We start from the raw sequence: 288,358 nt of genomic DNA, 5'->3' as shown, positions 1-288,358 counted from the left end.
GGATTTCAGGAGAAAAAGTAGTGTATGAGAAATGTTAGAGAAACTTGGATGGGAAACTTTAAGTAAGAGAATGGGGAAAACTAGACATACAGGATTATATAGTGCCTTATTTTGGATAGTCAGGCAAGGTCACACTTGCCAACAGCTGTTCGGCCAAATTGATCCGGAAGGTGGTAAAGCCTACTCGCTTCTTTTCAGGGTTGAGGAGGGGATGAATGATGTTGGAATTCAGAAGTGTCATGACTAGCATGTAGAAGTATATTTTTTGTATCCTTTTACATACTTCCTCATCAAGGGGAATGATGCAAGTCTCTGGTCATGGGAATCAACACCACCCTTTCCACAGTTGTAGTCAACAACAAGATTGGGTCTGAATGTCTTTTTTCCATCATACATTACCACTTCAAGGTATCTGGTCTTCATTTCATCCACAGATACAGGAAACCAATGTTCCTTTCCAAATGACATTACCCTATTTATATCCTCGGCAGCCGATACAAGACATTTACTTGCATAAGCATTTACCTCATTGGTTAGATGTTCTCGAAAAGTCTGCTGTTAGAAATTCGTTCACAACTTGTAGTTCGTTCGGGCCTAGGTGCCTTTGGAAAACACTATTTCACCACTTGCAATGCATGAATGATACTGTGGAGTATTACTTACGTGCTCCCAGTTCCATTCCCTATCGTGTAAAACATGATTAGAAGCTGCTGGTGCGGCATCAGTTGTAGGCCTAAAATTCAGTGACATATTTGGCGGCAAAACAGCCCTTTGTTCACCCCTACAAGCGCTAAAGTTTCTACCACATGAACTACTTTCACTACTTTCCATATCCACTAAATTCTTCGTCGCTTATTTCTATATCAATGTCATTCTCTTCTAAAAATTCCCATATAATCGCTTCGTCACTCAATATGGAGGCAGCCATGATTTCGCTTACGATGAGGTTGCTAAGATACTGGTTATTCTTTCCGCGAAATAACTGCACAGACGTGTTTATCAAATACATCAATAGAATAAAACAGTTATTCCATCTGTCAAGAGGTTCCCTTACCAATATCAAATCCTTTCACAAAGGAAACCGGCTTGGAGTGGGTCCGGAAATAAACACAACGCGCAGACGGAGAGATCCGTCTCTGTACCGGAGTGCAGTTGAGAGCCAGGACAGAGATCCATCAAAGTACGTCAAGTGGTTAATTTTGTTTCCTGTGCATAACCTAATGAAAGGAATATAATTAAACATATTTACTTAGCACCATAATCTAATGCACTGAATAGAATGAGACATTAGGCACAAATAAAATATCAATCTGTTTTGATACGCAGCTTGTCCCTAGTTGTAACGACAAGCTGTGCAAGCAGCTACAAGGTTAACTTCCGTCAAAGCGCATCCTGCCTGAGCTGGAGTGCTGCTCATTGATCCGAATTATGCTCGCGTCTAGCTTGGAGGCACCACAGTTGCACTTAGGTTTAGAAATTCGTTCTCATTTGTAGTTGAAATCTACGCAGTTACCATGGCCTAAAAGAGTAGACCAGGTTTTATGAGGAAGCTCACATCCAGGTGGAAGCAACGAACCAATTTATGGCAGAGTTGACGCAGGCCTAGTATCTTGTCTTCCCTGCAATTCTTTAGTTATATTCAAGTTGGTATTCTGCAATTCTATTACAGTTCTTATTGGTGAATTTTGTACCTTAGATGATTCAGATGAACATAAGCAATGTTGCCATGTATTGGTAATTGGGGATTATTAATTACTTTCTTGAACTCCCTGATGAGAATGTTTTTGTGTCGAAGATCTGGTAGGGAGATATGGCTGAGGATAGGTCGACAATATGTGGGTGGTGATGAGACGCGTCATGATGTTGAGTTACTTATCTATGAGATTGGTGTGAGGGCTATTCATCTAAGCAGGAGTGCAGTACTCGGCAGTCAAAAACACAAGTCCCAAAGATGTGCATCAAAGTAAAGTTGCTGTTGAACCCCAAGTTTCACCACATAACTTTTGGATTACATTGTTTTGAATTCTCACTTTGGATTGGATGTTATGAAGATGTTGTCTAAAAGAGGGTGTTCTCTCTTAAGGTAAGTGAAATCTCGTATGGCTTTTAGTGCCGGGATATCCCAGGAAGGGTTCGGCTCGCCAGGTGCAGGTCTTTCTATTTGACACCCGTAGGTGACCTGCACATCGTGATGAGGATGAAATGATGATGAAGACAACACCCAGCCCCCGTGCCATTGGAATTAACCAATTAAGGTTAAAATCCCCGACCCGTCTGGGAATCGAACCCAGGACCCTCTGAACCGAAGGCCAGTACGCTGACCATTCAGCCAACGAGTCGGACCTCTCTAAGGTGACTCCTAGATATTTAGGAAATCTATTATGTTTCAGTAATTTATTTCCAATGTACACCTGCAATTGTTTATTGCTGTTTAGATGGAAACAACATACTTCTGTTTTGTTGGCATTAAGTGCAAGTCTCCACAACTTAAAGTACTGTATCAACTCTTTAAATTTGTCCGTTATGGTCATCTCGGACTTCTTGAATGTTGTATCGCTGGTAGCAATTGCCCATTTATTGGCATAATCAAATTTTCATTAAAGTGTGGCCGGCATATCTGAATAAGATTGGAGTAAGGCACAACCACGAGGAAGTCCATTATTTAGTTCTCTTTTGGTGCTTACAGTATTCCCCATATGTACTTGGAAAAGTCTTTGGATTAGCATGTTATTCAAGAATCGGGCAGTCGTCTTACATGGTATCACTTTCAGAAACTTGAAGATTAGGCCATCTGTCCAGACTGTATCATAGGCCGCAGTCAGATCAATAAAAGCCACCGATGTCTTAAGCTTTCTGTGATAGCCTTCTTCTATGTAAGTTGTAAGAGACATAATTTGGTCTGTAGTGCTTTAGTGCAGTCTGAATCCTGCTTGCTTCACTGGGATTTTCTTGAGTATCTCTGGGCCAATTCTATTGAGAAGGAGCCTTTCTAATTAATTTATATGCCACACTAAGCAGGGTAATAGGCGCTAGCTTTGCCTTTCTTCAAGATGGCTATAATCTTTGTTTGAATAACTTTGGCAATTGCCCACTCTGTAGGATGTTCGTGAAGAAGGTGGACAGCCATACTCTAACTCTATCCACACAGTGAATGATAAATTCTGGGTGAATACTGTCCACACCTGGTAAAAGTTCTGGAGTACTTTTATATACCTAGGAAACTATCTTTCAAAATTTTTCAGATTCTTCTTTATGTGTTTGGTGACTACTACTACTACTACTACTACTACTACTACTACTACTACTACTACTACTACTACTACTACTACTACTACTACTACTACTACTACTACTACTACTACTACTACTACTACTACCACCACCACTACTACTACTACCACTACTACTACTACTACTACTACTACTACTACTACTACTGCTGTGACTACTGGGGAGGACGGGGGTAAGATAAGAAATTAGCTGAACAAACATACGTAGGTATCATATACTGTGAGGTAAAGAATGTGTATGGACACAAGGTTCTCTCTTCACGCCAGTGTAAACCATAGATCAGATGTAAGGGTTTTCAGGCGTTTGCTCTATTAACCAGCGTTTTGTGTTAGGTCTGACACTAGACTCATCAGAGTGGGATGTGTCAGACCCTACCCACTGACGCTGGGGTGTATGCAGTGGGAATTTAGAATTTTCCATTAGTGTAAACCATTACAGTGGCTATCTACATGACAAACATAACTGGATCAACACATAGGAAATAAGTCCTTAGATTCTAATAATGGCTTTAGACAAAAACATAGAAAGGGATTCAGCGATTGTTTTGTCCTCTTAGAAAATTTATACAGAGCGCGCTCTTGTCCGCGTCTCGTTTGTTAGACAAAAACATAGAAAGGGATGCAGCGATTGTTTCGTCCTCTTAGAAAATTTTTATAGAGCGCGCTCTTGTCCACGTCTCGTTTGAGTGACCAGAATGCGTCTGGTTTCCGGTAACGACAGAACACAGACTTGATCTGCGACAACATGTCGTCTAGACACGCATTCACGGCCACATGGCCTCAAACTTAATTGATAACCATGGTCTAATCACGTGCATAACCAAACTACAGTCCACTACCAGAGTAATCAGCGCTGTTTAGTAATACAACATGTGTGCTACAGCAATCATTTCGTCAATCCAACATTTTTTGGTCCATTTCCGGGCCCGATATTACACGGTAAAAGTGAAAAGTGTGTGAAACATTGCATAATGCAACGTGGGACTCTTCAGTTTACAAGGTCAGATTCCTTTTAATTACCTTTTCCTTGCATTATTTACATTTGTGTGAGGCAGTGCTTTACGATGGATGAGAACGAAATCGCAAAGCTGATCAAGCAACAGGGTTATCTGAAAGTAGAATCACAAAAATCAAAACTTTCGTCGAAAAGTACGACACTACTCAAAACAAATATGATTTAGTTCAATCGCAGCTTGAGGTGGAAGATAGTAAACAAGATCATGGTGTAGATAGAGATGAAGTAGATGACATTGTGTACAGTTTGAAGGCAAAAATGCAGGTATTACTGTATCCATACCATCACCAAAATGCTGGAAGTACCACAAGTAACACATCACATTCGTCGCACGAAAATAACAACATCAAAATACCCGCAATTAAACTACCCATGTTTAGTGCTAACTATGAAGATTGGATGTCGTTTGAAGATAATTTCAAACTATTGTTGCATGAAAATTCCAGTCTAGCATCCATGCAGAAATTTCACTACTTACTAGGAGCAGTTCAGGTGTGCAGCTAAAGCATTAATTCAGAACCTTCCAACTACTGAAACAAACTATAGGTAGCTTGGAACCTATTATGTGATCGGTTTCAAAACAAGAGACTTATAGCAGCAAAGCATGTTAGAGAAATCTTAAACATTGCAACAGTGAAGAATGAAACTGCTGAAGACCTCAGGCGGTTTATCGGTACATTCTCAAGCAACTTACAAGCCCTTAAAGCATTGAAATTAGCTACTCCTCTCGAAGAAGTAATATTGTCACAACATATTGTTGATCATCTTGATTATGAAACCAGGAGGGACTGGGAACTAGAAGCAGACACTAACAAAAATTCCTCCCTCAAACAAATAACATCTTACATTGAACATCGCTGCCAAGTCCTTGAAAGCATGCAAAAGTCTGTCAGCCAAGTTAAAGTGTGTGGTAGTAAAGAAAGCTCACACAAGCAAAAACTGTCGTCCTATACACATGTTGCATGTATTAACAATCAGTGCTCTTATTGTAAACAAGGTCATGCACCAGGACTTATTGCATGTGAAGCATTTCTCAAGTTAACAGTGCCAAATCGCATTCAATATGCTCGTGACAACAAACTCTGTTTAAATTGTCTGAAATCATCACATAAAAACGTCAGAGTATACATCCAGTCACTGTCGCAAATGCAACAAGGCCCACAACACATTACTACATCCTGAAAATCACAGGTCTAGTACAACTAACAAAACTACTTCTAACGACAAGGTGGTATTTGCTAGCGTTCACACAACTACCAAGAATGAACATCCATGTACTCGAAACAAACCATTTATGTTGTTATCCACAGTTATTGTCAAAATCAAGGATCACAGTGGTAAATTCCGTAAGGTTCGAGGACTCTTGGACAGTGGCAGTCAAACTCATCTCATCACTAAGGACACTGTCAACAGACTAAATTTAAAATGTAAAGAAGACACCATTTCTATTGTAGGCATTAACAATTCGTCATCAACTCTGAAACACAGTGTGGATATTTACCTCCAGTCCACAGCATCAGATTTTAACACTAACATAAATTGTTTAGTGGTTCCTGCCATCACAGGAGAAATGCCTTCCATGGTGTTAGATTACAAATTGTGGAACCTAACTAGTGACATCGCACTAGCAGATCCTAAATTCTGGAGTCCAGGCAAGGTAGATTTAATCATTGGTGCAGAGCTGTTTTTTAACATTTTAAAGACAGATGGGAAAAAAAAACATGCAGGTGATTACCCAGTATTGCAGGACACTCATTTGGGTTGGATAATTTTTGGTAAATGCCCTCAGTCAAACAGCCATCCCGCATGCAACACAGTCACTTCTCTTTTGTCAAAAAGGAAGATCAACTCGACACGCAACTTCGTAAATTTTGGGAAATAGATGAATTGCACACCAAACCTAAAACTGAGGAAGAAGAACAGTGGTTACATCACTTCGAGGATGACACCACATGCACTCCTGAAGGAAGATTCGTTGTCAGGTTACCTCGTAAAGAAACTCGCTCACCCTTAGGCAATTCTCGTGTTAAGGCAACACAATGATTTCACCAACTGGAAGCAAAATTCAAGAAAAATCCAGTATTTTATGAATAGTATGGGAACTTCATGTCCAAGTATGAACAGTTATCTCATATGAGGGAGGTAGGCCTACATGATTCAGAACATTATTACTTGCCACACCATGCAGTATTTAAATAAAGCAAACTACATCAGTCAGAGTAGTTTTTGATGCATCAGCCAAAACCACTACTGGAGTGTCGCTTAATGATACATTGTTAGTAGGGCCTACTATACAACAAGACCTTTATTCCATTGTGTTGAGATTCAGGACACACACCATTGCATTTACAGGAGACATCTCAAAAATGTACAGACAAGTTCGGGTTCATGAAAATGACACACAGTTGCAAATAATTCTTTGGAGGGAATTGCCACAAACAGCTAATCAAGACTTACGAACTTTTAACTGTCACATATGGCACATCTTCAACTCCATATTTGGCAACACAATGCCTCAAACAATTGGCAGAAGATAAAGCAACTTCATTTCCTCTGGCAACAACGGTTTTACAACAGGATTTTTATGTTGATGATGCCGTGTGTGGTGTGTCCAACATCGCTGAAGCATTACAATTGCAAAGTGAAGTCATAGCCTTACTCAACAAAGGTGGTTTTCCCATCAGGAAATGGTGCTCAAATCATCAAGCTATACTTGCTGCTATTCCACCTGAAGACAGAGAAATTAATTTACCTTTCCAGTTCGATAATGATGACACCATACAAGCTTTAGAATTATCATGGCATCTTACGTCAGACAAATTCTTAGTAGTAAACAGAATCAAACACATTCCAGGGAACTACAGTCCATGACCAGAGTAATCATCGCTGTTTAGTAAGACAACATGTGTGCTACAGCATTCAGTTCGTCAGTCCAACAGCGATAGAGGGCCACTGTAAAATGATTGAAGATATGTATGTAAACATCACACATATTCGAGCTTCTTATGGTCAGCTGTTTACGAAGGTGCCCGTAAGTAGTTGTCGTAATTTCCACCCGCAGTAGCACATTGCTAAACACACAAAGCCAACCAATTTTTTCACCATCTCAGAGATGTAGACAGCAACACACATCAGCGTGCTTCCTTTTTGTACAAGATGGGGTTTCATCCTCTTATATAGTACTAGTCTGTAATGAAATGGTGTGGACTGTTTTGGCTTAGTTCATTCTACAATATTTTTAATTTGACATGTACCATATATTTATTGCATCACTTGATTCTTTTTGGCTGTCGTTTGAATTTGAAGGGAGCTATGATTTGGAACAGTTTGGACAGTTTTGCTGTAAAAAGACCTAAGCAGTTTTAGCTGTGACGCATTCAGAGTATATTGTTCACTAATATTAGTACAGTTTGTATACCATGTTAGGAGCTGCCTGGCCGACGTGGTAAAGGCGTGCTTGGTTCATCCGGAAGGACGTGCGTTAGAATCCCCGCCAGGAAGTCGTAAAATTTAAGAAACAAGATTTCCACTTCCGGAGGTGCATATGGCCCTGAGGTTCACTCAGTCTACACAAAAAATGAGTACTAGGTTAATTTCTGGGGGCAAAGGCGGCCGGGCATAGAGCTAACCACTCTACCCCATCACGTGCTGAGGTTAACAATGGTGGAAGCCTTTACCTTCCACTCCTCCAAGGGCCTTCATGGCCTGTACGGAGGTGACTTTGCTTTGTATACCATGTTAATAGTTCATTTCTTTAATGTCATACTTGTTTTCATTTCTAGGAGTCCTAGACCTGGAAGGGAGTGGCAGAAGAAGGTAAGAAAAAACATTTTTAGGAAAACTTTGCTTTTCACTGAGTGGAACTGAAGCAGCCTATGTAAATGGAGCTCTGAACTGGCTTTTTTCTTTTCATGGAAATACCTGGTCGTGGTTGTCTTCACTTTTTCGTGAAGTATTGACCAAACATGGAAAGGAAAATTTTGCAACTCTTTCTCCCCTTATTCAGGAGCAAAATGTTGTTCCTTATTTGAAATACAAAGATACAGCATGTTCTTTTTATAGATGTCCTGCAGTGAAGTGTTTGTTTTATTCCTTTCAATGACCTGAAACACATTTGCAATATTTGCTGAGAGATTTTTCTTTTCGCAGAACTAACTGCTTTTGGGGAGCAAAAATAGTATGTCTGATCCACTCTATTTGCAAACAGAATAGGTTTTTGTTGAGTAGGTTAAAATGTTGGCACTCCATGTCATAATATCAGCTTATTCAGGAGTTCTGGTATCCTGCCAAGCATCTGTCTGAAAAAATGAATTCAGACTTGAGGAACTGGCCAATGATTTCCACTTCACTGCCAGACAGCAGAGCAGTCAGAACAATTAAATTCACATTATCATCATCATTATCAAAAGAATTGTTAGTCACCAAGAAAAGGGGAACACCATTGGTAGTGTACAACATGTGATGCAACAATCAAATGTAGACTAGAAAGATGGTAGCACTGAAATAAGAAAAGTTAAATAAAATAACTAGACTAAATTTGTAGAGATTGGAAAACAAACATCTAAAATCATTACAACAGAGGAACGTAAATATGAGAAGAAGTGATTGGAGGAAATAAATATAGATTTCCAAAAGCACAACACTAGATAATTCTATAAAGTAATTATAGAAGAGATGCAAGGTTCCAAACCAGTAAACCTTACCTTCAGTGGTTCAACTGGTAGACTACTGTGAGTTACTTGTCAAAAAAATTCAAGAAACTTCTAAATTGTAAAGAATCTGTAAAAAGTTAGTTTCTAGCTTGCCATAACAGGAGAGCACTCCTTCTGAACCATTGATTTTACAACATGTAGAGCAATACATTGATAATAAGGCACACGATGGAGATGGGGTACTAACTGAAATGTCAAAACTAGATGGTAATTTGGCATACACAAAGTTATCAAAGATTGTTTTGAAAAAGGAACAATACCAAATGATCGGAAACATGCCCTAACCCACCCCTTACACAAGAAGGGGGATAAGACAGACTCCAACAATTCCAGAGGTATTCATTGCAACCAGAAGCTTAAAAAAATACTCTCAAAATCATTGTTAAGCCATCTGGAAGGACTAACGGAACATACTGTCGGTGATTACCAAGCTGGATTTAGAAATGATACATCATGTTCGAAGCTGATTTTCTATCTTAAGACAATCCTTAGAATTGGAATGATACGAAACCTCAACCCAGTTGTCACTTTCATAGACTTCAAAATAGCCTACGATTCAATAGACAGGTATGCTATTCCTAACATTAAGAGAATTGAAGATAGATAGAAATACTAGAAAGCTGGTTGAACAAACGCTCACAGATACAGCATGAAAATCACAGCCTGTTTTCAGTTCCAACCGGGTCAGGAATGAAATGAATGAAGCCCCTAACTACCAGCGAGGATAGAAACTGTACTGGCTGCTGAAGCCTGTCACACTCCTTTGAGGCAATGATTAATGACTGACAAGAGAAATGGAATGATATTGGAGTGTGTTGCTGGAATGAAAGATGACAGGGAAAACCGGACTAAACCGGAGTACCCGCCTCGGCTTTGTCCAGCACAAATCTCACATGGAGTGATCCAGTTTTGAACCATAGAACCCAGTGGTGAGAGGCCGGTGTGCTGCTACCTAAGCCATAGGGGCTTCACTCACAGATACAGCATCAAGGGTTAAATAAACAAAATTTCAGAATCAAGTTTGGAGTTTAGCAAGGTAACATTCTTTCACCAATTCTTTGTCATTTTGTATTAAACAAGATATGAGGGAGTGGGAAGATGCATTATATGAGAAAAACTTTGAAGGAATCCATTTGGGACAAGGAAGAGGAAGATTTGAGGTGAAATTTCTGGCTTTTGCTGATGATATAGCAATAATTTTATAAAACAAATTACGTGCACAAATGAGAGAGTTTTTAGTTTTAAGGACCCTAATAGCCTTGTTGTATGTACGCTATCCTACAGATAACTTAACTCTTATAAAACCTTCAATTATTATGTTTAACCCGTTCGGTGGGCGATGCGGCGAGATCCGTGGCTACAAGTCGTTTGCTCGGTGGGGAACGCGGATATATCCGCCGATTCAAATTATATTTTTTTCTCAGTTGCCTGCCTGCAGAGGTTTATTTCCTTTTCAGCAGCGTATTCTGGATGAGTCTGCCCTCTGATGTGAGTTTTTTCAACTATGTTCTCCCAATACCAATGTGTCATCCATGAGTTGCAACATAAAGAACGCAGCTGAGTCCGGGCAAGAACGACCTAAGGCCTAATAGCTCCGCGCTGAAGCTTTAGCTCATCGCCTAATCATCCCTTGGATGTAATAATATTGCTGCAGAAGGGATTTCTAGAGATTATGACACTGAACAGACCTCTTTGATGACATTTTAGAACTGTGACTGGATTTATTATCCCCAGTCTCGAGTTCTTCCTTCGTGACTGGAGTGTGTCTTTATCGTGAGTTACACAACATTTTATTATCGTGCGCATCCGTAATACAGTCATATTTCATGATTTCCGTCAAATCTGCTGAGACCAGGGTTCTATTCGATCCTTTTTCTTACATTTTTTCCGCTAAAATATCTACAACGAATTACCGGCCTGCACTGTTAGAGGAAGATGATTTCCGGGTCATGATAAACCAAATGTTGGTATTTAGTGGGGAGAATTGTGATATTAGTGAAATAAGTTCTGCCGAAGGGGAATTCGTAAGTGACAGGAAATTACCTGGAATAAGTACTGTAGGCTCAAATATACAGGGTTTGGGCGTAGCTGATGTGAATGTTCAGCAGTCGCAAAAGAGACAATACGTGTTCGATTCCAGTTCAATTAGCGATCATGACAGTGCCAGTTGTGACGATAATACTGATTACAATCCAACCATTGCAAGTTCTTCGTCAACTTATACTGAAGGATGATAGGAAAAACTTAAAACGGTCCACCTTTTCAATACAAAAAGTTATATTTTATTTATAACATGTATTTGTACTTGGAACTAGTTTCGACGCTGTGTTTGCGTCATCATCAGCCAAAATGGGAAACAGGCAAGCATGTAGGCATTTATGTTACACAAGGCGTTACATTAAACAATACACATCTTACAAGGAGATAAAAACAGGGACGAATATAGGAAACAAATGAATCGTTGAGAAAACAAAAGTTATACAAATTAAAAATAACCTTAACCACACATCTTGCAGTGCGAAAGTGTTCTTCTTGAATGATTCCTGAATGTAAAACACACGCGCACACATTTCTGAGGAGCCAGCAGGCAGGACAAAGTAAAGTGAAACCTTAAGAGTTCTTCTGAGAAGAGTTCATCATTTTTCTATGTTCCGACTAACTAATGAAGTCTCCCTTGAGTTCCTGATAAACATATACAACAGGAAATTCTCCTTCACTCTCCATGCCTGGAAGGCATCCTGGAAGGCCTTTTCCGGAATGTCTTTTAGAGCCGATGTAACATGCGCCTGGATTCTTTCAACGGTCCACCTTTTCAATACAAAACGCACGCGCACACACTTCTAAAGAGCCAGCAGGCAGGAAAAAGTAAGGTGAAACCTTGAGAGTTCTTCTGAGAAGAGTTCATCATTCTTTCTATGATCTGACTAACTAATGAAGTCTCCCTTGAGTTCTTGATAAACATACACAACAGGAAAATTAAACAATACACATCTTACAAGGAGATAAAAAACAGGGAAAGTTATACATATTAAAAATAACCTTAACCACATATCTTGTAGTGCGAAAATATTCGTCTTGAATGATTCCTGAATACAAAACACACGCGCATACATTTCTGAAGAGCCAGGAGGCAGGAAAAAGTAAAGTGAAACCTTAAGAGTTCTTCTGAGAAGAGTTCATCATTTTTTCTATGTTCCGACTAACTAATGAAGTCTCCCTTGAGTTCCTGATAAACATACACAACAGGAAATTCTTCTTCACTCTCAACAATAGCTATAAAGATCAACGGTAAATTTCATTTTAAATATTGTGTAGAGACGTGAAAGCATGATCTTGAATATAATATAACTCCTTCATTTAACCCAATTTTTTACACAAGGTGTTATATTAAACAATCCACATCTTACGAGGAGATAAAAACAGGGACGAATGTAGAAACAAATGCATTTTTGAGAAAGCAAAAATTATACATATTAAAAATAAGCTTAACCACACAACTTGCAGTGCGAAAATATTTGCCTTGAATGAATCCTGAATACAAGATGCACGCACACACTTTCTAAAGAGCCAGCAGGCAGGAAAAGGTAAGGTGAAACCTTAAGAGTTCTTCTGAGAAGAGTTCGTCATTCTTTCTATGTTCCAACTAACTAAAGAAGTCTCCCTTGAGTTCCTGATAAACATACACAACAGGAAATTCTCTTTAACTCTCAACAATAGCTATAAAAGAGCAACGGTAAATTGTATTTTAAATACTGTGCAGAGATGTGGAAGCATGATCTTGAACATGATATAACTTCTTCATTTAACCACCTTTGAAAGTTTCTCTCTATATTACATAGCTTCATTAACAACCATTCTGTAGCTGCACAAATTAATCTTGTAATCTTCATAGGTCCGGTATTCAGCTTGACAAGAATATAAAATAGGTATTAAGGAATACATTGTTGAGAGTTTGGAGGTTGACTGTGCCAGTATTGGTGGTGTATTGTTGCAGCGTTATGTGTAGGGTGGGGGCAGGTTTCTATGATGATTATTGCGGGACATAAGGCGGTAAAGCTATGGCGCGAGATGAAGAGGAACAGAGCGTGTTGGATAGTTTAGGTCTGGGCAGCGGCCGTAGTTGGATTAGGAGGGGAGAGGGGAGGAGCGGTAGGGGAGGAGGGGTGGAAGGGGGGGAAGTATGGAGGGTGATGTGGTGAAAGTGTGTGGCGTGACAAAGTATTATGCATGATTTGAAAGACAGATCTGTTTTTCGGGATATTCATGTTTTTGAAAAATTCAATGAGAAAGTCGAATAGGATCTTTGGTTTCTCTGAGATATCATTTAAGTTTAGGTTGGGATTGAAATATTGGTCTAAATGAATATAGAGGTTTTCAGTGACGTCTAGGAAAGAACCTTTGTTTAGAATATCTAATACTTCAAGATCTTGATTTATTTCAGTAAAGTTGTGCTTAAATTCTTTTATATGTAGGCCGACCGCGGAAAAACGGTTGTGTTTTATGGCATTGACATGTTCTGCATATCTGATTTTAAAGCTGCGTCCTGTTTGCCCTAGGTAAGAACTTTTGCAGTCTTGGCAAGAAAACCTATATACACCTGATTTAGAAAAAGGACTACTTTTATTTATTGATGAAGAGTTGTGTAGGATCTCTGTGCTTCTATTGTTAGACGAAAGGCTATTTTAACGTTGTGTTTTTTAAAAACGTTAGTGACGTTGTAAATTTCTTTATTGAAGGTAAATGTGGAAAGCGTGGCAGTGCTAGTATTGTCTTTTATTAGGGTGGTTTTTGGGCGGTGTCTGAATTTATTGATTATTCTTTCAATAAAGGATTCATTATATCCATTGAATTTTGCTATAGAGCGAATGGTGTTCAATTCTTTATTTAAGTTTTTTCTTGACATTGGAATTTTGAATGCTCGGTCTACTAAGCTATTATATGTAGCCGCTTTGTGTGTTTGGGGGTGTAGTGAGTCATTTCTTATAGTAGTGGCCGTTTGAGTGGGCTTTCTATAGATACTATATGTGAACGAAGAGGGGTGCCTGTTGATTGTTAGGTCTAGGAAGTTGATGGAGTTGTTTGTCTCTGATTCTAAGGTAAATTTAATGTCATGATCAATATTATTAAGGTTTTTGAGGGTGGAAGGCGCGTCTATGGAGCGTTCATCTAGGATTATAAATGTGTCATCGACGTACCTAGCCCAAAATTGGATATTAGCAAATTTGATGTTATTGTCGATGGCGGTGTGCTCTAGGAAATCAAGGTAGATCTCTGCTAAAATTCCTGAGGCTGGTGAACCCATAGCCAAACCATCTTGTTTGTAAATGATCTTATCGAATGTGAAGTAGTTATTGTTAATTAGTAATCTTAATATGGTCATAAAGTCTTGAACTTCTAGTTTACTTAGTTGATTGTTAGCAAGTAAGTTCTTTTCGATGATCGGGAATAGTGAGTTGGTGTTTATACTGGGGTACATGTTGACTATATCAAAGGAGTGCATTGAATGATATGGTTGAAGCTTGAAACTGTTTAGTTTGTTCACTAATTCTACAGTGTTCCTGATGGATTTATTTGATGAGAATTTATAATGTTTATTAAGAAATTGTTGGATAAATTGAGATAATTTATACAAGGGGCTTGGTCTGTAGTTTATTATGGGTCGAATAGGGACACCGGTTTTGTGGATTTTGGGTAGTGCTTTAGCTGTTGGTAGGCCTGGGTTCATAGTAATTAACTTTTGTTTTTCTTGTTCAGTGAGGAGAAAAGATGTGCTCTTTAGAATTTGTTTCAGTTGCCTTTGAATTGATTGTGTTGGGTCCTTCTTAACTATTGAAAAGGATTCATTATCTAAGAAAGTCTTGGTTTTTATACTTATACTTATACTTATACTTATACTTATACTTATACTGAAAGTGGACAAAGAAATTCCCGCTTTGGTCCAAATTTCCATCGTGATGTAAAGAGAGTGTTTTTAGGGAAAACAAAACTGAGCAAAATATTTTAATTACTTTTTTATGACGAGATATGCCAGAACATAGCTGAACAGACAAAAGATGCCGAGCAGGAAATCGCACATAAAACCCAGTTTAGTAAGACGAAAGGAAGGAATTGATATCAAGACCGTGTGCGGACAAAGAAGGGCAAAATAAAGCTTCTTACGGCCATACTGTTGCCGCAGGGGATTGTACAGAAACCTAAATTAGGACACTATTTCTCGCAATCGCTTGTTCACTACGCCTATTTTCTATGAGCTGATGACGCAGAAGAGATTTTTTCTCGCCAGATTGAGTGGCCTGGCCAGCCTCCTGACCCCAACTTGGCAGGTTCGATTCTGGCTCAGACCGGTGGTATTTGAATGTGCTCAAATACGTCGGCCTCTTGATGCAAAAGAACTCCTGCGGGACTAAATTCCGGCACCTCAGTGTCTCCAAAAACCATAAAAGTAGTTAGTGGGACGTGAAGCCAATAACATTATTATTATTATTATTATTATTATTATTATTATTATTATTATTATTATTATTATTATTATTATTATTATTATTATTATTATTATTATTATTATTATTATTATTATATTTTCCTCCACAGCTTTTTAATATATCTGACAATGATGTGAATAATGCATAACTTCCTCCCAAAATATATGAAATAAATCCAGTATTTGACTACCTGTTAGCAAAATTTTCGAAAGCTTGTACCCCTGATGGCAAAATGTCAATTGATGAGAACCTCTTGTTATGGAAAGGGTGGCTAGGGTGGAAAGTTTACATAACAAGAAAACGATCATGTTTCGGAATGGAGTTATATAAATTATGCGAAGGTAAGACAGGTTATATAACATGACCTACTTCCGTGTGTATCATAATGAACAGCTGTAAAAGACATAACACTGTGAAGACTGTAAATACTGTAAATATTACCTGTATTGTAGTGTAATGTAGTCCGTTTATGTTACTTATGAATTGTAGGGAGGCTATATAAACTTGATCCCTCGAAAGCACTAACCAACATAAGAGAAAATTTTGTGAGTATTATAATTTATTCCATTGTACATCTTTTAAGTACATGTAAACTTTGTAAATCTACAATTTACATATACAGAAACATTTATTTACAGGCAGGAATTGATAGTAAACTGCCTAAAATATTCAGGTGAAAGTTACTGAATAAACAAAAACCAGAGTTTTGCTGTTAGGAAGAAGCAATCTCGATTTCACACTGTGAAAGCACTTAGTACGCTTTTGCACGAAGTATTGAAAAATTAAAATAATCAAATTTTTCAACAATTAAATACATTATATTCAAGTAAATATTTCTCTTTTGGCCCTTCAGTAGTTCATTTCAGTCTGAGATTCTTTTTAATCAAGTAATTAAATATTTTCTTCAGTCAGGGAAATTGCTCCCACCTGAGAGTGAGCTAGTCTGTACCGAGCTCCCCGCTTAAGGGGTTAATATACTGTATTTTAATTATCTTTTATTAAACGCTAAGTATGACTATACCCTGTAAATATGTATTGTACATTTGTAAAACCTCAAATACATTTAACCTCAAAATCTATGTTGTTGAAAACTGTAGAAAGCTCTCTAATATTCATATATTGGGTATAATCCACTGTCATTCTGATACATATGGAGGTTTTTGGAAACTTACTGTAATGATTTATTATCCAGAAACATGTAGAAACATTAGAAATGTTAGATTTCTTCATGCTTGTTAGAAACTGTAATCGAACATTTGAGTTTGATTTACTCCAATCGAGAGGGTGGTTGATCGATTATTCCTTGTATGTTTGGATGTGTTCCATTTAGAGTGTTGCAGGAACATTTCCAGAAGTCAGTATTTCTAGACTGCGTGTTAAACAGTATATATATGTATATGTATCGAGCTGACAGGCTGAGAGGCCAGTCAGAGAGAGAGTGTAGAGTATGGGTTAGATTGAGTGCAGTGAGCTGAGGATTTGGTTGATATCTGTACTTGTCAGAATTGAATTGAGTGTGATGGTAGTCAGTCTTGCCTTGTGATGGTAAAGTGAATAATCAATGTGTGGACTGTTGATATCTGTACTTTTCAGAATCAACTGTGAGATGGTGGAGTGGACGATCAGTGTGAGGTCTTGTTGATATCTGTACTTGACAAAATCGACAGTAAATTTCTTCAGTGGGTTTCGCTTAATAGTGTTGTGTTGTGTGTAATTGTGTATATCTGTGTGTTGTTAAGGAATAGACATAGCAGCAACAAAGTGGTTTCATGCAAGAAAGTGAACATATATTGTGTGATATTTATTTGCACCAATATAAAATCACATTGAGAACGATAGCTCGTCACAGTATTCTTTCCCATGTAATGGTTTCATTGCCCATAAAATCTCTTTCAACTAAGTATGTTGTCTGCTGTCAAATACAATTCCATGCAAAGAAAAATACAGTTATTAAAATGCCTTGAGATTTGATGATAGAATGAATTCTTGGATCAAAGTAATTTCAGGGATTAACCCATATGCACCCACCCGCCGTTTGCTCTGACATTGCTAGGAATCAGCCAACTTTTTAGTATGCAACCTGGGTGTTGCAAGCTATCGGTTAAAACAGTATGGTGGGTAATCGACTGCACGTATTATCACGGGACCTGTTTTATATTATTGAGAAATTCCGCGCTATTGCTCATGACAGAAGAAACAGAAATATAACACATAAAAAATCCCTTTGAATTCTTACATTTTTCATTAACTTATCTCACCTCGGAAGTTCTTTTTAGTGTGTGTTATGGCCTTAATTATACACCATGAGCCTAACATTTGCCTGATTTTGAAATAAGGAAATCATAGAAAACCAATACGACATGAGCCTAACATTTGCCTGATTTGGAAATAAGGAACTAATGGGAAACAAATCACGAGTAAGCGAATGATGAGATTCGAACCTATATCCCAAATACGAACTTACAGCCATATGTCTCACTTGGTGTATTATTATTATTTTTATTATTATTATTATTCAGTCTGAGGATCAGTGGTAAAGTGTTCTCATCCAGGTACCAAGATCGTAGGTTCAAATCCGGCAATTGCAATCGGATCATGAGGGACAGGAGAAAATTCATTCGGCATTCCATGTCTACGATATTACTATGCGAAAGATCTCTGGTGATATATTTCGTGTTCATTCATGCACAGGATCACTAATAACTTCTTCCTCACTAACACTGCTGAAATCAGAGCCTAAAACATCAAATATGCTTTGAATTTCGCTATTACTAAGCATTTCGCGTGAGCAAGCAACTTCCTTCTCAGCTATCTTGTCAACAACAGAATACAGATTTCTCGATCGATATTTTAATCAATTTTCTTTGCCAAAGAAGCATACCAGAGCACTCTGGTGACATTTTGAGACACCAAGAACAGATTTCAATTAGAAATGTTTCTGGAAAAAGCCAACAGATGTCACAAATGTCTCCAATATGCGACCTTGCATCCCGGCGTACCAGTCCGCTTGTGGAGTCCTGGTCCAGCCGCTCGAGCGCATACCAGTCCGCTTATGGGTGCATAGGGGTTAAACTAGGTTGTAACCTTTCTCTAACTAAAGTGAACTAAATTGTTGTTTTGCAAGAATGCTTAGCTACAGTTGAAATTTCTGTGTCATGGTTATTGATGCGACAGGTATGTTCCTTGAGTCTGGTAGAAATTACTCATGTTGTTTTGCCTACCTAGCAGATACCACAGCTACAGTTAATGTGGTAGAATCCAGGCGCCTGCAAATCTAATTCTGTTGTGTCTTTGACTAGTTACATATAATGATCTAAATTCTTGTGTGGCTTTTAAATGGTCTTGATGTCATATTTACCTAGCATCATTATATCTGATGCAGAATAGCTTGAAGAAGAGGGGAGACACCTCACCGGAACCATCAGAAGTAATAGGTACTCATTGCACAACATTCAGCAAGTTTTTAGGAAAATAGAACAATGTAAACAAAAGGCCACAGTGGAAAAGAAGAGGAACTGACCTGTCTGAAGACAGTGATACTTCCATACATCAGAAACATGACAGACAAGATTGTGGAGATCTGATACACAAGCGAAACAAAATGACTAATTTCTGCCAGACTTGAAGAATAAATTCATAACATCTGGAATAAAGACATGGAAATTTCTGCTATACCTAAACATTTCTGCAAAACAAGCCATGAAACTTCATTTGATAAAACAAAGATTTTGGCAGCCTTACCCTGGATATTGAAAGGAAACTTGAAGAGGCTATAGAGTTAAGCAACACCTGAACAATATGAATTGAGAGGAAGGCTACAAAATCAGCAAATCCCAGATGTCATTTATAAACAAATTACCACTTTGCTGGTCAGTCCATGAATATGCAGGATGAACCCCAAATTACATAATGAGTATAGGAAATTTGCAGCTGACTGTCAAGCGAGTAGTACCTTCTAGGTGTTTTAAAGATACCCTTGAGCTTGCGGGAACCTGGGGGAGGAGAGACGATATAAGGCGAGACACATTGACCACCTTCATAGTTGATTGTAGCTGCCTGGGGAGACAGGTTATCTCGGGTCAAGTAGAGGTACGTTAGTCACCTCAATAAAGAACACTGCAGTGTATTCAAAACGTCGACAGCATGTACGTAAGGTACATGAAACAATATGATCCAACCAGATGTTCAACCCAGTTACATTCTTGATAATGTTCAACTGTTGAGTGGGTACATTTCCAAGAATGAACGGTTTCCTTTGCTGTCATTCCCACGTCACATAGTATGTCTAAAGAATTGTAAAACACTTTGTTTACATATTGATGATGATCTGATTCTGAGGTTGAGGTGGTTTATAATGGAATCATTGGTGCAAAGTGCTGTCCAAGACGGCATAACATTCTTTGTCGGCAGCACCACATTTCAAAATAATCTATTTTCTTCAGGTTAGTAGCATAAAGAGTCCACGTCTCAGCTCCATAGAGGAAAACTGAAAATACCATATTATCATCATTAGCAATGATTGCAGTATTGTCTGCATAATATACTGTAGGTTGGATATTTTCTTACCACCAACAGGGAAGTGATGTCAGAAGGGAAAAAATCTGAGATGATTGTATGTCTGGTCAAGAAAAGAAAAATGGAACAGGTGGGTCCTTTCAAGTGTTTAGTACTGTATGTGTGTTCTCTTAGGATGGCAGTATACTAAGTGAAATTGAATCGAGGTTCAGCAAAGCTAATGCAGTGTGTTTGCAATTGCAATCAGCAGTATTCTGTAAGAAAGAAGTCTGCGCCTGGTTGAAACTATCTTTACACTGGTCTGTTTTTCAGGTTGATTTGCTGTACAGGATAGAAAGCTGGGTGGATTCAGGATAACTTGAACATAATTTGTTGATACAAACAAGTGAGAACAGTGACAGGAGGGTAGTCAGAATGAGGAGATAAAGGCTATGTTAGGAATAATCTCGACTGGCTTCTGTGGTTGTGAGTCAAGTGAGATATGATAGGGCATGCAGGAGAATAATGAACTTGGCTAAGGAGAAGAAGAGAAGTAGAGGGAGACCAAGGCAATGATGGTTTCACTTGTTCTTTTCTGCTTTACGTCGCACCGACACAGAAAGGTCTTATGGCGACGATGGGATGCGAAAGGCCTAGGAATGGGAAGGGAGTGGCCGTGGCCTTAATGAAGGTACAGCCCCAGCTTTTACCTGGTGTGAAAATGGGAAACAATGGAAAACCTTCTTCAGGGCTGCCGACGGTGGGGCTCGAACCCACTATCTACTGGATGCAAGCTCACAGCTACGTGCCCCTAACTGCACGGAAGAACGGAGATGGGAAAAGTACAAAATGTAAGTAACTGGGATGAATTACAATTGGGCTGATGACCTAGCTGTTAGGCCCCTTTAAACAACAAGCAAGCGTTACAGTTACCTGAGAATTATGTTACTCAATTAAAATGACAAATTATTGGTTCAACAAGTAATCAGTAAAATTACAATTACTGTTACTTTGCAGAATGGCAGTCTTTAGGGAATCTCTGGCTATTCTTTCCACATGGATGTGGAATGATGCCAAAGTTTTTAAGAAAAAATACGTTGCTTCATTTTGTGTGGTTTTACTTCTAGCATTGAAACTTACAAAAAGATTGCTCACGAATAAAATTTGCATTTCTCACTCATGTTCTCATTATTTTGAGGGTCAACTAATTAAATATAAGGGGCAGTCGAATGAAAACTGAACACTCGTTTCAACATGACCATGTAATGGTTTTCTTCAAAAGTAATCACCAAAAGTGGTAATACATTTATCCCACTGGGAAACGAAATGATCGGTTCCAGTTTTGAAGAAAGAGGTAGGACACTGATGGATCCACAGCTGCACTCACTCTTGCCATTCCTTGTCCGAATGAAACCGACACCCATGAATGTCTTTCTTCAAGTCACTAAAAATGGAAAAATCACAAAGGTTGAAGATCCGGGCTGTACGGAGGATATTGAAGTGTTTCCCAAACAAATTGTTGAAGTGTAGCCTTCACCAGATTGGAAGTATGGGGATGAGCATTATCATGCAACAGGATAACTCCGTCTGACAGCATTCCAGGGCGTTTTGACTTTACGGAGTGTCACAGCTTCTGCAAAGTGTCTTATTAGCACCGTGCATTGATTGTGGTCCTACACTCGAGAAAGTCGACAAGCAGAGGGCCCCTTCACCCAAAGAAGAAGGTCATCATGACTTTACCAGAACTTGTGTGAACAGCTTTGGATTTCTTTGGCGGGCAAGAATTGTGATGTTTCCATTGTTAGTTTTGCCGTCTTTGCAACACCCACTAAACAATTACAGGAAAAGACATTAGGCTAGATAATGCCATAGGGTAGTGTGCACACAAGGATGGGAAAACAAACATTAAAACAGTACAGAACATCTGGAGAAAAACTTACCAAACATAAGTGGAAGCAAGAAAGTGCACTGAAAACCCATCCCATATGAAAAAAAACAAGAGGCTTAGATCCCCAGGAAATGCTGAGGCATACACTAAAAATAACACCAATTTTCAAAAAACAAAATTATAATTAGATTAAATAATTATTACATTAAATAAAACTGAAAATCATAAAATGTTTGATAAATAAGAGAAATCTAAAAATGAACAGAATGATTAATAATATAAATAAAATTTAGTAAATATATAATTTAAATTTAAATAAATATAGTTTCTTATAATACTATTCAATTAATAAATGAGAATGGTGCACCATACCTACTTGTTATAACAAGTTACTAGAATACATAAGGTTAAATAAAATTTTAAAATTTAATTAAGATTGAAAAATGGGTTGAATAACTTAAGAGAGGCTTCTGACAGTCCCCAGTGAAAGGATTATTCACCCGCAAACCCCACATTAACATAGTTCCACTACTCATCACTTGCAATTGAAATGGCGTATGGCTTTTAGTGCCGGGAGTGTCTGAGGACAAGTTTGGCTTGCCAGATGCAGGTCTTTTGATTTGACTCCCGTAGGCAACCTGCACGTCGTGATGAGGATAAAATGATGATGAAGACGACACATACACCCAGCCCCCTTGCCAGCAAAATTAATCAATTAAGGTTAAAATTCCCGACCCTGCCAGGAATCGAACCCAGGACCCCTGTGACCAAAGGCCAGCATGCTAACCATTTAGCTATGGAGCCAGACATCATTTGCAATTAAAACGTACTGACTAAAATGTCTAACACCAAGCCTGCACAAAAATCGAAAATATAAACTGTAATAAATTAAAATTTAAACCACAAACACAATCGTAGGCAAAGGAAATCAACAAATTTACAACCCATTGTCGATGAGTTAGAAAACAAGGCAGTACTAGTAACAACAAGAGAGTCAAACACGATCTTGCCTCAAGACGAAAAGCAATGTTTATTACATTAACGATGCCTCTCAAGAATTAGATCAGCTTCATGGTTCGTATCGCACTTTAACAGATTCACACCTAAGTATTTTTTATTTTCCACCTTGTCGATACATTAATTGCTTAACCCTAAACTTGGTCAATCCAGGATATTTGAATTAAAATTATTATTTAGTGGAATATGTACTAGGAAACAGGTATAATAAACAGAAATATAGTGAAAAATAGACATTTTTAATTTTTAGGCACTTTTTGAGTAGTATCTTACAGGATACATTGCCAAGAGTACGAACTAGAAAAAGTAACTTTAGCTCAGACAAAATTAACAAAAACCGATTTATGTATTATAAACATTGGATAAAATATTACAATATTGATTAATTAAACCTAAAATCATATAAATGACCATGATTAAGAAAAATACTGAATCATATTTATGATTCAAAGACATTGCGTATGTCGATATCATCATTTAGGCCAACTTCATCTTCCGAGTTTATAACGTCTTCATCCTGAAATTCAAAACTAGAACGATGTACCTCTTCTGAGTTTTGAAATAAACTTCCTTCAGCTACATTTCCATCTAAATATTCTTCTATGCCAGATTCTGCACCTTGAACTGACAGCATTGAGAGTATCTTCTTGGCATGTGACGTATAAAAATATCTTCTGAAAAAATATGCAACAACACATTCATCAAACACATTTTCACCAAAGATAATATATTAAAATGCAAATAATTAATTTATAACTAAAACAACCAATTAACAATTTGAGGTTATGGTTACGAATCTTCCAGGGCTTGGCGATGTGTCTCTTGTGATACACTATTTGTGAAGACCGAAATAATTATTAAAATGAATTAGAAGAGCTCTATGAAGGTAATAGGTAAAATGCTTCATTACTTAACCCGCGAGTGGTCGCTAGCCGAAATGTAACATCAGTGGTCGCGCGAGAGACTTTCTCTCATTAAAAAAAATATGGCATTTTTCACAGTTTTGTGGGGTGTAAGGCTGAAATTTACTAGTGAAATGAAATACAAGTTCTACCTTATAATATATTTTAGATAACAATGAAATGATTAGCTGTGAGAGAGAGAGAGATGGCGTATGGCTTTTAGCGTCGGGAGTGTCCGAGGACAAGTTCGGCTCGCCAGATGCAGGTCTTTTGATTTGACTCCCGTAGGCGACCTTCACATCATGCTGAGGATGAAATGTTTTTTGAACAAAGGAATTTGTTGTCATATTTTGCTCTAACAGAAGAATTTCTGAGAGATAATTTATTTCTGAAACATGGTATTCTGAAACACATAAGTATGTTCTTACATATTACCCCACAGTTCTCCACTTTTCATTTTGAATGGTAAATAATACACAATTCTTTTAACAAAACAGATTTTGAGTTCTTTTCACATAATGGGAGCTGCATTTTGGGAAGGCCCAGGGCGATCAATGACAGATGGCACATCTTGGCCTGGATAATTACTTTCTTGCAGTTGTATGTCAGTTCAGTTCACACTTAACCCCTTCACGGGTTTCTTCAAATATAGATTGACTGCTCTTAATAACATCACCTGCACCGACTTGAGCATCATTCCGGTTATCGGAATTTCCCATTATTTCCTTGACAGAATTAACACAATAATCACTGTCACGATCAGTATTATCACTAATATCTTTGAAAATCAAGTGTTCGATTTCAGAATCGTCAACAAATTGGGCTACCATGTTGATTCTAAGAACATATGAAGGTACTTTCACTTCTGCAACAAAATAAACTTCACCAGACCATTGCTTGTTTTTCAAACACTTTCGAAAGGGAAGATAAAAGTATCAGTATTCAGCTGGTATCTATATTAATGCCAGCTGGTGTCCAGTTATAAACCTGCATTGGAAGAAAAACAGCATCTCTCAGGAAGATGACCACACTTGATGAAACAGTGCACCATCTTCCTGAAAGACAGTCCATAGTCCTGGAGTTAAAAGGAATGAATAGTGTGTATATGTCAGAAATCACCATGGAGACTTATGGTTGTCAGTATTGCCTAGAACACTAATGGCTGTAAGTCTCCCTGGTGGTGAATGGCATACACGTGAACTTTTAATTTGCTTTAATGTAAAATGTGGAAAATGCTACTTATGATAGTATTGCTCTGAACCATTCATGCGTGATTAGTAATAGGTGGAAACCTATGCAGTAATAGGATAGATCACATTTGTGTTTTTCTCACTGTAGGGGTAGTTTGGCTTGCATGCAAGATCTGTAGGGAGAGTTGCCAGAATAATATAGGTCTTGAATGACCATGCACCTAAAGTTTAGGTAGATCATTAAACAGACTTATTGCATTGTGTAGACAAACTTTCTGTGCTTTCTTACTGCACAAATAATATAAAAACTATCTAATGATTAGTCTACTAAGATAGTCTGGAGTGTTTGTAATGTGAAATGAACAAATATCGTTCTTGTTTTATAGTGTATCTCCACATCCACGTCGCTTGCTGCCAGAAGATGAGAACCTTCTGGGTGAGTTTGAACATTTTTTTTTTCATAGCAAATTCAACTTTCCTTTCAGGTTTAGAGAAGGCCTGTGAAACATTGAAACATAGCAAAAGTTGATAATGACTGATATGAAAAGGTATTGAAAAATAAAAGTAGTTGATGCATTTATCTTTCAAGTGCTCTGTTGTGTCTAGATGTAACTGGACAAAGCTTTTGGTTTGACACTAAAACCAAGGGAAGATGAGACATACTATTATCTTTTAGTGTTCATAACAATTATAGATGTTGGGCTGAGTGGCTCAGATGGTTGAGGCGCTGGACTTCTGACCCCAACTTGGTAGGTTCGATCCTGGTTCAGTTCAGTGGTATTTGAAGGTGCTCAAATATGTCAGCCTCGTGTCGGTAAATTTACTGGCATGTCAAAGAATTCCTGCAGGACTAGATTCTGGCACCTCAGCATCTCTGAAAACCATAAAGTAGTTAGTGGGATGTAAATCCAATAGCATGATTATTTATTAACAATTATAGAGTATTGTCGGGTAACAGGAGTAGCACTTGGAGGTTCATAAACGAACACAATATTTTAATGTGGTGATTATGGGAAATAATGAATATAGGCACATCTGTGTGTGATCACCAAGAATACTGTGATGCAAGATGATGGAAGAGTGACTTGAGGAATGAGAATCTCATTAACTCATTTTCGAATAATTAACTTCTTTCAGTAAATTCACTTCTGTCTGTGGATGCACTTTCGATGATTGAACAGTCCAATCTTAGCATTGAATAAGCGTCCACACAGATGCTCAGAATTGTTGGAGGAAGGCGTGGTTGTGCTGCACAGAGTTTTTTTGCTTCTGTCCTGGCCTCTTTACATTTGCATCATTCGCCTTCAAACAGATTGACTGCAACAGAGATGGTCCGGCATCAACCTGAATGGTCATGAGCAAGCATGTCCCGGGTTTGTGGATTAAGGCCTGTCTTCTTCATAGCGTGCTTAAGCTTGTTCTTGTAGCGCCTCATAGAGGCTTCACAAGGTCTGGTGCTGGAACAAAGTTCGCAATACTGGATTTGGCGTGGAAATCTGGTATCACTTATCCAATGGGTATTGCCACTACATCTAAGCTGATGATCAGTGATGGACAATTCTATACTCTTGGCACATGCTTTCTCAAGAACAGCAATGTTGGTGACATTGTTTTCCCTTTTGATACTTAGAATGGATTAGAGTTTTTGTTGGTGAAATCATTCAAGCTTTTTCAAATCACGTCGGTAAAGCGACCAAGTTTCACAACCATAAAGCAATGTTGTTATGACAACAGCATGGTACACCATGAGTTTCGTCTTCGCGTTCAGGTCTTTATTCGTGAACACCCGGTGTAATAGTCATCCAGATGCTGCATGCATAGCACCAATTCTCTTCTCCACATCTTGCTCACAGTTACAGCGTACAGATAGGATACTACCCAAGTACGAAAAGTGGTCTACCTGCTCCAGTGGAATATGTGAGATGGAGACGTTGAAATGTGGAAGGACCAGGCGAGATGGACGTGCGGTTAGGAGTGCGCAGCTGTCAGCTCGCATCCGGGAGACAGTGGGTTCGAACTCCACTGTCGGCAGCCCTGAAGATGGTTTTCCGTGGTTTCCGATTTTCACACCAGGCAAATGCTGGGGCTGTAACTTAAGGCCACGGCCACTTTCTTCCCATTCCTAGGCCTTTCCTCTCCCATTGTCGCCATAATACCTATCTGTATCAGTGTGACGTTAAGCAAAAAAAAAAAAAAAGTGAAAGGGTTGTGCCAGGACCTTGGTCTTTTGAACATTAATGGTGAGACCAAAACGATCACATGCACTCTTATAGTAGTTAACTGATTGTTGCAATTCCTGTGGTGTGAGTGTAGGCGATGCAGCATTTTTTTTTTTTTTATTATTTTTTTATTTTTTTTGCCAGAAAGCACAGTAGGCACACTAAAAAAAATGTCCGACTTGTTGGCTGAATGGTCAGCGTACTGGCCTTCGGTTCAGAGGGTTCCGGGTTCGATTCCCGGCCCAGTCAGGGATTTTAACCTTCCTTGGTTAATTCCAGTGACTCGCGGGCTGGGTGTTTGTACTGCCCCCAACATCCCTGCAACTCACACACCACACATAATACTATCCTCCACCACAATAACACGCAGTTACCTACATATACCTACATATGGCAGATGCCGCTTACCCTCATCGGAGGGTCTGCCTTACAAGGTCTGCAGCCGGCTAGAAATAGCCACATGAAATTTTTAAAAAACACTAAAAATGAGGACGAAAATCACAAAATAAAACTTGAGGAATGGTCTGTCTTCAATCCAGTCACATGCTCGAAAAGTCTAGAGAGCAACAGAAATATACGAACATAATTACAAGGAAGCAGATGCAAAGTGTTGCGTGTGTAACTCGGGAGTGAAAAACATCAATGAAATCCTAATCTGTAATTGAAAAAATGCATGTGAGAAGCTTGGGCTAACAGAAGGAAAGATAAACAAAAAGAAAATTAAGACTTTCCGACTCAGATGTCCTCAACCTTGCCACAACTTTACATTTTATTAACTTCATCATGTTGCACATGTTTTTATATTTTCTTTTTTCATTGTGTGTTTTTTCATAACATTCTTTTAACTTAAATTATGTAGCTTTTAATATATTCACTGAAGTTGGCTCTAAAATGAGCTGAAACATGTCTGTGATTGAATGATACCATCTAAGAAGGATATACAGTGTATTGAATAGGAGGATGTAATAAATCTTTTTCCTTTGTAAAGTGAAAACCGTCAATACAAAATTATTTTCTTATTTTGTAATGTCTTTTCCAGGTCATAAAACCTAAGAATTTTGTTGCTCTCTGCATTTTTCCTGAAGTTGCCTTGCACAGAAAATCAAATCGGTTGTGCCTCAGGAGTTTTGAAACCCATACTGGGAGCTGGGAGGACTCTCTCACTGATAACCTGGTGGCGGTTAACCAAAATTCTTGCAAGAATATTACCTACATTAGATACTAGTGACTTATCATGATAGATGTCACAAACACTGTAATCACCTCTCTTGCAGATTGTAATGATACAGTAGATAGTAGTGATATACTATGATAGTTGCCACAAACACTGTAATCACCTCTCTTGAAGATTGTGATGATAGTGGCCTTTTTTAGTTTACCAGGTACTTATCTGACTTCCCAAATTTTGAGAATGAGAGTGAAAATCCTTGTTTTGAGGGACTGACCACCTGCTTGAATTAACTCCAGAGGGATGTTATCTTGGGCACGTGCCTTTCTAGGTTTCAGTAGATTGAGAGCTGCACTGAATTTTTGATAAGTTGGCAGAACTGTCATTCATGGTTGATCGGGCTGTTGAGACACATCACAGAGATAGTCTTTGTCAGCAATGGAAGGATGCTTTAGAAGGGTGGATAAATGCTCCTTTGGATGCTCCAGGATTTCTTGGCTGTCGGTAAGAGTGGTAAAGTTGTCTGCAGTTTTCAGTGTAGCTGTTGAAGAGCGGTATGGACCATACAGCTCTTATTCCTGCGTGAAAGTTCCTCAGGACAAGAGCATCAGATAGTTTCTGAAGTTCCTGAGTTTTCTGTTGCCACCAGGTATTCTTAACTTCTCATATCTTTGTCTGACATGTTCTTTTGAGTTCCAAATAATGGATCTTGAAGATGCGATAGTTAGGCTTTCCCTTTTGCAATGATGAGGCACAAATTTTCTTCATTGTTTTCATCAAACCAGTATTGCCTCTTCTGCTTTACAAATCCAATGGTTTCCTCGGCTGACATGATTATCGTATGCAAAGCAGCCCATTCTTGCTGAACATCATGCTAACTGGATTAACTAAGGTTGACATTGACCATATTCTGAAATTCTGTGGGAAAGGATTTGTCCTAAACATGTTAACATTTCTTTTGGTCAAGATGGAGATGCCTAGGTGGTTTAGGGAATATGGAGGTTCTGAGTTGACAAATAAGGACTTTGTGATCAGTCCAACAATCATTAATATTTCTTGCTGTTCTGGTAAGTATGTCCTTATCACATTGCCGTGTAATGATGTAATCAAGGTTGTGCCAGTGCTTGGTTCGAGGAGCATCTACATGGTCTTGAAGTGGTTAGGCAGCCGAAAGTGAGTGTTGGTGATGAATAGTTCATGTTATGCACGTTGACCAAGAAGCAATAGTCCTTTTGCATTACAACTGCCAAATCCTTGTTTACCTCATCACATTTTCCCATAGCCGATTATCTCTTCCAACTCTGGCATTGAAATCGTCAAGGAATAAGAGCTTATCTGCAGGTGATACCTTGGCGATGGTTGTGCTTAGCTGATTGTAGAACTCATCCTTTACATCATTATCAGTATAAAGTTTGGAGCATAGGCGGAGATGAGAGTCATAAAAGTACAGTGGAATGCAGAGAGTCATAAGTCCTTTGCCGATTGCAGTGGAAGTAAGCTGGTGATCAATAACCAGTGTAGTGTCCGTCTCCATAGCATAACGGTTAGCACTATTAGCCACCGTCCTCTGGGGCCCAGTTTCAATTCCTGGTATTGCCAGATATTTAATGGCAAGAGAACTGGTATGTAATTAAAATGGTACATGAATCTCACCTCCATTTTGGGGTGTGCCTGATACACTTCAGGACAAGGATACAAATTTACCTTCATCAGTTTAATCTTCACAGCGAATCCCACACCGTGCATGAAACATTCCTCCTCCTTTCCCTTCCTGAAGACGGTATATCCTAAATCAAACTCGGTAATTTTTCCTTCCATGGAGAGTCTGGTTTCACCCAGAGCAGTAGCATCAGTGTTCAATCTAGAGAGTTCATGGGTAACAAGAGCTGTTCTTCTCTCAGGTTTGTCATTATCTGTCACGTCAAGTAAAGGTCTCACATTCCATGTTCCGATTTTCAGAGTGTGACCATTTCCTCCATAGGGGTGACCCGCTGGGTGCAGCCGCCCAGCCGGACGTAAAATGTGACTTACGATGTTCATTGTAACAGTTGTAATTGGAGATTAATAAAAAACTCACTTAATTTAGAAACATAAAACCTTTCATAAACTTAAAATTCAATGAGGTCAAAATATATAACAACTAACGACAGGAAGTGGAGAGCGGATGGAACCCTACGAGGTCCATGGGAACGTATGGCATTGTAAGGAAAAGGAGATAAACGATGAGTACCCTCAAACTCTTTACTGCTTAAGATGAAAATAAAGTTACAACATAAAATGAACAAAACAAAGCAGCATAGTAAGTGTAAGTGAAAATTAAAAACACCAAAGTGCCAATGAAAACTAGTTCCATAATAATAATCTTTAAATGAAATAAATGGAATTACCATGATGGAATAATTAGACTCTTAAGAATAAGAACCTAGAACCTGAACACGGAAGCTGACGCAGAACTATGTTGTGAGGCAACCTTAAAGTAAAACCAAATTTTACATGTGACTGACATTATCGCAAATTTTTACATGTGACTTACAGTTTCACTAATCCAGAAGAGAAAAGTTAAGTTTACATTTAGATACAGTACACTAAAAGAGAATTGCATCTGAAAACAAATTTGATGATTATAATGGCAAATGTGGAATATCAAAGGTAAACTCCGATGCACAAATATAATTTACATTTTAACAGAAGTTACATAAAAATTAAAAGCCGAAACACAAGAAGTAATAGTGCCTACCCTCGAGGCTGGCATCCCCCAGAGGGGACGAACGATGAGTGCGTCTGTTTGCTAGGTCGGTCAGATGTTAAAGACACTCAAACAAGCTCCGCACATACAGAGGCACAAGAAACCGGAAATCATGCAATCACAGGTGACCAATCAGGTCACAGAAATTTTTTCACACGACATCCATATTCACCAGTAAGAAACATCGTTATTCCTACCAACTAAAACAGTTCTTATTTAATCCAATCAGGAAGCACTTCGAGTTTAGTCCTGTAAGTTCTAAAAGGTTGCTGATGCAACAGCGATTTCATAATTAACGACACTTGGCATTACAGGTTGCCTAAAAATCTATGTATTCGTAATAACATAATTTTCCCTAATAATAATAATTTTATACAACACAAAACAAAATTCTAAAATAATTGTTCTTTTAGTCCTTTTACAAAGCAAAATAGGATTTTGAAAACTTTTGTCCTCTGCTGTACAATCTTAGGTTACATCCTCCTCCCACTTACCTTTGAGCTTAGCTCGACAGAAATAAATTTAAATGTATTTTAGAGGTGTGACTTCACATCACATAGGATACACTAGAGCACAAGTATCGTTCTCCAGAGGAACGTCCATTGCAGGTCGAAGTGTTCCCCTCTCTGGTATCACTGAGCCCTGCAGCTGCTGACCATGGCCGATACCAACAACTACATACACGTTCAGTCCAATCATAGACATTTTCAGCCCAGCTCACCCAATTTCCGAACTCGCTTGAAACAAACGGTGATGTGTGGCACAGCATAACACAACTGCTGCCCTCCAGAACATTTGGCCACTGGTCCCCAGTGTCGTTTGGTAGCGACCAAGAGATTCAGTGTACCCTTCAAACAGGCACGGTACGTTGCAGATCGGATGGACCCGATTATTGCAGCAAGTGGAACATAAATATATCCACAGCAGAAAGAGGAATTTGAGAGGCAAGGCCATGTCCAGCCCATAGAAGATCTTGAAGAAAAAACAAGAGTTCAAGGGAGGTTTTGTTTTCATTTTCTTTACTTTAAACTAACAATGAAATCAGAGTCAAACAACCGGTGGCTCGACAAATTCCATCAGGAGATCCCCTCCCACAGTATGGATTTAGGATACCCTAGCCCCTGGGCCAAGCACTATTCATAATTTTTTTATAAAGGGTGATTTAAAAAAAAAAAAGGAAAATCTACCAGAGTTTACCCTAGACCCACAAGATTACAGAAAGAAAACAAGATTTTACACAACCCAAAATCTAATGAAAGAAATTAATTTACCTAAGAAAAAAAAAAAGAAATCATATGTTAATGGGGATACAGTACAAACACATTACAATTCACCAAATCCCATTACACACAATTAAGTAATTTTCAAGGTTATGAATTTCATAATTGGTTCCGTATTGAATTAAGATTACACGTAATTTTACAAAGTTTATTCCACCTAGTCAATACAGTACAATAATTGCAATATCTATAAATACATTACAATATGTTATCAAGGAACTAGTTTCGACCCTATATGGGTCATCATCAGCCTAAATAAGATACACTTTTGATTTGCCGAAGTCCTAAGACAAAATTACATTGTCCACGAACCTACTACGCTGGCGTAGCAGGGGGAGAGGTGATACTACCACGTGGCGCATTCCAGATGGCGGATATGGGGTTCCTAACCGGCTTGCCGGCGGACTTTAGGGAAATAAAATACCTCTCCCGGACGAAACACCCCCTCCCCCCCTGCGGGTGGGGGACGCACATGTAGAATACACCCGTGGTATCCCCTGCCTGTCGTAAGAGGTGATTAAAAGAGGCGACCTAGGCGCGGACATGGATTGCGGTTTGGTATAATGTGTTGGAACTCCTGTGGATGTGAGGGGTTGAATACATTCACAGGAAATCCCTGCCTGTCGTAGAAGGCAACTAAAAGGATCATGTGGCCATGGTCCCCTCTTTATTTTTTTATTGTGTTTTTGAGGGTCAGTTGTAGATCATTCCAAATTTTTTATGTGCGTGTGTGCTGCTCAGAGATGGCCCAAAAGCCCGCAATTGACCATCCAGGAATCTTGCAGGTGGGAGTGCCATGTACCCTTGCAGTAGTATCCACCTGACAACACAGGTCCCCGCACAGCCGAATGCCAGAAGGACATATTATTATTAATTCTTTATTTTTTCTCTGTATTTAGTGCTCTGCTATTGCGAGTGATTGGAGGAAGGGAGTCCTAGTGCTCATTGCCTCAGTCATCCCGTATTAGGCATCGTCCAACATCGGACCCCAGGCATTACCTGCTATGGCCAGGTGGGTACTGCCTTGGCAGCTTGGTTCGACTACAGAGACCCCTGTTCGGAGTGGGTGGCATTCGGGGAGGATGGTTTCGAGCATGGCTTTGAAACGGAAGTCGCCCATCCCAAGGTGGTCCCCCACCAAAGTCTTTAACTTTTGCTTCCCTGAGAGGTTCAACTCCCTGGGAACATGCGCAGTGTGAAGGAATGGGATCCAGCTTCCCTAGGTTTCTGGTTGCTACCAGAACCGATGGGCATGATTTTAAGCTGGTGAAATCGATCCTTTTTAGTAGACACATTGAAGGCGTCTACGGCAAACTTGAGGATCTTAAGAAAATGTACAACGGTAGTTTACATTTGAAAACTCACACTGCACTGCAAGCTGATCAGTTGCTTAAGATAGATAGATAGATAGATAATGCCTTTATTGGTGGCGAAGTTAGGATTCAAGGCCCTCTCTTAACAACTAGACGAGTATACATGTACATAACTTATACAGTACTTACAAATACAAATAAAACAAATAATATTAATAGCAAAAACATACATACATACATACATACATTATCATTATAGACTGTTATGCCTTTCAGCGTTCAGTCTGCAAGCCTCTGTGAATTTACTAAACGTCGCCACAATCCTCGATTTGCAACTAGTGTTGTGGCCTCATTTAGTTCTATACCTCTTATCTTTAAATCGTTAGAAACCGAGTCTAACCATCGTCGTCTTGGTCTACCTCTACTTCTCTTACCCTCCATAGCAGAGTCCATTATTCTCCTAGGTAACCTATCCTCCTCCATTCGCCTCACATGACCCCACCACCGAAGCCGGTTTATGCGTACAGCTTCATCCATCGAGTTCATTCCTAAATTAGTCTTTATTTCTTCATTCCGAGTGCCCTCCTGCCATTGTTCCCACCTGTTTGTACCAGCAATCATTCTTGCTACTTTCATGTCTGTTACTTCTAACTTATGAATAAGATATCCTGAGTCCACCCAGCTTTCGCTCCCGTAAAGCAAAGTTGGTCTGAAAACAGACCGATGTAAAGATAGTTTCGTCTGGGAGCTGACTTCCTTCTTACAGAATACAGTCGATCGCAGCTGCGAGCTCACTGCATTAGCTTTACGGCACCTTGATTCAATCTCACTTACTATATTACCATCCTGGGAGAACACACAACCTAAATACTTGAAATTATCGACCTGTTCTAGCTTTGTATCACCAATCTGACATTCAATTCTGTTGAATTTCTTACCTACTGACATCAATTTAGTCTTCGAGAGGCTAATTTTCATACCATACTCATTGCACCTATTTTCAAGTTCCACGATATTAGACTGTAGGCTTTCGGCACAATCTGCCATTAAGACCAAGTCGTCAGCATAGGCCAGACTGCTTATTACATTTCCACCTAACTGAATCCCTCCCTGCCATTTTATACCTTTCAGCAGATGATCCATGTAAACTACAAACAGCAAAGGTGAAAGATTACAGCCTTGTCTAACCCCTGTAAGTACCCTGAACCAAGAACTCATTCTGCCATCAATTCTCACTGAAGCCCAATTGTCAACATACATGCCTTTGATTGCTTTTAATAATCTGCCTTTAATTCCATAGTCCCCCAGTATGGCGAACATCTTTTCCCTCGGTACCCTGTCATATGCTTTCTCTAGATCTACGAAACATAAACACAACTGCCTATTCCTCTCGTAGCATTTTTCAATTACCTGGCGCATACTGAAAATCTGATCCTGACAGCCTCTCTGTGGTCTGAAACCACACTGGTTTTCATCCAACTTCCTTTCAACGACTGATCGCACCCTCCCTTCCAAGATGCCAGTGAATACTTTGCCTGGTATACTAATCAGTGAGATACCTCGATAGTTGTTGCAATCCTTCCTGTTCCCTTGCTTATAGATAGGTGCAATTACTGCTTTTGCCCAATCTGAAGGTACCTTACCAACACTCCACGCTAATTTTACTACTCTATGAAGCCATTTCATCCCTGTCTTCCCACTATACTTCACCATTTCAGGTCTAATTTCATCTATTCCTGCTGCTTTATGACAATGGAGTTTATTTACCATCCTTTCCACTTCCTCAAGCATAATTTCACCACCATCATTTTCCTCCTCCCCTTGGGCTTCGCTGTTCACAACACCACCAGGATGATTTCCTTTTACATTGAGAAGATGTTCAAAATATTCCCTCCACCTCTCCAGTGATTCCCTGGGATCTATTATGAGTTCACCTGAATTACTCAAAACACTGTTCATTTCCTTTTTCCCTCCCTTCCTAAGATTCTTTATTACTGTCCAGAAAGGTTTCCCTGCTGCTTGACCTAGCCTTTCCAAGTTGTTACCAAAATCTTCCCATGACTTCTTTTTGGATTCAACAATTATTTGTTTCGCTCTGTTTCTTTCATCTACATACAACTCCCTATCTGCCTCGGCCCTTGTTTGGAGCCATTTCTTATAAGCCTTCTTTTTACGTTTACAAGCTGCTCTCACTTCATCATTCCACCAAGATGTTCGCCTTTTCCCGTCTTTACACACAGTTGTTCCTAGGCATTCCCTTGCTGTTTCTACTACAGCATCCCTGTATGCCACCCATTCACTTTCTATATCCTGAACCTGCTTAATGTCTACTGTTCGAAACTTCTCACTAATCATATCCATGTACTTCCATCTAATTTCCTCGTCCTGGAGATTTTCTACCCTTATTCGTTTGCAGACAGATTTCACTTTCTCTACCTTAGACCTAGAGATACTTAGTTCACTACAGATCAGATAGTGGTCTGTATCATCGAAAAATCTCCGGAAAACTCGTACATTCCTAACAGATTTCCTGAATTCGAAGTCTGTTAAGATATAGTCTATTATGGATCTGGTACCCCTAGCCTCCCACGTGTAGCGGTGAATAGCCTTATGCTTGAAGAATGTATTTGTAACAGCTAAACCCATACTAGCACAGAAGTCCAGCAAACGCTTCCCATTCCCATTAGCTTCCATATCTTCCCCACATTTACCAATTACCCTTTCGTATCCTTCAGTTCTATTCCCAACTCTCGCATTGAAATCGCCCATTAGCACTATTCTATCCTTGCTGTTTACCCTGACTACGATGTCACTCAATGCTTCATAAAACTTGTCAACTTCATCCTCATCTGCACCCTCACATGGTGAATACACGGACACAATTCTAGTCCTAATTCCTCCAACAGACAAATCTACCCACATCATTCGCTCATTTACGTGCCTAACAGAAACTATGTTACGTGCAATGGTATTCCTGATAAAGAGCCCTACCCCAGACTCTGCCCTTCCCTTTCTAACACCCGTCAAGTACACTTTATAATCTCCTATCTCTTCCTCGTTATCTCCCCTTACCCGAATATCACTTACTCCTAGCACATCCAGATGCATCCTCTTTGCTGACTCAGCCAGTTCTACTTTCTTTCTTCCATAAGCCCCATTAATATTGATAGCTCCCCATCGAATTCCATTTCGTTCGCCAAGTTGTTTCCAAGGAGTCCCTCGCCTGTCAAATGGGAGTGGGACTCCGTTACTCCCATAGGTCCGAGGCTTGCTTAAAATGTTCTGAGCTCGGTCGATTCATGAAGCAGGATGCTGCCCTACTTGCACATAGTCCAAGTGAGGATCTCTCCTCTAACGGGTTATGGACCACCGGTGGATTGTATAGTCCTAGCCGCCTGAGCACAAGGAGGACCACGACTCAGAATATGTCCGAGATGCCCACTCCCATTCCATAGCAACTGGTATCCCGACTCTCAGGACCACTTACTAGGCCACTCAGCCGTTGCCCATGGTTCACGAACTAGGACGTGACTACAGTAACCCACAAACATGAACCATTAGCAAAAACAATAGTAATAGTCAGTAATCCACAAACATGAACCATTAGCAAAAACAATAACAATAGTAATAATATTAAAAATGACAATAAAAGAATCCTTAATTTTAAAATACACAAAGTAAAATCCACTGCAATAATCCATTCATTCATCCCATTCATTCTTTCATTCACTCAACAATTATCCAGCATGTCAGCAGGATCTACTCAACAAATACTCGCGGCACACCACTTTAAACTTGCGATGAGAGGGATTGTCCCTAATGTTCGCAGGTAGCAAATTCCATGCCCTGGACGCAGAGATTATAAAGGAGCGGTTGTAAGCAGCAGTGTGGTTTACAGGTATGGTAAGAGAGGAGCCAGATCTCGTATTGTGGTCATGATATGAAGAGAGGTAAGAAAAAGGTGAAGAAAGATAGTTGGGAGTATTAGTGGAAAGTATTTTGTGCAGAAGTGATAACGTGAAATTCACGGCGCTGGTGCACTCGAAGCCACGACAATTCCTCATAATATGGTGATATGTGAGCATCATATCGCAGATTAAATATATATCTTACGCAGCTATTGAGGCTCCGGTCGAGTTTCTTGTTACTGTCGCAGGTAATTTCAGTCAACACAGTGTCACAATAGTCAAGTATAGGTAGTATAAGAGAGTGAATTAGTTGTACTTTAAGTCGAACCGAGAATGCATTGCAGAATCGCTTCAGAGGATATAAGCATTTGTGTACTTTATTACATGTGCTTATCACCTGTTGAGTCCAATTTAGGGTCTCAGTCATAATAATTCCTAAGTTAGTCACTGAAGTAGAGTAGGGTATGATTTCATTGTTTAAAATTATTGGAGAGATGTCCCGTTGCTTAAGGGAATATAGGTTTTTACTGGTACCAATAATAATAACTTGAGTTTTATTCAGGTTTATTAGTAAACTGTTTTCATTTGCATAGTCACTAAGATGTTTTAGGTCGGAATTTATTTTAGTAATTGCAGTATCAGTATCACTTGGTTTTGAATGACAGTAAATTTGTACATCATCTGCGTACACTTGCACTTTGCAGAATTTAAGAGCTTTCGATATATCATTAATTTGGATGATAAATAACAGTGGTCCCAGGACCGACCCCTGAGGGACACCGAGGGTCTTACTTTGCCACCCTGAAGTCATATTTCCCACTGTCACACATTGCCGGCGATTTTCAAGGTAAGAGGAAAAGAACCGAAGCGACACACTATTAAAATTTAGTTCTCGAAGTTTGTGCAGTAGTAACTGAGGGTTGACAGTGTCAAAGGCACTACTGAGGTCTAATAATGTCAGTACAGTCACGTCCCGTTGGTCCATTGCACGTCTAATATCATCTGTCACTTGTAGTAAAGCTGTCGCAGTGCTATGTCCTTTCCTGAAGCCGGATTGGAAGGGATTGAGGAGGGAATGCTTGGTAAGGTATTCAGTAACTTGTGTGTGAACTTGGTGTTCAAGTACCTTGGATAGGGGTGGTAGGATGGATACTGGACGATAATCTGAAGGAGAATCTAACTTGGAGCTCTTCGGGATGGGTCTAATTAGTGCATCTTTCCAAACATCTGGGAACACTCTGTTTGTCAGGCAGTAGTTAAATATATGAGTTAGTATTGGCAGAACAGCTCCCAAGATATCTTTAATCAGCGATATAGGAATGTCATCATTACCAGCGGCATTAGATGTAATAGAGTATATCACACCTTTAACTTCATTCGAAGTGATATTTCTAAAAGAGAATTGTTCATGCACAGAATGCTGTTGAAACAAGGGTAGTGAACTTTTAGGGAAGGAGGTAGAGGCTATTCTTGGCCGTGCGAAATAATCATTTAAAGCCTCTAGTGATATGCTTGGTACATGTTGTTCTACGGTTTTACCTAAACCTAACGTACATAATTTACTCCATTTTTGTCTCGGGCTGTTAGTGTTCATCAGTTCCTGAAAGTATTTATATTTAGAGTTCCTAATTAGTTGCTTTGTTCTGTTTCTCAGAATCCTGTACCGCTCAAAATCATCTGTGTCATGCATCAGTTTGTATTGTCTGTACAGTTTGTCATGACTGGCCATAGCAGATCTTATCTCGGCCGTTAGCCACCCGGATGAATGGCGAGTGATTCTTACCTCTTTCTTTGGTGCATGCTTATAAAATATTTCCAGTACCATTGAATTGAATTTGTTTACTTTAGAGTTTATGTTCTGAAAATTACGTATACTGTCCCAAGGCAAGTTATATGCATCGTGGCGCAGTTTATTCCAGTCCATATGTGGTAAGTCTCGTATTGTAATGTAGCGTGGTTTGTACTTAGGTATTCGCGTAGAGTAACACATGTACAATAGTCATGTGAAGAGATGCCAGGAGCAGGGATCTGTCCGTGTTTAATTACTTTCTGAGGTTGATTTGTCACAAGAAGGTCAATTAAGGTATGACTTGTGCGGTCAGAGTAATGAACGTGATTAGTAGCGTTGAGGGGTAGAACAGTCATGTTTGTGGCGAGAAATAAATTCAGTAGGTTATTCGCTTCACTAGTCTGCTTTAAAAGGTCAGTGTTAAAATCACCCATGATTATAATGTCATCATATGCCGAGATAAGATTTGCTAATGCCTCTTCAAAATCATCAGTCTGTCTTATTTTAGGTGGCTTGTATACAATCCCTATTAATGTCTTTTTATGGCAGTCTAATTCTACAAACATAAATTCTGGTCGTAGTGTAAGTCTTGGGTCAGAAGTGGAAATTATCTTACATTTCAGGTCGTTTCTGTAATAAAGTAGAAGCCCACCACCTATTTTGTCAGTCCGGTCATGGCGTAATATTGAGTATCTGTCAAGGTTAGCTGCCGATGACAGCATGTCTGTATGCATCCAGCTTTCACTGATTCCAATAATATGTACATTGTTCACTTCAAAAATAGCCTGTACCTCCTCCATATGAGCTGATAATGACTGGCCATTTAGGTGGCAACAATGTAACGATCGCGGGTGGCTACTGAGCTGCTCTTGCAACACAAGTCCTGTTGAAGGTGGTAGGGACAAAAGAGAAGGGGTGGGTGAGGGCTGTGGAGAGGAATGCAGGTCAATGGTATTACCGTTGTACTGGTCAACGAACATTTGAAACTAAGCCGTAGGACATGCAATTAAACAAGAAGTAAAATGAGCTTACCCGAGCAGCTTGGCGAGTAGATCCACTGACTTTCACAAGCACACTTACACACACATACACAACACACACAATTAAAAACTAATTAGTATACACATAATTTCTTTCACTATGTTCACATGTTCAGCCTACTCCCTGCAATGTTTTTTAATTGAGCCATCGTGCATATTTGAATTTTACTTCTATCTTCCCGTAAAACACAAATGCGCCCATCTTGAGTCCAGCATTTCTGCATTCCCCATAAATCTCTTGCCTTATTAAGGATGTTTTCTCACACTTGTGAGAGACTCAGTTAGCATGAGTCCATTGCCCTTCAAAGCTTGCTTCGCGCGCCACACTCGATCACGTTCATGGTATCGAAGGAACTTGATAGGTCGATTTCCATGTGAGACCACCTCGGCAGACGTTCGATTACGGCGGCCCAGCCTGTGGCAGTGATCCACATCCAGAATTGAAAGTTCTTTTGAGAGTTTATTTTTTAGTGTCTCTAGCATTTTTATGTAAACGTCCTCGGACAGCTCTTCCGGCACACCATGTAATAAAAGGCAGTTCTGGCGACTGTACTGTTCGGCCTCATCCAAAACGTCATATCTTGTTTTTGAAGCCGATTTTCCAGAGCCTTCAACTCCCCCTTAAGTTTAGAGATGTCTTTGTTGGCCTGTTTCTTGAATGCCTGGAACTCGCCGCCAAGCGCTTGGAGCACGTTCGGTGGGTTGGCGGCACTGACTGCTGAGTCTAGGCGATCTTGAAAGTTTTACATGGAATCTTCAAAAGCTGATATCTTCTTAGCTACTTCCTTCAGAGACATGGTGTTTACTTTTTAAGGAAGAAGGCACTTGAAAATATAACTTAGTTCACACGGATTAGCACTTTCTGCAACTTAACTTTCTATTTACGCAGGGTGTAGCAAGAGCAACTTTACTCGAACATCTCACTTGCCGCCATCTTGGAAACAAGTGCAACCACTTTGGCGAAATCACCATCAAGGTGGAGAAGCACAAATCCTTGAATCTGGTTCACGGAGTCATTTTTCACCATGACCTTATTTTGAACACTGACGACGAGTTGATGGACGACATGAACCACCGTTCACAATTAGATTTCAAGAAGGTTCAACATATTATTTATTATTACTAGTACCGGTTTCGACGCTTAATGGCGTCATCATCAGCTAGAAATCACAAAGTGGGCATAATACATGTCATAAAAGTTGTATAGATAATATATACATTGCAAAATACAAATGATAGGCTGTTTTCTCATTAAAAGCTAGAAGATTGATGTGTAAAATATGGTGATATAGTATAACACATAAAGGCGTTATAGTCTAATGAGGCAAGTGAGTATTATACAATAAAATTGATCTGATGAATGAGAATAAAAGTCTTCATATGATAATAAAATGATGCAATAAAATTGTCCACTCTTCTATTGTTGTTCAATGGAGACATATATAAGTCCAGGTCCAGTGTTGTATGTGGTTGGCAAGACCATCAAATATATGTCTAAGGCCGGGACACCTGACGTTGAGAGGTTGAATAAGGTTGATTTTTAAGGTGAGGTTGTCTCAGCTCAGTTCCAAGCCGGCACAGCAAGGGGGGAAGGCTAAGTCTCCCCCCGTAAGAGGTCGGCGAAAGCCATGCCCAGCTGGTGGGGGCGGCATCATCGACCAGTGCTGGGAAACCAACTCCCAGCCCGTCTAAACTAGAAAAGAATGCGGCAAAGAAGAACGCCCTTACTGGGCGCTCTCGCACTTCCCCTGCGAAGGAGAAATCATGCCCTCCATCGGGGGGGGTATGAGTCTGCGCCAGCAGGTACTTCTGCTCCAAAACCTGCGCGCTCCCTTCGTACGGGAACTTCCTACCCCCAGAAAGCATCGAAGGTCTGGGCGTCATCTCTGCCGCCTGTCAATGCCGGGATGGAAGTCGCGCTGTCATCTACATATGTAGACGTTGATAGTGTTTAGGCTTACGAGCATTTTGTCGCTCATAACCAACCTAACACTCCTTTCATAGTCCACACTATGGCACTGTTACAGTGGAATTGTAACGGTTATGACAGGCATTTTGCTGAACTATGTCAGCTCATTAGTGAGTACGCAGCGTTTATAGTCTGTATTCAGGAGACAAACTTCAGACCAGGTCATCATACGGTCTTGAGAAATTTCAGACTGTACTCGACAGAATGATATTATGCCCACCGGGCGTCTGATGGCATGGGTATTTTTGTCTGTTCTGATACAGCAAAGAGGTTCCTCTAAGGACCCCACTGGAAGCAATTGCGGTGCGGGTACCTCTGCCTGTCACAGCAACAGTGTGTAACGTTTATTTTCCACCAGGCCAGCCTCTTAACATAAATGTTGTCACTGATCTTATACGTCAGCTTCCAACTCCCTTCCTCTTGTTGTGTGATTTTAACGCCCATCACCCCATATGGGGCTCTGAGACACCTTGCGCCTGGGGACGAGAGCTGGAAAGATTAGTAACAGAGCTGGATTTATGTATTTTGAACACGGGAACCAACTCACTTTAGTGTACGTTACGGCATATATTCTCGCATAGACTTGTCTATGCAACAGAATGTTGGTTCTGCTGTTTCGGTGGAATGCACACAATGATCTCTGTGACAGTGACCATTTTTCCATCATCCTTACTTTGTTGAAACAAAAATCCATCGAGGCTCCCCCTCGATGGATTCTTAAACATGCTGATTGGCCAAAGTACACATCACTAGCTGTCTTTAACGACGATATCCGGTGGACCGTCGGTGAGGAAATAACATCACCCAAGTTATTCTTGCTGCTGCTGAGGAGTCCATTCCATCCTTCTCTGGGACTCCTCACCGAAAACCCGTTCCTTGGTAGAACGAAGAAATAGCAGCAACTATCAAGCAACACCGATGAGCTCATAAACGTTACCGTAGTCAGCCTACTGTGGCCAACTTGGTAACATTTAAACAACTCAGCACTAAGGCGCGAGTTCTTATTCGCCAAAGTAAGAAAGCTTCGTGGGAGAGATATGTGTCATCTATGACGTCACAAACTCCATCATCTCAAGTGTGGACTAAACTTTGAGGTATTTCGTGTATCCAAGGACCATCTTCTGTACTGGGAATTTCCATTGCAATATCGTCACTGAACCACTCTCGATTGCTAACCATCTAGCTAGCCATTTCACGGATGTGTCTGGCTCCGGGAATTACCATCGTGATTTCCTCCCTCTGAAGCGGGAGGCGGAACGTCATCACCTCAGTTTTGCCAAGCAAGCTACAGAGGACTATAACGTGCCCTATACGGAGTCGGAACTCCGCAGAGCCTTAGCGCTTTGCAAGGACACATCTCCTGGACCAGACAGCATCCATAACCAGATGTTGAAACACCTTAGTGAGGACAGTCTTCTGTATCTCCTTCGTGTGTTCAACCGAATCTGGATAGAGGGTGATTTTTCGTCTCAGTGGCGAGAGGGCATAGTCATTCCTGTCCTCAAGCCTGACAAAGATCCTATGTATGCAGGAAGTTACAGACTGATTTGTCTTACAAACTGCCTGTGTAAGCTATTTGAGAAGATTTTAAATCGCCAACTTGTGTGGTGTCTGGAAAAACAAGGACTCTTGTTCGAGAACCAGTGTGGTTTTTGAGCCGCTCGATCAACCACCGACCACTTGGTATGCCTGGAGAGCTCTATCCATAATGCATTTCTCTGCAAACAGCATTTGGTAGCTGTTTTCTTTGACTTAGAGAAGGCATACGACACTACATGGCAATATGGTATCCTTTCAGTCCTGCACCAATGGAGATTCCGAGGTGACTTGCCAGTATTTGTTGCGAATTTTTTATCCCTCCGTCTATTCTGTGTCCGAGTATGGAGGACATATTTGCAATACCATGTTCAAGAAAATGGAGTCCCACAGGGATTGGTTCTTAATGTCACTCTGTTCTCGATTGCCATAAACGGTATTGTCGCCGCTGCTGGTTCAGCAGTAATATCATTGTTATATGTGGACGATTTTGCTCTGCACTATAGCTCGCGTAATATGACAGTCACAGAGCAACAATTACAGCAAGCTGTTAGGAGAGTAGAACAATGGGCCTTAGAACATGGCTTTCGGTTTTCCATCGCAAAGTCCTCTGTTGTCCACTTTTGTCGGCTCCGTACTCTTCATCCACAACTAGAGCTTTATTTAGGAAATGTCGCTCTTCCAGTTGTTGACACAGATTTCTTGGGCTCCTTTTCGATAGCAAATTATCGCGGTAGCCACACGTGTGGCAGTTGAAAGTGCAATGCACTGAGAAGCTGAATATCATAAAGTTTCTTAGCAGCAGTAATTGGGGTGCTGACAGTATAGTGTTCCTATGATTCTATAGGGCACATATTTTATCCCGGCTAGACTATGGCAGTGCAGCATATGGCTCAGCAAGACCAAGCATTCTTGCAAAGCTGAACAGCATCCACCAAAGTGGGGTTAGGTTGGCGACGGGAGCTTTTCGTACAAGCACCATTGCCAGCCTGCTCGCTGAGTCTGGTGTGCCGCCTTTACACCTGAGGCGTCAGCAACTCCTACTTTTGTGTGCTGCAAATTTGCAACAGATGCCACTTCATCCAAGCTATCCTTGCATGTTCAACAATGGCAACCGTTTGCTGTACACTGCTTGTCCTCGAGCAACGCGGCCGGTTGGAATACGCTTGGATAGCAATTACAGATTGTTTCATGTATCTTCGGTTCCTTGCCTTGTCAGACAACGAAGTGGGGTACCTCCGTGGGTAGTACGGCGACCTGAAATAATCCTGGATCTGCACACTGGCCCGAAGGAAAACATGGACCCTTCAATTTGTCGGAGGCTCTTCCTATCCATTGTTGGCCGATATCCAAGTTCAGTTGTCGTCTACACGGATGGTTCAAGGACAGAAACGAAGGTGGGCTGTGTGTTCATTGTCAACATTTGCTCTCCCGGAAACCTGTAGTGTGTATACAGCAGTCCTCTATGCTATCTGTGAAGCTCTGCAGTACGCACTGTCCGATGAGCGCCGACACTTTCTTCTGTGTACTGACTCCTTGAGTTCGCTACAGTCTATTGATACTTGTTTCCCTCGATACCCTCTGGTGCAGTGGGTCCAGGACCTGCTGGCCGGGTGTTTGGATGCCGGCACCAGAACCACGTTTATGTGGCTCCCAAGCCACATGGGTGTGGAGGGAAATGAGTTAGCAGATCGGGCTGCCAAGGAGGCAGTTACACTGCCCCCGTTGCCTTTCAAGGTTCCAGCAAGTGATATTCACACTCAGGTGAGACATCTGGTTACGTTCCATTGGGAAATGGAGTGGCAGGCTACTCCACTTCCAAATAAGCTAAGAGCGATCAAAGGAACAACGAAGGTATGGAGGACTTCCCTTCGGGCTTTGCGGAGGGAAGCAGTGGTATTTTGTCGTCTTTGGATTGGCCACGGTATCCTTACTCAATCCCGTCCATTGAAAGTAGAACCCCATCCAGTGTGTACTTGCAGCGATCATCTTACCGTGGTACACATCCTTACGGGGTGTATGGACCTGGTCGATCTGCGCCGTAGTCTTAACCTCCCAAATACAATCTCCCTTATCTTGTGAGATGACAAACAGTCAGCAGACCTCGTCATCCACTTTATGAGGGATAGTGGTCTGTTTTATCATGTGTAATGTTGTCCTAGTGTATTTGCGTCAATTGCGCCTTTATCCCATTGACTTGATTTTAGTTTATGTTGCGTATTTTAATGTGTTATTTTAACGTCTAACGTAAATTATGTATATATATCTGTACTACCAGGCAATGCCTTATTCCTTTTTCGCCTGTATTTTCTTTTATTTTATTAGAAAGTAAGGCATTGCGAATTAGATCCACTGTTTGTTTTAATCTCATACTAATTTTTTTTTCATCACCATTTTTTAACTCTAGTCAGTGGATACATTTTAAAATTTTAACTATCATAGAACGTGTCGTCCATCTCGTTCCATTAGGGGCCGATGACCTTCGATGTTAGGCCTCTTAAAACAACAAGCATCATCATCAAATTACATTGTGGAACAAAAATTAGAAGAGTGAGCTGTGTATGTGGTGCGGTAATATACATATAAAATGGTGGAGTGGATGAAATTTTGATAGATGAAATTATGTTGTACTGATCAATAAAAAATAAAATTTCAGGTTTACATATGTTGCAATTAGATTGTAAGAATAGTATCACAATGATTCTCTACATTGTTGATTAAAATTGCACATCAAAAGTATAATGCTGGTCTGAATATAAAGTCCAGATGCTTCTATATTTCAAGTGCATCTTCAGATAGATAATTGAATGTTTGCATGTTAAACATTAGTGCAGAGGGTGTCTGTCATGCTTAAGGTCCAATATTTCTTAAGCAGAAAATAAATGTAGGCAAAACCATGCGACTTATTTTATTATAATGGATTCTTCCTGCGATATGAGGAGAATTCGCGATCCAAGTTGCAACCAATAGAACCTGATGATGAAAAAATTAGAATTGATGCGAGATTTTTAAAAGAAAAGAATGTCAAAAAACAAAGAGAAAGAGTGTACTCACCTTGCAGGCAATGTGAACGACTTGACCGGTAGTGTGCAACTAGAATAATGGAAATGGCAAGGAATGGCAGGGGAGGAAAGCTGGTGATGGGAGGAGCAACCCGGTGGAGCGGGTGGCATGCGAAGGGAGAGGCGAGGAGTTCGGAAGTGGCTTAATGCGGGGCTGAAGGGTGGGGGAATGATGGTGATTGTATCTACGAAGGACCTTTAATTAACTTAAAGAATGATTTTTTTATCTGCTAAATTGTTTTTTTCTGAATAGGTAATGAATAAATCAAATAAAATATTGGACTTTTCCGCTATTTCGTTAAGGTTATAGTTAGCATTGAAATACTGGTCGAGATGTATATAAAAATTCTCGATTATATTAAGCAGAGGGGCCTTGTTAGCTATTTCGAGAATGTCCAGTTCTTGTTCAGTATTCGTGAATTTATGATTGTAATCGACCATATGTTGGCCGATAGCCAAAAATTTACTGTATTTGACTGCATTGATGTGTTCGGAATATCTTATATTAAAACTTCTTCTGGTTTGCCCTACATAAGAAATATTAGTGCATGAGCTACATTTTAGCCTGCAAACACCTGATTTTGCGTACCTGTTGACCTTGTTGATGTATGACGTGTTATGTAGAATGTGTGTACTGTTATTATTGGTTTTGAATGCTATTTTTACGCCCTTTCTCTTGAAAATACTAGTGATCTTATGAATTTAGTTATTAAAAGTGAAAATGGAAAAGGATTCATATTTAGGTAGTTCTTTCTTAAGTGTTGTTTTAGGACAAAATTTATGTTGATTGATTACACTTTCTATGAAGTGGCTACCAAAGCCATTGAATTTTGCTATACTGCGAATAGTATTAAATTCAATGGAAAATTATTGGCCATAGGTATGTTGAATGCTCTGTGAACTAGGCTATTATATGTTGCTCTTTTGTGAGGTTGGGGGTGAGTTGAACCTTGACGAATAGTAACTGCGGATTGGGTGGTTTTTCTATAAACTATATAGGTTTAAGAATCAGGATGTCTTACGATGGTTAGATCTAGAAAGTTGATCTTTTGATCTATTTCTGATTCCAAAGTGAATTTGTTGTGGGAGTCTATACTATTTAGCCCTTGAAGGGTGGTGGGAGCGTCAGTTGATTTTTCATTTATAATTGCTAGAACATCATCAACATACCTGGCCCAGAAGAGGATGTTATCAAATTTGTTATTTATTTTGGTGTGCTCAAGGAAATCGAGGTAAATTTCCGCAAGAATACCTGAGGCCGGTGAACCCATTGCCAGACCGTTCTGTTGGTAAATGATACCATTGAACATGAAAAAGTTGTTGTTTACAGCCAATTTAAGTAATGAAATAAAGTCATGGATCTCTAATTTACTCAAACAACTATTTTTGTTCAAATTATTTTCAATGACAGGAATTAACTTGGAAATTTGAATGCTGGGGTACATATTTATAATATCAAAAGAGTGGAGAGAATAATCAGGTTGCATGCTGACTCGGATCAGCAACATCTCTCCCACCTGTAGAGTTCCTGGCTTCTGCATTCTCTGATGGACCACCATGACCAAATATTCATTGTAGAAATGCTGACGGAAGTCATTTCAGATCTTCTGAAGATATTTTTTCCTTCTGTTCAGGCTGTGGGCATCCATTTCATCCAAGTCTACAACATCATTTCTTGGTAGACCTTGCGCAAACATAGCTGGTGTCAATGGGTTCAGAGTCTCTGCCGTGTCTTCTATGAAGGTCAATGATCTAGAGTTTAATGTGGTTTCACAGTCACACAGGATGTTTTCCAACTCTTCAAAAACTTACAACCTGTCTGCCTAGGATTCTTCGCAGGAGTTCTTTTACTGTGTGGATCAATCTCTCCATGATCCTCCCCCACCATGGTGCGGCCGGAGGGTTGAAGATCCACTCGATTTTCTGTATGCAGGACATAGCAATTATTTCCTGCCACTTCAGTTGTTTCAGGCTGTTGCTCGCACCTACAAAGTTGGTGCTGTTATCACTTGTACTCTTCCCGTCTGGCAATGAATCTTCTCAAGGCCATCATGAAGCATTCTGTGGATAGGGACCTGGCAAGCTCAAGGAGCACTGCTCGGTAGACAGCGCACGTGAATATTACTATCCATACCTTATCTCCCGAATTCAGGTATAAGGGACCTGCCATATCAATGCCAGTAATTTCAAACGCCGCTGTACATTTAACATGGTCTTTCGGTAATGGTGTAGAAGGGGTCTCCACTGGTTTGTTTTGATATCGTCTACAAATCACACATGCTGCATGTGACAGCGCTTCTCAAATACCATTAGGTGGATTATGTTATTGTCATCATGAAGTAGAAGTATTGGGTACTTGAATTCGTCTGGTTTTTCACTGAGCAATAACCTTGTTCTGGCTCTAATCAGCTCATGTTGGTCTTTGAATGTCTGGAGGGCCTTTGGGGTTTAAGATTCATCATTTCTGAAGAGCTCTAACTGGATGCATTGTAACAGCATATTTCCATTTTCTCTACTTTTTCATAGTAAAGTTCTCCTGTTCGCTTACTCGAACTGGCACAATTATGTCAAAATCTCAGTATCAAAGCAATCATTCTTAGAATTTTCACATAACCGGAAAAATAATGAAGATCACCACTGAATCTTGAGTTGCCGCTGGAAACCGTGCACAAAGTCGTCTTCATTCTTTCCTTGTTCACATCTAGTTCTGGAGCAAGTTTCTCTAATTGTGGCTACTGTCCTTTCTCTTCTTGAAGCAAGTCAGGGCATTCCCACCATCGGCTGAGGAACAAAACCTTTGCATCACACCCTCTGGAAGGCAAGTTGGCTAGATTGAGAGCACCTGGAATGTAGTACCATTCATCTGGAGAAGTGTTTTGTCTGATCTCTCTGTATCTGTTACTGACAAAGATATTCCAATCATCTTCTCTCCTTATCCATGCAAGAACGACCGACGAATCACTCCAGCAATATGTCTTACATCCTTCTATTTCTAAGCTCTTCTTCACTTCATGGCACAATCTTGATGCAATAAGGACTGCTATCAGTTCAAGTCGAGGGATAGACCAGTACTTGAAAGTTCCCACTCTTGCTTTGGCCTGTGCGGGACACACGTTTGTCTTCCCATCATGCTCTTTATGCAAGAAAGCACAAGCAGTGTATGCTTTCTTACTGGCATCGCTGAAAACATGTAGGCTAACTGTTTCTGGTTTAATCGTGGCCTCTGCTAATCTTCGTTTCACCTGACATTTCCCAAGCCAATGCACATTTCTCAGCCATGCCAGAAATTTTCCCATTATTTCTTTTGGCAGTTCTCAATCCCAAGTGGTACTTAATCTTCCATGTTTCCCGTAGGAGTGCACTAACATCATTAGACTAGCAAAACCGAGAGGATCGAAGACTTTGTAAGCAATGGACAGCAGCATACGTTTTGTAATTAGGTTACTGGTGACTCCTATAATATCAGCATGACAGAAAAACTCATCCGCGTTAGTTTCCCATTGTAGTCCCAGCAATGGTACTGTACTGCTTCCAGTCTTTTCTGCTTCCTTATGAAGTTGTGTACTAGTCCATCCTCGGAGCTCAAATTTTGCAATGGACATCAGTTCCTTTGCTTATTTGATGAATTTTCTCAACCCCTGCTCAGAATGAACACTTGTAATGCAATTATCAGCGTAGCATGATTTCTTCAGTTTTTCATCCGTTTCCTTTACTTCCTCTGGTGCCTGTTCCAAGTGATGGCGCAGAGTAGCATTTAGCAAGAAAGGATTTGGCACAACCCCAAATACCACCCTACAATGCCTTAATGTTATTACTTCTCGCGAGTCACAGCTTTTCCACCAGAGAAATTTCAAAAACTGTCGATCCTCACATGCTACACTGATCTGTAGAAATGCTTTGGCTATGTCTGCAGTAACTCCTATTGCATTCTTTCTAAACTGAAGTAGTAGACTCAGAATCAATTCTATTAAATTTGGTCCTGTTTCCAAGCAAGAATTCAGCGAGTTGCCTCGAGTATCTTCAGAAGAGGCATTGAATACTGGAGGTTTCTTTGTTGTATCACTAGATTCCTTTATCACTGCATGATGTGGGAGAAAATATCCTGACCTGCTGTCTTCTGCATCTGAAACCATCTCAGTGATGCCATCCTTCAACCAATTTTCAAAACCTTCATGATATTCGTTAAGCTTATCAGTTCTAGAAAGATGTGTTATCACTGACAGTAGTCTTTTGTCAGATGTTGTCCGATTATCTGTTAACTCAGTATGTCCTTCCTTCCATGGCAAGCAGACTTCGTATCTGTTTTCTTCATCTGTAGATAGCTGCAACAATTCTGAAATCTCTTCTTCTTTTCGTGCCTTAGATTTCAGCTCTGCTTGGTCTTGAATTCCTATGACGTTAGTTCCCACAGATCCCGTAAACTGAAATTCACATTAGTGAAAACCCAACCCCTTGTCCATCTTTTATATTCTTCCTGCATCCCATGATGGTCCATCCTAACCGTATCTCAATTGCCATATCATCATCATCAGTTTTCATGGTATAGCCAGTCCAAAGTTTACCGAGGACATTGCTCCTAATAGGGCTTCAATGTCGGGTGCATAGTGACCTTGATATGTGAGTGTGATGTTTGCTTCCTTCAACTGTGCAAATATTTTCTGATTTCTCAGTCAAGGAACAAAATTACATATTTTACTTAGATTCAACACCGTCATTGAACATTCAAATTTCTGGTCTAAGCTTCATAATTTTATATCGTAGACCTTATATTCCCGCTCCCTCACCTCGCCTCCACCAAAGAGGTTATGACTTAATGTCTTTTCCCCTAAACATGTCAGATTGAGTTCTCTGGGTATGTGATCTACAATATATGATCTCTGTGAACCGGAATCTAGAAGAACCCTTGTCAAGCATGTCGTCCTACCACTGACTATAGTTACGATAAATGTATGTAGCAATGTCTGTCCTCCCTGCTGAGATAGCAAACTGTCTGTTCCATAGGTTTGTGAATCCTTGGGTGCATTGTTAGACACTTGTCTTACTTCTGTACACAACTGTAGACACATTATTGTAACATGACGCTTATCACAGATCAAACATTTCACAAAATATTTACATTTCTTATCATTGCGCCCTGCTCTAAGACACAAGTACTATCTTGCATTTTGCTTTAGCAAATTCTTCTTGCCGAGCTGAGTGGCTCAGACAGTTGAGGCGCTGGCCTTCTGACCCCAACTTGGCAGGTTCGATCCTGGCTCAGACCAGTGGTATTTGAAGGTGCTCAAATATGTCAGCCTCGTGTCGGTAGATTTACTGGAACGTAAAGAACTCCTCCGGGACTAAATTCCGGCACCTCGGCGTCTCCGAAAACCGTAAAAGAGTAGTTGGTGGGACGTAAAGCAAATAATATTATTATTATTATTATTATTATTATTATTATTATTATTATTATTATTATTATTATTATTATTATTATTATTATTATTAAATTCTTCTCGGACTCTACCGTTAACTTCTTGGCATTAAAACACTCTCCATAAGTATGGGATGATTTTTCACACCATGCATCCTTAGTAGAACACACTCTCACTTGCTAAATACATGCAGCAGTGGGTACTTTATCTTTCTTTGACACAGAACTCTTAGCATCAAAACTTAAGCTGAAACCAGATCTAGCGAGTGCAAAGCGTTCTTCACTTTCAACTTTTAACCTCAAAAATGCCAGTACGCTAGCTAGAATATGCTGGTCATCTGCTTCACTCCGGTTGTTTCATACTCTCTCCCAGGCTAACATTACATTTTTTGGCAATGAAGATTCCACTTAAGGGTATAACATGGCAGCGTATTTCTCCCGGGTAACTCCTAAGGTTTCCAAAGCTCGCAGCTGAGTTCCCAGTTTATCATGTAAGTTGCTCAGTGCCATACTTTCTCCCCCTAGTAGCTTGATTTAGAACAAGGGACAGAAGCTCACGTACATGAATTTCAATAAGGAGTTCATCCTTTGCAAAGCACAATTTTAACTGTTCAATAGCATGACGATAATTGGTGTCTGAAGGAGGGAAACTTTCCACCAGCTCCCTAGCTTTCGAACCTGGTACCATCGATTGCAAAAGATACTGAAATTTATCATCATCATCTAAAGATTTGTCGGCATCAATTTTATTAAACTGACCCCAAAATCCAAGCCAGTTCTTTACATTTCCATTGAATTTCGTAAGCTCAAGTTTGGGCAGACAGAACTTTCTGTTAGGCGATTGTACTACGGCACTCTTTATCTTGTAGACCTAGTCTGCAGCTACAGAATGAACTTGAATAACATTTTCATACCTTGTTTTGATGATAATATACTCATCTCTGTAGGTTTCTGCATCATTGTAGTCTTTCTGGTAGGCTTCCTCTTCTGCATTGCTCTTACATAACCAAGATTCACAGATTTCTTCATCCAGTTTGAAGAGACGATTTGCCTTATCTTTCAATACGTTGAACGATGACTCCAATTCCACTTTATCTACGATATTTTCCTGTAGATTTTGTTTCACTTGTCTCTTGTACAGTGCTATTTAACTAAGTTTCTTTAACATTTTGTTTCAGAAAAACTCGATCATTTCTTCCAACAAATGTTTCAACGGGGTTATAACACCCACTTGACCGTCTTTTGGATCCAATTGATTACCACACCAACATAATTACTGACATCCGCTAGCTTCGACATAACATTTTATCATTAGCAACGCCTCCACAAGAAGTTCCATTTTCTTTTCTACTTTCAGATATATCAACCGTATACATTTTAACATATTTATTACGTTCACACTTCTGTTTTAAATAACTGACAGTGATTTTACCATCTTGGCTTCATACTATGGGAATGGAAGAAACATCCCCCTTTGATGATTGTGCTTACACTCAAGGCCGTCACAGTCTTAATGATATATAACAAAAGGATCCATTTTAGTTTTAAACTCTCAAATACTCGTGTTTAACCACGTTTTAATCTTCAAAAACTGTTAATTTACTGGGTTTTTTTTTTAAACACACTTTGGTGCAATATCGTTGTTTTAGATGTTATTGTATAATATTTTACGAAATCATTGTTCAACATTTTACCCTATAATTTATAAGATTGGAAAGACTCCATATGTATTATTTTAAGATTGATATAGGCTGATGATGCCCGTAAAGGAGGGTGAAACATGTACCATTGACTTTTATGTATTATGTATAAATTTTTAACCATATGAAATAGTGATTATATTGTATTGTGTTGAACAGGTGGACTTATAAATATTGTAATAATATTTGAGACATGATGTCATACTCCGAGCATTCTGGCTTCTTTTGCCTTCCACAGACATATTTGAGACTTAAAAACTGGTACTGTCCAGTTATCTTTCACATAAAAACACATATTTTTACAATTTTTTAATGTAACTACATATTTCAAGAAAATCCATAACAAGCACATAAATTGGCAATATTTGTTACTCAATAAAATTTTAAATGCTACTATGTTATAAAATGGTGCTCATATTCTCATTTTATGATTACAGACTTGTTTTTAACAGTGTATCTTACATCATATTTCTGAATGTTGTGGCTATTTATGGACTTCCCTCCGGAAGTTCGAAGACTTGGCTGGTCACTGACTAAACTCACTGACTAACTCACTCGTATTAGTTAGCCAGGTCTGGTTTTGTTCATAGAATATCAGCGAAAGGCAATCGCTGAGAGATAAGGTGCCAGGGAATACTGAAAATTAAACTGTGCACTGGGGACTGGAAAGATATTCTCACTGGGATTGTGTCACTTCTAAGAGTAAGGTTAGTTGTTCGGGTCCATATATCATTCCCATGGTTGTGTGATTTTTTTCTGAATTTCTAAGAGAGAACAAATATTTCTTTCAGTGTCTGCTGCTATTCTTTTTTATTGAAACAGTGATTCACTGTAAATGCATGCATAACCTGCAGAACAATGCCGAAAGTGAAGTTGAGTGCAAGATCACGTCTTCAACAAAACATAGAATTTCAGAACATTTTTATTACTGATGGAAAAGTATTGTTTTACCAACCACGTGTTAAAACAGTAGGTGCAGTTCAACGTTCTCAAGTAATCCAGCATTTGTTTGGAAATAAGCACATTGTGGCTACTTCGCGTGTGTTTGTGACAGTTAGTTATAGAGTAACCAGCTACTTCAAATGTAGGCCCATCCAAATACTCCCATTATTATCTAGATTTATGCAGAGCATATGTTTGCACTGACTCTCATACAGTGCCTCATGGACTGCAGCTGAACTCTTCAAGAATTTACTCCGTGCTACATTTAGGTACGTATTTGATTCTGGACCTCTTCACACACAGTGCTCTCTAACACATCTAACTTAAAAGACTTTTAGAAGCACAGTGCCGATCTACTCTTCAGGAACTTGCTCCGTAGTGCATGTGTGTATTTGATCAGCAACTTCTTCATAATTTTTGGGTCTATTGATAGGCAGTACTAGTCCCTAAAATTATACATTGCCTCATAAACTGCAATTGAACTCTTCAAGAATTTGCTCCGTACTACATTTGGATACGTATTTGATTCTGGACTTCTTCCCATACAGTGCTCTCTAATGCTTATGTCTTACTAACGTTCTTGATCTATGACTTCTTCATGATTGACACGCAGTGCTGATGCTGATCCTTAAAATTATATAGTGTCTTATAAACTGCAACTGATAAATATGTATTTGATTTTAGACTTCTTTCATGAACTGCATCTGACAGTATCATCTAAACTTCATATTTTTACCTGTGCATCTGTGATTGACTATATTGACTATATTTCAATGCACGGTACTCCCTAAAGATTTTAGTGCTTCACTAACAGCAACTTATAGAATTCTTTATAGTTTGTAATTTATTTATCTGTGCATTGTTTTACACTTATGTGTGATTGGCTGATGATGGCCAAAAATACTGGTCGAAACTGGTACCAATTTTAATTAAATAGGAATGTAAACTCATATTTCGTATTTTAATAGTATTGAAAGGTTGAACCATTTTATACTTCCTTTTAACTTATTAGTGATATTCATCTTGGCAAAATTAATCCAAGATTGAGAAATTTCCTAACAAAATACATTAATTTTGAGCCTCCAGATGAATCCACGTTAAGGGAAAAGCTATCTTCCAAAATGTTATGAAGAAACTTTACAAAGAATTAGGGCAGTATGTGATAGTGAGAAACTGTGGGTGAGCATTGATGAAGCCACTGATTCAAGTGGAAGAAAAGAAGGAAATGTTGTAGTTGGTGAGTTGAAGAACGATAAAACTGCTTGTGAACATTCTTATTTGCTAGCATGTAAAGAAATGCCTGCTGCAAACCCCGTCACTGTAACTAGGTTTTTTTAATGAAGCCATGTACTTACTTTGGCCAAAAGGTGTAAAATACGACAGTGTATTGCTTCTACTTAATGATCGTGCAGCTTACATGAAAAAAGCAGCCGAAGGCCTTTCTGTAAACTTTCCGAAAATGATAAACATAACTCTCGTAGTTCATGCTCTACACTGGTTATGTGAAACAGTAAGGGCTCGGTAATCTAAAGTGGATAAAGTAGTGTCTAATGGCAAAGAAGTCTTTGTAAAAGCACTCTCAAGAATTGATCTGTTTAAAGACAAAAACCCAGGCCTTGCATTGCCTCCTCCGCTTATTGTCATGCAATGAGGTACATGGCTTAGCGCATTGGTATACTACGCAGCCAATCTTGAAAATTTTGCATCCGTTGTGAATGCACTAGATAAAAACGATGCATCTTCAAATGAAATTCAAGAGTTACAGAAGGACAGCTCTTTGATAAGTGATTTGGCATTTATATCTGCTAGTCACAATGTGCAGGTCGCCTACGGGAGTCAAATCTAAAGACCCACACCAGGCTTCTCCGCAAGTCACATGCCATTATTATTATTATTATCTGCCGATCCAAGGTTCTTTTGTAAAACTATACGCGTACTTGAAAAATATACTAACCTGTTGTTCGAAATAGTGAAGGAAGTGCATGCTTTGAAAATAAATTAGATTCACTGTCAGCTTCGTGAGTACAGGGACTGTTAGAGACCAAATATCAAAATTTATTCTGTAAAACCAGAGGGTTTAAAAAATGTGCGAAGTTGTTCAAGTATTGGAGGGTGCTCATCATGTTGGTGAAATTGAAGGCATTAGTGTTAGTGAAATTCCTCTCTTTAACTATGTGTATCTGACATCCTGTGATGTGGAGCGATCATTTTTGCAGTATAAGGCATTCTTCAGAGATAATCAGCATGCATTTGTGATGGACAGTTTGGAGATGACCTTTATTGTTCACTACCATTCTGAGACTACTTCTAACAACTAATATTCTAGCATGTAATTGGTGAGTACGAACTGGTACAATTTTTTCAAAGATGATAGGTTTTTTATGCTATACTTTAACAAAACATTACCATTTTTGTAAATACCATAATATCTAGTCAGGCACATCAAAAATTAATATACCATACTGTATTTTTCCATATATAGACATCCATTTGCCTTAAGGAGCATGTTTGGTAGCACCATATTTTAATACAAAAACTTTATATTTATTTACCTCTTGAACACGAATGGTTATGTGATGTTTAAAGCAAAATATTTTTAAATTTCTATCAAATATTTTAGTTTTTTAGCACATAAAAATCCACTCCCTTGTTCTGTTCAGAGAAAAATACTATCTTTTAGTGAAATGAATAAATCATCTTCATTCTGGGCTTTATCACTATTGAACATGAGATAGAGAAGCCCTCATGGTGGCTGTGGTCATTAATGTGTCAAATCCTTATGGTCAGACACTGTGGTTAGATGGTTTGAATCCCATTCATTGAAAATATTTTTACCACTGGAATGTTGGTCAGCAGGGAAGGGGGAGTGGTGTAATGGAATTTCTGATCACTAGAATGCATGCCAAAAGCCTGAATTAAGTTCAAAACCTCTCCACAGTGTTCATATGGAATGAGGGCTTATGGCGCTATGGTGATTCATTTTGGATAGTTGTATATAGCTTTCTCAAGAATATGCAGATCTATAGACATCAAAGTACAACTCCTAGCTACAATCGCACTCAGTATGGTTGGTAAGGAAGTACTATAATACCTGTTTTGATTCCATTCGAATGGTCTATAAAATCTGGAAAGTGTAACTTTTATTCATGAGATATATTAATAGTCCATTTGGAATTTCCAAGTACTTTATAGATAGTAATTTCGACTGTCAAAGATAGGCTTACGTACTAGTAATAATAATGAAAATTAAAATTAAAATCCACAGCCTGTTTCCAGTCATTCGGCCAGGTCAGGAATGGAATGAATGAAGCCGCTATCTAGCGGTGAGGATAGGAAACGTGTCAGCGGCCGAAGCCTGTAGCACCCCTCTGGGCAATGATAAATTATTGACAGATGAAATGTTAATGGAGAGTGTTGCTGAAATGAAAGATGACAGGGAAAACCGAAGTACCCGGAGAAAAATTTGTCCAGCAGAAATCTCACATGGAGTTTTAAATCTCTTTCACATGGCATAAACCCGGAAGATTTAGTGTCTAAGGAGAACCTTCTCTCGGATGACCATAAACTGTGTTAGCTTTCATTTGTTGTGTGGAATAAAGACTGAAGAGAGTCTACATTTTAGCTCAACAAATGGGGAGTCGGTACTTCACTGAATTGACAAACTTGACCATATCGGTCTTTAATTGGTCCGTATTGACTCATAATAATATTACTTTATTACTTTACTGAATGCCAAGAAGACAAATTTACCGTAGTTTGGTTAACAGGTACACATTGTACTTGTAAATTGATGTGCTCTCTGAAATCCTGTAACATGTTTGGCGAATTGTGAACCATAGCTAAAAATCTGTTAGGATCTCATGTTAGCTGATGACAAGACTATCACTAATTGTGTTGTTCGCTTTATGGGTGAGGAAGTGCTTTGTTAGATGTTTTAAATTTCAAATGTAACTTTACCCAGGAAATATCTGTTGTTTCTTTATGTTTTCATAACAATTCCAGGATTGTTTATTATACAAATTGATTGCTTGATTTCATTTGATGAATATTTGATATTCATTTTTAGTTTTCATTTAATTTGGTGATAGGAACTGATAATCATGTTGTTTTGTCTCTCAAATCAATAACTTTATATCGTGCGAACTCGTATCCTTTTCTTTGAAAATGAACTGTGGATGTGCTTCTACTCTGAAATGCAAATCTAGCAATCACTTTTTTCTTTCTGTGGGATGATTTCCAGCATTTCCTATTTGAACAAAACTTATTCTAAAATTTAATACTTACTGGCACTAGTTCGATTCTTGTATTGACTGCTTTTCTGTCAACAGTTCCATTCATTTCTAGTTTTTAAAATGTTCAAAATGCTCTCTACAGAATGTGTTCAGAAATTTATCATCTAGTCTATGATCCTCTTTGTTTCTGAACTTGGCTTAAGAACTTCAAAATGAATGGGGAATATTTAACCCACAGTTCTAATATTTATCCTAAGTTGAACATGATGATTGTACAATACTATTTTACTACTTTTTTTTAATAAAAGGCTTAATGGATTGCAATAATGGTCAATACATTAGGCTTATACACTTCCTCCATTGGTCAGTTTGAGGTTTCAAAATTCTAAACCTGCAGTTGTGAGCAGTTCTCTATTTTCATGTGCATCGTTGCTCATTTGTTGACTTTTATAGAATTCAGCATATTATACAGTATATTTTGTATGAATATTAAATGTTTTCTTGTTTCTAGCAATGGACCGAGGACTACCTGTTGCAGCTGCTCCTGAGGCTGCATCTGTTGTCAAGGAGTAAGTTATCATCATCATCCATATATTTTATATTCAGATTTATATGAAACACCTGGATATTTCTGATGCCATGATATCTGCAGGTAGTGTGCGAAAGGACATTAACTCAGTTATAATAACAGTGGCATATTGTATTGTAAATGCCCAAAAGACACATTCTAAATAATGTAGATTGGAGTAAATTAACTAGATGTTCAATATTTTCTAAAATTATTTAGTTTATTTACAAAATTTAATGTTAATTGAATTGACCCACAATGGGTGACTTGCACACACTCTACAGTTGTGATGGCAGCAGTGCTGGACCTATAACTTGGATCCATTGTAAAATAACAAATATGGCCTAGGCTACCATAGCTCAACTCGAAATAGTATCAGACACAAAATCAGGGGTTCAGATCAACTGGTGTCCGGTTGGCTATTTTTGTTCTGTACAGTACTAGAAATTTCTGGGTATGTACTGAACATGACCTAATATGTTGAAAGTTTCTTTTGAGTACATTGTGATCATGAAAATTCAGAATTCGTTGGTTTAGTGTCACTATGCTAGAAGTTTAGAGTGCAAGATCTGTAGCAGAATGGATAACGTGGCACACTTCTACCCAGAAGCCTGTAGTTTGATCCTACCCAACTGCAGTTTTTGTAATGACGTGTTCCTTCTTTTGTGTAGTATGAATGATGTTTCACATTTTCTTAATGTCAGATACGCAAGTTAACCCTTCAAGGGTGGCGAAAAAGTTGAACAATAAAAACTGCATGGAAAATTTGAAAAATTAACTAGAACTATGAAAATGCCCAAATTAACCACATACCTTGTATAAGAGTGGGAACCCGAATTTGAAGTGGTCTCATCACTTTTTCAATGGAAGAATGACACAAGGGACACTCCATGATATGATCTGACAATGTTTAACTTGAAGTACACATTCTTTCTCGAAATGTCTACCCGTTAGTTCTATTTTCTGAAACGGGGTCGGGGATAAGATGAGATCAATTTATATTATGCGTTTATACAGTCGGATGCCCTTCCCGATGTCAATCTCATTTGACGAGCTAATGAAGATGAAATGAATGATGGTGAATGAAATAGAGTAATTAGATGGAAGGAAACAGCTCTGGCCTAATAATAGGAGCTGTCTCAACATTTACCTGGAAGTGAAAATGGGAAATTATGGAAAATCATTTCCAGGAAAGCCTACAGCGGGAAACTTTTTTTTTTTTTTGCTTTATGTTGCACTGACACAGATATATCTTATGGTGACGATGGGATAGGAAAGGTCTAGGAATGGGAAGGAAGTGGCCAAGGCCTTAATTAAGGTACAGCCCCAACATTTGACTGGTGTGAAAATGGAAAACCACAGAAAACCATCTTCAGGGCTGCCAACAGTGGGGTTCGAACCCACTATCTCCTGTTTACTGGATACTGGCCGCACTTAAGCGACTGCAGCTATCGAGCTCGGTAACGGCGGGAAACGAACTCCCGCGTTTCTGGAATGCAGATCCGAAGCGCAGCTGCTCCGCTCGGTACACATTAGTCCATTCTTATGAAATATATGTGCAGAAAGCTACTTTCAATGTTGTTTTGGATTCATTTTGTGTTTTGTTTGTCAAAAAGTGGAAAAATTATTCAAATAATAGTCACAGAAGTTGAACCCACGCTCCACAAAAATAACATAAATAAATAATCTATAGGGTGTGTTTCAGTATCAAAGTTTGACAGCAACATTGGCCCTTCATTGGTGTTAGGAACGGGAATAATAGTTGCAGTTCATAGTTCCGGGACTGTTAATACTCACGTCAGATCCATTTTGTCGCTGTCAGTGTCACTTGTGTGGTTGTTGTTCTCAGAAGAGCTGGAGAAAGAATTTTCAATTTCAGTGTCACATACACTAAAATCCGACATTTCTTTGTGTCATCCAATATTGACACTGTATCAGTATCACTAACCTATTTTTGCAACAACATTTCACCGGGAACCTGCAAAAATACATAATCAGTATGCACGCAAAAATACTGCGTTACACGTGTTTATTACGTGACTTCTACTACCAGAAGAAAAAGTATTGCAAGATACTGAGGAGATTTCCCTCATCAGTAGAGTTGAAGGAACAACTTGTGCTGTCTATGAGCAGATTTGTGTACCTCTTTGGCTAGTAAAGCCGCAAAATTCAATGGAACACACATATATATATATATGGTCCCGCCCGGAGAAAAAGGAATATAGAGCATATATGTATGTTTCTGTCAGCGAAAAGTTAACCTATGGTACTCTTTCTGTTTGTATATGTATATCGCATAGTAAACATTACCTGCGGTATTTCTGTTATAAGTTAATTCTTATAATTGAAGACTGTCATAAAATACAATAGAACTAATTGAACCTACATACAATTACCAAGGGTCTGACACTTTGTGTTTACCATTCTTTAAATGGATGATAACTTTTCTTGACAATGATTGCCAGGCACTAGCTACTGAAGCGAAGACTCTGAAAGAGAGAATGCCACTAATATTTCACGTGAAGCAAGTTACTTACGAACATTATTTGAAATAATTTGTGGTTGTGCAGAACAAGAAAATATTCCCAAATTTCAGGATCATCATAGAGATACATTATCTAAAGATTTTATATCTATGCAGACATTCTGAAGAAAGTGGTCCACCAAATGCGCTTGCAAAATCAATGAACTTCTTAAGTCTTCTCGATCTGAAGAAACTTAAATTTTCAGATGTAAAGTTGCAGGTGTATGTGCAGAAATATTCCTCTCAAGCTAGAGTCACCAGCCATAGACAGAAACTGAATGAATATATGATAATTGATTCTTTTTTTTTGCTAGTGGCTTTACCCCGTATCGACATAGATAGGTCTTATGGCGACGATGGGATAGGAAAGGCCTATGAGTTGGAAGGAAGCGGTCATGGCCTTAATTAAGATACAGGCCGAGCATTTGCCTGGTGTGAAAATGGGAAACTATGAAAACATCTTCAGGGCTGCCGACAGTGGGATTCGAACCCACTATCTCCTGGATGCAAGCTCACAGCCGTGCGTCCTTAACCACACATCCAACTCGCCCGGTTTAATTGATTCTGATACAGTCCTTGATGCCATTCATGAAAACAAAATGTATGTTAAAATGCAAAAGAAGATTATATATTTGGTCCACCTTAGTCACTGCATAAAATGAGTTTTAGAAGAAACTTTAAGAAATATCACACTAGCAGGTACATGTTTTGGCCCCATTGGGCCTTCTTCAGTCTTAAAATAAACAATACATACATACATACATACATACATACATACATACATACATACATACATACATACATACATACATACATATTTATTATAGACTGTTATGCCTGTCAGCATTCAGTTGCAAGTCAATGTGAATTTACTATCCACCGCCACAGTCGTTCTTCTGTAACTAGTTCTGTGACCTTATTTCATAATATACCTCTTTATCTTTAAATTGTTAGAAACTGATTCTAACCATCATTGTTCTGGTCTCCATCTATTTTTCTTACCCTCTATAACAGAGTCCATTATTCTCCTAGGTAACCTATCCTCCTCCACTCGCCTCACATGACAACCATCAAAGTCGATTTATACGTACGGCTTCATCCTTCAAGTTCATTCCTAACTTATCCTTTATTTTTTCATACCGAGTACTCTCCTGCCATTGTTCCTGCCTGTTTGTACCAGCAATCTTTCTCACTACTTTCATGCCTGTTATTTCTAACTTACTTCACTTCTGTAAAGCAAAGTTGGTCTGAAAACAGACCAGTGTTAAGATAGCTTCATCTGGAAGCTGACTTCCTTCTTACAGAATACTGTTGATTGCAACTGTGAGCTCACTGCATTAGCTTTGCTGCATGTAGATTCAATCTCACTTACCATACTACCATCCTGAAAATCTACCTGTTCCAGCTTTATATCCCCAATCTGACATTCAGTTCTCTCAGATTTCTCACCTACTGACATCAGTTTAGTCTTGGAGAGGCTAATTTTCATACCATACTCATTGCACCTATTTTCTAGTTCCAAGATATTAGACTGCAGGCTTTCGGTACAATCTGCTGTTAAGACCAAGTAGTCAGCATAGGCCAAACTGCTTACTACATTTTCACCCTTCCTGCCACTTAAATATAAACATAAAATTAATACAGTAAAACCTGTCTTAATGGACACCTCTCACCGGCGGACATCCCTCATTGGCGGACGATTTTCTAGGTCCATAATTAAATGCCATGTTGTGTATGAGTAATTTACCCCTCTTATACGGACACCCTTTATTACGGACACGGACACACCATAGCCACGAGAAACTCCAAATAAACCTCTCCTAACAGACACTTTCTTTTTCAAAAAATTCTGTATTTGTGTCCTGTACAGTATGTATTCGCTTACTTTTTGCACAGCCGGTACTTCCAAGAATCACAGACACCATAACTTTTGATCCTGGCTGTACACATTCTTGGAAGGCAACTCTAAGCTACGCTATCACTTCCGGAAGTTGTGTGATCTGACTTGCTCGACAGCCCTGGAATTCGTACCTTCACTGTCAGGTTACTTTTCATTGACTCATGGGCTTTTGATGTGTTCAATTTTACATTAGTAAGTGTGTGTAAACATGGCTCCGAGGACGTTTTTAACTTTAAAAGAAAAGGTAGGCATAATAGACTATCATAAACGTGAGAAGTGTGGTGTGCGTAAACTGTCCGAAGTGTTTAAGATTAGAAAGACACAGGCAGCTGAAATTGTGAAAAAGCAAGAGGAACTAGTAAAAGAATGGCATTTAAATGGCAACGAACAGCGCATTAAACTGTTTCAAAGTGGTAGTGGAGCTCTCATTGACAAGGCAACGCTAGAGTGGTTCGCTAAAATAAGAAGTCAGAATGTCCCTGTCTCAGGACCAATGATACAAGCAAAAGCGTTACAATTTGCGACAGAATTAGGTAATGGAGATTTAAAGCCTTGAATGGCTGGCTAGAAAGATTCAGCAAGCGACATGGTATCAACTTCAGAGTGATTTGCGGAGAATCATTCAGTGTTAATATGGAGATTGTTGACAACTGGCAAGAAAAAATACCTTCAATCATAGACGGGTATGCTCCGGAAAATATTTTGAATGCCGATGAAACTGGATTATTTTTCTGTGCTTTACCCGACAAAACTTTGTGTTTCAAAGGAAATCGTTGTACTGGTGGAAAAGTTGCAAAAGAACGTCTTACGGTCTTGTTATGTGCAAGTATGAGTGGAGAACGGGAGGAGCCCCTTGTGATAGGAAAAGCTGCAAAACCAAGGTGTTTTAAAAATATGGACGTTACGAAGTTTGGCATTGAATGGAAAGCGAATAGGAAAGCATGGATGTCCAGAGAAATAATGACAGAGTGGCTAGGACAATTGGACAGAAAAATGATACGCCAGGAGCGAAAAGTGTTATTATTCCTCGATAATGCAGCATCGCATCCGGATACAATTAAGTTGCAAAATGTGAAGATCGTCTTTCTCCCACCAAATGTAACATCAGTTTCTCAGCCGCTTGACCAAGGAGTGATCCAGAACTTCAAGGTTATATACAGATAGTTAGTGATGAAGCACGTAGTATCAGAACTTAACGGGAATGAAGTAACCCTTCAAACACTGATAAAGGGGCTGAATGTTCTCCAAGCAATTTCATGGATAACCAATGCATGGAAAAACGTCACGGCCTCAACAATTCGTAACTGCTTTCTGAAAGCTGGGATTCCTGCTAGTGGTGGACATCCCGAAATAGAATCGGATACCCTTCCTGACAGCATGGAAACAACACAAGAGTTGATTAATGCAGCAGGTTACAGTGTACAAGTGAACACCTATATCGAAATTGATTCAGATATTCCAACAGAGTGTGAGAGTGGAGACACGAAAACAATTCTTCAGTCAATCCAAGGAAAGAAGGACAAAAATGAAGATTCTGACGAAAGCGGGAGTGAAGGTGGTGCTAATGATGACTTTGAAGAAAATACGGAAATGAATGTGCTGCCAATAACCTCGTACAGTGAAGCTCTCGGCTTTGTTAAGCGACTGAAAGAATTTTATTATAAACAAAACGATGAAAAGGTGTAAATTTGACCCAGGATTTAATTGCACATAGTGAAAACATCATTGCTAAACCGAAATGGACAAAACAAACAAACATTAAGGATTTTTTTCAAGTGCTAATGTTTTACTCTACTGTGCTAGATATTGCTACATCTACATACTAATTTGAAGTTTCAAAAACTCATACATTCTTCTTAATTTTAACATGGTGAATGGTAATATAGTCCGTTTTGGTTGAAAGCGTCCTGCGCGAGAAATGGTTGCACATGCAGTGGTGGGAGCTATCGTCCCCCCACTCCTACAGCAGGTCCAGTCGCCAGGCTAGCGCTGAAGTGAAAACGTCTCTCAAGCGGCACATGTTGTTACGTGCGGGCTAAGTTGAAATTACTGAAGTGATGAGCATGGCTTCTAGGTTCTCTTCTAAATCTGGGAGACCACTGTGAGGCTAGGCACGTGAAAGTGTTTATACCATGAGTGAACATATGAAACATATCATCCAGATCTGAAGCACACTGAGTCGGTTTGGGGAGATATCAAAGGAGAGGTCCGTGATAAGAATATATCTCACCGGGCGAGTTGGCCGTGCGCGTGGAGGCGCGCGGCTGTGAGCTTCCATCCGGGAGATAGTAGGTTTGAATCCCACTATCGGCAGCCCTGGTTTTCCGTGGTTTCCCATTTTCACACCAGGCAAATGCTGGGGCTGTACCTTAATTAAGGCCACGGCCACTTCCTTCCAACTCCTAGGCCTTTCCTATCCCATCGTCGCCATAAGACCTATCTGTGTCGGTGCGACGTAAAGCCCCTAGCAAAAAAAAATAATGTATCTCAATTAATAGTAATACAGCATAATTAGTTTTTTAGCATAAAAATGTGTGCCATAGCATCTCTAATGCCTTCACTGTTCTTAAATGACGCGCTCCTATTCCCAATATAAATAAAAATGCTTATTCTGTGCGAAATATTTCTCTGTCTTATAGATCACTCGTGACTTGACAGCAGACACACTCGACAAAAAGGAAGCTCTTTGCGGATATTGCTTGCACAGTATTCGCAAGACAAACGGAAAAAATGTTGCGACCACGTTAAAGACACTGAGCAGGAATACTGGGAGCGTGACAACACCATGCATAAGGAATTAGAATTAGACCAGTCCGACATCAACCTCGGTGAAACTTCAGATGACACTGATTCAGACGAGAGTGAAGATTATTCTGAATAATTTGTAAATAAGATCCCCGAACTCCGAATATTAAACAAAAGTGATCATAGAACACGTAAGAAATCCGATAATATTTTTGCTCTGATTTTATGAGACAGATTTATATTGTCTATTGTTCCGGAGCATTTTATTGCTGTTTTCGTTGTTTTTGTTGCTGCTGTTGCTGTAGGAGACCTGTTCTCTGTCATAACAATAGCAGGTTATTCAAGAGTATTATATATTATTATATTTCTTCTGATGGACAAGAAAAGTAGACATTGTTAATGTTGTTATGAAAGTAGCTGAAGTATTTCTACTAATGCTTCTTCTCTGTATTTTCCCGACAAATTTGCATTAATTAATCTCTTTTATACGTATTTCACTAGAAATCACGTTAAGTAGATTATATCTCCAGGCTGTCAGTGGAAACAACTTCCTTCTATTCGTTAGGCGATTGATGAACTGATAGCGCGTACCGATGCGCCTTTCCTTGGTATACAGTACAGTACAGTTTCAAATGAACTTCCTTTATTTGCAGTATTACCAGTTGCAAGTTACTGTCTTATGTTCAATTGATTTTCTACCAAATGGTTCAAACCTTTCAATTTTATATAACAGATTTCATATTCGTAAGAATGTATAATAAGAATGTATAAGAATAAATTAAAGGCTACAGAGTGCCAAAATATTGACCTCCACTTTTACTATACACTGAGATTTATTTCACGTTGTGTCGAAAGCATCATCCGATATGAATTCTTTTAGGCATGACCCTCTGATTTCTTGACGTCACCAACATTTACGACGAAAGTTACGAAGTATTTTCGTACTGGAATAGAACTGAAATTTTAGAATGTTATGCTCAAAGGCCTGTGTAGTTAATTGACAAGGTTTTAAGGCAGACAATCGAAATATAAGACTCGATTTGTACAATGTACGGTACTATTTTATTTTCACTAGTTTATCATATTAAGTAATTCCTACACCTTTGAGTTAGTGTGATGTATGTACACCAATGAGCCATTGCATAATGACCACCCCGACCCGGGAATGTATCGCGCCTAAGCTTTCCACACTATTTCAGTCAGTTCTCAGGGCTACGTCCGCTGCCTGAACTCGACTGTGTCAGCTGGAGGAAAGGTTCAAGTTCTTCCCCCACCACCAGCGTGAACGCTCCCATAGTTCCTCACACACGAGGCCAGGCCACACCTCCGGTCGTCCAGAAAGACGCTTACTACGAAGATGGACTATAGTGTACAGTGTGCTCAATAGAGGTTTCCATAGAAATGTTTTTGTCTCTTTAATACAGTGCATTGCAGCTGGAGCAGCCCATCTACAACTTTCTCATGTGAGTTTAGTGCAGTGTATTGTACAATACTGTATACAGTATACAATTAAAGGTACATTTGTGAGAATTGTTAACACATACATGGGTTATTGTGTTCCAACTTATGTTTAATGGTACCGGTTTCATAACCTCTCGCGGCGGACACCCCTTCATAACGGACATTTTTTTCGGTCCCGAAGGTGTCCGTTATAGGGAGGTTTTACTGTATGATATAAAGGCACTCCTTCTTGAAATTTTGATGTAACGAAATGACTGAAGAAGTGTGACAGATGTTATAGATATCAGTTGGTAAGATACATCCAAAAATAACCGTCACGTAAAAATTATTTTTTATTTTAAGATTGTCTGTTGACTAAGGTGGACTAATTATATAATTTACTTTTCTCCTTCTCCTTTCAGTTTTATGACCACCTAGGATCACTTTGATCAGTCCATTATCCGAGTCTCTTCAAAGGGGTTGTTCGGAGCTTTGCGATCCTCCCAATACTTTTTCATGAGTTCTGATCTTCGTGCCCTTTCTGGTGTTAAAAATATTATTGTGTTGTGAGTTTCTTGTGAGTGTGAAGCAGATATTTTTGTCCTGGATTAATTTTGTTTAATTTTAATTTTCTTTTATTATACAGTCAATACAGAACAATCCAAATATGAAATTCTTATATAGCATTAAAATACAGAGTTTCCTTTTTAGATAGAACAGCAGGCAAGGTAAAAACATTTCTTTACTCGACACTCAGCTATGGCGCCTGTGGTCAGCAAATGAGGTGAAAATCCTTGGGTTCCCCGTATAGTCACATTTTATGACAGCAGGGGACACTTCTGTTCCCTCTCCCATCCACAGGGGCTTTCCGTGCAGGAGTCTGTTCAATTTTTGTGTCGAGAAGTGTATATGCAGGTGATTCCATCTTACTGGAGAGTACTTGATGTACCCCTAGATTAAAGGCTCACTAAGATTTACACATGCAGTTGCTTGACTGAAGTTTTCTGAACCAAACCAACCAAAGATAAACCCTCTGGCACTACATGCTCTGGGGGGGGAGGGGGTTCCAGACGTGTTGTCTGTCAGGTCATCAGCCCAGAGGCTGGTTGGATCCTCAAATAGCACCACCAAAGGCTGTGCAGTTATAGGGAAACTGCAAAAACTAATGGCAGAGCCCAAATGAGGCATACTAGGCAAGATGAGGAGTGAGGTAGTTTGCCATTGCTTTCCTCACTGGACCAGAAGGTGCCACTACAGCACGACTGATCCTATGAGCAACACCTTTCATAACACTCAGACACTAGTTGTGCTCCAAATGTCATTACTCAGCACCACGCATACCCCAGCAGCTTCCATAATGTCACAGCCATGGATGAGACTGGGACTTCGGTGGAAGCTACACTTTGCTCTGGCCTGTGCCAAGAGACGGATACAAAAATACTGCATCCATCAAGAAATGGCAACAGGTGGCCAGACGTATTAACCGACGACTAACTTTCTTCGATCAGTGTAGGATGCTGTAATTTCAGCATGATCATATATAATCTGAAAAAATGGGCATCAAGCTACCCCAACAGCGGTTACACTTTTATCTAGAGGATGAATAGCTCATGCTCATGCTCATGCTATTGTTTCTGAAAGCTAATTCTGCCTGCAAATTAAAGCCAAACACTACTAAAACAAAAGCCCTCTTGAATAACAAATAAATAATATAACGCTCCACTGACGCATAAGTAGTAGACAGATTTTTCAAGGATCTCATTAAACATGCCAGAAACATGCCTTCAGGGGGAGCATTTCTATCAAAATGGGTTTAGAAGACTACCACTTCTACTCTCTGACCCTCTTGTTATTGCCAAGAAGACAAGACTGGAACAACAATTTAAAGACACCCTAAAATTCTACCCACATATATAAGATCTATTTGTACAACGAATAAAGGCAAATATGATGATAATATGTTTGTCATCGCTCAGCAGCTGAAAGGAAGAACGACTTTTACTGCTGCTAATGAAGAATCCATTGAAATCTACAGTTGTGTCCTTCAAGGTTTACTTGGAGATGAGGTGGTTTATGGAAGTGTAGACAGTATTTTGAGTGACAATGAAGATCAGCTTGCTTACTCTGAAGAAGAATTTCTTGAGAGTCTTAACACCAATTGGGATCCCTCCCCACAAACCGAGAATGAAGAAAGGTTCCAAACCACCACCACCACCACCACCGCCGCTGCCACCGCCACCACTACCAGCACCACTACCACCACCACCTTAAAGAAATGGGACAAATGGCAGAAATCATTCGTAGTCGTTCGTGGGAATGGGAACAATTTGATATGAATGAAAATCCAAAGTTTAGGAGTGATTTGGAACAGGGCTCTACCTATAGTAAGAAAATAACCCGTGATGTCTGGACACAGGTGCAATTCAGTGATAGAATGCTAGATATGGGGAGACCCTCTTCGAAGCTACGTGCTTTGAAGATTTTGTGAGGCTTTTGGATAAGGAATGGCCTGACTGTATTTATAGTAACACGCACGTCATCTCTGGAAATATTGGGAAATTGACTGATTGGTATATATCAATGGTTGTAAATCCCAAACATCTTACAGAGGAGGATGGAATTATGAGAAGCATGAAGAATATGCATTCAGAAATCTTTGACTTGCTTAACTCTAATCTGGAGGAAGGTAAGACGGAATTCCTGCGCACTGTTACGCAAACCTACACGAGTCGAGGAGGAGAGCGGGAGAAGCTGCGATATGTGTATGTAATACCATATTCATTTAATCAGGATGGAGTAAATGAACTGCAGAGCCTGTATTCATGTCTCACCCACTGGAGGGAGATAATTGAGACTCATGCAAGAAAGAAGGTGCTGATAACTATCCCGGATAGTCTTGACTGGAATTATACAAGGAAAATCTTGGAATGGATGTTTCGTAAGAGTGATATCGAAATAGGGTGCTTGGAGCTGGGTAAAACACAGGTAAAACAGGCTGTTTCTGCAGGGTTAACATCAAAATGAAACCCTTAAATAATAATACTCAGGAAACAGTTATGTGCAAAGCTGCTGGCAAAACGTATGCCAAATTGCTGAACACAGTAAAGGAAGGGGTAAAGATCGAAAAAGTTGGTGTTAAAATAAAATGAATAAGAAAAACAGCAAAGGATAACCTAATACTTACTGTAGAAGGCAAAGGAAAGGCTGACGTATTACAACATGAGATAATCAAAAATGTCAAGGAAATAGAGGTTTGAACAAAGAGCAAGGATACAATAATTCTAGTGTACGGTATGGATCTGGATCTAAATGAAAATTATCTTAGAGCAGCACTCTCCTTAGAAGTTGCTGCTGAAGAATTACAGATCAATATTATGTCTGTAAGACCGGGGAGGTTTGAAAATCTAAATGCTACCGTAATCTTGCCAACGGAACCATAAAAAATACTGTTAAAGGAAAATAAAATAAATGTAGGATGGGCAACCTGTCTGGTGAAGGAAAGAGTTACAGTTGCAATGTGTTTTAAATGTCTTGGATTTGGACATAAAGTACCACAATGCGACGTTAAGGATGAGCGGTCTCGGAGCTGTCTAAATTGTGGACAAGAAGGCCATTTGGCGCAGGATTGTGGGAACAATTCATTTTGCACCACGTGCCAAGTAGAAGGCCACCGCTCAGATCAAATGAAATGCCCTACTTACAGAAAGTTAATATTAGAGGCAAGGAAGTTGAATTTAAACGACCAATAATGGACATACTGCAGGCAAATCTCATGAGGAAACCCGACAGTCATGACATTATGTATGCAACAGCCTTGGAAAGGAAAGTAGACTTAGTGCTTGTTAGCAAGCCAAACAGAAGGCGAGTAGCTGAAGGTGGTTGGTTCACGGACAAAAGATGTGATGTAGCTGCATATTTTTTAAATGATAAGTTGGAGGTGCTAAACATAAGGGCAGAAGAAGGATATTTGTGTATTCAACTTCAGCAATGTCAGATTTACTGTTGTTATATCTCTCCTAACATCCCTTTTGATATTTTCAAAGCTGAGGTAGATGTAATAGTTCAGGACTGTATGGCGTCAGGTATTGAAGCTATCATTCTGGGAGACCTAAGTGTCAATTCGCTTCTGTGGGGGTCACCAACTGCAGATCGTAGGGGAGAATATTGGCTGGAATGGATAGTGACCCTAGACTTGGTGGTTCATAACACTGGAATCTTGCCAACTTTTTTCAGAGGGAGCTCAGAGTCTTTCATAGACGTCACCTGCTCAACGCAGGGTATAGCATCATGCATTGTTGACTGGGAGTTTATGGAAGATGAATCTCTCAGCGACCATCGTTTCATTTATTTTAAAGTTAAGGGATCGAAGAAGCTTAATGATATCACGAAAACCGTGTGGAATTATAACTGGGAAATTTTTTAAAAGTGCAATCGAATGGATGTTATGAACTGTAGGTACAGCGCAACATACTCTAAAAGATGTAACTGCTGTTCTTAAAGATGCTTGTAGGACCAGCTGACTGAGGGGATCAACAAAATATAAAACACGTGTCCCTTACTGGTGGAACAATGAAATAGACGTGCAAAGGAAAGACTGCAATTGTAAGAAATGAATCCTTACAAGACCTAGGAAAAGAATACAATTAGAAGTTGACTATAAGGCATCAAAGAGGCAACTAATGAAGCTAATAAAGGATTCTAAGAGAAATCTCTGGCAAAAGCTATGTGAAGATCTGGACAGTGATATCTGGGGAGCAGGATATAAGATAGTGACTGGTCGATTAATCAACAGGGTACCAGTTCAGCTCCCAGCTGACAGAAAGAAAGCCATAGCGATGGAGTTGTTTCCTTGTACTAATGACAGACTTAAAATGGAATCAGATTTTAGTATTGTAGAACCGTTTACTGTGGTTGAGTTACAAGAGATAGCTTGAAATATGAAGACTGGTAAGGCACCAGGTGTAGATGGCATCCCACCAGAAGCCATCAGGAATGCAGTCGAGGTGGCACCTGGTTGGATCTTATCAGTCTTCAATGATTTACTGAAAAAGCGTGAATTCCACGATTAGTGGAAAGTAGCCAAGCTAGTGCTGTTACTGAAGGCAGGAAAACTATCATTAGATCCATCAGCGTACAGGCCACTTTGCTTATTAAACACCTTGAGCAACTTTACAAAGGATTGATTAAAACGAGACTAGAGAAAGAATTTGAACAACAGGGAGGACTTTCTTCGAACCAGTTTGGATTTAGAAAGGGCAGAACCACAACCCAAGCTATTGAGAGGGTGATTCAAATACAGGCAGAAAGCAGTGACAAATGGGCTGTTTTGATAACGTTAGATATCAAAAATGTTTTTAACACTGCTTCTTGGAGCATTATTTTGAGGCAACTTCATAGGAAAAACATTTCTCGGTATCTACAACAAATAATTGCTAAGTACTTCAAAGGACGAAGAACACGTCTTGATGAATTAGAAGACCTTGAAATGAGTGCTGGCGTTCCACAGGGATCTGACCTAGGACCCACCTTGTTGAATATTCTATACGATGGCGTCCTGCGCCTGCAGCTGACAAAACAGACAACAGCTATTGGTTATGCAGATGACCTTGCAATAGTGGTAATAGCAGAGAATGTAGAGGAACTGATCTTCTGAGTAAATGAATCACTGAGATGAGTTAACCCTTTCGCACTCAGCGAGCCGATCTATCGGCACGAGAGGTTATGGCGAAAACGCTCACGGCGCCGATACATCGGCTCTGTCTTATTTACGGATTTTGGTCATTTGCGTAGCTGTTAAATCGTAACAGTTGATCGTGACGGTACCTTAAAGCGTTGAATTTGCGTTTAACTCAACAGATATATCCACCAGCCCTACAATATATTTTTATTTTCGACAAATGAAATCTGTTGACCGTGAAAGTTTATGTTGTGGTTATTTGAAGTTGTTATTGAGTGGATCTGTTTTGATTGGCTTATGAATACAACAAGTTGATCTTGCTATGAGTTTTGTTTATAGTTTATTTCATTTCTTTGGTATATCATGTGTTCGATGTACTTCGTAAACTACAATTTTACTCCTTTTCATAACTCCGTTGTTGCACGTGCTTGCGTCATCTTTTTATCGTAATGGCTAGGCCATATTCAAGGCCGAATGAGGCCGATATCCTTGAATTTTCAGATGATTTAGACAGCAGTAATGACCTTCTTTTGCCGAAAGTGATTCCCGTTATGTGGGAAGTAACACGGTCGTAACTGCTCACCGTGCATCGGACCACGAGGACCTGACATTGATGACCGTTACATGTACGCTGAATAACTTTGTGCAATGCTTCATGAGTGAATTGCAACACACACATCATATTGATATCAAATTATTCAGAATTAAATGTTCTTTCATTCAAGTCTAAGAGTAAAGAAGGAAGATGCAACAATGTCTAATTTTTCTGCCATTGATAACAATAATTTATTTTTTAAATTTATTTTCAGAATTTAATAATTTTTTTTGTGCTTAACCAATAACAATAGGTCCAAAGTATATTCATTTCTGAAATGCTCATAGTTTCCTGTATTAGTGTGATTAATTTTATTTTAATGTGTATTAAACTCTTTACGTGTTGAATTTTTGTAATTTGCCTTGGAAAATCACAAAAATTAGTCTGAGTGTCTTCGAGCAAACACCTGCATATAGGCTGAGTGCCAAAGGGTTAACCTTTGGATGGTAAATAATAAATTGAGACTGGCTCCACATAAGACTAAGGCTGTAATTTTGAAAGGTTCCAGGAATTGGAAGAATGTCCGCTTCCTATTAAATGATACAGTGATTATCCCAGGGAAGTCTGTAGGATGCCTCGGGTTTCTTATCTACTGGAATTGCACATTTGGTGCACATGTGAAGGCAGTAACTCAAAGGCAGAGAAGAAGGCATCGGCATTAGCTAGACTTATGCCTAACATTGGGGGACCAAGAACAGTTAAGAGACAGATTATGTGCACTGCAGTATATTCCATTTTACTTTATGCTGCACCTATCTGGCACAATGCACTCAGGAGGAAGATTCACCAGAGAGCTATGGAAAGAATACAGAGGAAAATGCTGCTCAGAGTTATCTGGCATATTGAACTGTTTCGACAGCAGCTTTACAAGTTGTAGCTGCCACTATTCCCATTGACCTCCTCGTGATAGAGAGAAAACTTTGGCACAAAAGGGGTGCGGCTATATCTGCTGAAGAAAAGAAAGCCTTGAGGATCCAGCTCTTACTAGACTGGCAAGGTTGATGGGATGGCACAACCGATGTTGGCCAATGGACAAAAAAGCTAATACCCGACATAGGAGGCTGGCTTAAATGTAGACATCGGCAGGTACATTACTATCTGTCGCAGATCCTGACAGGACATGGAAGATTTGGCGTATATGCCATGAAGATGGGAAAGATCCAGGGAGATGGTTGTTGGTACTGTTCAGAAAGGGATACAGTAGAATACTTTTTTTCTACTGTGTTCGATGGGAAGAAGAACGAAGGAAAGCCTGCCAACAACTTGGGCGATGACTCACACCAGGAAATCTGATTCAGATCGTGTTGGAGAGCCCGCTTTCCTGGAACACAGTAAAGGCAATGGTGACTACTACCAGGGATGGGGAAGTGGAATGGACCGTACGAGGCAATGGAACATAGACTTTTGAGGCTGAAACTTCAAAAAAGGAATCATTTAGTTAATATATTTATTACAAAAAACATAAAATAAAATAAAATAAAACACTAGCATAAACACTGAAACAGAAAAGCGAACAATGGTGTAATTAAGTTGCAGTCTTGCTATGATCATACCTGTACCAGTCTTGAAGAGAAATAATTTGGATTGCTATAAACATCAAATAAAAGATATGAAGGGCTCTAGCACCATTGGGGAGGGTGGAGTTTGAAGACAGATTCTATCAAGAGTGTGACCCTGAGATTTACTGATCGTCATTGAGAAATTAACTGTATTGGAAAGTGTCTTCTTTTAAATTTAAAAGGCATAATGTGTTAGAGAGAATTTTTATTATGGGCAGGGTGGCTCACAAGGGACCCTTATGAGTGTCTTATGTCTAGTAAGGAGCATTTGAAAGCGTTTTAGTAAAAATTGTGACAGAAAACAATATTAGCTGCTGAGTCACCACAATAATGGATGAATTTCATTGTTTCCATATCCATGTTGACACTATCTGATTCTCAAATGAAAGGATGCATCTGTTTAATACTTTAGCTATTATGTTGAATTACATATTAGTAGGAATACACTGAGTTCAATAGCTGCAGTCACTTACATGCGGCCAGTATCCAGTATCTGGGAGGTAGTGGGTTCCAACCACACTGTTGTCAGCCCTGAAGATGACTTACCGTGGTTTCCCATTTTCCTACCAGACAAATTCTGGGGCTGTACCTTAATTAAAGCCACGGTTGCTTCCTTCCCACTCCTACCACTTTCCTATCGCATCTTTGCCATCAAACCTATCTGTATCGGCATGACTAAAGCAACATGTACAAAAAAAAAAAAAAAAAAAAAAAGTAGGAATACATGTTTCGTTTCTTATCGAGACATCCTCAGTTCTATGAAATCTTGTGTTTGAGTTATCAGTCCATGGACTGGTTTGATGCAGCTGTCCATGCCACCCTATCCTGTGCTAACCTTTTCATTTCTATGTAACTATTGCATCCTACATCTGCTCTAATCTGCTTGTCATATTCATACCTTGGTCTACCCCTACCGTTCTTACCACCTACACTTCCTTCAAAAACCAACTGAACAAGTCCTGGGTGTCTTAGGATGTGTCCTATCATTCTATCTCTTCTTCTCGTCAAATTTAGCCAAATCGATCTCCTCTCACCAATTCGATTCAGTATCTCTTCATTCGTGATTCGATCTATCCATCTCACCTTCAGCATTCTTCTGTAACACCACATTTCAAAAGCTTCTATTCTCTTTCTTTCTGAGCTAGTTATCGTCCATGTTTCACTTCCATACAATGCCACACTCCACACGAAAGTCTTCAAAAACATCTTTCTAATTCCTATATCAATGTTTGAAGTGAGCAAATTTCTTTTCTTAAGAAAGCTCTTCCTTGCTTGTGCTAGTCTGCATTTTATGTCTTCCTTACTTCTGCCATCATTAGTTATTTTAGTCCCCAAGTAACAATATTCATCTACTTCCTTTAAGACTTCATTTCCTAATCTAATATTTCCTACATCACCTGCCTTCGTTCGACTGTACTCCATTACTTTTGTTTTGGACTTATTTATTTTCATCTTGTACTCCTTACCCAAGACTTCATCCATACCCTTCAGCAACTTCTCGAGATCTTCTGCAGTCTGAGATAAAATAACAATATCATTGGTAAATCTCAAGGTTTTGATTTCCTCTCATGGACTGTGATTCCCTTTCTAAATTTCTCTTTGATTTCCTTTACTGCCTGTTCTATGTAAACATTGAAAAGGAGAGGGGACAAACTGCAGCCTTGTCTCACTCCTTTCTGGATTGCTGCCCTTGATTCTTATCACTGCAGACTGACTTTATACAGATTGTAGATAACTCTTCGTTCTCGGTATCTGATCCCTATCATCTTCAGAATCATAAATAGCTTGGTCCAATCAACATTATCGAATGCCTTTTCTAGATCTACGAATACCATGTACGTGGGCTTGTCCTTCTTGATTCGATCCTCTAAGATCAGACGTAAAGTCAGGATTGCTTCACATGTTCCTACATTTTTTCTGAAGCCAAATTGATCTTCTCCCAACTCAGCTTCAACTTGTTTTTCCATTCTTCTGTAAATAATACATGTTAAAATTGTGCAGGCATGAGATACTAAACTAGTGCGGTAGTTTTCACACCTGTCAGCACCGGCTTTCTTGGGAATAGGTATAACAACATTCTGCCGAAAATCGGATGTGACTTCTCCTGTCTCATACATCTTGCACACTAAATGTAATAACCTTGCCATGCTGGTTTCTCCTAAGGCAGTCAGTAATTCAGAGGGAATGTCATCAATTCCAGGTGCCTTGTTCCTATTGAGGTCACTCACAGCTCTGTCAAACTGACCTCAAAATTGGGTCTCCCATTTCATCAGCATCAACAGCCTCTTCATGTTCCAGAACCAAATTATCTATATCTTTACCTTGATACAACTGTTGGATATGCTCCTACCATCTTTCTGCTTTGTCTTCTTTCCCTAGAAGTGGCTTTCCATCTGAGCTCTTAATATTCATACACCTGGATTTCCTTTCTCCAAAGGTTTCCTTGATTTTCCTGTATGCAGCATCTGCCTTTCCCAGGACCATACAGCCTTCGACATCCTTACACTTCTCCTTGAGCCATTCTTCCTTAGCTACCTTGCACTTTCTATCCACTTCATTCTTTAATCACCTGTATTCCTTTCTGCCCTCTTCATTTCTAGCATTCTTGTATTTTCGTCATTCATCAATCAGGTCTAGTATCTCCTGAGTTATCCACTGATTCTTAGTTGATCTTTTCTTCGTTCCTAACATTTCTTCAGCAGCCCTACTGACTTCATTTTTCATGACTCTCCACTCTTCCTCTATAGTGTTTCCTTCAGCCTTTTCATTTAGTCCTTGTGTAACATGTTCCTTGAAACAATCCCTCACACTCTTTCAACTTGTCTAGATCCCATCTTTTTGCATTCTTTCCTTTCTTCAATTTCTTCAGCTTCAGATGGCATTTCATGACCAGCAAGTTGTGGTCAGAGTCCACGTCTGCTCCTGGGAAAGTTTTGCAATCCAACACCTGGTTTCTGAATCTCTGCCTAATCATAATGAAGTCTATTTGATACCTTCCAGTGTCTCCAGGTCTCTTCCACGTATACACCCGTCATTTGTGGTGTTTGAACCAAGTATTGGCAAGGACTAAATTATGATCAGTGCAGAATTCAACCAGCCGACTTCCTCTTTCGTTCCTTTGTCCCAATCCAAATTCTCCTACTGTACTACCTTCTCTTCCTTGGCCTACCACTGCATTCCAGTCTCCCATCACAATTAGATTCTCGTCACCTTTTACATATTGTATTAGATCTTCTATCTCCTCATATATTCTTTCGATTTCTTCATCATCCGCTGAACTAGTAGGCATAGAGACCTGCACTACTGTGGTGGGCATTGGTTTGATGTCTATCTTGACGACAATAATTCTTTCACTATACTGGTCGTAGTAGCTTACCCGCTGCCCTATTTTCTTATTCATTATTAAACCAACTCCTGCATTTCCCCTGTTTGATTTTGTGTTGATAATTCGGTAGTCGCCCGACCAAAAATCTTGTTCTTCCTGCCAACGTACATCACTTATACCAACTACATCTAACTTTAGCCTATCCATCTCCCTTTTCAGATTCTCTAACCTACCACAACGATTCAAGCTTCTAACATTCCATGCTCCGACTCGCAGAATGTCAGTATCCATCTTCCTGATGATCGCCCCCTCTCGTGTAGTCCCCACCCGGAGATCCGAATGGGGGACTAGTTTACCTCTGGAATATTTTACCCAGGAGGAAGCCATCATCAGTACATCATTCATACAGAGAGATCTGCATGTCCTCGGGAGGTAGTTACGGCTGTAGTTTCCCATAGCTTTCAGCTGTGTAGCAGTATTAACACAGCTAAGCCATGTTGAGTATTATTACAAGGCCGTATCAGTCAATCATCTAGACTGCCGCTCTTGCAACTACCGAAAGGCTGCTACCCCCCTTTCAATGAACCATTCGTTAGTCTGGTCTCTCAACAGATACCCATCCGATATGGTTGCACCTGCAGCTCGGCTATCTGCATCATTGGGACACGCAAGCCTCCCCACCGCGGCAAGGTCACATGGTTCACAGAGGAGGTTGAAATCTTATGCCCATAGAATCCTTATTGTGATTTAAGTTATTGTCAACTGTTAATTAAAAGTATATTGTGATACATGATTAACAGTTGAATTATATTAAAATATTTATTTGCAGGTCTATGTCAAGATTGAAGCGGAAGATTGAAGACCTGACCAATATGAGGGTTCAGAGTATGTATGCCAGTAATATAAATATTGTTCCGATGCAATTACAATATCTTCTTTATGAGTAATGAAATATTTAATGCAACTCTGGTAGAGAAATGCATGTAAAACTATTGTGTATGAACAATGTATTTACATTAATACTATGTGCCCGGCAGTAGTAATGGTACTACCATGTGACATGCACCTGAGTGCCACTGATAGTAATACTACTACCACGGAATTTGAAATTCAGTGACTCAAAAGCTATTCATGTTATCGAATTAGTTTTTGTTTTTACGTATTGTCGATTTCCTTTTACTATCGATAGGTTGTGTTATTGATCGATAGTGATTGGTTGTGCAACGTAGGGACAGTGTTTCATAGCCACGCATGTTCAGCTAAATCTTACCTAATTGCTGATGTGTACTATCTAATCCTGTAACGATTAAGAGTGGGGTCCCACAAGGCAGTATTTTTGGAGCTTTGTTTCTTATGTATATAAACGATATGAGTAAAGAACTGGAATCATGGAGAAGGCTTTTTGCAGATGATGTTTTACTGTATAGAGTAGTAAATATTATGGTATTGTGAGATGCCACAAAAAGACTTGACATTTTTACAGGATGGACAGCAAGCATTGGTATGAAGGTCAGTCGGCTGTAACTCGATCTGAGTATATATAACTTCTTCCTGCATACATTGACCAGTTCAACTCAGTTTATGGATGTGTTTACGATGACTAAACAGACCAATCCTGCCATAAAACATACATCCACACAAATCACAATGAATGGATGGAGGAGGGCGGGGTTGTAATTGACGGAGTTTTCTTGCTTGTTGCTTGGCCTCCTGATGTCTGCGGGGTTCTCTTTCAAACAAGTTGACAATGGTGGATGTAGTGTTCTGCCACAGTGAGCGGTCCACAGTTAATTCTCCCCATGTCTGTATATCTATATCAGTTGTCTGCATGATGTGTTTCAGCTGGTCCTTAAAATGCTTAAGAGGGGCACCATGAGGTTTACTGCTGGAACAACACCATAAAGAATTTGGTGGGGAAGCCTGGTATCACTCATCCGATGAACATGGTCTAACCATCTCAGTTGATGAGCGATGATTGTTGCCTCATTGCTATTTAGCTGCGTTTTGTCGAGAACTGCAGTGTTGGTCACATAGTCTTCCCACTTGATATTCAAGATGAATCTCATTTTCTGTTGGTGGAAGCGCTCAAGTTTTTGATATCGCAATGATAGAGTGTCCACGTTTCACAGCCATACAGCAGCGTGGAAATGACAACAGCTTTGTACACCATGAGTTTGGTTTGCAGATTTAGGTCGTTATTCATGAAGATTCTGTGCATTAACTGTCTGAATGCTACATGAGCAGCCCCAATTCTTCTGTCAACGTCTTGTTCATAGGTACACCATTTAGACAAGATGCTTCCAAGTTATGAAAAGTGATCAACCTGTTCCAGTGCTGAATACTGAACTCAGGAAGTGTTAATCCTGGGGCAGGTTGTGCAAGTACCTTTGTTTTTTTTGCATAAATGGCAAGAACAAAGCGATCGCATGCAGTTTTAACCCTCAAATGGTTAAACGACGATGCATCGCCCTTTTTGTACACGTTGTTGTGGTCAACGACGATATATCGACTGTTTTGCAGCCGTTCATTAGACACGCTCTCGTTATGCGTAGTAACACACAAATGTGCTCTATGTAGTATCATTTTAAGCAGCAGATTACTGTCTCTCTTTTTACTCTAGTTGCTAGGTTGTAGACTGCCGTTTAAATGTACTGCACAGTCTTAAAATTCAGTCATTAGGCTTGCTACCTTAACTGCGCAGTACAATGTGGCGCCTTGCCCCGTCACGGTGTCGTTTTGTTGTACGCGCTGTTTTTATCAGTGTTTTGCGGAAATGGCGAGTAGTTTAGTTTCAAGTCCCAAGAATTTTGGCTTTAAGTTCCATTCGGAAGATGTTGGATGAAATAATGAGTGACGCGTGTGATATGAATGATAATGACAGTGACATTGACAGACTTCCTGGAAAGCTGGAACGTTTATGCGTAATCTGTGGACCAACAAAAAAGGGAAAGGACCCGGCATTTGTGCCCTGGTTGTAACTGTGCAGTTCACAGGGGGTGTTACCACAATTTACAGCACTTTTGGAGGCCTGAAAAGAGAGGAAGAAAAAGAAGAGAGCAGTCTAGTTCTGGTAGCTCCTCTGAGTGACTTTGCAGGGGCGTTCTAGTGCTTGTGTATATGTGTATATATATATATCCTTATTTGTGTATATAACATCTAAAGTGTTTATATTTTTTTGAAGTGCATAAAATTGTGTACAACATTGTGATTTGACTTTCTCGGGTAAGTCGAGTCCTTTAGTTTCTGGTATGGGCGCAAACATTTTTATAATATCATTTTGGAACACTTTTTTGGAAACTCAGGATGGCTGTAAAGATATAATGAAAGGTACAAAACAAAAATATATTTATTTCAATAGCCTATGATATTATGATTTAATAAAATGTATTACACTGCATGATTTCCTTTTAAAACCTATTTTTAAGAATTTTTTAGTGAAAGTATACAAAAATCCTGAAAATCGTGTGACTGTAACAGTCGTTTACATAGACCATTTGAGGGTTAAAGCAGTTGACTGACTGTTGTAGTTCTGCAGGTGTTAGAGCAGAAGATGTGTTGTCATTGGCATACTGCTGTTCTGTCACCCGGGTAACCAGAGTACGTCTTTGTGAGTGAAGTCTTGCCAGATTGAAAAGGCCCCCATTAAAACGAAATGAAGGTATGAAGGTAAACTGGTTGAAAGGTTAGGTTGTAAGTTTTACCAAGAGGAAAAGGCCTCTCCGTTTTAATTACTATGTCCATGGGTTGATAGTACCTCACGGATTTCACTGTAAGAATCTAGATGTTAATGTATTCAAAGTACTTCATTGGGGTAATCACATTAACACTGTGAGCCCAGACATGTCAAGGCAGCATTCCTACCTTGTGCTGGCATGATTTAGACTGTTGGAAAACATATCCCTGTTTAGTCTTTGCAATATAATTAAACAGTTTTATATACAAATTCTTTAAAAAACAGACTATCACATGCACGTCCAAATTTAATTACTGCAACACCTATGGGTCCAAATTATTTGGCCCCACCTCCTTAATCTTGATAAGACAAAATTGCAGTTACTATTATTTTTATATAATGAATAAAGTAATACAGAAGAATGCCTCCAAGGTAAAATATCAAACATTGATACCTTTAAAGAATGATAATAAAAATGATGATGACAGTGGTGATGATGATGATGATGATGATCAACGGTCTCAAAGGTGGAAGAAGAGTCTCATTTCTCGACGGCTGAGGGGGCGGAAGAACCTAGTGGAGTCAACCACAAAATGTAATAATAATTTCAGACTAACAATCTGATCTTACTTTGGAATTTCAATTGCAGAACGGAAAGGATGCTGAAAGAAAGCACTACCACAGGCGGCAACTTGGAAGAGAAATCCACAATTGCGTTATGCAATGTATAGAGACGTAGGGTTCTGGGGAGTCCCAACCTCTGCAATTAGGATGAGTCAGAGCATCCTTGGAATCCGTCCAGACTTAAGTTTAAACAGAAGTTCTTTGCAGACACTTTGAAAAATTCTTTGTTGAAGGTTGATAAACAGAAGGAGTTGAAACTGCTTTTAGGTAGAAACAAAATTCAATTTTTAGCAGTAAAGAGAGAAGATTTTTGGATAAGAATGTCACAGAAATGAAAGATTTGATAATCTTTAAAAGCAAAACCTGCGATTAAAATTATGAAAGGAATGCCACTGTTGGGAACAGCCTTTTTTGTCCATAAAAGATTATTAAACAGCGTAACTCGATTCAAATTCCGCTCAGAAAGGATATCTCTTTCAACAATGAACTGCAAAAGTATAAAAATATACTTTTATTAACTATCATGCACCAATAAATGAAGACAACAACAACAACAACAACAACAACAAAAGCAAATAAAGTAGAGGAATTCCGGGCATTCCTGGATGATGAATTATCTAAAATTCCAAAATCAAATGTGGTGATATTAGTTGGAGATTTCAGTGTCCAAGTAGGAAGAGAGAGATTTCATAGACAAATAGTGGGAGAGTATGCAGCACACAAGAATGAACATCAATGGAATGAGATTAATTACTATCTGTAAAAACTTTCAGTTGAAGTTAATGTCAACTTTCTTCAAGCAATTGCCAAGGAAAGCTAAAACATGGATTTTTCCCAATCCATTAATAGGCGAATTTCAACTGGATCATGTAGCTATATCCATAAGAAACATGAAAGAAATTATGAATGTCAAGGTAGTAAGAGGCAGGGAATTTGATTCCGATCACTACTTGTCTAAAATCAAACTAAAATTCTTACCCAGCAGAAATCACAGAAGAGGGAAAGAGTAAACAAATACAACACAAATAGGCTTCAAATTACACAAGAAACATTGGAAATATTTCAGGAAGAAATAAAAGTATCTCATCATGGGAAGTGGCAAGATTTATCTGAAGAAATAACCAATGCAGCCCAGAAAACATTTGGACTAGTCAGACCTAAAAAGAAACCTTGGTGGAATCAAATATGTGAAGATGCGTTACAAGAGAGAGTAAAACAATGGAAAAAGTGGAAATCCTCTGGAAAGTCTGAGTACTATGACCAATTCAAACAGCAAAGGAAAGACACTGCTAGAATAATAAGGGGAGTTAAAACATCTTTCGAAAAATCACAAATCACAAAATCACAACTTACTGACTGCAAGACAGCTTTGTTAAATATAACTCTCGAAATATCTACCAGACTTTTAAAAGTCAATTAAAGGGGTATCAAGTGCCTAGCATTGCTTCAAAGATGAAAATGGTAGACATGGCCTAATCAATACTGAGAATTGTGAAATACTTGCGAAGCACTTCGATCAGCTTTTAAACTGCCCTGAACCCGACCAGAAGTTGGAATTCTCTCAAACAACTGAAAATCTGGAAGAAGATATACCATCCACTGCTGAGGAAATTAAAGAAGTAATTAACAATCTGAAAAATAATAGAGCTAATGGAGAAGACTCTATAACAGCTGAACTTTTGAAATGGTCTCAAACAAAAATCATTGAAGAGCTGCAGTTAATCTTTGAAGATATTTGGAGAACAGGGAGGATTCCAGAAGAATGGAAAGTGGCTCTAATACACCCAATGCATTAAAAAAAGGGGACAAAAGGTTGATAACTTCAGAGGCATCTCTCTTCTGCAAATTGTATACAAGGTATCTCAAAAATATTGCTGAATAGAGTAGAAACATCACTTGACAAGCAACTGGGTGAGTATCAAGCTGGATTTCAAAAGGGTGGATCTTGTTCAGAACAAATATTTAACTTGTTGAATTCAAATGACATTGTTGTGACTTTTGTAGATTTTAAAAAGGCCTTTGACTCTGTTGATAGAGAAGCCATAGATAAAAGAATTTGTGAATTCGGAATGAAAACTAAATTGGCAAACCTAACACATGAAACGCTTACTGACACAATTTCAAAGGTGAAATTTATGGGTGAGATATCAAAACCTATTAAGATACATACTGGGGTATTTCTAGAGAAAATTGTAAGAATTTGGAATGTAAAGCTTAAAGAACATAACATTTTTCCAGTAACTTCGGGGAGAAAATACCAAGGCATTGAAATAAATAGTCTAGCATTATTGCAGATGATTTTGCTATATTGTCAGAAAACCTAACAAGTGCAACAATACAAATCAATCTCTTGGAAGAAATGGCCAACAAGACGGGTTTGAAAATCTCCATAGGAAAATAAAAATTGATTACGAAAATCAAGAACGCTCCAAAATTTTTGGGAACAGATTTTGGTCCAGTGGAATGAGTAACAAAATTCAAATATCTGGGAGAAATAATTCAAGAAAATGGTTTAGACAAATCTGCAATAGAAGAAAGGGTACCCAAGATGGAAAGAGCATATGATATCACAAAGAATTTTTATAATAACAAGTGTCTATCTAAAAATATTAAAATAAGGCACTAAACTACATGTATGCTGGGTAATCAGCCCGAAGGCTGGTTTGATCCTCTACAGCTCCACCAACAGCAGTCATAGATAGCCTAGGTGTCGCTGAAGAGGCATACTAGGGAAATGAGGAGTGAGGTAGTTTCCCGTTGCTGTCCTCACTGAGCCAGAAGTTGCTATTACATATCAGTCTGCCAAGCCCACTGAAATGCATACACCAACCGACCCTATGAGCGATATTTTCACACCATAACAGGGACTGGCAGTATAAGGAATGGTATTACTAGAATTGCTCATACCTCGGTCACTTTCATATCCTCGAAGCCAAAGATGAGACTGAGACAGGTAAATGAAAGTAACAAATTTATTCTAGCCCATACCAGAAGACATAGTGCACTGTAAACACTACATCCTGCTAGCAAAGGCATACTACACTATAGTGTTGAAATTAGAATGCCTATATGCATGTGAATGCCTGGTACTAAACTATACATTAGGTAAACTTGAGGTAGTAGAAGGGAGAATCATGAAAAAAATCTTAGGCGCTGTGAAAACAACAGAAGTTTGGAAATTAAGATCTAATGATGAAATATACAGGAACATAACAGAAACCATAAGAAAAAGGAGATTGCAAGTTTTTGGACATATTTACAGAATGGATGATTCCAAAGTAACAAAAAGGATTTTCAAGTACCTTTGAGACAAAAAGGCAACAACTTACTGGATTCAAGAATAAAGAAAGACTTAGAAAGAAATAATATAAGAAGAAACAATGGACAGAGAGATTTTTAGAAAGAGAGTTGTAAGTATGGAAGGATTCCAAAGAAGATTGAACAAGAAACCTGATGCGAAGGACAGAAGGACAGAAAAAAACAGCATAGTGAAAAGATGAAAGAATATCGGAAGGAACAGGAGAGAAAAAAAACAAAGTATGAAGAATTGAATTGAAATTGGCAAGTGGTCCTTAGAATGCCTCATGGGAATTATTATTATTATTGTTGTTGTTGCAACTGAGAGAGCAGATGACTGTAAACTCTGCAAAATTCACTTCCCCAGCTCTCAAACATTATCACGTAATCTTGATGAGAGCGGAAGTTCTCATGTTCTGATTTCCATGCTTCCAATCGTTGAAGCAAGTTGTTTTAAATTAGGATGTACCTCCAAAAAAGTTTACAAGGAGCACAAGAACAAATCATTGGCTGCAGGAATAGACCTGGTATTCACATTTCATAATGTCTCCATTTAAAAGCTTTCTTTCAAACAGCACATTTGTCATAAATCACTAATTGTCTGGATACATCTGCATATAATTATAGAAAATGTCCTGATTTTACTTCATTCCACTTTCAGTAACATTATTCACAAGCCAAAAATAAGGGCATTCGTTTGGTTTAAAAATACCTTCTCTTGGTACTAGATCGTCTTCATGATTTTCACTTACAGTTCCAACAGCAGACTAATGGAAACGCAAGTAAACGTGGGCGCACACACATTAACATTTTCTATGCTGTTACCATGAATTTTATTTTCGCCATTGCATCTAATTTTGGTGTTTGAGAGAACAATTCACCATCCCTCCTCTTACTCACGTAATTTCCTCCTCCCTCCCCCCCCTCCCTCCAGCCTGTTTACTTTTTACAACCTCAGAAACGAGAAGGGAAAAGTAAGTTATGAAATTTATTTAGGCCTAAAACGAGCCTCCGTGTCACAGGTGGCAATGCACCGGCATCTCACCGCTGGGTTTCGTGGTTCAAATCCTGGGCACTCCATGTGAGATTTGTGCTGTACAAAGTGAAGGCAGGTCAGGTTTTTCTCCGGGTACTCCAGTTTTCCCTGTCATCTTTCATTCCAGCAACACTCTCTAATATAATTTCATTTCATCTGTCATTCATTAATCATTGCCGCAGAGGAGTGCGACATGCTTCGGCAGCCGGCACAATTCCTATCCTTGTCGCCAGATGGGGGCTTCATTCATTCCATTCCTGACCTAGTCGGATAACTGGAAACAGGCTGTGGATTTTTTTTATTTAGGCCTAAAATAGTCTTCATCATCATTTCCCCTTATCCAACTCCTGCTCGGTTTATGGTACTTCTCCACCTTCCTCTCTCTTTCCACCATTCCTCTTCCACGATCTTGTCCCATTCTAACTTTTGTCTTCTTAAGCCGCTCTTCACTGATTCAGTCCATCTCGTTCTAGGTCTTTCTCTTGCTCTCTTGCCCTCACACTTTACCCCCAGCATCTGTCTTGGAAATCTGTTCTCCTCCATCCTCTTTACATGTCCAGACCACCTTAGTTTATTTTTTTTTTTACCGGGTGAGTTAACCATGCGGTTAGGGTCACGCAGCTGTGAGCTTGCATCCGGGAGATAGTGGGTTCGAACCCCACTCTCAGCAGCCTTGAAGATGGTTTTCCATGGTTTCCCATTTTCACACCAGGCAAATGCTGGGGCTGTACCTTAATTAAGGCCACGGCCGCTTCCTTCCCACTCCTAGGCATTTCCTGTCCCATCGTCACCAATAAGACCTACCTGTGTCGGTGCAATGTAAAGCAAAAAGCAAAAGTTTATTCTTTTCAACTCTCTCATTTAGCTTTCCTATCCCAACTTCCTTCCTAACATCTTCATTTCTCACTCTTGTCTTTCCTTGTCTTTCCTATCATACTTCGTAGGAATTTCAACTCACTGGCTTGAATTCTACTCTCTTGCCTGCTAGTCAAAGTCCAAGTCTCAGCTGCATAAGTCAGTATGGGTACATAGTACATTTTGTACATTATCACTTTCCTTTCTCTTGGTACTTCTTTGATCCAAACAAGTTTTCTTACACTTTGGTAGAATGCATTACTCTCCTGTACCCTCCTGCTAATCTCCATGTCCACCCTAGCATCTTGCATTAATTCACTTCCTAGGTATTTAAAGCTGTCCACAATTTCCAGACTTTGACTTCCAATTTTCACAGTGCCCTTTCCTTGCCTTTCCTCTCTTGACATCACTGATTTTCATGCCATACTTCTCAATTTTTTCGTTCAGTACATCCAGTTGTTGTTCCACTTCTTTGCTATTCTTCCCTCAGATCACATCATCTGCAAATAGCAGTATCTTCATCACTTTACCTCTATAGGCTTCCTTTGTTTCTTTTACAATTTCATCCATGACCATAATAAACAAAAGAGGTTACAGCACACCCGCATGTCTTAGTCCAGTCTTACACCTAAACTATTCTCTCTTTCCAGCTGGGGTCAGTACTCAGCTAACACAGTTACTGTACATTGCTTGCACCATTTCTAACATTTCTCTTCCAAGTCTCTTTTTAACCATAGTTTACCGGGCGAGTTGGCCGTGGGCGTAGAGGCGCGCGGCTGTGAGCTTGCATCCGGGAGATAGTAGGTTCGAATCCCACTATCGGCAGCCCTGAAAATGGTTTTCCGTGGTTTCCCATTTTCACACCAGGCAAATGCTGGGGCTGTACCTTAATTAAGGCCACGGCCGCTTCCTTCCAACTCCTACGCCTTTCCTATCCCATCGTCGCCATAAGACCTATCTGTGTCGGTGCGACGTAAAGCCCATAGCAAAAAAAAAAAAAAAAAAAAAAATAACCATAGTTTCCTAAACCTTCTCTCTGGGTATACTATCATTTGCCTTTTCTATATCTATAGAAGTCATGACCAGATCCTTTCCATATTCCCAGTTCTTTTCCATCAGCTGTCTCATGCTAAAGATTGGGTCCACTGTAGATCTTCCACTCCTGAAGCCATATTGTTCCTCTTGTAACTTTCCTTCAATCTTTCTTATCATTCTTCTTTCTGATATCCTTTCCAGTATTTTAACTACCTGCGATATAAGTGTGATTTCTCAATTGTTACCACAAACTTTCTTGTCCCCTTTCTTAAACACTGGCATTTTTATCCCTTTTTTCCAGTTTTCTGGTACACATTTGTTTTTCCACATACACTTGAGTAGTCTGTACAACCATTTGATACCAACAGGTCCAGCAGCCTTTATCATTTCCACAACACTGATTTCATCCATCCCTGTTGCTTTTCCCATCTTCATTTTTTGTACCACTAACTCCACCTCCCGCATTGTTATATTATCCTCTGTTATCGAGTCCTCACACTGTATTGCTTCTATCTCCTCTGTACAGTTGTTCACATTCAATAGCTTATCAAAATACTTCTTCCATCTTCTCTTTATCTCTTCTGGGTATGTTAACAGTTCCCCATCTTCCTTTTTCACTAGCTTTGTGGTAACTCTTTCTGTCCTCTTACTTCTTATAAGGCCACAGAGCATTCTTTTACTGCCACTTACAGTACATCCATCCATTTTTTTGTGAAAAGTTTTCCCAACTCTTCTTCTTTTCTTCTCTTACCACCTTCTTACATCTCCATTTACTGTTGAGATACTTCCTTTTGCTTTCTTCTGTTGGATCTTGGTTCCATTCTCGCCAGACCATCTGCTTGTCTTTCACCACTTTCCTCACTTCCTCATTCCACCATGGTGTCTCCCTTTATTTCACTCTTGTAGATGTCCTGCCACAAGCACTCTTTGCTGCACTAACAAATGCCTTTTTAACACATTGCGGACCGGGTGCCATTCGCCCCATGCACAGCCCTGTTCCCGGCCACTTTCTAACTACCTCTAAGCTGGAGTGCATGCATACAAATAAACTGTCAGAACTTCAATAGCTTTTGAAGGACTATTGTGTATTTTTCTATTGGCCTTCCTGAATAATTGTTGAAATGCAGGGTATTTCTTGAAATCTATTTCGGCTCATAGTTTTCGGAAATATTGGTCTTTTTATTAGGGGATCGGTTGGCCAGTAATCTTTCAGACATGATTTCTTCACCTGCCGTATCAATATACACAGAGGATTAATATTTTAATTTCCCTGCTAGTGACATTAGTCCACTTTAGTGTTTTAGGGGATAAGTTATGAGAATGTGATTTCTGCTCATAGTGTAAGTTTGTCTTTTCAGCTACATACTGAAAAAATTCCTCACCAAACATAAGTCCTGCTACTTGTCGTATGTTTCCAGATTCATTAGGCCATAACTTTATACCAGAAGCACCTACAAAATCCTCTAACCTAGGTTCACTGTTGTCCATAATCCAGTCGTCATAAAACACTGCATTATTTACAATATTTAGAATATTTACACCCGTAACACAAATATAACTTACGACTCGTTCTGCGCTACGTGAGTTCCACACCTTGCCTCGTCATCACTTGAAACATTTCCGTTAGAAGATATTTCATCGTCGAACTCTAAATACTCAGCATCACTTAATATTCGGAGCCTGTATCAGCACATAATTCGCGAATAATTTCATCTTTGTGTAAACACGTGCGATCGCTAGGCGCTGCCATCTTGCATGGCTCTTCGAACTTTGTAAACATGTTGTCAAGAAATGCAAAGAAACTCTACGATATGAAGAATACTCGAAAACAAATGCGACTATCGATTGTGTAGAACCATACGTAACAGAGTTCTATCACCCTTGACCTCCAAATAGTTCCCGTACATCTCAAAAGATAGCACTAAAGTTCAGTCTGCTGAGTCTGCTGCTTACACGAGATAACTCGGGACCGGTCCGCAACGCTCGGCTAGGCAAACACGAGTTTTCTCGGGACCGGTCCGCAATGTGTTAAAATTGGCCCACTCCTCTTCTACATGTTCCACTTCAGTAACTGGGATTTCTTGCTTCAACCTCTCCTGAAAACCTTCCTGTACATTTTTGTCTTTCACTTTCCATACTTTTATTTTCCTTTCTCTTATCTCTTAGTTTTTCCATTTTTCCCAACCGTAATTTTGCCACCACAACTCTATGGTCCCCATCAAATGCTTCTCCTGGTAAAGCTGTCACATCCATCAACTTCCTGCGATTTGTCCTTTCCACCAAAAAGTAGTCAATTACTGATTTTATTCTTCTGTCACCCCACCCATATCTCGTAATTTTCCTTCTGTTTTTCTTTTGAAACCATGTATTCCCCACTGTAAGTCCATTCCTTTCACAGAAGTTCACTAGTTCCTCTCCTTCACGATTCTTTTTCCCATATCCATATGGTCCAATGACTTCTTCCTTTCCTTGTCTCTCATTTCCGACCTGTGCCTTCAGATCTCCCATAATAACCACTTCCATACCTGAAATTTCTCTTTTTAATTTCTCCATGAATCCTTCAATATCTTCTTCCCTGTTTCCCGTCTGTGGTGCATATACTTGTATGAAGTCCATCACTTCATTCTTCATCTTTAGTCTAATTTTCATTATTCTGTCACTCACACATTCTACCACTTCAACATACTCCTCCAATAGCTTTGAAATGATTAGTTCCACTCTGTTTATTGCCTTTTGGCCACCATTCCAGTATATTGTGTATCCTTTCCTCAATTTTTTCCCTTCCTTTATCTTTCCATTTCACTTCACTCAGCCCCATCATTCCCACCTTCTCCTTCTCCATGAAATCTACTACTTCCTCTGCCTTTGCTGTCAGGGTCATAATATTTACTGTAGCTATCTGAATGTTGGTTACTGGTCGCCCATTTCTCACAGTTCCACAAGTACCCTGAGAACTGCATGTCGCTTTAAGTAGGGGATGCCCTAGCCTTTTCTGAGGTTGATATCCTAGTCATCATCATCATCATCATTTCCCAACTCCAGTTTCCTGGGTGTGGTGTACAAACGCTCGCCATCTCCTTCTGTCTTCATACATCTTCTGTTCCAGTACATCCTCCCATTTGTGTCCTCTCTCCTCCTGATCTTAAAGTCTCTATCCACCATTTTCTTGGTCTTCCATGTGGTCTTCTTCCTATGAGATTAAGGTCATAATATTTTCTGGCAGGTCTTTCCATTTTCATTTTCATTATGTGCCTATACCATTTCATTATAACACTGGTAATAGGAACCTTGGTACCAGCTACTTTCCTATTCACTTCATTTCTGATCTTGTACTTTCTGGTAGTTTGGTTCATGGTTCTAATGAATCTCATTTCAGTTGCTTGGATTCTGCTGAAGTCGTTGTTTAGTAGGGTACATGTCTGTGAACCATATGTGAGGATTGGTATGAAGTAAGTGTGGTACATGATTGTTTTCACTTTTTGTGGTATTTTGCAGTCCCAGAGAAGATTTCTGACTTGACTGTAGAAGTTTGATGCTTTCTGTGTCCTGCTGAGTATTTCCTGCCTAACAGTGTTGTCCTTCAAGATTGCGCTTCTGAGGTACTTGAAGTAGGAAGCTGATTTGACTTTTACTCCTTCCAGGAATATATTTGAGTATTTTCCTTCCTTGCTGATGGTCATTTCCACTGTCTTTGTTTTGCTTATCTTCAGTCCAAAATTTTTGAATGTAATGTTCCATTCGTTAAGTTTCTTCTGAACTTCAGCATCTGTCTCTCCCCATAAAAGCACATCATCAGCAAATACCAGGGCGTTTGGTTCACTGTCCATATAGATTTTATGACTTTGTCCATTAGGGCAGCTCCACACTTGGTGACAGGAATCGGTGACCAGAATCGGTTTCCCATCTTCACGCTAGGCAAATGGTGAGGTTGTACCTTAATTAAGGCCACAGTGGGCTTCCTTTCCAGTTCTGGCCCTGTCCCATCCCATCATTGGCATAAACTCGTTGGCTGAATGGTCAGCGTAGTGCTCTCGAGTTCAGAGAGCCCTGGGTTTGATTCCCGGCCAGGCCTTAGACTTTAACCTTAAATGGTTAATTCTATTGGCCTGGGGACTGGGTGTTTGTATTGTCCCAAACATCCCTGCAACTCACACACCACATACCAAAATATCCTCCACTACAATAACACACAGTTTCCTATACACGGCAGGTGCTACCCACCCTCATCAGAGGGTCTACCTTACAAGACCTGCACCAGCCTACAAAATAACTATACAAAATTATTATTATTATTATTATTATTATTATTATTATTATTATTATTATTATTATTATTCCCATACATCCTTTCTGAGTTGTTGCATCATCAACAAATAGCATAGAAAAAGAAAAGAAAAAATGAAATCATAGTAAATGCTTGTAAGCGAGGCATCTTTTCATTCCAAGGAAGGATAAATAATTTGTCGATTTCTTCTTGATAGTGAAGGTAATAAGGGCTCAGGCATGTGCTATAAATCTGTTGTATGTCCGGCGCTCCCTTTCTCGCTCCGCCAGCCAGCTGCACGCGCGCCTGTGTATCATTCTGCTAGCTTCGACGCGCAGCCCTCAGTGCGCGTGCCTGAACATCGAGTGTACTATAAATAGGAGCTCCCTGCCTGCTCACTTGCCCACTTGCCCGGTGTCCAGCTCCAGAATACACCCTACGTCGAGCACGGAGGCTACTCCTCTTGAAAATGTGCTTCGACCAGGTGGACTGAATTTCTGGCAGTACGAGGTTTCACCTCTGGTCACCGCTCCCTTACCTGTTTCCGCTGCCTATGTTCCGTAATTCTTTTACAAGCCATTTTCATTCCCTAAGTTATGCAAGCTCCCTTAGTTTCGCTAGGTGGAATTTCTTCAATCAATTGAACTTGCTTTTTAGGAATTCAGGCACTTCAACAAACAAGGACTCTCAAAGACATTTATGTTAGTGTGCCAGATAGTTCTCGACTATCAACGTGTCAATTCACAAAGACTATCTTTTCAAGATAGAAGTGTATATAAAGACTGCAAACCTGTACATATTGTATAAAGACAAACTTTTCTCAAGATTCAATATTCCTTTTTGCTTCAAAATAAGTTTCAGTTATTTGTGTAAATATCATAAAGTGAAGCAATAAAAGTTGTGTTTTGTAAACTTCAACCTTGGTTACAACAAAATCTATGGTTGATTGTGGTGATTCTAATTGCTTCACAGGTAAAAGTATTGATAATCACGCCGTTCTCTCCTCCCCAATGACTGACATTGCATGGAAGTCTATCATAACACTATAGTATAGTGTACATTGCATGGAAGTCTATCATAACACTATAGTATAGTGTATTTGTTGAGACTCTTTCCACTCTTCTTTTCTAACAGTTGTTACATGATTGGTGAGAGGAAGGAAATGAAACCAACAGTTCCAAAATTTGATAAACTTTTAAGATGGCCCAAATGCTGCTAGATTTCATGTCAGCATTGTTTCTCAAGAAGGGATGAGGGAAGTCCAACATCAAAGGCATGAAAAGCAAGCATTTATTACACCTCCTGTAACAATACATTTTCAACTTCTTTGAAATCATTTAAGAAAAGTGGAAATAATGCTAGGACTCAGCTAAGGGCCCCATTGTTGCCAACCAATGCTCCCAACTTGAGAGCACCTTGGGCCTCTTTTAGCGCCTATTATGACAGGCAGGAGATACCATGGGTGTTATTCTACTGTACCTACCCACAGGGGGATGTGTTGATAGGTGAGAGTTCCAAATTTCAAGTTTGCGGAACAATAGGCCAATAACCTTAAAGAAAAAATTGGTAGTTATCATCTTTGTAAAGCAGTCTCCTATCCCCCTTTCTAACACCTCTTTATGTTACCCAGACTTTTGAGGCAATTTGTATTTTTAATATGAATATTTTTCTCTTTAATATTTTTTAATATTTAGGATATAACTTTTCACAGCTCTTTCATATTCTAGTATTTGTTTTTGTCCATTTCATTGCAGTGATTATCTTAACACATTCACTAAAAGCCACTCAATGGAGCATTTCAGTCCAGAGACCAGCAGTGTAAATCTTTTAGCCCTTTACACAGCATGTTACAAGATTTAACTCATAGTTCCAGAAAATTAACATGAGGTATCTAAAGTAAGCATTGTAGTGTACTTTGATGGTATAATATCTGGTATCTCTGAACTTTAAATTGTACCATGATTTGGGGAAATAATAATAATAATAATAATAATAATAATAATAATAATAATAATAATAATAATAATAATAATAATAATAATAATAATAATAATAATAATAATAACAACAATAACAACAATTCGCTAATGTCTTAACTGGTCAATAGTACTGAATGTGTTAAGGATATTCACCAACTTATCAGCCAGATAAACTTGGTAATCTATCCAATTCATGTTATAATATGAATTCTTTTTCTTATTTCTAGCAACGTCAATTCCAAGAGCACAACGTGGTCCACCTCAGTAAGTCCTAACAATTATTATCATCATTATTATTATCATTATTATTCTTTAATTCGAAGTAAAAATTTCTAATTTTCTCTTCATGCAGAGTAACAAGAGTATTAACTTAAAAACGTCTGAAATGTAAATTCATAGCGATAATAATTTGAGAAAAAAGGTCAAATTTTATTTTAAATCAAGTTTACTTATATAATAGTTGGCCGTTAACTAATTGTGCTAACATTTTATACCCTGAAATATTAACAGAAAAATGATGGATGGAGCACATTCATCTATATTTATATAAAATAAGAGTTTTTCTGTACATTGCTCAGAATTTAAAAAGAATGGCATTTCTGTATCGGACATGTCCACTGTAACAAGGAAATGCATTTTTTAATTTTCCATCATTTCTGTCTGTATGCATGTATGTACGCGCATCACGAGAAAACGGCTGAAGAGAATTTAATGAAAATCAGTATGTAAAGTCGGGGAATGAGCCACTACAATCTAGGCTATAAATTATTTTATTCTCTCTAAGTGAAATGGTAATTTAGGGAAGACCTAAAATTTAATTCTCAAATATTTATGTTATTAGCGGTGCTATTGATAAATACTACGTAACTTAGTTACGTAGAATTAAATTACCTATCATTTATGTCTTATACAGTTTTACCATACCAGGTGTAACAGAGATATTCATGAATCTGTATTTTTGTTGCTAAGTCATATCAACACCGAGCAACAAGAAAATGGGTAAACAGAATTTAATAAACATTATAAAAAAAAAACATGAGATAAACAAAAGAGAATCTAGTAGATCCCATAACTGAAAGAATTACAAGTTAAATGGAAAAGGAAAATTAATATTAAAAATGGGATCTAACCAAAATTTTTAAACATTTGTAGAGTGCGGGAATAAGAAATTACAGTTTAAGCTATACATAATTTTATTCACCCTGGATGAAATGCAAGTTTAAGGGAAGGTGCCTAAAATTTAATGTTTAAGTATCTATGTTAATGATCCTATCGAAAAGAACTACATAACAAAAGTTACAGAGAACACAATTTTGAATCATTTATGTTTTATTCAAATTTACCGTACCTACTATGAAAAGAGTGGTATTTCAGAGTCGGAAGAAAACTAAATGTGAAGGCCTACAATACCAAAAGCCCATAAAATTGATCAACAATAACATTACATTGACCATTGTTTGTTGTGATGTTCTTTGTTTCTTATGCTGCCACTCATCTCCAATAGATGAGATTACTGCTGCATACCGAATATAACAGCCTGCCTGAATATTGGTGGGAAATAGCTGGAGAGGTAGATAACTTTCTTCTTTAGCATGCCATTCCTCTGGTTCATACATTTTCTGATATTACTAGTACATAACACACTGGTTCATCATAGTATTCCAGCTATTCGCTCCCTATTCTGACACGCTGATTGAAATGAGCGTGTGCATACTTAACAGAATAATGGCAGAGGCTAACTTATGACCTGGTCTAGAATTACAATTTCGGCCTATTCCAAATTATAGCACCACAATTTACTGAATAACTCAAAATTCAACCCTGAAAAGAACCGTTTCATAAGAAGAGCTTTTTCTCCTTCATTTTTATTAAATTCTACATTCATTTTATTCCAAAATTCCTCTGGCTTAGAGGAAAAATTTGCCTCCAAGTCAAATAGTCTTTTTTTTCCCCACCAGTGTAGTGAATTGAGGTTTTCTGACTCATTGGGTACTAGATAAATAAAAGGGCCTAGTTTTTGCCCTGTGACTATCCACTATTCGCTCCCAACAAAAAAATAAAAATGTTCACGGCTGTCTGCGGCCTGGTCATTCCACCTCTGAAACTTAGGACTGTTAGATTGGCAGTGTAGTACTGTTTTTTAAAAGTGGTTTTTCATTTGATCGTGTATTTCATGTGATACCATGGTTTTTAATCGTGACACTCCTATTGACGTCATTATAATGACCTATGTTGACTTCAGTTGGGAAAACGACAAATATAGTCTTTATGAGGATGTAAAAAGTCAGTTGGAGAGTGAGTGTCTACCATTACTGTGCTGTCATGGTATCGAAATGAGCAGACACAAATAACAACACCCTAGGAAATAAAAATCACCCCAAAAACCCACCATATTAAAATGAAAACAGAGAAGAAACTTACCTTAAGAAGGGCAGGGTGTCACTTACTAAATGTGGATCCATTGGTACAATTGTTCAGAGTTGACAAAAGGAAAACACCTTTTAAGGGGAAAAGAAACTAGTTTAATTCTGGAATAATTAAATTGAAATCACAGAAATGTAAGTGTCGTCCTCATAAGTTATGGAGAAAATCAGTAAAATAAGAATTAAATTAATAGCTTAGGAATATCAAAATTATTTAAAATGCGGTCGGCTGATGCAAAAAGGAAAAGAATCGCCAAAACCATTACAACTATAGCAGCTTAGAATAACATAATTAATACGTCGATAACTTCTTGGTTTTTTTATTCAAACAGAATTACACACCAAAATGATAAACTTTGTTCTCTTAGTTACACTTCGTTAATCTTGTCTACTTTCCCGCAAGCCAATCATTATCAACATCCACAAGATTAAGTTTTCGTCAGTGACTTAAGACACACTAAAGGAGAAAAAAAAAATTAGCAAAAGAGGTGAAGGAACATGCTCAAACACAACTAGAAGGGAAGAATCAACGTAAATACTCCACCAAGATCAAAATCATTACAGAAAAATCGGCCACCCCAAGTAGTTCAATTAAACAATCATTAACACCATCACCATAGCAACGCCAAAAAAAAAAAATGGAATGACCAATCCTGAAACAATACACAACAATATTGTTATTTTTAATGTTAATTTTAGTTTCAGTCTCTTCAAGATTTTTTATATTAATTTCATCTTATTATATGTTAATCAAGTGCTTATTTTTATTCCGAGGTTAAGACAATGGCTGATGATGCCTTCATACTAGGCGAAACATGTACCATTTTTAGTTAATAGATCAATGTAAATCATCCAAGACAATGACTTATTGTATTGATTAGGTGGTCAATTTAATAAATAACTTACTGTTATTATTCTAATCAAATATCATCAATACGGACCAAAAATGATATTTATTACATGTAATGTAAACACTGATCGCTACGTTTTATAAAATAGCATAAATGAGGTTTAAAACAATGAAATTTTTGGAGGTTGTTAAGTATCATCTAGATGTTATTATGCTACATTTCAGTTTGTTTAGATGGTAAGTTTCATATACATTTTAAAAAGAAATGTGCAAATGTAAACACGCGACGCCTGGAATTGGCTATTCACAAATAATAGAATAAAACTTATATATCACTCAAGAGTCATTTTTTACCCCTCCATCTTTCTAGGTGGTGCGACTCATTCTGTCTTTCTAATGTTGATGCAGTGGAACACCCTATCAGTCCTTCCGTAGTCGCCATTGGTTATGATAAAGATCCCAGAACTTTGTGATTAGTCTCTCAAACTCTAGACGATATTTCTTTCCTTTCATTTTTATTTTGCACAGAATGCATTACTTTATTTATCCTTTCCTTTTCATTATATTGTAAAGAATGGCTAAAGAGTGCAAGTGTAGGAACTGTGGGTGTGACCAGGCATTAAGAAGTATGAGGGGGGAGTTGGAGAGTTTGAGGGAGATAATTATAATTATCTCAGAGGACAGGAAGGGAAGTAGGCCTCCTTCAAACAATGTACAGTATACAGCAGGTGTAAGGCTCTATAAGATGGGTATGCTTAGCCGCCATTTTGGTTCATACATGTGCAGTGGGCCATGTGATCCAACTCTAGTTTCTCCTATGTGCGGTCGCTTCGTCACATTGAACGTATTGTTTTAATCGCCGCGTGCATGAACAGAATAGTTTTATATTTGTGTGGATATTTATTACATATAGGTGGGTTGTTCTGCACCTAGTTGTAGTAATGTTTCTACTGCGGGATAGAGGTTGTTTAGATTCCCTTCTGATCTGTATTATGCCTCCGCTGCCTCTGCTACACCTTCTACTTCAACTGCTGACTTAAACCTGCATCCAGCTCCCACTGACATTACTACACCCCTTAATTCAGTCACATTGATCATTTAATATTCAGTTCTGCCCCCAAAGTCTGGCAATATGAGTTCAACATGCAAACACCACAGTTACAATATTTGTCAAAACTTCACTTCATATGACAGAAATAATTTGTTTAACATTGGTGGCAGTACAACAAATGCAGATTGAAAACCAAGATCTGTGGTAGGCCTGTATGCAGGCAGCTTGTAAACTATGAGCTTTCTGACTCAAGCTCTGAAACATTCGTTTTTTTAAAATTTGGGTGATCTAAAGAAACTAAATTGTGATGTTATGAAATTAATTTGTAGGCTAAATGTGAGGTCTCTATAGGGACTATAAGCATTATATAATGCAAAATGGTGCAAATCTTGTAATGGAGAAAATTTTGAATGATAAATGTACCAGTACATGGTCTCCAATTTAAAAGAAATAACTGTTAGACACTTCTTCAAAATTCGATCCTATGCTGTTGTGACTGTAACAAGAATGTACGGAAACGAGGTAAAATGTATGGGACAGCTTCGGAAAAGAAGAGAAAATTGTAAACAAGGAATTGAATGTTGTTGTTTTGTAAATACTATAATAAAAGGAGACAGTAAATTTGTAAAATATTACTTATATAACATTTTTAATGTGCTGCCTGAGGAAGTTAACCAATGTTGCAACCCTTCGAAGTTTAATAAGTTGAGTCGTGTTGAGGAATCGTACTACCTCTCCTCAAACCAGAGGAATCTCTGTAAAAAAATCCGTTAACTTTGCCAAAGTCAAAAATTTTCAATATTCTCCACAGCCTGTGGGTCACACCCCTTATAAGTTACTGGTAACTGATTATCAATGCAATACTTCAGGTTGGGAGAGAAGATTTAGCTATAGAAGTAGTTACTCTATTCCTATTTTCTTCTTGAATGTAATTTATAATAACATTCGTTTCATGAATGTTCGGTTGAATAAACTAAAATGCTCTGTTCATTATAACTGAATAAGTTGATGAGATTCTTAACACTCGCCATAAATTATTTTTTTACATAGAGTCTTTTTTAAATGCTGGTAAATAAGAAAAGGGACTAAATTTTAAAAGAAAGAAATAAACTTAAATAATCCCAGTTACTTGGGTGTGTTCGTCTTCGTACATCACATTTCAGCGTTATTTTTGTTCGAAGAATTGTTTCTTATAATTTCGACAACATTGAGAATAGCGCTGTATCAATTTCACGCATATAATATAATATAATATAATATAATATAATATAATATAATAATAATAATAATAATAATAATAATAATAATAATAATAATAATAATAATAATAATAATAATAATAATAAAACGATTTATTAGTAAGCTATTTTTTCTCATGTTTCTCCAGTGAGAGTACATGCCTGGTTTGTTTGTTTGTTTGTTTGTTTGTTTGTTTGTTTGTTTGTTTGTTTGTTAAAAGGCAAATTATCAACGACCTTGCTTTTACAATCTCCGTCTCGAGTAAAAATTACACAGTAATGTACGAAATATACTAATATTTATGTTTAGTAACCGTTTGAGTAATATTCAGAATGAGTATTTTTATAGTATGTTAGTTCAGCATTATTTTCTAGCGTGGAGAACTGTAAAAAGGGGGATATACAAGGCTAGGGCGGTCAACTGCCTTACCAACGTAGCGCAGGAATGAACCATAATGGCGGGCGAGCATCTCTATTCAGGATCTGAATTCAGGACAGGTGTCTGTGAGAAATCGGTATCAGTCACTGCAGGTAGGACAACAGAAGGAAAATGAAGAACAGGGAACTGTTCCTGAGAAGTGTGGAAGTAGGAGGAAAGGAAAAGTTAGGAAAGGGGAATGTAGAACAAAGGATAGGATAATACAGCTGGAATAGGCTCATGGGAGGGAGAAAAGGGAAGTGGAAGTAGCTTCTGCAGCAGTGAGGAAAGATAGGGCTGATGAGGAGGGCAGGGTATCAAATGAGGTGGCTAGGGTTGAGGCTCTGGTTATGGCAGATTCCATTGTTAGACATATGGGGAAAGCGTGTAGAGGAAAGGGAAGCAGAGTAGAGTGTTATCCAGGGATTAGGTTAAGGCAGATGTTGAAGAAAGTAGAAGAGAAGGAGGAGGGAAAGGAGAAGGTGGTAGTGTTTCATGATGGTACGAATGACGTAAGGCAATAAGGCAATTGGGGATGCATGGGATCTGGTAAATGCAGCATGGGTAAAGTTTAAGGAAGCGGAGATTGTTATCAGTAGAGTAATGTGTAGGAGGGATACTGACTGAAAGGTGATTGGGGACTTAAATGAGACTTCTAGTGGGTATGTGGGAAACGGCATATTATTTCTAGATCCTAATGGGTGGGTAGGAGATAGGGATCTACACTCAGATGGCCTTCACTTAAACGGCAGTGGTACATATAACATACCTGCCAAGTATTCGTTTTTTTCCGTAAAATGTACGGATTTTGAGTGTGCTTTGTGGTTGTATGGAAGAACAACGTTATTGTACGGATTTTGAATATCCATGTTAGTTTTTGCTTTCTGCGGTCAAATCAGATCTGTTTGACTTTCGATAGTACCTGGTAATACGAGATGCAGTATTTGACGTTTGACCGGTAAATTTATCGTTATTGATGGTTATGAATTTCATGTTTTTGGTCCGTATTGAACTGAGAATAATATATAAGTAATAATAATAACAACGTAAACGTTTCCACCTTTTCAATACTACAATATATTCACAAAATTATAAATTACACGGTACTAGTTTCGACCCATCTAGGGGTCATCATCATCAGCCGTATTGGAGCAAAGATCATTTGTGGCGAAATCCTAAGAAAATGTTATTTTAAAGAATAACAAGTGAAATGAGATGTTATTATGGTAATAGTTAATAATACAAGGAATATACATACTAAGAGGTTTTTAACAAAGAATAAAGTATAAATGGGGTGTTGTAAAAATTATAATCATGGAAATCAGTAAGTTCTTGTATTGAAATGAAATATGGCTTAGGAAGAGGGCTTAAGGTGGGGCTGAAGGGTGCGGGAGAAAGTGTAATTGTCTTGGAAAAGTACCTTTGATTAAATTTAGGATTGAGTTTAGGTTGGCTGCATTATTGTTTGTGAAGAAAGTGATAAATAGATCGAAGAGTATGTTGGGTTTCTCTGAGATTTCATTGAGATTGTGACTGGCATTAAAGTATTGGTCTAGGTGTATGTAGTAATTTTCCATTATGTTGAGTAAAGGGCCCTTGTTTGCTAATACGAGGATGTCCATGTCTTGTTCAATATTGGTGAAATTATGGTTATAATCTTGCATGTGTTGGCTGATGGCTGAAAACCTGTTGTATTTTATTGCATTAGTGTGCTCGTGGTATCTGATAATGAAGTTTCTCCCGGTTTGCCCGATGTAGGTTTTTTTACAGGTGGTACATTTGATCCTATAAACTCCTGATTTTAAAAAACTGCTGGTCTTGTTGATGTGTGAAGTATTGTATAAAACGTTCATGTTCTTATTGTTGGTTTTGAAGGCTATTTTAACGCCTTGTTTCTTAAAGATGTTGGTTAACTTGTAGATATCATTGTTGAACGTGAAGGTGGAAAATGTTAGAGGTTTGGTTATTTCTTTTTTGAGGGTAGTTTTTGGGCGATGTTTGTGTTTATTGATTATCCTTTCTATAAAATGATTGCTGAAGCCGTTGAATTTTGCGATTCCGCGGATTGTGTTGAGTTCGTTTTTTAGATCTTTATTGGACATAGGTATGCTGAAGGCTCGGTGAACTAGGCTGTTGTATGTGGCTCGTTTGTGGGACTGGGGGTGCACTGAATCTTGGCGAATGGTGGAGGCTGTTTGAGTGGGTTTTCTGAAAATTTTATAACTGAAAGAATCTGAGTTTCTCGTGATGGTTAAATCTAGAAAGTTGATTTTTTGATTTGATTCGGATTCTAGTGTGAATTTGATATGAGGATCAATATTGTTGAGTCTTAAGAGGGTGGTGGGTGCGTTAATTGATTTCTCATTCATGATTACAAAGACATCGTCGACATATCTGGCCCAAAAGAGAATGTTTTCGAATTCGTTGTCAATTTTGGTGTATTCGAGGAAGTCCAGGTATATTTCTGCTAAGATACCTGAGGCCGGTGACCCCATTGCCAAACCATTTTGTTGATATATGACATTGTCAAAAGTGAAGAAGTTATTGTCGATGATAAGTTTTAATATTGTGATAAAGTCTTGTATCTCTAGTTTGCTTAAGTGGCTGTTTTTGTTTAAATTGTTTATAATTATCGGAATTAATTTTGATACTTGTATGCTTGGGTACATGTTTACAATATCGAAAGAGTGGATGGAGTGATCCGGTTGCAAATTGAACTTGTTTAGTTTTTCTACTAGCTCAGATGTGTTTTTAATAGACTTTTTGGATAAGAATTGATAATTTTTTCTTAAGAAACATTGGATGAATTGTGATATTTTGTATAAGGGGCTCGGTCTATAGTTGATAATTGGCCGGGTGGGAATTCCGGTTTTGTGAATTTTGGGAAGAGCTTTAGCAGTGGGGAGTCCTGGGTTCATATGTATGAGTTTGGATTTTTCCTGTTCGGTAAATAAAAATGAAGTGTTTTTAAGAGTTTGTTTAAGTAGTTTTTGAATTTTTTTCAAATTCAAAAACTACTTAAACAAACTCTTAAAAATACTTCATTTTTATTTACCGAACAGGAAAAATCCAAACTCATACATATGAACCCAGGACTCCCCACTGCTAAAGCTCTTCCCAAAATTCACAAAACCAGAAGTCCCATCCGGCCAATTATCAACTATAGACCGAGCCCCTTATACAAAATATCACAATTCATCCAATGTTTCTTAAGAAAAAATTATCAATTCTTATCCAAAAAGTCTATTAAAAACACATCTGAGCTAGTAGAAAAACTAAACAAGTTCAATTTGCAACCGGATCACTCCATCCACTCTTTCGATATTGTAAACATGTACCCAAGCATATAAGTATCAAAATTAATTCCGATAATTATAAACAATTTAAACAAAAACAGCCACTTAAGCAAACTAGAGATACAAGACTTTATCACAATATTAAAACTTATCATCGACAATAACTTCTTCACTTTTGACAATGTCATATATCAACAAAATGGTTTGGCAATGGGGTCACCGGCCTCAGGTATCTTAGCAGAAATATACCTGGACTTCCTCGAATACACCAAAATTGACAACGAATTCGAAAACATTCTCTTTTGGGCCAGATATGTCGACGATGTCTTTGTAATCATGAATGAGAAATCAATTAATGCACCCACCACCCTCTTAAGACTCAACAATATTGATCCTCATATCAAATTCACACTAGAATCCGAATCAAATCAAAAAATCAACTTTCTAGATTTAACCATCACGAGAAACTCAGATTCTTTCAGTTATAAAATTTTCAGAAAACCCACTCAAACAGCCTCCACCATTCGCCAAGATTCAGTGCACCCCCAGTCCCACAAACGAGCCACATACAACAGCCTAGTTCACCGAGCCTTCAGCATACCTATGTCCAATAAAGATCTAAAAAAACGAACTCAACACAATCCGCGGAATCGCAAAATTCAACGGCTTCAGCAATCATTTTATAGAAAGGATAATCAATAAACACAAACATCGCCCAAAAACTACCCTCAAAAAAGAAATAACCAAACCTCTAACATTTTCCACCTTCACGTTCAACAATGATATCTACAAGTTAACCAACATCTTTAAGAAACAAGGCGTTAAAATAAGCCTTCAAAACCAACAATAAGAACATGAACGTTTTATACAATACTTCACACATCAACAAGACCAGCAGCTTTTTAAAATCAGGAGTTTATAGGATCAAATGTACCACCTGTAAAAAAACCTACATCGGGCAAACCGGGAGAAACTTCATTATCAGATACCACGAGCACACTAATGCAATAAAATACAACAGGTTTTCAGCCATCAGCCAACACATGCAAGATTATAACCATAATTTCACCAATATTGAACAAGACATGGACATCCTCGTATTAGCAAACAAGGGCCCTTTACTCAACATAATGGAAAATTACTACATACACCTAGACCAATACTTTAATGCCAGTCACAATCTCAATGAAATCTCAGAGAAACCCAACATACTCTTCGATCTATTTATCACTTTCTTCACAAACAATAATGCAGCCAACCTAAACTCAATCCTAAATTTAATCAAAGGTACTTTTCCAAGACAATTACACTTTCTCCCGCACCCTTCAGCCCCACCTTAAGCCCTCTTCCTAAGCCATATTTCATTTCAATACAAGAACTTACTGATTTCCATGATTATAATTTTTACAACACCCCATTTATACTTTATTCTTTGTTAAAAACCTCTTAGTATGTATATTCCTTGTATTATTAACTATTACCATAATAACATCTCATTTCACTTGTTATTCTTTAAAATAACATTTTCTTAGGATTTCGCCACAAATGATCTTTGCTCCAATACGGCTGATGATGATGACCCCTAGATGGGTCGAAACTAGTACCGTGTAATTTATAATTTTGTGAATATATTGTAGTATTGAAAAGGTGGAAACGTTTACGTTGTTATTATTATTATTACTTATATAAAATTTATCGTTAATCACATTATCGATTATCACCGTGCGTTTGTCACCTGTTCGACTTCAAACCCTCTTTCATTCACTGAGATGTTCCCAAACATGTAGCGGGTTGTGATTTTGAAGAAAAGAGACCATGAAAAGTAGCAGGCTGTGAATTTATATATAACAACTTTAGTAACTGCGTCGTGCTTCATAGCAGCTGAAAGGTTTTGTTTGTGTGTGGGTGTAACATTGGCAGTAGTTCTGAAACTCGTGGAATTGTGTAACGAATTTGTAACTGATTTAGTACTTTAGTGGTGTTCTAAATGAGTTCAGCTATGAAAAGATATTATCAATCTTTTAGGGAGGCATATTCTGCTGAATTTCCTTGTTTTATATGATCACGGAAAGGTGAAATATTCGCATTCTGTTCCATGTGTTTGTGTGATATAAATGTTTCTTAAGGTGGAAGAACAGAATTAGTAAAACACATCAAATCTGTATAACATGTCTCCAGTACAAAATTTAAGGATGGCAGTCAGAAAATTAATTTGCTTTTTACCTCTTCTGGAGCCGACCTTGATATAGTAAGAGCGGAATTCTTGTTCACTTAATTTTTAATTGAACATAATATTCCATTAACTGCTGCCTATCATGCTGGTGCTCTATTTAGAAAAATGTTTCCAGGTTCAGAAATTGCAAAACATATGGCTGTGGTCATACGAAACCACACATATTTTGAAAGAAATTGCTACAGATTCAAGAAGTGAACTCGTTGGTTACATGCTACGTGAACCATTTTATTTAGCTACAGATGGGAGCAATAATAGTAATGCTAAGCTTTATCCTGTTGTCATCACCTGTTTTGTGGCAAAGCAGGTAAAGGTAGTTAGCTTAGTGTTGTCTGTCCCAGCCTTGGTGGGTGATTCATTGGGGTGTAGTATTGGTAATTTGGTAATTTAACAGTAGAATGTTGCAAAATATCAATTCAAAATTGTGTAGTTTAAAGGGAAGCACAGTCGTCTCTCTTCGTACTGGGCTGCTCATGCCATTTGGCTGCTGAGAAGGGTGTAAGCAGTTTGCCTGTTAAAGTTGATGAACTATTAGTCGACATCTCCTATTATTTAGGAACGAGTTGTAAGAGGAAGGAACACCTCAAGAAATTCCAAGAGCTTCATAACAAGGAAACAAAGAAGACACTGAAACATGTTTGCACAAGATGGCTGTCATTAGGAAGGTGTGTGCAGAGGCTGTTAGATCAATGACCGGGCGAGTTAGCCTTGTGGTTAGGAGCCCGCAGCTGTGAGCTTGCATCCGGGAGATAGTGGGTTCGAATCCCACTGTTGGCAGCTCTGAAGATGGTTTTCCATGGTTTCCCATTGTCACATCAGGCTAATGCTGGGACTGTACTTTAATTAAGCCCACGGCCGCTTCCTTCCAACTTTTAGCCCGTTCCTATCCCGTCATCATCATAAGACAGATCTGTGTTGGTGCGACGTAAAGCCACTAGCAAAAAAAAAAAAAAAAAAAAAAAAAAGATCAATGGGATCCACTACTTGGTTTCATTAAGATGTCATGCTTGTTAATGCTGAGCCTGGTAGTTCCGAAGACCATGAAAAGAGTAAAGCTATTGAGTCGTCATAATTGGTCGCTCCCAAAAGGTTTACATGTGTCTCAAAATCTGACACTCCTGTGATAAAAAATAACATTATTCAAAATCGTGAAGAAAATTGTCTTTTGGTTCTGTTATCAGGCTTAAATCAGGCATACTGTGCCTTCCTGTATGCTGTCATTAATTTATTTGAGAATCGCAATTCTACACTTCAGAGTGCTTCCCCTCACATTAATACACTAATGACGAACCTGTTAAAGCAGCTGCTTTCCAAATTTGTTAAACCAAAAGTGATCAGAAGTTCCCTTTTATTAAAAGTTCCATACCATTCTATTGAGAATCAGAGAGATAGTGATGAGCTAGTCATTAGCTTTGAGACAATGAACTTGGTGAGAAACTTAATGTTAGAGATAAATCAACATTATTTTTATCTGCCAGGGGTTACTTCTGCACAGCATGTGATTATATTATTGACAAGTTCCCTCTCAATGATGAAGTACTGAAACATGCAAAGGTTGCAGATGTTTCAAAAATTGAAGATGCCCTGTTTTCTTTTGTGCAATTCTTTATAGTATGATTTCCATCATTGCTGCCGAGGAAGGTCAATGAGTCAGTTGAGGATGCAGTGAATGTGCTTCAGAACCAATTTGTATCCTTCAGATTGATGACTAGGCTACTGTTGAGAGTGAGAATCTGACAGATGACACCAAATGGGCTGGCTTGATGAACATTCGTGGAGCTGATGGTGTTCCTAAGTGTGATGGGATATCTAGGCTAATGCTTCCTGTTCTGGCTCTACTGTACAGCAATGCTGAGTGTAAATGTGTGTTCAGCTTGATGAAAAAGAACCAAAATCAGTTTAGGTCCTCAATGTCAAATTCAGTTCTGATCTTATTTATGTTTTGAAAATCAGAAGTACTGGTTCATGTTACTTGAGTAGTTTTCTTCCAGGATTTCTGAAGAAAGCAAAGACAACAACTCACCTCAATCTGTCCTCTCCAACCTGTGATGGATAATAGCCTGCATACTGTGAAATTGACAGAAATTTGTAAAGAAATGTACATGTTTAATTTAATTTTGACGGTGACATTCATATTGTGATCTGCAAGTATAAAGTGCAGAAAAACACTGCTTGTGTACTGTGTGAACTGTTCCCAGTGTTAAGTGAAAACAGATGAGCACTCATCCATATATAACAAGCGATTCCAACTGAGGTGCTCCCATGGCCCCGGCTGGCCCCGGCAGCAGTTCCAGCGCTGTGCTAGAACACCGTTGAATTGGTGGGGGAAGGAGGGGAAGTGGCAGAGGCAGAACCACAGATCGTCAAGTCAGCGCACAGCTTGTGAAAACAATATTACTTATGACAGTTCTGTGAACACATAAACATACAATTTATTCTGTACATACATTGAGTTGGCCTTAACGTACATTTAGCGTTTAAGTCGATTGTTGACATCGTTTTGCGGCAACTAATTTATCAATATTAAGTACAATCGATTTGGCAATAGAAATTCTAAGTACAGCCTCTAAGTCAACATTAGACAGAGAAGTCCTAGTTGTCCATTTATTTAAATTCAGAATTGAAAACATCTGTTCACATGCATACGTTGTACATAACATTGACATAAATTTTAAGGCAAGTGCTTGCAGTCAAGGAAATTCTTGTGGATGAACACCTTTGTAAAAGGAAATTAAATCACCACTGTAGTGGTAGTACCTCTCCTTTAGGATTGCGTCACACTGTAGTTTTATCAGCTCTGTTTGGAAATATGATGGTAATTTTTCAAGACGCGCTGAAAATGGGGTCACAACTTAGGTGCCATATCATTCATTTCTTTGAATCGGGCACTGAATTCAGAGTGCTCACCTCAATCTGTCCTCTCCAACCTTGATGGATAATAGCCTGCATACTGTGAAATTGACAGAAATTTGTAAAGAAATGTACATGTTTAATTTAATTTTGACGGTGACATTCATATCTATAACAATGTCTGATAGTCTCCAAGATTTTCATAAGTAGACAAATGTAATGATTTTAATGAAGGAAAATTGTCAAAATCTCCGGCTTCAAGCTGACTGGTCAGCTACCCATTGTTTATTCCACAAAGTTGGTAGTGGAGAACCTTTCATCTCCATGAACAGAGCAATTTCTTCAATTATTGTAAAGAAGCTTGCTAGCACTTTTGCGCAACTTAACCAGTGTACTATACAATAAAAGGGAATGTCGCTACATTCTGCCTCGGGATCTTTTAAAAATTATTTGAACTGCCGCTGGTTCAAACATTGCTTTCTGCAGAAATTTACACATTTTGACACAGTATGCATAACAGATTTAAAGTTGCAAAAGTTCTTTGCGCATAATTGTTGTTGATCTAAAACACAATGTACCAATAATATTGAAGGTAACCCAACATCGCCCAACTTCGTTTTTGATGCTGCCTGTAAAACCTTGCCCACCTGACGACTTCGCTGGTGCTCCGTCAGTAGCGACACTAGACAGATTTCCGAGCGATAAGCCCATATTGTTCATTGCGTCTTCAACAGCTGAAAATATATCTGCACCGGTGGTAGTATCTTTGGGGGGAATGATGTCCAGTAGTTCCTCAGTTATAGTGAAATTTTTTTGACTCCCCTGACGAAAATAGATAGCTGTACTGTATCACTTTTGTCAGTAGTCTCCTTGAGGGCAACAGAGTATTTCTGGAAAGTGCCGCCTCATTTGTTCCGCAATAGCTCTTTCTAGTCGGCACCAAGTTCTTGTACATGACGAGAGATAGTTTTTTTTTTTTTTTTTTTTTTTTTTTTTTTTTTTTTTTTTTTTTTTTTTTTTGACAAGCTTATCGCCTCAAAATGGGCCACAGCACATGGACACAATACTTCCAAGCACTCTATTAAACATTCTTTTACAAATTCACCATCAGTAAAGTGTCGCCCACTTTTTGCAATTTTCAGAGCAACAATAGCCCATAACTTGCTCGAACTGTGCCTTCTAAAGTGTTGAGTTCAAGTATCTGTGGGACAGGGAGATAAAATAATTATCTTTGTGTTTTCTTAGCAGCACATCTAAGTATAATTCTAAACAGTTCTTAACAATACAAACCCAAAAACAAAAACAAATCCCCTAAATTGCATGTAAAACTATTTCTAATGAGTAAGTTATTACTTATCTCTGAAGAACTTGGCAATTCTGATTTTAACTTAGTATTTCGTTCGGTTCTTGCTGCACCAACAATGTCATCATAGATTGAAATATGAAGACTTTACGCTTAAAATGACATGATAAATTAAACATTGAGCTTTCCCTTCGGTACTGAGAACAAAATATGAATCCACCCATGAAGGATTAAACAACATTTTTAACGAAGGAGAAACCAACTGCTCATGCACACATGCACTGTCCACTGCATGGGGTAGGTGGGGAAGGAGGGGAATGGTGCTGCTGGGTGCTGCTGAGTGCAGCGCTGGTGCGCCCCAGCACTAAGTGCTCGAGTTGGAAAGGCCTGATATATAACATTATGTAAGTATTTAATTTCAGGGGTGATCATAACATGTATTTGACTTAATATTAGTATTGTTTGTAATCTCCCCCTTGCCGTCCTTTTTCACTATGTCCAAAGACTTTGCGACGTATGCGTGTGTTGTTAAAGATTTTCCACTCTGGGATCTTCTGGATTTCTCTTTTTGAATGTTGGCACATATGAGATAAGTTAGAAAATTTGTTTAAAAGGTTTATAGGGAGGTACATTTAGGGAAACAGGGTGGTCTAGTGAGCAGTGATAAGAGTACAGGGATCTGAAAGTCGTGTAGGGATGTTTAACGTTAAAAATTTCATTCTTCGGGTTCTGTATTGAATCAAGATTCACAATAAATAAAGAAAATAAAAAGATCCACCTTTTCAATTGAAATTGAAATTGGAAAGGTGTATCTTATTATTTTCTTTATTTATTGTGCATGTAGGGATGACATAAAAATGTTAGTGTTGAACTGTGGAATCAAGAATCTTTATTTGCTATTGACCATATACAATGAAATAGGCTTAGTCAACTGACAACAATTTAGTACTTACTATTGCTAAGGCTAAATGAACATACACCTTTTATTAAAACTTTATACTAACATTATACATTTCTAAGAATTCAGAGGTATTGTAAAATGGATTTTCTATTAACCAATCATACATTTTTCTTTTAAAATTACTTAAAGGAGTGGACCATGCAGAACATCTGATTTTATGTGAGTCAGCATTTTTTGACAGCCCGTGAATTGAGATGTTAATGTCTGGTTTGCCCCGAGTATTATGAAGGTGAATGTTTTCCCTGGTACTGAATTCATTTATGTTGTTTTTAACATATGTCAAAGATATATAAATATACAAATTTATAATGTCTGTTATAATGGACTGTTGTTATGGGGGCATTCTTTTTATGTACAGACGTGCACATTAATGGTGTCCGGACATAAACAATCAACACTGCCCTGCTCCAGAGTAAAGGGATAGTGTTGAAGGCCACTCCAGTACTGAAAAGGAGGGGAAGGGAGTGAACAGGTAGTGCTGAATACACAGTGTGTGTATTCCGGCGTTATACTGTAACATTTTAATAAGATGGCTCATATCCTATCACAGGTGAATCGAGGACGTATTATTGGCATGTGGGAGGCTCACATGGTCCCCCAAGCAATAGCACAAGCAATACCATGCAGTCGTAAGACAGTTTGGAGATGGATAGAAATATGTCAAGAACGAGGTGAAGAAGGATTGGTAGACCCGATGTAAAGCAGCTGCAAAATATTCCTAACTAATATAAAATACTTTTCGGTTAAAAACCTCCTTTACCTCTTAATACTGTAATTATCAGAGTAGGTTACTTTTTATTTTTTTATGTTAAAATGCTATTTGTTTGGGGCGTCGACCTATAGAGTTCTTTTACCCCTACTGGCACAATATATGAACCTGCATGTAATTGGAATTGCGGAAGTGTTGAGTGTTGAATGTGTGGAACGTTAAGGACGACACAAACACGCAGTCCCCAGGCTAGGGATATAATCATTTACAATTAAAACCCCCTGACCCTGCCGGGAATCGAACCCGGGGCGGCCGGACGCATTGCCCCGTACACCACGGGGCCAGACTAGTAGGTAACCTAATGCTATACTTCAATACATCCGCCATTCGATCACGACGAAGTCTTGTAGCGGGCTGTCTGCATGCAGTCCATTCAGCAATGCATTAAGCGAAAAGGTGAGTCATTGTGCCTTCGACACTACCTCTTCACTCCCTTCCCCCATGTTGTGTACTGGATTGGCCTTCAACACTACCCTTTCACTGTCTCCCCTTCTTTTAAGTACTGGAGTGGGGCAGTGTTGATTGTTTATGTCCGGACACCATTAATGTGCACGTCTGTACATAAAAAGAATGCCCCCATAACAACAGTCCATAAGTAATATGTGACTGGAGAGACCAAAATATGCCATCCTTAGGTAGTCACTAAGGGCTGCCTGGCCAAGGCAGGTATTCCACTTCGAAGAAAGTTACAACTGGTGTGCCACAGGGCTCTGTCCTCGATCCATTTTTATTCATTCTGGCAGTCAATGTTTTACCACAAAATGTCACAGCTCAGAAGGACGTGGGTTCGAATCCCCGTCAGGAAGTCGTAAAATTTAAGAAACGAAACGAAATTTCCACTTCTGGAGGTGCATATGGCCCTGAGGTTCACTCAGCCTACACCAAAAATGAGTACCAGGTTAATTCATGGGGGCAGAGGCGGCCGGGCGTAGAGCTAACCACTCTACCCCATCACGTGCCGAGGTTAACAATGGTGGAAGCCTTTATCTTCTACTCCTCCAAGAGCTTTCATGGCCTGTACGGAGGTGACTTTGTCTTTTACGTAGTCACTGCTAACAAAATCCCTCAATTTCCTTATCAAATAGGCCACTTGTAATTTTTTTTTTTTTTTTTTTTACAAACTGATCAATGTGTGTTTCCCAGTTCAATTTGGCATCAATATGAAAACCCAAAACTTTGACCGACTGAAATTCAATATCTTTGGATAATGCTAGTGTGAGAAATTGAGTTTTATACTGATTGCACAACAGCTTATTGGATGAAAACCAATGCCTTGCAGTTGCAAGAACTTCCTGCGACATCGAATGCAAACATGAGATGCTCTGGTGTTTTGTAATTAACGTATCATCCGCATAGGATATAAGAGCATGAGCTGTGACATTTTGTGGTAAAACATTGACTGCCAGAATGAATAAAACTGGACCAAGGACAGAGCCCTGTGGCACACCAGATGTCAAAGCGGAATACCTATTTTTAATTGAGACAAACTGATATCCGTTATTTAAGTATGACTTAATTATTTTCAGTGAGGGATACTCGACACCATACATCTCAAGCTTTGCAAGTAAAATTTCATGAATAATACAATCAAATGCTTTACTTAGATCACATATCACCAAAGAGATGGTCTGCTTGTTTTCAAAAGCTGTTAGTATTGTAAAGAAAGGAATAGAATTAAGTAATTTAATAGATATATATACTTACCAGATATTGTAATAGAAGTTGAATCATGGCTGCGAAATGATATCATAGGTGTAAAAATTTTCTTTCAGAACTGGAGTGTATCGTAGAGATAGGATAGGAATGGTAGGAGGAGGAGTATTCATTCTGGTGAAAGAAGAACTTGTAAGCTACGAAAAAGTTAAAGATGACAAACATGAAATTCTAAGTGTAAGACTAATTTCCTAAGATAATAGGCAACTTGATGTCTTTGGAGAGTACAGTCCAGGAAAGGGTTGCACTGACACTGATTCAGAATTATTTGATAAGGTAATCAGCTATGTGGGAAATGATACGAAAAAAATATGGTTGTAGCGGGTGATCTCAATTTACCAAATGTCAATTGGGAAGGTAGAGTGAACGACAGGAAGCATGACCAAGAAATGGCAAATAAGTTAATATGAGAAGGACAGCTGATTCAGAAAGTGATGGAACCAACTAGAGGGAAGAACATTCTGGACGTGTTGTTGGTAAAACCAGATGATGTCTATAGAGAAACCGAAGTAATAGATGATATTAGTGATCACAAAGCTGTTTTTGTCATAGTTAAAAATAAATGTGATAGATACGAAGGTCTTAAAAGTAGCATTATTAGGCAGTACCACATGGCTGATAAAACAGAGATGAGGAAGTTAAAAAAATAGTAAATATGATTGGTGGGAAACCGTAAATGAAAATGGAAACAGTCTCTGGGATGGATTTAAAGCAGTTGTTGAGGAATGTGAAAACAGGTTTGTACATTTAAAGGTGGTAAGGAATGCTAAGGCCCACTATATTACAAGAGAGAAGTAAAGAGACTAAGAAGAAGGTGCAGGTTGGAATGAAATAGAGTTAGAAATGGCTGTTGAAGTAAGGAGAAATTGAAGAAACTTACTACGAAATTGAATCTAACAAGGAAGTCAGCTAAGGATAACATGATGGCAAGCATAATTGGCAGTCATAAAAATTTTAGTGAAAAATGGAAGGGTATGTGTAGGTACTTTAAGACAGAAACAGGTTCCACGAACAACATTCCAGGAATCATAATTAACAAGGAGAGTGTGTATGCGAGGATCTTCAAAAAGCAGAAGTATTCAGTCGGCAGTATGTAAAGATTGTTGGTTACAAGGATAATGTCCAGATAGAGGAGGTGACTAATACTAAAGTAGTATTAAAGTTTACCTATGATAACATTGACATTTACAGTAAAATACAAAGGTTGATAACTAGAAAAGCAGCTGGAATTGATAAGGTTTCAGGGGATATGTTAAAGACAATGGGTTGGGATATAGTATCATATCTGAAGTACTTATTTGATTATTGTTTGCATGAAGGAGCTATACCAAATGAATGGAGAGTTCTATAGTAGCCCCTGTGTATAAAGGAAAGTGTGATAGACGTAAAGATGAAAATTACAGGCCAGTCATTTTGACATGCATTGCATGTAAGCTTTGCTTTCTGATTATATTAGACACGTTTGCAAAATTAATATCTGGATCCATAGAAGGCAGCCGTATTGAGTATTCATTCCAGCTTGCAGCTTTATATTGGTATGAGAGTTGTCCCCGCCTCTTGCTCGGAGGCTCCAGGTTCAATTCCCGGCCAGGTCAGGGATTTTTCTCTCGACCTGAGGGCTGGCTCGAGGTCCACTCAGCCTATGTGATTAGAATTGAGCAGCTATCTAATGGTGAGATGGCGGCCCCGGTCTCAAAAGCCCAGAATAATGGCCGAAATAATGCTTTGTGCTGACCACGCGACCCCTCGTAATTTGCAGGCCTTCGGGCTGAGCAGTGGTCGCTGGGCAGGCCAAGGCCCTTTCAAGGGCATTAAGTGCCGTGGGGTTTAGTGGGGGGGGGGGAGGGGGGGGATGGGAGTTGTCCCCAGGTAAGGTCCATATTCAATAACTAACAGTCTTTGTTCCACTACTCCTCTATCCTCCATGAGGGATGACACCACCACCACCTCACTACAGGTCACTATCACTTACTCTGTGGATACTCTTGACTATTCGGGTACATGACTAGGGCATTGGAGCTTACTTCTTGACAGTAGGCCTGCCATGGCACATGTCGACCCATGACAATAGTCGCCTCTTAAGCCCAAACTGCATCACGTCCCAAGATGGCCTCATCAGTGATGCCTGGGACAAAGGCCCAGATCCATTGACTTCTCAACTTCAGGTTCAGTAATGCTTCCTTTGTGGTGAGAATGGTGTGTCCTGAAGCTATCTGTGTGACATAAGGGTAGTTCTGCTTCCTCTCTATTTGCCCCTTGGCCTAGTAATGCCGTCTCCGTGCCTATCGTGTCTGAGCATGGCCTATCTCCGAGCTGCCTGTTCGCAATCATGCTGTTGTCATTCCTCTCATTACCTACGTTCAGCGTGAAGCTATGGGACGGTAATGATGGCACCATTGAGCCTCTACTAGTTTCCGTGGATGAGGGCTGCCTCTTGCCCGCAGTTCTTCCTCCAGTAGTTGCATTCACCATATTGCCAGCAAGTGATTTATCTAGAGTTGCGGCATCCTGGTGTCCTGCAAGATCTTAGCTCCAGTGGTGATAAGGCTCCTCTTTGCCCGTGATAGCTCATATCTTCTGATGATGTCTGGCTGCTGTAATTTTCACTGCTTCAATACCTAAGACGGGGGTGAGAATGTCGAGGAAATGCTCTCCATTGAGTGGGTTTTGATGCATCTCAGCAATGTAAAGCCCGTTGACAATCATGTAGGCAGCATCTCACTGTATGTGTTGTGGTGTTAGGCCCCCAAATGCTTTATGGGCTATTTGTTCTACCTTGTAACGGACTCTTCACTTCACCGGCAACTCCTGTTATGAACCTCGCCACGCACATAACCTTTTTCTACTATTAAAATATGGACTTACCCTCATCTGGATATACACCGCATTTTCTCTTCAACTGGAACTTACATACTTATGTGAATTTCCACACATCGTACCTTCCTTTTCGCTGCCTGATGTCATGTGACATCACCCGCTTTGTCACGCATGCTCCACTAACCTCTGGAATCTTCCAGACATATTTCTCATTATTCCACACTACAAATACCCGGCCTTCCTCTGAATGTGTTGAGATGGAATTTGGCCTGTGTTGAGGGAGGAACCTTTAACGTCATCTCCGTCCTTAGCGACATGTGCCCTGGACTCTCCATTTTCGGGCAGAACTACTCGGTTCAAGATGAGGTATGACAAACTGATAATGTCCTTATTGTAAATACTTCTAGGTTGCATTTGGAGCTATTTTCTTTACATATTCTAACTGGGAGCAGTGCATTTCCAGGCCGAGATTTCACTTGTATTTTCTATATCTAAGCCTCTATTGACTAACTAGTGACAATTTGCTTTCCAAATGTGCGTGTGGTATATCGGCAATTCTGCGACTCCTATACACACTTGTGCTTAATCAGTGCTTCACCATTTATGTTTTTGCATACTTTGAGACTGTTTCATTATAGTGTACAGTGACTTACGCCAGTATGACAACGTTAATTTGTGCCTATTCGGGTGATAATTGAAGAGGTAGCAACTTTCATATTACATTTAGACCTTTGCTTAGAAGACTTCATGCGGGTATACTCCAATCTGGTAACTGTGTACATCCTTTTCTTATTCTCGTTGTTCAACATTTCTCTTTATACCGTATTCATCCCTTTCTTGTCCATCCCTTTCCTCTCCTGGCCTATTCTCTTATTTGCTTTCATTCTCTTGGATGTTTTATTCTTGGTGTAACAAATTTGTATTACATGTGGTTGGGAAAATTCCGTATTTGTACAGACTTCTATTCATCTAATATTGTAAGAGCATGATTTAATTCTTCTAATATATCTATTTCCAAATTTTATCTTGGTTTCTCATCTATTTTCACCCGCCATGTCCCTTATTTCTCCTGCCATTTTCTTTTAATTTTTTTTAATATTATCTAATATAGTTTCCACTGCGCCATCTGTGGTTATCCTGGAATGCTTATTGGAGAACTTGTTTTTTACCACGGCCTCCATTCTCAATTTGGCGTTTTACTCGCTGCGTAATATTACTGCCTACCGTTTGAAAGTACTCGGTGTCACCGATACTTTGGATTTCCCTCGGCTGGATTTATGAATAAATATATATATATATATATATATGCATATACCCCCATAATAGGGGTTACAACCTCTATGGTGAATATTTACTGCAGTTCACTTGTGGCCTGTGTCCTCTTCTTCAGTTGGATATGGTAGGTGATTGCCAGCTTGTGGTTATGGTAGAATCGCTCAAATGTCCCTATGATCTTTTCTTACACCTCCGTCGCTCATCCATGCAGCCTGGTGATGAGCATCCACCCATGAAGGTTGGCCACGGTTTGAAACTGGCTTATATCACAAATATTATTATAATATTTATAGATCCACCCTTTCAATACAATCCACTATTTCATGTGGTTAAAATTTATACATTATACATAAAAGTCATAGGTACATGTTTCACCCTTTTACGGGCATCAACAGCCTATTTCAGTCTTCAAAATTAATGGATACGTGATCTTTCCAATCTTACAAACTATAGAGTAAAATGTTGGACAATAATCTCATAAAATGTTGTACTATAACATCTAAAATAGGGATATTGCACAGAAAGTATGTTAAAAAATACTGCGAATTAACAGTTTTTGAAAATTATAACGTAGTTAATCATGAATATTTGAGCATTTAAAACCAAAATGGATCCTCTTCTTATACTGGCCTAGTGTAAAAAAAAAGGACTTGGATATTATTATCACAGTGGCTGAGGTAGAAGCTAACATTTCTAAACTCCCTTTTGAAGTTCAAAATGACACTAGATTTGATATAAAAAAGAAATTACCTACACTAGCTAAAGAACTTAATGCTAAATCTGATTCTAATCAAAAAACATTAATAAGTAACTTGAGAACTAAAATAGAAGATAATGACATCATAGTCACAAAAGCTGATAAAGGAGGGTCTATAGTATTATTGGATAAGAACAGTTACATAAATAAAACAGAAGAATTTTTTAAAGATAAGATTTATACAATAGTTAGCAAAGGTCCTGTCGTACGAATACAACGCAATTTAAAATCTATAATTAAGAACTCCACATTCCTTCTTAACGAACAGGAACAACAGAGACTTATCAACATGAACCCCAGCATTCCAGTAGCCAGAGCCCTACCTAAAATCCATAAGAACAACATTCCCGTACGTCCAGTTATTAATTGCCGTAATAGTCCCAACCTATAAAGTTTCCAAATATATCCATGCTTTTCTAAAACAACATTATAAGTTTAATAATAAACATCCTTTAAAGAATTCAATCAAATTTTGCAATATTTTAAGTAAATTTGACTTACAATCTAACCACATAATGTGTTCCTATGATGTCATAAACATGTATCCAAATATACCTACTAAAGAAACGGATAATATTTCAAAACATAGCAGCCTAAGTAAGCTGGAAATTGATGAATTTATGAAGATATTGAATTTTGTGTTGAATAACAACTTTTTCTCCTTTAATGGAAAGATTTATCAACAGACTGGCTTAGCCATGGGTGACCCTTTATCCGGCATCTTGGCTGACATTTATATGGATTCAATAGAGCATGCGAAAATCAGAGCACATATAAAAGGTATATGTTTATGGCTAAGATTCGTGGACGTCACTTTTGTGGTTATTAACAAAAATGTTACTAACAGCAACAAAGTTTTAGAGAATTTAAATAAAATTGATCCCAATGTAAAATTCACTAAGGAAGATGAAGTTAAACAGTCCTTAAATTTTCTAGATGTAACGATCACGCGCGTCAATAATACTTTTGACTTTCAAATCTACAGGAAACCCACACAATCTCCTATAACCATAAATAATTCCTCTTTACATCCCAATTCTCAAAAACAGGCATCATTGTATAATTTAATACACAGAGCTTTGAAAATCCCGCTCTCCTCTCACAACTTAAAAATTGAATTAAACTATATAAGGAACTTGGCTAAACTTAATGGGTTCAAAGTTGAAATGATTAACCGGTTAATTAATAAAGTAAATATAAACTATCCGCGAATCTCATTCCGGATAAACCTAAAAAAACTAGTTACGCCACGTTTATGTACAACAACCCAGCCATCCACCAGATCGCGAACACGCTGAAGAAATACGACATTAATAATGCCTTCAGAACAATAAATACAAATCAAAGTATATTTTTTAATCATATAAAAGTCAATTATAAAAACAGCCGTTTTTCGAGATCTGTTATTTACAGACTAACTTGCGCTCAGTGTGGATTTAGTTATGTTGGTCAAACTGGGCGCAGCTTCTATACGAGATATATGGAGCATTACAATGCCTTCAAACATAACAAATATTCAGCGATGAGCTCACGTATGAGTGAAACAGGACACCAGTTTACATCAATTGATAAGGATCTCACTATTCTAAGATGTACAGGCAAAGGAAAACTTATGAATGAATTAGAAAGTCTTTACATCTTTTTAGACCAAGCCTATAACAAAGATCATAATCTTAATGATACCACAGAAGCAAAAAATCCTTTATATGAGCTAACTCCAAAGTGATTAGGTATTGTGAACAAAAAACATAATACAATCCTGCAGAATTTTAAACTTTTTGTTCTAAAGCTCCCACCACCTCGCCAAATGTTAGGCCCGTCCATCCTGCTCCTAACAGCCCACTAACAACAACACCTGCATGCAAGGATCCCCCCCGCCCCCCGTGTCCATCACTGCCTCAGCCACACCGGTATATATCTAGAAGTAGAAAGGTCAATCAAGCTAGTGTTGCTGGAACAGCCCGACGTACTTAACACACACCATACGAGTAAGTACCACCATAGGCATTTTTGACCTACGGGAAGTCTCATGCACATACTATTTAACTAACTCTCTTTAACATTTTGTTTCAGGTAAAACTAGATCATTTCTTTGAAGAAATGTTTCAACAAGGTTAATAACACCCACTTGACCGTATTTGGATCCAATTGATTACCGTACTAACATAACTAAACACTGACATCAGCTAGCTTTGACACAACATTCTATCATTAGCAACGTCTCCACAAGAAGTCCCATCTTCTTTTCTACGACTTTCTGATAAATCAACCGTACATATTTTAACACATTTGATACGTGCACACTTCTATTTTAAATAACTGACATTGATTTTACTATAAACTTGAACTCATGATATGGGAATGGAGTAAACACACCCCCCCCCCGGATGATTGTGCTTTTACACTAAAGGTCGTCATAGTCCTAATGATGTATAAGAAGAGGATCCATTTTGGTTTTAAACGCTCAAATATTCATGATTAACTACGTTATAATTTTCAAAAACTGTTAATTAACAATATTTTTTAACATACTTTCTGTGTAATATCCCTATTTTAGATGTTATAGTACAACATTTTATGAGATTATTGTCCAACATTTTACTCTGTAGTTCGTAAGATTGGAAAGATCACATATCCATTAATTTTTAAGATTGATATAAGCTGATGATGCCCGTAAAAAGAAGGGTGAAACATGTACCTATGACTTTTATGTATAATGTATTAATTTTAACCACATGAAATAGTGTATTGTATTGTATTGTATTGAAAGGGTGGATCTATAAATATTATAATAATATTTGTGATATAGAATTCTAGCTTTAAATATCAGTCTTGATTGAGCAAGCAGAGAGAACGGATGTGCAGAGTGAGTGCTGCGGAATGGGGAGCACCTTGCAACACTGTAGGGCTGCAATAGGAAGTTGGCAGAGCAGATGGAAGAGTAAAGAGGTAAAGGACAAGAAAACGAAGGATACGAAAGAGGGGATAATGGTAGCGCTGCTTGTCGCAGTGGCAATGGCAGTGTTGCTAGTGATAGAGGGAGTGGGGATGAATCCAGGACCAGGCCAAGGTCCTGTGGGCACTCTTGGATGGAAAGAAATTGAAGTAATAAAGGAGCTGGTGAAGGAGGCTTGTCAGGTGGAGCAAGTAAGGGAGCTGATAACGAACCAGACTGAGTATATTAAACAGTGCATCAAGGAGGAGATAAAAGAATTAAAGGGGAAGGTGGAAAGCAACAAACAAGGGGTAGAAATATTGCGGAAGAAGATCAAAAACCTGAAAGAGGAGCTGGTAAAGGCGAAGATGGAAAGAGCTAATGGTGAACAGGAAAGAAGAAGGAAAAATATCTTTATTTATGGAATACAAGAAGTTGCTAGAGAAAATAAAGTAGACTTAGTGTATAAGGTGGTGGATGTGGTGCAAAATAAAATGAAGATCAACTTGAGCAAGGTGAACATTGATGATGTGTACAGAGTGGGGAGAAGGAAGGGCAATAGACCCATTAAAGTGATGGTGGATATTGTGTTAAGGAATGCAGGAAATTTAAAAGGGGAGGAAGTGTGGTTGAAGAGTGATATTGCTAGCAAAGCAAGTAAAGAACTGAGAATTTTAAGAAAACATTTATGGGCAGCTAGAAAGCAAGGCCTGAGATCACATATTAGAGGCCAGCAGTTGGTGGTTGGAAATGGCAGGTAGTCACATTTGTGGGCAGTGAAAAAGCTTCAGAAAATGGATTACAAACATCAGCAGGTTGGTGAACAATTGGCGGGTGAAAGTGAAAGGAATGTCGTAGCAAGTGCAGAGTGTGTTGATGTAGTAGTGAATAACTGTGATGAAGTGACCAAAGTCCAGATTCCAGAGGAGGAAGGGGCAACGGGAAGAACAATGAGGGAGGAGGGGTTGGTGCTGACACACGCAAGCAGAGTAGTGGAAGGAGAAGAAAGAAGGCGCGGAGAAGGTCTGGGTAGGGGAAGAAGCCTAAGGTTAAAAGACTTGTGGGGTAAGAAAAATAAAGGGCAGGACAATAAGGCTAGTAAAGAGAGTGCCAAAATGATTAGAAAGGAGGAAGGGGGAGCAGATAGAGAAGCAGCGAGGGTGACGAGAAGTAGAGCGACCAACACATCAGAAGGAAATAAATACAAGGGAAGGAGGGAAGAGGATGGAGAGGGGAATAAATAGCTTTGTTAAAAAGAGGATTTGTAAATATTGAAGGAGGAACCCAAGTAAATCTGAAGAATTCTGGTGTCTTCTAGATGATGAAATATCAAAAATTTCAAAATCAAATGTTATTAATCTACTAGCTCATTTTAATGCAAAGATAGGCAAAGAAAAAGTTGTTCAGCAAAACAGTAGGGGCATATCCGGCACACAAAAGAACAAAAAAAATGGCATGAGACCAATTAATCTCTGTAAATCTTTTCACCTGAAATTCATGTCGACCTTCTTTAAGAAACTTCCAAGAAAGGCTAAAACATGGGTGTCCCCAAACCCGATGTAAGGTGAATTTCAATTGGACCATGTAGCTACTTCTCAAAAAAGTATTAAGGAAATTATGAATGTTAAAGTAATAATAAGGGGGGAGTTTGACTCGGATCACTACCTCTCTAACATTAAGCTAAAGATTCTATCTCACAAGAATCAAAGAAGGCCAAGGAAATTAATGAAATACAACATAGGTAAGGCTCAACATTACACAAGCAACTATAGAAAATTTTCAGGAAGAAATTAATATAACTCAGTGTGGCAAATGGCCAGAATTATCTAAACATATTATTAGTGCAGCAAAGAAAGTATTTGGATCAGTTAAAACTAAAAAGAAAGTATGGTGGAATAACATATGTGAGGAAGCACTAGTGGAAAGAACGAAAAAGTGGAAAATATGGAAATGTTCCAGAAAGAATGAACACAATGCGCTATTTAAACTACAAAGAAAAGAATCAACAAGAATAACAAGGCAGGTTAAAAGACCTTTTGAAAAATCACAGCTAGTGGAAATTGAGAATAATTTTGTAAGAAATACTCCCAAAATTTCTATCAGACCTTTAAGAATAATCTGAAAGGTTATCAATCCCCGAGTATTTGCTTCAGAGATGCAAATGGTAAAATTGGCCTTAACAATGCCGAGAATCGTGAGATTCTGGCAAAACACTTCGAACACCTAGCTGCCCTGACCCAAATCATAAATTAGAATTTTCAGAAATTCATGGAAATCTAGAAGCTGATTCACGTCCAACACCGGAAGAAATTAAGGAAGCATTAAAAAATCTTAAAAATAACAAAGATATTGGGGAAGACTCCATAATAACTGAGCTTTTAAAATGGGATGAACCAAAAATTATAGAATATCTACAAATAATCTTTGAAGAATTTTGGGAAACAGAAAAGATCCCAGAGGATTGGAAAGTGGCTCTAATACACCCATTATACAAGAAGGATAAAAAGCAAGATGTCAACAACTACAGAGGTATATCTCTCTTGCCAGTTGCTTACAAGATATTCTCAACAATACTACTAAACAGAGTAAAATTGACACTGGGGGTGAATATCAAGGTGGATTTAGAGAGGGAAGATTTTGCTCCGAACAGATTTTCTACCTGAAATCTATAATTCGACACATATTAATAAACTCTAAAGACATAGTTGTGACATTTATTGACTTTAAAAAAGCTTTTGACTCTGTTCATAGGGAAACCCTAGATAAAGTAATCTGTGAATTTGGAGTTAAAACTAAACTTACTGGCAAACCTAATTCATGAAATCCTTGCAGACACTATCTCGAAAGTAAAATTTATGGGTGAAATATCTCAACCTTTCAAAATAAATACAGGTGTCAGGCAGGGCGATGGTTTATCCCCATTCCTTTTCAACTGTTTCATGGAGAAAGTTGTAAGAATTTGGAATGAAAAACTGAAAGAATCCAAAATATTGCCACTTGTGCAGGGGAAAGAGACCAAAGGTGTTGCAATAAATTGCCTAGCATTTGCAGATGACTTTGCGATACTTTCAGAAAGCCTTACTGATGCAGCAATTTAGGTCAATCTCCTTGAGAAGACAGCCAACATGACAGGCTTGAGAATCTCTGGCAAGAAAACAAAATTTTTGACGAATATAAAAAGTGCCCCGAAGTTTTTAGTAACAGATGTTGGTCAAATAGAAAAAAAGTAAAGAAATTCAAATATTTGGGTGAGACAGTTCAAGAAAATGGTTTAGAAAAATCTGCTATAGAGGAGAGGATACAAAAGATGGAAAGAGCTTACGGTATAACTAAGAATACTTACAACGAAAAGTGCTTATCAACAAAACCTAAAATAAAGCACTCCATCACAGTGGTGAAACCAGAATGCCTGTATACCAGTGAATATCTAGCACTGAACTACAAGCTTGATAAATTAGAAATATTATAAAGAAGAATTATAAGGAAAATATTAGGTCCTCTAAGAATTGCAGAGTTTTGGAAATTTACCAGAACATAGAAAACATATCAGAAACAATAAGAAAAAGGAGATTGCTATTTCTTGGACACATTTACAGAATGGATGACATAGACTAACTAAACAAATCTTCGAGTACCTTTGGGAAAAGAAATCAACCACCACCTGGATTCAAGAAATCAAGAAAGACCTGGAAAGGAACAACATATGAGAAGAGAATTATTGGAAAGAGATATTTTTAGGAAGAAAGTCTTATGAATGGAAGGATTCGAAGGGAAGAAGCAAAAGAAAACAGGCACAAAGTGGACTGAAGACAGAAAAAAAGAAGCACAGTGAAACAATGAAAGAATACTGGAAGAAAAGGAAATAACAACTAAGGAGGAAGAATTGAAATAGTAATGTGGTCTTTAGAAGGCCGGAACCCAAGAAGAAGGAGAAGAAGGGGTGCTAAGTAAATTGGGTAATGGGGGCGGGGGGGAGGTGATAAAAGTAGTGGAGAGTTTTGATATTGTGGCCCTTTTCGAGACATGGTTAGAAGAAGGAAAGAGTCTGGCATGGAAGGGGCTTGTGGTAAGGAACATAACAAAATGAAAACTGGGGAGGAGGGGAAGAAATCCAGGTGGAATAGCATTGCTAATAAAGGAAGAAATATGCAATATGATTGAAGTATTAGAATATCAGATGGAAGAGGTGATTTGGGTCAGGTTTAAGCTAGGTGGGGGAGAGCCTGAAGAGGTATGCCTGGCCTTTTTATATAACCACCGTAGTGCCTCAGTATATGCAAATGATAGTTTCTTTGAGGAGCTGATAGAGGAAATTAGTGGAATCAGTGAGAAGTATGAAGAAGCGGGGATGATACTGATAGGTGGCTGAAATGCTAGAATAGCGAACGTAAGTCCAGTATACAATGAAGAGGGGGAAGAAATAAGGAGGAGTGAAAGAAGGAGTAAAAATATAGGAATAAATGGTTATGGGCAGAAACTGCTGGAATTAAGCTCAGCAGGTAATCTATACATTCTGACTGGATGGTGGACTGGTGATAGCGAGGGGAGATTGACGTATGTTATGAAGCAAGGGGAGGGAGTGTTATCGACTTGGTTATCAGCTCAGAGGATATGTTGGCGAGAATAAAAATATTGAGGTTGTTGACTGGGTTGAATCTTATCACGCCCCGACATTTATAAACTTGAGGAGAATGGAGCACAAGAATAGGTTGGGAAAAGGAACGTGGGATAGAGTAAAGGGTATGAGACTTATTAAATATAAATGGACAGAGGAGACTAAAGTGAGACTTGATAAGTATTTACAAAATGTGTTCCAAATTATTAAGGAAGGGTGTGAAGTAGCATTGAAAAATGAAATGTTGTAGGATGGGTTCGGCTCGCCAGGTGCAGGTCTTTTGAGTTGATGCCCATAGTCAACCTGTGTGTTGTGATGAAGATGACACATACACCCAGCCCTCGTGCCAGTGAAATTAACCAATGATGGTTAAAATTCTTGACCCTACCAGGAATCGAACCCGGGACCCCTGTGGCCAAAGGCCAGCACACTAACCAGTTAGCCATGGAGCCGGACAAGTAGCATTGAGATGTAATAATGTGGATAGGACCGTAGAGCTGGTAGCTAGTAGAATACCCCATTAAGAGGGTAGCAGGTACAGAGGGAAAAGGGTGGAAGAGGCAGAGGGTTGATACAATAGTGAGTGCAAGGAATTAAGGAGAGTAGTTATGAGGGCGCTGAAAGACTAGGAAGCATGGAGGGGGAGAGGAGAGGGAAAGGTTTTGTAGGCTGAGGAGGGAATACAAGGAAAATATAATAGAAAGGAAAACATTATGGAAGAAGAAACAAGCTGAGGTGATCAATGGGGAGAGCAAAAGTAAGAAAGGAGAAAAGGTATGGGAGAGAATAAATAAAATTAATAGAGGAGAGAAGGGTTACAGTAAACCTAAAATTGACTATTGAAACATGGATGGAATATTTATGAAAACTGTTAAGAGGGAAGGATAGGTGGAAGGAAGAGAGAGGGGTGGAGGTGATTGGGAGGGAGATAACAGTAGGAAGTTATGAGCTGGATAAAGAAATACCAGGGGAAGAGGTATTGGAAGTGTTAGGCAAAGCATAAAATAGGACGGCAGGGGGTGGGAATGGAATAACAAATGTATTTTGGAAAGAAGCAGCAAAAAATAGTATGATGAGGGAGCATATAGTGAAGTTATTTAATAAGGTGTTCGAAGGTACCAACTTCCCGAAGGAGTGGCAAAAAGGTATTATATGCACTATTTACAAAAAGAAAGAAGTAAGGAGCAACCCCTAGTAACTACAGGGGCATAACTTTATTAGACGCATTGAGTAAGGTGTTCATGGGCATATTAGTGAATAGGTTGAGAAGATGGGCAGAAGAGTTATCTATATTATTGATCTATCAAAGTGGGTTCAGAACGATGGATAATGTGATGATAGTGAAGAAAATAATTGATAAATATGTGAGGAAGGAAGTAGGGTGTATATAGCAGTGGTCGATTTTGAAAAGGCTTTAGACACAACAAGTAGGAAGGCTCTGCTTGAGAGACTGGGGAGGGTGGAAATTTCTAAAAAGATGAGACGTGTGATTGAGGCTATAACATGAGGAAGTGTGTTGTAGCATTAGAATAGAGGAAGGGGTTGTAAGTGGTTTAATCGAATCAAATATAGGTTTAAAACGGGGTTGCAAATTATCTCCAATTCTTTTTTTTTTTTTGGTCGATGACATATTAGACGGGCCTGGGAAGGAGTGGGCGTGTCCTGTATTAGGAGAGCTAGGAATCCCAGGTTTGATATTTGCAGATGATTGATGACGCTGACAGCAGGGGTCTTACAGAAAAGTTTAAATGAGGTTTTGGAGTACGCTAGAAAATGGGCGGAAGAGTTTTGTTATGTGCAATGAGTATATAGAAGTTGGTATCATGAAGAGAGTTTGGGGTTACTGCAGAAGATTGAAAATGGGTGGGGGCGGCTTACTCCTATAGAAGGCTTACCAGCACCAGATTAAGAGTATGTTTGGAGATTACTGGATTGATAAGGTGAAAAGTATTATTGAGAGGTTGGGTTTAGAAAGCTAATGGGGGAAGTAATGGGAAGGGAGGAATGAAGTGTGTTGGAGGAATACAGTAAAAAGGATCAAAGATATTCAATCACAGGAGCTTGAGGCTGAATGAAGGAGAAGGACGACCCTAAACATGTTTAATAGAATCAAACAAGTGGTAAATATAAGAATAGTAAATGTGAACAGATTAGAAAGAAGAGGATTAATTTGATGGATGATGGGTATTTATACGCGTAAGGGTTGGACGAGAATGAAGGACAATTTGATATGTTTATTGTGTGTTGATACAAAAGAAGAGTTTTACTTGTTAATAGCATGTAAGGGAACTCATGTGGAGAGAGAGAAATTCATGAGTGAGGGACAATTGGAAGCCATGAAACAGCCGGGTAACAAACTGAAGATCGTTAACCGGATCGCGCAAGAGTGGCAAGAAACCAGGAATATAAGCAAGTTTCTAGAGGTAGTTAAAAAATGCTGTATAAAGAGGTTAAAGGAAGCAGAATTTAGAAGGTAGCGGTTGTTATTGTAGTTATTGTTGTTGTAATAGAAGTAGCAGGGAGATATATCTAGGTAAGCAGCAGTGAATTAAGGTCTCCCACACTGTTGGTTAGCAGAGTGGATGGAGAAAGTGGGTGTGTCAGAGTGGTGTACTAGGTCAGTACTCAGCAGCCTGACTCTGCTGATGATGGGACAGGCAGCTGGCTGTGGTTACACACACGCTGACGCATGCCCATTGTAAGTTGACTTTTTATAGGTAGGCCATTGTTTTTGGTTTATTTTGTCTTGTGTGCAATTTTTTGCTGTCTGGTTTTGTTTAATAGTGTTGAGTGTTATTTATATCCTTATAGTGTTTTCTATTTTCCCAGTTCAGCCTTGTCTTGATTTGTATTTGTTTTTCACTTTATCTTTTCTATTTTCTCTGTAGAGATTAATTAGGTTGAAAAACTGTAAAATCTGGAGGAAATAAATCTATCTACTTAAATAAGCTACCAGATTTAACCCCACTTCTGACAACTGTTGGGGCAGGTTATCTGAGTTCCCAAACTAATATGAAAACCAAGAGGGGTATACCTTCTTTTACTAACTACTACATTTATTAAACTACACTATCAATATAGTTTTACAAATTCATTACTGCATGAGTGGCCATGGTTGCTTCCTTCCCACTCCTAGCCCTTTCTTGGTCCGTCATCACCATAAAACCTGTCTGTATCGGTGCAACATAAAGTAAAAAAAAAAAAAAAATTTAAGAGCTCATTCAAGTTCAAGTTTTCAACTTCAAACAGTCTATACTCATGAACATGATTGAATACTCAGCTCTCCAGTGTGTCAAACTTCTGCTGTCCAACACAGCCTCTCTGTCATTGCAACTTGTAGCACTTTGTATAATTGAGACATTCCCACTACCGATTCACACTCGAACGACTCATCACCAACTTGCAACTACCGCTACTACAGACTAACTCATGACTGCCTCTTGCCAGCTTTGTTATTCTTGCAGATTCCACTTCCAGATCATTCTGGGCACCTAGGTCATTGTTGCCTCCTGCCAGCATTGTAAATTTTCATCACCTTTCTTTTTTCGTTCTACACATTTTATCATTTTCACAATTTTTACTGCTTCTGTATGATACAGAAAACATGGTAACAAGCAAGAAAATTTGTCCTGCTCAAGATTTTGGGCCCAGTTAATGACAGAAACACCTGAAGAATTCTTGGTAATCATGAGATTGGAACTTTATAGTAAATCAGATGTAACTCTTTAAATCTTAATCAGATGTGAGAGATGATTTAACCATTATGTGATCTTGTAATGATTAAGAGGGGATTCTGGAAGGCAGTATTATTATTCTTGTATATAATAAATGAGTAAAGAACTTGAATCATAGGTAAGGATTTTTGCTGACTATGTTGAACTGCATAGAGGAATAAATAAGTTGCAGTATTTTCAGGGACTGCAAAATGACCGTGACAAAGTTGTGAGATGAACAGCAGTAAATGGTATGATAGTAAATGGGCTGAAGTTAGGTTGTAAGTTTCTCCAAGATGGAAAGTCCTTTCACTTTTAATTACTGTGTCATAGGGCAAAAGTATCTCTTGGGTATCACTGTAAGTACCTAGGTGTTAATATAAGGCAATATCTTCATTAGAATAATCACATTAGCTAAATAAAGGTTACAGTTCTCACCATTTGATAATGGAGGTATTGGGTTGTAGTAAGGATGTGAATGAGAAGACATATAATACACTGGGAAAACCCCAATTAGGATATTGTTCAACTGTAAGGGACCCTCACCAGGATTACTTGATTCAGGAACTGCATAAACCCAAAGGAAAGCAGCATTCTGGAAGATTTCCGACAAAAGAGTAGTGTTACAAAAATGTTGTATACTTTTGGTTTGGAAAACTTGGAAAAAAAAAGGGATGAGCTGTCAGTGGAGACTTGGCAAGGAATTATATTACTAGGCAAATAAGCTCGAGTGAAGTTTTTGAATTACAGTATGAACATACAGTTGGAATTCAAGAATTGAGACAAATTGAGGCTAATATTAGTTAATAGGGAGAGGAATTGAGGATTGGAATAATTTACGAAGAGAGTTGTTCAATAAATTAGCATCTTCTTTGAAGTTATTTAAGAAAATACAGGTTAAACAACTGATAGGGAATCTGCCACCTGGGTGAAGCCCTACATGCAGATCAGTGGTGATTTGATTGATATTTTGTAGAACGAGGTCTTGCTGAACAGCTGGCTGAAGAAAGACTTTTGGGTAGAACTGGAGATAATCAGGAGGGATTAAGAGACTGGTAACTTCAGGAAGTAGGAGAATTTGATAAATTCTGAATTTATCATTTTGCTAAAGTCTTGTGGAAGGTGTTAAAATATTAATATGATCTGGATGTAATGTTGTAATAAGACAAGTGTTCTTCTGTTTTTTTTTTTTGCAGTAGTGCTCCTGAATTACTGCAGAAGGTCCAGATGGATGCTAAAGCAAGGTTTCAGGGTATGTACAAGGAAATGTCAGTTGGTATTTGCTAAATAAAAATTTCTTTGAATTCACAAGTGCATCAGTGACTTAAAATTCCTTTCTTAGACATAAAATATAAACATTTTCAGTAAAATGAACAAATTGGGGTATGGCTTTTGGTGCCAGGAGTGTCTGAGGACATCTTCGGCTCGCCAGGTGCAGGTCTTTTGATTTGACATCCGTAGGCGACCTGCATGTCGTGATGAGGATGAAATGAAGATGAAGATGGCACATACACCCAGCCCCGTGCCAGGGAAATTAATCAATGATGGTTAAAATACCCAACCCTACCAGGAATCGAACTCGGGACCCCTGTGACCAAAGGCCAGCACGCTAACCACTTAGCCATGGAGCCGGACAACATCGTCAGTGAATATTTTGTGCAGTCACCTTCATTTTCCTCCACCTTCAGAAATGGTATAGGCCCTAGTCATCAGTGATCAAGTTCTGGGAAGAACTGCATAATAGTGGGTTTGAAACTTGGAAGTCTTGGAAAGGTAAAGGGGGTAGTAATTTATAGGGCAGTGCCAGATGCTAAGCGTGTTATCTACTTCAGAGTGGGTGGTGATTTTGAAAATGAATGCAAATGTTGGCTGCAGTTTGTGCCATTCCTGGTTGGTCCTTAGGTGGTACCCAGTGGAAACATGGCCGATCAGACACTCAAACCGTGGCTCACATTTTGGGACAGTGTGACTGTGGAATGCAAGTTCAGTATTGCTGTTACCGCATTATAAGTTTTACCTTCAGCTAGCGCCTTGAGGAAGGAGGACTTGGCAGTAGATGAGGAAATTTTCTGCCTATCTGTGAACTGAAAAGTCCTCTCAGTTTTAATTACTGCGTAGATAGGGTGAAGGTTCCTTTTGGGGATCATTGTAAGAACTGAGGTGTTATTATAAGGAAAGATATTCATTGGGATAATCACAAACATGGGACTGTAAATAAAGGGTACAGATCTCTGCACTTGGTTATGAGGGTATTCAGGGGTTGTAGTAAGAATGTAAAGGAGAGGGCTTGTAAGTCTCTGGTAAGACCCCAACTAGAGTATTGTTCACGTGTATGGGACCCTCACCAGGATTACTTGATTCAAGATCTGGAAAAAATCCTGAGAAAAGCAGCTCGATTTGTTCTGGGTGATTTCCGATAAAAGTGTAGCATTACAAAAATATTGCAAAGTTTGGGCTGCGAAGACTTGGGAGAAAGGAGATGAGCTGCTCGACTAAGTGGTATGTAATACCAGTATAAATGGTCCGTTATTGGACATTATAAATTTTCCAGCTAACTCATTCCTGGTTGCCAGCGTTTCACCCCAGTATGCTAGTTGGGTTCACCAGCAGGTAAATAGTACACCCACCAACACGCGTGGCTAGTGCATACTGTGGAGGCTGAATAATTTATAATGTCCAATAACGCACCATTTATATTGGTATTATAAATTTACTCATTCGGAACAAATATTTCAGGTTCCCTATGGGAATCAACATCCATATCATAAGGGGTATGTTCCGAGCTGTCAGTGGAGAGATGGCATGAAATGATAAAGTTTGAGTGGTGTCTTTAAAAGTAGGAAAGATCACAATATGAAGATAAAGTTGGAATTCAAGAGGATAAATTGGTGCAAATATTCATTTATAGGAAGAGGAGTTAGGGATTGGAATAACTTAGCAAGGGAGATGTTTAATAAATTTCCAGTTCCATTCCAATCATTTAAGAAAAGGCTAGGAAAACAACAGATAGGGAATCTGCCACCTGGGCAACTGCCCTAAATGCAGATCATTGATTGATTGCTTGATTGATTGATCGATCGACACAAAGTGAGGTTTAAGTGTGCAACCCACAATAAGATTTAACTTGGGAAATGAGGAGGATACAGAGTCAATTGAGTTTTATGGTCTTCTCCTGGGAACTTCAGGTGACATACAGAGCAGATGTTTTTTAAGAAGAGGTTTGGCTTTCCATTCTGTCTTAGAGATGAGATTGTAGAGATGGTACTGAAGAAGAAGAAATCCTGCCAAATTGTTAATCACCATTTAAATCGAAATATGTTATTTTAGTGTTTTTGCAGTTATATCGAATTTCTGTTAGCGAGTATACCTACTGAGTCCTATTGTTCAAAGGCAGTCTTGAAAAAAATAGAATAATAGTAGCAGTAGTAAAAACAATATGTATTCATATACAAAATACTTTTATTATGTTTCAGTTCACAAGCACACTCATAATCAACTACTATACCAACACACAAAAAATGCTGCCTTTCATGTTTTCAGACTTTCTCTCTTGCTGCCATTATGGTACCTCATGCACGTAGCTTCTCTTTTCTGGTACTGTACAGCTGCCACATCTGACCACATGATGGACTACTTATGATAGTTATTGCACTGGCTACACAATATAAGAATCTTAAACTCATTGGTGACAGGCCTCAGGAATTCTTGTAGTTTCTCGGCCGACCGTACGTGATGGGCTACGAGAATTCTTGTTTTTATGGTCCTCGTGTTTCTTTGATTGCTGCTACAATCTGGTTGCAAAATTGTAAGTTTTAAATGGTGTAGTCATGGAATAAATAGTATAAGGCAACTATTGCTCCATCATCTTCTTTTCTTTAAACCTTCATAACAAAATAACATCAGAAATGTTGAGCTATTCCTTGGAGCTTCAGTGCAGCTGTCAACATGGCGCAGCACATGCAGTTGCTGACGGATATGGATATTTGTGATGAATTATGTGCAGACCGGTTATCAGATGTCAGTAGAGACAGTATTAGATATTTCTAATTATGTGGGTGATTCTGACTGCTTTTGATCCTTCTATGCCAAATCATGGACAACAATCCTCATGCAAGTGTAACAGAATGATGTAACTTGAAAGCAATGTTCTTTAACCTATGAGAAAATAATGCCAATATCGAGCTTGTATTATTATTATTATTATTATTATTATTATTATTACTTGTGAGGTATGGCTATGAAGTGTTTACATCTACTTATTAGTATTATTATAATTTATATAGTTGGATGATCATATTATTTGTGAGGTTATGTCATGAAACAGGTGGTGTATATTGAACTGACACTAAGAACATGACAAAGACCCAGTGCAGTGGATTTGGTCAAAACTAGCAAAGACTGCCAGGAACTGGACCCGAGCCTCTTACAGTTAACACACATATAAGAGATGCAAAGAAATAAAAATATAACAGGAATAAGGGCAAGAACATAAATTTATTATGAAGAGAAAATTAAAAAAAAGGTTGCATAGGCGAAACAAGGGAACCACTAATCAAACAGGTAATATTAATCATACGTGGTCCGTAATCAATATACACAAGATTCACTGTTTATCACATCTTCACACTCGCTTACCTTGATAAAAGACGTACCGCGCTCGATAGCTGCAGTCGCTAAATTGCGGCCAGTATCCAGCATTCGGGAGATAGTGGGTTCGAACTCCACTGTCGCTTACCTTGATAAAAGACGTACTGCGCTCAATAGCTGCAGTCGCTAAACTGCAGCCAGTATCCAGCATTCGGGAGATAGTGGGTTCGAACCCCACTGCCACTTACCTTGATAAAAGACGTACCGTGCTCGATAGCTGCAGTCGCTAAATTGCGGCCAGTATCCAGCATTCGGGAGATAGTGGGTTCGAACCCCACTGTCGGCAGCCCTGAAAATGGTTTTCCGTAGTTTCCGATTTTCACACCAGGCAAATGTACCTTAATTAAGGCCATGGCCACTTCCTTCCCACTCCTGGTTCCTTCCAGTCCCATTGTCGCCATGAGATCTGCCTGCGTCAGTGCGACGTAAAGCAACTTGATAAAAGAAGTGATGAAAAGTTAGGTACAAGGGCTTGGCATCTGCCATCATTAAATGAAGAACATAAATTCAGGTGTGTACAAAGTATTTCTTTTATGAACATCAGGTCTAAATAACCATAAGTTTAGGGAGTAACAGCATATTACCATGACATTCTCCCTTGCAGTTCATAAGGTAAGACATAAAGCTCTCAACAATAAAAATCCATGTCCCCCGAGAATACAAGATCATTAAGTACAAGAGCTTAAAATGGGAGAAGCGGGAAGGGTGCACCGAGCTCATAAAATTAAAGTGAAGAGAAAAGGGGAGGTTACCATGATTTCACGCCAAACAACTAAGATAAAATGGAAAGGCATCCCGCAAAAAATGAAACATATTAAACTAGAAAATAGGTTAAGAAAGCCAATGACGGCAATGTGAAATGAATAGTAAACAAGTAAATTAGACACGAAAGGTATCATGGATCCAATGGTCAGAACCACCCACGCTCACACAGAGACCATAGAGGTAAGGTCACCGAATAACAGGACATATAAGAACGTCAACACACAGCACATAACAAAATAAACAACTGCTCTCGAGCTCAGACAATACGAACCAGAAAGTGGTCCTTCTTAGAGACGGACTGTCTCCAACACCAGAACACACAGAAACAGGCCAATCGCGTTGTTAGCTTGTATTCATACCATGCAAATGTAATGGATATGCAATACACAGAACATACGATAAAATAATAGGACATGAGCTCAAGCAGTATGTTAAAGAAGCGACATGAGTGAAAGGTCTCGGACAGCACACACACACACACACACGCGAATCTGTGTCACCTTCTGTTCTCAAAACAAACATAGCGGATTGGTAAAGGAAAATACCGAAAGAAGCGTGTAAAAGCAAAGTTAATACATAAATAAATTAGAAACACGTGTAATGAGAGAAGCCTTTCTAACCCAACCATGGTGAGTACAGAACGAAGCAATAATAAAACCAAGAGAAGGTTAAAGAAAAATAAATACCTCAATTACATAGGCAATTAACATTCTCGAAAGGTTGAGATATGCATAAAGGCATCTTGAATCTGTTAAAATATCTTTTATACGCCACAAAGGCGACTTGGAAATCCAATGCTTTCATCTTCTCAAGTCAGAACTACACACACAACCAACCAGAAAGATAACCCAACAAGATGGGGCAGAAAAGAAATGCTTTGACCTATGCTAACGCATGAGATGTCATCTACCGGAAGAAGGAAAGATTATGTAGTGGTAACAACACATGATGGGAAAGATTAACAGTTCACAACAGATACAAGAGTTGGCTAGGAACGTGAAGACTTCAGAACAGGCAAACGTATCATAAAATGACATGGTGTGGCTTAATATATAATATATTTATATGAGTTTAGTTAATGTACGAACCTGTAATTAATGGTATATAATTTAACATTACCTGTATATATGATTTATAATCCACAGTAACATTGTGCAACACATTGTAACATCCAGAATAACGTTTCTTTGACACTAGATGGTTGTAGAATGTTCCTTACATTATAACTATGTAGTAGGCACTCTAGAATTTACGAGAAAAGGTGTTGTGTAACATCCTTCTAGAAGCCTGGCCAGGTATATATATATACACACACACGCACGCACTATGTGATCAGAAGTATCCGGACACCACCAAAAACATACGTTTTTCATCTTAGGTGCATTGTGCTGCTACCTACTACCAGGTACTCCATAACAATGACCTCAGTAGTCATTACACATCGTGAGAGAGCAGAATGGGGTGCTCCGCAGAACTCACGGACTTCAAATGTGCTCAGGTGATTGGGTGTCTCTTGTGTCAGAAGTCTGTACACGAGATTTCCACACTCCTAAACATCCCTAGATCCACTGTTTCTGATGTAATAGTGAAGTGGAAACGTGAAGGGATACGTACAGCACAAAAGCGTACAGGCCGACCTCATCTGTTGACTGACAGAGACTGCCGACAGTTGAAGAGGGTCGTAAAGTGTAATAGGCAGGCATCTATCCAGACCATCACACAATAATTCGAAACTGCATCAGGATCCACTCCAAGTACTATGACAGTTCGGCAGGAGGTGAGAAAACTTGGATTTCATAGACAGCAAATCACAGTACACAATGTGGCGATCCGATGGTAGGATGTGGGTATGGCGAATGCCCATTGAACGTCATCTGCCAGCGTGTGCATTGCCAACAGTAAAATTTGGAGGTGGTGGTGTTATGGTGTGGTCCCGCTTTTCATGGAGGGGGCTTGCACCCCTTGTTGTTTTGCATGGCACTATCACAGTACAGGCCTACATTGATGTTTTAAGCACCTTCTTGCTTCCCACTGTTGAAGAGCACTTTGGGGATTGCGACTGCATCTTTCAACACGATTGAGCACCTGTTCATAATGCACGGCCTGTGGCGGAGTGGTTACATGACAAAACATGCCTGTCATGGACTGGCCTGCACAGAGTCCCGACCTGAAACCTACAGAACACCTTCAGGATGTTTTGGAATGCCGACTTTGTGACACGCCTCACTGACTGACATCACTACTTCCCCTCTGCAGTGCTCCATGAAGAATGGGCTGCCATTCCCCAAGCAACCTTCCAGCACCTGATTGAGCGTATGCCTGCGAGAGTGTAAGCTGTCATCAAGGCTAAGGGTGGGCCAACACTATACTGAATTCCAGCATTACCAATGAAGGGCACCACGAACTTGTACGTCATTTTTAGCCAGGTGTCCGGATATTTTTGATCACATAGTGTATATAAGAGGCAGTCTTGATGGTAGAGTTGAGTTATTGTTTAACAGGATGTCGTAAGGATAAGGAGTTGTTTTGATCAGACTTGTGTAGAAGTCATGCTAGCGAGTGTTTGAAGTATGTGAATTGGTTTTGTAGAGTTGGTAGTTGACATACAGGGGTCACAGTCTTCTTGTTCTTTGCGATAGGCAGTTGTTCTAAATTGTGGTTTACTGATGTATGTGTGTGACAAAAGTATCACAATTTGTAAATAAAATTAGGGTATACACCTGACAGCATTTTGTGTGCATCTCTGTGAATACATCAATCTTATATGTTGGAATACAGCAGAGACTCAGTTGCACACAAATTGAGTACAGATATCACTTGTAGGTACAAATACAGTCAGCAGCTTTTCAGAATATCCGTGTAAATTTGTTCTTGCAGGCTTGAACTATCTGGTCAACAGGGGGTAGTAGCCTCCGTTCGAACCCTGTCACCATTGTGTTAACAATAGATCATCCTACCTATGCCACACCTGCCAATGTTTACAGTTTTTCAGTAAAATTTACAGGAAGGCAGTGTGTTTAACAGTTTTATGGATGAAGTATATTATTTTACGATTTTATGTGCCAAGATCTTCCCTTTAAAATTCTCGCTAGAACTAGCTCCTACAGGCCGCCAATACATGCTATGTGGCCGCAAATAGTTGATACATCCCTGAGATTTATATTCATTCACTCATTACAGTCTTTGACTGGGGTTACAAGATGTGTCCTGAGTGCTAGTCGATAGATATTTATTTGTGTTGAAAGAGACTGACTCTTGGATAAGTGTTTGCTTGTTCTTTAACCCCACAAGTGTGACATTGTTGAACTCCAGGCTGCACCCACAGCATGCTTTATTTCTAGTCTACTTCCAATGCTGAGTGTGGCATTGTATGAAATTCGCTATAATTTCCAAATGGGAACAAAAAATATCAAACACACAGTAACAATAATGTAGCACATAAATTATAAACATATGGGGCGTTCAGTGCACAAAGGAGTCAAGTCACAATAAGAATGTTTTGAGATAAATAGACATAAAGGTTTTGCTGAATAATTAATTACAGGAAGACGTTTACAATGTTTTAAAGTGTTTCAATAATAGAAGTTATTTTGTACAATGTATTCGCATATTAAAAAAAGGGTAAATATAAGTGTTAATACATGCTAACTAAAATAGAAAAGTAAATTTTTGGACTTGATTCTTTTGTGCTCTGAATGTATTGTATTTTTTATCTTCCTCTTTATTATAGGCTTCTGGTTTTATTAAGGAAACAGTAAAGGAAATACCTTTCTTGAATATATAATTATAATTTTCTTCTCTATGTATGCTTACAGAAAATATTTCCAAACAGTAAGTTATACATTTTTTTTTTTCTTTACGTCACACTGACACAGATAGGTCTTATGGCAACGATGGGATAGGAAAGGCCTAGGAGTTGGAAGGAAGCGGCCGTGGCCTTAATTATGGTACAGCCCCGGCATTTGCCTGGTGTGAAAATGGGAAACCACGGAAAACCATCTTCAAGGCTGCCGACAGTGGGACTCGAACCCACTATCTCCCGATTACTGGATACTGGCCGCACTTAAGCGACTGCAGCTATCGAGCTCGGTAGTTATACAATTCAGATTCAAAGAAATACGTATTCACTTTCGTCTGCTTGCCCTTGCAAAGCCGAGGAAGCCCTTGTGGCAGTTTCACACGGTAGGCTCTTTAAAAAATTATGATGCACAGGCGGAATGTATAGCAGCAAATCCTCTATGTCCTTTTTCTTCACTTTTGTTACTGGTCGACGTTGGGTATAAAGAGGGCCTTGCTGGATGTTATAAAGGTGTGTTATGCGATGGTCGGGAGACTTCTTTCTTACGTCAACTTCGTCAAATTGCATATCAGGGTTCAGAGTCTGCTTAAACATCAGGGTAAAAGGGGATTCACTTTTATAAAGTAACCAACTCATAGTCAGCCAGTTGATGTCATAACCATCAACCGTTTTTTCTCTGTTCGTTACTGAATTATCCTAGTTTCTGGTGGATAAGAAGTCTGAGAATTTCATTCCAATGTCCTCAAATACAGGGGATGTTTTCTTTGCTTGTCTAACGATATCCATCCAATCATTTGGTGCATAAAAGTGCGAGATTGTCCTACTGGCTTTCTCCACTAAACCAAAATCACTGTCATTAGGTAAGTAATAATGTCCTGATACCAAGAATTTGTGATCAATGGCTGAGACATTCATGCTCAGATCTTGACACAACTTCATCAGAGACAATGATATTTTAATTAAATCTCACACACCGACAAAGCAAACCATGGAAACTGTGCCAATGGACATGTTCCCATTGTGCTCTGAACAAATGACTGCTTCCCTCCGTGCTCAACAGAATTGCCAATCATATAACAGTTATTTACAATATCTGGACATGCATCTTTTATGCTCTGAAAGCAGCTTCATAAATAGTACTTAAAGGTGGAATAAGTCCAAAATGACCAAAAATGGGCTTGATTCCCTTGTGCTCTGAACGCCCCATATGCTAAATTGGTTATCCCTCGACACCTACACATCAATAATGTAACTTTATGTAATAGTCACCCCATGTGCTCGCATTTCTCAGTGTCTTATCAGGAATTACTTTATCAGCCTCACTATCTTCACTGGAGTTATAGCAAACTCATCCCATGTATTACTCTCACACTCTGAATTACATTCCCCACCATTAATAATGAATAAATTACCTATTTCTGCATCACCAACAACTCTGCTAGGGCCTGCCATGTTTACAAACAAACTTCAAACATGTGTGCAGAGTTTTAAAAAGTAATTGACTGCGAATATATGTGACATCTCTTGGCAGTAATAGACAGCTCGAAGTATAGTTGAAAGTTGCCTCTTCCTGCCATCTTATGATAAAGCAAATAACTATAACTATTGCGCGTTTCAAATGTCATGGCTCACCATTATGCCATACATGACTGTAGTAGACCTGTGGACGCACCATTATGCTGCATACACTAGGGGGATGAATGCATTGATTCGTTCGATAAATTTTATCATCCTGTATTAAATAAAATATTTCTTTTGTACTTCACCATGAATTACAAGGCATAAGTCGTGTTGTAGTTATGGAATAACATGTAAATTATGTTTGTCGCTTAATTTGCTTCATATTTATTGGCACGTGTTGCGAAGCTGAGGTTATGTAGTTGTGCAGTAACGTGAGTTGTGTTCAGTGCTTATTTTGTGTTATGATCATGTTGTTTATCGGTAATCAGGAGTAAATCTACGAAAAAAAGAACCATCATCAGGGGTCCCAGGTTCGATTCCCGGCAGGGTCGGGAATTTTAATCATCATTGGTTAATTTCGCTGCTGTGGGGACTGGGTGTATGTGTCGTGTTCATCATAATTTCATCCTCATCATGATGTGCAGGACGCCTATGGGCGTCAAATCAAAGGACCTGCAACTGGCAAGCCGAACATGTCCTCAGAAACTCCTGGCACTAAAAGCCATATGCCTTTTTGCTTTTTTTCTTCTTTTTTTCTTTAATCAGGTGTTTGTGGGAAATCTGTTCTTTGGGTTTCCCATATATACTGAAATGTAGAAGAGTGGACAAATTTGTATTTTGTACCATGTGCTCTTGTGATATTAAGATAGCACATGGCAGCAAAGACACCTGACTAATCATGTGAAGTGTGTAAAACATCTTGGTAATATGAAATCTAAGGGAGAAAATCAGAAAACAAACAGCTCTTCTTCTTCTTCTCCTGCTTCTATTTTCTTCCAAAGCTGCAGATAATGTTTATGATGTAATAAAGGTAGAGTGTTCGTTTACTTCCTTTTTAGTGGAACACAGCATTCCATTGAGTGCAACTGATCATGCAGGAACTTAGCTCAGAAGGAGTTTCCTACATCAGAAATCACAAAGAAGAGTGGTTGTGGTTGCACAAAAACAATGTGTGTCCTGAATAAAAAGGTGCATACTGCAATAGAGGACATTTTGTTACTTGTTTACAGAATAACCCATTTACTCTGTCAACAGATGGAAGTAATCATACCAATTCCAAGTTGTATCCCATAGTGGTTACTTTTTATGATGTTGCTCGGGAAAGTATTAAAAATTCTGTTCTTTTGGTACCAGCATTGGAAGGGGATTCAACAGGGTGCACCACAGGAAAGCTGCTGTTGTAACAGTTGGAATTAAATGAAGTGCCAGTTAAGCCTGACATTTTGTTGAAACAATGCTTCTGTTATGATTAACATTGGTTGCAGCTGCCATGTAATTAACTAGTTAATGAAAAAGTTGCTGCAACTTGACCAGTTTGAATTGATGAGATTCTTGTTGATATTTTCTATTCCTTGGTAAAAAGTGCCAGAATTTCCAAGTATGCATGAAAAACAAACAAAGAAGTTGTTGAAGCATGTGCATACAAGATGGTTATCCCTAGCCAGGTATTTGGTCATATTACTGGATCAGTGGCATCTTTCACTTCTTTCACTTTTTATGGATGAGGTGGTAGCATGTGTTCCAGGTATTTCTGGCAGTTTATCTGTTCTTACTATTCCCAAAGCAGGATACAGTAAATCTGATGACAAACAAATGAAGAGAATTTATGATTGCTCTTCATCTTCTGCCAAAAGAATGGCATGTTCTCCCAAATGTGACTCACCTGTTCTCAGAAACGTGAATCCCACTACATCTTGTGAAGAAAAGCTGTTTTTCTTTCCTCTGACCTAAACAGGGCATTTTGTACTTTTTTTTTTTTACATGTGACTATCTGATTATTTGATAAGATCCATAGAGCCCTTCAGAGTGCTTCCCCACATATCCATGTACTGTTTGAATTAATTATTGAAACAGATGCTTACCAAGTTTGTTAAGCCAAGTGTAGTTAAATGGTCTGCATTGCTTGATGTCCAGTATCACCTAATCCAGAATCAGAAGGATTTGAAGAATTGGTTATTGGCATTCAAACCTCAAACTTTGTTATGACACTACAAGATGAAGACAAATTTCTGTTTTTCTTGCCAGTCAGAAACTACAGTTTTTCTTTGCAGCCTGTGAGTACATGGTTAACAAGTTTCTTTTTAAGAATGATGTGATGAAACATGCGCAGATTACTAAACTTGATGCCATTGAAGGAGCACAGTTTCCTTCTGTTAATTCCTTTTTTTGGAGAATTTTCCTTTTATTTTGTGTAAAAGAGAAAATGAGATGACACTGTGAATGAGCTCCAAAACCAGTTTGTGGCTCTTGATATAGATGACTTATCTAGAATTGTAAGTAACCAAGCTACAAATGATTCAAAATGGGCACATTTATTAAATATCTGTGGAGCTGATGGACATCATAAGTATGACAGGATCTCTAGATTAATGTTGTCTGTTCTTTGTATATCACATAATAATGCAGAGTGTGAACAAATTTTTAGCCTGATTAAGAAGAGCAGGACACTGTTCAGGTCACTGATGTCCAAAGGAATTCTTGAAGCCATTTCCATTTTGAAGATCAGAAGTTCTGAACCATGTTATACAAACACACATTCTATTGCTCTTCTGAAAAATGCAAAGCAAGCCACAACTTCAACTGTTAAATCAAACTGAAAGTTGTGCATGTGATGGTATATACAGTAGAAGTCCGATAGTCCGGCACGTTCGGGACCGGCCCGGTGCTGGATTACCGAAAATGCCAGACTATCAGGTGGTACCTCTTACTACGATGTAGGTTAAGGCGTGCAGTGAAAACAGCTCTAACACTGCGTTTTGCAGTAAAATGTTGATCAGCAGAATTATTAGTTTAATAACACGCTCCTCTTTTTGTGTTGTTTCTTATTGCCATTCCATAATAATGCCGCAGTTCATTGATATTTTTATCTGTAAGTCTTCCTTTACCATTTAGAGATTTTCCATGTACAACTTCTCTTTTCCTTATGTCCGCTTCAATTTTTGAAGGCATGTTGCCATCTGTTTTTGAACATGGCCTATACATTCAATTTTTCAAATCTGTTTTTTTATCATATGGTTGGCTTTCCAGTACTCAGTGTAGCACACAGCCTTCCAGACTGAATATTTCCAGAGATAGAGATATTTAAGTAAGTCAATGCATAACAACTGGATTGTATCAGGTGCACTTGCACTATTTACTTTGAAATAATAAAAAATACACTTCCAATGGTTTCGACAAATGCATCAAATTGTTCAGGAGAGATCATTATTAAGAGATAGTAATATTTAAAATCCTGGAATGGTGCCGGACCATCGGGCATTCCGGACTATTGGATGCCAGACTAATGGAATTCTACTGTATGAAAACCAGGAAACGTTTATTTACATTGGAGCAGAAAGGAAAAGAGCGAACTTTGGAAGGAATAATTACATTGGGCCACAGCTGATGTCTTATGTTATGATTTAAAAAAAATGACAGTCTTATTTCTCATGCAAATATTTTTAAAAATTTAGGAATTAATGAACAAAATAACAACAGATGTTATATTCCAAGAGAGAAATTTTAAGACATAGTAAACTTGTCCATAATATTTTGAATGGATAGATGCTGTATAGTGAAACAGTAAATTAATTCTGCAATTCCTTTCGATTAAGAGGAAAGATGACAAAGATTTGGGAAAATACTCTAGTGAAGTAGATTAATTTTATTAAATAACATTACTAAGAAAATGTTCAAATCCGGCCAAAAGAAAGCAAAACAATTGGCATGTGCAAATAGCCAATATGGAATTAACAACATATGATTCAGAGGATGTGGACTGATTAACATATGGCCCACACAATGATATGCATGTCTGATTCAAGACAGCCTCAAAGATCAACTTAGGAACATTTTCTTCGCTCAACTTTCTTCCCACATGTAGTACACAGACATAACCGCCCATTGCACTGATTATCTGGAAATTGCCGAATTAACTTGCTGCTTCATTTTCTTTTCAGTTGTGGGTGTCTCGTGATGGGAATAACTACAAAGTTCAAAATTTACTTACAAATTTTATAGCTGAAGGGAAATTTTGAAAATGTTTAGTGTGTGACATTCTGTGTATAATAAGAAAAGATGTAATATCAAATTATTATTCAAATTATTTATTTAATTTACATCATTTACTTGCATATATTCAGTAGCTTGGAGCAAAAATTCCTAAAACTGAAAACAAATTGGCCTCTATTGTTAATTCATTTTTACCTTGCAAAAGATCTTGCATATATGAGAGGTCTTCTTTGATTGGCCAAATCTAAGATTTTCCTGATATCTTAATATATTTCGGCAATACCCGATCCATTGTCATAATTTACCCCTGTTTAAGTTTGAATGCTGATTACTCTAATGAACTGAGTGTAATTTAGAATTAAATGGTAATTTAGTTGCCACAATTTGACAACCTTACAGTTTTCTATAAATTAGCAATTAGTAATGTTTTATTTTATCTGGCAAGATTAAGGCCTTCAGGCCTTCTCTTCCATCTAACCTGGTACTGAAATATACATATATTACATTGTATCACTTTAAAATAATAGATTTAATACTAAGGTCATTTCTCATGGAATCCTGATGCCATAAATCTCTGCCCATCTCAGGTAGTGAAGTATTCTTACAGGCGTTGACTGTTATGCAGTTCTTTCCATATAATCACTTCATCTAGTGAGACCCTTTTTTTATTTTGCCGGATGGTTCTATCTATAGATCTGTAGATCTTCCTCAGTATCAGAAACTTGTTTGTTTTTACAGCTTCAAAGTTCAGAGCCATAGGTGGAAACTTTCACACATGTACCTTTCTTATTTTAATGCTACACTGCATGAATTTATTTACACTCCCAACTTTGATATGTAAAAATTATTACAGAGAGATTAGATACTGTATGTAACAACACACTGATAACAGATTTTTTATGTATTTTATCATACTGGTGAGTAAAAAGCGAAAAATTCAGGAGTGTGCAAAACACTACATCATGCATTGAAGGTTACTCATGTACAAATGTTACCCAGTACAGTATATAAGAAGTATTGTTTATTACTCGTAAAAACGTAGAAAATTAATAAAATGTTTTAAACAATTAAAAGAGATTTATTACACTTATGGAACTGAAAAAGAATAGCTTGCTCAGATGGATAGGTCATGTCCACAGTTCAAATGATGTGATAGTGTTTGAAACAATCTGTATTCTTTTTCAAACACAGTGCTGCTTGGTCATGGCGATCCATCAACGGCTGCTGATTTCAGATGACCAGCCATATGAAGTAGATTGCACAGCTGCTAGGTAACACTGTTTGGCCATCCATCGACACCTTACATCACAGCCTGCACAATTACTAGGTAACATCGCCTGGCCATCCATACATACCTTACATCACAGCCTGCAAAGTTGCTAGGGTTACACTTCTGTCAATCTAACTTCCATAGCACATATTTCAGATAATCCCCAGCTATATGACATTTATGTCAAAAGGAATTACGAATATATTTGATAAAGGTAAACTACTTCATCCTGAGAAAACACAATACATATTACAATACAACACATTTTATTATTAGTATCATCATCATTAGGGAGCGGATTTTTATGTAATTACATATTTTTCTTGCGTAAGTATTAACGCAAGTTACGAAGTTCATTATTCATATTGTGCATCCCCAAGTGTAAAAACTGAATCTTATTTCACATAAAAACACATATTTTCACATTTTTTAAGTGTAAATACATATTTTAAGAAAATCTATAATAAGCACATAAATCGGCAATATTTGTTGATCAGTAAAATTGAAAATGCTTCTGTGTTATAAAATAATGCTCATATTTTCATTTTAAGATTACGGAATTGTTTTTAACAGTGTATTTAACATAATGTATCTGAATGTTTCGGCTATTTATGGACTTCCCTTCATAAGTTATAAAACTTGCTGGTCACTGGCTACGTCGTTATATTTAGACAGCGATTTGATTTGCTGCACAAGATGTTTCCTTGCATGATGTCATTCCAACTCTTTATGAGTCAGCCCTCTTGGGTTTTGTTTATAGAATATCAGCGAAAGGCAATCACGGAGAGATAAGGTGACATAATTCCGTTACGACATGGGAGACTCGGAAGAATATTGCCCCACCATTAAGTAGTGGAATTTCATCACTTCTAAGAGTAAGGTTAGCTGTTCGGGTTCATATATCATTCCCGTGGTCGTGTGATTTTGTATGGATTTGTAAGAAATATTTCCTTCAGTGTCCGCTGCTATTCTTTTTATTGAAACAGTGATTCACCGTAAATGCATATGTCGTAACCTGCAAAATAATGCCAAAAGAGAAGTAGAGTACAAGATCGCGTCTTCAACAATATGTAGTGGAATTTAAAAGCATTTTCACTACCGATGGAAAAGTATTATTTTGCGAACCAAGTGGTAAAACAGTACGTGCAGATCAACGTTCTCAAGTAACCCAGCATTTGTCTGGAAATGAGCATACTGCGGCTGCTTTGCGTGTGCATTCACGACAATTACTAATAGCTGAACCAGCTACTTCAAATGCAAGCCCATCTAAAAATTCCCAGTATTATTTAGATGTGTGCAGAGCATTTGTTTGCGCCGACATTCCTCTTGGTAAAATAAATAATCCGGGACTGAGAAATTTCCTAACAAAGTACATTAATTTTGAGCCTCCAGACGAATCCACATTAAGGAAAAACTATCTCCCAAAATTTTACGAAGAGACTTGACAGAGAATTCGGGCAGTATGTGATAGCAAAAAACTGTGGATGAGCATTGACGAAACCACTGATTCAAGTGGCAGAAAAGTAGGAAATGTTGTAGTTGGTGTGTTGAAGAATGACAAAACTGCTTGCGAACATTCTCATTTGCTAGCTTGTAAAGAAATGCTTGCTGCAAACCATGTCACTGTAACTAGTTGTTCAATGAAGCCATGCACTTACTTTGGCCAAAAGGTATAAAATACGACCATGTATTGCTTTTCCTTACTGACAGTGCAGCTTACATGAAAAAGGCAGCCGAAGGCCTTTCTGTGCGCTTTCCGAAAATGATACATGTAACTTGCGTTGTTCATGCTCTACACAGGTTATGTGAAGCTGTGCGGGCTCGGTAATCTAAAGTGGATAAAGTAGTGTCTAATGGCAAAAAAGTCTTCATAAAAGCACCCTCAAGAATCAATCTCTTTAAAGAGAAAAACCCGGATATTACGCTTCCTCCTCTGCCTATTGTTACTCGGTGGGGTACTTGGCTTAGCGCTGTGGTATACTACGCAGACAGTTTCGAAAGTTTTGCATCTGTTGTGAAAGTGCTAGATAAAAACGACGCGTCATCAATTGAGATTCTTCAAGAGATACTAAAAGACAGCTCTTTGAAAAATGATTTGGCGTTTATATCTGCCAATCTAAGCTTCTTGTGTAAAACTATAGACATACTTGAAAAATCCACTAACCTGTTGTCCGAAACAGTGAAGGAAGTGCGCTTTGTTGAAAATAAATTAGATTCACTCCCGGCTTCGCAGGTACAGGGACTGTTAAAGGTCAAATATCAAAATTTGTTCAGGAAAAACAAAGGATTTCAAACAATGTGACAAATTTCTAATGTATTAGAGGGTGCTCATGTTGGCGAAATTGATGGTATTATTGTTGGTGACATTCCTCTTTTTAACTATGCTCGTCTGACTTCCTGTGATGTGGAGCAATCGTTTTCGCAGTATAAGGCATTCTTTAGAGATAATCGGCATGCATTTGTGATGGACAATTTGGAGATGACCTTTGTTGTTCACTGCAATTCTGAGACTACTTCTAGCAACTAATATTCCAGCGTGTGTTGGGTGAGTACGAACTGGTACTATTTTTTCAAAGATGATAGGTTGCTTTTGCCATATTTAAACAAAACATTACCTTTAAAAAAGTAACCATTCATAATATCTACTCTGGCATATCAAAAATTAATATACCATACAGCAAGTTTCCATACACAGACACCATTTTGCCTTAAGGAGCACGTTTGGTAGCACCATATTCTAATACAAAACATTATACTTATTTACTTTAAAGGAAAATAATTTCAATTTTTTATCACAGATTTTATAGTTTTTCAGCACAAAAAATAAAAATTTTTCATATTTTTAACACATAAAAATCTGCTCCCTAATCATCATTATTTGGACATAAGTTTTTCAGAATTAATGAAACAATCATCAAATAGAACACTATCAAGAAGTACTTCATGTCATTGCTGACCATAACCTTCATACTTGCATCTGAAAAGGAATACCTTAGCTGCATGATGTAGCAAAAATGCTACATTCGTATTTCATGACTTTTTAATAACAAATATTGTAAACTGAACATTATTAGACATTTATGCTAAAAGATTGACAGTGCAGTATTTTTGTTAAACTCCTGTCATCAGCAAATCACCTAGAATTATATAAAATTTTACATGCATAAATAATTAAATATACAGACAAGAGAATTGCAGGAAACCAAAAAATAATATTCCCCAAACAAATTAAAAATTATGAAGGGAAAACAATATTTATATTCCACAATTAACTGAACAACAATACACACAATGAAGCCTAGAGCTTCAAACCCAAGCTAACATAATTCATTAACAACTGGCAGAGCCAACTAAAATATAGCATACACGGGAGATAAGATAAATGTGATGCAACAAAGAAAGAAAAAAGGAAAGAAAACTCGGACAGAAATAGACTGAGGAGCGTAAACAGAAGTATGTTTAAGGAATGGGAGAAACAAATTTCAGTTCCTTACAACCACAATATTACGATAATAATGTAAGTTTGTTTTTTCGTCTAACAAAATATTAATAGAGGACCAAAATGCCGGTTATCAAATTTAAATTTTAGGAGGCCCTGGAAGTACTGTAATGTGTGAATGAGTCAGAAAATAAACCATCCCTGAAAGGAGTAAAAGAATGATTCCATCACAAAAATTAAACTAGCGCAAATCATCATTCATCACACTAATAACAGTGCAATAGAGACCACAAACATGAACCAGGAAAAATAGAAAGAAATCCACCAAACAAAATTATTATTATTATTATCATTATCATTATTATTATTATTATTATTATTATTATTATTATTATTACAATAATCCCAACAACATTAAGAAACATAAAAGTTAACACGATGATAATCTCAATTAAATAAAACAAATGGAATAATTTACTTCTCATAGGCGCATATACCGAGTTCCAGAATTACCCCATTATCAATTACAATTGGAATGTTGAATTTTACAAAAATCTTACTACATTTTAAAAATCTTGAGGATTCAAATTATATATTAAAATGTCAGATGCAGAAGAAATCCTACTTTAATTTAATGTATAAACCGTCACCGACAGGTCCATGAAAACATAGGCATAATTTCAAATTACAGTTGCGAGGTTGGCTTGATACAATTCTGACAGTGTTGCCGAAATTTCCCACAATATTAATGTCAGTGATAGCGTGTTATTCAGATTCTTCTTCTCCAAATAATCTGGCAGTAGAACAGTTTCAAAACAATTAAAAAGATATTTCTACTCACATCCTTGAGTGTCCAATTTAATATAATCCAATAGCTTACGTTCTTACATTCAGAGGTCCGAATTACCGCAAATTAATTATAATAAGTAAAATAGTAAAATACAAACCACACTGGAATTAAGGCAAAAGACTTCATTTACATGGCTATTAGCCTGGAGTATCAGACTCCATCCCACTAACTCTCAGTCGCGTCTTCCACAAAGTCTTCCAACGGACACGAGTAGTTGCGTCCATCATGGAGGTTGGCTACTTCACGACTTGCTCTGCTCGGAACCAAGCAGGAGCAGCACAGCGCCCAGTTCAAGAGAGATCTGCGCACGCGCGCACAATTGATTTGTTTATTGAGTGAATGAGAAAGATTGAAGCTATTGACGTAATATTTGCAGATTACACATTTAAATAGGCATAGTTCAGTCACACAAATTAACGGCAATTCAAATAATGGATGGTAATTGGAGATAAATTCCCCATACAGAAATACATATGTCCTATAAATGAGGGTTGCTTATATTTGTGTCACAGTTAGGTTAGTGTGTCCTTGGATGGAATAGTTTACCCCGTTTGCTACTCCCACTACTCTTCCGAGATGGCGAGACTTCATGGGCTGTAATAATCTGAAGTAAAACACTTTCAAGAATACAATTATTGTGTCCACCTATTCAATACAAATATCAACACGGAACAAAATGAGATTAGTTACTTGTAACTATCATAATCTGTCGACAGTCGCATTTATAAACGAGTGTCTTGCTTGGCTGTCGAGTATGGCTGAGAAGCTTACGTTGCCTATCCTCAAGATGATTGCTGGACGAGATTGGTCTGTTCTGCTCACAATCTGACCAATCCCTCTTCTACTGGACTAGGGTTGTTTGTCTGTCAAGTCTTGAGGCGCATTCCTGATCTCGGCCCCATCTCCCCTTAATCCAGAATGGGCCAGACCTAGTTTCTCCGACGTCAAGGCTGGGCACTTGTTTTCAGGAGTCCCGCTCTTCCACACTGGTAGCACTTCCTAACTGCGCTGGTCTTTTCTGTAGCTTTGCTCTTGTGCTCCTCCTCCAGCTGGGCGATAATTCTGTGTAGATCATCAAAGGGTCTGGACTGTGATACTTTCACTAGGGGTCGAATCTTATTGTGGAGTAGCTGTGTGATATCTGGTAAGATCTTATTTTTTGCTTCCTTCCAGGTGCAGACGCTTGAAGAGTTGGTACTTCTGTAGGACAAAGGCGCTAGCTCTCATGTCAGTGGGTTGTGCCTCAGTCAGTAGCTTCCTTTTTACGGAGCTCTTCACCCCTTCTGAATTAAACCTAATGAGTAATTCCTTCTTGAAGTCCATCCAGTTTACGTTTAAACCCTTCAAGTTGTTCCACAAAGTAGCGGCTTGCCCCTTTAATCACGGTGTGATCAGTTGCACAAATATGTCCTCTGGTAAATTAGTCCTTCCTAATAGGCTGACTGATCCCTCGACGAAGCTAGTCGGCTTCTCCTCCAGTTGCCCATAGTATTCTGGAAAGCTCGTATAATTACCTTCGGGTCTAGGTGTGCTGTATTGCCGTTTAGGTTTTAAGGGGTTAGAGGTGTGGTGATATGTCCTGTTTGGATTAATCTATCTTCTACTGTGTGAAAGATGTTTTCATTTATATTCTGCATATCTCCCTTGATGGCCAAAGACTGGTTTTCTAACCTTCCTTCAACAGCAGAAATACGGCTCCCAAGATTTCTCTCGATGGCAGAGATACGGCTTTCGAAATTTTTCTCGATGTTAGAAAGCCTCCCATCAACCTGTTGTTTTATGCCGGAAACCTGGATTTCCACCCCCTCCTTGAGGTCTAAGATATCCCCTTCCAGCTGGCTTATTTTACCATCGATCTAGTCAACCTGTCCCAATTTTCACCTGATGTCCGATATCTACTGCGTTAATCGATTGGTGACGTCGCTAATTTGTGATGAAATTTTGTCATTTATGGTTGAATTTTTGATTCTAGGCCCTGTTGTACATTGTAAACCTGTGTGTACACTTGTGTTATCTGTCCGGTTAAATCTGAGTAAGCTTGAGAAATTTCACCTGAAAGTTTGTCATTTATGTCTGAAATTTTGTTGGTGCCTTCATCATGGTCATTAACTCTTATACACTCAGTGTGCCGATCTATCAGCTCTGTGTTCGGATGGCTGTTTTAGTACCTTAACCCTCTTGGAGCCAAAAACCGATCTGGTCGGCCGCTCCCCATCAGCTGGAAAAGGCCAGAGCTCCGCCTCCACTCTACTACTGTAAAGTGCCAGGCCGTTTTCAGTGGAAATGCATGTATTTTAAAATTCGCGTATATCTACCGCTGTATAGCAAATACCGGCATGAAATTTTCTACATACCGACTACGTAGAATAAGAAACTAATTTGGAGTGATATAAAGAGTCAAGGACGTTTTATTGTTGATTTATAGTTGTCGAAAACGTTTATTTTTAGGAAGGGAAAAAATATTTTCGCACTTTCTCTCTCAATATCTACTTTGAAAAAATAATTTACGATACAAAAGAATATACGTAATTATGTATTATGTATTTCTAAATAAAATTCTATAGAATAACTAATTTGAACGAGAAAAATAAAAACATAAAAAATAAAAATTCAATCATATGTCACTAGTAAAAACAAGACAATTTTACTCACCGATAAAATTCGCGTGTATGTATCGATGTTTGGCAAATACTGACAATAAATTTTCTATGTGCGGACAACACAGTATTAAAATAATTCTGAATTATTAAATAAGTAAAAAATAGTAGTTGATATTATAGTTTTTGTTTTCAGAAAAACTAGTTTCTCATTTTCGGTTGTAGTATATATTAGAAAAATAATTTTGCAATACAACAGAATTTACGAAATTAAGAAATGTATGGCACTAAAGCCGTGATTTGCTTTGACCTACTAAGCGACCGCTGCTCAGTTTGGTACCTGCAGTTTACGAGGTGAATCATGGTCAGTGAGACGGATCCTCTCAGTAATTATTCTTGATTTTCCAGACCGGGGTCGCCCTCTCACCCTCAGATATCTCCTCAATTGCAATCACTTAGGGTCACTTAGATTGAGTGAACCTCGAACCAACCCTCAGGACCAGGTGAAAATTCTTGACCTGGGCGGGAATCGAACCCATGACCTCCGGGTGAGAGGCACGCACGCTACACTTGGCCCGCGGAGACCGTCCTTTAGGTAATGATAGAGGACTATATGTGACTATAAGATTTAGCAGAGAGTAAGTGAAAAGTAAATTGAAGTGTGATATGGCCGGAGAATCAGACGGTAGGGCATGTTTAGGTCCAAGAACTTCCTTGAAGGAGACAGGAGGTTGAGGAATGTTGTCGGGTTCATTGGGACAAATTTCCACAAAATGTTCTCCAGAGACATCATCATATTCGTTATCACTAGTTTCATCTACCACCATATTCAGAGTAGCTTTAGTGCTGTTAGGCACAATTAAATGTCTCTTGTTTAGCTGCGGTGATTCCGCGGACGTGTCCGGTATAATTTCGTCGCTACTCTTTGAACTAAATTCCCTATCGTTATCCGATAAATCATCAGCGTTAACTTCGCACTGTTCTAAATACTGCATTAATTTATTGTCATCAATACCTGCTGAAAAATTATCACGTGAACATGCCATTTTCCTGTCACAAATCCACTCACTGCAAGGAGCAATCTCTTACTGACCGGTTAGCGGTATTTGTAAACATAGGAAACGACTCTTGTGAAAGGTATAACACCCTCTTAGAACTGCCAAAGCAAGGCCAAGCACACAATAACATGTAGCCCCTTTACTACAGGTTGTAACAAAAGTATGCACGTCACTATAGGTTGCCTCAAAATTACGTATATCACAGAATTTTAAGCCGGCCGATGTAATCGGCTCTGGCAACTTCCGACTGGATTGTTAACGGCCGACCAGATCGGCTCTGGCAATTTAAAGGGCGGATGCTCGCACTACCGCCTGGCACCAAGAGAGTTAATGGGCTCCCAGATTTGAAGAAAAGATAGTACCTTTTAGATTTACTTTACACTTTTCTTGAGAGATAGAGACACTAAGCTCATCTGTTTGAAACAGTTATCAAACCGCGTTTATTTATCGCATGGTGAGTTGAAGTGTGCTGCTTGTGAGTATAGTCACCTTTAAGCTTAAAAATACCCGTTTTCCTTCGTTATATTGTTTCCATTTTAATAGTAGTTTATTGTTTGTTATATTTTGTTTATAATCAACATTTATCGGTGTTCTCAAGTGAAGTTTAGTTTAACATTTTATATTATTAGATTTTCATGCCACGAGTAGGCCTAAATTTTTTAAATGGCTGGGCCAAGTGACTTCCCGAAACATGTATGGTTAAATAAATAGTTTTCTTTCATTAATAAGTGTATTGACAAGGCGGATTCAAATAAAACGACAGTATTTTAAATAGTTCTGAAGTACATTTTGAATGGAGAGCATTGAGGCCTTCGGTTCAGTTCCCGGCCAGGTCCGGGATTTTAATCGCCTTTGATTAATTCTTCTGACCTGGGGACTGAGTGTTTGTGTTTGTCCCAACACACTACACTACCAACCTCCACAAAAACATGCGGTAGTGGTTACATCCCTTCATATAGGGTTGCGTTAGGAAGAGCATCCAGCCATATAACAGAGCCAAATCCACGTGTGTGTGTGTGTGTGTGTGTGTGTGTGACACAGTTCACACCCGCGACCCCACAGTTGTGGAAAAAGTGGTAGAAGAAGAAGAAGAATAAGATTGATTCTGTCACAGGTGTAGAATATATTAGAAGTGGAAAGTGTTTATTGAAGATTTTATTTGTAAACCTTGTTAAGTAGTACTTACTGTATGATCTGAAGTGTGGTGATAAAATATTTTATTTGTATTCCATGTAACTACCTAACCTGTACATTGTAAATATTTTGGTAACATATGGTATTTGTAACAACTAGATTTCATTTCTATATTTACTGGAACTATCCAGAAAGTTGTAACTTGAATTTTTGAACAGGGTGTATTGGCCTTTGTTAGTTATGTATTCTAGAAAGTATGTTCTGACTGTTCTGGAATTGGACGATTCATGATCATGCGTACTCAAGAAAATTATTTAGACTTCACGACTGATGTAGGAGTTGTGATTGGTGAGTCTGGGTGGCGATTGGCCAGCTCCTGCTTTCTGATTGGCTACTCCAAGGGTAGGGTTTCCTTTTTAAAGAGAGCGAGGCAGCATTTCATGGTCTGTCTGGCTGTCCGTCTTCTATCTCTTGACTGTCCAAAATTTTTACGTCATCTCACTACCGGGATGGGCCACTTTGGGGTAAGCACTCTCGATTTCTGTTCCACCTTAAATTTCACTTAATGTTCGCTTGCTTTTTCATATAGGAGTTTGCTCTAACCTCACCCAGACTCGCCACTCAATTATTTCGGATGCCTTAGCTTTTCAGCTGGGCTTGCCTGTTTGTTTCCGAGGCATCCCCCTTTCCTTGTTTCACTAAACATGTAAATTATAGTTTTATGTATTTACCTTGGGGTTATGCCTCTAGTAGTTCCATGTCACTTGACGTACGTTAGTTTTCCTCTGCCCCGCATCAGAAGTGTTTTTGGGTATGGGACGAAGTTGAACTGGCCTCTGCGCCAAGTTTAGATATTTCTTATTTTACCCTTTTTCAATAATGTTGTTCAGATATTTTGAAACGCACGTTTAACTTCACTCTAAATTGTATTGTACGACTTGGGTTGTAATTAGATGTATGGTATTTGCTTGACTCTTTGAACTTATAGGAAACTATTGTCAAGGAACGTCCAATTTGTGTGTCTCAAGGTACATGTAATTTGTAGTTCACAAGTTAGGTATGACTGAAATTGTTCAGAATTCGTTTCTAAAGTCCTTTGTAAATAATCTGTTGGTAAATATTATATTTTGAAAATCAAGGATCAGGGTTGATTTTCCGGAATCTGCAACATAAGCCAACTCCATGCCCTTGGTAGGTTCCCAGCTCCTTTCATGTTCCTGGGTTGTTATCGTCAAGTTGCCCCTACTGATATTTACCAGTGTTGTTATCGGCGGAGTTCTGCGTAGTTCATCAGCTATTTTCTTGTGTGTGTAGTGTCTTAGGTAGGTACCGTGTAATTGCACTTACTTTCCTTCCTTTACTGTGTTTGTTGTAGCCGCTGAAGTAACGGTTACAGATTCGGATTGTACAGATAGTGATGATAGGAGAATGTTTTCCAAAACATAAATGCGGAAGGTACATCAGGTGCTATAACTCATGACTACAAAAAACAAAATTATATCGTGTTATACAAAACCAAATGCTCTTATTTTCAGAATGACTGATAAACAATTTCACTGAAGAACGGATTGCTTTTTTTAATATTTGAAAACCGATATTTATTTTTTGTAATATATTTTTCAAATTTTTTGTAGTAAAATATGCCATGAAAAATTGTGGGATAATTTTTCCTAAAACTATATTGAATGGTGTACTAATGTGATTTTTTCAATTTTGCGTTTGGGGATTTCTTTATATGGCAATTTTTTTATATTGTAATTGTACATAATCATGAAAAATGGTCTGTGTTTCTTGAGCTTGACTGGTGAAAATAGCCTGAGTGCAAAAGAGTTAATTTAGAACACATTTTGGTTATGTCTTCTGTCGGTTCTTCTGTTTCGAAATATTTGTCGACTGTGATGAAAAACTTTTTGGGATCTTCTCATTTTTCTTCCCGTTCATCGGGAGATTCCTCTTGGTGAGTTCACCCTTGAGTTGTTTCAGTGACATATTCCCTACTACACACGTATTCACTCGTAAATTCTTACATCCTGTCTGCAGTGCCAGTGAACGTATCTACAATGACGCATACAAAATACTGTCAATCGGTACACTTATTTATTCACATCTATTTACAAATTAAACACACACATAACCTTAATCACTGCTGTCACTAGCAAAATACATGCATCAACAAGGCCACCATTTTAATAACTGCCTATCACTTCAACATTGAGACTGCAACCACTGGATATCACAACAACATGAGGTCACAAGTATACTCCTGCTACACCATAACTCTACTAAACAATGACTCGTCTCTACCATCAAAATCACATCCTTATATAGGTGCCCGGCCAGGCTTCTAGAAAGATACATTTTCTCGTAAATTCTAGAGTGCCTGACAATGTGATTATAATGTACAGAATATTCTACCATCATCTAGTGCCATTCTGGAAGTTACAGTGTGTTTCACAATTCTGTAGCAGATTACACATCATATACAGGTAATAATAAATTATATGATCTTAATTTACAGGTATTTACATTAACTGAACTCATATAAATATTTATGTACAGCACATGTTTCATGACATAACCTCACAAATAACGCCATCGTATCGTAATAATAACCTATAGAGTTTTGTCTGTACATTGCACAATTATCTTCTTTTATAAACATCTGATTTACTTACCTTTACATTATGTCTTATACGTTTTTACCATACCGGCTGTGACAACAGAGATATTAATGAATTTGTATTTTTGTTGTCAACGCCGAGCCACGATAAAATGGGTTAACAGAATTTAATGAAAATTGGTATATAGAGTCGGAAAATAAGAAACCACAGTCTAAGCTATAAACAATCTTATTCACCCTGAATAAAATAGCAGTTTAGGGGAAGGTGCCTAAAATTTAATTTTTAAATGCCTATGTTAATGGTCCTATCGAAAAGTATTACATAACAAACGTTATAGAGAATACAATTTCCAATCATTTATGTTTTATTCAGTTTTACCATACTGACTATGATAAGAGTGGTATTTCAGAATCAGAAAAAAAACCAAATGTGAAGGCCTACAATATCGAAAGCATATAACATTGATCAACAATAACATTACATTGACCATTGTTTATTGTGATGTTCTTTTTCTCTTATGCTGCCACTCAACTTCGATAGATGCGACTACTGCGGCGTACCGAGTATAACAGCCTGACTGAATACTGGCAGGAAAAAGCTGGAGACTTGGATAACTTTCTTCTTTAGCATGCCGTTCCTCTGGTTCATACATATTTCTGATACTGCTGGTACACAGCACACTGGTTCATCATAGTATTCCAGCCATTAGATCCTTACTCTGACGCGCTGTTTTGAATGAGCAGTATGCATACTTAAGGCAGAGGCTCACTTAGTAGCAGTAGTATTAGTGGAATGACCTGGTCTAGAATTACAATGTGGGCCTATTCCAAATTATAGCACCACAATTCACTAAATAACTCAAAATTCAACTCTGAAGAGAGCCGTTTCTTAAGAAATGCTTCTTCCTGTTCACTTTTATTAAATTCTACATTTATTTTATTCCAAATTAGCAGTGAAGAGGGGGTTGCTCCTCAGGCTTGGAGGAAAAATTTGCCTCCAAGTCAGATAGTGTTTTTCTCCCGCTAGTGAATTGAGATTTTCCGACTCATTGGGTACTCCTATTCAACAGAGTAGTAAAAGGGGCATACTTTTTGCCCTGGGACTCTCCACTATTCGATCCCCCCCTCCGCCAAGGAAAGACGAAGAGTGTTCACGGATCACAACTGTCTGCGGCTCAGTCATTCCAGCTCTGGAATATTGGACTCTTAGTTCGGCAGCATACTACTGTTTGTTAAAAGTGAGAAAATGTGTGGTTTTTATGAGTATTTCATATGAAAACATTGCTTTTAATTGTGCCATTCCTACTGACGTCATTGTAATGAACTATGTTCATTTCAGTTGGCCAAAAACACTAAGACAGTATTTCTGAGTATGTAAAAAGGCAGGTGGAGAGTGAGTGTCTCCGATTATAATGAAAACTCCCCATCCTAATTGTGTCTGACGGTAGGCAAGCGGGCCTACCATTACTACAAAAATTCCCTAACACAGTTTTCATATGAGAAAAGACATTTGGTGACTTCCCATTGCGTTTGTAGGGTGACGTTAAGAGCTGTGCAAGTTAATACAATCTTGCTCACAACATGTACACTACCTAGTAAAGAATTCTGTATACAATGTAAAATTCCGTCGCGAAGCACAGGTACATCAGCTAGTTACAAGTAACTAGTCTCATTTTGTTCCGTATTGAAGATACCATTATTTATTATTAATGAACAACACAGGCGTTTAGCCCCAATACATGTTCACAATAGAGTTCTACCTAAGCCACCCTACAACTAGCACGTCACTTAAATAAATAGCTGAATAAATAAACAAATAAATAGCTAAATATAATAATAATAATAATAATAATAATAATAATAATAATAATAATAATAATAATAATAATAATAATAATACTATTAATAATCAGCTGGCCAATGGTTGATTCCCTCTATGAACCGTTTGCCAATATCAACATATAATATCACATGCGCGATCCCGGAGCCAGACAACTCCTCCTACCAAGTGTCCTTGTTGACCCTGCACATTCCACACCGCCATTGTTTTTCTACATGACCCACTCTGCTTTGCTGTGCTCAGGCAGACCTTGCCTCGCCAGCCATATCTATGTTTACCTCACACCTCACCTGTTGTAACTTTGTCCTTTAGCAATGCATATCTCCTACACCCCTCCATCTCCACAATTTCGCCACCAATAGATCATAATTAAATGATCAGATTTACCTACCAAGCTTTCTTCCACGTTACGCCACCAAACCAAAATATCACCTATAAATACCAAACACTCATATCTACTGCCTCTCTAACACCACCTTTCACATATTATAGCAATACACTCGTTACTTTACACTATTACACAATACATCAATGACTCACCATTTGCCAACCCGTATTCACTCTTGCAAACTCACATACATTTTACACATACTTACTCCCATACTCTTCAGTTGTCCTTATTTCACTCAACACTTACATCACTATACAACTAATCAATCATCATTTCAGCACTAGCATACCAAACACAAAGGCAATAATATCACCTCCCAACTCCAAAATTTTCAGCAATAGATAAAACCATCTCTACCAGCCCGCATTAAAATCACCTCACCGACTCCAAAAATTCCCTACCACTCACCAATACTATTGCCTCCACAATATATACCATCTCATCCTTCAAAATACCACCTCATCTTAATCTCCTGTAATCATAATTAAATGATCAGATTTACCTACCAAGCTTTCTTCCACGTTATGCCATCAAACCAAAATATCACCTATAAATACCAAACACTCATATCTACCGCCTCTCTAACACCACCTTTCACATATTATAGCAATACAATTGTTACTTTACCAATTTTCTTTGTATCTTACATTCGACTTTTGTTCCTATATCATACCAGCACAGATTCACATACAAATAACTTCAACTTACTCCTTTATTACCCTATACCTATTATACCTATTATACCAACACATACCACCATCACCGTCAAGTTCACTATACAGACACATCTATTACAACTTCAACTCCACCTAATAAAACACCTCAAGAGAATTATTCAAACAAAACACCACTTCTCAAATCTCATCCCTTTCCACGCTTAAATTCTGCTATTACGTGTACCACCACTCCTCCATCTCCAAATGTCAACAATAAATAAACACACTTCATTACCTACATATTCAACCATGCTTCGACAATAACAACTCGCCTTCTGTCATCCACCATCTTATATCACCACTTCTCCAACACCTCATTTCAACAATATAACACCTCCTAATTTAATCATAACACATACTCATACATACCAAGCCCTCAAACACTTCCAACACCACATTTCAGCAATATAACACCAACTCTACCTCATATACCACCTCTACTTCTTCGGCCATTACACTCTCCTTCTAAACACACTTCATTACCTACATATTCAACCATGCTTCGACACTAACACTCACCTTCCACATCCACCATCTTATATCACAACTTCTCCAGCACCTCATTTCAACAAATTTAATCATAACACATACTCATACATACCAAGCCCTCAAAAACTTCCAACACCACATTTCAGCAATATAACACCAACTCCACCTCATATACTACCTCCACTACTTCGACCATTACACTCTCCTTCTGCCCTCCACCATCTTATACCACCACTTCTCCAATACCTCATTTCAGCCCCATAACACGTCATAACTTACATACCACTTCTCCATCACCACATTTCAGCCTTCACAAATGAATACCATCATAACTTCCAACTCCACAACACCATCTACATCTCTTGCTTCTTCGACAATCATGCCCTTAATTACTTACTTACTCACATTATTATTGTTATTGCTTCTATAAATAGCTTCCAACATGGCCCTAAAGTCTCTCTCTCTCTCTGTCCGCCCCGGCTCAGATCGAAATTCTGCCCGAGACTCTGCCGGGTTACCTCTGTCCTTACTTGTTTACCCTGATCTTGCCTTACTCTACTGTTTTCACTTCCCAGTCTTTGTGTTTCCCTTATTTCACTGCTTTCCCTTCCTTGCCTGCCCTCTTCACTGCTTTCCCTCCCCTGCCTTTCTTCCTCACTTCTTATGGTCACCTTTTCACTTGTCCTCTCTTCCTGAACTTGGGCTTCTTCCCTGTTTATGGTCACATTTTCGCTTGGCGCCTCTCACTGACCCTCTTCACACTGCACACTGTTACTGATATCTCTCCTCACTTCCCCACCTTTCGTTGCACTACTCACTTTTTCTTCGTCTTCTTTTATCCTCCTGTCTAAGTCCATCAGTCTATTTACAGTCCAGATTTTCTTCCAATTTCTGCCTGCTACCACTAGCTCTTGCCCCTTAATAGTCGCTCTCAACCCTTGATTTATTGCACGAATCTTGTGTTTTCTAAGTATTTTCTCGTTCCTCATCGTCTCCCATCCCACGTCTCTCTTGATCCATATTTTCTCTCTCTGCATATTACTCGTATTTCTTATCACAGCATCAGCCATCAACGTAGAAAACAGTTCTAGTTTGATAGGCCTGTTGCCCCTAATTTTTCCCACCCTCTGCACATCATCTATATCTACTTCATTAAAATTAAGTTTCAAATTCCCCTGTATTAAGTCCACAACTTTGTAAGTTGTCAGTACTTTGTCTTCTCTCAACTCTTCAGGCACACCATAGATAAATAAGCACTTCTTTCTTCGATATAAAGTATTGGCTTCTACTTCTACTTTCAGCTTCAAGTTCTCCTTTTCTAATCGACCTATTTTTTCCCTTAATGATACAACTTCTCCGGTGTTATGTCTCACTTGTGCTGTTATATCTTCCGTTTTTTTCTCTTAACCATACCTCCATTTTTCCAAATTCCCTGGTTTGTTCCTTAATCATATTTTTAATTTGCTCAAAAGGGCCAGCTTCTTCCACCACCTCTTTTACAGCTCTTCTGAATGCGTCCATATTTTCCCTTTCTTCATTTCTACTAGGGGTCGGGTCTGGGTTCAACTCGACCCCCCCAGTGCATAGCAAAATTATAATCACTGCCGCTGATAGCAGTAATTCATCTTTTCTCTCCAAATCCATATTACACCTTCCTAATTTCATTTCTTCTTTCTTCATTCTTCCCTGCCATCTTCCTACCGTTGCCCTGAACTGCTCTACACTAATCATTTTTGGCACACTTCTCCACAACCTTCCAGCTCTCAGCACTTTCACCCACACCTCCCACTCCCGGGACCCTCCACTCAATGCGACCTCACTCGTCCGTGGCTTAGGCAAGACTGTGATATTGAAGATACAATAAGTAAAATTGTTTCAAGAATAAAATTACTGTGTCCATTTATTCAATACAATACAATACAATACAAGGACACAGTAATTTTATTGTTGAAAGAATTTTACTTACATCAGCTAGTACAAATATAAACTCACTCATGCAAACCGGTAAACTAAAAGTGATCACCGACATAATGGACCAACACAAAATTCTTATCATGGGATTACAGGAAATTAGAAACACTAACCAGGATGCCTTGGAATCTCAAGGGTACAGATTTTATAAAGGTATACGCAGGAACAGGATTTTTGGTCAGCTTTAAAATAATAAACTCATTTCAAGAATTCATATTACAATCTCCACAACTCTCAAAGCTCATCTTAAAGGCATCTAATAAAATCTATACTGTAATAAATGCCCATCATCATCATCATCCTAAACCATCTCCAGTTTCCCGGGTGTGATATATGAGCCTCCTCCATCTCATCCTGTCCTTGTACCATTCTTCCTCCACCAGCTTGTCCCAATCATGACCTCTCAGCAGTACATCGTTCTTCACTAAATCTATCCATTTCCTTTGTGGCCTTCCCACGGTTCGTCTTCCTTCTACTTTTCTGTCAAATTCCTTCCTTGCAGTTCTGTTTACTGGCATCCTCTTCATGTGACCAAACCACTTCAGTCTCGATATCTGAATCTTATTGAGGAGAGAATCATCTATTCCTACTTCTTCTCTAATTTTCTCATTCCTAATCTTGTCTTTCCTGGTTTTCTGGATCATAGTGCGTAGGAATTTCATTTCAGCTGCCTGAAGTTTGGAATTATCTTTATGGGTCAATGTTGTGGTTTCGAGACTGTATATAAGAATTGGTGTATAATAGGACTTGTACAATGTCATTTTTGTTTTCACGGGTGTTTGCTCATCCCACAGCAGGTGTCTTATTTGGTGGTAAAATTGTGTTGCCTTATTGATTCGATTGTTCACCTCATGTTTTGCTAGGTTGTCATTTGATATAACGGTACCCAAGTATTTAAAAACTGGATCACTGTCCAGTTGAGCTTCATTTAACATGACTATTGGTTCTGCTCCTTCCCCATACACTTTCATCACCTCCATCTTGGTCTTGCTGATGTTTAAACCATATTTCTTAAACTCCTCATTCCATCTTTGCATTCTCTCTCTCAATTCCTCTTCTGATTCACTCCAGATTGCAACATCATCTGCAAATGTGAAGGCTTTGATATCTCCATGTTCTTTCCTTTTAATAGATTTCATTACTACATCCATTACAATAATAAATAGAAGTGGTGACAATGAGCTGCCCTGCTGCACTCCTCTCTTTGTTTCAAGCCAGTCCGACAAACCACATCCTACTTGAATACAGCTTCTACTCCCACTATACAACATTTTCACTTTGTCTATGAGGCTGTCTCGCACTTGAAGTTCTTTCATGCATTGCCAAATTCTTTCCCTTGGTACACTGTCGTATGCTTTCCCATTGTCCAAAAATATTAGAAATAAAGGCTTGTTCTTCTCCCAGTATTTTTCCATTAGCATCCTAATTGCAAATATAAGGTCTGTAGTTGACCTTCCTGGCCTGAAACCATTCTTCTTCCAAAATTGGTTTAACAATATCTCTGATTCTGGTCTCTTATTTTTTCCAATATTTTCAGGACATGAGACAGTAGTGTGATACCATGGTAATTAGTACATTTTCGTCGGCTTCCTTTCTTGAACAGAGGTACAATGATGCCCATCTTCCAGTCCTCAGGAATAGTATTTTCCTCCCATATCTTGTTGAGCAGTCTGTAGAGCCTTGGATTCCTGGAATTCCTGCTGCTTTCAGCATATCTGCACTTAGTTCATCCATGTCCGCTGCCTTTCCTTTCTTCATGCTCTTGAGCGCATTTTCGACCTCAAGCCATGTAATTGGTGGTTCAGTTGTGGTTCTTCGACATGTCTCTCCTCTATCCATTTTTATGTTTTCTGTATCTCCATTCAGCAGCTTTTCAAAATAGATCTTGAGTTCTTGTTTAATTTCTCCCTCTTCTTGTGCCAGAGTTCCATCATCACGTTCTATTACTTTTATGGTCTCTTCATCCCTTCGCTTGTTTTTCACTACTCTGTATAGCAATTTCATATTTCCTCTACTGTCCTCTTCCAGTTCGTCTGCAAACTCAATCCATTTCTTTTTTTCTTCCCTTACAATGTTCTTTACAGCAAGTTTCTTGTTCCTGTATACTTCTTGAAGTCTTTGTATTTCTTGTTCATTTCATTCTTGTCCCTGTTTTTGTTTTTCCTTGTCCATTGCCTTCTTTATTTGGTTTCTTTCTTTCACCGCTGTTTTCACTCTATCATTCCACCATGGTGTCTCCTTTTTTCTTTTGACAGAACTTGTAACTCCACATAGGTTTTTGGCCTCTCCCACAAAGGTGTCTTTGAAGGCCTTCCACTCTTCATTAACGTTGGTTACTTCACCCTTCGGCAAACTCTATAGAATCCTTAGTTTGTATTCTTCCTTTTTGGACTTCTTGCAATTTCCAAGTTTTAACCCTTGGTTTTTTCATAATAATTTTCTGTGTTTCATTAGTCTTATGTTTGAAGTCTACTACCAACAATCTGTGGTCAGTGTCCATGCTTTCACTAGGGATGACCTTTACATCTGTGATGTACCTGCCACCATCTTTATTCGTGATTACGTAGTCAATCAATGTTCTATACTGGCCAACGTCAAAGTCCTCTGAGGAATAGACACAGGTTCAGATCACCACGTAGTTAAATAAATGCCCATGCTCCCAGTAATGACAAAAACAACTCCTTAAAAGACTGTGAGGAAATGGAAGAATTTTGGGACCTATTGGACCAGACCATAGATAACATCCCCAAGCACCATGTAAAATTATTAACAGGTGACTTCAACGCTCAACTAGGCAGAGAAAGAAAATACCATGACATCATTGGAAAATACCCAGCACACAAGAAAAAGAAAAATGGAGAGAGACTAGTTGACCTGTGTAGAAACCATAATTTGATCTCAAAATCTAGATGTTTTAAGAGAAAACCTCAAAAACTCAAAACATAGAAACACCCTGACTACACTAAAGGAGAATGGCAACTGGATCACATCTGCATGGACAAATACCTGCAAAAAGATGTCTATAACATCAAAGTCCTCTGAGGAATAGACACAGGTTCAGATCACCACATAGTTAAAATAAAAATTAAACTCACTCCCAAGAGAAAACTACAAAAGCAAGCCCCTAAAACTAAAAAACTAAAAATCCTACCCAGCTAATTAACAATGAAAATTACCAAAAAGCAACTGAAAAAATAAAATCACAAATAAACTTGAAGACTTAGTACACAACCTTAAATAACTTGCAGAAGACCTGGCTCCAATTAAAACACATAAAAAAAAATCAATGTTGGAACAGTGAATGTGTTGAAACAGTGTAGAAAAGACATCAGGCATGTCTGTTACATCAGTCCCAAAAATCAGAAATATCCTATCAAAATCTAGTAAAGAAAATAAAAGAAACTACCCAAGTCTTAAGAAAAATAAAAAGACAGCATCATAAGGACACACTGCAGTTAAGTGAAGAAGAATTCAATAAAACTCAGTCCAGGGACTACTACAAAACCTTCAGGAAACAGCTCCAAAAATATGAACTCCCGACCCTGCTGATGAAGGATGAAAATGGTAAGCTGGCTCATAATAATAAAGACAATACAGAAATTCTGGCTAAATATTTCAACAAGCTTCTAAATTGTGAGGAACCTACAGAACTCTTTCCTTTGGACACCAAGACCCCAATAAAAATACCACCAGAAAACATCAAACCCCCTCATAATAAAGGAAGTCTATCAAGCACTGAATAAATTTAAAAACTACAAAGCGCCAGGAGAAGATCAGATCTTTGTGGAAATCTGGAAATATGCCGGAACATCAGCAAAAGTTGCCCTCCATCAACAACTTGTCTCTATCTGGATTAAAGAAGAACTGCCAGAACACTGGATAACAGCCCTCATTCGCCCACTGCATAAAAAAGGAGACAAAATTGACCCTAATAACCAAGGGTGCCCATAACCCCCCCCCCCCCCCAGCTCTCAGGTAAAGGAAAACATCTAATGTAGTCAGGTGTTTATCCTTCAAGAAAATGATTTAAAAGTCGGTATTATGTAGAAGTGGTACGGGATACCGTGGGCGGTATTCTACCATGGAATACAAGTCTCCATTCATCTTCCCAAATATTAAAATTACTACAAACCCCCATTTGTAGATTTCAAGAAAGCTTACAATTGCATCCATAGAGAGTCTCTGTTTAAAATTTTAAGACACCTTAGACTACATCCCAGATTAATAAACATGATAAAATTGACTCTCACTAACACCAAATCAAAAGTGAAGTTTAGGGGTGAAACATCAGAGTCATTTGAAATTAAAACTGGACTATGGCAGGGAGATGGGCTCTCACCACTATTATTTAATTGTGCTCTAGAAATGGTAATGAGGGAATGGTTTAGGAAATGTCCCCCAAAAATAAAGATTAGCTGAAAAATCAGAACAAATTGCCTGGGTGTCACCGACGATTTAGCATTACCAGCAGTGGACATACCCAGATATGAGAACTTCAAAACATTGCAAATAAAATTGGCCTCAAAATATCATTTGAAAAGAAACAAAACAGAAATTATGCCCCAAAAACAATAAATGGTAATAAAATCGAAATAGTAACTCAATTTAAATATCTTGGAGAAGTAATAACATATAACCTAAATGAAAAAATCTCAATCCAAACAAGAACAAATAGATTACCTAAAGCACAAAAATTAACATGGGATATCTACAAAAAGAAATGTCTGTCAATAAATGCAAAAATAAAACACTACAACACAGTTATAAAACTGGAAGCTACATATGCAGTAGAAACACTTTTTCACCTGAATAAACAATCAAAGACTGACGGACTTAAAAAAATTGAAAGGAGGACTGGAAGAACCTGCATCAACAAAAAATACCAGAAAGATGGACAGTGCTGGATAATACCTAACAATTCGCAAAGAGCTAGAACCCATTACAGATATTATGCGTAAGAGGAGACTGGGATTCTTTGGACATATCATGAGGATGCTGGATTTGAGACTTCTGAAACAACTAGTACAACACAATCTCGTCTCAAAAAATACCACAACAGGATGTAAATGGATCAGAGAAGTAAGAGAAAATCTGAAGGAAATAGGCCTTACAACAGAAGACACCACAAATACGATAAAATTGAATACAAAACTCAAGAATACAAACCTTCGCTTTACCCTTACACAAAACAAACCAACAGCATGGATATTTTCAACTGAGGAAAGGGCATGAAGATCGGAGCGTCTGAAGAAGTACTGGGAGGACCGCAAAGCCTGAACAATCCCTTCAAAGAGACCTGAACGATGGACTGACTAAAGTGATCCTATGCAGTCATAAACGAAGAAGAAGAAGAAGAAGAAGAAGAAGAAGAAGAAGAAGAAGAAGAAGAATGCAAATACTAACTGGATGTAACACTTCATAGCCATACATTATGCCAACTGAAGCTTTAATGGCTGTTGCGGATGGAGTGTGATCCACCACAACCATGCGGTGAATAAGGTGGTCTTCCCTCTCCATAATGGCCCATGTGCAGCTGGACCCCAGTCTTCTTGAGACAGTGCCTTCCCATGACCATTGTTGCTAACACCAGTTGCCCTGTGGATACATCCCTGCCCATTCTTCCTGCAATATCTGGGAAAGAACATCCACCTTCTCATAGCCATATTACATGGCCTTGTTCAAAATCAGCAAGCTGCTGATACTGCCTTCTTCACCTCAGGTATGTCTGACTCGCACCTACCTCACAAGATCACCACTAGACAATGACTAACACTCGTATGATATGATATATATATATCAAACTTACTTTACAAGGTCATAGTAGTGCCACTAGCACCACTCTTTGTTGACTAGTATGCAACTTTGAATAGCTGTCATCTTTTAGATGTGCAAACATGCCTCCCAAATTTCCTTTATCTAGCAAAACTTCTTCTTGATGTTGGAATTTCATTTTCTGCCAGTGTAATCACCAAGGAAAAAATCTAATTTTATTATTAAAAAATGAATTCAAATCTTTGACTCACCTTATTGCTAACTTCCACTCCTGTCTTTGAATCGCTCATAGTCCTTGAAACTAATTTCACTAAAATTATTTACTTGGATATTGTATGCCTCAAGTACCTTTTGTTTGACTGATGTTTTTTTTTTGTTGACTTGATGCTGTATGCTTCCCACACAATAAAGTACAACAGATTGTGCTCTAATGTTCATAAATTCCCCTGAATAAATTAATTGGTATTCTTTGTCGTTGTAGAAAAGCGGAAGCAGTTGCTCAAGCAGGAACGTATAAGAAGATGTAAAAAGAGAATACTTAAAAAGACTCTAAAGCAAGCAATAAGAAGAGCCATGGAACAGTAAGTATTTCAGGCTTGTAGAATACTGTTATTTTCTTTAGCATACCCTACACCCCAAATTAGTCCATCAGAACAGTTTTGATGATGCTGTTGTTGTTTTAAAAGGGGCTGAACATCTAGGTCATCAGCCTCTGCAGATCAGTTTCAAATTCGTGATAGAGCTAGGAATCAGACCCAGAGCAGCTGGGTAGGAATTGACTGTGTTAAGCTTCACCTAGGCCATGAAGACAGTCAGTTGAGAAGAAATATGGATTCAAATCTTTCTCTCATCTGTCTTAGAAGGGTTTTTCTGTGGTTTCTGACTTTAGCTCTAATTGAATGTAGGATGGTACCACTTCCTTTTCAATTTTAGCTCCACTTAATTGTGTATATACACACACCATTTCAGACACTTATGTAAAAATGAGAGAACTAGAACAGAAGTATAGAGACCTAAAACGCAGAGCAAAGAGAGTAATTTAATCTGAGAAAGAGAAAAGCTGGCTTGAATTTACTGACAAATTAGTAGAAGACAGTAAAGGAAATAAGAAACTTCTGTACAGAATTGTGAAAAACAAAAGAAGAACTATTCATGTACCAATTAAAGCATTGGAAAGAGATGATGGAATAATAATGTGGGGAGAGGAAGACATTTGGGAAGAGATGAGAAGGTACTTTTCTTCCTTGTATAATGGAACAGACCCAGTAGAAATCACTCCAGATGATTTGGAATTGAATAGTGAGAACAAGGCTGGAAAAAGTGAATCCCCACTGACTTGGTTTGAGATTGAAAATGCTCTGAACTGTATGAACAAAGGCAGATCACCTGGCCTTGATGAGGTGAGCTCAGACATGATTAAAGCTGCTGGAACGTACGGACTTCAGTGGATATTTAGAGTGTTGAATGCTGTGTCAAATGAAGAAAAAGTCCTGTCTGACTGGACTAAGGGTTGTATAGTCCCCCTCTTCAAGAAAGGAAATAGACGGATACGTGGCAATTATAGAGGAATTACACTCCTATTTCATGGATTTAAGTTGATCGAGAAAGTGATAGAGAAAAGATTATGAAAGATCATTGAACCACAGCTTGAGAAAGAACAATACAGATTTCAAAGAAACAGATCAAAAACAGATCTCATTTTTGCTGTTAGGATGATAATGGAAAAACATTGGGAAAAGTGAAAAAATGTCATCTTTGTCTTTCCGGACCAAAAAAAATCTTATGACGGCACACTGAGGTATGTATGTATGTATGTATGTTGGGTATTCAGCCCAAAGGCTGGTTTGATCCTCTGCAGCTCCACCAACAGCTGTCATAAAGAGCCTAGGCGTCACTGAAGAGGTGTACTAGGGAAATGAGGAGTGAGGTAATTTCCCGTTGCTTTCCTCACCGAGCCAGCCGTTGCTATTACATATCAGTCTGCCAAGCCCACTGAAATGCGTGCACCAACCGACCCTATAAGCGATATTTTAACAGCATTCATAACAGGGACTGGCTGCATAAGCAATGGTATTACTAGCATCACTCATACCTCAGTCACTTTCATATTGTCAAAGCCAAGGATGAGACTGAGACAGGTCAATGAAAGTAACAAATTTGATATAGCTCATACCAGAAGACATAGTGCACTGTAAACACTACATCTCGCCAGCAAAGGCATATACTGAGGTATAAACTTTGGAATTGCTTGAGAAGGAGAAATGTTCTATTATCTCTCATCAGTAAAGTAAAAATGTTGTACAAACACTGCCAGAGCTGTGTAACAATAGGAAATGGGTATTCCAACTGGTTAGTAACAAGTAAAGGAGTATAACAAGACAGCACTTTGACACCTCTACTATTTGTCACAGTGATGGATGAGACAATGAAAAGAGTAAAACAGCACAGGAAGAGCATTGCATTCAAAGCATTTGCTTTTACAGATGATGTGATTTGGGGAGGTAATGAGGAAGAGGTTCAAGGAAATATTAATGCCTGGAATTGTCATTTTAAGGAATTTGGACTTAAAGTCAGCCTTAAGAAAACAGTTGTTATGACAGTCAACAGATAAAAGTCAGGAGCAAATATCACAGTAGATGGACAGTAATTGCAAGAAGTTAACCACTTCCAATACCTCAGTAGTGTCCTGACTGAAAATAACCGATCAAATGCTGAAATCACAAATATAGTTCAAAGGGGAGCTGTCCTTTACTATTAGGTTAGAAGCCTTCTCTGGGACAGCCAGATTCCAATACTAGCCAGACAAACAATTTATCAAGCTTACTTCTTGCCCATGACAATCTATGGCCTTGAAACTTGTATCATCATAGGCAGAGATAAAGTAGACTCCAAGCTGGAGAAATGAAATTCCTCCAGACATTGCTACAAAAAACCAGGAGAGATAAGGTCCGCAATGAGAGGATTTACCAAGAGATTCAAATAAGAGAATCGTTATGTGATACCATAATTAGATCAGAATTAAAATGGTATGGGCGTGTAATGAGAATGGATTCTTGCTCATTAGCTAAGGAATGGTTGGAGAAAACCTTAGACGGCAAAAGACCTAGAGGCAGACCTCAAAGGAGATGGATCTATTGTTCTGTTAATGCAATTTTATTTGACGGAAATAAATATCACACGAGAACACGTTCACTTCCTTGTGGCTATTACTTTATTCTCACTGTAAGTCGCAACACACAGTTATACACAGTAGCAAGTGACACTACAGCACTTAATAGCGGAGTACGCTGAAGTTGATTCTGACATGTACAGATATCAACAACACTGACTCGCGCACTATAACATACACTCTCTTGAACTCACCGCCTCCACCTCGGAGCCCAGCAGTCACTCAGAGTTCAGCACTTGCCTTTGAGTCCAACCTGACTGTCTCGCTGACTGACAGCTCGATATATATACTGTTCGATCAACCATGTAGAATTATCGATTTCTGGAAGGGTTCTTACTACACTCTAATGGAACACACTAAAAACATTGATCGACCAGCTAGTCGAATGGAGTAGCGGTATTCTACTTTCGTTACTGTTTACCAATACACATGGTACTCTCTCCGACATTCCTAATGTCTCTATATATATCTGGATAATAAACCTTACAGTAAGTTTCCAGAACCCTTCATATATACCAAATGATAGTAGAATGAATCTAATATACGAACATTATAGAGTTTCCTACCGCTTTTGACTGTATAGATTTTGAGGTTAAACTTATGCACAATACGTATTTGAGGTTATACAAATTTTATAATACACGTTTACAGGGAAACCCTGTATTAGTCATATTTAACATTTAATTAAAGATAATTTAGCATTCAATCAAATGTAATTAAAATATATTAAACATATTAATTGAAGGTTTTACACCAGTTACAATGTCGTACCTACGACGGATTGAACAAGTCAAACAAAATCTGGAACATAGAGGAGTAGATCGGAACCAAGTACAGGAAGAAGAATGGTACCTGAATCGACTGAAGTGGCGAGCACTCGTACACCACACATGGGAAACTGGAGACGGTTAACTGATGATGGTGGTGGTGGTGGTGGTGGTGGTGGTGGTGGTGATTCAGACACTTGCAGACTCTCACACAGGGTACAATTCCAGACACCAAAAAATTGAGCAACTGAAAATTTCTAAAGCTTCAAGCATAACTGAAAGGAAAGTCGATCAGTAATTAACAGAGAGGATTCTTGGTTAGAAGTTTAGTTACATCAAGATGCACTTCTTTGATTTCAGAATGAGTTTGGATCATATCACTCACTATAAATCATTCTAAATGCTGCTTTTCACTTTCTTAACATAACAGAACTACAACAGATTTACTGGCAAAGTGTGTATTAGACAAATATATATCAAAGGGAGGAATTACAAAAGACCATAGCACGGGACGAGGTATACAAAGGGTGACTTATTCTTCCATCAAGTTTACATGGTTCTGTTGATCTTGATGTCCTCAAGCTCTGACCTGAAATAGCAACAATGACAACTTACTATTTATTATGTAATTTGTGTTTTCAAACATAGAACCTACTGTATATACAGTGTATATATATATGGACCAAGTTAGAGGGACTATATGAATTGGTTATTTATGAAGGGTCACTAATTAAAATAAGTTAACTGGATTACAGTTGGAAGATCTCAAGCTTAGCATTAAACACAGTGAAAGATTAAAACATATTCATTACTTCGACCTTTATCTCAGTTTTCCCTTCACACTTTATTTGCTTATCATCCAGAAGCACCCTTCTCTGTCTACACACATGCCCTATCCCAGCATTCAGCTTCGTAGTTTCAATTTTGACCTCAATTAAATACTCTTCTTTCCTAGTTAGTTCAGAGAGACTACATTGGTTAATTGCCATTACTATTACACTGCCGTAGTACGGCACTACATCTTTTGTTCTATAGACTCATTTTAAGTCAGCGCACAACCTTCTTCATTGAACTCTGGATCAGAATAACCTCATGTCCCCTCAACCTGCTCCCTTTTATCATATCCATACCTGCCAACTTTCCCGATTTAGGCGGGAGACTCCCGATTTTCGACAGTTTTTCCCGCCTCCCGATTATTCTATCTTTTCTCCCGATTTTAGCTATTTTTTAGTGAATTTCAAACATTTGTTTTCAAATCCCGCCATTTCAGCTTTTTTACTCCACTGGCCGGAAGTCCTTCGCCCATTGGCTGCTTTCAAATGAAATATCGATGTTTATTAATGCGAGAAATATGTGCGATGTTTATTGAAACCTGTATATCGCTACGCGTATATTGACTGTCAATCTCTCGTTCTCACGTACTTTGTCGGTGTTCGTTCACATCAGTCTAGTCGATTCCATCCTCTTTGGTCAATTCTAGAGACTAGTCGCTTTCTTAGTAATTTAGTGACATAATTTCAATGATAACGACTGGTGACTTTTCTAGAGATTTTAGGAGCCATTTGGAGACATTTCTGACTAATTTTGATTTATCTCAATATAAATAAAATAACAGTTTTGCCTGTACATTGCTCAGAATTTAAAAAGAATGATATTTCCGTGCCGGTCATGACCACAGTAACAAGGGGAAATACCCGTTTTAATTTTCTGTAATTTCTGTCTGTATGTATGTATGTATGTATGTTTGTACGTATGTACGTACGTACGCAGGCTCATCACGAGAAAACGGCTGAAGAGAATTTAATGAAAATCGGTATATAACGTCGGGGAATAAGTCGCTACAATCTAGGCCATAAATAATTTTATTCACGCTGAGTGAAATGGTAGTTTAGGGGAAGGCCTAAAATTTAATACTCAAATATTTGTTATTATTGCCCCTAGCGATAAATACTACATAACTAAAGTTATATATTTATAAATTTCCTATAATTTATGTATGATAAATTTTTACTGTACCAGCTATGATGAGACATATTCATGAATTTGGATTTTTTTTGCTAAGTCCATATCAGTGCCGAGGTACGAGAAAATGGCGAACAGAATTTTATGTAAAGTCAGGGAATAAGGAATAAGGAACTACAGTCCATGCTATAAATAATTTTATTCACTCTGTTCGAAATGGTAGTTTAGGGGAAGGTGCCAAAACTTTAATTTTTAATTGCCTATCTTAGTGGTCATATTGAAAAGTACTACATAACAAAAGTTACAGAGAATGCAATTCCCAATTATTTATGTCTTATTCAGTTTTGCAAGAGACAGTTCTCATGAATGATTCGTATTGAAACTGACTTAAGCAAATTAACACAAAAATAATTTATTCTATTATCACCACCTATTCAGTACAAGCCACATGCTATGTGGATGAAATTTACATAATACTATATACACTTCTCAGGGATCTCAGACAGGTCAGTGAAAGTAACAAATTTGATCTAGCCCACACCTGAAATCATAGTAAACATTGGGTCTCACCAGCAAATGCATACAAAGGGACATAACAACAAATGCTAGCAATGAGGAAATAAACAGAATGGAGGTCATGGCTGGAGATAAACATCATATTGGTATAAAAAATCATTTTTCACAAGAAGTTCAACTTTGGCAATCATAAACTGACAAACATTAACCAATTTTAAATTCAAGATTGTTAGTGAGAACTTCAAGAAGCAAATACATGCTTTTGTTTGTAATGATGATCTCTGTTTTATGAGGAGGAATGAGGGTAATACATTTATTTCTCCCAAGATAGCCATATGCTTTTCTTCCACACGAGAAGGCATATTGAAATAATAACATTATGTTATTTATTAGACCACCTAATCAATACAAAATCGTCTTGGATAATTTACATAAATTTGTTAACTAATAGTGGTACATGTTTCACCTTCCCTGAAGGCATCATCAGCCATAGTCTTAACCTTAAATTAAAAATAAGCGTCTAAATAACATGTAATAATGAAATGAATTTTAAAATCTTGAAGAGATTTGAAGTAAAATAACATTAAGAATAACAATGATGGTTTAAAAATACAATGTGATGAGATATAATAGTGGAAATATTAACAAAATTAACATTAGAAGGCTGTTAAAATACACTGACTGACAGAGCAAATGCAACACCAAGAAGGAGTGGTTCGAAAGGGATGAAAGTTGGGGAAAAAACAGAGACGGCACGGACGAATAATTGATGTTTATTTCAAACCGATATGCAGGTTACACAATGCGCACGGCATCGACTCAGTAGGATGTAGGACCACTGCGAGCGGCGATGCACGCAGAAACACGTCGAGGTACAGAGTCAATAAGAGTGTGGATGGTGTCCTGAGGGATGGTTCTCCATTCTCTGTCAACCATCTGCCACAGTTGGTCGTCCGTACGAGGCTGGGGCAGAGTTTGCAAACGGCGTCCAATGAGATCCCACACGTGTTCGATTGGTGAGAGATCCGGAGAGTACGCTGGCCACGGAAGCATCTGTACACCTTGTAGAGCCTGTTGGGAGATGCGAGCAGTGTGTGAGCGGGCATTATCCTGCTGAAACAGAGCATTGGGCAGCCCCTGAAGGTACGGGAGTGCCACCGGCCGCAACACATGCTGCACGTAGCGGTGGGCATTTAACGTGCCTTGAATATGCACTAGAGGTGACGTGGAATCATACGCAATAGCGCCCCAAACCATGATGCCGCGTTGTCTAGCGGTAGGGCGCTCCACAGTTACTGCCGGATTTGACCTTTCTCCACGCCGACGCCACACCCGTCTGCAGTGACTATCACTGACAGAACAGAAGCGTGACTCATCGGAGAACACGACGTTCCGCCATTCCCTCATCCAAGTCGCTCTAGCCTGGCACCATGCCAGGCGTGCACGTCTATGCTGTGGAGTCAATGGTAGTCTTCTGAGCGGACACCGGGAGTGCAGGCCTCCTTCAACCAATCGACGGGAAATTGTTCTGGTCGATATTGGAACGGCCAGGGTGTCTTGCACATGCTGAAGAATGGCGGTTGACATGGCGTGCGGGGCTGCCACCGCTTGGCGGCGGATGCGCCGATCCTCGCATGCTGACGTCACTCGGGCTGCGCCTGGACCCCTTGCACGTGCCACATGTCCCTGCGCCAACCATCTTTGCCACAGGCGCTGCACCGTGGACACATCCCTATGGATATCGGCTGCGATTTGACGAAGCGACCAACCTGCCCTTCTCAGCCCGATCACCATACCCCTCGTAAAGTCGTCTGTCTGCTGGAAATGCCTCCGTTGACGGCGGCCTGGCATTCTTAGCTATACACGTGTCCTGTGGCACACGACAACACGTTCTACAATGACTGTCGGCTGAGAAATCACGGTACGAAGTGGGCCATTCGCCAACGCCGTGTCCCATTTATCGTTCGCTACGTGTACAGCACAGCGACGCATTTCACATCATGAGCATACCTCAGTGACATCAGTCTACCCTGCAATTGGCATAAAGTTCTGACCACTCCTTCTTGGTGTTGCATTTGCTCTGCCAGTCAGTGTAAGTGCGATGGATAAAACAACAGATTGTTATATAACAAGTAGTAAGATTGCATAAAGATAAAGTTGATAGTCAGGCGGTTATAATTAGACGATGGTGAAAAATCGTATATAATCAAAGTAAAGAAGAGAGAATAAAAGTCATAGTTAGTCGAGAGATCCGAAGTTAATCATGACCTTGAAGATAAAAGACGAAAGTCAGAGGCATATGGTGAAGTTGTAGAACATGTTGAGGATATGAAGTTGTAGAGTAGAAGTTGAAGAACAGTTTCAAATAGGATCTCTATGGACCATCTCAAAATTTGAAGTAATGCTCAAATGTTGTAAATTACATGTAATGAGAAGGCATAACCGCTTGTTTTTTTTTTTGTTTTTTTTTTGCCTAGTCCATTACTTCTGACAAACATAACACTAATGAGGAAGAGTAAAATGTCAAAGTCGACCTAAAAATATATCAAATCTGCAGCTTGCAAACACCTGCTAGTTCAATTTGTAGAGATTTGGTGCTTTATGGCCTACCACATATAATAGCTAGTGCTAGACTTAACAACAGTAGGAAGCTATTAATGATTCTGTAAGTCAGCTCAAGAGAGAGTAAAGTTACAGATTTCATTCAAACTATGGGATGTTGATCTACATAAAAAATAAACATACATGTGTCTGAGGGTTTGTTCCAGTGGCCCTTATTGTACAAGAAAATGGCTCTTTAAATTTAACAACCTGCACATATGTTGGCAATTTGGGTGTAGGTATGTACAGATAGCGCTTCTAGTTAGCGTCCATGATTTTCACATGGGCTACTTGCGTTTGAGGTGCATCAGCATTTCATTTTTATTTTAACTATTTATTTATTTTTCCTTTTTCTTCTGTCTTGTATCTTTTATTTGTCTTTGTATTTGTGAACTAAGAAATGTACTAATGTTGTGTCTTGCCAGTCGCTTCATGAGGGCACTTTCTCTGTTATTTTTGTAATTGCTGCTACAGTTATGATAAGAGTGATACAGAGTGAAACTGATTGTGCTTAACAAAAACAAACTGTCCTCATGCTATAAATTGTCTGGAGAAAGTTTTAATTGTATGGTGTTAATTGTACAAGGTTGCCATATGTTTTCTTGGCAATTTCATCAATCATTTTGTAGCGTTTGTTTAGGATAATTACGCTTCCTCAAATAAATAATATAAGAAATAATAATAATAATATGAAAACAAATATTAACACACGATGCGAATAGGGAGATAACTCAATGATGTAGTAGCGGTGATTTCACATTAGAACATGGAAACGTGACGAGTAGATGTAGCATTTGTTTCGGAACTTAGCGCATACACAACAAATAATAATAATAATTAGGGAATAATAATAATAATACGGAAATAATAAAAATAAAAATGTTGACATAGAGATTGAATAAAGAAATAGTTGTAAATAATATCAGCACTTAATAATATGAATAAGTAAACAGTAACATGATGCAGTGGTGGTGAATTCACATTAGAACATGGAAATGTGACGAGTATCTTTCGATACGCAGTATTAAATCAAATACAAGGGAACGCTTACAGGCCTAAAAAAATGACAACTAAGAGAGGAGAGTGGAAGGTGCTTGGAAGCCCTATGAAGTCCATGGGAACGTATGATGTTATGGGGGAGAAAATACTTACAAGAAACATCTTCTAGCTCAACTATATTAAAATAACAAACGAAAAATAACAAAAACAAAGTGAAATCACAAAGCAGCTGAAACTTAACGCTTTTGACAAACTGATACAATTACGAATTCAAAAACACAAATGAATGGATTGTTGATTAAAAAACAGGTGAAAGACTAGCAATTACCATCAGCAGGAATCTAGGGCAAACTCGGACACATTAAATTTAAAACTTTAAAAATGACAATTAAGCAAGGAAATACCGAAACGCAAAGGAATTAAATCAAACAAAATCAGAAAACATTGATAATAACATGAAAATAGCACTGAAATAACACTTACCTCAGAAAGGCAGGAGTTCCCGAGGGTAGCCCTCGAGCGCGAACGTTCGCTGGGACGGTCGGATGGAAAATGATGCGGCCAGATCGCATCCCGCACACGAAGCGGCCTAAGGCTGGAAATTGACAAATCACAATCCACCAATGGGAAACAAATTCCACTAGGTTCCCTATCTTTTTGCCAATAGGAAATCTCGTTATTCTAGCAAATGAAATTGCATGACATTATATGGTCATATTAAGATAGCAACTTCCCGAGGTTTCCTATTGTGACACCTATTTCAACAGCCATAACCGCACATGTAGTATAGGATGTTCCACAACTGAAGCACTTTACATTTTCATCAGATTACACTTTGACATATAGAATTACAAAAATAATTTTCAAATAATTCTTCAAGAAATTCTTCAAGTAAAATGTCCCAAGTGTCTTTTTACATGTTTTCTGACATTACTTTAAATTACCAATTACAGAAAATTTACATACAAAAAAAAACCACTTCACAACAATTCTCATATCTTGCAATGTTCATTTACAGTTCCATATTATCTTGATGTTTTCCTTAAAAAAAATTATTACAATTTTAAAAATATTCCAGCAGAGTCCAGATAGTTCTCTGTCTCATCACACATTACATTCTCCTCCTCCCAACGTCGAGCAGCAACGTCGAGCTCTGCTCGACCACAATTATTTAAAGAAAATAACCAATTTAAATGAAATTAAAAAGGAAGGCTTAAATGGAGATTTGAAGATTCTCGTAATGCCACAATTGCACCACACCACAAATTTTTATCTTCGTTCTCTACAGGAACGTCCATACAGGCAAAAACAAGTAGAGCATTAGTATCACTGTCAAACGAAGGCGCTGTCAGCGGCCGATGGGCAACGTCTCCATCCATATTACAGTCCCACCATTGCTCTCTTACAGCCTCAGCACAGCTCACCAGCTTAGTGAACTGGCCCAAAACAGGCGAAGGTTATTGGCTCAGCACTGCAGACTGCCGCCATCAGAACCACCTTCCCATTCCACCATCAGATATTAGTGGCCAATAGGTGCGTTGCCGGCTCCAAACACATACCCCAGGTTGAACAGAGTCTGTGATATTGCAGTCACTGGAACATAAACAAACGCAGCAGAAACTTGGAACTGAAGAAATAAGGCCACTGGCCTAAACTATCGATGACTTAGGGCTGGTATTATAATGAGGGTTTAAACTGAAGATTAATTTAAACTGTAACTTGAGTTTAAACCGATGTTGAGTCTTATAATGACCGGCCTAAGTTAAACTGAGGTGAAGAAGGAAATATACGACCTTGGTAGCAGTGACTTGCGAGAAAAATGACTATCGATAATGTTTTGCTGTGACTTGCAAGAAAAGATGACTATCGATAATGTTTTGTTTACTTCTTGTAGGTAAAATGGCGGATAAAAGCATTAGACTTTGTCCGAATTTTACTTGTAAGGAAATAGAATTGCTTGTGCAATTAGTACAGAAATATTTATATAGTCTGTGAAACAGTGGCCGTATGAATTCTTCCGAAATGTCCCATTTTAATAAACATACTATGGGAGGCATAAAACCGCAATGCTATTAGTAGCTGACTGAGGGGTTCTACAGCATGATTTCTGAAATAAAAGGAAGTTACTTTATTTTCTAAAATTTACACTTTTGACATTCAGACAGTTCAAAAATTTTTTACGTTCTTACCTTTTCGTTGCATGTTTTATTCCAGCACTAATTTGCTGAAATAGGGTTATGAAAGTCTGTTTTGTAACCCTAAACCTGTTTTTTTTTAAATGTCATTCCATATATGAAAGTGGCATCCCCTTGCTCGAAAAACTCGTAGTGCTTGTGGTCGTTCAATAACTTGAACCACTTATTCATCAGCGCTTAGTATTTCTTCAAACACCTCAAAAGTATCTTCAAGATCCATTTGTTCTGACATGTATTCTTAAACTTAAGTTTAAACTGAACCCACAGTTTAAACCTCTATTATAATACCGGCCCTTAATGTTTGAGTTTCAAGGGTGGGATTTTTTTTTAATAACAATAACAAGCCTCCTCAGGGAGGTTCCCTCTCATAGTTCTGGGATACCCCAGCCTTCTTGGCAAGTGCTATTTCAGAATTTAAGACAATTTAAAAGACTAAAAGAAAATCTGCCAGAGTTTACCCTAGTACCAACATTTTTTACAGATAATCCCAAGTTATACCCCTAAATGAAGATCTAAATCTTACCCCAAAATACGTAACACTAAAATCTACCTAACATGCTCATAATTGATCATACTCATTACAACAAAAGCAATTCTTAATTAAAAAATAATAAGGTTCAAAATATTGCTGCGCAGCTTATTAACTAGAATTTAGATTACAACTAAATAAATTCCTAAATAACTACTAAAAATTTAAGTTACCATGTGCATTCTTAATCACACTACATTAAGAAAAGAACCAAACAACTAAAAGGAAAAGTTTAGAATGTTGCAAGGGAACTCAAAACATGGAAATAAATACTTAATTACGTTAGCTTGCAACCACCTTCGATGAATTGAGGTTAGTAAGTCACTATTAATTTACCATGTCATATACTCATGAAATTTTTGCATAGATAAACTCACATAATGTACTATGGTCACACCATTCAAATTAAGGAGCAATTAAGCAAGGAATACCAAATCAAAATCATATTACTTTACCAACAGGAACTCAAAAATGAAAAACGAGAGCGATGCAAGAGTGCGCATACAGAAATCCAACTCCCTGATATAAGAAATAAAAGGTATAAGTACAACCTTCATACCAGAGATTACCAGATAACCACACGACACACAAGACTACCAAGCTTATCTGTCCTCCGACATACACACAGACAACATCAAACCACCAAAACAAGTGTGACGATCCCTGAATCAGCAAAACCAATGAATGGTAAAAGGCACGGACGACCTCAGTACTGACTCCATCTCACATGACATCACAAAACACAGCACACACAAAAACACCTGTGTGATGACACATCAAGTAGTACCCACAAAATAAAAAGGACAGTACATGACCTCAAGTACACTTGAAGTAATCACACGACAATGAGACTCTTAGGGCCAATATCGTACTCCCAAGAGAGGAATGGCCTCTCAGCACCTTAAGCCCTAAGTCTCAGTACACACACACATATGACTACCCAAGGCACCCAAGACAAACAAACACACAATTATCTGTGAAAATGGTAGGACAGATACAGCATGGCTACCCAATTTTGAACCTTACTCAGTTTACAGAATCTCATACTACCGCAAATTGAGTAAATAAATTTAGAAGACACGAAACCCATAATGCAAGACATTTTTAACATCGATAAAATCGAACAATTCAAAACAAGCAGGAAAATTAATTGGCTGACTTAGCTACATCGTGATACCTTCAAAATTTCACTGATGACAAAATAAAATAACAGAAAGGAAAATCTTGACAACCTGCAGACCTACAATGAATTTAACAACAATTTATAGCTCAGCATAAGGACACCAAAATGAACATTTGCTGAAAATCTTCGTAGTAATCATTCTTACAATCACAAGGGACATCGTTCTCCATCTGGGCACCTAATACCAAGAAAAAGATTACAAGGTATCTCACACCAGGCGCACCAGATTTCAAACATGTTACGAGCACAAGTGCAGATCCGTAACCCATCAAATTTGCCTAAAATGAGCCTCAGCCTAGCTGGTCTAATAATATGGTGAGCACAATTCACCCTACAAGACTATCACAGTCAACGTAGACCCTCCTAGCAAGTATAGGAACACACGGGTAAATAAATATACGTGACAAGGGAACAGACGCTTACACGATGGAAAAGCACAAGACAAACTAGGAAACTTTCGAAATTTAGCAACTGGCCAGGAAACTGTCCCCAAAATAGTCCCATACATATTCAGAAACGAACCCAAACACAACAACAGACCAAAAACAACACCACAGGACCGAAAATGTAAGTACATACCAAGCTAAAACACGATACCAAAATAATTTCAAAATATCACACACATGGAATACTGCCAAATAAAATACAACAAGCGACAAGAAACAACATTTTGAAAATACCTTGCCAAAACACGAGATTGACGAATAAAACACTCGAAAAGATAGACGAAAATTTACAAACATTAACCTCAATATTGTTGCTGAAAATTTACCAAAACAGAAATTACAGAAAAACTAAGGAAACACTGTGCTAAAATTTAACCAGAACACAATGATCACTCTGACAATTCACACCTGATTCACACTACAATTTACGTAGTCTGGAAGAAACACAAAATTATGACACGAGTAAATTTATAAGATGGAAAATACGCACACAGACTTGAGGTATAGGTCAGTAATCAGGTATCTCTAACAGATAATCACATCATCTGTTCAAAAGATAACATGCCGTGAGACTGGGAAGTACAATGCATGATTTCGCGAAGTAGTTTAAAGCAACAAATAATCACTCAGATGTTAAGATCAAAACACACGTATCAAAGAAAACTTGACATAAAACATATTGAAATTTATCAAAAAAGACGTTCGGAACGTGAACACAGCACACGAAATGTGAAGATATCACTTTACTACAAAACACTTGGTCAAGAGAAACATCGCCACACCAAAAAATTTATTAAAATAAACGGAACCAAAATAATTTTTACAAATAATGACACACCATTTCCTCCAACTGTTAATTAATTACAAGATGAAACACAGCAACACAAGACTGCACATCGCAGAACGAAAAATACGTGGTGCGTTAAACTTGTGCAAGAATCATGAAAAACAAGAAGCGGGAATTAAGAACACACATGGAACACTTACAACCTATATTCAAACTTAAGATTTAAAATTGATTTTTGAAAAGTTAGCCGAGAATGATCATTGTAAGCCCTTTATCCTTCCATAACACACGGTCTTGCTACCAATGTGACGTTGGGTTTAGAGAAGGCATACACAAATAAATGGAATAAATATTGTAATAATAATAATAATAATAATAATAATAATAATAATGATGATAATATTAATAATAATAATGATAGTTGACATAAAATGGTGAATAAAGAAATAGTTGTAAATAATATCGGCACTTAATAATATGAATAAGTTAACAGTAACATGACGCAGCGGCGGAGAATTCACATTACAACATGGAAACGTGACGAGTGTCTTTCAATACGCAATATTAAATCAAATACAAGGGAACACTTACAGGCCTAAAAAAAAAATGACAACTAAGAGAGGAGAGTGGAAGGTGCTTGGAAGCCCTATGAATTCCATGGGAACGTATGATGTTATGGGGAAGAAAATACTTACAAGAAACATCTTCTAACTCAACTATATTAAAATAACAAACGAAAAATAACAAAAACAAAGTGAAATCACAAAGCAGCTGAAACTTAACGCTTTTGACAAACTGATACAATTACGAATTCAAAAACACAAATGAATGGATTGTTGATTAAAAAACAGGTGAAAGACTAGCAATTACCATCAGCAGGAATCTAGGGCAAACTCGGACACATTAAATTTAAAACTTTAAAAAAGACATTAAGCAAGGAAATACCGAAATGCAAAGGAATTAAATTAAATCAAACAAAATTAGAAAACATTGATAATAACATGAAAATAGCACTGAAATAACTCTTACCTCGGAAAGGCAGGAGTTCCCGAGGGTAGCCCTCGAGCACGAACGCTCGCTGGGGCAGTCGGATGGAAAATGACGCGGTCAAATCGCATCCCGGACGCGAAGCGGCCTAAGGCCGGAAATTGACAAATCACAATCCACCAATGGGAAACAAATTCCACTAGATTCCCTATCTTTTCGCCAATAGGAAATCTCATTATTCTAGCAAATGAAATTGCATGACCATATATGGTCATATTAAGATAGTTAGCAACTTCCCGAGATTTCCTATTGCGACACCTATTTCAACAGCCATAACCGCACATGCGCTGTATAGGATGTTCCACAACTAAAGCACCTTTACATTTTCATCAGATTACTCTTTGACATATAGAATTACAAAAAATAATTTTCAAATAATTCTTCAAGAAATTCTTCAAGTAAAACATCCCAAGTGTCTTTTTACATGTTTTGTGACATTAATTTAAATTACCAATTACAGAAAATTTACATACAAAAAAACCACTTCACAACAATTCACATATCTTGCAATGTTCATTTACAGTTCCATATTATCTTGATGTTTTCCTTAACAAAATTATTACAATTTTAAAAATGTTCCAGCAGAGTCCGTATAGTTCTCTGTCTCATCACATATTACAACTTTCTTTTGTCATAGAATAAATTGGTGCAGGTTAACATTGTAAGATATAGTAATGTATGATCTTTAAACAAATACTTATGAATGAGACAGTTATTAGAACATGGTTATACATGTGTCTTGTAATTAGTGAAATATTTTACCACATTTTTGTAGCGAAATTAGTTCTTGTCACAAAATACCATTGTTTTTTCATGTCGGTTAAAGAGAAGGGAGAGTAAAATAAAACAAATAAAAATTTGAAGCTGGAACTCTTCAAACGTGAGACACGATGCGTGGATGTAAGGGATGTTGGCCACACCAATGCGACTGCAGATAATCACATGCAAATCACCAGCAAGTATGCATGCTGTTAAATTTAAAGGGGCATTTTGTCTTAAATATTGGTTAATTGTACAAACTCGTATACACACATTTGTTTCATTTTGTCATACGAGGGCAAAAAAGGTCAATAAGTATCTGAAATTTTGCTCTAATTGTCTTTAGGTTGCCTCTGTGGTGTTGTGTGCTCACCAGCCGCTAGATGGCACCGTTGTCTAGGTCTGTGGTAGGTTTCAGCATTATCAGATCACTACAGCTTGCGCTGTTACGATGTAAAGATGGCCGCACCACTCTCTGTTTGCACCAAGAAAGAACAGCATTCCGTATTCAGTTTTCTTCATTGGAATAACCATATGCATTACGTAACCAATACAACATTCACACAACTGAAACTTCTTCAAACCTAGAATGATGCTTATTGGCATATATTGTATATAAACATGGTGATTCTTGATCTCTATCATTGACTCGTCTTCACATATAAGTTGTTCTGGCACATAATGATGTTTGAACTTTGTGTTCATGTGATCCGTAAAAGGCCTAACTTTGTGCCAAGAGTCAAATCCAGCTTGGCCACATGGAATGGGCTCATTAGAATTTACATGAAGAAATCTGCTTGTAAGTTCAAACACTTTCAAAGGCATGGTCCTGGAGAAGTAATCTATGATTTTTTTGGGATGATGCTTGATTCCAGTAATGTTCATGATTCCTTCTGTTAGTACCATATTCAAACACATTAAAATCAACATTTTCAAGATTGTAACATTCACATCCTTCCTCTTCTTATATCTACTGTGAGGGTGGTTGGCTAAATAATCTGTGTTCAGAGAGAAATTGTGAGGCATACTTGTTAGTTTCCATCACTAACATTGACCAAACTTGTGCTGTGAAGAACAAGTTGAAATACTCAGTAGGCATTGCATTCTTACCTAGAGTATTTTGTGCGCCAGGACTTCTCACCAGAAAGTCATGTGGTGTGGGAGAAAACTCAGGGAATGTAACTTGGGACCATGTGCTGGTGGCAGATAGTTGTTCACTGTCATCATCACTTTTACTATCTGTATCAGAAGATATTTCTCTAATATTTCCTTGTTCACCATTTTCATCGCTCACAAAATCACCTATGTCTTCAAAATCAGAACCATCACTTTCGTCCAGCCAAACATGCAGTTCTTCAGCTGACGGACTTTTGTGGGCCATGTTATAACCCACGTGGGTGCACGAACTTATCTTATTATAATTGTTATTACAATAGCTATGCCACATACAAGCCAAATAAAACAAAAATATTGCAGAGAGAAATGACAACAACAAAGGTGCACTCTTAACTCCCTAATACATGTAATTACAGCCTCAAAATAAGAGTGGTAGCAATAACGTGTACAGCGCCATTATATAATCTGTTTTAGTTCGTGTAGCAGCGAGTCACTCACTTTGTTCCAAGGAAACTTACACAAGGAGATTGTTTCTATGGATGAAAATGAGTAAGAAGCATCAGTAAACTTCTAGGGTCACAAGCCAAGACATGTCATGCTATCTGTTGGCAGAACAGTGCTACTAAATGAAGAAATAAAAATGTGCTGAAGAATCGACTGTGCCACTACGGAAATGGAGAAACCATCAATTTATTGAAAATTACTGGTTCTAGGGTTTAAATTATTGAACTCCAGTACATGGGTGACAATGTTGTTCTAGCTAATACATTGGATGACTTATAAACTATTTTATATGCATTCAAGCAAACTTTTACTAGTACTGAGTTTGAATATAAAACAAAACACAAGTTTTATTACTAACCAGCACCAAACTTCTAAAAACTTCTTCTGTCGTGGTCAGTGGGGAGACTCTGCACATCATCAAACACTTTCCTTACCTTTGTAGCATTTCCCGACAAACGCTACCGTAGGCTTTGAAATATAGTATTGCCTTTGGTGCACTATTTCGGCCTTTGGTCATTTCCTGAAAAGGGTCTTCAACGACTATGACCTCAGTGTCCAGACCAATCTGGAAGTTTTTACTGCTGTAGTAATATCAGCATTTACTTATGGATGTGAGCATTGGACTAGTTACAGAAGATATTTAAAATGTCTAGTAATATACCACTGTCTTAAATTAATGATTAGGGTAAAATTACAAGACTATCAATCAAATATCATTATCTTGGAAGATGTCAATTCTATGAGCATTGAGGCAATGATTATCAAATTAAAACTTTGGTAGACTGACCATTTCGCTTGCTTGCCTAATCATCGTCGTTGGCCGCTACTCATTTCTGAGAATATGTTTTTCTCCTGCAATTCTCCTTGAAGTCTGTTGGTTCGGTGGAGATGTTGCTGATGACTGATCAAGCCAATCTTTGCATGAAACCTGCGACCACACAGGTCACATCTAAAGGTGGGTGAAGGACGCGGTTGGTTCTGATGTAGTTTCCTCTTTTCATGGGTTTCAATTTCTTGTCTGTGATGTGCCTGCTCAAACAGTGGGAGACCTTCTACCGTAACTTTGTGCCAAAGAATACAGTTCTCTGCAGTTGTTGCTCAGGTGTTAGCATTTATGTTGGTGCTGTTCATAGTCTTCTTAAGTTGGTCTTTATAACATTTGAAAGAAGCACCTTGAGGCCTTTTGCCATGACCAATCTCTCCGTAGAGAAGTTGTTTATGCAGTCTACTATCATTCATACGTTGGATGTTACCAACCCATCTAAGCTGATGAGTGATGATGAAGGTTTGTATGTTGTTCATATGTGCCTTGTCAAGAACTGCCACACTGAGTATGTCATCATCCCAGTCATGATGCATCTAAGTTTCTGTTGATGGAAGCATTCCAGTTTCTTTATGTCACAGTGGTAAAGTGTCCAGGTTTTACATCCATATAGTAATGGTCTTCGGACTACAGCTCAGTACACCATTAGTTTGGTATATATTTTGAGATCCTTATTGAAGAAAGCTCTATGGGAGAGGCATCCACAAGCTGCAATGGCAGAGCATATTCTATATTCTACATCCTTTTATGAGTCACAGCGTGTAGTTAGAATACTGCCATGGTAGGTGAATTGGTATACATTCAAGAGGTGTTCTTACTTGTAGTTCAGGGATGGTACCACCTGGTGCCAGCTGTGCAAGTACGTTCATCTTATGGGTATTGATGGTTGGACCAAATCGTTCATAAGTTTCCTTAAAACAGTTTGATGGATGTTTGTAGCTCCTCAGGTAGACAAATATTGCCTGAGGTCAAATGCAGATCTAAATTTGAAAAGCTCTCCTTTGTTATGAGGAGTTGTCACAGCATATTGAAGCTCCATTATACGGGTGTTATGAGTCAGTTTCTGAGAATGGAGCCTGGTTTGGTTGAACAGTCCGCCATCATGTTTTTTCTGTTTTCGAAACCAAGGTTCCTGTTGAAAGGATTTTCTCCCATATGAACAAAAACTGGATATCTGAGAAATCTCTTCTAAACGTAGACATTTTGAAATCTCTGTTAATCATCAAGTTTGATTTTTCAGAGAATTGTTCAGAATTCCATGACTTAAATTGCCTCCACAAGTGTGAAAAATATATTTTTCTAGCATCAACTATGGATTGGATGTGAATAATGCGGGCATTCTTGTAGAATCAAGGAGTAAGTTTGGATAGAATTTTCTTGAAAGTGTATGGTAATAAAGAATAACAAAGTGTACATCTGTGCGAATTGTCATATCAAACAATGAACCCTGTTTTAAAGCATGTAAGCACTTATGATGATGCATACCTGCCAACCTTTCCGATTTACCTGGAAACTTTCCAGTTCTTAACTCATCTTCTGATTTTCTGATTTATTTTTACTTCCTATTTTTGAACAATATAACTTCTAGTACGGCCAATGCTCTTCCCCTAGGATAAATTCTTATGTGCTTGTAAAATTTACGAAACCTCATTTTCAAGCATATTTATTTGATGCTTTATTTCGTGAGTGTTTCGTCCAGCGCCTTTGTGTATCGTGTTTCCCGCCCACCACAGCAGTGATATGCTCTTTATACAGCTGGAGAATCGGGGGGGGGGGGGGGGGGCAATCGTCCTGCAAGCAAGACAGGCTGGCGCGTGCTAGTGACTCAGTTAATCGGGACGAAGGAATGAGTTTGATATTGTTGTTCGCGCGCTGTTGACATTGTTTCTGTGCGCAGTTTTGTCAGAGATGTAGGACACATGTTTTTTCTTGCATCTCTATGCTTTCCCCCACTGCCAAAGTCATATGTTAATAATGTATGGGACATATTGAATTGTTTTGTATTTGGTAGTTTTGTGTATTTAAGTACATAATTTTAATGAGTTGAATGTTTTTAAGAGGGTTGTGTCGGTGACAGTTTCAGGTATTTTATTTTCTCATTATGGCCAAAACATATAACAAACGTTATCTCCAAGTGTTCAGAGATACCTATAAATTTTCATTCATTTTACCATCTGATAAAGGAAACTACCATATTTTCTGGCGTAATTAATGCCCTTGCATAATTTACGCATCTCCATATTTTTGGGTCCAAAATGGAGAAAAAGAAATTTTCACATATTTGACACACCCACAACTTGAACATTAATCACGCAGCTCCGAATGTGTTTCAAAATAAAGGTGTCAACTACTCAAGTAGCAGACTTCCTATTACGAAAGCCGGCATTCCAAATACAGGGCAACATGCTGTTATTAGCCAGAAAGAAATCCCATTGCACTAGTTTTACAAGTGTTTTGGGTTCGGAACATTCTGTGATCTCAAAATTGCTTGTCAGTCCACAATATTCTAGTAATACTGCATCATGCGAACTCACGGTGATCAGTTACGCCGAAACATACGGGAATAGGGCAGCAGACAGCAAGTACAGTATTCACTGCCCAAATGAAACATGCATTACTGCGGTAACAGAAGTGCACTCTAAGCAGCCAACAAGTCTCGCAAAGCATTTCACGGACAAAAAAGCGGCATGTTTCTGCAAGTAGAGGAGGATCTGCTTAAATATATGATTTTGTTATGCAATGTTGGATAAGCCATTTCTCACGAAATGCAGTATTTTAAAGAATGAGAAATAGCTGCTACACATGGAATCAGTATCTCGGATTTGAAGGTTAGCCAAGGCTTGGTTAATTTTATGAAGAGAAATGGACTTTCTCTTTGACGAAGAACATCATCATGCCAAACAATGACGAATTAAACCATTTTCATCGCTTTGTGATTGAGAAGCGTGAAGCGAAGGAAAATTCATCTCCCTTATAGGAACCGCAGGTCAGACGCCAATCAGTTTCCGTATGCCACAAAGTCGAACAATGGATAAGAAAGGAACATACAGTGTTATCGTATGCGCTACCGGAAGCAAAAAGCAACAATGTACTGCAATGCTTGCTGTAACAGCTGATGGCAGAAAGCTTGCACCTTACATTGTTCTAAAACAAAAAACAATGCCTAAAGCAAAATTTCCAGGAGTGATCCACGTTCGTATTCTAGAAAAAGGGTGGATGGACACGTCACTCGCACAAGATTGGTTACGAACGGTTTGGGGTAATGTAGCAGGGTCCCTCCTTCAATGTCCGGCCCTTCTCGTGTTTGACAGTTTCCTTTTTTTTGTCAGTATGTCATTGTAACAACATCACATGAATTGTGCTTTTATTAGTTCATGTTTATTTCACTTCAGGTCGTATTGTCAGCTCGTAATGGGAAGAATATTTTCCAGTGTCGGTACTTCAAACCCACGTGTCTAACTTACTTGATGTACCCTATTTGACTTTTCAGAAAAATCTCACGCCGGAATTTTAAGCCAAATGATGATAACCACAAACGAGTTGAACCAATTATGTTTATATTATATTTGATGTATCTTTTAAATGTAAATGAATTGTAAGTATCTGAATTCCTTGAATAATTTACGCATCTGACCCAAGAAAATACGGTAATATGCATTTTGTTGCGTGTGTCGGTGTGACATAAATATTATTATTCGCTTAAGTGTCATAAATGAGTACGATTAGGTACATTTTCTTGTTACCATTTTTATGTTATCTTAGTTTAAGATTTTAAATTTAATGGTCAATTCGCATTGTAACTGTAGATATGTATGCCTTTTATCCTGACTTTTTTTCACCTAGAGCGTGGTGGAATATATGTGATGAAATCCAAGAATTAAAAAATCTTCCTGTTTTTGGTTTCTAAAAGTTGGCAGGTATGTGATGTTGTTGATGATAATCCAAAGCAGTGCTTTTGCAGATGATTTAGTCTTAATGGCAGATGACCTCAACATTGCCTGCCACCAGGTTGAAACATTTCAAGAAGTAGCTGAAGCTGTAGGTCTCTAGTAATCTTTCAAAAACTGAAGTAACAATGTGTGATCATAATAATACCACCGCATTTCTCTATACCAAATATGGAAAAATCAAATGTTTAATTCATTTTAAGTATCCTAGAGGGATCATTTCCCTTAATGCACTGGAGAAAGAAACTGAAATAATGGGCTAAATGCATGAAAACCGATTTTCACCACCACCACCACCACCACCACCACCGCAGACCCACTTATCAAACCAGATCGGTCTCATAGCAGGTGAAATACTGGCACTACTCCACAGCAGTATACACTGAAGCCTTCTTTATTTGCTGCTGAATGCTTGACCCATACTCACCATAGTGTGATAGGGAAGATAAAATAAATGAGAGAAAATTCCTATGAATGATCCTTAGCCGTTATCAAATTGTGGGGGCGAATATTACCTGAGGTTAAGTGCAGATCTGTACTCTAAATTTGAAAAGCTGCCATTTGTTATGAGGAAGTGCTGTATTATGTTTTACGGTCATCTGTTTCAAATGCTTAACACCAGAATATCTCAAAGAATTCTTAATCTTCTCATGACCTGGAAATGTACCACTTCATGGGCAATTACTGTGAAAGAGGATCTGGCTGGTGTCTGAGACACTTGCTCAAGAAAGAAGTAAGTTCAGGACCTGGGTACACAGGATAAAGCAGATTTGGTAAAGAGTGAGAAGACTACCTGGCACAAAGTGGTCTGAAGAACTGCGTTCTTCATCAAGATGAAGGAATATTGGAAATTCAGAAAGGCTGACAAGTGTTAACTGTGGTCTTAACAGACTGAACCAATATGTTCAAAAATAGAAAGTAATAACAATGTTGTTGGTTTTACATCCAACTAATTTCTTTTACAGTTTTTGGTGATGCCCAGGTGCCAGAATTTTGTCCCACAATAATCTGCATATCTCTCGTTAGTTTTATATGGCCAAACCATTTCATCCATGCAACTTTTGCCTTTCCTGCATTGTCGAATTAGAGTTCATCTGCATATCCCTTGTGATATAATCATTTCCCATTCTGTACCTTTGCATCTTCTGCATAACTGTTCTTAGAAACTTTATTTCACATGCATGTAATTTTCTAATGTCTTGTGTATTTAATCTGCAACTCTCCAAGCTGTATGTCAAGATAGGCAGAAGATATGATTTTGAAGATTGTCTCTTTATCTCTGAAAGGAACTCTGCCTTGTCTCTGCTCTTGGTTGAAGATGTTTGATCCTTTGGAGACTTTATTTTGTACTTTTAATTAAAAATTCCGTTACTGAGGACAACACTACTTCCAAGATAACTTAAGTTTTCAACACAGTTTCCCTAAGTGTGGAGTTACACTATTTACTTTTTGTTATAGTTTGCTCACAGTTAATTTATATTCTCTGGCAAAGTTAAAATCTGAAACACTGTTGTTTTTTCCCAAATTGGTGTTCTTTTATTGCTCAAAGTCTCTTCTCTGTGATCTGTGTGTAGTTGGTACACTTCCTCCTACTGCCTTTCATCTGATTCTTCCACTCATCTAGTATTTTATTATATTTCTCTATTGCCCTTAGTGTCCAGCAGTTTCCATGTATTGTGACTTTTTCCTCATGTTCAGTTGACTTGTGGATCTCATGTTCTTCATTAATGTTTCATTTGTTGGTGACTTTCCTGATTACCTTTTTTTTTTTCTGAAGTACCTATTCTTTTTTGGGGGCATTTTTGTTGTATTGATATATGTGTAAACTTATAAGTCAGGTCAGATGCTAGGAGCATGTGGTCACTGTCTGAACACTTGCTTGATATAACCATTGTATCTCTCACTCCTCAGATTAGTTTATCTGTTGTTACATAATGAAAAATTGTTTTAGATCCTCCATCCCAGCTGTTTCTCGTTTTCTTATGACTGTCTCCATCCTTGAGCAGAAGTCTAGGACATGTTCACCTTCAGTATTCCTTTCTCCTTACTCAAAAGGGCCCATTAAGTTCTCATAGCCAAATCTATCCCCAACTTGAGCATTAACATAATATTATGTTCTTATACTTGGACAAAAATTTTAGTAATTTCATGAACTTGTAAATTCTTATGTTAATAGCCCATGTAAAGGTGTGAATCAAGGTGAGATTTTGGAGGTCTGGATTAAAAGTGGATTTAAATAACACTTTCAAACTTTTACATAAATCCTGTAATATATCATTAATTGTGATTTTTGCTGAAATTTAACATCAAATTTTTTTAAACCAATCAGAATTTTACCATACCACTTCGTCCATCCATAAGTTGTCAGTTTATAGCAATTGTCCTGCATTCAGTTTCCCCAAAATTTAGTCTGCTTACCTGTAGGATGCTTGAGGCCATTCAGAAAGATCAGTTTATCCAACTTGTAATAGAATGATTTCAGTTTTCACATAATGAATTTTAATTCTCTCTCCCTCTTAATAAAGTATAATTTTTTTTTTTTTTTTTTGGAATGACCCTTTCTCTGATTACTAGTAGTGTTAACAAGAGGAAAAATATTCATTATTTAGTTATTTTAATTATTTGTTTCTTCTTGTAGATACTACCAAGTTCCACGGCCAGGAGAGGGGAGGAGAGGAGGTACGTATTACAGATGTAATTCTTTAGTTAGTTGGAACATTCAAGATAGACTTTGAGAAGCTTGTATATTACTGGTTAGGTGCTTACCCTCTATGCTCAACATACATACATACATACATACATACATACATACATACATACATACATACATACATACATACATACATACATACATACATACATACATACATACATACATACATATTATCCGCGCACTTTTTAGTGATAGATTTTTGTACTCGTTGGAGAAGTAAGAAGGGTTCCGTCAATACTGCCAACTGAATGGAAATGAAATCAGAATTGAATCGATAATATGATCGATAGATATGAATTTTATAAATCTTTATTATTTTAAGCAAACAACTGTGTCACACACACAATATTTAATACTATATAACATTTCCCGTTGCGAAACTTGTTTCTAGCATGAATTCTATAGTTTGGCTTTGCTGTGTAAACAACAACAGTACGAGTACTTAAAGTGTACGCCAGATGGCGCACAGCGATGATAAGCGATTCTTAGTTTGTGTTTCAAAGGTTGCCAATACGAATCTCGAAGATAACCAAAGTCGACCGCTTCAGCACTAGGGTGTAAATCTATCACTAAAAAGTGCGCGGATAATACATACATACATACATACGTACATACATACATACATACATACATACATACATACATACATACATGGAAGTCAAGTAGGGATGACAAACATGTTAGTGTTGAACTGTAGAAGTATTGTAAAGAAAGGAATAGAATTAAGTAATTTAATAGATATATATACTTACCAGATGTTGTAACAGGAGTTGAATCATGGCTGAGAAATGATATAATGGATGTAGAAATATTTTCACAGAACTGGAATGTTTATCATAGGGACAGGATAGGAATGGTAGGAAGGAGGTGGGGAGGGGGGTATTCATTCTGCTGAAAGAAGAATTTGTAAGCAACAAAAATGTTAAAGATGACAAATATGACATTCTAGGTATAAGGCTCATGTCTAAAGATAGTAGGCAACTTGATATCTTTGGAGTGTATAGATCGGGAAAGGGTAGCACTGACAATGAATTGGAATTATCTGATAAGATAATCACCTATGTGGGAAACAATGCGGAAAGGAACGTGATTGTAGCGGATGGACTAAATTTACCAAATGTCAATTAGGGAGGATATGCGAATGACACAAAGCATGACCAACACATGGCAAATAAGTTAATCTGGGAAAGACAGCTGAATCAGAAAGTGGTAGAAGCAACTAGAGAGAAGAATATTCTGGACAAGATGCTAGTTAAACTTGATGAGCTGGCAATAATTTCATCCACTCTCCCTATAACCCTGACCTTGTGCCTGGTGACTACCATCTCTTCCTTTATCTTCGCTAGCAAACATTCCCACACTGACTAGGAAGTGAAAACAACAGTTCAGATATGGATGAAGGTTTACTAAAACTTACCTCACAAAATGACAGATGTTTGAACAAATAATGGAGACTATGTCGAAAAGTACCTAAATGTGTGCAGAAAAGTATGAAACACAAATTGTCTAAAAAATTCAGTAGTTTTATTTTATTACAAAAGAGCCCTGACTTAAAAAAAGCCCTCATATGTAGCAAGTGTTTGAATGTCCCAATGTCACACAATCTCCATTAGGTTATTTGGTGATGACAGGATAGAAAAGGACTAGGACTGGGAAGGGAATGGCCATGGCCTTAATTAAGAGATAGCTCTAGCATTTCCTTGGTTTGAAAATGGGAAACCATGAATAACAGTATTCAGGGCTGCTGACGGTTGGGCTCAGACCCAGTATCTCCCGAATGGAAGCTCACAGCTATGTGACGCAAACTGCAAAGCCAACTTGCTCAGTGTGTACCAAATGAATAAACGAAATGCTCCTTATGACACTTTTCAAATGTATGGTAATTTACACCTTATCTAGATTATTTCATTAACTATTGTGAGTGACCTATGACATTTTTAAGTAAATGTATTTTCAAAATCAATCAAATTGGAGTTGCAGTCCTGATAGTAAAAGACTTGATTTTGCTTGGATGAATTGCTATGATGACTATGTCCCCAATCTGAAAGCGCAGCAATACAAAGTGTCAGTTGGGCTACCAAGTACGGATTAGTCAATGCGATTATATTCCCACTGTTCATGTATGGATGTGAGAGCTGGTTGCTGAAATAGGCAGACAAAAGGAAGATTGATGGTTTTGAGCTCTGGTGATGATGAAGACTCTTAAGAATACCATGGACTACAAAATTCACCAATAAGGCGGTTTTGGGGCGCATCAAGCCCCAAATGTCATTGGTTGGTAAGATTATGAAGCTGAGACTAGCATACTTTGGCCACATCATACGATCAGATGCAGTGGAAAAAGCAATCATGCTAGGAATGATCAGTGGTACAAGAAGACCAGGTCGCCAGAGGACTTGTTGGTCGGACACCATTAAAACAGACACCACCCTCACACTGGGACAGCTAAAAGAGGAAGTGTGGAACAGGACAACTTGGAGAGCACTAATTCATAGAAAAGCCATTGGTCAGATCTGACTGAATGCATTACATCAACATCATCATCATCTTCATTTTTAAATTCATATTGGTGGTGAGTCCAAACTATATTCACAACTGTCAAGAATTTTATAACTACTGAAAATGTAACTACCCTGAAAAGTTTGACTCATCTAAGAAGAATGATTGGTGCCAAAAAGTTGAAAATGAAAGAAAATTTATCTAGAGCCTGTTGTGAGGATTCTTGATTTGTTATCTTGTGTTATGTTTTCATGTTAATTTCTGAACAAATTGAGATACCTTTTCTTAGATCATAATACCAGGGATGAAATGCAGTAAAAATTGTTCCAGTTAAAATATTTTACAGTTTATTTCAAATTTGCTAAAAACTTTGTATTACAGGAGTTTGTAATGTAAGAATAATCACAATGTCTTTGGTAAATTTCTTTCCATTTAATTCACAAAATAAAGTTAGTATACAGTTCTATACAGCTTGTTTAAAAGTATGATTATACATTTTAAATGCATGGTCATGCTGCTACTTGACACTATTCTAATAACTAACTTCTCAATATTACAAACAAAAGTTAAGAGAAACTTACTCTTATTTTCAGGTATACCAGTAAGAAGAGGAGAACTATTGGAGTAAGTTATAATTTTAACATACTATTACATCTTACGTTAACTAATGGCGATTATACTTTAAAGGTTTCAACATAAATATTTTTTCTTTTATATTTTATGTATAAAGAAGTCTTTGGAACATATGGGAAGTGGTGATGCTGTTATCTTTAGTATTATGAATGGTTATAGTGCAATGTTTTCCAAATGGTTTTTTGAGGAAGAAATGTAAGTGTTGGTCTACATTTTCCTTATCCTGAATTGGTAGTTCTGTGACACATTTTTTAAACCATATTCCATACTTCGAGCCAGTAATGAATAGATCGATGCGGGAGAGCCAACTAGCAGAGAAGTAGTATAATTCCATTCTTGATCATGTGGTTCGTGCATTCTAGATGATACGATATTTGCACCCAGTAGCCATGCAAATTATGTTAATTTTAAAATATATCTTTCTTATGCTCAGAACAAACAGTTCTGTTTCAAAATAATAACTTTATGTTTCAGTGTTTAAAAAAGGGGGAATCTACCACATTTAATTAATATTCCCTAGAAGTGCATGCAATGAGTCTATCTGTAAAATAATCTGGAGGTAGAGCGTTCTTTCAATCAGATCTACATGAAAGGGCTACAATGAGAGAAAGGGAGAATAAGGAAATTTGAAAAAGAGGAGAAGTATGGGAAAAAGTAAGAGGACCCTTCTTAGAATAGGAACGTGGAATGTACGAACTCTACTACAGTCTGGAAAGCTTTAGAATGCCAAACAAGAAATGATTAAGAATAGACTGGATGTACTTGGTATGTCCGAGGTGCGCTGGGGAGCAAGTGGTGACTTTCATTTCTATTATTCATAGGAAAAGTAGAGTGGATTAAACAGAATGGGATTACTGCTGTGAAATTACCTCAAAGGGAAGGTTATAAAAGTAGAAGTAATAAATTCTAGAATGATGGTAATAATACAAGTCTGTGTGCCAACCAGTCAACACCTAGAGGAAGAGCTTAAAGAATACAATGAAATTATAGAAGGTATAATTGAGAATGAGAAGAAAGATGTTTGCCCTATTATAATGGGAGTTTGGAATGCAATAGTTGGAGAGGGGGATGAAGATGGAATTGTAGGAAAATATGGCCTTGGAGAAAGAAACAGTAGGGGACAGGCCCGAATAAACTTCTGCTGAGATAACTAATTTGTTGTATGGAACACATTGATTGAACACCACAAAAGATTTATATACACCTGGATACCTCCACTGAATGATCAGAGGTATAGAAACAGGCACAAAAATGCGAAGATGTATCCTAGAGCAGATATTAACTCTCACCATAATCTAGTGGTAGCTGAGTTAGAAGTGAAATTGAGGAAAACTGCCAAGGGTTGGGTTAGAGAGGAGCTAACCTTAAAAATAATAAAAGAAAATGAGAAATGTGATGAGACGGAAAAGATTTTTGTTGAAAAGATGAAGGCAAAATCTGACACAGGAAATGTAAATAATGAATGGATAGCAATCAGGGATGGAATGAATGAGGCAGCCAAACAAGCACTTTTAGTAAGAGAAGGAAGAAGAAACAGAAAGAAATGGGTAACAAAAGAGGTGTTGGATAAAATGGAAGAAAGAAGTAACTGGAAAGCGGTTAAAACACAAGAAGGCAAGAAAAAAAGTAGAGAAGTATGAACAATGATTTGAGAAGAGAAACCGATAAGGCTCGATAAAAAAGGTTGAAAGAGCAATGCAAGCAGATAGAGAATGTAGAAAGACAAGGGAAATATGAAATGATGTACCAAGAAGCAAAGAGAATAGTGTTTTAGAAAAACAATTGGAGAAGAATAGGAAAAATTGGAAGAAGTGATCCAAAAAAGGAACTGAAACAATGGAAAGGATACACAAAGTGTTTGTATGGTACTGCGAATAGTCCAATAGATGTAAAATTATAAGGGGAGATAAAGTTCATAGGTATGAGAAAGGCTATGTTATACTTGAGGGAGAAGTAGAGCTTGCCATTAAAGAGATGAAAAAGGAAAAGTCGTGTGGAGTTGATGATTTGCCAGTGGAAATTTTAAAAGCTTTAGGAAATAAAGGAAAAAAAATAATAACATCAATCTGTAACAGGACATACGAGACAGGACAATGGCCTGATGACTTTCTCACTATAATTATGGTCCCTATAGCAAAGAAGAGTAACACAGTTAAATTTGAAGATCACAGTACTATATGTCTCATGTCATACACAGCAAAAGTACTGCTTAAAGTCCTAAATCGGAGACTATACAATAAGTTAGATGGATTTTGTTATGGAAGAGCAGTAAGAATTTAGGAAAGGAAAAGGGGCAAGAGATGCTATTAAGAACCACTGGAGAAAGATATACTGAAAAAGAAAGTTTGGTGTTTGTGGTTTTTATTGATCCTTCACCAACCTTGTTTAATATATATCTTGAGGAAGTAATTCAAAGTTGTTATCAAGGCAAGCAAGGTGTTAATGTTGGAGTAAAGAAAATTGAATGCATCAGATTTGCTGATGACATGGTGGTTCTAGCAGAAAATGAGAAAATGATGAATGTCATGTTGGAAAAATTGAGCAGATTGTGTAAAATCTTGGGTATGAAAATTAACAGAAAGAGAACTAAGGCAATGATCATGAGTAACAAGGATGTAACAGCAAAGATAGTTCTCTCTGGTGAAGAAATAGAACAAGTATCTGCATTCAGATACTGAGGAAGCACAATCAGAAGTGATCTATATTGTTTGGATGAGTTGAAGTGCAGGATTGCAGTGGCCAAGGAAGCACACATGAAGCAAAGGCCACTGAATGTGGACCTTAAGAAGAGACTAGTGAAGTGCTTTCTATGGAGCATGCTCTTTATGGGACTTTGGACTTTGAGAAGGGAGGTAGAAAAAATATTGAAATCTTTTGAAATGTGTGTATGGAGAAAAATGGAGATAAACTGGCAAGACAAATTAAAGAATGAATAATGTTGGAAACAGTAGGTGAAGAAAGGACGACAATACTGGAAGCCATTCAAAAGAGAAAGAAGAATTGGTTAGATCTCTGTTTATGAAGGAAATGTTTATTAACACAGGCATTGAAAGGAAAAGTTGCAGGGAGAAAGTTGAGAGGAAGAAAGAGGTATCAGATGATGGACCGTGAAAATTAATGGAAGATACTGGAAAACTAAAAGGATGGCAGAAGGCAGATCGGCTTGGAAAAATGCCTGCAAAAACCTGCTGATAGGCAGAAAACTGATGATGATGTTCCAATAAGTGAAAGATTTGATAACATGAGAATGATTTTATTTGAACCAAACATGAAACAAGAAAAGGAGACTTTAAGGAATGAGGTTTGTGAAACTAATCATCATCATCTTCCTTCCAAGTATTGGACCATGTGTCCCGTTACGGTCTTGCATTTTTCTTTTTGCAAGACTTGAAAGTATTAAAATGTCCTTCCAACGGGTTGCTAGCCTGAAGGAAGTAAGACCATTGGTGGGGCTGCCACCTCTCAGCTAATGGACTAGCTGAAATTACAGCATTTCCTCCGTAATTGATGTAACGGTTATACCGCCATGACTCGGTCGACAGGGTCTCGTCTGTAGGAACAGGTTTGTTCATCTCGGGAAGGTGAGGGTGGCATTTGGGCAAGAGAGGTTATGTCATCATCATCATCATCATCATGATCATCATCCTTCCAAGTATTGGGCCGTGTGGCCCTTTACGGTCTTGCGTTTTCTTTCCATCGCTTCATTGGACGTCCTATAGATCTCTGTCCTCTTGGTTGATAGCGTAGGATCTCCTTTGGTAGTCTTCCAGATTCCATCCTTTGAACACGACGTTTCCTGTTTTCTTGGTAATCATAGATGTAATTGATTACTGATTTCTTATTCAGTCCCTTAAGCACATCTTAATTTCTTATATGATCCTATTTCGTATAGCCTGCTGTTCTACGCATGAACGTCATTTCACGTGCTGTAATTCTGGAAATGTCTTGAGTTCTTATTGTCCATGCCTCACTGCCGTAGCAAAGGGTTGGTTTGGCTAAAGTGTTGTAAAGACGTAAGCGAGTGTGTTTTTGGACAAGGGATGGCTTCATGATATGATTTATGATTCCTGTTGTTCTGGTAAATTTGGTTATTTTTGCAGAGATATCAATTTCCCCTTGGTAAGATAAATTGTATTGCAGATAATTGACTTCATTGACTCTTTCCAAAATTTTATTATCTAAACAGATTTTACTGGGGATAGGGTCCTTCCTCTTAAAGACCATTATTTTGCTCTTTTGTGGTGAAATGATCACGTCAAATTTTGAAGAGACTTTCTGGAGATTAAATACTGACCACTGAAGATCATCTTCTGATGATGCTACTAATGCAGCATCATCAGCAATGAGTATGGCATCTAGATGGGTGAGATATCTGCTGACTGGGATTGATCCATGCCTTTCATGCCTCCATTCCAGTATTATATTGTTCATATAGATTATGAACAACAAAGGAGAAAGTCCACAACCTTGTCTCACACCTCTGCTGATCAGTTCCCATTCAGTCTGGTGATTACCTAACTTTATTGCAATAAGGTTGTCACTGTACATGTTGTATATGTTATCTATTAACTGTTGTGGGACATTATCTTCTGCCAAGATATTAAGAAGTCTGTTCCTGTTAACTAGGTCAAAGGCTTTCTTAAAATCAACAAATGCTATGTGAGTTTCCAAGTTAAATTCCCTGCGTTTTTCTACTAAGTTTTTCAAGGTAAAGTAAGCATCAGCACATGAGCGTCCCTTTTGAAATCCATGTTGTTCATTTCCAATCAAATTTTCATAATACCGGAATAATTTTTCTCTGACAATATTAGAGTAAATTTTGTAACCTGAGTTGAGTATACTTATCCCTCTGTAATTTCCACAATCTTTCACACTGCCCTTCTAATGAAGGGGAATAACTATAGATTTTTGCCAATTCTCTGGTGATCTGTTGCCATTCCAAGTTAAATTGATGAATTTGAGAAATCTTTGCTTGAAGATGTCACTGGCGTATTGAATAGTTCTGCATTTATTGAGTCTTCTCCAGATGCTTTTCTTTTTCTAAGTTTTCTGAGTACTAGCTCCAGTTCTTCGAGTGTAATGGTTTCCGAAGACTTGTTAAGAGATGTTGGCAGAAGAAATGGCTCAATATTTGAACCTCTCCAAAGGTTCTGAAAATAAATGAGCCACTCCGTTAGAGGTATTGCATTAATGTGTATGTCTTCATTTACATCATTATTCAGTTTCCTGAGTATTTTATAGGTCTGTGGTTGTGGTCTTGTTATATCAGTCTCCAGGTGTGAAACAAAGTTTACCCAAACCTTTCTGTGCTTTTTCCACACTTCCTTTTTTGCTATTGCTCTCTTGTGGTGATACTCTATTTTATCTTCTAATTTACTAGTTGACAAAAATTTTTTATAATCATTTCTTTTGTCTGAAATAACTTTTTCAATTTCTTCATCCCAGATTCTTAAACCCTTCTTCCTCTGCCATTTTTTCTTAACTCCCAAACTCTCAAAAGCAGACTGCTTTAAAACTGAACACAAATTAGACCACTCCATTTCCACGTTGTCACTAACTGGTGTCATCTGTGTAAGATTATTAAGTCTGTTCTGGTACAGCCATTTTATACTGGGGTCTCTTAATAGGTTAACCTTGTAAGAAGTTTTAATTTAATTGTGTTGTTTGTTTCTTTTATACCATCTCGGCCTCAGATGAATAAGTGCTACTAATAGATGTGATCAGTTTCCAATTCAGCGCCTTGATAGACTCTTGTATCCAAGACTAAATCTGCCAATTTACCATTACAAATTATATAATCGATTTCTGATTTTGTGCAGACCACTTGTACTTGTGTCTGTCTTTGTGTGGGAACAGTGTGTTCATGACCTTTAACTGATTGAAGACAGTGAAATCTATTAATTTTGTTCCATTCTTATTACGGATTGTTTCTCCATGGATTCCAATGTGATTCTGAATTTTCTCATTACCAACTCTGGCATTGAAGTCTCCCAGTAATAGTAGCATATCTTGTTTGTTAATTTTATTGACTATCTTTTGCAAATCATTATAGAACCCATCACTTTCTTTTGAATTGCCCTCCACTGGAGCGTATACCCCTATAACTGTAAGATAACCCCTGGATAGTTTTAGTCTTAATTGGATAATCCTTTCTTTCCAAAAAGTGTAGCTATCAGTTGTAGATCTTAATCTTCTGTGTACCATGAGCAGTACACGCGCCTGTGCTCTAGTATCTCTGTCAACCCCACTGTAAAACTGTAAATAATTTACTGTCTCTTTTGATCCCTGAAGCTTTCTTTTTGTTTCTGAAATTGCTGCAATTAAAATGTCTTTTTTTGCGAGAATGTCGTCCAGCTGGTCATCTTTGTGTGAGGATACCTTGTACATTCCAGGTACCTAGCACATCTAACAGTATTTTTCTTCTTCCAATCTTTGTCCATTTCACTGTCCTTTTCTTTGCCAGCAGAGGTTATGTATTCCACATAAAGTTAATTTTGGATGTTATACAGAACAATAACAAAAAGATTAATAGCCTATGCCAAGTTCGTCATGGTATAGATAAAATACATATAAAGTGTATAAAATTTCATAATTTTAAAATATTCACTGTATAAGGAAACTTTAATCTTCAAAGAATATAAATGACTTGTTTATAATAACCATAACAACTTTCACTAATCCTTCACAGCACCATAATTTTCATATTTTCAAAAAAAAAAAAAAAAAAAAAAAAAAGACCTGCTATAAAATTCAGGACACCAGTAAGTGTATGTTTCAAAGATGACTTTTAAGTTTCATAACAACAGCATCAAATCTATATCAATTCAGAAAAAACAGAATTATAATAGTACTAATACAGAGGTTCTCATATATGTAATGATATAGTCATGGTCACCTATAATTGTAATATTAAAATTTAGAGGCTCCATTTAATATATATATAAACTTTATTGCGCACAAGTTGTGCAGTATTAGGAAATTAATCAATACAGAGGTCTATGATTGATTTCACACGATTTTTACACGACAGTACGTGATATCGGTCACAATGTTTATCACAGAGTTCACATATGCACATCGAGTCCGGGTCGTGGTATGTCTTCGACCTACATATTTTGTGATGGTAGCCATGGACTGCCATGGAATTTACAAAATGTCTCAGCTCCTGGTTTGTGCTGGTCCATGCTCTGTTCATCATGGCCTCTGAAGAGTAGAACTCTGGCCATATCTCCTTCTTTTTCTTCTCCCTCTCTAACCGCAGTTTCTTCCAGTTCTCTGTACAGGGCAGATTGAATTTCCATCTCAGGTCCTCTATTAGAAATGTTTCTCTCGCGAGTTCGTACGCTAGTCTTGACTTGGTGTACTTTGAAATTCCGAGGGCTGCTTTCAAGAATCTGGCTTTCACTTTTTCCATTCGTATTAAGTCTTTATAGCTTAACTTTTCCCATGTTATCTCTATTCCGTATGTTAGAATAGAAACGATTTTGGCTTCAAAGAGGGCTATAGCTGTTTCCAGGGAAAGTTGTCTTAATGGCATGATGTCGTAGATGGCTTTGGTTGCGGCAGCTGCTCGTTGTGTTGTGTGAATTCTGAATGAGTGTGCTGTTGTCTGGACCGTTACGCCCAGATATTTGAAGCTGTTCGTAGTTTGTAGAGGTTCATGTTTGAGGTAAATTTTGTCCCTTGCAGATAGGCGTCCTCCTTTCCTGAAGACCATGTGTACTGTCTCCATTTAACAGACATAGGAAAAGCAACTAACTTGTCTATCACCTCTAGTTTTACTCATACAGTAGAACCCCTATTTAAGTATTCCTTTTTATAGGGGCCTGATATTTTTTTGTAGAAAGCACACCTTTTCCGGAAATCTTGGCCTGTATTAATATAAATTGTATTATCACCCATTATTTACACAGTGAGAGCAATAAAACAAGGAGATATGTACCCTACACACTGTACTGTAGTTACTACTTTGTACTGTTTGTGCTGAAAGATTTGCCGTCAGCTGCTACTCGTTTCCAAGAATACGATTTTCTCCTGCAGTTCTTCTTAAAGTCTATTGGCTCTGTGGAGATGTCACTGATGACTGATCAAGCCAATCTTCCAATGAAACATGTGACCACACAGGTCACTTCGAAAGGTGGGTGGAGAACGCGGTTGGATCTGACTTAGTTTCTGCTTTTCATGTGTTTCAGTTTCTTGTCTGCAACGAGCCTGCTCAAACAGTGAGACACGTTCTGCAATAACTTTGCACCAAACAACACGGTTTTGTGCAGTTGTTGCCCAGGTGTTAGCATTGATGTTGGTGCTGTTCATAGTCTTCTTAAGCTGGTTTTTATAACATTTCATAGGAGCACCTTGAGGCCTTTCACCATGACCAAACTCACCGTAAAAAAGTTTTTTAGGCAGTCTGCTATCATTCATATGCTGGATATGACCAACCCATCTAAGCCGATGAGTGATGATGAAGGCTTCTATGCTGTTCATGTGCACCTTGTCAAGAACTGCCACATTGCTTATGTAGTCATTCCATTTAATATTGTTGATGGATGTAAGTTTCTGCTAATGGAAGCGTTCCAGTTTCTTTATGTCACGATGGTAAAGTGTCCAGGTTTCACATCCATATAGTGTCTGGCTCCATGGTTAAATGGTTAGCGTGCTGGCCTTTGGTCACAGGGGTCCCGGGTTCGCTTTCCGGCAGGGTCGGGAATTTTAACCATAATTGGTTAATTCCGCTGGCATGGGTGTATGTGTTGTCTTCATCATCATTTCAACCTCATCATGACACGCAGGTTGAATACAGGAGTCAAATCGAAAGATCTGCTTCTGGCGAGCCGAACTTGTCCTCGGACACTCCCAGCACCAAAAACCATACGCCATTTCATTTTTCATCCATATAGTAATGTTGTCATGACTACAGCTCATACACCATCAGTTCGGTATATATTTTGAGATCCTTATTCAAGAAAACTCTATGGGAGAGGTGGCCGTAAGCTGCATTGGCAGAACGTATTCTATTTTCCACATCCTTTTCTGAGTTGCAGCGTGTGGTTAGAATACTACAAAGGTAGGTGAATTGGTCTACCTGTTCGAAAGGTGTTCCTGATGTGGTGACATTTAGTACAGGGATGGTACCACCTGGTGCCGGCTGTGCAAGTACTAGTTTTATAATTTTGATGGTCATACCAAATCGTTCATAATCTTCCTTAAAACACTTGATGGATGTTTGAAGCTCCTCAGGTGTATGGGCATGTGTTGCATTGTCATCACCATATTGAAGTTCCATTATGTGAATATTATGAGTCAGTCTCTGAGAACGTAGCCTGGTTTGGTTGAACTGTCTGCCATTACACCGAAACTTAATTTCCAGACCTACATGGTCGATAGTGGAAGTCCCGTGAAGCATGGCTGCCAAGTACAGGGTGAAAATGTTGGGGGTAAGCACGCAGCCTTGCCTAAGCCCATTTGTGACAAATTCTTCTATAGCTTATTCAGGTGAAGAACTCGCCCAAGCATTCCGTCATGAAGAGCCTGGATTAAGCCTACAAAACGGTCAGAACAGCCAAAACACTGTAGTACCATCCACATAGCTTCTCTAGGAACAGAATCAAAGGCCTTTTCCACATTGTAAAATACTAAAAGAAGCGGGATTTGTTGTTCTCTGCTTTTATCTTGGATTTGTCTGGCACAATAGATCATGTAACTGTACATACGATCTCCGAATTTTTAGGTTAGGAAATTTTGTATATAGTTTGTAATGTTAAAATCATGTAATTTTGTTTATTTAGAATGTAAAAACATAATATTATAAGAAGAATGTGTAGTTAGGGAATATTGCACATGTGCATCATTATATTTTGTATAAATTTCCGTTTGGGTAAGAGTCTGTAAATATGGCCTAGCCGTAAGGATTATGCAACCGGGAAAACAGCGACTATATCGGGAAGGACGGTTGTGGTCAGTTGAATGTGTTGCAACAAAGTGGCTTGGAAACACGGGGTACGGCAGGTAGTATAGGCTGAAGAATTGGAGTGGATCAATGTGGATGTACGTAAGTCGACGTTCGATGTAACATCAGACGCACAATAGCCAATACGAGGGCTTTGTTTTAAGCAAGGTTGAGTTGACTGAGTGACGCGTGAAGATGTGCCTGTGAGAGCGTTGCTACCAGTAAACTTTTCTGGACGCTATAACCACGTGTAGCAAGCCTATATAAGCATGTACGCATGTGCGGCAAGTCATTCTAATGCTGATTCTGACTCTGATTCTAATTCTGATTCTGTGTGTCTTATTCAGACCGGTGCATGAGAGCTACATATTTTGCGCAGTTTCCAATGCGATCTTCTATTGTTCAGCTTGAACAACTCTACATTTCTTCATAAAGTAATTCATCGTCGGCCGAGCATGCTGTTTCGGTGGGAGAAACGTGAGGCGTGACACTAACCGGTGCAGCAATCAGTAAGGATCCAAGACGTCTATGAAGAAGTGTGTAGATAAGGTTAGGGATGCTCTTCGTAAAGAAGGTTGCATCCGTACGTAGAGAAAGTAGTCGTACTTCTCTTTACCAGATTAGGCTTTTCTTCTGCAATAGTAGAGTGCAGTGCGACTCTTACCTGAAGGTATGATAAATGTAAATAGTGAAAATAATTTTATGGTGGTTTGAAGATGTTTGTAATTTACCTTTATAAGTGGCAAACACGAGTTGGTCTTGTTAAGTGGTTTTTTTTTTTTTTAATTGGTGTTTTTAGTGGTTTGTAATTTGCCTTGTAAACGGCAAGCACGAGTTGGTCTCGTAAAGTGATGTTTCTTTCTTCATGTTGGTGGTTTGTAGATGTTTGTAATTAGACCTTGTAAGCGGCAAACACGAGTTGGTCTCGTGAAATGATTTATTTTTGTATGTGGTTTTTAGTAGTCTGTATATTTGCCCTTTGTAAACGGCGAACAGGTGTGATGATTATTGAGGTAATTTATATATATTTTTATTTATTTTGGGAGTAAAGTCATGGAAGGAAACTTGCAGTGAATCTTTTATCAGTAGAGTATGGATGAACCTGGCATGCTACCCAAATCTAATTTCAGGGGTAAACAGGTAAGGTTATAAAGTAAGTCTGGAGCCTCGTCAGCCTGATGACCGTCGCCTTGGGAGAGGGAGTTACTCATTGCTCTACATAGTTATATATTCCTGTAATTGTTTTACAGGTGGCGCCCAGTCTTGGTATTTACACTTATTTTAGTCACCGTTTATTCATTTCATATTTTCAAAAGCTTGCAATCGTTACAATCATAATCAATGGTACCTCTTGAGACATGAAATCATCATTGAGACTCAGGCAGTACCATTTCAGAGACAGTCTGAAGACAGTTCAAACAAAATCCTTGCCAGAACTTCTCCTGCTATGGATAGTAGGAAAATGCCAAGATAATTGCCATACATACCTCGATTACCTTCCTTGAAAATGGTTTTTCATGTTGGCAGGCAGCTTCTGTGATTCTCAAATTACTAGAATTAGGGAGAAAATCCAATTCTTCAAAGATAGTCCTCCATTTTGAATAAGTTCCAGAGGGATGGTACTGGTATCTGGTCCAGGAGATTTTCTTGGTTTCATACCTTTGAGGGCTTTGTTGAATTCATGGAAGGTTGGTTGGGCTGCCATCCACATTTGAAATGGATATTGTGGCACATGTTGGAGGAAGTCTTCGGCAGCAGTTGAACTTTGATTTAAAAGTACGCTGAAGTGTTCTTTCCAGCATCTTATATGTCTTAACTTTCTGTAAGGATGGTGTTATTGTCAACGGCTTTCAGCGCACCTGATGAAGAGCAAGAGGGCCCAAAAAGTTCCTTTAGTTTGTCTGGAAATTACGAAGGTCTCTGGTATTGGACAAATTCTGGAGTTCCTTGGATTTGTGCTGCCACCATTTGTTTTTCATCTGTTTTATATCAGCCTGACATTTCATCTTAAGCTCTTGGAAATGTGCTTTCTTCACTGCAGAGGAAGGGGTCTGGTGTTAGGGATAAGTAAGCTTCTGCTCTTTTACTTATTAATTTCATAATGTTTTCATTATTATCATCAGAACAGTCATTTCTCTTCCTTTCCTCGTAGCCAGTTTTTCTTTTTGCCGAATCTTTGATGATAGTTTGAAGTGTGGCCCATTCCAGCTCTCCATCCTTGGTATTGATTGGATTGGAAGTCAGTTGCTCTGTTATGGCATTTTGGAATTTTTTAGCCACAGTTTCATTTTGAAGTTTGGAGGTATTAAATTTCTTTCTTGAAGGGTTCGTGAAATGAGTCGGTGCACCAAAATTCTGAGTCGGCTGATAAGAAGTCTATGAGCTGTCCAACAGTCATCGATGTTTCTAGCTGTCTTTGTGATGAGGACATTGAGTTATGACGTAATCAGTGAAAGAGTACTCTTGTGTTAAACAGTCCCTGCTAACAGACCTATGCTATTTGCAGAACCCAGCTGAATAATTACTGAAGGCACATACACAAGAAAATGTGGTTGCTAGATGATGGATCATTATCTCAAATATTTACATCTTCATTGTACACTGAATCCTCTTTTTGTAACCAGGTCTGTAGCTTCTTTTGAGTTATACACCTCTTAAAACTTAGTTTTCATCCACATCTCTTAGTTGTTTAAGAAACTTTTTCAATGTTACTTAGGAATATGTTTGCTGTTATTCCTGATAATGGGGAACCCATACTTAGCCCTTCCTTTTGACAATAGATTTTTTTCGGTGAATGCAAAACCACTTTGGTTTAAGGTTGTTCTCATAAGATTATACACAATTTTCCATAAAAGTCAGTAAAGATGACAAACTTGCACAAGAACATTAAAATGAGTATGAAACAGCAATCATTTTCTTATAAAATTTTTGCGGATGTTCTCAGACAGCAACCTGCTCATTAGCATGGTATTTTCTAATTCCAATTGTCTGAACACGCATATTCAGTTGTGTTCTTCAAAACTAACAGCATCACTCCAGACACTTGTGGCAAACGTTTCAATTTTTTTACTTTAAACGGCGTCACCTAACCTAGGTTTCCCATGCACGTGTTATGAAAACATATTTAAAGCTCCTGTTTCACAATATAAATTTACATGGGAACAGCCTTAACCAGATATGAAAGTACGTAACCTAGCCTCTGAAATTAGTTATGCACTTCTCTGTATCTTGAGAAAAAGTATCATATTCTAATTTTATTTCAGTACATAGTCTTCTTCTTCTTTAGCGTTTGTCCCGCCTGGTGGCAGGGTCCGCTGTGTGGATTTGTTGTCTCCATTTAATTTGGTCACAGGACATGTCAGGATGTAGTCTTACAGCTTTCAAGCCGTTGTGCACTGTATCGATCCATCACTGTCTTGGTCGTCTCTTGGGCCTCTTTCCAGCGACTTCCAATGTATACGCTGACTTTGCCAGTGTATTGTCTTCTGCACGCAACACATGTCCAAACCAGCGCAGACGGTTTTCCTGCATTTTCTTCTGGATCGGTGCAATGCCAAAGCATTTCCTAATATTGTTGTTTGAAATATGATCCAGTCTAGTGATGCCAGCTGTCCACCTTAGCATCTTTGTCTCCATGACGCTTAGTCGACATTCTACCTCCTTCGTTGCAGGCCAACACTCAGTGCCATAGAGAGCGATGGGTTGGATAACAGTCCAGTAGATCTTAGATTTCAGATGGTCCTTCATCCGACGGTCGCAGGTGATGCCCGTTGTCATTCGCCACTTCAGCCAGGCTGCGTGTATCCTTGTGTTGACCTCATCAGTAAGTCTGCCATCGCCAGAGAGTGTGGAGCCAAGATATTTAAATTTCTCTACTCGTGGTAGATCTTCACCATCAACGTGGATAGTTCCAACTTCTCGAGGATCTAATGTCATGTACTCTGTCTTCTTTTTGTTGAGGCGCAGGCCGCATTGTGCTAGTCGGTTGTTCCACTCTTCTGTTTGGCGCTGGAGATCAGACGTATTCTCAGCAACCAACATGACATCATCAGCATAGAGAAGTGTCCATGGTATTGGCTTGTGCGGGTGTGATGTAACAGTGTCCATTACAAGAATGAACAGCAGTGGTGATGAGGTAGAGCCTTGATGTACTCCTACAGTGATGCGGAAATCATCGGACGCTCCTGCAGCAGCTTGAACGTAACTCCTTGGTTCGACATAGAGCATCTGTACCCACTTAACAAGGTGCTCTGGAATGCTATGTTCTCGTAGTGCTAACCAAATTAGGTCATGTGGCACCCGATCAAAGGCCTTCTCAAGATTCAGAAAAGCGAGATGAAGAGGCTTATGTTTTTCATGGTGTTTTTCTACTAACAGTCGTGCAGCGTGGATTGCATATGTTGTGCCACAATTTTTCACAAATCCAGCTTGGTTCATTGTAAGTTTGGCTATCTGGTGGATGTGGCTTTTCCTGGTTTCATCTCCTTCAGAACAGCCTGAACTTCCGTGATATCAATTTCCTTCACTGGGCCTTCAATAGCGGAGGTGGTCGGGATTGGTGGGTGGGGAAATTCTTCGGTTGAAAGTTTCTCAAAATGGCTCCGCCAGCGTTCTAGTGCTTTCTTCCAGTCAACCAGCAGGTCACCTTTTTCATCATTGATGCCGTAAAAACGTTGGATGTCCTCCGTTTTGCAGTGCCTTGATTTGAGTAGCCGGTAAATGTGCCGCTCACCTTCGCACATGTCAAGTTTTGCATATAAGTCTGCATATCAGTTTGCTTTTGTTACAGCAATGACCTTCTTTGCCTCACTATGGGCTGTTTTGTAGGCATTCCAACGAGATGGTGTTTTATCTGAAAGAAACTCATGGTACAGCTGTTTCTTCTTCCACACTGCATCTTTAACATTGTCATTCCAAAGCCACGTACCTTTGTCAATCCTACATCGTCCTGGTTTAGTTGTTCCAAGAATAGAGCGTGCGGCTTCATGAACGGCATCTTTCAGTTTAGTCCAGCTTTTTTCAACCGTGGTGATTGGTGGCACTGTAATTTTTGTAATAATGTCGGCCTTCTTCTCCTTGTAGCGCCACCATTTAATTCTTTTAGGCCCATTTCTGGGTAAGTATTCGGCTCTGGGCGACTTCATCCGTAGCTTACAGATGACAGGTCGGTGTTGCATCGCAACGGTTTCATAAGGAACAACTTTTGTATCTAGAACATCTTTGAAATTCCGTCGTCTCACAAGGATTCACAATGAAGTATTTATTTATTTTCCACCTAGTCGATACAATGATTGCCTAAGGCAATTTTTATTGGTCAAAAGTGGTACATGTTTCGTATATTATCAACATCTTCAGCCACATAACACTGTTTAGATGAAAAATATATAAAATTGACAAAGTAATGCTTTAGAGGAAGTGTCCTTGAAATTAACATAAGATTGAAGTGCGATACGGACCATGAAGCTGATTTTATGTAAGTCTCACAAGGATGTAGTCAATCTGAGTTGCATTGGAGCCACTGTAGTACGTATTAGATTAGTATCATGCTTTTTGAACCAGGTGTTCGTGATGATCAGATCATGAGTTTCTGCATAATCAACAATTTGTTGACTGTCGCTGTTCTTCTCTCCATATCCATGTCCACCATGGGCAGTGTGATCTTCCTTCTTCTGTCCAACAAGTCCATTCAGATCACCAGCAACGATAAGGTAGTGTTCTGGTGGCACTTCAGTACATAGTATTAAAATTAAACAGCCTTTATTTCTAAGGAGGTAACAACTGCTGTCAGTTCACTTATTGCAGAAACATGTTTTCCCAATATTTGTTTACACCAGTTGGGGTTGTGGGGAAAGCTCGCTCATACATGTAGCAAGGAATCAATACGGAAGATGATCACGTTCAATATAAATGTTGGAGTGGTGTATGGTTATTGATAACGGAAAAACTAACATGCCTGAATTTACCTGTAATAACAGATGAAGCAGTAAAAGGGTTATCATTGTAACTGAAGAATATTGCACAGATTAATATAGGAATTTTTGAAGGGCATAATAATATTGTCATTAAAACAGGGTTCTCTTCTATGGTACTACACCGGCCGCGATCGGATGTGTATCTTAGTCTGACATCTCACTTTAGCCCTAAGTGACCGCACTCTAAATTCCTCTTCTGCCTTGAATCATCCTTAGCAAGCCTATGACTTGTTTTTCATAGGTTCTTAATGTCCCATAACCATAACCAATAGAAATAAATACTTGAGAATTTTAATATTTCCTTATGCTAAATGCAGGTTTTGCACCAATGTGAATTACGTTAAATTGAATATAAAATTGCATTGCCATTCTGGAATAATTTTCGGGACTTGAAATTTCTTTCGTTAAATGCGAGGTTACGCTAAATTGAGGTCACACAAAATCCAGGTGATACTGTATACAGTATATAATTATGGACATACTGCACTGTAGCACTGTAGTCAGCTTTTTGAACATATGAAGACATTTTTGGGGAGTATGTAGCCAAAGATAGGAAGTTGGGAAGGAAATAGGAATGCACAAAATGAAGAAATACAGTGGATGGTTAGCAGGGCAGAAGAAACAACAGAAAGACAAGGACAAACCTAAAAACTCAAAATGAAAAGGACAGACCTTCCATGTCTTCTTACTCAGCTTTTCTTTTCTTTTGTTTTTGGCCTGCTAGGGATCGTAGGGCTTGTCTTAACTCTTAGCTTTCATTTTCTGGCTGTGAGCCTGCTTCCTTCCATGCGTGCACTTAGGTCTGGTGGTCCCTGTACTCTTTTTCCTTGTGAGGGACAGTGGGAAGACTACCTGCAGGATGGCCTGTTGGTACTGAGATTGGTTCTCAGTGGTCTCTAATGGGATCTGCAGTTCCTCTAGGTTTGATTTTACTGAGGTGATCCACTTGGTCTTGGAAGCCTTTCCCCTACTTGTCATGGTGAGGATTCTTTTGGTGAGCCTGCAGGGTTTCAGGCAAGTCGTGCCTTTAGAAGGTCAGTCGTCTTTTCCTCATGCACGTGACTGTGTCTTTCTGATGTTTGTAGAGCTCGTTGTTATACCTGATCCTGTGGGTCCCAGTATCCTCCTCAAGCTCTTTTTAAGTTCTAGTTTCCTGAGTGGGCCCTTTTGATTCATCAAGAGGCAGTCAGATGTGTAGAGTTCAGAGGGTCTCACTTCTGAGTTGTAGTGCTTCTAGGCCCTCTCTAACATGGTGCACCTGGTGTCTATGGCCAATGTTCCACTCTTGCTTGCTGAGATCCGTTCTCCTAAGTACTTGACTGCAGGAATTTTACTTATGGTGTTGTTTCCTTGTAGGATTGTAAAAGGAACTAGCTTTATATTAGTGATAAACTCCGTATTCTGTAGATTAACTCTCAAGCCGGTTTTTGCTCCAATACTGTAGAGGCTCTGTAGTTGGTAAGTAGCCTCCTACATGCTGTTGGCCAGTAGGGTGAGATCATCAGCAAAGGCAAGACAGGGAGTTTTTCTGTCATGTACCCAAGCTGCAGTCCTGCTTCCGATGACATTGTGGCAGTCCGTTCCCTGATGATCTTCTTTAGTACACAGTTGAAGAGGATGCAGGAGAGGCCATCTCTCTGTGTGACGCCTTGGACCAGTCTGTTGGTCTTCTCATCTAGGCCTAGTTCCCATGGCATAGAGAATATTCTTACTCAGCTGTTTTAATAAATGAGCCCTCTTCTTGCCAGTCTTGGTTCTCCTGGGTACTTCTTGGCACCAAATGCCTTTCAGTTTCTCAGCTTCATCAGTCAGGAAGGTGTGCACTCTCATTCAGGAGGTCGTTATTGAGAGACCTTTATTTTTGATCTGGCTTGTTCTTTTCCAGCCCAAATTATATTAGATTTGTGAGGCCTGGGGTGTTTTTCATTTTCATGTCCTTCATGCCCTTCCTTTTCTTCAGGATGATTAACTGAGAATTGTATTTGGAAGCGATGAAGAACATGAAAACTGCAATCATAGAGTTTGACCCAACCAAAACATGGATGATGTCCTGCTTCTCTACAACATTGCAGGCCCTCATGTCAGTCTACATACAAGAGCAAACTGGAATGGCCTGTTTTTCCTGATCCTGCATATAGCTTAGAATGGCTCCTTCAGATTAACAATGTTTGGCCTCTTGAATGATGCACTCCATGGTTGATATTTTCCTGATATCAAAGAACTGAACAAAAGTGTTCATGCTGATTTCTGCAACTGCAGCAGTTAATTTTATGAGATCAGGAAATTTGACAGTATGTTCATGAATGATGCAAGAATATGTAGACAGTGAAATAAGAATTGAAAGTGGTATTTCTAATAATGTTATTGGCTTTTAACTTTTGGAGAATGGTATTTTTGCATCAGCCATGTCCACAGCAAGAAGGACATGCAATTTTAAATTTTTGGTTGTCTCTGTATGTATGTACATCACAGAAAATGGCTGAACAGAATGTAATGAAAATCAGTGTGTAAAGTCAAGAAATAAGGCACTACAATCTAGGCTATACATAATTTTATGTATGCTGGTTGGAATAATAGCTTAGCAGAAGGCCTAAAATTTAATTCTCAAATATCTGTGTTGTTAGTGATCCTATTGATAAAAAGTATATAACAATTACAGAAAATACAATTTTCGATCACTTATTGTTCCTTAGTCCATATCAACTCTAAGCCATGAGAAATTGGCCAAACACAATTTAATGATAATTGATATATAAAGTTACAGCATGAGGCACTACAGTCGAAGGCTATAAGATGAAATGGTAGTTTAGGGGAAGTCCTGAAATTTAATTCTGAAATATCTATGTTATTAGGTGTCATATCATTAAATACTGCATAACAAAAGTTATAGATAATACAGTTTCCAATTATTTATTTATGTCTTGTACGGTTTTACCATACTGGCTATGGTAATAGAAATATTCATAATTTAGACTTATCTATGTCGCTTAATCCATATCCATGCTAATGTGGAAATATCATTCAATCATGCTAACTGGCAATGGTAGTGTTTTCAGTTGTGATTGTCTTAAGGTCAAAACTATGTTGTCGACGGCTCATATCAGCAAGGAAAATTGCAAAAACAACTATCAAAATTAGAAAAGTCATGAAGGAAGGAGGAGGAAAGACTTCCTTTACATTGGATATACTATTACAAGAGTTGGAAGAAAATTAAATATGAAGGCCTACAATATTAAAAGTCCATAAAATAGATCATCAATAACAATACATTGACTATTGTTTGTTGTGATGTGCTTTGTCTCCTCTGCTCTCACTCATCTCTGATAGATGGCATTACTGCTGCATGCCCAGTAGAACAGCCTGCTCTTAAATCAGGTGACCTTGTACATAGGCTCATATTTTATGAGTGGAGTGCAATTGCCAAATAGACCCCACAATTATTATTATTATTATTATTATTATTATTATTATTATTATTATTTTGAGAATTTAGCATTTTTTCAATAGGACTCTGGCACTGCTCACACTGTGAATAAATCCATGAGAGAAATTCATGGAAGTATTTTCCATAGCATATAGTTATTAGTAGGGGTTTGTGGTCATCTCAGTCTCCTAATTTATCCACCTGTGATTAGTGTCTCTTGGGTAAATCAAACTACACCATATACAAAACCAACCTGCACAGCATACAAGAACCGAAACTTAATATTCGTCAGGAAATTGTAGGATTCCTCGATGTGAACTACAGCGAGTGATGAATAATTTCTTAATGAGGTGCCAAAAATGTGTGGAGGATGAAGGCAGGGAGTTTCAACTCCTCTTCGTAATATTTCCATAATCTGGTTAAGTTTTTATAGTTGTATATATTACTGTTGTATGGTTTAGCTTCCCATTACTGACCTTGACCTGAATGTGGCAAACAAGTGTTCACTTACCCATAGTAAAAGCATCTCGCGCCAGAGTAAAGAATCGACAAACTTGACTATATCGGTCCTTAATTGGTCCGTATTGACTCGTAGTAATAATAATAATAATAATAATAATAATGTACAAAGGGTGATTGTTGTTAGTCCGCCCTGTCAATATATTATTAATATTTGAATTATTTATACATACATGTTTTGGGAGCCTTCGCTCCTGTAACCGTAGAGGGACAATTACACCTACATATACTAACAATAATAATAATAAAAATAATAAATGTTGACATAAACTGTGAATAAAGAAATAGTAAAATGATGCAGTGGCGGTGATTACACATCAGAGCATGGAAACGTGACAGATAACTTTCAATACTCAAAGTTAAATCAAATTCAAGGGAACACTTACAGGCCTAAAAATGACAACTAAGAGAGGAGAGTGGAAGGTGCTGGAACCCTATGAGGTCCATGGGAAGGTATGGCGTTATGGGGGAGGAAAGACTTGCAAGAAACACCCTCTAGCTCAACTATATTAAAAATAACAAAGAAAGTTTTACAAGAAGCAACTTAAATTACATAGCAACTGATGCTCGACTCAACGACAGATATAGGTTGGCTAACCAAAGCGAAAACATAATCAGGATGCTTAAATCCTTTAGTAAAACCAAGTTAAACATATGTAGAATTACACAAGGCTTGTCAATTAAAATGCAGATATAAGATTTGAAGTTACAACGAACCTACGAACTCCTCGAGTGCACATCTGCACTCGGGGACGGTTGGATGGAAATGACACCAATCACACGCATCATTTTTCCGAAGCCAGCAGAAGACCGGAAATGGGCTGATCACAGTTAACCAATAAGAAACAATTTCCACTAGATTCTTGTTTGCCAATACAATTGCATGATCATATATGATCATTTCCTGGCCTCCTGATCTGAGAGGAATTACATCACCTGTTTCAACATCGGTAACCGGGCTTGTGGTATAGGATGCTTCAGAATCAAGCACCTTTCAAAATTTTACATCAGATTACAATTTTGACATACAGAATTACATAAAACTTACGTACAAAAAAAAAATCACTGCATCTTGCAATGTTCATACTGTTCAATATATATCTTGGCTATTGCCTAAATGAAAAATTATTACACACATATTTAAATTAATATTTCTTGCCGTTACATAAAATAATTTCAGCAGAGTCCAGAGTTCATATTTCTTCATTTTTCACAATACAAAAATACTACCCAAAAAAAAATGAAATCCTGCTGTCCTTTCTTGATGACCAAATTGCAATTCTGCTGTTCTTTCTTGATAATACACCTGCCACAGCTCCCTTCATCAGTGTATTTACATCAAAATCAACCTTATCCAAGTCTCAAGATACAACATCATATTATATTAACATTAACCATTGTCCTGTATAACCTCAACTCTAGACCAACATATGAACACTTTGCTTTTTTTTATAATAATGTCTGTTGTAACCCAACATGTAAGACATGGAACATATTTAAAAACACTCTTGAACAGTTCACTCATTCCTCCGATCCTTTTCACTCTTACAGCGTGTATTATCACCCTGGATGGATCCATTAGCTGAGTCAGACACTGACAAAATGTTACTTGTCACTGCTTGTATTGTTGCTGCCACTAGGAATCTACCATCTTGTTGAAGTTCAGACCCTTCATAGGATGCACTGATTTATTACAAAGTTATATACATATTAAAATTAAACCATGTATGTGCCATCAGGGCAGATGACATTATGCTCAACTGTTGCAGGACCGGACTTTTTAACCAGAGCTGAACAAACCTCCATTGTTAAAGTGGAGGAAGCTTATCCGCTGACCAGCGAGTGGATAAGCTTCCTCCGCTTTAACATTTTATTACTAGAGGAGCATTTGCAGAAAATTTTGTTTCGCTCTGGTTAAAAAGTCCGGTCCTGCAACAGTCGAGCATAACATCATCTGCCCTGACAGCACATACATGGCTAAATTTTAATATGTATGTAACTTTGTAATAAATCAGTGCATCCTATAAAGGGTCTTACTTCAACAAGATGTCTAAATTTGATGATAAGATGGTAGATTCCTAGTGGCAGCAACAATACAAGCAGTGACAAGTAACATGTTATCAGTGTCTGACTCAGCTAATGGATCCATCCAGAGTGATGGTACACGTTGTAAGAGTGTAAAGGATAGGAAGAATAAGTGAACTGTTCAAGAGTGTTTTAAAATATGTTCCATGTCTTACATGTTGAGTTACAACAGACATTTTTATTTAAAAAAAGCAAAGTGTACATATGTTGGTCTATAGTTGAGGTTATACATGAAAATGTTTAATGTTAATATGATATGATGTTGTATCTTGAGACTTGGTTAAGGTTGATTTTGATGTAAATATGCTGATGCAGGGAGATAAGGCTCCCGAAATATGTACGTATAAATAATTCAAATATTAATAATATATTGACAGGGCAGACTAACAACAATCACCTGTTGTACATTATTATTAGAGTACAGAATATCCGATCACCCTGCTTTGGGCTACACTCATTGCTGCTGACATCATGAACAAGGAATCAAGCAAGCAAGCAAGCAAGCAACACTTTAGGTCAGTGGGTTGTGGCCAACAGACTCTCTTGAAGTGTGAAATGCGGTCACTCTGAGCACATGTTGAATGCTCAATCCAGACTGTAATCCTTCCGGCAGCTGTTGTCAGGTGACAGCACCATACAATACAGGAAGAAGTAATTAAATTGCCGGTCAATATAAGTAACAGAGGCAGAATAATTCTCATGTCCATGGCGATAATAACCTTAACAGTTCCAAGCTTAATAGTTCACAAGTGCAAAGTAGATGTACAGTACACTTTTAAAATAAGTTTTGTTGAGTGTTAATAATGCCTGATCTCTCTCCACCTGAAGAGCAACCACATCAGTGGATGCTGAAATGTGATAAGTCCATGTTATCTGAAGTTTTGAAGAACAGATGTTACATGTAGGGTAAGAGAAGGTGCAGACATTACCTCCACACACTGACATAGAGCATTACATGCCAATACAAATATGTAATCTTACTTGGTTAGGTGGTTAGTCAAACAACATACTGTAGCTATATGAGGCCATCTAAGGAGGACACAAGCAGATACAAAGCGATGAACAGTGTGGCCAGCACAAACGTCACAAGACCTACAAGTTTGGGATGGTGGGGACTTGTTCTTAGTCCCATCATGACAGCAATATGATGGTAGAATATGACACATGTCGATGCTGTAACACAAGTGGACAAAGAAAGCAGGTGAACCTTTACACAAATATTAGCTCACAAAGGGAGTCCATATTTGAAGTGTCGCATTTGCGAAGGGAAAAAGAACCTTTGAGGCATTATAAAACAAGAACTGGACAGTAAGCACCATAACCCTAAGTGCTAAGGTTGAAGAACTGTGATCCCATGGAAAGGTGGCGGCTAGAAATCAGAGGATTGAGTGAAACAAAGCATAAAGAGAGAGGTGTTTAACCATTGGAAAAATGATTACAAGCAGTACTGACATGGAAATGAACAGGAAGCATGAAATGGTGTATGATTTGTCATCAGTAAAAACAGTTATGCAGATTCAGGCATGTATGACAGTGAGAGAATAATTAAATTGCAGCAAAATAAAATTTGAAAAAAAAGACTCTTATCCTTGTTCTGTTTGGACTTACTAGGAGGGGTCAGATTTCTTCCTCGGGAGACATGAAAGATTATATAGAAGAGGACAATGTACTATAACCATAATGGGAAATCTTGATGCTTATAAGAACCAAGAGAAATATTTATCACTCCTCCTTCATACCAGTAACAACCTATAGCCTTATAACGTATACTATTAACAGCAGTGATAATAGCAGAAGCCACAGAAAGGAAGTTTCTTTGGTTAATGCTGCAAAAAACAAGAAGAGATAAGATCCAAAATGAAGTGTTCCATCAAGAGATTCAAGTGAAACCACCTTTCTATGAAAACCTAACCATATCAATGTTGAAATGCTTTGGACACACAAAGAAAGTGGACCAAATTGGAGAAGCAAAAGAATGGTTTGATAAAGATATGAAGGAAAGATACCTAAACGCTGACTGAGAGGAATGGAACGGTGTCAAGTCCAAGCATAAAAAATGTTTGAGTTTAGACAGAGATAAGTTTGCTCTTACTCTGCACCAAGGCAACTGAAGACGGGTTGATGATGATGATGATGATGATGATGATGATGATGATGATGATGATGATGATAATGATTCTACCCTACAATGATTTCCCGGTTTTGGTGAAAATAAGTGGCTCATATAGAAAACGACGTACTGATTTTGAAAAACCAAACTGTTTTGTTGAAACACATACAGATTTTATGTTCTATAATTAGATATACATATCAATGCTCAAGATTTAATGTAAATTTAAGGAAATTTGAATGCATTTCATCATGTTTTGAAAATTTTTTCTAGGCATCAATATATGTGAATAACACTAATATTAACATAGAATTCATTGCAAAAAAAGAACAGACATGCTTTTGTCATGTACCGTTTACAAGATATAATTAAAAATAAGATATCCTAAAATTTTTACATTATGCAAATTTACAGAAATATGGTATGAAAATAATTTTATCACACACAAAAAATTTGCCAGTAATAACAGTTGATGGAATACCTAATATTGTGACTTACTATTTGCCAAAAATACTATGGGCTAAGACACTCCTAACACCCTTAGGTGAAAATAAAATACAACTTCAGTGTTACATTATATTGGATTTATTGAATGCTTTGGAAATTTTATAGTGTATTACATAATAACTTAGGAAAAAGCAAACCTATGCAGAGAATATTTTTGTGAAACAAAACACCCATTTCACCCTCGGTTCTTTATCTTTAGCTGGCCATATGTTTAAAATTCTCAGAGGGTTGGGTAATTTGACAATGTAAGACCAGCATGGTGAAGGGAAGTAAGAAATCTGTCAGCATTGATAGCACTGAAGAAAAGAGTGCCAAAACCTGTTAGCTCATAAAAATATCTGAGGAAAGAAAAGATAAGTTAAGATAAACACAGCCCTTAGAGATAATGTATATTAGCATTGTACCACCATAGTCTTCAGTTGGATTTCTTTTCTCGTTGTTGTCAGAGTGTAATATTAGCTGGTTTTAAAGTGTTCCTTTGTGTTGTGTTGATATAATATGGACCGAGCTCGATAGCTGCAGTCGCTTAATTGCAGCCAGTATCCAGTATTCAGGAGATAGTAGGTTCAAACCCCACTATCGGCAGCCCTGAAAATGGTTTTCCGTGGTTTCCCATTTTCACACCAGGCAAATGCTGGGGCTGTACTTTAATTAATACCACGGCCGCTTCCTTCCCACTCCTAGCCCTATCCTGTCCCATCGTCGCCATAAGACCTATCTGAGTTGGTGCGTCGTAAAGCAACTAGCAAAAAAAAAAAAAAAATAATAATAATAATATGGCTTCAGTCTCTCCAGCACTAAGAAGGCAGTGTGTGAACAACCCGAACAATTTTTGTTATGTATGTGGTTTATACTTGTTACAAAGGCAGAAACATAATATTACATCCTTTATTAACACACTGACGATGGGCCACAAACGCAGGCTGCTATCCCATGTAGACCAGGTAGTTCAAGCCTCCAAGCAAGAAATTACACTGCTGTACTCAAACTACTGTAACTCAAAAATTACTCAAGTTATCAACCTCAGACTTGGAACATGCACTCATTACGTTGCTTAGTAGTATGTATGGTGTGATACTGTTCAAAGCAATACTGTTTGTGGGTTCCATTTAAAAGTCTTATTAAGCACTGTGTAGTATGAATGCCCTGTTTGTGCCTTTCGTGTACTTACTGTATTCACGTATACAAGGATTTCTCTTTACAGTTATTCCCCATTTAATGTTAGCCGTTAATCATTAGAAATATCTCATTCACTGTCACTCGGAACCTATTATAACCGGTCTGTACGTAAGTACGAGAATTCTCTGGGCTCATCACCCATGTGGCACATCAGACAATGATTCTGCATATAAATTTTGAAATACTTTGTCATCACATAGGGCACGTTGCCATGGACACTTTTACAATGATTCTCGGCGAGTAAGAACACCCGTGTATATATGAAGTTTCCATGGCTACAAAGATCGTACAGTTAAAAAATTACATTGACACTAAAATCTATGATCCCTCTACTTCATGACATGATTGAAATTTGTTAAAATTATAGCCAACAGACAGCATAACAAGCTACAAACGATGCCCTTGTGTAAAAGTGGAGATCTCTGGGGCCAGTCGTCAATGTGTTAAGAAAGTGTACCGTGCTTATTTAAAAATTAAGCTTGGAGATCAAGACAAAGGGTGGGTGCTTCATACTATATGTAAAACATGTTTTGAAAGACTGTGGTTTGTTCAAAAACAGAAGTCCATACCATTTAGAATTCCCATAATGTGGCATGAACCAAAAAATTATTTTGATGATTGTCACTTCTGTCTGTGCAATGTATCAGGGTACAACACAGGTAATAAATCAAAAATAAAATATCTCAAAGGCTTAGAATCAGCTATTAGGCCTGTGCCACACAGTCCAGATATTCCTGTTCCAGTGCCATGAAAGCAACTAGACGATGTGGAGCAATCGAGTTCATCTGAGTCTACAGAACAGTTTGAAGTTCATCAGGATTACTCCCCACACCCTTCAAAAGACAAACAACAGGGGTTTTTTTTACTCAGGCTGAGCTGAACAATTTAGTGCAGGACTTAGGTCTTACCAAGGAAAAGAGTGAGATTGTGGGATTGAGGTTGAGAGGAAAGAAAATGCTGCCAGCAGGAGTGATCTTTAGTTGGAACAGGAATCGAGAGGAAGAATTCCACTATCACTACCACTGTCACAAATTCCGTAAGTTTCAAAATAGAAAATAGGTAGTTTACTGCTGTGACATATCAGGTTTAATTCTTCAGTTTGGTAGTAAAAATTTTGATAGTAATGACTGGAATTTATTTATCGATGCATTGAACAGAAGCCTGAAATCAGTGTTACTACACAATAGAAGCAAATTTCCTTCAATTCCTGGTGGATATTCTGTTTCTTTTCAAAGAATTATATAATTTTCAGTTGATTCTAGAAAAATAGAACTACCAGGAACATCAGTGGTTATTGTGTGTAGACCTAAAAGTATTACATGTAATAAATCTCATTGGAGACCATATTGGATATCAGATTATAAACATTAAAATAAGAACAATAATATACACCACCTTTCCAATACTTATCAGTCCTTATATTTAGGAATACAAACATTACAACTGGTGTTATAAGGTGGGACATGTTTCGCTTGATTGTCGTAAGCATCCGCAGCCAAAATAAACCTTAGCCTAAAGTCTGATCCCTCCGGTCATAATAACATCTTTCACCTTATCCCCTCCTCATGCCAGAACTCCACCTCCAACTTCTAGTGTTCTCATTGTTGCGCCGACTCCTCCCCTCCAGACTTGCTCTCCGCCCAAGCAAGCACACTGATACAACACACGTGGCAACGGGCAGACTATTACCAGACCTCCTCGAGCAGCTAAGGTGACCAGTCACTGCTCTTCCAACATAAGGGGTAAGCGGTCTTAGACTCTCATTTTTTGGACACTCTAATTTTCAAGGCACTAAGTACATCTTTTATCTTTCATTTTCTCAGACTTCAATTCACGCCCATTGCGTCTTATTTTCTCCATCTATGACTTTGTTGAACTCCCGGTAGAAATTCAAGTACACCTGTTTTTGGCTTTAACCTATGTTTAAAGGAACTAGATATTTGCCTCTACATATACGCAGTTTCAGGCGTGATCAATCCTGTGAAGTGTTACTACTCCATTAGTCAACTACTATTTGTGATTTTTTTCTCCTGACTCTCATGTCTATGCAATGGAATGAGATTTAACTAGTGACTATTCTAATTACCTTCTTCATTCCAACAAACATAAAATAATAATTTTTATGTATAAACATTTTTTATTGATTGTCTGATATCAATATGATATCCTGTATAATTTTATTTACTTCACTATCAGCTCTATGTTTTGTTTTATGTTTTAACCTCCATCAATACGATTGTAGTGTTTTTATTTACTCTTAGCCATGTCGAACGTTGTTAGAAGTTCACACTAGTTTTAAGGCTATTGATTGTCTCTAATGTCAGATCTTAGGGAACCATATACTTTAAGGTCACTAGGTTCAGGGCCCTGACCAAACTTGAGGCTAAGGTTTATTTTGACTGTGGTTGCTTACGACAATCAAGCAAAACATGTCCCACCTTATAACACCAGTTGTAATGTTTGTATCCTAAATATAAGGACTGATAAGTGTTGGAAAGGTGGTGTATATTATTGTTCTTATTTTAAAGTTTATGACCTAAAGGTAACCACTACCTTGCTAGGCCAACAAGCAGGTTACATAAAATTTCCTTATGTTTTGTGTCACTGGGATAGTAGAAGTAGAGATAAACATTGGACAATGAAAGTGTGGCCTACGAGGGGAAGTTTAACTCCTGGGGAGAAAAATTTAATTCATGCTAGTCTGGTTGATCCTAAAAAATTCCACTACTTCCTTTGCATATTAAACTAGGGATCATTAAGCAATTTGTGAAAGCACTGGACAAAAGTGGTATGTGCATTGAGTATTTAAACTGAAGTTTTCCACTCTTGTCAGAAGCTAAGATAAAAGAGGGAGTATTCGATGGACCGCAGCAGGCTCCTTATGATGAACACTGCATTTTTGGGCATTATGATTGTTATTGAATGTCAGGCATGGTGTGCTTTCAGGGAAGTAATTGATAAATTTTTGAGACATGTAAAAGACTTGAACTCTATAAGAGTTGTGAAGAATATGTTGAAACAATCAAACTCTCGGCTGTAACGTGAGTTTAAAACTCCATTTCTTGAACGATCATCTGGAGAGAAAAATTTAATTCATGCTAGTCTGGTTGATCCTAAAAAATTCCACTACTTCCTTTGCATATTAAACTTGGGATCATTAAAAGCAATTTGTGAAAGCACTGGACAAAAGTGGTATGTGCATTGAGTATTTAAACTGAAGTTTTCCACTCTTGTCAATTTCCTTGACAATTTGGGAGCCTTAAGTGATGAGCAGGATGAAGGATTCCACTAACCAATAAAGGAAATGGAAAGAAGATACCAAAGATAGTGGAATGTGGCGATCTTGGCTGACTACTGCTGGTGCACTTGAAGAGGGAAACTATGCAACATAGCTATAAACATTAGTTAATACAACTCTCCTTCTAAACAAAGAAAAAGAGTTTTTCTTCAAATGGTACTGTGTAAAGATGTGTAAAATATTCTGTTTTATGTTGTACAATGTTTTTCTTTCATTTTACAGTGCATTTTACCGGGTAAAACTAACTTTTATGACATTAGTTTTGTATTCTGAAGGAAAACTGGACACCGGCACAGAATTCACTGTGTCAGAATTATTTACCATCACCTATAACATCTCAGACCTCACCAATTTTTTATTTTTATTTTGATGGCAAGTTATTTACAGTCACCTATTAAATAATATTTTGCTGATCTTTAAGGGGTGTCAAAATTTAGTGAAATGAGATCAAAATAATGTTTTTAAAGGATATGATTTGGCTGTTGTGAAGAATCCATTAGTGATACAAAAAAAAAAAAAAGTGGAAAGTAGATTTGAAATCAGCACAAGTTTTACTAATGTCTGTTTATAGAATCATTTTTGTGCAGATCTTTAAGAAATGACAAAATTTAGTGAAATGTGATCAATATCATGATAATAAAGGAAATGGTGAGGTTGCTGTGATAAGTTCTCATGTGATATGGAAAAAGGGAAAGCAGATTCGAACTCAGCACACCTACGTTAGGTCAGATCATCTACCAAAGAAAAAATATTATTTTGCAGGCTATTGTTAACAGTACGACTGACTGACCTCACGTCTGTAGGTTGTGTTTTGTTGACAGAGATTGGAAACTATAACCTCCACCACACCTCACCTCACCTCACCTCACCTCACCTCACCTCACTCCCCTGGTCAACTCCTGTTCTTTTCCGACCCTGACGGTATTATGTGTGGAGGCTTAGGGAGTTTATTTTCATAACCTTGGTGACCCTTATCTTCCTTTGGCCAATACCCTCATTTTTTGAAGTGTTGGACTCTTTCCATATTTTCCCTCGGTTTAGTGTCAATGGAGGATGGTTGCCCAGTTATACTTACTCTTAAAACAATAATCACCACCACCACTTCACCTCACCTCAAAGGCAAAACGATACAAAGCTCTTCTTTCTGATTTTCTCTAGTTCTTAACAAAAACATATTGTTGACATCCTACATTGGTCAAATTTTCTGTCTTTACCTCTTGATTGTATTATAAAAATAATTATATTGAGGAAGGGATTCTAATCTTTGATTTCTGATCCTAGGTTTTCACCATCAGAGTTGGAGAAACATGTGCTGGACTTTGGACCTGATGCTGCTGGTATGTATTGATACAAACCAAATACCCAATATTGATCATAATCTCCATTTGATAAAGGGTCTATTGGAAGATAATCCTGATTGCAGGCTTCTGTTGTGTAAAGTTATCTTGAATGAAGTTAATGAATGAGATCATGATTTGTTTCCAAGTAATTTTTGGAGCCATTAAGGAAGCTATACATTATTTTTCATTATTTAAAAGCATAGTGTAACTGATAGACTGTTAAAGTGATAGTACTTTATTGTTCGTTAATTAATAGTTTAGTGTAACTGATTGAGCTGGTAGCATCTTGTAAGGTCTGCCAGAGTTACAGTGAAAACATTAATGGCAGCTTTGGCAGAGCAGGGGATCCTTGCCCCATCGCCATACACATACTCAAGTATTAGCATCAGGGCTACACTTTATCAGGACGCTGGTTGGGTAAGGTACTGTAGTTAGTTAGTGGAGAAACCCAAACAAGAATTTACAGAACAAAGAGCAAAACAATCACACATTACAACATCAAAACAAATATAAAAACACAAAAAACTTACCATCAAGGAATTTCTCCAAAATACAAATTCATGGAAGAATGAACTGGGCTGAAAACCCACCAAGAAAAGGGGTGGACAAGGACACATCTCTTGATAATAAGGGACTGTCAAACTACACAAATAAGTCAGACCATTAGAGTAGGCCAAGCATTATCTGACCCTATGATAATTAAGAGTAGAATTCCTCACGGCAGTATTATTGGATCTTTGTTTTCTTATATATATAAATGATAGGAGTAAAGAAGTGGAGTCAGAGACAAGGCTTTTTGCGGATGATGTTGTTCTGTGTAGAGTAATAAATAAGTTACAAGATTGTGAGAAAATGCAAAATGACGTTGATAATGTTGTGAGATGTACAGTAGGCAATGGTTAAAAGTCAGGATGTGAGTTTGATAAATATGAAAAGTCTTCTCAGTATTAATTACTGCGCTGATGGGGTGAAAGTTCCTTATGGGGATCATTGTAAATACCTAGTTGTTGATATAAGGAAAGATCTTCATTGGGGTAAACAAGAGGGTACAGATCTCTGCATATGGTTATGAAGGTATTTAGGAGTTGTAGTAAGAATGTAAAGGAGAGGGCATATAAGTCTCTGGTAAGACCCCAACTAGAGTATGGTTCCAGTGTATGGGACCCTCATTAGGATTACTTGATTCAAGAACTGGAAATTAAAAAAAAAAGCAGTTTGATTAATTCTGGGTGATTTCCGACAAAAGCGTAGTGTTACAAAACTGTTGCAAAGTTTGGACTTGGGAACGAGCTACTCGACTAAGTGATATGTTCCGAGATGGCGTGGAGTAACATTAGTAGATGAATAAGTTTTAGTGGTATCATTAAAAGTAGGAAAGATCCAAATATGAAGATATGGTTGGAATTCAAGAGGACAAATTGGGGCAAATAATTGTTTATAGGAGGGGGAGTTAGGGATTGGAATATCTTACCAAGGTAGATGTTCAGTAAATATCCAATTTCTTTGCAATCATTTAAGAAAAGACTGGGTAAACAACAGATAGGGAATCTGACAACTGGGCAACTGCCCTAAATGCAGATCAGTATTGATTGATTGATTGATTCATTGATTGAAATTAATTTTAAATAAAATGAATTTAATTAAGATTCAAATAAATAATTAAAAAATCAGCAGTGTAAATTTTAATTTGCGTTACGCCACTATGTGTAGAAATTAAACTGTACAGTGGTAAATAAGGTTCAATCTCGCTCTGAACATTTCTGCAAACTCCAGACCTTGTAGTTAAAAAAAAAAAAAAAAAGATTTACAAATTTGGATTATGAGAAAATAATAAAGTTTAAAAATTAATTCATTGATAGAAAAATAAACTTAGGATCTTTGACGTAAATTGCAAAAAAAAAATTTACCATCAAAGACATTTATGAGAACTGTGATGGTACCAAAACGCAGAACTAAGACTTAAAATCTATGAATTGAGACTTAAAATCTATGAATTGCAATTCCTTACCTGGGATCTCTTTTATAAACAATGTAATCACTATTCACTTCACCTTAAAATTAAATTACAACTTAAAATTTGGGTAAATAGTCCAGGATATTTAAAATCGCTGTGAAGAAATTGGATGACACCCATCCCAGAAGTCCCCATCAAGAAATCATTAACTTTGGCAAAATCCACAAAATCAGAGAAAATTAATAATAAATTTTACATTAATGTAGCATAATAAGACACTTCTGCATCTGCCAGAAATATCATACTGAATAATTGTTCATAAGGCAGTGCAAAATCAGAACATTCCATGTCTTATTCAACACGCAATGACAACATCCCTTCAGAACAGAATGCCGACTACAAGTTACATAACGTCACACACCACCAATAGCATAACTGACAGATAAAAGAGATAAGGATGCATCAACCAATTCCAAACAGAAAGTGGGAGATAAAGTGACATAATCATTCAACAATAGCAAATTAAATCATCACTATTATCTTTACAACCAATTCAAATATTCGGCCTAGCTCATTTATCACATAATATCAAACCTATGTAAAAATAAATGTAAAAAAAAAACCTTCCTAATTCTATTAATGTTCACAAATAAACTATACTTTACACTAAATGAACTCAAGGCTCCACCAGAAAATGAAAGATTACATATAGTCAACTGTTACAGACACATTCACTTTGATCAACCTATACATGCTACTCACATACTATGAGAGAAAATTTAAATTTAATTTGCAACAGTATACCGTATTTACGCAAATAATCCCTACACCCTAATTTTAGGAAGGACCTTTTTGAAAAAACAAAATGAACTAAAATTCCTTCCATCGAAAGAGTAACATAGGCGTAAACAGACTTCATATTACTCCTTGAGTTTCATGTGGTATTTACGCAAATATGAACGACAGATATGGCTACTTTGCTTGAACATATTTGAGATGACAAAAAGTGCATTATCACTGCTATAAAATATATTTGCCATGAAAATTAGAAAATAGGCCTTCTTACGTGATAGATATTTAATTAATCTCAACTTGCAATAGGCACAATTTGCTGCAGATTGAAAGATGCTTTGTCTCTTGCATCACTAGAATCCTCTCCTAAATTACATGCAAATTCGTCACACTCCACGCCTAAAACACTCCTCACACGTGATCTCGTTTTACTCGGAGAGTAATACGACCAGTCGAAGATACCCTTTTTGTGCAATGTAAACACTTGAAACAGACACACCTGCAAACTCGTTTGTTCGTTTTGCGATACAATAAAGCCTCGTTAATTCGAAGTTGTAGGGATGCAAAAATGTGACTTTGAAATACATGATTTCGCATTAACTGCCAACTTGTAATTCAGAAGTGCCGTCACAAAATATTCTAAGACCCGTTACTGGAAGCAATTAACATTGATTCACAGTTTAAACCTTTCAAATGCCATGGAAAAGGCTATTTCCATAATGTATCCAGCAATGTGTATTCACAGCATTTAAATATTGCAGTTGGATAACTCGCTAGCAAACATAACCTCATGCAACTTCATTTCGGTTCCGTATTGACTTCAAATACCTAAAATGAAATTCTAAAAGAATTTAATTATATAAAGATGCAGAGAACAATAATAATTATATGAAGTCTAAAGGTCTAAAGAAATTCAAAAGGATCTGAAAACAGTTGGACTTAAAATTATAGATGCAGAGAACAAGAATAAAATTACCACCCTTCTTAAGAATCACAAATTTTCAACTGAAATGATGCACAGAAGGCCTGTAGAATTTCAGATGAATTAAGAACACAGCGATCAGAACGAATGAAGAAACTCGGCAGATAAGAAGAATCAAACAGTACAACCTTCAAAGAAAAAGTGTACGTGGAAGACTCAAGTGGTCCAATGTGGCCAATAAAGTTAATAATAATAATAATAATAAGAAGAAGAAGAAGAAGAAGAAGATTTTTTAATGAGGGATTGTGGAAAATCTTCAAAAGACACTTGTGAAGGGTCCGCACTCCAAAAGTGTGTGGGATTTTTACCCACTAAAAACCACACACCATTTTCCCACGATGTGTATCATCACCCCGGAACCGCTCTCGCATTACTTCAGGGTGATATCGTGCTTTGTCTTTCAGACGTCTTCTTTCTTCATTTCTCCTTTACGAACATTCGTATGCTTCCAAATCCTTCTTCTTCTTCTGATGAAGGACGTTCTCCACGTACACTGCCACGCAATCCCAGGATTCCTGGTTTCGCAGCATCACTGAAATAATATTATCTGTTGTCAATTCTCCTAGTTCAGTTTCCACACATCTTCTCTGAATCGTCCAATGGCCGCATACAAAAAAGGTGTGAAATACGTCATCAATGTCATCACAGTATATGCATGCTGCGTCACTCACTCTGCCCACTTTATTCAGGAATTTCCGGAAATATCCATGCCCTGTTAGAAGCTGCGTGAGGTAGTAATTTACTTCACCATGGGCCCTTTCAACCCAGATATCCAAGCGTGGTATCAGTCGCTTGGTCCATTTGCCTCGAGGGTCACTTTCCCATTTGAGTTGCCATCGCCTCATCCATTGACTGAAGGCACGCTTCTTTGCAGATTTCTTTCCCAGCTCTCCTTGGGTACGCCAGATTTCATGTCACTCCAATGCAAGTAGGTCTATTGGAGCTATTGCTGCCACTGTGAGGATTGCAGGTTCGGAAACCAAGCAGTATGCACATGCAATACGTAAAGCCGCTCTCCATTGTACGGCAGCTATCCTTCTCCGATACCAAGCAAATCTCAAGGATTCAGCCCAGATTTCAGAGCTATATAGGAGCACTGACTGAACCGTAAACATGAGAAGACGTCGTTTACTGGATTTCGACCTTTAATATTTCCCATTAGTCTGCTAAGTGCAGTCATGTATTTTACTGCCTTGTCTGTCGCTCTCTGAATATGATTCCAGAATGTGAGCTTGGAGTCAAGTGTCACTCCTAGATATTTTGTGCTCGCAGATGTTTCAATCACTAACTCTCCAACAGTCATTGGTACAAGAGTTTCGATCTTTTCCTCGTCAGAAGAACTATCTCCGTTCTGTGTTCGGCTAATGTTAGACTGTGGCTCATCATCCATTCTTTTATGCGCCACATCACCTGGTTCAGTTTGATTTGAGCCATTTCAACATTACGAGCTACCATCAAGGCGGCCACATCATCATCGTAGCCCACAAGCTTCGTGTCCTCTGGCATCTCCAAACGTAACAAGCCATCATACATTATGTTCCAAAGATCTGGACCAAGGATCGATCCCTGCGCTGCACCAGCCGTCAGGCATTTGTCTTTTCTCCATCTTCTGTATCATACAACAGAGTGCGATCTTTGAAGTAATCTCTCATTATGCGCATAAGATATTGTGGTAGCTTGAAAGTTTCCTCAAGAGCTACCAACATGTCGCTCCATCTTGCCGAATTGAAGGCATTCTTCACATCCAGGGTCACAAGAAGTGTCAATTTACGGGAATGATGGTTGCCCATTTGTGCCCTTTCTGCTGTATTCACCACCTCCCACACTGCATCTAGCGTCGAGTGTCCTCTCCGAAATCCATGTTGGCGAACAGATAGATCCCCTGCTAGTTGAACTGCTGAGAGGATTCTGGGCTGCAGAAGTTTCTCCAGGCCTTTTCCAGCCGTGTCCAGCATACATAAAGGTCTATAACCGCCAAGTTTTCCTTTGCTGATCAGAACACCGAGCTCGATAGCTGCAGTCACTTAATTGCGGCCAGTATCCAGTATTCGGGAGATAGTAGGTTCGAACCCCACTATCGGCAGCCCTGAAAATGGTTTTCCGTGGTTTCCCATTTTCACACTAGGCAAATGCTGGGGCTGTACCTTAATTAAGGTCACGGCCGATTCCTTGCCACTCCTAGCCCTATCCTGTCCCATCGTCACCATAAGACCTATCTGAGTCGGTGCGACGTAAAGCAATTAGCAAAAAAGAAAACCAGAAAACTAGCTGATCAGAACCAAACGAGCCATTTCCATCTTGTTTCTAAGAGAGCTAATAGCTCTATTCAGCTCTTCTACAGTGAAGAGGGGTATATCATCCAGTTCTTTTTCGTCGTCACAGTCAGTCCTCTCTGGATGGTCTGGGAATAGTGTATCCACAATTTGTTTAATTGTTTGCGGATCCACACTCAGGGTTGAAAATGTCCCGAGTTTCTTCATTACAATCTTATAACCTTGTCCCCTTATAACCTTCTACTTCTTTAGCCAGTGCCCACCATTTATCGGCTTTACTTTTTCTGATTGCATTACGGAGTTCCTTCTTCACTGCCTTGTAATCCACTGTGACTGAGGTATTCTCTTGACTGCCTCTCATCCTCTTAGCCCTGCATCGAAGTCGCAGACAATTCTTTCTCAGTTCAGCAATCTCTTCGGTCCACCAGTACGCCGGGCGCTTGCTATTTCGTGGTCTCCTTCGGGGCATTGAGGTGTTGCATGCTTGATGGATTAGCTGCATAGTGAGTTCAACACATACACCAGCTGCTTCTTTCCCTCTACAAGCAGAACATTTTTCAGTTATGTTCTCCATTCCACCATTCCGTATTACATCAATGAACGTTTCCTTGTCGATACCGGCTACATTCCACCGTGCTGGCCTGCGCAAGATGTTTCGTTCTTGAGGAGATTCCTGGAGCAGTCGAAAGATGATATATTGGTGATCGCTCCCCGTGTAGTTCTCAATCACTTGCCATTCAGAAATCTTAGGCGTAATATCCTCTGATGAAAAGGTTACATCCGGTATTGTTCCCTGGCATCCTGGCCGTCGAAATGTTGGCACATTTCCAATGTTTTTGACCACCAAACCCGTTCTGGCTGCCATCTCCATTATACGACGTCCTCTGGAGTCTGTTTGTGGCATGCCCCATTCCAACGCTTGAGCATTTACGTCACCAGTGACCACTAGTTTTTTTTTTTTCATTCTGCGTATTACATCCTCAAGACCATCAAGTTTCATCTGAAAGTTGGAAACAGATTCATTTGGCGTAAAATAACAGCGTACAATAGTGATTCCCCCAGTCTGTACCCAAACAAAACCGTCATCGCAACCATGCTGTGTTACTGGGACTTTTCCTAGATCTGGTATCCAAATTGCAGCTGTTCCGAGGTTATCCACAAACCACCCTGGATGGTCCCTCTCTTGATATGGTTCGCTAATAATAACGATGTCTACTTCCATCTCGTAAATCAGCTGTGTCATAAGATCGTTAGCTGTTTGACTCCTGTGCATGTTTGCTTGAAGTATTCGCATCATTTACTGTGATTTTTTGCCTTCTCCAGAGGTTCACGAAATATTGCACATGCTCCCGATCCAGGAATGTGATTTCGTTTAGCTTCATTGACAATAATAATAATAATAATAATAATAATAAAGTCCACCTGTTTGATACACTTATGCCATTTAGTAAATGGTCCGTTTTAATTATGCTAGGAGGTGTTGCCAACCTTGACACAAATAAACCCTGCACCCCAATTTCGTGCCTCAATTTAAAAAAAAAAAAATATGCGGGGATTATTTGCGTAAATACGGTACTTTAATATTCTTGTATTACCGTTCAAAATTTAAGTAGGATTACTTAGATAACATATGCATCCAAAATATTCCACAATTTGCAAGCGCAGAAAGTGTGGTTTTAAAACAGTTGCCGAAATGATGATTGAATTTTAGGCCTAATTTCATATAACTCAAAGCAACATTATTTACACTTTAAAATCACACGGGGGGGGGACCAAAATATATCTTCAGATGTAAATATGCACAGTTCCATTCGTTAACAGTTCTGCATTTCTTCTTTAGAATGTAGATTTCAATATTCAATTTTGTTGAGTACTTGCAGTTCAGATGAGGTTCCAACCAACTTATTTCAGTAATTGAGGGTAGACCAAGGTTCACATGTTGCATAGTATTGGGTGACAAATGCAAGGTTTCTCGCCATAAACTTCACCGATACACAAAATTTAGAAATTTAAATCCATTGTGAACATTGCAAATTATCCGTTATCTCATGTAAACCATCAACTTAAACCATTTTTTTTTTTTTTTTTTTTTCCTTTTCAATTCTGGTCTGACGAGAGAGAGCAACTACCTCTTGCTTCCTTCTCTTCCCGCAGCTTGTTACAGACATCTGACATACACAGTGAAGTGCTCTCTGTTGGAGAACTTACAAACTCAAACAAATTCCGTACATGGCTGCAAAGGAGTAACACGTGACTGAGTTAGAGAAATATTAATTTGATACACATGTATAATGTTCATGAAATGTCACAGTTTACAGTCCAGGTATATTATTCATGTACTTCGGGAGGCACATATATTATGTTAAAAAGAAAGTGCTGAGCATAATACTGCTACATCTTCAGTACTGCATAGCTGGTGGCTGAGGCAACTGAAATGTTATTTAAATGCATTGGTACAGCATGTGTACCATTCTGTGCCACACATTATTCATAATCTGTCTGAAGATTATTGAACATGTTGGTGAATAATAGTTGCTCTGAGGACACAAAAGATGATGTTATCCTCTCGTGTAACCTTTACAGTGTACACAAACACAAATGAAACATGATAATAATAATAATACTAATAATAATAATAATAATAATAAGGTAGACTAATAATTTTCAGGCACGATCAAACAATATTGAAAACATACTCACATTTAGCACATGAAAACAACAACCCGTAACACTCAAGTTGGGCAACATGACGACTAAGGGAACGGAGGTGGGAAACGATTAGGACCATACCCAGGCAGTGAGAAGGTATTGGCAGTGCTGGTGAAGTGGAATAAGTGGTGATTCAATTTAAATACAATTTACTGAATGGATAAATATGATAAAAGTAACATTACAATCTGAACTTGCAAAAATGATAATAATGAGAGATTACACTGAATGTACAATTTTCCAGGTGCTAATATTAAGTAACATACAGAATTAACTAGTAAATTTAACAACCTATTGCGTTGCTAAGTAAGAGTACACACTCACAAGGCAGGAAGGGAAAGCTGAAAATAATAAACATAGTACAGAGCCCTTTTAGGAGGCAACCTTTTCAAAAACGTTTCTGAATAAGGAGCTCATCCTAAATGAGAGTATACTAAGAGGACACAAATTTACTAGAGGCAGCCCTAAGGGGGAAATTTACAATTTACATATTTATACAATTTAGAACCAAAGAAAACTGGAATTGAAAATTTTACATATTAAAACAATTTATGAAACCAAAAGGAAAAGGGAACTGCCTCTAAACAGAAATGATATGACTAGCCGCAAGTGATAAGTCATGTGAAATAAAATTTGGCGATTGAGAGAAAAACGGGTAAGCTCCTGAGTTAAAGAAAAATTAAATTGAACACTGCATTTGAAAATTACTACCCAAAAAAGAAATAGGCAGTGCTTACCTGATAGGGGGGGGCCAAGAGACCCATCATCTGGAGGAGGCAACCTCTCACATTGCTGGCCAAACAAGTAAGACGGACAGAATGAGTTCGGCTCTGGCCAAGAGCTCCGTGGCCAGAAATGGTGAAATCGCAGAATTACAATGAGCACCCCACATTTCTATCTTCCGCTAATAGCAAATAGTGTTATTATTGCCAATGAGGGCCCAGAAAAATCTGCTGAATAAATACCACGTGTAGCTTCGAGAAATTTTCAAACTGATACAACTGGAAATTCCTCGAAGCATCCTACCAGATCTGGCATGTGCACCACACCGTGCCCCACAAGTTTTTTTATGTTAACTTGAGATGTTCATAAGACCTAATAACATTTTTCATAATAACCTAATTATTTTGAAGAAGTGTCAGAGTAAATAAATAACCCTAGATATCTTTTACATACAGAAAACATTTTTTTTAAACCAAGTTCCCTATTAAATATTACACACACATTCACTTTTTTTTTAGAGTCCAACAAATAAACATATAAACATACAAGATCACACAATTATTCTACATCCCCCACAGTCCAATTTTCCAAGGTCAGATAAATATTTTATAATCTCTACATTCTCCCCGCCTTAAAATTCGAGCATAGCTCGATTAAAATAATTTTATTACACTTTCATAGCAGTCCAGTTTCTGCATTGGATTTTCAAAAAATTGAAATGTCACTTTTATGTCCACTGACAAGACATCCACTGATTTCTTCATGACGTTTGACACGAGAAGTTGTTGTGTAGTTCTTACTTTATTTACATAGTAGAAGGTTCTACTGCTGACCACTAGTTACTTCTGACCATGTGACTGATGACTCGGCTGATGCCACCAATCTCCATATTAATTCAGTTCAAACTGGGTTCACAAGCAAGTAGTCCTGCGGTTCATCCATACTTTGAACCATCTGGTACCAGGCAACAAAATAGGGCACACTCTAGCACAACTGGCATTATCAGGACATCTGGCTGCTGAGTTGTGGTGTTGGATGACATATCCAAAACATATGATGTACCCTACCAATAGGCACATCAAGTATTGTCAGATAAATATGCAACAGTCATTATCTGGATATCTGGTGTTGGACGATAGTCGCCAACACACAGAAGGTGCCTCTCAACTAGGCACATCAGGTTGTTAGGTTGGAACAGGTTGTCGTCACCTGGACGTCTGGGCACTGGGTTGCGATGTAGAACGGCAGAGCACAAGAAATTCATGTGCCCCTCCCCTAGGCACGGCAGGTAGAAACAGGGATTGCAGCCCCCTCTGGCCAATGTAACATAAATTCAGATGCAGCAGACAGGGAATTTCAAGAGCTAAAACTACCCGATTGGACAAAATCTTCGAGGCACCTTACTGGTGTCTCAATGACCTCCATCGGGGGGGAGATCCCCTCCCACAGACTTGGGCCTACCCCGGCCTTCGCCCTCCCACCCCTTCCCCTGAAGCAACCATTATAAATAATTTCAAATAAAAAAAGTGAAAGACTAAAAAAAAAATCTGCCAGAGTTTACCCTTATTCCAAATATTTTACCAGAATCACTAGTTATGAATATGAAAATCTTAATTTTACCCAAAAGACACACTAAATTATACCTAGCATGGTCATAAATGACCATTCTCATTACAACTAAGACAACTCCTAATTAAACTATTAACTATCAGATCCGAAAAGATTGCTGGCCAGCATATTAACTAGAATTTTGCCAACAACTAATTCTTTATAACTACCCAAATGTCTTAAATAGTTTCTAAGGTATCATCTCATAACTAGGGTATCTTAACTTGAAAGAAATGAACGCGACTGATCCTCTTTTTTTCAGGATCACTGACTAATAATGACACAGGGGTTAAAAATTTCAATATAGTTCAGGGACCTCGAAATCTGGGGGATAACTTACTAATGACATGGTCTGCAGCACTGCTGATGGGATGAGTCTTTACATAAACCTGCTCACCCACAGCCAGGTTGTGCAGTCTTCGCCAGTGATTGTAGTTATGTTGAACTTTAGCGTAATAAAACTTCAAATTTTACGTGCACTGTGCCCAGCAGCACGGATCGTTTCTGGATTAGCGACATCAGGCAGAAGATCGTTAATGGATCACAGATTAGAAAGTGGAGAATTAGGGGTAAACGCGAGCATCAATGAAGCAGGAGTTTGCTTATGACTTTCATAAACGGCAGTGTTGAAAGCAAATGATAAGTGATGAATCCCACTTAGAGTGGTCAGAAGAATGGTAGGCAATAAAAGCAGATCTTAGATTTCTTGCATAATAAGGGGTAGTCATTACATGAGAAATAGATAAGTCAAAACAGAAATTATGTAATTGCACAGATGTAAAAGCTCTAGCGTTGTCACTCACCAAAAATTGACAGGGTCCAAATGAAGCAAAGATCAGTTTCAAGCAAGAAATTGTAGTACTAGCATTAGTCATATGATTTGGGAACAGCCATGTAAAACGTGAGAAAGCATCAACACAAGTATGAAACGATGGCTGGTACATGATCTCGGAAAAGGACCAATGAAATCTACAAACAATCTCCCCATCGGGCGAGAATCTTGCTCAGATGACAACAGACCTAGGCGAGTATTAAGAGCAAGTTTACTACTATTACAGATTTTATAAGATTTGACCAAGATGCGGATTTCACCATCCATGGATTTCCAAATGAAATGTTTACAGATTTTCTCTCTAGTCCTGAACACACTGAGGTGTCCACTGACAGGGGATTTATGGAAATATTTGAAAAGAGCAGGAACCAAATTAGCTGGAACAACAATTTTGGGGTCTCTACAACCACGAGCGGGACAACACAGAACACCATTCTTAATGACATATGGTTTGATATGTTTACCACACTTAATCCTGTCAATAATAGCCTTCAATTTAGCATCATCTTCCTGATGTTTAGCAATATCTTTGAACAGAAAAGGGGAATTTGTCAGAACTACATGAATAAAGGCCGAAACTTGTTCAGTAGAGGGATCTGCGGGCTCTGATTAAGGATCAGAACTGCCAGGATATAACATCCTACTGAGACAGTCAGCAACAACATTTTCAGTGCCATAAATATGACGAGCTTCAAAATGAAAAGCTGAGATGGGTACTGCCCAACGTGCAAGACGACCAGTTCTTCTTGGTTTGGCCAGTACCGAACTCAATGCCTGATTATCCATTTCAAGATCAAAAGGTAGTTGTTCAAGATACATTGTAAATTTTTCCAAATAGAAAACAACAGCTAAGGTTTCAAATTCATAGATTGAATAATTGCGTTCATTAGGGTTTAGACTACGGGAAGCATAAGAAATTGGGCAATGTCCATCTTCAAATTCCTGAAGGAGAACACCATTTATACCTGTAGTGTGAGGCATCAGTTTGAAGAATGAACGTTTAGAAAAATCTGGCATCGCCAGCACAGGAGTGTTATACAAGGCAGATTTCAGGTCATAGGAACCTTCAAGTTGGGCATCACCCCACTCAAATTTAGCATCTTTTGTCCTCAAGGCATTTAATGGGGCTGCTCTTTTAGCTAAATTGGGGATGAATTTACGGAAGAAATTGACCATGCCAACGAACCTAGCTAAAGTCTTGACATCTTTATGGGTGGCAAAATTTTGAATAGCTGCCATATGAGACTGGTCAATAGAGACACCCTTTTCAGACACAATATGCCCTAAGAAGGACATCTAGGAATGCACAGCTGTGAGCTCGCATCCGGGAGATAGTGGGTTCAAACCCCACTGTTGGCAGCCCTGAAAATGGTTTTCCATGGTTTCCCATTTTCACACCAGGCAAATGCTGGGGCTGTACCTTAATTAAGGCCACGAGCACTTTCTTCCCATTCCTAGGCCTTTCCTGTCCCATCATCGCTATGAGACCTATCTGTGTCGGTGCAACATAAAACAAATAGCAAAAAAAAAAAAAAAATTGGACAACTGGGGCTGTGCTAAAGTAACTTTGGTAGCCTTAAGGTTTAGTCCTGCTTTACAGAGTCTTTCAAGGACTTCATTGAGATGAACAAGGTGCTCTTCAAAGGTTTCACTAAAAATAACTAAATTGTCCAAACAATTATATACAAATTTGTATTTAATATCTGACAAAACATTATCTAGCTGCCGAATAAGGACCGCAGCGCCCATGGCGAGGCCAAATGGCATGCACTCAGATTCATAGAGGTTCCAATCAGTAGCAAAAGCAGTGAGGTGCTTTGATTCTTCAGCAAGAGGCATCTGATAATATGCCTGATTCAAATCAAAAGCGGTAAAAATTTCGGCATTAGTAAACCAAGAGAAACAAGAGTGTAAGTCAGGAAGAGGAACAGATTGAAGCCCAACTCTCTTATTTAACATTTGTCCCAGCGGTTTAGGGACAAGAAATATAGGAGAAGAATAAGCAGATTTAGAGGGATGTATTACACCATCAGCAAGCATTTGATCGATAATACAGTTAAGGGATTTCATCTTAGGAGGTGACAACCAATACAGAGGAGAACAAACAGGTACATTGTCAGTTACTTAAATTTTATATTCCAGAACATTGGTTACACCCAACTTATCGGTAAACACATCAGGAAATTTATCACAAAGATTCCTAAGTTGGTTGGCTTGATCGTCAGGCATACGATCGAAGTCAAAAGCTTTGAGTTCACCCGTGTTTTCAGAAACAGCATTGACATGATAAGGAAGAATAGGGGAACAATTACACAAGGTAAAGATCCAAATGGAAAATTTAAACTGGAACTTATTGTACTGAAGGTCCAATATCATACGAGTTTTGGCAATAAAATTTGCACCCAGAATGAAAGGATAAGATAAATCTTTCACCACTAGCACGGGCATTTTCCGGGTGAAATTATGGATTCTAATTTTGACATTGAGACATCCAATCACATTCAAGGAATTAGAATTAGCCGTATGGCAGGTTAAAGATACTGGCTTTAAAGAAGGGAACTTACAAACATATTTCATGCAGTTATACCAATTTTCACTCATCAAGGTGAGGCTACTTCCAAAATCAACCAAAGCACAGACATGTTCATTGTTCACCTCTAAGCATATGTAAGGTAATTTACAAGGAGGAATAGCAGAAATACCACAAGGTTGTGGGAAATTAACACTAGGGTCAGACTGAGGCTTATCATCAGCTACAGGATTGTGTAAGTCATTTTCTAACCGACAGCGATAACAGACAAAACATAAAGCTACACTATGAGATTTGGCAGAAGAATTGGCAGTTAGTCATCTAGAATTACCGAGCTCGATAGCTGCAGTCGCTTAAGTGCGCCAGTATCCAGTATTCAGGAGATAGTAGGTTCAAACCCCCACTGTCAGCAGTCCTGAAAATGGTTTTCCGTGGTTTCCCATTTTCACACCAGGCAAATGCTGGGGCTGTACCTTAATTAAGGCCACAACCGCTTCCTTCCCACTCCTAGCCCTTTCCTGTCCCATCGTCGCCGTAAGACCTATCTGTGTCGGTGCGACGTAAAACAACTAGCAAAAAAAAGTCATCTAGAATTACCATTGCCAGGACACCCAGAGCCAGAAGAATTGTGAGAACACTGGCTAGAAAAATGTCTATTTGACCCACAGTATCTGCAAGAATTATTCAGGGAAGAAACTCTACACACATTAGGGTCTGAATTGCCTAAGGGCTAAATCTTAGGACAATTCCTCTGAAAATTTTCAAGTTGACCACCTGCGGCAGGTTTTGAATTGCCTAAGGGCCCAATCTTAGGACAGTTCCTTTGGAAGTGATCAGTGGAGTCACAACTGTAGCATGCACATGAATTACGTGGCTTGGAAGAAGACAAAGCGGTACTAGTGTCTTGAGAAGACATGCTCATAAGAGGAGGAGCTAACGCAATGCGTACCTGGTCGGCATACCTAATGCCTCCGGCAGAAATAGTTATAGCTTTCAATTGAGCGAAAGTAGCTGGTCGCAGTGACAGAGCAAGATACGACCGATAATTAGGAGCAAGACCCTCAACAATGCTAGCAACCATTTGAGACTCAGAATAGTTGAGCATAAAAATCCTAGCATTGAACTTAAGGGCCTGAATATATTCAGACAATGTTTCGTACAAATGCTGCACTCGGAAATAATGCTTTTGCACCAAAGAAGACAATGCATGGGATAGAATGAATAACTCAAGTGCATGGGCATGAAACTGGTCCACTGTCCACTTGTCGGAAATGGCTCTTATAATATGCTCAGAAAGAGCTCCAGATACATGTGGATATAAGACTTGGAAGAAATTATCACTACTTAAAGAGTATACAATACCCTGATCTTTAAATTCAACCAAGAAACGTGGAAAGGAAATGATCTCATCAATTGAATTAGCGGTGAACTTTGATGCACCCTTAAATACAGCAGTTAATGGGTGAGCTGAATAAGAAAAAATTTCAGAAACAGCAGGTGTATTAGGTGCCTGAGAAGGACCAGATTGGTTCTGGGAAGGTATAACATTTTTATAGTAATCTTGGTTCGAACGCCCTTGGGAAAAGTTTGGAGTACTGAAAGTGAGGTTAGGACTGCAGTTAGATTGCAACAAAACTGGCGCAGATATTGATTCGCATCTGCAAACATTTTTGCACATTTGAGAAACTACCAAAGCGTTTGATACAGATGACACTTGGACGTGTGGATATCTTTGCATTATTGGAATAGAAACAGGTTTGGTTGCAGCAAAAGGTTGAGACAAAGACACAGATGAACTAACAGGTGCCATAGGAATAAGAGACATACCAACTTGTGTAAAAGAATCATTACTGGTATTACTCATGGGCAGAGAAGCACTTGTAAATATAGCAGGAGAAGATTGCAGGGGAACATTATCATAAGTCACCACTGTGCTAGTTTGTGAAGCAGTAGATACAGAGATAGTCTCACTGTCACAGGATTCTGATGGAGCTGACACATAAACTACAGAACTGGAGCTAGGCAATGCATTGCCTTCCAGCAAGTCTACTAGTTTATCAAAAATGCCAGAAAACTGTGATAATAACAATTCACACTCCTGTCGCTCGTTTGCATATAAATTAAGAGCTAACAGGTCGCGAATCCTGACCACATAATGCTGCACTTGGGCTTTCACACGTGTTAATTAAGCATTAGACGGTTCCGGGGAACAAAAAGACAAATTAATAGCTTCAAATTCAGTAAGTTTATCTCTAACGATTGTCAAAGATGCGCACACTTTGTCTGTTAGATAACTCTGGGACTGATACCGTATATTAAGCAATTGCTTTAACAGGCTCGTGTCACCTCTAACCCTTCCTGTCGAATTCAATTTACGAAGACGAAGTTTGTAAACTAATTCCTCCTTCCTCAAATGGAAAGGGACAGGGATAGCACGAGACATGTTGACTAAGCAGCAGTATTTGATAATACTTTAATTAAATTTTAGGTTATAATCACCATCAATTTCCCTTCTTCAGCAACCATGCTCTGTTACCATTATGTAACCTTTACGGTGTACACAGACACAAAAGAAACATGATAATAATAATTAAGGTAATGAGGTAGACTAATAATTTTCAGGCACGATCAAACAATATCGAAAACATACGCACGTTTAGCACATGAAAACAACAACCTGTAACACTCAGGTTGGACAACATGACGACTAAGGAACGGAGGTGGGAAGCAGTTAGGACCATACCCAGGCAGTGAGAAGGTATTGGCAGTGCTAGTGAAGTGGAATTAGTGGTGATTCAACTTAAATGCAATTTACTGAATGGATAAATATGTTAAAAATAACATTACAATCTGAACTTGCAATAATAATAATAATAATAATAATAACAAGAGAATTACACTGAACGTACAAATTTCCATGACGCAAATTTAACATAATTTTAAGGAGGAACATTACACTGAACGTACAATTTTCAGGTACTGATATTAAGTAACATACAGAATTAACTAGTAAATTTAACAACCTATTGTATTGCAAAGTAAGAGTACACGCTACAAGGAAGGAAGGGAAAGCTGAAAATAATAAACATCTTAGTACAAAGCCCTTTTAGGAGACAACCTTTTCAAAAATGCCTCTGAATAAGGAGGTTGTCCTAAATGAGAGTATGCTAAGAGGACACAGATTTGCTAGAGGCACCCCTGAGGGGGAAATTTACAGTTTACATATTTATACAGTTTAGAACCAAAGAAATCTGGAATTGAAAATTTTACATATTAAAACAATTTATGAAACCAAAAGGAAAAGGGAACTGCCTCTAAACAAAAATGATATGATTAGCCGCAAGTGCTAAGTCATGTGAAATTAAATTTGGCGACTGAGAGAAAAATGGGTAAGCTCTGGAGTTAAAGAAAAATTGAATAGAACACTACATTTGAAAATTACTACCCAAAAACAAAATAGGCAGTGCTTACCTTATAGGGGACCAAGTGGCCCATCACCTGGAGGAGGCAAGCTCTCACGTTTCTGGTCAAACAAGTAAGACGAACAGAATGAGTTCGGCTCTGTCCAAGAGCTCCGCGGCTGGAAATGGTGAAATTGCACCAATTGCAAATAGTTTTTATTATGGCCAGTGAGGGCCCAGAAAAAACTGCTGACAAAATGCCGCGTGTAACTTTGAGAAATTACCAAACCTGATGAAACCGGAAGTTCCTTGAAGCGTCCTGCCAAAACTGGCACATGCACCACATTGTGCCCCACAAGTTTTTTATCTTATCTTCAGATGTTCGTAAGACCTAATAAAATTTTTCATAATAATCCAATAATTTTGAAGAAGTGTAAGAGTAATTAAATAACCCTAGATATCTTTACATGCAGAAAACATAAAAAAACCAAGTTCCCTATAAAATATCACACACACAGTCACTTTCTTGTTAGAGTCCAACAAATAAATATATGAACATACAAGATCACACAATCATTCTACATCCCCCACAGTCCAATTTTCCAAGGTCAGATAAATATTTTACAATCACTACATCTCGTATATTTCGGGAATGTTTGTAGGTGTGTCATTTATTTTGAAAAGTGATTCTTTTAACGTCAAAATCAAATCAAAATCTCTTTATTTGCAAATGAGGTGTCTACCTCGGTGGCAAATGGTACACTAAAATACATTATTGTCAAGCACTAAATTTTAAATTAACAAGAGAAGATTTTTTTTTCTAGAATACAACAATATACAATTTATGCTAACAAATTTTTCTATTAAACAAACAGATCATCCTTAATAAATTTATATTGTTTACAAAATTCTACTTATAATATCTTCTATACTTACAAACATAGTCAACTCATATACAGTATGTGGAATTACTTCAAATAATACTTTGCAACTGGTATAAGATTAAAATTTACATTACATTTATTTACTTTCTTTTTTTTTTTTACCAATTTTGGAACCTAAGTAGCATAACGACCTGCTGCGTCAACCAGAGCCCCCTTTTGCCACCACTTTTCAGAGTTCCTGAAGAGCCTTCACAGCTACCGTAGCGGTCCCAGGGCCCTCGAAGTCCCCACTGTACTTCACCCCTACAGACAGTCCCCTACTTTGGCTGTCCAAACTCCATGGATCAGGGGATGGAATAAATTTTTTTTAACATACATTTTTTTATTATTTTACAGTAGCCTGCACTGGTCGAATGCCCTCTAACATTTCACTTATTTTCCCTGTTGCTGTTTATTCTCTTCTTGAATTCCTGTACAGATTTTGGAAAAGGATCAAACACTACCCCTGGTAAACTGTTCCACTCCTTCACACCCTTCCCAATGAATGAAAATTTACCCCAGTCGCTTCTGCTAAAATTCCTTCTAATTTTATACTTGTGGTCAGTTCTGCCAATATAATTATTTTCCAACTGAAGCCTCTCACGGATTTCTCCCCATGCTTCTTCTCCTGTATAGACTCTATATAATCCTGTAAGTCTAGTTTTCTCCCTTCTCTTACTTAAAGTTTCCCACCCAAGTTTCTCTAACATTTCTGATACACTACTGTTTCTCCTGAAATCCCCTGTTACAAATCTTGCTGCTTTTCTCTGCACACTATCTATTTCTTTTATTAGGTATTCTTGGTGAGGATCCCAAACACTGTTTGCATATTCCAATAATGGACGAACCATACTTAAGTAACTTTTTTCTTTTAATTCTATGTTGCATCCTTTAAGTAGCCTCATTATGACATGTAACGACCTGTACGCTTTCCCAACAATGTCATCAACATGACCCTTCCAGTGCAAATTACTTTCAAATCTCACACCTAAGTATTTGCACTTGCCATCTTTTGGGATATCTACCTCATCCAAAGTATATTCAAATTCAGTTTTAAAGCTCCTGTTTGTAAATGTTGTAACAGTTGATTTGCCTCCATTAACCTTCATATTATTTTCTTCAACCCACTGTTGGATACTTTCAAGGTCCCTTTGTAATTCTGAACAATCCTCAATATTGTTTATTTCCCTATAGACAATTATATCATCTGCATACAATCTTATTTTTGATGTTATATTGTTCCCTAAATCATTTGTGTATATTAAGAAAAGTAACGGACCAATTATACTACCCTGTGTGATTCCCTTCCAAACTTTCTCTTCCTGCGATATATTATTTCCTACTTTGACTTTCTGAACCCTTGAATTTAGAAATACCGGGCGAGTTGGTCGTGCGCGTAGAGGCGCACGGCTGTGAGCTTGCATCCGGGAGATAGTAGGTTCGAATTCCACTATCGGCAGCCCTGAAGATGGTTTTCTGTGGTTTCCCATTTTCACACCAGGCAAATGCTGGGGCTGTACCTTAATTAAGGCCACGGCCGCTTCCTTCCAACTCCTACGCCTTTCCTATCCCATCGTCGCCATAAGACCTATCTGTGTCGGAGCGACGTAAAGCCCCTAGCAAAAAAAAAAAAGGAAAAGAATTTAGAAATGTTGTTATCCAGCATATAACCCTTACGTCCAATCCTATTTCCTCCAATTTCTTTAATAATATTCCATGTTCCACTCTATCAAAGGCTTTGGAAAGATCTATGGCTATGCAATCTAACTGGCCTCCTGAATCCAACTGATCTGATATGTCCTGCTGAAATCCCACCAGTTGTGCCTCACAAGAAAATTTCTTTCTAAATCCATACTGGCTCCTCATGAACCAATTTTTATCATCACATATCCCTCTGATGTACTTTGCTATTAAACTCTCCAGTATTTTACAAACTATACTGGTCAGGCTGATTGGTCTGTAGTTCTCTGGTTTCCTTTTATCACCCTTTCCTTTATAAATTGGTATTATTATAGATTCCTTCCATTCTTTTGGTATTACACTATTATTTATGACATAATCAAAGAGAAATTTTAAATAAGGCACTATGTACCACCCCATTGTCTTTAATACCTCCCCAGTAATTTGATCACTTCCTGCTGCTTTTCCTTGCTGAAGCAGTTGGATTTCTCTCAAAATATCTTCATTTGTGAATGAGAAGCTTCTTGTTTCCCTATGTGTCTCTCCCTCTCTATCTTCTGTTACTGTTTCCAACTCCTGACATTCTTCTACTGAATCTCTGAATTCCCTACTAAATAGATTTGCTTTCTCAATATCTGTTGAATAGTGTTCACCCCCTTCTCCCACCATTGTAGGAATTAAGATACATTTTCCTTTTTGATTCCTAATATATGAATACATCTTTTTCCATTTCCCTTTGTGGTCATTAGCCTCTTGAAGTATGCCATTCATATATTTCTCTTTTTCACTCTATTCAGTTCCCTCATTAGCTGTTTTCTAGTTTCTCTATTCTCCCTACCCTCTTTGATTTTCCTGTTTACTATTCTACATTTTCTTTTTAATTTCCTTATTTCCCTTGTATAATAAACAGGGTCTGAGGTCATTTTACCCTTCTTAACAGGTACAAATCTCTTCTCTCCTTCCCAAACGATTCCTTTAAATTTAGCCCAAAGTGTATCCACATTACTCCCCTTCACTTATCCAACAACTGAATTGTGATTTAAGGTAAGTCCCAAATTCATCAACTTTAGTTTTTCTGTATAATTTCTTGTCTTGTGTGACCCTCCTATTAAGCATTTTTGGTACAAGTCCTACATCCATTATTACAGCCCTATGGTCACCTATTCCTTCAATTACCTCAGTTTTATCAACAATTTCCCATGGTTTAACCAAGAATACATCTAGCAAGTTGTTGAGACGAGTCGGTTCTTGTACTACTTGTGTAAATCCTCCCTCCCAAATTAACTTATTTGCCAGTTTCTGTTCATGGGCTTCACTTGCAGCTCCATTCCATTCAACTTCAGGCAAGTTTAGATCTCCCCCAATTATTACCATATCATTATTATTGTTTTTATGAGTATAATGTATTATTTTCTCAAATATTTCCATGTCTCTTTCCTCTCTTCCAGGCCTATATGTTCCTATAATTCCCACCTCCTTCATATTATCACAAACTAATTTTATCCCTAATATTTCATCCCTTTCATCGGTAAACCATTCATGTGAACAATAATTTTCCTTCACCAGAATAAACACCCCCCCACCCTTTTTATCTCGTCGGTCTCTACGATAGACTGTGTACCCTTCTGGAAATACTTCTCTATTACCCACTCCTCTCAACCATGATTCTACTCCTATCAACACATCAGTCTCATAAGATTCCATCAATGTACTGAATTTTATTTGTTTATTTACTACACTCTGACAGTTTACCAAGAGCAATCTCAGACCCCCTTCCTCCCTAAAACTTGACTGTTGTAATTGGGTAACATTTGACTCATGAGTTGAGAACGTCCCTGGAACCCAGATCTTTGTACATAGATCTTGATGTAAAGATCTGGGTTTTCTGGCAAGTTTCCCTGTATATGCCAATTTAGTGGTATGGGTTTTCTTAAGTGCATATTAGTTTGCAAATCTCTGTTGATAATTGTTGCAATTTGTCTACAGAGAGTTGCTTTTCCATTACCATTCAGATGTAACCCATGCCTAGTGAACATTTGCGTGCCAAGACCTAAAGTATCTACTACATAGACATTTCTAAAACTCTTACTTAATCTCTTAATTTTGATATTTACATGCCCCATACATAGGCACCAGGGCTAGTAAAATCCATGCAACAGGAAGGGAACAGGCATGAAGTTCAATGAGACATTAGTTCACCTCCAAAGTGTTGTTGCAGAACGGTAAGTGACTCCCCCCACATTGTGGGCTGTAGCTCCATCTTGCTACATCCATTGTTGTTGGAGGGGTATGTTCCTGGCACTACAAAAATAGCACAAATCCTGCCTGAATGGAATTAATAATAAGGTCTCTGTAGACTACCTGGTCCACTGTTTTTACATTCTGTGCAACATCATTGATGAAATAAAGACCCATTATTCCATGACCAGAAATGACACACCAAATCGTAATCAATGCACTGTTTATTGGTTCCTGTATAATGACCTCGGACCATTCAAACCCTAAAACATGAGTTGTTTGACGGTTGATGTAGCCATCAAGGTGAATTTGACTTTCATATGAAGCCATATGTTGCAGAAGAAATCAGGATCCTCATAATATGTCGTAGACAACACTCGGCTGCAATACTGTAATTGGGCTTGGTTTTCCTTTCCTGTTAGATGCTGAGCAACTTGAATGTGGTAGGCAACTCTAGACTGCACTTTGGGTACTGTAACTTGTTGGAGAAGTCGTCCATGATTCTCATTGACATAAGACTGTTCCATATATGTATCCTATCTTCCATTCTCAGTTCAATACAGACAAAAATGAAATTCCTAGATTTAAATTTATACTGTATATTGATTTCGCAGAGAATTAATATTGATGTGCCTCTGAAACTCAGTCAGTCCAACTGATGAAAATATAAAATTATTTTCTGTTATAACCACTTGCTTCTCTTGTCAATATTTTCCTTGAAAATTAGGGTATTTCATACAGTGCTCAAAAACTGGTTTGCATATTACGATTTCACACAGTATGTATCATGGTACATCATACGTATTTACAACATGCATTGTAGGCCAGTGTCTGAGACACAGTGATGCTAGACCCAGATCAGGTTTTGTATTTATCTAATGGGAGATAGTTTAACATGACTTGTAAGGTCCATGGTGTATAACATAAACATGGCAAGTAAGTTTTCCTACTGCTGCATTCAAATTGAGACATTGATGCAATAAGGATGGCAAAAAGTGAATATCACTGCTCATGTTGGAGTGAGTCAGTGTGGTGTCTCCATAGTTTAGAAAAAGTTCCAGGAGACACAAACTGTTGCTGATCGACAATGGATTGGATTTATTAATTTGACCGTTTTTATGCATGGGAGATTGATATTTGTTGCTTTCTGCACATCATAGGCTCACTGCTACTGCCACCTCATTCCATCAGGATTTTCGGAGGGCCACAGGAGTGAGTGTGTCAGATCAGACAGTCCAAAATTAGCTGGACAATAGCGAACTGACATCAAGGAGGACTGTGCCAAAAGCTCCTCTTAAACCACACCAAAGGGTAGCTCGTGTGAAGTGGGCAACAACTCGTAAACCATGGCATCAGCAACTGTGCAAGGGTTCCCTCTTTTCTAATGAGGTCACTATAAGCTCTCACCCATATAACAGGAGTTTTAAAGTGTAGAGATGATCCAGTGAGAGAAACAAGCCCTTCATCCTGGAAAGCCATTAGCAGCAAGGGGTTCTGTAATGTTTCAGGGTGGGATCATGTTTGGTCGATGTACGACTCTAATTCCTATCCAGGGTAACATGATTGGGAAGTATACGGAGACAACATCCTCCATCCTGTAGTCACAGGACTTGCTGCCATGCTATATGAAGGCTTTTCACTAGTGAATGACAGTGCTCATGCCATCGAGCCAGAGCGACAATCAGTTCCTTGAGATGCATGGTGTACAGCAAATGGTGTGGCCTGCATATTCTACAGACGTAAACTGCCCACTGTCCTAATCTTCCTCCTAATATTCAGCAACTTACTGAAGCTGCTTACCAAGAGTGGGACAACCTGTCCAAAACAAGTATGCTTCAGTGTGTTCAAGCATGCCTCAGGGCTCAAGGTGACTGTAGTCAGTATTGATCTAACTCACAATGAATGATAATTTTGTGTTCAAAATCCCACATTATGAACTTGTTGACTTTCTTGCATTTCAGTTGCTTGTGCACAGCTCACTGCATGTCACTTTTCTTTGTATATGCCCTTTGTAAAGTATAATGCACATACATGCACATACTGTACCAAAATAAAAATGCATTAAATGAGAATATGCAGTCCTATTTTTTGAATACTGTATTATGTAATGCTTTTGTTTCTAAAACCTTTTCTCTCCTTTTTTTTTTAGATGTCCAGCCCATTGGTGATAATTTAATGGCGTAAGTGATATGTTATAATTATTTTTCATATTTATAGATTTAAATTTTCTCATTCTGCTTTCTCCATTATTGGAGGCTGCCAGTATTGGCAAAGCTTACAAAATAATTAAGCAATAAAGTTATATTTAAAAATATAATTAATTTAGATTAATCTACATGATAGCAAAATTATATTAAAACTGCACAAGAGAACTGATAATTTCCTTTGTAGACCATGATTAGGATGACCAGAGGCAAATAGAAAAAAAGGAGGACAAAACTATTTTAAAAAGGAGAACGATGCTGGAAAAAAGAGGACACAGAAATCCTCCACTGGGAGTCTGAATTTAGACTTATAAACAAAATTTATCATTTCCATATTATACAGTACATTCTTACAAAATTGAAATAATGAAACTAATTTGCACGCCTTGCTGGTACTTTTCTGAATATTCAGTTGCCTTCAGTAGCTCTAGCGTATCTTAATATACTTATAAATGAAACACATTTAAATTCCTTTAGATTATATTCAACAATTTAGAGGATTTTCACAGATTCTACTTTGAAACAGTTCCTGTTATCATTCCATTATTCTGAGATCTATGAGAAAATCTTTTTACATTTGCGTTGTGGCCTGGTATAGAAACATATATTCTGAAAGTTTTGAATAACTCTGAACTGCAATCAACTGACTTACGTGAATTTGGAATACTTTTCCCATTTCTGACTACAAGGGCCATTACTACTCTCATTCAGGAATACTTCGAAACTGCAGAACTGCAAAAGACTTCACATCATCAGTGTGAAAGGATTTAGACTTACCTTGCAAATACAGAATACATTTTTCAACATCAAATAATCAATATCACTTTTGAGTGCCATCCATTTAAAACAGACTTCCTTCAAATCCTGGTTATCTCCTGCCGCATGTCACGTTGTCAGCAGTCATACACTAACATAGCAGTGTTCTGGTGGCATTATGCTGAGAGAGATGCATGCAGTATGCAGAGTGGTAAATAGCATCTATTATCTAGTACATGTCTAGATTAATCACATGTACTGTATATCCATAATCACATTTCTGTATTTTGATACTATATTGATGATGATGTCGCATAATGAAGAATACTTGTAAAAACGAAGTAGTAAAACAGATTACCCCAAAATAAACATATTCTGAAAGAAGGACATTTCAGGTTTTTAAAATAATCCATCCAAGTGCCGGACGGTGGTCTAAAAAGGAGGACATATCCAGATAATAGAGGACATCAGGTCACCCTAACGATGATGCTTATGAAGTCCACATTAGCTACATAAATGTTTCCCTTGTAACTAAAATAATCATTTACCATTAAACATGACTGAAAATCTAATGAATACAACATAGCATGACTGAACTGAATTACTAGGACTCCAAGAAAATTCAGTTCTTTTTCTGGTGCCATCTCATCACAGAAGGTAGATGACCATCATGGAGCAAGTTTTCCTATTTCGTGTTTCCTGCATAAGAGTTGTAGCATTTTGATTGTCAAACCACTGTCGGAGTTTCTGCATCTAGGATAATATTCTTCATCCATATCCTCGTTTCCTTGCTACAATTACTTGTATCAGGCTGTATTTTTCAGTTTGGAAGGTGTGACTCTTATGTTTTGTGGGTGTTAAGATTTCCTGGCTTCAAGGAGTACCTCCTCATCTGTGACATAGCTGTCCATAGGATCTTGAACATTCTATGATACATCCACATTTCACAGGCGTGCAGTTGGTTCATTGACAAAGCTTTTTGTGTCCATCCATACTAGTGTCCATTCTTTGACATGGTAGATGCACCTGTAATACAAAACACTTTGATATACCAACAAGTTTTGAATCGGAGGTCACGGTTGCACACAAGAAACACACTCCTTGATATGGGAATTCTGGTTTTATTTTCGACATCTAGATCCCATTCCTGTTTAACCAGCATCGTAGGTACTTGGTTTGAGGCACCCTTTCAATGGCTTTCAATCCAATTATGGTAACATCCTTCATTATGTTCTGCTTGCTGATTGTTTTATGAATGTTTATTGTAAGGTCAGACACCTTGCTGACTACATTAATCATGTTCAAAGTTCTTTTAAATTGTCAGCAAATAGTATGGTGCCATCTGATGGTGTTTGTTTCCCAATCTCGGTTCCTTTATTAACTTCATCCAGGACACTCCAAAAAATGTCAGAGTATAAATTAAAAAGGGTTAGAAATGTTTAATTCTGAATATTTTTCTACCGTACATCAAAGCAATTATTATTATTATGATTATGATTATGATTATTATTATTATTATTATTATTATTATTATTATTATTATTATTATTATTATTATTATTATTGGACACTTAATCATTCATAGTTCACCACGCTGCTTTGTCTTGCATTGCTTCTTTCAATTGCATTTGTTCCATTCCTATCTTAATGTCTGCTTTGATGATGTCAATTCAGCACATTGTTGGGTGACCTGGTTTTCATTCACCTCTAACTGTTTCCAGCATAATTGATGCTCCAGTAAACCAGCACGCATTACATGGCCGAAATATGACTGCTGCTGTTTTGTTAATTTGACCTCTAGAGTCATCCTTGGTCTGAGGCAGTGATTTTTGCAATCCATAGAATGTGCATAAATCTCTTGCAGTACCACCATTTGAAGATGGCTATCTTCCTTCACATTTCACAACCGTAGGTTGTAATTGGGATGGTGACTATCCAGGACGTTTGCAGTGCTAATATCTTCACTTCTCCATAACTTGTTAAGACAGCATTAGACTGCCACTTGTTCATAAATGTTGTCAGAACATGCTATAGTCACGTAATTATTAATTTGAATACAAGCCCCTTACTGTGATGTTTAGCACTCTTCAAAAATGATTTAAGTCACATATTTTGTATGTTTTTGCAGTTTTTCAAGATATCAGTTGGCCGTGGGATTAACAATCTCATCTTTGAAAACTTTGATTATTATGAAACCTAATGGAGTATTGGAACCTGTAATTCTGGCAACACGTTTTTCAGTGCATGAATTTCACCACAGAATTTTAATAATAAGAAGTTCATGATCATCTCCAGAATGTATTAATTGTGAATGGTGTGAACTATTTTGCAACAGATACTCATTACAGTGTACAAAGAGGATGTTATTAATTACACAACTATGTAGCGAGTGATTCACTTACCTTACAGATATTTCATGCTTTCCATTTGATTGTTATGTTAATAGTGTCTTTCTTTCTCATACATGTATAGCCGTTGGCTGTTTTGTATATACACTGACTGACAGAGTAAATGCAACACCAAGAAGGAGTGGTCAGAACTTTATGCCAATTGCAGGGTAGACTGACGTCACTGAGGTATGCTCATGATGTGAAATGCGCCGCTGTGCTGCGCACGTAGCGAACGATAAATGGGACACGGCGTTGGCGAATGGCCCACTTCGTACCGTGATTTCTAAGCCGACAGTCATTGTAGAACGTGTTGTCGTGTGCCACAGGACACGTGTATAGCTAAGAATGCCAGGCCGCCGTCAATGGAGGCATTTCCAGCAGACAGACGACTTTACGAGGGGTATGGTGATCGGGCTGAGAAGGGCAGGTTGGTCGCTTCGTCAAATCGCAGCCAATACCCATAGGGATGTGTCCACGGTGCAGCGCCTGTGGCGAAGATGGTTGGCGCAGGGACATGTGGCACGTGCGAGGGGTCCAGGCGCAGCCCGAGTGACGTCAGCACGCGAGGATCGGCGCATCCGCCGCCAAGCGGTGGCAGCCCCGCACGCCACATCAACCGCCATTCTTCAGCATGTGCAAGACACCCTGGCTGTTCCAATATCGACCAGAACAATTTCCCGTCGATTGGTTGAAGGAGGCCAAGGAGGCCTGCACTCCCGGCGTCCGCTCAGAAGACTACCATTGACTCCACAGCATAGACGTGCACGCCTGGCGTGGTGCCGGGCTAGAGCGACTTGGATGAGGGAATGGCGGAACGTCGTGTTCTCCGATAAGTCACGCTTCTGTTTTGTCAGTGATAGTCACCGCAGACGGGTGTGGCGTCGGCGTGGAGAAAGGTCAAATCCGGCAGTAACTGTGGAGCGCCCTACCGCTAGACAACGCGGCATCATGGTTTGGGGCGCTATTGCGTATGATTCCACGTCACCTCTAGTGCGTATTCAAGGCACGTTAAATGCCCACCACTACGTGCAGCACGTGCTGCAGCCGGTGGCACTCCCGTACCTTCAGGGGCTGCCCAATGCTCTGTTTCAGCAGGATAATGCCCGCCCACACACTGCTCGCATCTCCCAACAGGCTCTACGAGGTGTACAGATGCTTCCGTGGCCAGCGTACTCTCCGGATCTCTCACCAATCGAACACGTGTGGGATCTCATTGGACGCCGTTTGCAAATTCTGCCCCGGCCTCGTACGGACAACCAACTGTGGCAAATGGTTGACAGAGAATGGAGAACCATCCCTCAGGACACCATCCGCACTCTTATTGACTCTGTACCTCGACGTGTTTCTGCGTGCATCGCCGCTCGCGGTGGTCCTACATCCTACTGAGTCGATGCCGTGCGCATTGTGTAACCTGCATATCGGTTTGAAATAAACATCAATTATTCGTCCGTGCCGTCTCTGTTTTTTCCCCAACTTTCATCCCTTTCGAACCACTCCTTCTTGGTGTTGCATTTGCTCTGTCAGTCAGTGTATATATAGTAGAACCAAATATCAGAGTCATTTGAAATTAAAACTGGACTACGGCAGGGAGATGGGCTCTTACCACTATTATTTAATTGTGCTGTAGAAATGGTAATGGGGGAATGGTTTAGGAAATGTCCCCCAAAAATAAAGATTGGCCAAAATCAAAAATTGCCTGGGTTTTGCCGATGATTTACCAGTTGACATAAAAGAAGCAAAAACCCAGATATCAGAACTTCAGAACATTGCAAATAAAATTGGCCTCAAAATATTATTTGAAAAAGCAGAAATTCTTCCCCAAAAACCAATACAACTAAAAGAAGTGACCATAAATTGTAATAAAATCAAAATAATAACTCAATTTAAATATCTTGGAGAAGTAAAAACACACAACCTAAATGAAAAAAATCTCAATCCAATTTTATCTTATTTGTGATGTCTTCTGTTGTAAGACCTATTTCCTGCAGATCCTCTCGTACTTCCCTGATCCACTTACATCCTGTTGTGGTATTTTTTGAGACGATTGTGTTGTGCTAGTTGTTTCAGAAGCACAAATATTAGCATGGGTCATCTACAAAAAGAAATGTCTATCAATCAATGAATGAAAAAATAAAACACTACAATACAGTTATAAAACCAGAAGTTACATATGCAACAGAAACACTTTTTCACCTGAATAAACAATCAAAGACTGACAGACTTCAGAAAATTGAAAGGAGGATTGGAAGAACCTGCATTAACAAAAAATACCAGAAAGATGGACAGTGGTGGATAATACCAAACAAAGTCATATACAAAGAGCTAGAACCCATTACAGGTACTATGCGTAAGAGGAGACTGGGATTCTTTGGACTCATCATAAGGATGCAGGATTCGAGACTTCTGAAACAACTATTACAACACAATCTTGTCTCAAAAAATATCACAACAGTATGTAAATGGATCAGGGAAGTAAGAGAGGATCTGAAGGAAATAGATCTTACAACAGAAGACATCACAAATAAGATAAAATTGAATACAAAACTCAAGAATACAAACCTCCACTTTACCCTTACGCGAAGCAAACCAACAACACACACATTTTCAACTGAGGAAAGGGCACAAAGATCGGAGAGTCTGAAGAAGTACTGTGAGGACCGCAAAGCCCAGACAATCCCTTCAAAGAGACCTGAACAATGGTCTGACTAAAGTCATCCTATGTGGTCATAAAACAAGAAGAAGAAGAAGAAGAAGAAGAAGAAGAAGAAGAAGAAGAAGAAGAAGAAGAAGAAGAAGAACCAACAAAATGAAGAAAGCACCATTTCTAACCTGGTCAACTTATAACAAAAAATGCTTGTCATTAAACACTAAGATCCAACACTACAATACTGTAACTTTGCCCGAAGCCACTTACGCTTGCAAAACCTTGTTCTAAATTAAAAATGAAAGAAGAACTGATTAACTCCTCAAAGAATTATCAGAACTTGTATAAATAAAAAATACCAAGTTGAAGGAGTCTGGAGAATCCTCTCCATTGAAACTGTCTATCGAGAGATTGACCCAGTTACCATCACGAAGAAGAAGAAAAGAATCTGTTATTTCTTTCACACCTTACAATTACCAGAAAATAGGATTTTATGACAACTAGTGATGAGAAATCAGGGAAAGAAGACAGGAGGGCATTGGATCAAAGAAATTCAAGACCTCAAAACAGTTGGACTCGAAATTACAGATGCAGAGTTGCAGAGAACAAGAATAAAATTACCATCCTTCTTAAGAATCACAAATTTTCAACTGAAATGACGCACAGAAGGCCTGTAGAGATTTTAGATGAATTAAGAACACTGCGATCAGAACAAATGAAGAAGTATTGGGCAGATAAGAAGAATCAAACAGTACAACCTTCAAAGAAAAAGTGTTCATGGAAGACTCAAGTGGTCCAATGTGGCTAATTAAGTTAATAATTATCATAAGATAAATGTCTGTCTGTCTGTCTGTCTGTCCGTCCATCCATCCATCCATCTGTTTCTTACACAAATCCTTACCATTCTGCCAATCTGAACCAAATTTTGTATACCTAACTTTTATGACCCTACAGGTAACCCCATCTACAGCATGGGGGGTGAGAAGGGGTGAAAATGGCCGAGATAGGAGTGAAGTATAAAAGTGATATAAAACGACCGATATTAAAGGACAATCCATAGTTCATGGGGTCGCTGAGGTGCATAGTGACACTCAAGTCCAAGTTCACTCACAACAACATGGGCTGAAAAGAGGGTGGAAAAGAAAATATACAAAATAACCGAGATTACAGATGAATCTGTGTATGTTCCAGCATAGCTCTCAACTATCATAGTATATATACGGCTTACTGTCTGAAAAAAATGGATGTGGGGGCAGGACTCCCCTAACACCGTGACACTCTGGATGCTGTTTAAGTCATAGTTCAAGCCCATTAGGAATGGTAGTTGAGAAGGGGTGAAAAAGAATGTCCAAAATGGCCAAAATAATGGATAATAGCAGATTAGATGACATTAAAAATAATTGAAAATGACAAATATTACTGTCAAATCCATAGTTTTTCAGGGTAAGTGCCCGAGCAGCGCTGGGTAATATAGCTAGTAAATAATTCTGCCAACATGAAATATGGACTTCAGTTTGGAAATCATGAATAGACCATGAGCAGCAAAAGGTTTTGTAATAGGTTAACAGATACAATCTAGACATCGCTGCTGTGCAGGATGTAAGATGGTTAGGAGAAGGAACAACAGAATTGACATCTTTATGATTATAAGAAATAAATTGACAAGAAGGGAGGGGAAAGGAAGGGGACCAAAGATGATAATGAATTCTGTGCAACATTAGAAAGAGTGATATTATCCCTACCCAAGAAGAACATTGCTTTATGTTAAGGCAGGGAAAGAGGAATATATCTGAGTGATTTGGGAAGAAAAGAAAAAAACTTCTTTAACCCCCTTCCCTCCTCTCCTTATCTACTCCTTTGTTTACATTGCCTGCTTCCTACAAGAAGTCAGTGCTTGTTCCCTATCCACTCCTTTGTTTACATGGCTTGCCTGCTTCCTCCAGCAAGTCAGTGCTTGTTCTACATCAGACATTCGAGATGTCTCATAAATAATTTTTCTCCTTTTTAATTTCTTTTCTGTACGCTTATTCATTCCTAATTCTGGCTATTATTTCCAGATTTACTTCTTTGCCTGAGGTCCTAAGTCAACTTAAAGACATCATATTATGACAAGACAATCATAACCATAATTTTTGTTTTTATATTTATTTATTTATTTATCTTTAATAGTGGCAAAGTTAAGACTCATGGTCCTCTCTTACACTTAATCTTATAATTATTCCTGCAACATTGTCTTTGTCTGGTATATATATATGTTTCAGTTATCACATAATCGGGTTTAAATTTATTTGACTGAAGGTGGCCACTAAGTGGCTGAAACTAGTCCCAAGACTGATGTAATATCATGTTCTTGATATATTGTATTGTATTGTATTGTCAATTTATTTCTTATAATTGCACTTCAATACGGAACAAAAATGAAATTTATTGCTTATAACTTTATGATTACAGTATGTATAAAGACTGTGAGAATTTTGGATGGGCTTTGTACTCGAAGTGTCTAATGCATCTTGTAATGAAATGTCTGGCTCCATGGCTAAATGGTTAGCGTGCTGGCCTTTGGTCCAGAGGATCCCAGATTCGATTCCTGGCTGGGTCGGGGATTTTAACCTTCATTGGTTAATTCCAATGGCTTGGGGGCTGGGTGTGTGTGCCATCTTCAGCATTAGAATTCATCACAGGTAGGGCCCCATTCTCATAGACGCGCAAGTCGCCTATACGGCGTCAACTTGAAAGACCTGCACGCGGCCTCTTCGGAGGCCACAAGCCATTTATTGTAATGAAATTCAAGGCAGGATGATTGCCTGTTTGATACTATGCAATAAATAGTTTAACATCACTCTGGTCAGTTGTCAGAGTCCAACCGAGAGCAAAGATGATAAATGAGTTCTGTGCAACATTAGAAAGAGTGATATTGTCCCTACCCAAGAAGAATATTGCTTTAGTGTAGGCTGACTTTAATGTTAAGGCAGGGAAGGAGGAAGATTTCTGACTGATTTAGGAAGAAAAAATCTTCTTGTATGTATCCAGGAAGAATGGAGTGAGCCTCACCAGCTTTGGAACTGGTCTAGGTCTGAGAATTAACCCATTGATCTGCATTTTTTCTTGAAAATAAATATACATTGATTGCAATTTAATCTAGCTTAAAAGAGAGCACCTTTGCTACAGCGCCACCTTATACTTAGCACATTCATAACAGGATTCACCCCTGTTCTTTCCCTTGGGAATTTTCCCTCTGTAGTCATAGCACACCTTGCACCTTCTGGATGAAGATGCCTTGCTTGTTGTTGCTGTTATTTTGACAGGGAAGTGACTGCAATGCTGGTGTACTTCCTGCACTGGGCCGGCCTCTGGTTGGATAATCAGGCAGAACATCGCCCTCCAGAATTTGCTCTGCAACATCAACTCTGAAACTGGAAAAGCTGCCTCTCCTTTTTTGCAGGATTCAGCATGTGATGAATGACGCTAGCATTTTGCATTGCCATGTTGAGCTCATAGAAGTATATTCTTATACTCTTTGGCATACCGTCTCATTAGGGAGATATGATACAAGGCATTGGTCATGTGAATCAACACCACCCATTCCAGAATTGTAGACCACAACCATGTTTAGTTTCAGAACAAGTTTCCCCCTTTTATTTCTAGTTTGCTGAGACAAAAGTTAGTTCTCCTTTCTTGAGGTTCGTAGCTGCAAAATGGGGTGGCATGAATTTCCAGTTTGGACGTACAGTTCCAATGGCATTGGTATTTTTCATTATCAATTCTCTGTAAAGAGTAGGTGAACTATACCAATTGTCTATATAAAGAGTCCTGCATGATCCTAGCAATTCGTCACACAATTCAAGAACAATTGCCTCACTACAGGGTAGTCTTTTGCATCACCTGTCCCATCTCCATACTGAGGTTCTTTACCAACATATATACAAAATTTCCAACAGGAGCTAGTGTCAGAGCAGCAGATTTTATAGAATTTTATACTGAAACATGCTCTTTTTGAAGGGTTGAAGTGAACGAATGACAAACGCCCCCTGAACTTCATCAGACTTTCATCAATACTTATTCTTTTTCCAGGTACATACACCTTTTGAAACTTGACCAACAGGTCTAACTTTCCGGAGCTTATCACACTGGGTTTCTGGAGAATCTGGGGCAAAATGCAAATATCTAGACATGATACTGAAACGTCTATGAGACATGGTTTCTGAAAATATTGGTGTTTCTCTAACCCTTCTCTTAGTCCAGTATTCTTGAACCGAAGACTTTTTAGTCGGAGACATCAATATACATAATGCAAAATGAGTCTTCAGTTCATCCTTTGTCACAGGAAACTGGTTCTCCTCATCATAAGTTTTCTTTTTTGTAGAGTTACTTTCAATATTGCGAAGACATTTTGCCACATTACCGTTAGTTTCATTCTTTAGAAGTTCCCTGAATTCGTCAGTCAAAAACTCACTTAGCACTTCAGCCTTCCCTGGATTCTCACCTAATCTTCTTACTACCACAGAGTTCAGTTCTCCATGTATAATACACCGTATATTATTTGGTACATTGTCTGTTTGTGTCCACTTCCAGTCCACACATCCACCTGCATCCCCGTCTTCAATAATGTCATCTAATTCTTTCGAACTACTAAAGCTAACATCACTCGAACGTAATTCAGTATCACTTTCATTGGAAAAATCGTCACTGACATCGCTTTCCTCCAAAAAACATAATATTCGAGCTTTATCTGACTCAGCCATGACGTTGACTTTACCTGCACTAAAGTTTTATGTGGCAATTTACTCAATCATATTTAGACTCTTTGGTGGCAAAATACATAGCTGAAGGGCAAAAATAGCTGAAATACAATTACCAACATCTCATAGACTTGTTGGGATTGAAAAGAAATATCGATATGTATCCGTGGAAACCTCAACAAAGCAATAAATAGAGTGGATGGAAATTTCCGTCATTGCGTTTATGGGAACCCGCGGACAATGATGGAAATATCTGTCATTGCAAGGCAATGGATTAAGTCAACAGTGTTTCTGCACAAACAAATCAGCTTGAGATATAGGTATCACCAGATTGATAGATGGTAAATCAGATGGGTCTGGATAAATTCCAAAATTCTGTAAAAGATGCAAGAGCCTATTGTGCAGCAGATTGTGACACGGATCATTTCCTAATTGTTGGCCAGATGGATATTAATCTGAAAACAGAGAACATGAAGGCTAACAATAGACCAAATGATATCAACAGGAAGAATGGGCGTTTCCTAGTTGGACAAGAAACACAAAGAAACGAAAGTCTAGCAATGGAACTCTTATTACCAAGTGGAAGTAAAGAACCGCTTTGATAAATTGGACACCACTGACAAAATAGAACAAACATTGCACTTGATAAAGGACATAGTTGTGAAAGCATGAGAGGTAAATGCTGAGAAAGAAAGGATACAGAAAGGAAAGATTAGGATCAATGACCAATGTAGAATGGTGATTGAGAACAAAATGGGGTGAGGGAGGAACAGCTAGCTGGTCTCATGAATGAGAGGAAGAAAGGGTGTTTCCTAGAAGTTGGACAAGAAATGCAAAGGAAGCTGCACATGGAGAGGCAGAAATCCAGGACTCTCAAAGAAGCTGAACATGTAAATACAAAATAAAAAATCAGGCATTCAAAAACTCAAGAAGTGGCCTTCTCTAAAAACCATACTTCATCCCGTACAAGAATGGCAAAGTAGTGTTCGGGCAAAGATGGTACTCAACAGAGTTCTCGAAACACCTAAATAATGAGGAACCATCAGAACTAGTGGAACATGATGAGCTGATGAGGAAGAGATACCAGCAGTCACTCTAGAAGAGACGCAGAAGTATATGTACAGGTTGAAGAAAACCAAGGGACATGGAGGGAATGGAATTGTGGAAGAGCTGTTTAAAGAATGTGGAGACCCATTGTATCAACATATAAAGTACCTAAGGGACAAGATACAGAACACAGAGGAAATGCCTAAAGACTAGACTAACACTGATCTGTCCAATACACAAGAAAGGCCAAAAGTATGACTACAATAACTACTGAGGTATAACATTTCTTTGATTAATAGCATTCAAGATATTCTTCAAGATTTTATTGTGCAGGTTGGAAAATATTAACTGAACAGCTGTTAGGGGATTACCTGACAGCCATCTGCAGGCTACGGTCACCAGTGGATAACATATGTATCATGATCTTGAAGAAGATGAAAATGATAACCAGTTCAGCTAACCAAAGCAACATTTTTCCTGTATTTATCCAGCTCTTTTTATCCTGCACTTCTCACACAAAGACTGAAGGTCTGTTAAGATGACACCTCAATGACTGTTGATACCTGCCCTCCAGATGAAACTGGGAAGCAGAAGAGAGTTTGTCAGGTGCTGAGAAGTAGTGAATGTATAAGAACTGAGGTTGATGAGGAGAGAATTAATCTATTTGGAACCGGGCGAGTTGGCCGTGCGGTTAGCGACGCGCAGTTGTGAGCTTGCATCTGGGAGATAGTGGGTTTGAATCCCCACTGTAGGCAGCCCTGAAGAGGGTTTTCCATGGTTTCCCATTTTCACACCTTGCAAATGCTGAGGCTGTACCTTAGTTAAGGCGACGGCTGCTTCTTTCCCACTCGTAGCCCTTTCCTATCCCATCATCACCATAAGATGATTCCCTATGGGAATCAACATCTATATCATAAGACCTATGTGCATCAGTGCGATGTAAATCAAATTCCTTTTTAACAAAACATCTATTTGAAGACAGTGATGGAAGATGTGGAGATTGTGCTGTCCTTTTGTGTTTTGTTCCTTTTTCTCCCTCTTTCCATACTGATCAGTCATTCCTATTACACGTCCCTGCCACTTTTCCTACCTTTATATATATGACTTGATTGTAACATGTTTGCTCCTTTCCATTACTTATGTTTATCGAGAAAGTTTTGGGCATGGTATGGCTATTAACATGTTGACTTCAAAAAGGCATATGATAGTATTCACCATTATGAGTGATTTTAAAACCCTAGGAAGCTGATCAGTTTAACAACCATATGCATTCAAGGGTCAGAAGCAGTAGTGATAATGTATGGTGGAGGGATATCAGAAAATTTTGAAGTGAAATCTGGTCCAAGACATGGTGATTAATTATCCCCTTTCTTCATACTTGAATGGGTTATTAGACATCAGAGAAACCTCCCTGGTTGGGTGTGGTCCTGAACAGCTATCTTAAATGGAGAACCTCTACAGAAGACATCATTGTGATGAGCCAAAGAGCTCACAGAGGTGACAGTGGCTAGCATACAACAGGCTGCAAAGGTGGATTTATACACCAAGCACACACCGTTGTTAGAATCCGAACCATATCAGACCCCATTTTGTGCAGACAGAATGGACTTCCAGTCAGTGGATAAATTTGAGCATGTGGGAGCATAGTTCACCACACACAGAGGCGGGGACTTCAATGTACTGAAGATGATAAAGCCAGGAAATAGGTGCTTCTTCAGCCTACAGAATATATTGAGATTTAAGGCCCTTTCATTCTAATGAATGAGGATTCATTTTTATGCAGCAGTGAGGATGTGACTATATGTCTGACAGTGCTCAAAGAAGATTATACAATAAGATTTAATAGACATTACTCAGAATAGACATTCACGTGATCTTTAACCTTAAAATATCTGCGTGAGAATTACTGCACTATTAATCGTGCTCTGAGGAAATCTCCGGGTTCAAGAAAGAGTCGTGTTTTCATCCTATAATTAATCTTGCTGTCAAGAGCTGTACTATGTCTTCTGGTGTGGGCTAGAACTAATTTCTTATTTTATTTGCCAGTCTCAGTCTCATCCTTGGCTTTGACAACATGAAAGTGACCAAGATATGACTACGTACATATCCCACGTCGTTCCATCTATATGATGGGTCGGCGAATGAAGCCCCTCCACCAACTTCTTCTTTGTACATTTCTCCTTCTTCTTCAATGCTGTCCCAGTCCCCTCCTCCTTGCTGAATGTCGTTTTTCACCATGTCTATATATCGCATTCTTGGTCGCCCTCTTGGTCTTTACTATTTTAACTGCAGATCATACATTTTTCTAGGTATGCGATCACGATCCATCCTTCTCATGTGACCATAACATTGAAGACTATGCAGAGTTATGTTATCCTACATTCTGCCAACCTGAGCCATATCCCTGATGTTCTCATTACGAATTTTATCTCGTCTTCTTTTGCCAACCATCCCTCGGATGAATCTCATTTCAGCTGCCTGAATCCGTGCTTCATCCTTTTTCCTCACAGTCCAGGTCTCCCTCCCATATGTCAAAATTGGCATGTAATAAGTCAGATAAATTGCTCGTTTGCATTTCAATGGTACTTTTGGGTTCCAAATTAGATCTCGGACAACTCTATAGAATGTTCCTCCAGCTTGAATCTGCTGGTAAGTTCCTCTTCAATGGAGCCTGTTGCTGATATCATGCTTCCTAGATATTTTAATTTGTTAGATATCTCGAGTTGTTTACCCTCTATTTCAATGAAACCTTCAGGTTGATAATTTATCTGCATAACCAACACTTCTCTTTTTTCCTGACTGAATCGAATGTTATGACAATGGGGTTTATCTCATATCAAAGAAATGCACGATAAAAGTCGAAATAAGAATGTTGAAAGCAAATGTAAGTTTAGAATAGAAAACTAATAGGCAATCTGTGCCAAAATGGCAGCAAATATTAAACTATAAAACAATCTATATAAGTGACAATAGTGAGAAAACATTCTGGATGTTCTAAATTAACTGAAAATTATGTACACTCACCGAACTTTGTGTCCAAAATTGAACAATACATTGTTCACACTTTTAAAAAACATGGAAATGTCCACAGTGTAGTCCCTGATTCTCCTTGTATCCCAGTTTGTCAAAACTTGGAACAATGATAAGTTCACTACTGTATTATTCACTTTCTGAAGCATGGTCACTCAATTCTAAAACATCACCTTCATGGTCATCCAAAAACCTCAGACATCTGATTCCTCTGGAATTTTTTCAAGTAAGTTTCTTATCTGTTCCTCCTCTCGTGAATTGACCGCAGCACAATCTGGTCATCATCAGGAAAACGCATCGACTATCATCAAGGAAGAGGCTGGCAACGAGGCAACCCCGACCCTCAACATGGCACAACCTCATCAAGAGAAGGAGAGCACATCCAGCAACATCAAGGAAGAAAGAATATAAAGTCTACAACCAAGACATTGTTGATGAGTGTGACAGAGTGTGGAAATTGTTTCAAGTTGTAGGGGGGGGTGTTGACACAAGTGTGATAAACTGATATCACTTGAAAACTATATTCTCTCACCCATGGGTAAATAATGCAAGTATCGAGCTCGAATGATGATGATTATTATTATTATTATTATTATTATTATTATTATTATTATTATTATTATTATTATTATTATTATTATTATTATTATTACTTGTATGGTTATTAAGTGTTTACATCCATTAAGTATTATTACTATTTTTTATGTAGTTGGATGATCGCATAGTTTGTGAGGTTATGTCACGAAACATGTACTGTACATAGACATTTATATGAGTTCATCTAAAGTAAGAACCTGTGTATAATTTATTATTACCTGTATATATGATGTATAATTCACTACAGGATTGTGAAACACATTGTAACATCCAGAATGGCACTAAGTAGACGAGAATTATGGAGAATATTCTGTACATTATATCTATGTATTAAGCACTCTAGAATTTATGAGAAGATATTTTGTAACATATCTTTCTAGATGCCTGGCCAGGCACATATATAAGGAGGTGGTCTTGATGGTAGAGACGAGTTATTGCTTAGTTGGAGTTATGGTTTAACAGGAGTTGTACTTGTGACCTCGTGTGGTGTTTGGGCAGACATGCTGTGGCAGTCAATTGTTTCAGGGTTGTAATCTCCATGTACTCTGTGATAGGCAGCTGTTAGAATGGTGGTTTATTGATGTTTCAGAGTGAAATGTTTTGTTGTGACGGCAGTGATTTAGATTATGTGTATTTAATTTGTAAATAATTGTGAATAAATTCATGTATGCAAGTTGACAGCATTTTTTGTGTGTCTTTGTGGATACTTCAAGGCATATGTCCTAGAAAAATGTGTGATACCTATTCTACTATATGGATGCCAAACCTGGGCACTAGCACTAAGACAAAGGCAAATGATCCAGATATGCCAGCATAAAATGGAAAGAAAAATACTCCAGATCTCATTGAGAGACGGAATATGGAACAAAGATATACGAAGGAGAACCGGTATGAAAGACACTCTGATGACAGCTGGTCAGTTAAAAGAGAAATGGGGAGGACACGTAGTGAGACTGGACCAAAGTCAATGGACTCACAAAATGTCAATGTGGGATCCCAGAGAAGGAAGACAGAACATGGGAAGGCAAAGAACTAGATGGCTAGACCGGTTTGTGAGATGGAGAGGAAAACAATGGACAAGAACAGCAAAGATAAGGCAAGAGTGGAAAGACCTAGGAAAAATTGTGTGCAGAGATCACTAACCTGTCCTAAAACCACCAATACAGTTACCAGAGAGTGTATCTTCTTCATCTTCAAGTGCGGAGGATTGTGATAATGATAGCTTTGTACCAGATGTTGAGGATAAAACTCCACGTCTTTATAATCAGTATGACTTAAATGATTTGGTGCCTGACCTAGGCCTCACTAAAGAAAAAAGTGAACTTTTAGGATCAAGATTAAAAGAGAGAATTTTTTTACTTCTTGGGACAAATTCATATTGTTACAGAAATCGCGAGGAAGAATTCTGGCAGTTTTTTGTTCACGAAGACGAACTTATGTTTTGCTGTGATATCCCTGGCTTGATTCATTGTCTTGGATCTATTTACCAAGCAAAGAACTGGCGTCTATTTATTTATACCAGTAAAAGAAGTCTCAAAGGTTTTCTTCTGCACAATGGAAATAAACTTGCTTCAGTGCCAGTCGCCCATTCAACATCTCTTCATGAAAACTATCACAATTTATATATGGTGTAGAAGGAACTGAACTACAATGAACACAGATGGTTACCGTGCTGCGATTTAAAAGTGTGCAGTATCATATTAGGGCAGCAAGGCGGATATACAATGTTCCCATGTTTTCTGTGTGAGTGGGACTCTCGGGACAGGGATCATCACTGGTTAGTGTCTGAGTGGCCCAAAGAGGAAACAGTTCATATCTGGAGAAAAACACATTGTAAATCGTCCATTAATTAATCCTCAAAGTGTGTTATTGCTCCCTTTACATATTAAATTGGGAACTATGAAGCAGTACGCGAAGAGTTTGGATGGAGACAGTCCCTGCTTTCAGTACCTCTGTCAGAAATTTCCAGGACTGTCAGATGCCAAAATTAGGAAAAGTGTTTTTGATGGCTCTCAAATTTGGAAGCTTATGAAGGATCCGACATTCAGTACGACGATGAACGAAAAACAGCTTCAGGCATGGGAATCATTCAAGGATGTTTGTAGCAAATTCCTGGGTAATGTTAAAGATTTCAACCACCAACAGATAGTGGAAACCATGCTGTACAACTTCCAGAAATTGGGTTGCCGCATGAGCTCAAAATTATATTTTCTGCACAGTCATCTGGATTATTTTCCTGAAAATTTAGGAGCATTCAGCGAGGAACATGGCGAGTGATTCCATTAGGATCTAAAAGATATGGAACAAAGGTATCAGGGGCGATGGTACATCTCCATGATGTCAGATTACTGTTGGTGTCTAGTGCGAGATAACTCTACTGAGGAACACAGCGTTCATTCACATCAAAGTGCAACAACAGTGTTCTTGTAGTGAGATTCATACATCCTAGCAATGAACATATTACTTGTTTGTATATTCATTGCAATTTGATCATGTCCCATTAAAATTGCATATATCCTCTATTAGGGTATTTTCTATCGAAATTACAACAATATGGCAAATTTGGATCTCAAATAACAAAAAAACTGTATGTGATAGGCAAAAACGGTTTACGTATTTGAAATCAGCACACCTAAATTAGGGTAAATCACCTCTTCAACCTTTCGCCGGAGAGATTTTTTTTTTTTTTTTTTTAGCAGGCCGGTGTTATTTATAATTCTTCTTATAAAAATTGAGCCTCTGTGGCTCAGGTGCCAGGGCGCCGGCCTCTCACCACTGGGTTCCGTGGTTCAAAACCTGATCACTCCATGTGAGATTTGTGCTGGACAAAGCAGAGGCGGGACAGGTTTTTCTCCGGGTACTCCAGTTTTTCCTGTCATCTTTCATTCCAGCAACACACTCTAATATTATTTCCTTTCATCTGCCATTCATTAATCATTACCCCAGAGGAGTGTGACAGGCTTCAGCAGCTGGCACAATTTCTATCCTCATCATTAGAACCATACTCTAATCAGGGTCCTACCAGAGATTTATATGCCCTCTTGTTCGCATGCGATGTTCGTGAAGAAAACTTGTAAGATCAAAAGATAGGAAATTGCTATCTTGGTCTGAATGAATGTAGGGAGGCATTCCAAAAATTGTGAACAACTCATAAAGATGATTGATGATGTTGGAAGTGCTTGCATCTTGATGAGGAAAGCCAAAAGGGCACCAAGAAAACTTGTCCATTACAGTTAGAAGGTATTTGTTAGCAGTGGTCCTGTGAAGTATAAACTGTGGCATTCAGATGGTGCAGTGGTTTGATAAAATGGCTGTTTTTGGTCTTAAAAATATGGGTTTGATTTCTACACAGATTGGGCAGGACACTGCCATTCTCTTTACATCCTCGAAGGAAAATGGGCGGTTTTTAATGGAGTATGACTTTTAGTGCCGGGAGTGTCTGAGGACAAGTTCGGCTCGCCAGATGCAGGTCTTTTGATTTGATGCCTGTAGGCGACCTGCGCGTCGTGATGAGGATGAAATGATGATGAAGACGACACATACACCCAGCGCCCGGGTCAGCAAAATTAACCAATTAAGGTTAAAACTCTCGACCCTGCCGGGAATCGAACCCGGGATCCCTGTGACCAAAGGCCAGAATGCTAACCATTTAGCCATGGAGCTGGACGGAGGTTTTTAGATCTTACCTAATGGTATAATGACACAGTGTTTGATGAATTTAAAATAGTAGCAAAAAGTTCCAGATACAGTCTCATTATTTGTCATTTTTAATCGTACTTCAGTGATTGGTGTTGAAAATGAAAGATAACATTTCTTGATGTGCGATTATCTTGAGTTATTTTCCTACCAGAATAAGATTCTTTTCCAACTGCTGAATGTTCCTGTTCATATTCCAAGAGGGTGTGTGAGAACAAAGCAAGAGAATGGCCTAGTTTTACTTCCTCTTAAAACAAAAACCACCACCACCACCACCACCATTAAGAGTTGCAGCGATAGCATAATCAGAGCTGTCTGTTTCAACTACCAAGGGAACATTGTTCATAATTGCGGCTATGATATACTTGGCAACTTCACATTTCAGATTTTCAAAATCTGTTATTTCACTGGGTTGCATGGGGAATGATTTGTGTTTGATGAGATTGTGATTTTTTTTTTTTCTGAGAGTTTAGGAATCCATGTAGAATAGTGGGTGAATATTCCAACAGCTCATTTTAAAGTTGCTATATCTTGAGGCACTGGAAATTCTTGCAAAGATTTTAGTCTTTCAGGATCAGGTTGAATGGTCTTGATTCTGAGAAGGTGGCCAAATAGCATGATTAAATTCTGATATAATTTGCATTTATTTTTATTTAATATTAGGTTATGTCTTTAGGCTAGATGGAGAAATTTTCTCTCATGTTCAGACTGATTACGATTATGATGTCATCAAAATAGGTGAATACTCCTTCAAGATGTTCATCTGATATGATTTTATCCATAATTCTCTGGAAACAACTTTATTTGTCACTCTGAAAGTTTAAATTGACGAAGACATCCCCCAGTTTCAAATGCAGTGAATACCTTATAATTTTCCCAAACTGGTATTTGATGACAAGCGCTTATCAGGTTAGTAGTGCTGAAAACCTTAAATTGTGCCATTTTAGCTTTTAACATTTTGATATTTGATTGTGGGTATGTATTCTGTAAGGTATATCTATTTATTTTTTGTTTTGTCTCTGCTACTTGAACACCACAAGGGATAGGAAATCTGCCACCTGTGTGATAGCCCTAAATGCAAATCATTGAGGATTGATTGAAGTACCATGCCTTCGTTCACTAACCTTATAATTTCATAATCATTGACTCAGAGTCTTGCTGAGAGAAGCATCAAGATTTCAGTTGTGAATACCTGAAAGGATGTGGACATTCCACAACAGCATGTACTAGGCTGCATACGGATATGAAAGACTTTGCTGCCCCCAAAAGACAGATCAGTTTTGGAATGCTGTCTCATAATATCATACCTTATCAATATGTCAGTTTCTGGTTCCATGCCTAAATGGTTAATATGCTGGCCTTCGGCCACAGGTATCCTGGATCTGATTCATTTCAGGGTTGGGAATTTTAACCATAATTGGTTAATTCTGCTGGCACGGGGACTGAGCGTATGGGTCATCTTCATCATCATTTCATCCTCATCATGGCGCGCAGGTCACCTACGGGCATCAGATCAAAAGACCTGCATCTGGGGAGCCGAACTTGTCCTCAAACACTCCCAGCACCAAAAGCCATACGTCATTTCATTTTTTTAGTATATCAGTGCAGAAATTGGGGAGAAAATACAGTTTAACATTCTTATACTTACTTTCCAGTATTTCTAAGTTCACTGTCCGACTCGTTGGCTGAATGGTCAACGTACTGGCCTCCGGTTCAGAGGGTTCCGGGTTCGATTCCCGGCCGGGTTGGGGATTTTAACCTTAATTGGTTAATTCCATTGGCCCGGGGGCTGGGTGTTTGTGCTGTCCCCAACATCCCTGCAACTCACACACCACACATAACACTATCCTCCACCACAACAACACACAGTTACCTACAAATGGCAGATGCCGCCCACCCTCACCGGAGGGTCTGCCTTGCAAGGGCTGCACTCGGCTATAAATAGCCACACGAAATTATTATTATTTTAGTTCACTAGAATGCATCCATCTACAGACAAATTTAAATTCGAAGTGGCTATAGGAACCTTACTGTTTTGAGGATAGATTTTTAATCTAGGATTGCCTGCAAATCTGTGTTCGCATAGCTTTCTGGGGCAGTGAAATGGTTTACTTTAACTAAAAAATACAACTTTATAAATAAGGGAAGGATTAGCACTGGAGACCAGGTGTTTGGTACTTTTGCAGACCATTGGAAAGTGGTTGTGTTTATTACAGGTGTGACAAATGGAGTTTCTAGCGAAGAAGCATTATTCAGAGGCTGTTTATATACAGGGCAGCATTTTACTTGTACTATGAGTAGCTGTGTTATTGCAGAAGGATTCACAGGGTGCAGCAATTATGGATCCCTGTACAGAGAAACTGTTGTAACCTTCAGAATTCTTCTGTGTGCTGTTTCGAGTGCTCAGGACTGATTAACACCATCATGAAGTGTTGGAGGTATTCTTTCCTAAAGATGCTGTCACTTTTGTGAGGATAGCAAGCCCTGTATGAAAGCATTTGTGACAATTTCATCTTAGTATTAAGCACAGTAACAGATTTGAAATTAACTTGGCAACTACGAAACTTTTAAATATTAATCAACAGACTCATCCAACTCGTGCTTCTTTGATGCCAATAAATGTTACGCATAAACTTCGTTCTTAGGTTTACCATACAGTTAAAATTGAGGATTTCCAAGTCTCCTTCAGAAGTAGTACACTCACTTGTGTACTTATTTACAAAAGGAGCTATGAAGTTGATGAGAACATTTACTTTGCTTCCTTTACTTATATTAGTGGCGTAAATAAAATTCTTGAATGATTTAAGCCAGTACTCCTGTTCTTTTCCTGTTGATGTAGAGTTTGGGTTAACATCAAATTGAGTAGGCTTTATATATTTGTCCATCTTTAATGTCCAGTTGATTAAATTATGATGAAATAAACAGGTTTAATCAACTGGAACTTAGCACACAATACAGAGCTCTAATAGTGGTGTAAGTAACTTCATTTCTCATTGCTTTTATGCTTCACTCTTCTATGAAATTTACCTACATTATAAGAGAAGTTAGAATATTTAGCCCACTATTGCAGTAATAACAGACTGGTGACAAATTTTCACTTAAATAGTTCACATGTATACAGAGTGATATGTAGAAACCAAACCTGCCCTCAGCTATCACCACATACTACTGAAAGATGCTAAGTCAGTTGTTGACATGTAATTCCTCAACAACAACAAAAAATGAACCCATGGTGCTGTATGTTTCCCACATTTAATATTTTATCAGACTTAATTTTAATTATGATTAGAATAAATTCACCTCCCATGTAGATACAAACCCTATGGATACTCATAACAGACATTATCCCTATAGGTTCTTTGTTTTTGAGAAAGGTGTACCTGCGATGTACTTACGCAGTATCATGTGCTCTTTTTCTTTTTTTTTTTTTTTTAAGGAACTGTACATTTGCAAAAACAAACTTAAAATATATTACTTGCAATTTTAGGAGCACGGCCAGCATAATGAGTGCAACTACAGGATTATACTGTATTTTTGAGTAGGGTAAGCAATAAGGATTCTGCTCTGGCAGAAATAGTTTTTATTATCTCGTATCATTCATGAAACATATATATGCTCATTTTAAATTTTATGAATCCGCTAAGAAATCTTATTTGTTTTATAGTGATGTTGTTTGTACCTGCATTAATAACATTGATATAATGTTTACTTATAGGTTTTCTCCATCACCACAGAGAGCTAAGGAGGTGCCACAAGTGGGTATGTAGAAAGCTCTCAGTCAAATATGAATAAGTGTTGATTTATAAATACTTCTGCTATGATGGCCCAATAATATTCGGAAGTCCAGGCTAATTAGCTCAGGCAGTAGAGTGCTGGCCTTCTGAGCTTAAGTTGTCTGGTTTGATTCCAGCTCAGTCTTGTGGTATTTGAAGGTGCAGAAATATGCCAGGCTCATGTTGGTACATTTATCAGCATTTCCTGTGGGACAAACTTGTGGCACATTGATGCCCCCCCCCCCCAGAAAATTGAGAAGTAGTTTGTGGGAAGTTAAACCTATAACATTAATTATTAATATTTGAAAACAATCACTCATTAATTAATTAATAATATTGGTTTCAGTTAAACAAATATTAAAATAATTATATTGCATAAGTAAATTAATTTCTTTAAAGAAAATTAAGACTATCATTCATGAATTCACCATCATATTCATGAGTACGAAGTCAAGCACAATAAACAGACTGAGTCCTAAGCTGCATGGTTTCTGCTGGGATCTATCCTTAAATGAGCATTTATTCTATTCTACTCACTATAGAAAACTACAGATTAGTATGCCATTTTGTCAGGCCAAGCCCAGACAAGTTTTCGACACAGGGTGTCTATGATATTGGTGTCCCCATCCAGTTTAACATTTATAATATAATAGATTATTTGAGTTTCAGTATTTGAGTGACTCAAAAGTCCAGCTCCTTGAGTGAAAGGTTATCCTTTTAACTATCAGTGTTAAGGCCTTCGGTTCATATGGTCTTGTGATCAATTCCCAGTTGGGTTTAGTTTCAGTTTAAGATTTTATGTCTCTTACATTTTGTCTTCTTCTTCTATTGCTTCTCCCATACCCTGGTGGGATTGCAGGTGTGATTTGCATCAGACATGAAGACCTGGGTCTGTCTTTTGGCTGGATACTATTTGGAGGAATGTACTCACTGTTGTGTTCTCTGTTCTGGTTGGTAATTTGGTGTGTCTGTGTGTCTATGAAAAGGAGTGTATTGGGACAAACACTGATGCCCGGTCCCAGAGTCACAGGAATTAATCAGACATGATTAAAATTCCTGACCTAACCAAGATTTGAAATCAGGACCCTCTGAACAGAATCCCTCAGCACTGACCATTCAGCCAAGGAGGTGAACATTGATTCTCTTAAATAATGAAACTCAAATCATCTATTTAAATATATTAAGTGACTTTGCATACTTGAAAACTCAATGCAGTGACATCCATGATCAAAATAAATGTCTTATTTCACTCCGTATTACTACATATGTTTAAAACACTTGTATGGTGTTCCTTTCAAATCTTCACATTAACATTTGATGCTAAAGTTTCCTCCGTTTCTTTTTTAAGAGGCATTTTCACCACACTGTAAAAATTTAGACTTCCCACTATCTTCACAAAAATGTTCCATGCCCTGGTTTGCTTACTGCATACTGTTCGAGAGAAATCAAAGTTTTTGAGATTTTAATTATTTACTGAGATGCTTGCTAAAGCTGATTGTAGAACTTGGATACGTTTTTATTTGTTTTAATGTACTGAAGCTATGCTGTCCATTTTCCTCCGAGGTAAATAGTGAACAAACGCAGAAGATGGAATGGAAAGTACAGAATACAATAAATTTATTGCAGTATTTTGTTTCCTATTATGAGAGAATCTAATAGAGGAACTGAACTACTGGAAATATTGCTATTATAAAAATATCATTGTTTCATTATGAACATAATTTGAATCTTACTTTTCTTTATTTTAGCAACCTATTTAGTTGGAGCTGTGACTGGCTTTCATTGTACAGGGAGTATAATTTAATAGTTTGTAACGGGGTACCGAGACATAGGAGCGCAGTGAATTGGTAACAGCGAGTGCAATGCCCACAATGGTGAGTGGACAAAACTGAACGCACAGCTGTGAGCTCGCATCCGGGAGATAGTGGGTTCGAACCCCACTGTCTGCAGTCTGCCGAACACACCCGCAGCACACACACTGCCGCATACACACACTCACTCATGCCTTACACACACTCTGCTACCGTAGACACGCACACACACATACGCACACACATACATATGCACACACGCACGCATACACACACCAACAGGTCCGTGAATACTTACCAACTTACCTCATGAGACGAGGCCGTGGACGGGCTGGAACAGACTAAAACAGTCTGGAGCTGGACTCGAACCAAATTAAACTAAAGGGAGGAACGGGAGACGGAAAGAACCCAGAACCCTTCCCGATAAATGAAAGAACGGGGTCAAAATACATGGGGGTTTATTAATGAAAATAAAGCAAGATAAGGCAATAAAAAAAATATTCAAGTTTGAAACATTACTCACGGAGATATGCGTAGAAACTTATCGTGTAGGTTATTCATCCAATCATATCAAGAGGCAGATTGAAAACATATCAAACATGGCCACACAAGCATCTTACAATCACAAACTTGTAGCGTACGATTTACACTCACCGCATAATTTCACATACGCGACGTATGACACATTCGTCCTTGCAATAAACTAATATCAGCGGACATACATCGAAAGAACTTACACGCACATCAAATTAAAACATACACGTTACATCTCACACATCTCCATGTATATGGACCAGCATCCCAGAGAAGAGATCCATCACGCAACAATCCCCGATTTGAAAAGCACAGCATCCCAGAAAGAAAGAAAAATCAAAGAATAAACATGGCTGCCATAGTTACGAGGCGAGTAAACAATGCTAACAATGAAAGAAGACTCATTCAAATGAAAGCAACAAACGTAAATATATAATTAGGCCAGCAAATAGCCCGAGGAATGAAAATAAGAAAATGTAAATAAAACTTCAAAAAAATAACACTGTAAGAAAAGGAGAATGCTGTTAATCAGGCAGGCATACAGCACAACCACACGTACACACACACCATAGAGACCCAAAAGAAATGTATACAGGTAGAATAATCAGTTTTGTCCAGACACATAACGAACACAGGGAGATCCGCATAGCAAGACAAGTGCATTCATGGACTCATGAGCTCAATACAAGACGCGTAAAATAACAAAGGATTGCCGCATCAAGGCAAGGCATATCCCCACATAATTCACAGTAGCTTCATCGTAACCATCACGCTTGCAACGTATTCATATCGCCTCACCACGGACAAACATGAATACCAGTCATAGCGTCGAACACAACATCACGCATCAAGAGCTCGGCCATGAGAGAATCGACGAATAATTAAAAAAAATGGCAATAGGTCTCGAACTTCAGATCACATACATGCCAAACAAACACACCACTGACTAAACCATCCTCCATCCTTACGGGTTTAAGTCACACGAAAAACAGAACACACAAGATCAGAGAAAACTAGCAATAAGACAAAATGCAGCATTAACGGTTAAATGTATATAACTAATACGCCCACGCAACCATAGCAAGCCAAAGAAAAAGGTTACCTTAATAGTCAGGCGTTGTTCAGAGCATTAGGTAGTCACAAAATAGCGACCGAGATAAAGAGCCGGGCATTCAAGTAGATAAATATACTGCAGGAAATATAAACGGCACAGGTCAAAGATCTCGTATCTCAAAATGTACATTGTTGTATCGACCGCCATGTCGGCTACAACCGTCCTGCGAACTAGTTTCAAAGAAAGCGGACACAAGACTGACTGAAGAGACTTCGGCTGATGGCCGGAAGCGCACTTTGTCAAGGAGAAAACGAGTCATACGTCACGTCCAGGGAATAGATCGACCCAAAAGTCGATTGCAGTCAAAGAATGTATTACATACAGAGGAGTGCGCCACCAAGGGAAACTTGGTGCGGCACAGCAGCCCTGAAGAAGGTTTTCCGTGGTTTCCTGTTTTCACACCAGGCAAATGCTGCGGCTGTACCTTAATTAAGGCTATGGCCACTTCTTTCCCATTCCTAGGCCTTCTCTGTCCCATCGTCGCCATAAGACCTATCTGTGTCGGTGCGACGTAAAGCAACTAGCAAAAAAAAAAAAAACTGAACTCACCAACTATATACAGGCTCAAGACAAATAAATAAATAAATAAATAAACTAGTAAATGAAACTGAACTTGCCACTGAACGAGTCCATTAAGATCGTAAATGTAATAATTTTGTTGCATTACATGCTAATGAATGTGAAATACCAGTTTCCTGAGCTACTCTCCAAAATGACTTACATGGAGTGAATTGCAGTCTTACCTGTTTATCTGCACACGTCTCCTGTATGAGAACTGTTCTCCTTCACTGTATTTTCTTATTAATTATGTAACCAGTACTATGCCACTTGTGAAAGAGTTGTTGCACAATACATTTTGATGGTACTGTAGAACCGGGAAACTGTCTATGGAATTTTCAAGGGCACATTTTAACTGTTTTCTTCTTGTGCAAATAACATTCAACCAAAAATATTCTCTGTACTGTAGTGTACATAACCATCATGTTAATAATCTCACAACACACCTTAAAAGTTCATTAGTTGCTAGCAAACTGCTGCGTCAGCTGTCAAGACTTCTTATCACACCAAGCTTGACACAACTCATATGGTGCACGCTTGGAGATTCTCATGGCCTGTGAGCAGAAGAACGAAATCTTAAATCATACTCCCTGTGTTATCTCACTAATGTGATATGAATGTTGTGTTTGTCGATACATTTCTTTACTTGTCCCAATTTTGAGGCAGTTGATAGTATATATGATGCAGAAATGATATCCATAATTTTTTAATGTTTTATCATTTCTCATTGTGTTGAATAAATGCAAAAATCTCACTAATCTGTTTTTCCTGAAACGCCAGTATTGATGTAGAGACATTCAAAATTTCCTTTAACTTGGTCTTCTCTCAATTCATTTTGTGGGAGGTGAGAAATAACATTTTTAACCTTGAAAATACCACCTCTCAGAGACAAAGAAGTGTAACTCTTGAGAATGATAGATGTAATAGGTCAAGAACCAGATGTGCATGAAAGTATACACTTTTGGGTATGAGAATTAATTGGCAGAACTTGTTAAAGGCTGGAAATACTTCAAAATTGTTAAAATTATGCTTCTCAAATACATGGCAACTTTTGAGAGTGATGACCATGTAAATTGCATCTGATATTTTAGTACAGGTAGACCTCGTTATACGCAATAGTTACATTCCGCGGACTTGCCGCGGATACCGAATTCGCATAAATCGAGAGTAATTTTATATGTAAAATATAGGGTTAGGTTTCCGTTTACTCACATTAAGTTTAAAATGGCAGAGATTTTTAGTATTTTTACAAAAAATAACCATTATCATGTTTATGAAATGCATTTTAATGCAAACTTTATACACTTAAAAGTTTAACACTGAAAAACACAATAATAAACTATACTCTGCTTTAGCTTGAATAGCAGCTCCAGAGAGAGGCATGTGTTGTTGGTTGTGATGCTGAATCCAAACCGTTCTTCCCATCGCTTCCGAGCGAGACTTGGTCACACTAGTCACACTTAAGATAGTAGATGATTGAGCAGTTTTTCGAATTAATTCTGCATTGTCATGAATTGTTCTCACAGTGGACTCACTAAGTCCCGAAGCATGCTAAATGTCAACAATACGCTCACCTTTCCCACAGCGATCAAAAACTTCTTTGTTTTTAAGGAATACGACTTTGGTACATGCTTCTTTCCTTCGACAGACACTCTTCCTTTCCTTTTACATGGCATATGAAATACGAAACTTGTCAAGTGCAACTTCACAGCTCTACTGACCGGAACTGATGATTCACGTCTCGACAAACACAACAGAAGATGCGCATAGATATGCGCTTGCCCCGTTTAACCCTGGCGCGCGACGTAGTGTACGTTACAGAGTTCAGCATGCATGTCCGTACCTGCCTTAAGGAATTACAGCTTCCCCACACTGTTAACAGATGACAGCACTAGACTTAAAATCAAAATTGCATATATGCGAAATCGCGGATAACGAATCCGCGTATAACGGGGTTTACCTGTATCAAATTTCATGCTCAGAAGGTTCATAATATATTTAAGTCACCTACCCTGGAGGAATTAAATTGCAGCTAATTGAGAATCTAAATAGTATGCATTTTTTAGTCTTGTCCCTTGGTTTTGGGAGAAAATTGGCTTGTATCATAATATACTGTGTAACCGGTTTCCAGTTCAGTATGTAACCGTTAACTGGCTACATGACCGAGCTCGATAGCTACAGTCACTTAAGTGTGGCCAGTATCCAGTATCGGTAGATAGTGGGTTCGAGCCCCACTGTCGGCAGCCCTGAAGGTGGTTTTCCGTGGTTTCCCATTTCCACACCAGGCAAATGCCGGGGCTGTACCTTAATTAAGGCCACGGCTGCTTCCTTCCAATTTCTTAGGCCTTTCCTATCCCATCGTCGCCATAAGACATATCTGTGTCGGTGCGACGTAAAGCAAATAGCAAAAAAAAAACTGGCTACATGACGCATAATAAATAAAGAAATAATAATAATGATAATAATAATTTTTAAATCACATGTACTTTAGACAGCTGTAAGACAAAACAAAACACCAGCTGAAACTGCGTCAAGAAATAAACAAATGAACATCAGGTTGGACAACGTGAAGACTATAATAACGGATGTGGAAAGGGTGTGGGAAACCTTACCAGGGCCATGAGGATACGTGGGTTGTGGATTTTAAGAAAAACCAACGGTGATCCCTTGATCTATGATATTATTTTCCCAACATAAAAGTTACACCAAAATAAAATTTGAATAAATTTCATTAATACAAAATCAAGTTACAATATCTGATAAACAACAAATCAGATGAAATGTACTAAGCTCTATTTCTTTAAATTATAAAGGCTAAGGTGTGATATACACTAACATAACGCAAACTTCCAAAATACAACGTTTAAAGGAAATAAGGAACATGATATAAGAAATACAATATTAAGTGAAAGTTAACAGCACTTTTTTTTAATTTATTTATCTATTTTTTTTTTTGCTAGTTGCTTTACGTCACACCGACACAGATAGGTCTTATGGTGACGATGGGACGGGAAAGGGCTAGGAGTGGGAAGGAAGCGGCCGTGGCCTTAATTAAGGTACAGCCCCAGCATTTGCCTGGTGTGAAAATGGGAAAACACGGAAAACCATTTTCAGGGCTGCCGACACTGGGGTTCGAACCTACTATCACCCGAATACTGGATACGGCCACACTTAAGCGACTTCAAAGAGCACTTTAAGTCAGTCGCACCACATAATGGAAACAAGGGGGAAATCAGAAATACTTAAACTTGATGCTGAGGCCAGTTCAGCTTACTCCCACACCAAAAACACTTCTGGTGCGGAGCAGAGGATCAACTAGCATGCAACAAGAGACACAAAGTTATTGGAGGCCACTCCGGAGGGAAATACAAGTAATCATTTAATTATACACTTTACAAAATTAAAAGAAAGGGGAATGCCTCCAAAATCAAACAGGCAAGCCCAGCTGAAAAGCTAAGACATCTCAATAATTGAGTTGAGAGTCTGGACGTGTAGGGGTAAACTCCTACGTGAAAAAAAAAAAAAAAAAAATTAAATTAATTTGGAAAAGGAACTAATAGCGCTTACCCTAAAGCAGCCCATCCTGGGTGGAAGGATTGCCGAAGTACGTCTGACTCGCTGGACAGGTGAGAAGTGAAAGATGAAAGTTTTTCTCGCTCTCTCAAGGACACTGAAGCTTGCCCTGGTGCGATCACCAAGTAACTGATCAGAGCACTGAAGCTCACCTCCCAGACTCACCAATCAATTTTTTTTTTTTTTTTTTTCTCAAACGCAAATACTTATCGAGAATCTTTCTTTTACAAAATTTTTAAAGACGTAGGACGTCTTTCTAGAATCAACATTTCACAACATTAAAGATGTAGGGCCGTTTTTTAGAATAGACATTTCACAATATTACAAAAGATCGCTCAACCATAATGAAAACAACACTTTACAATTTTCAATGTTACAAAATATCACCCAGCAGTAATGAAAACACAATATTACAAAATTTTCAATAACAGTAAATAATAATAATAATAATAATAATAATAATAATAATAATAATAACAACAACAACAGCTGTCTCTTATCAGTCCATGTGTTGTTCATTTTCTTTCTCTACGAAACCTGTGTCATACCGTATTTTCTCATTAATGCTAAGTTTCTCAAAGGGTCTATTCAACTTACTAGTCTTCCTTCTCCCTCCAATCTCTCTCTCTCTCTCTCTACCCACCAGATTGTGTATTTTATTATACAGTACTGTAGAACTAGGATTATTTCTTTAGAAATTACACTCACCTTTGGAATTTAATTGGTTACTCGGTATGCTGCTGCCATAAAGCAAATCTTATTTTTTCTTTATTTCTTTGCTTTCAGGACTTTTCCTTGATGCACCACGTCTAGTAGCTGTGCCAAAGTAAGACTGAATTAACATGAATGTAATAAAAAAGATAACCAATGTATTAACCATTAAGAGTTGTGGTTCCCAAACTGTGGTAAATTGGGTTATGAATAAAATAGACCTCAAAAAAAAGTTTTTGTTAAGACGAAGTAGGATTTTGTCAATTATTGATAATGTTAAGTCAGATATTAATTGGTTTTCCAAATGTAGTGAAGCTTCGTACAGCATATGAGAAGGGACTTTGAGTAATAATTTCATGTATTAAAAGATTTCAAATACAATTGAGATGAAAAAATTAGAGGTCATCGGACTTGAACCTGAATTCTCGTGGCTTTTAGGTAAGTGTTCGCCCATTCTCTAGAGCAGGGCCTCTCAAAGCCCAAAATTTCACGCGTGCAAATTGAGGTACAGAGTTCCTGTGCACAGTGCATTGGTCCCATTCGGCTCGGCTTGGACCAACGCTTCGTCTCTGGGTTACTAGGCTCAACTCAGCTCGGATTTGGAGCGCTACGGAGCAAGTGAGGAAGAGGGAGACAGGCGTGGGGAAAGTCAATTTTTTTTTTTTTAAATATTATGGGAATAGTACCAGTCTTAATATGAATGTAGTCTCTCTCCAATTTATGTATGGGTCATGAGTTTGAGAGGGGGAAGTAGTATGCAGGGTCATTAAATCATCATTGATCTGCTGAAGACATGAACTACCCAGAACTAGGAATATCGGATTACAGGCAGGATCAGATAATGCTTCAACTACACTTTTGTCTAGACAGCGCGATTGCTCCAAATCGAGAAGTGGGGGTCTGCACACTGGTCAACCAAGTGAAGTCGTCTTTTGCACCGTGCACAGTGCATGCACTCTCAGAGACCCTGCTCTAGAGAAAGCCTATTTACAAATTATCTGTATTGTCAACTCTTAAATGGCACCATGTGCAATTGATGAACTTCATTTATAAATCAAGAGAATTCAATATTTATTCCCTTAGCTTGCCCAGATTTTTCAGCATGAGTTCATAAAGTGGATTTAAAAGGTACCATGAAAAAGGAAACATATTCATGTGTGTATAAGATGCAGGTTTTAGATAAACAGCCCTGCAAAGTTGAGGCAAATCATAAAGTCAATTTTTTTTTAATATTATGGGAATAGTACCAGCCTTAATATGAATGTAGTCTCTCTCCATATATTTATGTATGGGTCATGAGTTTGAGAGGGGGGAAATAGTATGCAGGGTCATTAAATCATCATTGATCTGCTGAAGACATGAACTACCCAGAACTAGGAGTATCGGATTACGGGCAGGATCTGATAATGCTTCAGCTACACTTTTGTCTAGTCCAGTAGCCTTTATTTTCATCAGTAGTTTCCCACAATCTACCCTATCAAAAACCTTGGATAGGCCAATGGCTTTACATTCCATTTGACCTCCAGAATCTAAAATACCTACTATATCTTGCTGGAATCCTACCAGTTGAGCTTCACTGGAATAAACTTTCCTAAACCCCTGGTTATCCCATGCCTATCATAAGAGGTGACTAATAGGGCCCCCAGGGGCTCTGGACTTTGGAGCGTGGGTTGGTGACTATGGGGCCCTTAGCTGAGTCCTGGCATTGCTTCCACTACTTGTATCAGACTCTTTACTTCCATCTATTCTATTTGACCTCCCCATGTCAACTCTTGTTCTTTTCTGACCCCGACGGTATTAGGTACTGAGGACTAAGGAGTCTTTCATTTTCTCACCCTTTGTGGCCCTTGTCTTTCTTTGGCCAATATCTTCTTCAAATTCCTGAAGGAGAACACCAGATATACCAGTAGATGAGGCATCAGTTTGGAGAATGAAACAGTTAGAAAAATCTGGCATAGCCAGCACAGGAGCATTACACAAGACAGATTTCAGGTCATAGAAAGCTTCAAGTTGGGCATAACCCCATTCAAATTTAGCATCTTTTCTCCTCAAGGCATTTAATGAGGCTGCCCTTTCACTGAAATTGGGGATGAATTGACGGAAAGAATTGACCATGCCAACAAATCTAGCTACAGCCTTGACATCTTTAGCGATTGGAAAATTTTGAATAGCTGCAGTACAAGATTGGTCAATAGAGACACAATATTTCAGACACAATATGCCCTAAGAAGGACATCTGGGGCTGTGCGAAAGTAACTTTGCTAGCCTTAAATGTTAGTCCTGCTTTACATAGTCTTTCAAGGACTTCATTGA

General features: G+C 38.3%; 2 long non-coding RNA genes across 2 annotated transcripts; both read left to right on the top strand.

Annotated features, from left to right (window-relative positions):
* The first annotated feature begins 135,574 nt into the window (after positions 1-135,574).
* Positions 135,575-196,680, top strand: LOC137501211 (uncharacterized). Its single transcript, XR_011018418.1, has 3 exons — positions 135,575-135,749; positions 171,130-171,229; positions 196,637-196,680. It is a non-coding gene; the product is annotated as an uncharacterized lncRNA (long non-coding RNA).
* A 3,120-nt stretch (positions 196,681-199,800) lies between these two features.
* On the top strand, positions 199,801-286,161 carry LOC136875917 (uncharacterized). The gene is made up of 5 exons (XR_011018417.1): positions 199,801-199,834; positions 230,165-230,220; positions 255,018-255,048; positions 277,687-277,730; positions 286,121-286,161. It is a non-coding gene; the product is annotated as an uncharacterized lncRNA (long non-coding RNA).
* Positions 286,162-288,358: the final 2,197 nt, after the last annotated feature.

The sequence above is a fragment of the Anabrus simplex genome, chromosome 6, assembly GCF_040414725.1.
Source record: "Anabrus simplex isolate iqAnaSimp1 chromosome 6, ASM4041472v1, whole genome shotgun sequence".
Taxonomy (NCBI): domain Eukaryota; kingdom Metazoa; phylum Arthropoda; class Insecta; order Orthoptera; family Tettigoniidae; genus Anabrus; species Anabrus simplex.
This window is presented reverse-complemented; position numbering and strand designations above follow the sequence as displayed.